The sequence below is a fragment of the Lutjanus erythropterus genome, chromosome 17, assembly GCF_056507025.1.
Source record: "Lutjanus erythropterus isolate fLutEry1 chromosome 17, fLutEry1.hap2, whole genome shotgun sequence".
In the NCBI taxonomy this organism is placed as follows: Eukaryota; Metazoa; Chordata; class Actinopteri; order Lutjaniformes; family Lutjanidae; genus Lutjanus; species Lutjanus erythropterus.
Window position 1 is genome coordinate 23,302,579 of NC_139333.1, and position 288,358 is coordinate 23,590,936.

General features: G+C 39.8%; 5 protein-coding genes across 6 annotated transcripts; all 5 read right to left on the minus strand.

Moving 5' to 3' along the window:
* Positions 1–59,683: 59,683 nt before the first annotated feature.
* LOC146312257 (rap1 GTPase-GDP dissociation stimulator 1) lies at positions 59,684–66,093 on the minus strand. The gene is made up of 5 exons (XM_084741157.1): positions 65,210–66,093; positions 62,391–62,498; positions 61,588–61,710; positions 60,871–60,996; positions 59,684–60,458 (listed from the first exon to the last, which is right to left on the minus strand). The coding sequence occupies exons 1-5, from the start codon at positions 65,301–65,303 to the stop codon at positions 59,986–59,988; spliced, it is 924 nt and encodes a 307-aa protein (XP_084597283.1). The 5' UTR covers positions 65,304–66,093; the 3' UTR covers positions 59,684–59,985.
* A 1,367-nt stretch (positions 66,094–67,460) lies between these two features.
* LOC146312258 (uncharacterized) lies at positions 67,461–70,176 on the minus strand. The gene is made up of 4 exons (XM_084741151.1): positions 69,695–70,176; positions 68,861–69,061; positions 68,544–68,673; positions 67,461–67,973 (listed from the first exon to the last, which is right to left on the minus strand). The coding sequence occupies exons 1-4, from the start codon at positions 70,062–70,064 to the stop codon at positions 67,520–67,522; spliced, it is 1,155 nt and encodes a 384-aa protein (XP_084597277.1). The 5' UTR covers positions 70,065–70,176; the 3' UTR covers positions 67,461–67,519.
* Positions 70,177–72,967: 2,791 nt separating this feature from the next.
* kif19 (kinesin family member 19) lies at positions 72,968–120,948 on the minus strand. The gene is made up of 20 exons (XM_084741381.1): positions 120,641–120,948; positions 117,077–117,157; positions 90,402–90,512; positions 90,195–90,282; positions 88,641–88,777; positions 83,790–83,915; positions 83,495–83,689; positions 80,853–80,999; positions 80,629–80,751; positions 79,643–79,799; positions 79,367–79,541; positions 78,933–79,131; positions 78,572–78,842; positions 77,415–77,539; positions 77,149–77,312; positions 76,952–77,057; positions 76,316–76,439; positions 75,181–75,569; positions 74,108–74,276; positions 72,968–74,010 (listed from the first exon to the last, which is right to left on the minus strand). Exons 1-20 carry the CDS (start codon positions 120,677–120,679, stop codon positions 73,895–73,897), a joined length of 3,042 nt encoding a protein of 1,013 aa, XP_084597507.1. The 5' UTR covers positions 120,680–120,948; the 3' UTR covers positions 72,968–73,894.
* A 2,285-nt stretch (positions 120,949–123,233) lies between these two features.
* ttyh2 (tweety family member 2) lies at positions 123,234–218,195 on the minus strand. Of its 2 annotated transcripts, XM_084740672.1 has the most exons (15): positions 217,712–218,195; positions 194,540–194,712; positions 177,768–177,879; positions 163,870–164,090; positions 154,415–154,510; positions 144,156–144,228; positions 137,799–137,868; positions 137,598–137,653; positions 132,968–133,060; positions 132,763–132,855; positions 132,204–132,346; positions 129,746–129,931; positions 129,563–129,641; positions 126,847–126,873; positions 123,234–124,472 (listed from the first exon to the last, which is right to left on the minus strand). In XM_084740672.1, the coding sequence occupies exons 1-15, from the start codon at positions 217,838–217,840 to the stop codon at positions 124,392–124,394; spliced, it is 1,632 nt and encodes a 543-aa protein (XP_084596798.1). In that variant the 5' UTR covers positions 217,841–218,195; the 3' UTR covers positions 123,234–124,391. The 2 variants fall into 2 exon arrangements, with proteins under 2 accessions (XP_084596798.1, XP_084596799.1); XM_084740673.1 differs by lacking the exon at positions 126,847–126,873 and having other exon boundaries at positions 217,712–218,193.
* Positions 218,196–220,053: 1,858 nt separating this feature from the next.
* On the minus strand, positions 220,054–224,792 carry rpl38 (ribosomal protein L38). Its single transcript, XM_084740795.1, has 5 exons — positions 224,720–224,792; positions 224,486–224,512; positions 223,855–223,915; positions 222,595–222,717; positions 220,054–220,122 (listed from the first exon to the last, which is right to left on the minus strand). Exons 2-5 carry the CDS (start codon positions 224,486–224,488, stop codon positions 220,097–220,099), a joined length of 213 nt encoding a protein of 70 aa, XP_084596921.1. The 5' UTR covers positions 224,489–224,512; positions 224,720–224,792; the 3' UTR covers positions 220,054–220,096.
* Positions 224,793–288,358: the final 63,566 nt, after the last annotated feature.

Here is a 288,358-nt window from a genome sequence, read left to right on the forward strand (position 1 = left end):
CACTGATGAATTAGTTAAATAAATAGGCACGTAGCTGGAGTAGTTAATTAGTTAATGAATTACATATTGAGCGATGAAGTCTGTTTTTGCACCTTATTTGATTAGGCTAAATGTTTCACACACTATTGGTCTCATACTAAGAGACTTCGAAGTGGAGAAAGCCTGCAGAAGAAGAAAAAAACTAATTATTGTTGCATGCACTCAAGATTTCCATCCACTGTTGAATTTAACAACCCACTGTTTGACCAATTATCTGTAATTGCAAATGAAAAAATGTTGGGTATTGCTTTAGATTGCAGCTCAGAAGTCTCTGTGTAATTATTTAGTGTTCACTGCGAATCAGTAAAATACTTTTTGGGTTCCTGTACGCATAGGAGAAAAATACAAAAGGTTAGTGTTAGAAGTGAACAACTTTGTATTTAAGAGGGCTGGAGAAATAAATTACACAATTCCTTTTTGTAATGACTGAGTATCAGTTTAATACAGGGAGCAGTATAGCCTATTATTGCTGGATAACAAGGAGCCAGATAAAAGGTAATACAGAAGTCTTTTTTTCTCTCATTATTATTGTTGCTGTAGAATAAAGGAAGAAGGTTGTGCCGTTATAGCTGTAACTATAAAATCATTAAAATGATATTTTTTTTAGGTTAATGTTTTTTAAATGATGATTAAACAGTTGGTTCTGAAATAAAGTGGTCATTTGTTCACCCACTTCCGCTGTAACACTGTAGGGGATATTAAAGTTTTATGTTTTTTCTTAAACTTAGTTTAATTCCACTCGTAGTTTCACTCCTTTTCATATTATAGGTACTGTGAAAGGACACATATACTGGTTCCCTGTTTGCTCCTTGTAATTAATTAATATGGACTGGGTAGTTGAATGTACATACAGAGCAATTTAGTTCTAGGTTTCTCCTAAATATACATTTTTACCTTCTTGTTTCGCATACTTCTTCACTTGGTTCTATAGGTTAAATACTCATTAAGTATTTCCTTTGTTTTCTACACAGTAAAAGCCTGCTGGCTGTAATCTGAAGTATTACCAGATGTTGACAGAGGAGGTCTGGCTTGTTATATGGATACAAAACATAATCCAGGTGGCCCATGGAAGAGTGTGCTATTCAAACTGGCATTTCATGAACTGTGCATTTCACTTCTCTATTACACGCTCATCATCCAGAAGAGCTTTTGCATGTCGCTCAAGGGGAGAACAGGAAGTCAGTCATTTCAACAGCCATCAGACTTTAAACACCACCTATAATACAAGGCCAGCTGAGGCTCCATGCCCAAGTGTCGCATTTAACTGTGTTGTGTCTGTGCAACTGCTGGTTTTTACCAATATCAGGGTCCTAAGTTCATGTGGTCCTATGTTCCCAGCATCATATGTTCCCAAGTGCTACATATGTACCCTCATATGGTCCTATGTTCCAAGGAATCTCTGTTTGAATGGTCCTGTGTTTCCAGGGTCCTACTTTCCCAGAGCCCTATGCTGTCAGGGTCCTATGTTCTGCAGTTCTACACATTTGCTCTACCATGGTCTGATGTTGCAACGGCCCTATGTTCCCAGGATCCTATGTTCTTATGTCTTAAGTTCCAAGGTCCAGTATTCCTAGGATCCTGTGTTCATGGGTCCTATCTTCCTAAGATCCTATGTTTTAAGGGTGTAATCTAATTAGGGTCCTTTGTTCCAAGGTCCTGTGTTCCAAGGGTTTTATGGTCCTAGAGACTTCTGAGGGCCCTGTGTTCCTATCATTCTATATTCTGAGGGTCCTATGATTCTATGTTCCAAGGGTCTTATGTTCCTAGAGTCCTATGTTCCAAGGGTCCTGCGTTCCCATGGTCCTAGCCTCCTAGGGTCCTCTGTTCTACAGATCTAATATTTTAGGATCCTTTGTTCTAAGGGTCCTATGTTCCCAGAAACCTATGTCCCAAGGGTCCTATGTTCCAAGGATCCTATGTTCCCTAGGTCCTATTCTCTGCAGTCCTACACATGTGCCATCCCACAGTCCTATGTTCCAATGGTCCAATGCTCATAGGATCCTATGTTCCAAGGGTCATATCTTCCTAGGGTCCTATGTTCTAATGGTGTAATATTCTGAGGGTCCTATGTCCCCAAGGTCCTATGTTGCCCGGGTTCTGTGTTCCCAGGGTCCTATGTTTCTTGGAGCCTAGGTTCCCAGGGGCCTATTTTCCTAATGTCCTATGATCCCAGGGACTGATACTATTTATATGCAGTAATAACCTTTGAAATCCTGGTAGTACCGATAACAAAGAACCAGCCAGTGTGTGCCAGTAAATAAATTCAGTGTTTTTCTTGAGTGCTTTAATAACAAACATAGTAATTAAGATTCACTGCAGTCACTTCAGTCACCAAATGCATGAATGCCTGCATGGACAGATCGCTGTGTGTACGTGTATAGGTGTGTGTATGTGTGTGTGTAGGCTTCATGTGTGTCACTGTTGCATCAGGATTGATGACAAGCCTGTCATGCCAAATGATGAAAGATGTGAGTCGTGCATATGAAAACATCAATGGAGCACCTGGGACAGGCTGCAGACAGCCCACACGGAGACGGACACGTCAACAGCACACCTCACGCTAATATACACAGAAAAATATGTACACAGTCAAATAATCTTTCCCTCACACTCACAAACAAGTTTGACATATAGCATCTCAAACTGAGACAAAGATGAAGGAGGAGGGAGGCAATTAGGCCCCTTTAGCAGCATGGGGATTTAATATTCATGTCAGGAGGACACAAGTCTGTAAAGACCACCCTCGAAGCTAAAACATTATTCATTTATTCACTTGTCACTTCATAATTTTCCACCTGGGATGTTCTCCAATGTGTGCATCTGGTCGATTTTTTAACTCTAAACAATATTAATGTAAAAAATGGTGCTCTAATTGATTTTAAAGCACACAATTGCTGTTTGTATGTATGCAAACAACAAGCAGCAACCTTGACAGGGTCGTCAGCCTCAACGTGTGGAGCCACCAGAGGGCCGGAGTCCAGTCCGGTCTCCTCACACCTCCCGCCTGCGAATAAATTGCTTCACGTATCGCGGCGGCAACAGCTCCAGATGCTCCGAGTCACCTTGAGACAAAAGGCTGGCCTGCCCTCTCTGATAGGTGAGAGGGAGGAAGGAGAGAGGAGGAGATAATAAGACCAAAAAATGTGTGAGGAAATCAACAGAAGCAGAGGCAGAGAAATATTTGGGACAAAGGAGAGGAGGAGGAGGAGGAGGAGGAGGAGGTTTGAATGAGATGGTGAAGGAGATGGCCAAGAATTGTCAGAGGAGGAGAGATAGGGTGAGTTACAAGAGAGGAGGAGGGAAGGAGATGAGGTGGCTTTGAGGAGAGATAGAAAGAACAAGGGAAGAGAGGTGGAGGGAAAGAGGACAGCATTCAGGGAAGATATGAGAGCAGGTAGGGAGAGCAGACAGGGATAGAAAAAGGATTATAACATAAACTGCAAGCTGGTGATGAGGAAAAGCAGGAAAATATTGTGGAAAAACTCCCATGAGTGCCTAAAAAGACCCTGAACGTCTTCATTCCCTGACTGAAAATGTGCATTTTTGCACTGATAGCCTTATTAAAGAGAGATACATGCACAAAATAAACAACATCATTACTATTTCACTGACATACATGCGGAAACGTGACGTAAACGACAGCCGCTCTGGTTGTTTTGGCTTCCATTATCACATTAACTAAATCATCAAAGCAGGACAGCATCCTGAGCGTGACAGCTGTCTGTGCATATGAGGACACATTTTATTGTGCTACAGTACGCAATTAAACTTTGAATTTGAGAATCTGTTGTGTGTGTTTCCGAGCGTGTGTTTGTGTGTGTGTGCGGCGGCTCCTCTCGTATCCGAGACGAGACGATTGGATCTGCCAGCCAGCAGGAACGTTAATTACTTCGGCAATCTTCAGGCTCACTTCCCGCAATCACTCCCATCTCAGGGAAGGGAATGAGCTCGGCCATTCAGGAAGCTGCGGATCCAGACCGAGCCGCCGATTCAAATCTGTTTCGAGGAAGAAGGAAATCAAATAGGCAGAACAATACAGATGGAGGCCAGAGCATGTTCGCTATATGGAAAAGTTCCTCATCTTGCTCTTAAGAATGAATTTTTCACTTTTCAAAACAGCTGGGACAAAGATGGATAATAAACGCTTTGATGTAAATCATCACTTCTGGGTGTAAAGTTGAGAATTTTGGTTGTCAGGGAATTTTAAACAAAGGCAAAGTGACTTAATGAAAGATTGCATCTTAATTAACAACCAATTTTTCATACAAATTACAGATATAATGCTCTATTCCTCAGTTTTATATCATTTGGTTCTTATATAAGCCAAGATATTATTTCATTTTTCTGCAAATTATGTCATTAAATGGAGACGACTGAAGAATATAACCCTGTCTCCTAGACATTACATATGTACCAGGCAAATATGCATCAGCAAATATGCTTGAATTAAATTTTTATCAACATAATGAGGAAACTTTTCTGCAACTGATGATTGCAAAAATGTTTTTTTCATTAGTTTTCCTACAATATCCATTCTCACTATACAATAGCTGCTCATCGTGACTACAGCATTGTCAAATGTTTTTATGGTTATGTTTAGGTTCTTGCAGCACTTGATTAAGACTAGGAAAAGATTGTGGTCATAAATCCACAATATTTCTCTGACTGTATCAGGTATACAGTCAGAGAAATATAAGCACTAGTGCCCACTTTTCAATTTTCAAATCAAAGTCCTCCAAATGTTGTGTCCTGCCTGCCTTTCCTGTTTGACTCAGAAATACAACATGATATGGACACTATGCTCTCAGAAGGCTGTTTCGTCTGGACTTGAGTCTCTGGACTTGAGACTTTGAGTCTCTACTGGCTCCTGGGAGAAATATCTGGCCTTTTATTTCTTAAAAGCTCCACTTTGTTAACTGGCAAGTCACTAATTGTGTCTGTATGTAAGCTAACTTTAGCCTGTTTCCGTTAACACTGACTTTACATCATGTATGCGGCTGTTAAGTAACTTTACACGCTTACACAGTTCTCATTTTAAAGTGTGTCAGAGGGGAACATTAAAAAGTCAACTGGAGACAGACTTCAGCTAAGTCAAGGAGTTTTGAAGCATTAACATCACATTGGGCAACCAGACTTATGAAATCCGTCAGTGATAGTCATCATTTTGGCCATGGTTAACAATCCCTCTGCTCCTGTACTCTCTGGGATCGAGAGGAGGGATGGCAGGTTAACAAGCAGGGATGTTTTGTTGACCTTCCAACCACCCTGAACTCCGAACTCCCACTGAGCTGAAGGTCCATTGCTCCAAAAGGACACACTCTCCCTGCAGTAATACACTAACCCTAACCCTAGAAATTACAGGGAGAGTGTATATTGGAAGGGCTGTTGGAAAATGGGCTTTCATCCAGTGGGACATTATTTGGACTATTTAAGTTTCAGAATAAAGGGTTACCAGAACAATTATTACATTTAGTCAAAAACAAAACTTTCTTAAATGTTTGTCTGTATGAATTAAATTCAGGTTTGGTTCACTCCAAAAACATAATGCTGGCAGTGATTATGTTTCTTACCAAAGCATAATTGAAATACAAACGTTGTACATAAACGACAGGGTTGAAGAATGATGATGTTGGTCTACGTCATGCAGCTCACGTGGCATTTTCCTCAGCTTCATATTGATCAGCCTGATTTTTCATCCCTTCCAAACTGTCACCGATCTCTATTAGACCAGAGGCTCCAATCCTGAGGCGCACCAGTCTCTCAATGAGTTTTTCGGGGAGCAATTTCGGTGTGGCACATCCAGGTCTGGCTTGCGCGTACACAGCCTATATATCATCAGTCTGAGGAGGACGCAGCCGTGACCAGAGACACAGAGCAACAACAAGTCTTCCAAGCTCGCCGCCACCTCGTCTGAGAAATGCATCAGCTCTTCGGAGGATCTTGATTTCTGTGCGAAAAGACGCCGTAGGTCATCAGATGAAAGCCGCAGCTGTGATTAGCGGGTGTCACCCTGCTGACGTCCTGTGAACGACACTATAAAGCACACACTGTCGCCTCTTCTCTTGTCCTTCCAAGGTGACAGCTCCTGGGGTGTTTTGGCAATGATTACCTCAGCAAATTAACAAAACCCCACGACGATCTGCCAAGGAACCAGGCCACACACACACACACACACACACACGCCATATCATCACATCACAGAGTGCGAACAGACATTCTCCAGTCTGCCAACAAGACATGTGCACACACACACACACACACACACTGCAGGCTACAGAAGCCAAAACCATAGCCCTCTAATTAACCAGTCCCACCCTCCTGACCCAGTAGCCAAGAGCAGCCTTATTATCAGCCAGATCTTCCCCCCTCTCTGAGTCTTTTCCTGCTCTGTTGAAATGAGGTTCAGCCCTCTGCTATCCTGGAGGAGGACCGCCAAATGAGAAGAGAAGGGAGAAAGATATGAGTGAGGATGTTATTGACGCAGACTTGTGGTTTTCAAAGTTGTTGACCCTTTTTAACGTATCAGTGGGTGATGGATTGTCAGTTGGAGATGGGACAGTGGCGTTTGCAGATGGCCTTTTCTACTCATTCATCTGTTTGCTGTCTTAAACTTTTATGTTGTTTCTTTTCTTGTTTTCTTGCTCACTCTTAGCTCACTTACTGATCTTTGCCCTATTTTTGACATCATTTGCTAAGACCTTAAGATCACTGAAGCCTGCAAGGACTAGACACTCTCATACATCATGACTTTTTTTGGTTTTATTTTCTTGACAGTCGCAGTATTGAATGATTTAACGCTTTTTGCACGTATGAACTCTGAACGATATCCTAAGAATCGGGTTGGGACATTGTCCAAATGTGACCTTTCACACACGTAGCATACAGCAGGAGGCTATCCATGCCAGACGTGTTGAAAATGCTCCATATGGTTTAGGCGAGGGGTGACACCTGCAGAGTGTGCAGGGGGAGGAAGGGGTAGACTCATCCATAATGATGATGGTTTTAGTAACCACAAAACTAACTTTGATGTAATTTATAGTGTTGTTGTTATAACTCTGGGATTTTACTGGGATTTTATCACTGGACACCCAATTTTACTTTCTCTGACTGTGTGAAAATCAGATGTTTTCACATCACAAGGCTTTAAAACGTGAGGTAAGACTATTAGACTCATGTAGCCTGATATTGATTGGCAGATAGTCTGTATGAAAATGAAACAATCAATGGAAAAAAGTGAGTAGAAAGCGATAAAGCTACAGGCGAGCAGAAATGAGTCAAAGCAGCTACACACCATGCAACGAGCGCAGAGCTGCACTGCATGTCTTAAATGGGGGGGTGGGGGGGGTTAGTAAATAAAGAGCAACAGGTTAGACCATAGTCCCTTTCACACATGCAATGCAACCCTGACATTATCTAGATGTTACCCGAAAGAACTTCATGTGTGAATGCAACTGTCTGAATGAGTTGGTTAGGACATCAAATGGACAAAGAGGACACCTGTGTTACACCGTTTCTCTTAGCCCTGACAGCAAGGCTTTACTAACCTAACCCAGACTACGGAAGAAGCCAAACTTAACCAACCAGTTCAGAAAACACCATTACTGTATGGATGGATCACTTTGAAAGATACTGACAAGCGACCCATTTTGCTGTAATTTCTATTTTTATCAATGTATTCACTACACATATGACAAAAATTATCACCTGACTGCAGTTCCCCTCAGCTCTATGTGGCTTTAGCTGACAACTTAACAGTTTTCACTCACTCTGTGATGTATCTGTGGTTCATCACTGAGCAGCGTTTTAGCAGCAGGCAGCTTTTTTTTTTTTCAGACAGCTGGCTCTAAAACCCCACTGCACACCACCTGTCCCACATTAAACAGCAGACAGATAAAGTTAGGACTAGATCGTAAACAAGGGGAACATTTAAAACATGAAGGTACAGATATTTTTCTCATGAGTTGGCGGAGACCAAAACAAAGCTAAAAAGGTGATTGAATATTGGATTGCTATGCTAATACTAATGCTAATGTTGCTCTGTAGCTGCAGGGCATGTAAGTAGGCAACTGAAGTTCAACCTAAAAGGTGATAACATGAGTGTTTTGTGTGTTTAGGTTTTTTTCCTGGTATCCCAAGTGGCCGAACCAATCTGTTATTGCAGTTTTAAGTATGATGACTTGCCAGACTGTTGCCTGTAGCTTAAAGAAAATGGGACAAAAGCAACAATGACAAACAATAATAACATTGTGGGTGTGCAGACAAGTGAATGATTAATATTGTCTGCAGACCAAAACATATATATGACTTTGGTGGAAGAGGCTCTAAAAGAGCACCGTTAGACTGGAAGAGAAAAGAAGAAGAAAAAAAAAAGACATATGATGTTTCCTGAGTTGAGCAAAGTCCATTTCAGTTTGTACCCCTGAGGAAATCAGCGAGGAAGCAGCGGCTATTAGAAATTTGGAACGATGATTCCGACCCAGTGGGTACAGGGACACAGCGACCTTCATCAAGACCACAGACACCCTCTGTCTGCGCGCACACACACACCGAGACACACACTGTCTCTTACTCATCCTTATTCTTGATAGAAATTGTTTTGTAGGCATCAGTCAATAAATGGCAGGGGAAATTTGCGCGATTGTTTTGTAGGTGAAACGAACACAGCCGCTCAAGATACAAACCCCTGCGTCTCACCGGGCTGCCACACAGGCCTAATGTCAACCCAAACAACTTTTAGCCTCCGGGTTTGACATTGATTTCCTGTTATACAATGCATTTGACATGCTTCCTCAGGACAGCTGGATTCTTATTCCAGCTTGTCAAAATCTTTAAATATTACACAACCAGCAGTTAAGAAATTCTCTCCTCCTGTGTAACTGTAAAGCGCTTGCAGTTTCCCGCAGGGGTCGATCTCTGGAGCAGTGGTAAGTCAGAGGGGAAGGACACTGTGACCTTCCACTTACATTCTCACCACGCGGCCTCCCAGATGTGTTGATTCATTATATAAACCTTGAAAGTGTTAAACTTCTCTGCAAAGATAAAAACATGGACCTCACTCTCAACCCTTTTTCAGACGTTTTAATGCAGAGATACGACACCTGGTGATTATCCAGAATTCATAAAACCGTCGTCACATTATATAACTCTTGTTTTAATACCTTTAACAGCGTTTCACTCACACGACCAGCCAGAATTACAGTAGAAGTGCTGTACTGGTTTAGGAAATTTAGTCTTTAATCTGCACCAACACCTGCTGTAATTAATAACCCCAGATCTCAGGAAATAATACATTCATCCACATTGTGTTTTTATGAAACTATATCTACCATCACATATCTGTACTGCACTGGATTTGTTGCTGTCTGACCTGCAAGAGTGATTCAGGAGTGTCTGCTGAAGGACCTCTGTGATTCACAGTTTTGGAAAAACCTTGTCAAACCTTTTTTATGGCTGTGTGCTGGCAACAACCATGGCCACAGGCATTATGTTTTCAGTAATCCCAGTCTTGTGAACGTGATATCTCAAGAACACCTTTAGGGAATTTCTTCAAACTTAGTAGAAGCGTCCACTTGGACTCAAGGATGAACTGATTAGATTTTGGTGCTTCAAAGGTCAAAGTCACGGTGATTGGCGTTTGGAGACTGTACACTAATTATGACCAAATTACACACAAATATCCGATAGGATAAAACGATGAGGTGATGAAATTTTAAATCCAAAAGGTTAAAGGTCAACTTAACTGTGACATCATAATATTCACCTCTCAATTAGTCCTCTGAAAAAAATAGTCTCTAAGTGAAGACAGCATGTTTCTCATTGGAAAATATTCATGTATACTGATAACTACCATTCTGCCACAAAATACACTTAATGCCTTTTATCAAATACCTTAAAAATTAAAGGTCGTTAGTTTCATATTAAATTCCTTGTGCGGTAATTCTGATTTTTGACGGCTCTGACAGCTGACTTCTCACTCTGGACAGCGTATTTCGTGGTCATTAATGTTAATGCTGGCAGGACTTTGCAAATCTTCACCAGCTGCAACTAGCAGTTGTATAGTTGGCATTGCAGTAGGTGCTTCGCCATTTGTTGTCTGGTGGGGATCTGCACTCTACTCAGTGCAGTCTTCTAGTTTCTCCTATTTTTTAAAATGTACTGATTTTATTCTTGTTCATTTAATTATTACATCGAGTGCAGACAGTTGCAAACGTAGTCTTGTATTTGTGCAATGACAATAAAGATATTCTACTTTCTAAGTCTCATTTTAATATCTGTAGGAGTTTTTCACATGACCTGAATCGTCTTTCTCACGAGCTGCAGTTGAAAGCTGTGAAGCCCAGTTCATGCTTGCTGTATCAGTAAGGCTGTGAGGGTATGCATGACATAAATTTCATCATCTGCCCATATCCACCCCAAATATATGCGAACTGTATGCACTACAAGCGTGCCAACCGTACTACAAAAGCAAAACAGTCACTTGTTTTGAAGAAAGAATGTGAGGAGGTCCGTCGCTCTCCGCATCTATATAATTAGTCTTTAAGGGAGTAGAGGCCAAGGATGTAGTACAAATGGTGTTAAACTTTTGTTCAGGCAAATACAACATGGGACACGTCTGACTTTTTACCAATTTGTTTTGGGTCTAGAGGGCAGAATTACTGGATTTTTACTGGTAATGTAATGTAATGAAGACAAAAGAATGGGACTGGAACCAATTAGTACAATAGTGACTGTACATGTCATTTATTAACTCAAAATAAGTGAATTTATTGTTATTTTAGATTTCATTTTAGGATATTTTCTACTTTCTCAAGAAGGAGAAAATTAATTTTGTGCCTCTTTATTGATCAAGACATCACAAAGTCAATTTTTAACCGGCTGATGATGTGAACCGATATCAGAGACGAGAGCTATCAACACGTAAGGGGTGATAAGTAAAGCTTGTGGAAGGTCATCTTGTACACAAGACAAGTGTGTGTGTTACAGCGTGTGTGTGTGTGTGTGTGTGAGAGAGAGAGAGATCAGCGCTGAGCAGAGCAGATGAATGTGGACAAGTTTGTGCTTTAAGGGAGACGATAAGATGGGTGTACCTTATCTGAGTCAGCACAAACCACCACTGACAACACTGATAGAGTCTTCTACCCGTGTGTGTGTGTGTGTGTGTGTTTGTGTGTGTGTGTGTGTGTGTGTGTGTGTGTGCGCGCGCGTGTGTGTGTAAAACAGGAAAGATAGTATCCCTGCTTTTAGAGACAAGGCCAGTTTTTCCAGACGTGTGGTACAGACTCACTGAACATCTCTCTCCGACTCTACTTCGTGTGTCACAGACAGACGAGTTGAACGTCTGTTCTGTTCCCTCCCAGTTTCACTTATACTGTGTTTTACAGTAAAACAACCAAACGACAGATTTAATTGTTTCTACTGTCAGACAGCTGAACGAGTGCGAACAGTAACTCCTCTCACGCTGCGCTGAGATGTTCTTTGTGCAATGAATGAAAAATGTCTCACAAAATAAACAAAACAGAAAAGTTAGCGACAACACCTCTCTTGTGTTGTCGTCTATACTGACATTTAAAATTAGCAGCCGCGCTGTCGTCTTTGGGCTCGTGTCCATGTAGCTTTGTTTCTGAGTGAATCTGCCTTCACTAGAGTTTTGAGTTTTGAAAAACTTTCATTTGGAAATAAACTTTTTTTTAAAAGATCATTTACTTTTCTTCTTTAGATGAACTTGAATCTTTGAGTTTTTAGAGAAAGAAACTGAGCTGTGAGCCTGATTTGTCATTATTTGTGTGCTTGAAAATGAAATGGTTGCAATTGAAATTGTAATTAAATTGGAATTAGAACAGAATTTCTCATCATTATTCACTTTCGGTGTATTGAGTTTACTCAAAGATTCAAGTTTATCTAAAGGAGAAAAATAAATTATCTAAACAAAACATTATTAGGTGGTAAAACTTTTTCAGTTTATGAGTTTGAGTTGGGCTCAAACGCACACAGGGGTTTGTATCTGTATGGACGCATGTACATCCATACGTCCGCACACCCATACATCCATATGTCTTTATGTCCGTGTGCTCTGCATGTTTGGACCTATTTTTCAAGTTTATCCTGTAATGATTTTAAATTATTTATCAATGTGTTGAACAGTTTTATCATTTGAGGAGCTGAAATCTGAGAATTTAGATTTTTTTATGTTAAAAAATGACTAAAACGATTTATCAGTCATCAAAATGAATGCAGATTGATTTAATTAGATCAGAATAGATTAGAGTGTTTTATTTTCATTGTTAGGTTTATTCATTTTTCCAGCTGTTCCTTCCATTGTTGTGCACAATTTCTTGATTGACTGATTGATGTACAGACAAAAAATGAATGACTTTTTTCATTTCATTTCCACCCAATGATGCATTTTCTCACCAGAGGCCAGGGTAATGACCTGGCAGCTTTACTTTAAAATCATAATCCTACTAATAATCCCCCAACTGAAATAGAATACAGTTACCTTTTTTGTGTCTAGAATAGAATCAAGTTACATGTAATCTGTTACTCCCCAGGCCTGGCCAGCACAGAGGTTTCATCAGCTTGAGTGAGGGAACTTTGTGTTTTCATGCAGTGCGATTGTCGGCCTAACTCTGAAAACAGAGACAGTCTCAGAGGCGCTTTATTGTTTCTATGTAAACTATGCACAGTGTAACAAGAACAGATACTGATGTGTGAAAACAACTCTGCGCAACTTGTAGTAAATTTCAATTATCTCTGACTCACTGAAAGAGACATCTACTGAAGTAATTTTGTGTCTTTGTCTCTCCTGGTTAGACTTTAATCCCTCTCACTAACACACACGCACATGCATGCATGCATACACTCTTATTCACTTTCCCTTCGCTTTCATGTCTCCCTGTCTTCTTCTGCACTCGCTTGTTTCGTTTCCACTCTCCGTGTATCCGAGCCCGTTCATTTACAGAGGAGAGAGCACATCGCACTTTCTGATCACTCTCCCTGAGTCATCGCGCGCCGAGCCGAGTGTGTGAAGCCCATCGCACCTGTCAGTGCTCAGGGAGAGAGATCACCATCAGGCAGAGATCAAACCACACTCACTGGTTCGGATGTAATGAGACGAGAGAGAGAGAGGAGAAAGAGGAAACAAGGGGGGAAAAGGAGGGACAGGAATGGAAAAGGGGAGAAGGAAAAGAAAAAACTGAAAGGGGTAAAGATGGGAAGAGGAGCGGAAAAGGGGAGAGTGGAGGAAAAGGAAAGAGGAGAGATAAAAGAGGGGATGTTTAAGACATTAAAGGAAATGTAAAGGAAGAAATGAGAGACAAAGGAAAGGTGGACTGAAGAAACGAGATCAGAGCAAAGGAAGGGGAAAGAAAAGGGAGGGAAGTGGGGGGCAAAAACAGACAGGAGAGGAAGATAAAAGGAAAAGAAAGCAGAGGCAAGAAAATGAAGGGGGTAAAGAAAAGAGGAGATGAAAGAGAAAGAAGAAAGGGAGGAAAGAGAAAAGGACAAGAAAGTAAAGAAAAGGAAAAGAGATGTAAGACACAGGTAAGGAGAAATAAAAATAAGGGAAAGGTGTAGTGAAGAAAAAGTGAGAGCAAAGTGCGGGAAAGGAAAGTAGAAGAGAACAAGAACAGACAGGAGAGGAAATGAGCAGAGGAGAGGAAGGAAAACAATAGAGAGGAAAGAAAAAGGAGGCCTGAAAGTAAAGGAGGAGGAGAGGAGGAAAGTAAATGACAGGAAAGGAAAGGGATAAAAGAAAGGAGAAAAGGGAGACTGCTGAAGGGAAGAGAAAGGAGGAGAGGGCAAGAAAGTAAAGAGGATAGGGAAGGAGAGGAATGGGAGGGAAAGGAGAAAAAAGGAGGGGACAAGGATGAAGGGAAAGGAAAGGAAAGGAAAGAGAAAGAGGAGGTGGAGGCTGAGACAGATGTACACTCTTGCTCAGCTCTCCGTGAAGCTCTGACAGGTGAACATGCACTCGCCCCGGTGGAGAGCTGCACACTTGCCAGCCTTTTTATATCTGTAATGTGTGCATGTGTCTCGCTGTCTGGTATCACCGACGTGTGTGTGAGTGTGTGTGTGTGTGTGTGACGGGACCCTGTCTGCACTGTCCAATCAGCCACGCTTCATTAACTTTCTTTGTGTGCTGTTGAATCTGTTTATGCCTGAATTAGCACCGCCACTGATCCGTGTGCGAAGCGCCGCCTTTTCGCCCGCAGAGCCGAGCCAGGACTCCATTCATCTTTACCTGTCTGCTGTCACCTCACGCCATCGACCGCTAACCCGATACAACAACACGGTGATAAGAGGGAACGAACTGAACAGCGGCAACAACAGGGGAGAGAGGGAAGGTGTGAAAACAAAGAGCACACGGAGGAGGCCGTCGAATGGGTGAAACAAGGCAAAGAGAAAACAAGGGGAGGGGGGGAAAAAACAGAAAAAAGCCAATAAAAGAAGCCGGAGAGCAATTGAGTGTGAACAATACATAAAATTCAACCACACAGAACGCCAGACAGATGTACAAAAGCAAGTCTTAGCAGGATTCATCTGAAATCGCTAATCGCCCGCCGCTGTTCTCCTCTTGTTAAACAACACCAGATCGAAGCTGGAAACCGCCGCTATCGATTAATATCCAGCGAGCCGGTGCTTCTCATCACCACAGAGCGCGGCTGCTCTTGTTTGTTTACTTATTTATTCATGCTGATTTCATTTCTGATGAGAGAGCCATTCGCCTTGCTGCGTTTAAATAAAGCCTGATGTATTCATCTATTACAAACGCTCACACAGTAAGGGAGTAATTGCAGCGCGGCGTTTAATACTCTTTAATTCACCGTAATCACATTATGCACTGCCGGTATGTCTGGGTCTGTTTCAGGAGGCTTCTTCCTGTTTATCTCATAGAAGTTTTTTTATTTTCACTGCAAGAAATCGGCCTGAGAGTAGAAAGCAAAAACGGTAATCCAGAACTCAGTCTCCTCTGTACTTTTGTCCGCAAGTACCAAAAGCTTGTACCAAACAAGACTTGCCTTTATTTTAGATGGGACAGCTAAAGTGAAGACAGGTAATGGGAGGTGACATGCAGCAAAGGATCATAGGCAGGAGTTGAACCCAAGGCCGCTGCAGAGGATTCATAGCCTCGATACAAGGGGCAAACGCTCTATCAACTGAGCTGTTAGGCCACCTTACATAAGATTTGTGAACGTCTTTGCTTACTCTTTGATTAGAAAGTGGTTTGTGTTGCTGTTGCAAAGACACTGGATCGCTATATGAAGAATTGATCAACTTTGGACATAAGAGACAAGAAAGAAGCATGTTCAATTATATATTACATTGGATTTATGACCAAGCAAATCCTATTGTAACAACATGCACTGAGTAATGTTATTGCTTTGCACGAACGAGTAACAACAGCAGGGGTTGGTGTTGGGGAGTTAGAAGGAAAGATAAGTTGGATGCACCTGTAGCTCAGCTGGTAGAGCATGTGGCCCATGAACTGAGGCTATCAGTCCTCAGCAGTGGCCCTGGTTTGATTCCAGTCTGCCGACCTTTGCAGCGTGTCGTCCCCTCTCTCTTTATCCTCTTTCCTGTCTGCTGTTCTCTGTAATAAAGGCAAAAAAGTTCCCGGTATAAAAATAAGTATCAACCAGTGCATAAATCTTTATCTTTTTAGTTTTTTAGAGCTTTGGTGAAATTACACTGATACTGAAAGATCTGTTGGCATCTGTTTTGTTTTACTTAATTTTTATGTGTCACTTGAACTGAGCACTCAGCCTACGTCAGCATTTTTATTTTGTTCTTTTGAAAGGTAGTTTTGATGTTAAAGCTGCACTTATCAAATTTTTTGTATTAGTGGCTGTGACAACAGTGACAACATTTAATGTAAAAGAGGTCGCTCAAAGGACCGGTGTGAAGGATTTAGTGGCATGTTGAGCTTGCAGAATGTAAACATATCATATCACCCTCCCCTTCCGAACATGTAGGAGAAACTACAGTGGCTGTGAAACTCATGAAAAATGTGAAAAGCTGTATCTAGACCCAATCTTTAGTTTGGCTGTTTTTGGGGATAAACACTGTGGCCTCCATGAAAGAGGACCTGCTCCCAAACAGCTCAATTTAAGGTAACAAAAACACAAAACAACAATTCTTATTTTCATTGTAATGAATATTTTATTGCATTTCTGCCATATTGTGCCAAAAATCTTACATATCAGATCACTAAATTAGAAAATGCCTGCATAGAAAAATGCAAAAAATTGTTTTTTACACAGTAAAAATAACTTCCGGTATATTTGTTATTTCAAATGTCTGGTATCCACACTATTGCAAAAAAATCAAATGATACACAGCCCTTGAGCCAGAAGAAAGAGCCCTTGTATATGACTAATCAGGGTGCATTAAACATCTGCATTAAAAAAAAAAAAGTTTTTTAATCGAAAGAATTTCATACAGTATTTGTCATTCCGACTTACAACATAGGCCTTTTACAGCGTGACTCAGTTTTTCTGTGTATAATCGACTATAAAGACAGACAATACATGACAAAGAACTTTTTACTGCTGAGTAAAAAGGTAAAATGCTGAAACAAGAGTTCAAAGTAGTCCACTGGACAATGTCTCATCAATCATTACTGGTAAAAAGTTATAAAGGTCACTCCTAATGACCGTGGTCAGCTTTAGTTCTGTTGCAATAAGTAAATCAAATGATTTATTCCTTATTTTTCTGGTCAAATAATCAAACTCACAGGAGAGCAATATCTTATTCCGAGTGAATCTGTTAAAGCATGTCTCCGTACATGCAGTGGGGACAGTGTGTTTCTATGAGAGTGTGGGTAGGTTTAGGAGAGGTAATGAATATCTCTGTGAGGTCTGCAGACTGTCGGTGTGACTCCCAAACCCACTTAAATGACTTCACGCTCTACATCCCTCCCCATCTCCTGTGCCCTGCAACCCCACGAACAAAAAATGGGACTATGCAATAGCTAGAAAATGAAAGTCGAGCTAAACCCTGCCCCTGGGAGGTTTCCCATGATATACCTGGACATATCTGTTGCTCTGTGTGTGTGTGTGTGTGTGTGTGTGTGTGTGTGTGTGAGTGTGTGTGTGTGTGTGTGTGTGTGTGTGTGTGTGTGTGTGTGAGTGGTTTCCGGGGTAATTTTGACCAGTTGACTGGGGACAGCATGTCTAATTGGGGACAAAATTGGCGTCCCCATTTGATTTTTACTGCAGCTGCATTCAGCATGATGTAAAGTGGTTTCTGTCTTAATTGTGGGGCTGAGGTTAGTAATTGGGGTCAGGGTTAGGTTAACTGTCCAGGGAGGGACTTTATGTAAGTCAGTGCTTTAAAAGTATGCAAAACTGAAATGTGTGTGTGTGTGTGTGTGTGTGTGTGTGTGTGTGTGTGTGTTCTCATGCTTCTCTGTTCCCATTCTGTTTCAAATGATATATTTTTTTTTACAATCTGGAGCCAAAGAAGATGTCTTTATGGGAAATTTGTTTTTGTTATACTATTTTAGTAGTTTTGGCATCATTCCTGTCACTTATTGTTGAGATCTGGTGATGCCAGAATGAAGTCCAGTTTGGCAGGAACACAAGCAATGAGTAAATTAAACAAGCTGTAAACAAACCTAATAGACAATGGTGGAAAATAAAGTATATTAACTTAAAGCTATAGTATATAAGATTTCCAAAAATGTTCACACTGTAAATCTGTAATTTATTCAAGGTAACAGTGTGTTTCCTGATAGCCGTTGTTAGCTAGTTGCTAGCTGCTATAACTCCGGGAAAATGTGATACGTCGGATATGTCAGAGTGAGGAAGAAAGTCAGCACACGTGACTAAAAAAAAAAATCCATGAACATGAGTCATGTCAGACCTATAGTGGTTATATAAAAGTGAAGACAACAACTCCCATGATCCCACTCTAATTCATGACATCATCAAACTATGTCTTGTGTTATTGAGAGAATTTGCACACGAAACAGCGCACGAAAACAGCGCACAGGAAAGAAACTAAACTTCAAACCACAGAGACTCAGTCTGAAGCAATAAAAGTATAGCCTCTTCCTCTCTGCTTCCATGCACAAACATGAGTTGTACAATACATGCTTGTTTGAGGGGGAGAAGTGGGGTCGTCGTCAAGGATTGGCTGCTGTCAGGAAAATGTCACCACAGCTTGTCTGAAGGCAGGTCTGGTGCACTCTGGTGAGGGTACATCACAGGGCATTCGGCACAGCTCAGCGTGTTAAAAGTGGTAGTGGAAATGCACATAAGTGTGGCATGGTTTGACTTGGTGCACCCAAAAGTGACAATGGAAAAGCTTCATTGCAGCCATTGCAGTTTGTTCTTGCAGGCTGAGACAACTGACTGGACCAAGTCCGAAAGTTTTTGTACTTAATAATAATTTAATCCCCAGAAATTGTAAAAAAGTAATAATAAAATAGGGCCCAGGTTTAAAAATACTGGAATTAACTTTTTAAAAGTCAACTAATTATTAAAAGTAATCAAGAACAACAAAGGTAACTATTATTTCATGTACAACAGTTTATCTTCAGTTTTTTCCCTTCACTCTTCTGTCATAACAATGTATCCACATTAACTTCTTTTTGTGAAAGCTAATCACACATTTTGAACTATTTCTGATGATTACCCTTTGGTCTCTTTTTAACATGCCTTTATGTCTACATAGTTTTTAATTTATGCTTCGACAAGGCTGTGAAAGCCAACCATTCAACAGATCTGCTCACTATAAACGGAGATAAACATATCTGCATAATTGGCTCTAAAAATAATCAACCGTTTTGAAGCTGTTTGACCCCGACGCCTCCAGCTTTAAAAGTGCTGTCTCCTCCGCTGACTGACTGACACAAAGTACCTTCCGTATCCTTTTTCATGAAAAGCGATCCACGCTGAGGTGCACGCGGCCCCTGAAGAGCCGTGTGTCGAGCCAATCAGAAGGTTTGACAGTATCTCTCGAATCGTCGTCCTTCAAGTAGCCTTTCATCTGTCTTCCAGTCGTGTCTTGTCTCTGAATGCAAAATCAGAGATGTGAGAAAAAGGCAATTAATTTTTCACCTGCAGGAGATGTAGATCACACTGATGCTAACAGATTTATAATATAGGGAAACTATAAATTCATATGGCTGCTTGAGTCCATGTACTGTAAATGAAAAGTGTGTGAATTGTAATGTTCCCCCTGCTTTGTAATGTTCCCTCTTTCCTCTGGGCAGACCCAGACTAATAGTACTCAGACTCCTCTCATCTGTCCAGAAATGTATAGTGCTCTATTACAGCTCGCTCTCCTTTTTTTTTTCTTTTTTCTTTTTTAACCTCCAGGGCTCAAATGAACAGAGCAGTAATGGGAACATCACTCGTCCATCTCTCTCCTCCTATTCTGCTCGTCATCTTTCTCATGTTTCGCTGGGAGGGGAGACAGAAAAGCAAGAGGTTAACAAGGAGGAGGAGGAGGAAGATCTGGCTGGTTGTATTGTTGAATCAACCTGACACACAAACATGCACACACAATGGTCACATGCACATCTTAGCAAAGTTCATTCTTCTCTACTGTAGATTACAATTAAATGTAGCTTTTGATATGAGAATTTTGGATGAATGAAGATAAATTGTTTTATAAACATGGAGATTTAACGGGTAAGTTTGATATTTTTCATACTGGACCCTATTTTCCCACGTTTTAGTGTCTGTCAGGCTTTTTCCACCAGGTTCAAGCACCTAAATTTGAGCATTTCGACATTTTTGATTTACTTGAACAGCAGCGGGGCTGGTTCCAACGTGGTGAAAAAGTCTATAAAAGTGCTTGTGCACACTACTCCATCAAACAACAATTGCGGTTATTTTGGTTAAAATTAACCCTTAATTCACTGAGGTAGATGTAAAATTGCAAAATGCCATGCACACCACTTTATATAGCGCCACTAGATCTGAGCAGGCTGTTAACTATTTCCAAGACAAAGTCCACTGTTTTTGTACCGTGAAAAACAAAAATTAGCAATAAATACTACACATATTGAATAAGCAAATACAACAACGCTTTTTGGCATAAGTACTCATCTCAATATGCAGGTCCAGACATAAAAATGGGAAGAGAAATCAGTGTGACTAAAAAATGTTTGTTTTCATAAGTCCCTCTATAATTTAATGAGTTATTAACTTATTTGGTTCAGTCTCACTTAGAATACTGTCCTGCAGTCTGGTAATTAGCATCAGAATCTGATCTTGAAAAGTTAATTTTTCACTCTCTGTTTTTTTTTTTTTTTATGCGTATGTTGCCTGTTGTTTATTTTTTTGCTCATTCATGTCCTTCTAATGAGGATCATTAAACAAACATAAAAGTGGTGAATTTTATTTTGTTTCTGTCCTGTTTCTGTACTTGGACGGTGTACACTTGCCTGCAAACTAATTTACAAAAAATGTCAGTCACTTAGACAAATAAACATGGGAAAATAGGGTTCAGGTTGAAAAATGCTGGCGTTAGCCTTTAACTTAACGTGGTATTGGCACTACTGTGTCTGAAATTTCTGGATTTCTTCAGGGAGCCGAGACATTTTGAAAGAAAGAATTATGAAAAACCTGCTTTATTTTGCACCATGATCAGCATCAAAAGACTTCATCATCTTCTGTCTAAGCAAACTCAGTCCAAAGTTATAATTAAATGTGGTAAACATGTGAAAGTAACTGTATTGTCATTTGTCCAGAGTGGTTATTGGAGTGTGAATTACACCTGCAGGAATGCCTGGTGTTGTGGTAACAGATGTAGTACCAGCGACAGCCAAGGTTTACTGGCGTTTGGCCGCCATGTGGTGTTGATTTTCCACCCTGATTGTTAACACAGTCATGTTTTTCTTAGTGAAAAGTTGAATCTCTGTTTCTGGCAATAATTTTGCTAATGATTATGAGTAACAGAGCTGCAGGAAGTAAATCCTTTCTCCATAGTCTGTGAGAGAGGTTTATCAGCTGTTGACATGAATTAGAACCCACCCCCCCATCTAACACTACCAGTAGGCCAAAGTTTGCAGTGATAAATATGAACATCTATTCTGTGCAAGCATTCATGGTTCCCAGATGAGTATCCTGATGAAGCTCTTAGTTCAAGCAGGATGTCTGCTTTGTCATCAGACTGAGGCTGTGTTTATTTTTCTGGGGTCTTTGCAGGACAACCTGGGGGAGGTCACCTGTGATCTTAATCCCACTTAAATCGGTCATGTCTGTAATTTGTAGAGCAAAAATTCATCACAAACTACCTCTTATATTTTGGCAGACACAGAGGTCATATGACAATGTTAGTTCTGTGCAAATCAGTGATGTGAGGTTTCATTTTCTTTTCTTTTTCTAGTAAGCTGTTTTGATTTCTGCGCGCCTTTATTTCTGCCTTTTACCCAGGATGAGAATTATGGACTTGATATTGGCAATAATAACTAATAGTTTTTTATAGCATTTTGGGTGGAAATTTAGTAGGCTCATCTTATTACTGTCTCCACATTTAGTCCTGTCCAAATGGACGCCAAAGCAAGAGGTCTTTGTGAATGGCAACGCCAGAACTGATGGGCAAGGCAGATTGAAATGTCTTGAGGTGGGAAATTTGCCTGAATATCGATTCCTGTTCCCATTCACACGACCCAATATGCAAGAAATTACTGCATGTGTGAAAGGGGCTTTTAGTCTTATTTAAGCCAATACAGAAAGTCGCTGTGGTGTAATAATTTGGGTAAATGAGACAGAAATGAAAGGTGAAGAACAAAAGAGAAAGAAGCAGGAGAATAGATGTGTTAGTCCTCAGTGCCCCGCACAGTGCAAGGACGATTTAACCTCACAACCAGAGCTACACACGGTTATGTGTTTGTTGTCTGTGGAGCGTGCAGAGAATGTGAGAGGTTAGGCGGGACCAGTTCACATGTGTGTATGTGTGAAAGTGCCGCTATATATGCAGTGGTATGAGAGGATATGACAGGTCAGCGCAGAGCTGTGCAGAGAGGGGAGAATCGACCTTGGCCGTTTCATTGAATTAAAGTTTTCATTACAGGGAGAGACACCAGGGAGAGGAAAAGGTCAGTCACATTTTCACCAACTTAATGTAGTTGATGTCGAACTACAGTGAAGTTTTAACTGTTTTTATAATAGTGTCAGGTGTTGTAGCGGTTGTATTTAAGCTGGTATCACTACTGCAGACATTGAAGTAAAAACTCCATCGTTGGTTTCTTTTCATGAGTTCAAACTTATTGTTTTTTGTAAATATACACTCAGTCTGAAATTGATGCCTGCGACATGTTCCAAAAAGTTTAGAAAGGAGTCTGGGGTCGCTGTTATGAACATTTCACTTTAACACTTCAGAATCTATTAATTCTAAAGTGTAAAACTCCTGAAAATCTGCACTGTGAAATTCTCTGTTACTGTGCAATTTGTCTGCCTGGCTGCTGAACTGTTATTGGCAAAATAATTATTTACACTGGAAAAAAAAAACATTTTTAAAAAAGAACAATTCTGAGTGTATTTTTTCTGAGGATCAGCTGGTAAAGTTAAAGTTACGTTAGTTTTTGATCTTTTATGTTTCGAACAAAAAAATACAATCAAGCTTCAAGGTTTTAAGAATCATCCTCAATCAATAAAAGTAATTCAGCACCTTGTACCTTTACAAAATAACAGCCAATTCATATGGTGTTTGAGCCAGGAGCAAAGAGAGGCTAAGGCTTTCGAGAAAAAAAAGCAGCAGGAATACAAAGAAGGGTGTTGTCTAATGCTGCACAGAGGGTCAAACACATTTGTAATGTGTGGATGAGCTGCCACAGAGCAGCACTACGGGGACAGTGGCTCTGTTTGCAGGAACAGGAGTTAAGCGAGATCACAAGGCGATCACAGGCTGGCAAGTGGATGTGAGAGTGGATGAGGAGCAGAGGAGGAGATAAAAGGAAGCTGTGGGTTGGTGGTGGGGCTGGAGACAGAGAGCGATGAGAAGTAACATTTTACCGTTACTACATCCTAAACAACATAAATACACTAAAATATAGCATAGATAAGCTTTTATACTTTATTTAGAGAATTACTTTTCTCTTGCATGTATGATGTTGAATGATTAACCATTCTCAGATATCAGCATGCTCTGCTGCTGGCAAACAGGGCAAACTCTTCCTATTCATCAGGGGAATTACTCTTTAATAGAGATTTTATCTGTGGATTCACTGTTGCTAGGATGAACAGAGCAGGCCAGGGTATGCTCAAAGCTCTGAAGGAAGCACTCGGTACAGTTAGAACTGCGAAGGACATTGTTCTTTTGTTTTCATTTACATTGCAAGGAAGTATCTGACTGTATCATCAGATTTAGAGAAAGACCCATGGGAAATGGGTATGGAGTAATCAAAGTTGCAGGTGTATGCTTTCTGTTTCTTTTGTGTCTTTTATTTTCTTAGTGGTATGGCTCTAACATACATTTTTAATAAAGGGGGGATGGGTACTGGGTTTTTATGTTCCTTCAAAGTTAAAGATGGTGGTGTAGTGATCCCCAATCCTGAGGCAAAGACGGAAAAAATCATATAAAACAATATTACTGTCCAAGTGGCTGACAAGCTTGGCATGCTTGTGATGATATGTCAATATTGCATTCACAATTTGTTTCTGCTGCCCCCAGGTGGTTGCAAGTTTAACAAAAAAGGGCTAATCACCATTTAAAAATACAGAAGTGGCACCAGACAACATCCCTGTGGAGCTCCAAAGACAAGGAATTAGGATTAATGAAGCTCCTGTTTGTGTTCTTGAAGGAAAAATAACTGCTTGGTTGCTCCAGCCAGTAATATACTGTATGTGATCATGGACTCTACAAATATAATTGACATTACTTGATTTGGCACGCCACACTCACACACGCACACACACTTTTGGCACAATGTACAAATTCATGTGATATCAACAGTTTTTTTTTCAGTGCTGTCACTGTTTGCACACATACACACATGGGTACAAATAACATCTTCAACAAGCAACCAGAGACAGCTGAGATACGGCGGTGTGTCACCAGCTGCCCGGCTTTCATCTTTGGCACCTCCGCTTTCTTCAGGCTGCTCACGGCCAAAACATCTCCGGCGCTGCCAGACATTAGAAGTCTGAGCCTGATGACACACATGCAAACATGGCTGTGTCACTGTTGCCTGGAGGTGAGATAAGTGGGCTTATCACCAGTTGTAATTCCCACACCAGCTGGGATGTAGTAGGAGAGGTTCTCTCCAGTCACAGTCACCACTCCACTGAGACGCCCGTGGTGCTGCTGGGTAACAGTGGATGTGAGGAAGAGAAGAGCTGGAGCTGGTCCCCTGGCGCTGCACAGTGGCTGCCCGCTGCTCCTAATACTAGGATGGCTTTAATGCAGAGACTGAATCTGAATGTGGAATTTGTATGGTTGTATATGTCATAATAGAGTTGACCTTTATCTTCACCTAGCTTCCATATCATGACATACTTTCAGGTAAAACAGAATGCACAGGTGGGACATGATGTCGGGAGTCTTTGGATTTGAAAATTGAAAACTGCTGTAGCTAGCTAGGTAGCCAACATCTGGACAGCTAACAGCAAAAGATTTAGTGTTACAGTTCACTGGATCAGCAGTTTATCTTTGGAGTGAATCAAGGCTGCTAACATGGTAAATGAGTAACATAATGACTTACTTTTGATATCAAGTAATAAGAAAAGTAATATTACTTTTTAAAGGCTTAAAAAGAAAAAAGTAATGTATTACACATGTGAGTAATTTGCCCAACACTGGCAGGAAGTAAAGGAAAAATAAAACATGATCGGATTTAGGTATTTTCGTATTTTTGTGGCATATATTATTAAACAGGTGCACAATATTTGACCAAGGATGTGATCTAAAGGATTGAAAAGGCATTTTTAATTTCATCCTGTTAAAGGACCAGTGTGTAGGATTTAGTGACATCTAGTCGTGAGCTTGTGGACTGCAAACTCGTCACCTCGTGCTAAGCATGTTGGAGAGCATACGGTGGCCACAAAACACATGCAGAACGTGAAAAACCGTACCTAGAGCCAGTGTTTGGTTTGGTATAAACATGGAGGGCCAACATGGTGGCCCTTATAGAAGAGCACCCAAAGCCTTTGTAGATATATGTGGCTCATTCTATGGAAACAACAACACTAAAATTCTTATTTTCAGTTGATTATACTGTGAAAACATACCTATGATTACTATTTCTGCCATATTCTGTCAATTAGTCCCTTACACACTGGAACTCAAAGGGTTTTTTAACTGGTTATGAAGCCATCTCAGTTTAATACAAATAAGCTGAATGGAGTCAAATCAGATGAAACAAGTTTACAGTGAATAGTATGTTAACCAATCAAAATGAAGCGTGAGGAGATTTTAATTTCCATAATGTTATAATATTATATTTTGTGGTTTGTCCATGGGAGGCTCCAACATCAACAAAATATGAAGATTCCTTGTAGTAGCAGCTTTAAAGAAAAAAACACAGATTCTTTTATTGGCAATCACTTATGATCATTATAATTTCATCACATTTCTTTTAGTGTAAAATACATCTTTGCCTGCCGCAGTTTAGAGAGACAAAATGTTGGACAGATAAAAAAAAGCATAAAATCACACATAGAAGGACTTTATCTCAGGGCTATTAAATCGTAGTAGTTGGATGCAGGGCAACAGTCCATAAATTCCTGGCCTAACTGCTGTTATTCTTCCCTCTTAAACACAAACTGACTGAGCCCAAAGTGACCCAACATACCACAGTCCTGAGGCAGAACCGCAGGACACACACACAAGCTTCACACACACCCACAGAGTCATACACAGTACGTTTTTCTCCGGTCCTTCCCCACAGTGGCTTCATGCAGGGCGATGGAGTGTCAGTCCTGTTTGGTTGCCGTGAACAGAGAACAGGTGCAGCAGTCGACAGATGAGGAGAACTGTCTCCCCTGCCTTCTAAATAAAACACCATTTATCTCCAGCTCAAACTTTTCTCTGCACTCGCTCTGTCCCCTTATTCTCTAAACAACTGTCATGTTTAAGTCATCAACTTCACAACAAGGCGCACGAAATTCAGATTTTTGGACAACTCTGTCGCTGCTCTGTGCCATTCAAACTAAAATTTAAATATCAGGCAAAATGCACTACTTGTTATTCAGTTGGATGATACAAAAAAGTTAAGAAATGGTGATCATTATGTCATGGTGCAGTGAGAAAATAATTATATGTACTACTTTTCTGAGAAGAGACAAAAACAGTTGCTTATATGTGCATAGAAAACAGCTAATGAGTAATTATTGATTATGACATTTATCACCTGATTCAAAGTTAATCATAAATGACTGATTTAAGCAACATTATGTAACAATTTTACCTTAAAATAATAGATTTAAGATTATTTGATGTTATGCTGACTTGTAATAGGAAAAGCTATGTCTCATTCCCACTCTGCACCCTGAATGCCTGTTCTTGCAATATGCAACTTTGGTTGCTGGGTATGATCTTGCTTTTCAGCACTATGTCACATACCACCAACTATGTCTCTGATTTAGGTGAAACTGGATCACATTTTATGGAGAAAGTGTTTTTTGGTTTTCCCTCAGAAGTCCTCCGGCTGCTTTGCCTCAACTCTCAGTGATTATGGAGTTTCCTGATGGACAGATTGCTAAATGTACTTGATATTAGCTGGTTAGCTCAGTTAGTCGTGCAGCTATAGCTGACCACCTGGACTGAACCGGGAGCCCTGAGTATTGGGGAAGTGTTGGTGTTTACACTGTTAGCACAAGAGATTTGGACTGCTGGTGGTTTTTGGGGCAGTGAGGACGTATAGGCTTAAAAATTACTTGTTACTATGTTACATATGTCAGTACATATGTAAGTAGCTTAAAACTTGTTGACATTTTGTTTCACTAACCCTGCCCTCCTGAGTGAATATCCTGTGTTTTTCCCCTACTTCCTCCATAGGTGGACTTTCTCACTCTTTACCCTTCTCCTGTGATACCTACCGTGGCCACTAGAGGTTTCCCTAACAATAAACGATTATAGGAGTCGTGACAAACTGCTTGTACATTGACCAAGATGCTTGTTTTTCTGGAGAGGACAGGCTGGCGAAGAGACCTATAAAGACATTGACGGAGGACGGTAAGAAAAATCGCGAGACAAGACACTATGTTAGACTGGGGACTGGTTTTTATGTTGGATTGCCTGTACCAGTAACATAACTTGACTTGGAATATGGTGTAAAGAGTGTGTGAGAGTCAAAGCACATCTTTGTGTTTAAGTTTCTCAAGCAGACTCATCACCAGCCTGATTATTCTGGGGGATCACAAGTAGCAAAGGTTGAGAACCACTGATTTAAGGTACAGTTGTAAATCAAAATAAATAAAAGTTCAATTAAATTCACTGGGCACATTAATCGATCAAAAATAAATGTCAAGTAATAGTTTCAGTTTGCTCCCTCCATCATCTCTTTCTACATCTCAGCCTTCCTGTTTTACGATTATTTCAGTTTCAATTTAATTTTCTTTTCAGTACAAGCCACACTGCAGTGGCTACTGAGTGTGACCCAAAAGCAATGGGGTCAAAACGGACGTCTGTCATACACTGACCCCCCCCCCCGTCCGTCTAGAGGAACGGGTACATGGACATACACACAAGAAAGACAAAGTAAATCTCTCACTCTCTCCTCATTGTCCTTTCATACACGACACCATAAAACAATAAATGTCAACTTCAAGATTAGACACCATGTCCACCGCTCCCCAAAGACAAATACAGAACACTGTAGGCACATGACAACACACAGGCACACACACACATGAGGAAGGTGAAAATGATCATAAAATTGTGTTGTGCCTAGAACAGGACAGCAGAGAAAAAACACATTTGAAGCCACATCAGAGGTGCTCATCCCAGAGGACAAAACTACGTCAATAAAACTATAAAATATTGTCTCATTGACCTGTTTTCCACCCCATGTACAAGTACATACACACTCCCCACTGCCTCACACTCACATGCATTTAAAGTCTTCACGCCAACACAACAAAGTCAGCCATTTGTCAGTGCAGTGACCCATATGACTGCTCCAGAAACAAATTATATCAGCATTTTCTCATCCACCACCTCTATGGTTAAAGTTTTAAACTACAGCTACTTGGTTAAGGATAAGGAAAGTTTGTGGTCAGTTGAAATACTTAAAAAGTAAACACTGACTGAGTGCATGTGGATGTTAACCTGCAAGGAGAACAGGCTGGTGCTAGCACTGCTAACCTTAGCCAAACTAGTAGCAGGTAAACGATGCAGTTGATAACTCTCATCACAGCGATGATGCTGCAAGATATGCTTCTACTCAAGTTTGTTAAAAGCAAACAGAAAGTTAATGCAATATAGGGAGCCTGAATACACAGTCCCAGAGCACAAAATGATCGGAGTATAACCATCCAAAGGTGATGGCAGTATTTAAAATATAATTTGGTTATTGAAAAATGTGATTGACAGATATAAATGGATCTTAGAAACATATTTTTTCAGACAATGTTTTAAGAATAGACGAATAAATTGTCCTCAGTGTTTTAGTGTTTTCTAAATTTTAGACTAGCAGACTAGCCTAAATTAAAATTTCTGTCTAATCGACAGGGAAATTAGTCACTGTCGGAACATCCATAAAGCAAGGGTAAATTAGTTGCATGAACATACATCATAGAGACACAGTTGGACAGGTGTTACGTCTCCGCAGTTTTAGAGGCCAACAATCTGAGTGACCACTGAAAAACTCTGAGAAAGAAACACTCAAGTGTCTCAGCAAGTGCTGGAAATATAAAGTAGCTAATTATTGAATCCAGCAGGGCTCCGTGGTGAATTCAGCACCTCTGCGAAGGGTTCTGGGCTTTATCCTTTGGGTGACTTTTAAACTGTGAAGTATATTTCAAAGTTGGTGCCCAGAGTGAAGACTGAAAAGCTCTCGGAGAGTGAGGCTCGGAGTGTGAAAGGGACTTGTTGGTGTGCTGTTGATCCTTGTCCCTTGCCAGTACCTTGAGTAAAACACTTTCCCACAGCAGTATCAGAGGAAAAAAGTGAAAAATTAGCACTTATCCTGAGGCTGCAAGACAGCACTTCATGAAAGTACAGAGAAAGTACAGAGATAAAAGGAAAACAAGAGGGGTCTAGAGGAAAACAAGTTCACGAAAAGTTCTGAGAGCAGTCATTTGGTTTGACTAATCACCATGATTGAATAACATCATGCTACTTCCACCTTTGCAACAAATGTGCAGCACAGAATTTGGAATTTGAACAAATTACTAATGTTTTTAATGGACAGCTCAATAGCTCAGGTCAATAATCAGGAAAACATGAGTGGGTTATTTTGAACATTTGAAGACCAAAGCTGTTGATTTTCAAGAGAGGACAGACTCTGTACTTGTAGGCGTCCACCTGGGTGATCTTAATCAGCGCTGCTCCCCGCTCTGCAGTCTGCACACACAGATTATAGGACAGATCCGTTCGACCCCACTGTCAGACAGATGGAAACCCAAAGGGGGGGTCTTCCGCAAACAGCAGCCCCGGTTCCCCCCCTGCCTGTCCTGATACATGACCTCCAACTTGGAGCTCTCCACAGGACTGATGACTGACTGCAGGAGACCACTGAGAGAGGCGGGGAGAGGAAGAGGACGGCGTGGAAGCCAGCGGGGGAGTTTAAAAGGACCATACTGCCAATTTGCATATTTTAGCTCAATAATTAAAAACTGTGTAAATTTGATATTGACCTTCTGTGCTTTCAGTCCATGCCAGCGCAGCATGAACATCAAGCTGCAGAGACCTAACGCATCTTAAGCCCCTTTTAAACATGCACACTCGCTCTGCACTTATCTAGACATTACCTGGAGGAGCTGTAAGTGTGAACACTAATGTTCAAATTAGTTGCAACATATTTAAAGCTGCCAGCTTAATAGTACAAAATGGCATGAGTGTGTGTGAGTAGAGCAGGTTATTGTCTGAAAGAAGTTGGTGGATGTGTCGATGATGTTGCATGTTGCGCAGCTGCTTTGTACTTCTTTCTACTTGTCTCTTTATTGCTTTTCTTTCTTAATAATAATACTAAAGGCCAAATGGAAAGAACAGGAAAATAAAAACATTTAAAGCCTCTGGGCCCTGACTGAAAACACCGTTTCCTTCAGGTTTTAGCCGGGCCTGTGGAAAAGACAAAAGACCTCTGCCCGAGGATCTCAAGGTATGTCCTGGTGTCTAAGGTACTAATAGGTCAGTGATATATGAGGGAGTGAGGCAATTATGAGCCTTAACAGTCACCAGTAAAATCTTAAAATCTATTCTGAAACATACTGGGAGCCAAAATAGAGATGCTAAAACAGGAGTGCTATGATCATGTTTCCCAGTTCTGGTTAAAAAGCCCGACACCTGAGTTCTGCACTTTCTGTCCTGTACTCTTTTGTATACTGTTTTGTTTTCATATATCTGCCAATCAATATCAGCCTCATTTTTAACATTTTAATCTCTCTCTTCACCATCTTTGATCAGATTGAAAACATCAGAAAAAGTGCAACATTATGGCCCACTCATAGTTCAGTGAATCCCAGCGCACCACTAAGAGTCTCTCCTACTGGGCAGATTGATTGGAGTCACTCTGCCCTCAGTTTCTATCACCCTTCTCCGCTTCCATCACAGTGAAGTCCTCCACACACCAACAGCAGCATGAATAAGCAGCACTAAATTTCAAATAATTTGTAGGCGAATTTCAACCGGCCTAACCATTCACATCAATACGATTTTGCAAAAAAGTTGTTAAGCCTCTTTTAAGAAATGTGCTTTGGCAGAAGAGATGTAGTCAACATCAGTGAAGATGACCTGGTGCTCATTTTAGTTCATGAAAAGAAGAAGAAAAATCACACACCCAATATTGGAAAAGAGGAGAGAACTTGCTGAGTTTCTCTGCTTGGCGGCTCAGGAACTGAAACCGAACCACAGCTGCTTTAGGATGTATTTCAGCACCAAGCTTGAAGAGGCCGGAGCAGCAGCTAGCTGTATATTTGAGGTGACATATGTAGTATATGATTTGTAAACAGTTCAATCTGTGTGCAGGGAGCATTTGGTTCGTTCAGACTCTTTCATAGGAGGGAGGGTTGCCTGTTTGTTAGTTTAAACGAAGTTGTAGCACTGTTAAAGCTCGATATACACACCATCATCACACTGAAGCTCGTTTGCTCTTCCTCTACATAGGTTGTCTTTGGAATCATTTTCCCTTTTATGATATAAAACAGAGTTCTTTGAAGCAAGCAATCTGCCATGTTGGATGTTTTGAATGTGGTGTCACCAACGTGCAGTTTGATTGGTCAGATGTTTACATATCCAAAACGAAACTTGAATTAAGCAACTTAATCACATGAAAAAAAAAAGTCTGGTGTGCAAAGGTCTTGGTCATTTTGATACTCAGTTTATATTAATATCAACACAATCATTATGGATGAGTCCTCCTCTTCCTCTTCCTCTTCCTCCTCCTCCTCCTCCTCTGCGCTCTGTAGGTGCCACACCTCACCTAAACCATATGGAGTATCAAAATGTGAGAACACGTCTGACACAGACAGCATCCTGTTGTGTGCTACATGTGTGAAAGGGCAAATTCAGATGATGTCCCCAACCTGATTCTCAGGACACAGTATGGAATTCATATGTGAAAACAGCTTTATGCTTTTTTTTTCCTTTGGTAATGTTGTGTATTTTAAAGCTGAATTATTCAGTTTTTGGCCACCAGGGGCTGGAAAAATATCAAAATTAGCTAACAGATCATCATCATATCATATCATACATATCAACACAGTTTTGCTATCAGTTGTTTCTTACATTTGGAAAGCATGGAGGAATATTAGCATTCATTTGGAGTCATATTTCTGTCAACCTGGGGTAAAAGGTAAAGTTGTTGTCTTTGTTGTCATACAGACCATCCAGGAGAATGATGACTGACTACAGCCATTCATGGAGGCAAAAACAGGGCATCTATATATGTGTACACATTTACTCATATAGATGAGCTCAGGCTGTCAACTCATTATAAAGGTGAAGAGGAAAGAACTTTCTGCCCTGTTAACTACAACACCTCCCCTGCCTTCATCACACAGCCCTCCATCCATACCAACGTCTCGCAGACATCCATCAGACAAACAGCCTCGTCGGACGCACGCCGAAGGTCAGAGTTTGACAGCGTTAGATGAGGTGTTGATCAAAGTGACAGAGCTAAGTAGAGTAAGGTAATAGGGTAGTAGGTCATGCACAAGGAGCCTTCAGAGGTGGTTTTTCAACAGCGACTTACCAAAAACAAACCTCTGGCTGATGCTTTTAGTTGTCCTGCTTTTTAAAATCCAATTATAGTCACAATTCGTTCATCACGACCGGTTTACAAGATCAATCTTGGCAGTTTTGCTTGAGGCTGACAAGAGTCTGACTTTCACTGGATAATAAAAATAAAAAGTCTGTCAACAATCATGTTTCTCAGACGCTGTACAGTTTATGCATCTGTCGAATAATGTGAAACTGATGTGAGACTTTAATACAAATGCAAGTTCAGACTCCGCCGCGCAAAGAGAGAGACATATATCAACAACATCCAGAAACGCTGCAGACTTCTCTGATGACAATTCAGAGTGTCTTCAGTGATCGTGGACATTGTGACCTCCGGGCTAAAGGGGAAAAGGACCACCCAGGTTTTTACAAGCTCTAACTTCAAAAGTCAGCATCTGTGAGGTGGTGTGTTAGTTCCCATGGCATCATGGGTAACTGTCACATCTGTGTTAATGCTGAAAGGTACATTTTCCAGACCTCCTTGCTTATTCCAGCAAGACAATGTCAAGACACATTCTGCATTTATTACAGCAGCGTGGCTTCATAGAAAAAGAGTTTGGGTACTAGACAAGACAAGATCAGGTTCCCAAGTTTTAATTAAAGCTACACACAGTATTTTTATATAACAATGGATCAAATGATGATCAAATGTATAATGTTGAAGGAGTAACCTTGTAGTGATGAACCCACTGAAAATTTTCTCTCAACTTAGCAGTTCCCCTCAACTCTACTGAGTTTTCTAAGCATCTTTTAGTGCATTGATTTGGTTTTACAGCCTGTAACTTTACAGGTTTGGCTCACTAATCTCACTGCTCTCATCCGTGTCGTTTCCAGCAGTATGAGGCAGCTGTTTTCAGCTAAAAAGCTCAGATAAATCGACTGCACTCTAACTTCCCAGCACCAAACGGCATGCAGAAAAAGTTGCTCAAGTGGTGCATTTAGAAGCTAAAACGCCAGCCATATAGCTCGCTGGTGACCAAAACAGAACTGTAAGGAGGAACTGTCTGCTGACAAGTTCACTGTAACAACTTTATAAGGTGGTGATGTGTCGCTGTTGTGTTTACAGCTCCTTCCTCTTCCCCCAGGCAAATCGAGTAATACTGCTTTAAGTAAATGATCTGAATATTCTTCCATCGGTGCATGTTACGGATATTTAAAGTGCTGTTTACCTCTCAGCGCAGTGGGACAACTTTCAAACTCCCCTTCAGGTTTATTTTTGCAGAGCTATATGTGGAGAACTTTGACAAACTTTCAGACATCAAACAATCGCATCAGAACTGTAACTGTAAACTGGATCTTAGCCGAACGGTAGATGTTCACAAGCTGCTGCTGTGTCGACAGCACGTACCCGCCAGTATTCTGCATATGGCAATTACACCACCTAAGGGCATGATACTTTTGCATAATACTGTTTGTACATTAATATTCTACACCCAACATATGCTTAAGACTGCACACAGGAATACAGTCTCACTTTGCCATTAATAATGTGCTGTTTTTAGAGATTTGCACCTGTCTCAGATGAGCTCTGTGATTTTGTTTAGCATCTTGAAAAACTGCTTATTCATGTCTGTTTGTTATTATTTATGATCTACAGCACATTCGCTCCCATAAAACCACATGAAAAATACTTGGAAGTTCTGATTTACTTTAACAGTTGGTCTTTTATAGTGATTTGTACAGTTATATTATGTTTTTTTTCTGATACTAAGGTGACTCAGCATGTAGCAGAGATTTACCAGGGATCAAATTGTCTGTAAGCTTTCAGAATTAGTATTCTGAATGTGATTTTTTCTTACAATAAAAAAATAAAAGCTTTAATATTAAAGGGATACTTAAGATTAATTGTCTCCCGTTATACAGAGGTGGGAGTAAGTCACACATGTTCAGGTTACAGGCAAGTCTCAAGTCTTAGTCTTCGAGTCTCAAGCAAGTCCCAAGTTACTGTGGTGAGAATCAAGCAAGTAAAGTCAAGTCCCTGCTGTAAGTCACAAGTCAAGTCATGAGAAACTCTGATGACTCACCAGTTTCCACATTTAATTAAGATAAAAGGCAGTGGTCATAAAAAGCTGAGTTACTTTTTAATCATTAACAAAAACTGTTGCAGCCTACCTACACTTTAATGATATCATATAGCCCTGAATCAGTCAATCAGTTGTCTTTTACATTAAATGTCTTCTCAGTAAAATGCATAACTAATTTAAAGCCAAGTCTCGTTGGTTTCAAGAATGTGATTTTCAGTTTATATAACAAAGGTGAAAGCAGTGAAAATATTCTAAATATAGCGCATTCTTTGAGCCACCTAAAACCAATCAATATCAGTTAAACACATTTTGCTGCTGACCCTGTCCACAGCAGTTCTGTGCTGGTACTCCTCTTTGCTTCTCCAAATTCGAAGTGTGCCAACGGCCATCTACTGTAGGTTATGATGTAGTGCATCATATAACCCCACTTCAAAAAACCCAAACTATCCCTTTATTTGAAGATATATTTAAAATATAATATATTTGATAAAGTGTTTGCACACAATCTTTGAAAAGAACAATATGCACTTCAGACAGAAGATAATATTCAGAGTAATAATGCGTATTATCAAACCACTCTGACTTGTTGCAGTAGTCACTACGACAATTTATTCTCACCATAGCCTCTGATTTAGATAAATAAAAAATATTGCTTGTGTATTAAATCAAAATCCCAACTTTGCGTCAGGGAATGAATGTCTGAGCCCGTGCAATGCGTCTGTGTTGATATAATGAGCAGGCTGTGGATATGAATCATTTCCGTCATTGCAGGTATTACAGTTCTGTGCCTTCGGCAATGCGCCGTGATTGATAACTCCGATGATTACACTTTGCCAATGGGAGAGGGAGGAAGAGCAGGAGTGGTGAGGGGAGGAAGAGAGGAAAGGAAGGGGCATAATGACACTAATGATAATTACAGAATTGTTAATACCCGAATCTTCAACAAAGTGGCTGTGCCCTTAGTCGTAGACATTGTAAGACATCCTTTAATCCCCCTGTATCATCACAGACATTCATGTATAGTTTCAATCCAGAGCTAATGGGTGACTATAGATCTCACAGAGGCTGAGCTATAATTTACTTTTCTCAGAGTGTATGTGTTCATAGTAGTTTCATAAAAATATGAATTGATCTGAATACATCATTTTGAAATCTAAGTTTTCCCAACACTAATAACTGTTAGCTTACAGATCATCCATCTCCCATAAACCCTTGCATTTTTGGGCTTTTTTGGGGCTCAGAGTGTTTTGTTCTTGCAGTCTGTGTGGCATGTACACATCTGTTTCATGTCAGCTTTCATTAGACAGAGGCATTACCCTCATATACATACAATACTGTACGTAGACTCCGTGTCACAGAAACATATGGCTGTTAATTTATGGATGATGTCATTTTAATGACAGCTAATTCATCACCTGTGGCCGGACGTGTGTGTGTGTGTGTGTGTGTGTGCATGCAGATGTACAGTTTATTTCACATGACCTGAAATCGTGTGACATACACTAAGAAGACGACCACACATCAGCATACCGCATCCAAGTTGGAACAGATAGCTTTTCTTATGAATAAAGTAGCGACTAATTGCTGCTAACTGTTAGAATAGTTAGCCATGCAGTTAGCTGACTCTGCCCTGACTGGACTGGGAGTGACAGCGGTGAATAAATGAAATGCAATAAGAAAATGTAGTGACAAATCACAAAAAACATCACTTCTTCCCATCATGAATAACTGTTAGCTAACAGATCATAAACACTTGCATTTTGGGATCTTTTCCTGTAGTTGGCTCAGAGTATTTGTTCTTGCAGCCCATGTGGCCTGTTCACATGTCAGCCTTCATTAGATGGACACATTACCCTCATATACATACATTACTGTGTGAACACTCTGTGTCACAGAAACATATGGCTGGTAATTTATGGATGATGTCATTTTAGTGATGACAACTAATTTATCACCTGTGTGTGTGAATGTGTTTGTGTGTCTGTGCATGCATGCATGGAGGTTTTTTAAAAGGCCTGAAAGCATGTACCACAGGCCTCTTGCCATGGTTTGGGGTTTTTTGTTATTTCCTGCTTTATTTTGTAGTCCTGGTCCTCCTTCATGTGTCTTGACTTAGTTAGCTCCCTCTTATTAGTTCCCTGCCTATTTAGTCCTTGTGTTTCTCTATTTCTGTGTCGCTCTTGTGCGTCATCCTCCGTACCCTTGCTCTTTCTTGCAATTGCTAGACTTTGGATTTGTTTTCATGGACTCTCTTTGTTCTTCATTTTGCCCTGTGTGGATTTGTTTGGGACTTTTTTTGGACTCTGGTTTTGACATGACTGCCTTCAATTGAGCCTTTTGTTCATTTGTTCTCTTCATTAAAAACGTTTGAACTGTTTCTGCTTTGCTTGGCTGCATTTTTTTGATCCACTATCTTGTTTTATTTTGACACACTGTGACAGATATGACAAACTTGTTACAAACAGTTGTCTGTTTACACAGTTAGTTAGCAGAGCAACTTTAGCATTCATTTAGAGTTGAGTTTCTGTCCACATGGTAAATGTAAGTCCAATATTTACTCTCTGCTCTCCTCTAACTCCCGAGTCCTGAGGGAGAGCTAGTTGAAACTTTGCCTGTCAGATGTTTTCAGCGAACAGGCTTTCAGACACAAACATCAGACTGCAAAATGCAATAATGAGAGCTGTGAGAGTGAACCAAGAGAATAAACACTGGGCTAAAGTATGATTTAAAGCTCTCTAGAGCTGAAGGAAACTGCAGTTGACCAATAATGCTCTGTGGGTTCATCACTATCATGACCCCTTTCATATACATAAAAACATGTGATCTATAGTTGATATAAAATATCAATTATAGCAGCTTTAATGTCACAATTCCCTTGTCCTACATCCTACAAGGACACACTGATTTCTGCATCATTTTAAAACTGATACAAGAATTTGTTGCTACAGCCGCTGAATAAAATGTTTGACCCCTACACTCTGAAAAATTAGTTTTCTCTGAATTTTGCTGCATCATGTCGGCCAGCCCGTCCCAGCAGCCTGCTCCTATAGCAGCTTGCTAATTACCGGACCGGGGCCTCACTTTCCCAAACCAGACCTGACAGTGTTTGGCGGCGCACTCATAACATCGCAGCAGCTGAACGAAGGAAGTGAAAGAAGTAGGTGAAGACTCCCTGAGGCGTTCCCGTGCGGACAGTGCTCCTGCAAAGCATCGTGGTTTGTCTGTCATGTGTACGTTGGCCCCTGCGGCTGCTGTCAACATGTTCTGTAAAGGTTGAACCTGCTCACCCTCAATAAACTAAGCTCATGGAAAAACATTCAGCTCCTGCATGGCTGATCATGGACGGAGCAGGGAGGAGTGAGCAGAATAATGTGTGCATAGTTTTTTATATTTGTGCTCTTTATGTGCATTTCTGTGTTTCATCTCTAAATCAGTTCTGTGAGTATTTGCGCACAAGCACCCGCATGTGCCCGCTGTTACTACCTGTTTGTGTGTGAATGACTCATTGCTACCTGATGAGAAAGTCTGTCAGTCACACTCCAACAGTGACAGGCTGATAATCACCTCCCAATTAGCCGGTGTGGGGCCAGACAAGCCAACAAACACTCGCACACATACCAATTTGATGGTTTTAGAAAAGCTCATTCCTGACGCTGGTGTCACCCACCTGTGCGACCTCTGACCTTTGACTCTTCCTAATTTGTACTCCAGGGGTCAAACCTTGCAGAGGCAGGGGACACAGCGAAGACAGTTTAAGTCTGCAGGTATAATTTAACACTAATGGGCTTGCAAAACACCCACTGCAGTCCGCCTTTTCACAGTGATAAATCAATGGGAATTCTGTGTTAATCCACCCACCTGTTTCATAGAGCCAGTGGGAGGGATAACTGATGAATATAAGAAGGGATTTAATGCAAAAATAAAATACAACTTGGATCGTTTTATGAGTCAAAAAAAGATTTCAGTTAGGAGCGCGCTATATATATTTGTTATTTTAAACAGACTGAAGACAGGCTCATCTGTTTGCAGCGAGAGGCTTCACAAGAGAGCCGGATAAGTCAAAGACGGAGGGTGGAAAATGAGAAGCGAGGGTGAAGATGAACAGCAGAGGGGAGGGGATAAGGGTAATAACTGGATGGATGCAGAGGAGGATGACTGGGAGAAAGAAAAGGCTTATTAAAAGGCAGGTGGAGAGGTGAGGTGAGCTGTGTTTGTGCCAGTCTGTGCCAGAGTTGCTCCGACCAGTCCCTCTGTTTTGGCTGGCAGATGGGTCCTGTCGTGGCGCCGCCTGAAGGATGGCGTGCCATGCCGACGCCGTCACTAGGAACACACACACACACGCAGTCACACTCACACAATGTTCTCTTGCAATTTCACTTCCTTTCTTGCCAGCATGGCCGCAGAACTGACAGATTGAGAGCAAACAGGCAGGCAGGCAATCAGCTCAGACACCTGAGAGCGCCCTGAGGACCCCCGCTCTCGCTGGCAGGCGGAGGGGACTGCTGGCTACGCTGCAAAACACCAATTAGGCCCTTGAAAAAAGCTCCATTAAAAGACCAATTAAAGAGCCATTACAGAATAATGAGAAGAGTGGTACCTGTTAGGTCTGAACCAACCTGTGCAAACGGAGCTACAACAGACCCAACAGCTGAGCGGCGTGGTCTGATTCGACAGCCACATGGTCGGATGTCACGCTCAGCCGCGGAGGTTGCGCTGAGAGTGAACACTGACATGACATGTAGTTGACCCACAGCATTACAACTGTTGATACTATTTTTTTTTGTTCAGTGGATGGCAGGTGGAGATGACAGATCCATGAATCAGAGCTGATGCTTCGCTAAGAGCAACAGTCCAGTCATAGAGTAGCAACCGTAACTAGGCGCAGCAGGCCTGTCTAGCTTAGTATTTCTCTACATGTTGAAGCCACTGACGTAGAAATAGAAATGACAGCTCCCCTTAAAATGAAGCCAAAACATCTTGATCGCCGCCTGGTGGCTGGCTGCAGTATAGGTTATAAACCCTGCCCCGGTCCATCTAAAATATGCAAGTACACATCAAATATTTTTCCAAAGGATGATTTCTGTCATTTAAGGTAGTTCTTATCAAGCTCGTCTTTGTTTTTGATCAGTTTGGTTTTAATTAGTCATTTGATGCAATGAGAAGCAGGTTTCACTAACCTTATGTTAAAGTTATAGCATGTACTTAAGTAACTTTATATATTTCAGATCCTTTTACAGGGTTGATGAGTATCTCAGCGTACTCAAGCAGTTTAAGCATTAGCATTACATTTTTACATACAGCTTTCATTAGCTTTCATTTTTGGGATTGGTTAGCCACAAACAAGTGTTTCAACAATTGTTGCCAATTTTGACGCTGTTATCACCATAAACTGCATACATGCGGTGCAAAAAAGGCGTCGCAACAGCAACTGAGGAGGGCGGGGCTTAGCAAAGGGTCAGGTGTCAGAAAGCACTCCTTGGCCATTTTGACTTTAAATGGATTTGCAGTGAAACACATCCAGGGAATAAAGAGGAGCTGTTTCCTGCAGGGCGCTGATGAAGTGAGCTGCCACTGAATTCCCTTTTCAGTCGTTAAAACACGGTAGACTTTACAAGGGCAAGGCAAAGAATGGTTCGTAGACTGAAGAAACTGTCGTCTAATCACTTAAGTATGTGATTACTTTCTATTTCTATCCACTGACGAGGACTCTCTAGACACAGTCTGAATTTGTGTGTGTGTGTTAGGGAGTGACAGCGAGAGAGCGATGGACAGACAGAGACAAGTGTCCTTCTGCTTGATATCTCAGCCTCCATCAGGACCAATCAATACAATCCCTCAGAATTACTGTCACAACAGAATGAATTACCCTGCCATGCACAGAATACACACACACACACACACACACACACACACACACACACACACAACCTTTGTATGTGACTCATTCCTCCCTTCACACACACCGACATTATTAAAGCAAACACCATGCACTAACATGTTGTACTGTGTGTTCATTTGAACGATACAACAACGTGATTGCATGAATCAATAGACCAAGCAGATGCAGCTCATTAATTCTGGTTCATTGCACCCTATTTTTGTAGTTGTGTTCAACTGCATTGACATACAACAGTTTACCTTGTCCTTAAAGTTCTTTTGTTGCCTAATCCTAACCACGCCCCCCCAGATCAGTTTGTAGCCTCACGAGCAAGAGACTCTGATGCGCCCTCCGCCTCAGACGGTACTGGCAAAAGTACAGAGGGTGAGGCTAACACAGCTAACATTAGCCATGCTACAACTGCTGCAGATATTGGTAAGTGTAAACGAGACCCAACGACCTAAAAATCTTCTTCTCTCTATCAGCTAAGGCAGTGTTTCCTAAACTTTTTCATGCATGCCCATAAGATAAGATAAGATAAGATATTCCTTTAGCAGTCCCACAACGGGGACATTTTCAGTTCAGCATTAAAGCATCAGCAAATTCTTGTTTATTTATTTTCCCTACATTAATCATATTCATTGTACTTTGTTTCACTCCATATTTCACCCCTGATCATCCACGCCCCCCCTGCAGTAGCTGTACGCCCTGCACCCCCCCTCCACAGTTTGGAAGCTACTGAGCTAAGAGGTTCATGACCTGATAAAACGGCCGACCCCTGGCTTAGATAATCCGGCCGGTCTGATTGTCTGACTGCTCGTTTCTCACCCTGTCTGACGCGGTTGTAGTGATGTTGTTTCCTGATCTCACCAATCACTGTCGTGCGATAACTGATATAAACGATGCCCAAAGCTGCAACAGTAAGACCCAGGCTGTAATAATAAATGAGACCTATCCTTTAAAGACAGAGAATGAATGGATAAAATGCTTGTGTCGCTGTCTGATTAACCCAATGATTGTGCAGAAAATATTAGTCATATTTTACTTTGCTGAGATCCAGGCCATTTTCTCTGTCTCCACCTCTCTGTCCTTTTGTGTGAAGATCTATCCTTGTTACATGGTGGCAGATTGACTTTGGCTGGAAAATAGATACCATGTATCCTTGGGGTCACATTTGTCTTCATAGATTCCATGTTGAGACACAGAGAGAGAGGGTGAAAGAAACAGAGAGTGACAGAGAGAGGGTCAATAAGTAATAAATAGCGAGGACAACAAGATGGAGAGAGAGTTAAGAACATGGGACGGAAGACACAGACAGAGAAATGGGACACAGAAAATGGAAATGAGAAAAGCGGAGAGATAAAAAATGATCTTCAGATTTTGGCTGGCTGTTTTGGGCATCTGGGATGGGAGGATGAAATGGAGGATAGGTGCGAGGTGATTAAAGTATTGTGTTGGCCCCGTGAGGACAGACAGCCATCTTTTCTCCTCTCATATTTCGTCCCAGCCTTTCTCTGGTCTTAATCACATGAGACCACCATGAAACAGCTGGCCTCAATGTCAGCACAGGGCTGCCGGTCTGAGATCTGTGGAGGGATACGGCAAGGAGACAGATGCTGATAACTAATGACTGTCGTTATGTAGACTCCCTACACACAAGTCTATCTGTCTGTGTAGGAACTGAAACATCTTTGTTGTTTGTTTTAATCTCTATAAACAGATATCTGCATATGAATTTATGAAGAAGTCGCCATCTGACGTCACACAACAATGGCAGGACAGCTTTGAGATCCAAAGCTGGAAATCACAGCTCGGAAATTCCGACCTCCAGCGTTGTCTGGAACACAGCATCAGTTGCATGCAGGTAAACTGACATGTTCTCATCCCAACTTGTCACATATTGAAGATTTGTCACCCCCTGTGGTGTCTTGATACTGAAGCACAGGGTACACTTTAGCAGCTGTATCTGACGTGGCCAGAAAGCCCTTTGAACATGTGATTTACGCTGTGAAACAGTTGCACTTTGGTCAGGTTTAGGCCCAAAAAAAACACTAGGCTAGGCTTAGTAAGGTTGCAATAACTTCTATATGTTAACGTATGTCACATGATGTCACTGAAGACTTGCAAAATGAAGTGTGTGCATCACTTTCAGCCATGAACGGATACGTCCACATCTGGATGACTAGCCGAGGTGCGGTCACAAATCATCTGTATCCGTTGAGAGTTGAGAGTGAGATTTGGGAGGGTAAACAGTTTGTGTGGAGAGCAAAAGAGGCAAAAAGCATTGGCTAAAATGCAACCCACTGAACCCACTGAACCCACTGACAGTTTAGCTTTTTTAAAGATTTCTATGCATTCATATGCAGACATTTCTTTATAGAGATTAACTGGAATACGTCTTTCTCATCATTCTCATGTTTCAAGTTGCAAATTAGACTTTAAGAATGATCAGTGCACAGAAACATCTGGATATTTGCAGGCTATACTGGAAGCCTTGGGAGAAAGAGCCAGGATGAAACTGTCACTTACAGGATCAGAAACAAAACTTCCTTCATATGGACATTTGTGAGAACTAGTATCATCAGACTAAACATGACGATATCTGTACATGCTTGTGATGAAGGGAAACCCTCCTATTAGTTAATAGTGTACTTTTCTTACTCTTTTGCTCAAAACTTAATTCTGAGGCTGTCCTGGATATAATTTTCTATTGAATAATAAATATATTAACCTCTGATCAACTCAATCCTTCCAGTTAAATCTGGTTTAAACTCCACCCATTCCAAATATAGACATGAATACCTATAGATAATGGCGTGCACACTCACCCCTACTTACTATAGATTATTTAATATGTCTGATTTTTAGTGGCATTATATGTGTTCACTGGCATACCAAAGCAAATACAGGATTTGTCCTAGAAACTGCAGTGTTTTCATAAATACGTCCAAAAATTGATTCCCTCCTCTGAAAAATTGCAAACTAACAATAGCAGTGGCTATGAAAACAAAAATATGGCTAAGCAAAGAGCTTCCATTTGTTGCTATCTAGCACACTTAGATGTTTTCATAGTTGTTAGTTAAACAGCTTACTCTGATGTGTTAGCTGAGGACAAACAAGCTGTTTAGCCAAATTTTGGCAAAAATGAAAGTGCCGGACGGACAGGATGGACTCAGTAGTCAGGAGATGAAGTTTTCTGAGTCATGTCACAGGTGGTGATGCTCAAAACAGGCTTTCAGTGATGATGCAAGTTTATTTAGCATGATTTGCATGCTTAATTAGACACAATCAAAGTAATATATTGTGTATGAAATTGCCTAATTTTCACAGCCAGCAGTCTCAGTATGCTTACAAATGAATCCCAGTCACCGGATTGCTGTACAGCAGATCTCATCTGGATGTTAATTTGAAAAGAAAGTCCAGGCTGTGTGAGGCTGGAATAGACGGGGTATCGTGCAGCTTTTACGTGGTCATAAACAGCATTACTTTGGCATTTTTAGAGCTGTAATTGTTGAGGGCAGGAGTTAGTTTTCTGAGAGGAACCTCACAATCTGTGGCTGATTATGGTTTTATATACACCACAAGGCTTAATGAGATGTTACCTTATTTGAACTTAAGTGTAGCCAGTAATTTTTACTTTGATTCACTTTAGTTTCCACACAATAAATAATTTATAGGTTAATAATGTGGATATAATGAGTTTTTACATTCCCTTACATCCCTGCATGCACACTGTACAAACATATGCACAACTTAATTTGATCAACAGTTCATCTTCCCCTGTCTTACTAGCACAGCGATCACACCCTCACCCTCATATGCAGAATATATAAAAGCTCAGGCACACAAACTCACCCACACAAACACTGGCAGCTGTAGATACACAGACCAGACAAGGTCACTCTGGGCATCTGTGTGAGCAGCAGTGTTGAATGTTTGGACTGGAAACTGCACTTGATGCCACTTCAAACAACGCACCACAGCAAACAATTGTCATCTGTATTTGGCGAGGCTGTGGCTATTTTTGCTCACACGTTCGCGTGTTGTCAGAAGAGCCGCTTTTATTGGCTGAGGACAAACTAGAGCGGTGACCAACAGTGTATCGTCTTTGTTTACCTGAGAATACTGAAAACAGTGTCTGAGCAAAGATGCAGAGAGACGATCAAAGGGAAGAGAAGGGAGGAGGGGTAGAAATACAGCAGAAAGAGAGAGTAAAGTCAGCAAAATATATTAAGAATCACTCTGTGCTGCTACTCTTTATTCTCAACTTGCACAATATAGTGTGACACATCAGTTTTACGAGCTGCACATGTGTACGTTACTTAAATGTTAGTGATTTTTCATCCTTAAATTAGACAATTAACTTTTCACAGTTAGCTTGTTAATAGTATTTACAGTTTACAGTTTTTGTATTTGATCATTTTTATAATCACCTCAGTGCCTAGACAACTGTTAGCAACATTAGATAGCTAGCTAACATTGCCATCTTCATTCAAAATCAGCAGAAACAAAATAAAACTCAGCAAAAATGTCATGGCTTGTCTCTCCACTGCTCCAGCAATCATGTGAAAATATCACCTGGAGAGGAGCAAAAGGGAAACATGCAAACGTGATATTTTCACATCTTCTTCTGTAAATCAAAGGGTTATTTTGACTAAACCACTACAGTTGGTGACTGCTGAGCCAAGACATTTCTGGCAAGTTTTATTTTGTGTTTTATGATGATAAAGTTACTGTTTCTGGTTAAACAAAAAAGGATCTTGTTATATTAGCTGTTAAGATAGCTGGTTATGTGACATAATAATTGGACATAATTTAAAGCCCTAATCCAGCAGTGAGGTCAGTGAGGTTTTTACTGATCGCTTTTGCATGACAGTGTACGTCAGTCACATTTATTTTTTGCAGCCATACCAACCATTAGCTAACCTGTGGAAATGAGGCTAATGTTGGTGCTATACTGATATCTAGCTAATGTTATTAGCCATTATGTAGGACACTGAGCTGATTATCAATATTAACAATATGTACCAATTTAACTGTGAAAAGTGAAGGAACTCATTTAATGATGAGCTAGAAGAGAGCAGATTCCTACCAGGCAACAGACTGAAGCACCTGCTGCAATGGCACCACCACTGCTAGATTTAACCAGCAGAGATTTGCAAAGTTCTGCCATTTTAGTTTATTTAATGAGGTCACCGTGACCTTGACCTTTGCACAGATGTTCATATGGACTCAAAGATGAACTGATAACATTTTGGTGATCAAAGATATTCATATCAATGTGTGTATTAAGATATTGCATTTACAAGAATGGAATGGGACCTGAAAACATAATTATTTTCAAAAATATTGTGGACAAGCTGTAGATCCAGTGATCATGCACACACACACCCGCTCACTCATGCACGCACTCACACAGACGCACAAACAGAAGCGATTGCATGATCCCTGCAAGGCGCTAAGGTTAGAGGTAAAGCTAATGCTACTGTACAGTAGGAAGTAAACAGACGTGCAGCTTGTAAAAGTAACATATAGAACATCACACTGTATTGTGCAGTAGAGAATTCTCTTGCAAAAACATTTTTATTGATGCATTAAAGTTACACTTTAGTGTGCACTGTCTCCCTTTTACAATTCACAACAAAAGGTGTGAAAGTATACATACAGTACATATATATAAATACAGTTGGGGAGTGGAGATACTAAGGTAGGGAAGAAGTGAGCAAAAGGACACAGCCACACATTATTAACCATGATAACCAGTGGGTATATTAAAATGACGTACACAAACACACTCACACGTAATAATTTACTCACACAACTCCTTTTTACTGTTTTTTCAACTGTTATGCAAGCTATCTGTCATGCTTTGAGGGAAAATACATTTCAAACTTCTCATCTCCATCTGACTGCCTCAGTCTAAATGGAAGTCGCCTCCGAGGGACACGCCGCTGGTGTAACCAAAGATGTTATTTGGCAAACTCCACCAGCCTGTAATCACAAACACGAGTGTCATAACCTACAGACAAAAGACTGCAAGAAAACCAATTTGATACAAATATGGCTCCTGCAATAGAAGCTGATCCAGGTAGCTGTCAGGAAAGCACAGCTGCTTTTGCTTCATCCGAAATAGAAAGAGAGGTTTTATTGGCTCTTTTGGGATCTTTGTATCCTTGTGTTGCTGGGAAAATAAATTGATTTTAAATCCTGTTCTTCATTGTGATTTTGTTGCTGCTATTGGAGAAATTAAAAGTGTCAGCATAAGTTTATTCACTCATATTTTGTGAATTCTGGGACTGGGACTGATTATTATCCAGTAAACTCACTTGGTTACCTTTATAGGCCTCCTTCTCAAGATATTAAGAGGCTGATGGAGAATTAAAGTACCATATCTACACTTATCTTTTTGTTTTCATTGCTGTGAACGCTGTTCTGCTGCTTCACCGCCACCAGAGCCAAGGCCCTGTCAGCGTCTCGATATACATTTCATATTTCATGTGACTGATACCTTAAATCTCTGTCGTCACACCCGAAACCACACCTGTAGCTGACAGTAGACCCTCCTGGAATGCTGATTGGCTGCACCACTTTTGGTGCGGACACAAAACGATGACCTGAAGCGAGATGGATTCTCACATGATCTCGCGATCTTATTAATCCAGCTGCCTTGCAAGGTGACACAAATTTAATAGCTTAAATTTCATGACTGTTTCTCATACTGCAGTGAGATTGGCAGATCTAATGCACTCTAGTCGTCAATGAATTTTAATTTTCTCACCTTATAGGACTCTAATACTAAATCCTCAGGTGGTTTAAGAAATTGGATAACAGCCCTGCCTCATGCTTCTTGCTTGCTTGTGTTTTCAGCATTTGCCAAAGTCGCTTGAGGAAGCTTTGTGACTTTTATATATTAGGGTAAATGCCTGTCTTTTCTCACCTGTTGTAAACTACCTCTTGATAAAATGCCCGGAGGTGGCGCATGCTTCCTCCCTCTACGACTTGAAGGCAAACTCTTCAGAATCCCAAACTGTTATCACAGAGCACGACCTTTTCTGTCACTTTTGCACCAACCTTTCATTTCTAATTCTGTCAGAAAAAGTCATCGCTGAGGGGAAATTTCATTTTCGCAAAGCTGGGGGAAGGGGGGGCAATTCTTGTCTGTGCCAGTCAATGACATGTGTCTGTGCATTACTCCTCCATGTCAATCAGAGTCTCCCAATAGAACCTTTTTTGGGGTTTGGCTTTTTTGAGTTACACTGTGTCGGAACTGAAATTCTCTTTTTTGGGCTCTTGTCTCTTATATCATGCAAAGGAAATGCATTCATCTTTTGCTCTCTGCCTCTTTAACCTGAGAAATATTGTCACCCAGTTTTTACTTTTGGCAAACAGGATGTAAAACTCCTTTTTATTTCAAATGTCATGCTTCAGGTAAAAGTCTGGGTATTATACTGTAGTTCAAGGGGCATGGTGTGTTACATTTGATTAAAGCAGAAATACACTCTTTAAAATCAAGGTCAAACTTCATCCTGACAATTAAAATTCACTTTATAACCACTGATAGCAATGCTAATGACCACATGAGCAGGGAGGCTCCTTAATCAGTAGAATTATTCCTCTCACGCCTCCTCCTGTTTCAGGAGACATGGGGCCTCTCTTCATTTGCAGCGTGACGGCTGTGTTGCAGGGGGTGTCCCTGCCGGCTGGAGATGACGGCTGCGGAGAGGCAGTGGAGTGACTGACGACTCCGAGATAGTCCGTCTGTCAGACAGAGTGATGGCTAGGAGACACTCGCTGACAGATCAGGCGAGACGAGAAGAAATAAGAGGAGAGGAGGGGGAGGACGAGAGGGAAAGCCTGGCAGCTTTGTCTTTCAATCTGGGGAGATATGGGAGGTGGGGACGGCAGGAAAAACAAATTCAGGAGTGCTCAAGTGGTGTCTGTGTTGCATGTGGGGGATCAGGAGGCACCTATACTTGTTGATGGTGTTTTCAAGGGGGACCGAAGACCGAAAACGTGCCCCATTAAGCTCCATTAAGCTTGTATCCATCCGGTGTCGTTCAATGATATCAAAGATCGTCTGCAGCCGGTGTGAAAGCTCTCACCCTGGGCAGACATAATGAACAACCTAATCAGACAAGTCTGTAATCAGCAGAGTATCTTAATTAGGCTTGGGAGGGTTGCTGAAGAACAGTACTCACCCTGGCCTCAATCAGTCAAACTTCAACCAGTCACATTCTGACTGGAGGGAAAAAGATGTATTGAACCACCTTTTGATTCTATGCTTGAACACAGATGGGTTCTTCTTTAACATTGCCTAACATAGAAAATAAATATGAAATAATATGTGCCGCATATATTCACGGTGGCCAGAAGACGTTTCTTCTCAAGCTGGATTCATACTTACATGTTCACAAATGTCTAAGGGTCCTTTAGGGTCCATGTGATGTAAATTTTGTCATCATAGGCCCTGTGCGGACATCCACAACCTTCACATTTCTTATGACCGCACAGATTTGTCCACATCCGTTTGTGTACTTGTCCATTTGGGAGTGTATTCAGGCTTTAACACCACCGGAAAATTAAAATAATCACTTACCAACTTTATATCTCAGTATTTACTATTTATTGTGCATACAGAGGATGGATCTTTTGTATTTTTGAGCAAAATATCTTGACAACTATTGGATGGATTGCCATTAAATGTGGTATATATGTCAGGATAATCTGTAATAACTTGATCCAGTGATATTTAAGCTGGCACAGGTAAGAATTTTAACTCAAAAACTACTGACATATCCATCAGCCTTTAGTGCTAATACTACTAATGCTAATTGGCAAGTGTGAGCATGCTAACTTATGCTAAATTATGATGGTGGTAAACAGCACAACTGCTAAACATGCGCATATTCTTATTCTCATTGGAGTGACTGGAGGAACGGGTCGTCCACAAATCGGAGAATCAGCAATTCAAACTCTTGCCCCTCCAGTCCACATGTTAGAGATATGAACCCTAAATTGCTCTGGGTGTGTGTGAATGGGCCATGAATGTGCTTGTGAATGGCGTGAATGGTGGCATGCAGCGCAGAGTGCTTTGAGTGGTCGGGAGACTAGAAAAGTGCTATATAAATGCAGGCTATTTACCATTGTTAGCATGCTAGCATTTAGCTGAAAATGCTGATGTGCCTACATACGGTGCCGTGCCACTGTTCTGACAGCCCATTATTCTGAACAATGGGCCGTCTTCCCTAAGTACAGCCTCACAGAGCCATTAGCATCCTGTAGCAAAGTGGGAAAGTGTGGCTGACAGCAGTATGATATTCTTAATTGTGGATATAATAATGTAAATGGAGCCTGATGTGGAGCAGGTTAAATAGTAGTATTTATGTACCACTGCACATTGTCCTACACATACCTGTGTAGAACTGCATAATACTGATTTTACATCCATTCTCATCTGTTTTTAATTTAATTTAATTTATCCAGTTATGTTCTGTGCCGTTTTCGCCCACTCTTCCAAGGCTAATTGTCCCATTTGACCCAAGCTAAATTTGAACCTTGCACCGTGCAAAAGTTAAATAAATTTGCATGTTCTTAGCAGCAGCGCAGTCAATCATCCAAGTGTCAGGCACAGTGCTTCTCCAGGGGTCACGAGTGGTTTTCACTCTCAGGTTTTCCTCCTCCAGGCCTTACACATCCAGGACGAGGAGCAGCGCTGAGACACGCATTAGCATAAACCCTTCTCGCGCTCCTCTCGTCTGCCCTTCATTCACACCTTCTCTGACAAGTCCTGTTTCCTCCCTGTTGAAACTAATTTTGTTTTTACAGCTCGATTAGGTCTCTCTTTGACAGTTCAGAAGTGAAACAGAGAGTTTGTTTTGTGCGTTCAAGAGCCTCTAGCTTGAACTCTAAGCTGGTGAGTCATAGGTACCAGGGAAGCCTTGATCCGAAAACAAATGTGCCTCAGATCAGATGTGCCAACAGGTCTTTGTTGCAATTCCAAAACAGTTGTGATATTGTGTAAAATGTAAATAAAAACTGCATGCAATGACTTGCAAATCAAGTATTCAGTTGAATACAGTACAAAGGTTTGAGAAAGACTGAAAAATACTTTTTTTAAAGATGTTGTTTGGCCTTTTTGCCTTTATTGACAGTGACGGTCGAAGAGTGGACAGGAAAGAAGGCAGAGAGACGAGATGACACGCAGCATAGAGCTGCAGGGGGGAGTCAAACCAGCAGAGATCCAGGACTGTTGAGCACCTTAAGTCATATTTCAAACAAGAATGAGAAAGAATTTCACCTTCAAAACTTCAACAATTTGTGTCCTCAGTTCCCAAACTCTTACTGAGTGTTATTAAAAGAAAAGGTGATGTATCACAGTGATACAAAAACAATGTTTATCAGTTCGAACAATAAATATATATGTGTGTTTGTGCTGTATTCAGTTGAATAAAGGTTGAAAAGGATTTGCAAATCATTGCATTCTGCTTTTATGTACGTTTTTTACGCAATGCCCCAACTTTTTTGGAATTGGAGTTCTATATAAAATATATTTTAATGGAATTTTTGATCAAATTTTGCACCAGACCCCTGAGTAAGTCCAAGGTATAGCCTGTCAAAGTAGGTGTAGTCATTTTGGAACAAAGTGATAGCCACACTCGCTAACACTGTCATCACTATTCAGCAGGATGACAGAAACACATAATGTACTGTATACCCACAGGCGGAGAGAGAAACGGTGACTTTCACATTCACCGACTTTCACCGAAATAGACGCAGAAAGCAGTGAAATGATATGAAAGACAAAAGTGTAGATGGAGTGAAAACAGGCGAGGTTGAAAAGAAAGTTCGAGGACCATTTTGATGTTTTTGTCAAAGTCAGCTCTCTATTTTCATTTCTGTCCCGCTGCTATCTTTTCTCCTTTTCTGTTTGCTTTGCGCGTGACTCATCTTACATTCTGCCTCTATCTTTGTCTTTCAGTCTCGGTCTGTAACTGTCTCTGCTCTTGTTTTCTTCTCGCCAGCCTCCCTCACCATCTTTCCCACACACCAGTACACACACACACACACACACACACACACACACACACACACACTCTTTCCTGTCATTTTATTACTGATTAAAAGAACGTCCCAGAGGTCTCAGCCATAATCAGCTCTTAAAACTGTTTATTAAGTCGGCAGCTCGGAGCTCACGGAACTCGCTGTTCACCTCGATGAGTTTGGACTAATAAACACACACAAACGTGTCTTTACGCACAAACAGACAGGATGTGTGGTCCAAACTGCACCTCACTTTTTTAGCTATTTCTACACTGTATGTCGGGAAAATGAACAAATATGATATATAGACTCACTTCATTAGGTACACCTGTTCAGTTGCTCGTTATCGCAAATATCTAATCAACCAATCACGTGGCAGAAACTCAGTGCATTTAGACATGGTCGAGACGACCTGCGGAATACGAGAGCAAAAGAGGAGGAGAGGGTTAGGTCGGTATTTATGCCAAAATAGGCGCACTTGAGGTGTGGTCCTGCTCCGGAAACTCTGCTAGATAGCTTCAATAATGATTTCTTAGAACTCATAAACAGATACTAACTCATTCAGCAAACATTCGGCATTAATTTGAACTCTAATAAACGTAAAATGAGCAAACAATAACAGACATGGCAGGCCAGAATAGAAATTTGAAAGGAGAACATACTGGTTGTAGCATTATTGTCGGAGAAGCAGGAAACATATTTCTTTCATCTCTGATGACATATAATGTCATTTTATGATTTAGCTCACTAAATATTTACATTTTTCTCCTGTAACTCACAAAGGATGAATGTTTGCGAAAACTGAACATAAACTTTTCATGTCATTTTGACAGCCCTGAACATTTATATGAACTCTGTATCATGAATTAATTGGTGTTTAAAGTGCAGCTCCCTCACTCAGTTTGTCCTCTCTGTGTAATCTTGAGGTTTTTTTTGGGCAATAATCATTCTCAAGATTTACACTCCAAAACTCTTCAGTCTTGAACTACACAAGTATACTCAAGTATGAGGAATTTTGATTGGTCCCCGCCCCCCATCTGCGCGTCACTGTCCCCTCCCCTAATTGGCTTCCTGGAGTTTCCTCCCACGGTGATAATCTCCAATCAACCATCTGCCGTGTCATCTCTGTGCGCCGCCGCTCTGCCCTTCCCCTCTCGTCCCTTCACCGTGTTCCCGCTTTCCTCCTGCTGACGGTGTCAAGATGCAATATTCCCTCAAAACAGCCATTAAACAAAACGCCGCGCGTGAAAACAACGTGCACAATTTGTCGTACGCCGTCCTTTCTGACACCATCTATGAGCCAAAACATCTAGGTGTGTGTGTGTTTGTGTTTGTGTGTGGAAAGGCCCTCCTGTGATGGACGTAATAGGCCAGGACAGATGGCCTCCTCTCCCACCGACCCGTGACTACACACACACACACACACACACATCTACATGCACATGCACACACGCCTGCAGCTCAGCCTCAGTGTTTGGTCGTGGTTGTTGTTGCCTGTTCCAGTACTAGCCTTATTCTGTCGCTCAGAGCAGCAGGAGAGAGCTACATCTGTGCCGCGTTCGCTTGTGATGTCAGTACAGAAATAGAAGTGAAGAAGCCGGCGTTTGAACCGACCATTCAGCTCGTTGACATCGCTGGGTAAAAATAAGCTGTCTGGGACGTGGTGGGCTCTTTGGTGCTCGGTGTTGAGTCTAACATCTGCCTGTCATAACCTGGTACAGCATCACGCTGTGACGGAGCAACCACAGGTGTGTTATAGCTGAGACCGCACTGACTGTTTCCACTGCTGTCATCACAAGAGGTCGAGTTATGTTTCGTTTCTCTGATCATGAGCAAATTTGTTGTCATGTTAGATGTTGTCATGTGCTGAAATAAAAGGAAGAGTAACACTGGTTATGTTGTTTTTCATTGCATTAATAGTAAGTAAACAATGTGAAACCATATTGAGATAGATAGGTGGGAAGTAACTACGTACAAATACTTTGTTACTGTATTTAAGCAGTTTTTATTTTGCATCACTGCACACCACCTTCCCAACATCATGCCTGATACAATGCATAACAAGACAAAAACAAATATCTGCACTTGAGTAAAGAAAAGAAACTGTGTATTTTTCCACACCTTATCAAAATCAAGTAGCAGTCAGTAGGGAGCAGCATTGCATTGTATTGCTTTTTAGCGACGGTAGCTTGCAAATAAAACACAAAAGGTCCTGACAAAAACACACCATTTCTTATTTTCTGATGATTAAACTGGCACTGGCATTATTCTGTCAATAAATCCTCCTAAATCTTACATACTGGACCTTTAAGGAAACCATCTAAGGACAGCCAGGCCTGAGGAACATGAGCCAAAGGATCATTGGTAAAAAAAAACATCATAACATCAGAGTTGTGAAAAGAGGGACATTATGGGGTGGGAAAGCAGAGATGAGGATGAGAATTAGAGCAGCAGAAATTCGTCTGTGAAGTAATAAAGATAGAACATGAGAGAAAAGAGCTTCCATTTTTAAAGCCAAAGCTTCATCTAAAGAATCCAATGCAGCTAAATGACATTTGTTTTTTTGACATGCATGGATATTTCCATTCTTACACCAAAGTCACGGCTGACGGCGACAGGTTTCCACAGATATTATCCGTGCCGATTCCCTGTCAAATGTCCCAAAGTTAGAAAGTCGCTTAAGCTGAGGAAGGTTGAGAGAAAGAGAGAATCTTTTTCTGAATAAAGGAAACAATTTCCTAATGCCATCATGTACAATATCAGTCACAATAGCATGATGTCAGAAAAACATATGACTTTGATATCTGTAGTTGCACACAAGCTCTATGGTTCTTGATCAAATGATAATGTATTAAAATGGTATGTAAATGACTTGAAAGGCCATGTATTTTTGTTGAAGTGCCGTGCGAAATGGACTCACGAGACAGGCTATGGAAGTTCGCCTGGCTTTATGTTTGAACTGCTCTCGCAAGGTCGAGTCCACCGCCGCCCCCGACAAGAACGCCGCACGAGACAGTTGAGTGGATCTGTCCAAAAACTCACTTGCACTTGACAGAGCCAATCGATTGGTTCATGCTAATCCCTGAATCTCCGCTGATGAGAGTCGCCACCGACCTGTCACAGGGGTTCATAAGTGAGAATTTGGTCGGCTGCAAAAGGCAGTGAATCGGGTCCATCATGTTATCTGCTCGACAATCAATATGTAAAGACAAGAAGCAAACCCCCGAGGTCTATCAAAGTGATTGCCTTCGCCGTCCACTGAAATGAACCTCCTCCTGCGTGTTCTGACTGTACTGTGTGCAGATGTTGTATTTGTCCCTCTGTGTGTGAAATTATACTGTGCCTCTGTGTTTGCAGTTATATTTTGTGGTTTGTTCATGTGTCCATATCGAATGAGAATGTTTGTGTTGTGAGTCAACGAGGTGGATCATTGTTGCCTCTCGCTGAAGGATGCTACAGGCTAAGAATAACGAAGGCTACAATGGAGAAATGACGAAAGCAGTAATTGCAATCTCAGCGCCATGAAATCCTAATGCAATTACATGGAGTTGTTTCTGCAGAAAACAACAAGAGGATTAAAGTTTAAATGACTCATTTGCAAAGACAAGCAATAAAACAGTCTTCAGCCATGTTATCTGGGTTTGAGGGCATATAATGCAAAGTTCATCATGCATTATTAATGAGTCTTATATTAAAAGTAATATATGCAGGCTTCCTGCATCTCCCATTACAGGGTGGAAGTGGAGCTATTGATTAAACACTTCATGAGTCTGACGCATCACGTGTTTGTGCAACAGCTACAAAAAAGTATTTTTTTATATCAATAAGTCACTTTTCTGTGCCATATGGAACTGCAAAGTGTTCAGTGTTCAATAAATAAGAGGCATTATGAAATACATAATTGTGTAAAAGATATAAACCTACTGTTTTTATGTTTTTGTTCTTCATATGTTGCTGTCAATTTTCTAGTTCCTATTTATGCTGTTTTGACTTGCTGTATTTGTCTTAATCTTTATATTTTTTGTTCTGTGTTTGTTGTTATGCACCAATAAAGCAGCAAATTCCTTGGAGCCTATGTGAAAACCTACTCAGTAATAAACTGATTTTGAGTCTGATTAAGGGAGCTCCACAGCTGCTGCCAAATTTAGATAGTTAGCTCCTACCCTGGATGAATAATACTCTGTCTTTTGAAAGATAAATCAGATTTTTTTTTCAACCCATTCTGAATCTGGCAACAACATTTGCCCTTGCTCTTTTTGTAAAATTGTAGCAAAATATTAATGCTTTGTGCAATTAAAGAATTGTTGAGTTTTTGGTACCTTAGAATGAACTGTTTATATCAGTGTTCCCCAACCCTGGTCCTCAGGGACCACTGTTCTGCATGTTTTAGATGTTTTCCTGCTTCAACACACCTGACTCACATGATCAGCTCGTCATCAAGCCTCTGCAGAAGCCTGACAACAACCTGATCATTTGAATCAGGTGTGTTGGAGCAGGGAAACATCTAAAACATGCAGGACAGAGGTCCCCTTATATCTACAGAAGGTGCAGCAGGTTTTAAAGTTTTATTAAAGGACCGGTGTTTAGACTTTAGTGTCATCTAGCAGTGAGCTTGCAGACTGCAAACATCTCACCTCACACTCCCCTTCCAAGTGCGTAGAAGAACCTGTAGTGGCTGTTTTTTCTGCTCTGTTCTACTGTAGAAACGCGGCACCCTCTGTAGATACAGTATAAAGGCCTCTTTCTAAGGTAACAAAAACACATTGTTTTCTTATTTTCAGACGATGATACACTAATAAATACATACTTAAGATTATTATATGGCATTTCTGACTTATTCTACCAAGAAATCCACGTAAATTATACGCACTGAAACATTAGAGGGCCTTTTATTTAAAGACTGACAGGTATATATTATAAGTCGGATGGCAATACATGAGAGGCACAAACTGAGACTGAACCCATATAAACATGGTTAAATCTGTGTCTTGGCAAGTATGTAATGTGCATTATTGTTTAAATAACAGAATGAAACTCAACTTTTACATCTATTAATTTCCTGTATGAAACTGCAAAGTCAGACAAAATGAAAAAAAGTCATTATTATGAAATACAATGTAATCATTATTATTCATCATTACTATTTCCATATTAACAGAGACATTTTCACGTCAAGTCACGTTTTATTTCATGTCACTTTTCATGACCGAGGATCAGTCTTTGCCCACACACCTTTCAGCCAATCACGAGCCCTCTTCCTCTCTTCCTTAATGTCTATAAGTAAACTAAAACTATGATCACCAATAACTTGATATGTTGCATGTAGTATTTTGCCTTTTTTTTAAACCTGCATTTTGTATATTTGTATTTGTACATTGTCCTTTGCAATTCCTCTGCTTTTTGTTGCCTGTCAGGGGACTACGAATTAAAATAAGCCTTGTTTTTTTTTTTTAATCCAGCATTTACATCTTGTATTTTTGGAATGATGTTCATTAACATTACTGCCCAAATCAAATAAGCAAATGAAGTTAAGTACTGGCCCAGATTTCTTTTAAAAGCAGCATGTTGACAGGATTGGCTGCAGTTGTGAAGGTGCTGCTGCTGACGAAAAATAAAACCCTCTCTGATCTGACCTTTTAGCTCTGTTTTAACAAGTTGAAACTTCTCACCTTTACCTACTCAGAGGAATAAACCTCAGAAAACTAAATGTCTTTTCATTCCAGTCCAGACGAATGTAATTTTGTTATTTTTGTTCTGATTTATACAGGCGCTAATGCACCAATTATCTCATGTAATGAGAATATTGATGGCCGTCAGACTGTCTATAAGGCTGTTTTCTTATGTAAATATGCTTTTGTTCCACTTTAACGGGTGCTCACTGAGCCAATTTTCCACCGAGGACAATCAAGAATAGGTGTGTGTGCCTCTTGTCTACCTGTAAATAATTCCAAAGCCTCATCTCTATCACATCAAATATTTAAGTGGCTCCCAGAGTAATAAAGTTAGGATTGATTAGAGGACGTGCCCCTGCGTTTGGACGCCTGGAGCTGAATGGAACCAATAAGAGAGGTAATTAGAGGAAGAGAAATGGGAGAAGAACTGAGAGGGGGGGATACACTTGTGCCCATCTTTGTGTTCGCATTTGTATTTAACAGATACACAGTCAAAGGGCAAGCGCTCAGTTTAACTTAGGCACTATCACAAACTGCTGTCATATCAGCAGGGGAAAGCCAACCAATTAAATCTATGTAAATATGCGACTACACATCCACTGAGATGTGCAGTCAGCCAGATTGTCGTTATTAGATTCAGTCCAGGTCACGTGTCCAAAGTCACTAATTTGGTGTTTTATTTCCTTAATATTTCACTGACTGTTCAGAGACTACAGACGTTTCTGCAAAACACATGCTGCCATCTAGTGTCGAACCTGAACAGTGAAGTGGTTTGAGGCTGTTCAAGTCAGGTCTGACACAGCGTGTAAGAGGACAAAAGACAACTGAGGACACATGGCTGTTGCACAGATCAGCGCTCACACCTTCAGGTTGTGGGACTTTCTGTCGTCACATTCTGTGACATTTTGTAAATTAAATGCAGAAGTATTCTGATCTTTTACTTAAGTAAAATTACTGATATCACACTGTGAAAAATATGTGACAAGTTGAAGTCTGTTACTTATGTAAAAGTATTCAGTGCAGACAAACGTTCCCTCTGACTGTTAAACTATTATATCATTAGATAATTAAGACTTGTGCATTAATGTAAAAGCAAGATTTTACTGTTGTACCTGGTTGAGGTAGAACTCATTTTTAACTAGTATGAATAGGACTTAAGCAAATTATCATTTTCTTTGTGGATTTATCTGCTGGTTATTTTTTATTTTTTTGACTTGTAAAAGTTTGACTTGTAAAAGTGAGAAAAACAACCTCAACTACCCAGAGCCCCAAGTGACACCTTCACAATGTGTGTGTGTGTGTTTTTTTTTTTCAATCAATAGTCCAAACCTGAAAATCACTCAAAATAAATTTAAATAAATAAAATGAAAGGCAGCAAATCCTCACAGTTGTGAGGCAGATGGAACTGTTAGTTGCCAATTGTAAAGATAAAAGTATATGGAGTGATTGAATTATCATTTAAAACAAGGTTGTATAAAAAGATTCCAATGTAGTTTCCCCTTTGACTGATTCATTGGAATTGTTTGAAGAAATAATAAAAAATATAGAACAAACTAATTTATGTGGTGGAGTGCTGAGGATGAATTAAACAGTCTCGCAGCCTGAGGGAAGAGGCTGCTCTTCAGTCTGGTGGTACGGCAGTGGATACTTCTGTATCTCTTGCGTGATGGCAGCAGGGTGAGCAGGCTGTGGCCCGGAAGTTTTGCCTTTTAAAGTTTAGCAAGAAATCAACAAACAGCTCTCTGATGTAGGTGTTGGTGAAGACTGAGTGGTACATGTACTGTTCATAACAAAGCATTATATTTTAGAAGCTCTCTGTAGGTTTGATATGCAAAAATAAATCAAATATAAAGTAACTACTGACAAAAACTGTCAAACAATTTAATGGAGTAAGAAGTACAGCATTTCCCTCTGACATGTAAATTTGTAATGTATGACAGTAAACTGAATATTTTGGGTTGTGGATGAAACAAAACATTTGAGGATGTCACCTTGGGCTTTGGGATAGAGTGATAAACATTTCTAACAATTATCTGAGATTTTATGGACCAAACATCTGATTGATTAATCTATAAAATGATCAACAGATTAATTGATAATGAAAATAATAATGAGTTGCAGCCCTAAAAGATTGTCAAAGATAAAATAATGTATTTTATTATTTACAGCGGGTGTCAAACATGTCCAAATACTGAAACAGACAGGGCATCCATAATCACAAATTAAAGAACATTATCAATATTGCTGCCAAGGAAAGAAATTCACAATTATTTCAAGCACTTGTGGACAAATCAACAGCAAGGACATCATCATAGTGTTCACTTTAAGGTTTTCATTTTTAGATACATCCTATTCATTGATTTATAAGTTTATTGGTTTTCCTTATCCTTGATTCAATTATTGCACAAAAAACAATTACAGTACTGTTTGCATTGAGATCCCATAAGATAAAAGCTGAATCGCTGAAATGAGGTGCGACTGACCATTTTAAAGCTGGGGTAGGCGGTTCATTTTTTGGCGTCACTGGGAAAAAGTTCCATAATAATCTTTAAGTATAATGTAATTCAAGTGGTCTAAGAGGAAACTAAACTCCTGCTCCTCCTCTTGACTGTGTTCGGAGACTCTGAATAATCACAGGTCGACAGTTGATTGTTGAGTCTCATTCCCAAAAAGTCGGTATTTGATGACCTGGGAATGTCAAGGTAAAAGTCCACTTTTGGAAACAAGACAGTCCTTTTATAACGTAGAAACTGAGCCAAGGAATTCCCACAAACAAAAAAAAAAAACAAGATAAAAGTTAACAGGATGAGATAAAAGACATTTTCAGTATGTGAAATATGTGAAAGTGTGTGAATGTCCAGGTCTATGGTGTGTAAACATTGGTGATGTGTTGGTGTGTAGAATAACTGGTGGTGTAACTAGAGCGGTTGTAATGATCTCCTCAGAGTTTTGTTTTTACCAGGTAGGTCAGGCCACCATGTCTGCAGTGATTAAGCTGTCAGAGGAAAGTGTGGAACACGCGACTCCTCAGACTTTTAGTTCGGGGAACGTTCCTCGTAGAAAACCTGATCACCTTGTACAGATTTGAACAGCTTCCCAGGCTGAAGAACGGGAACCAACGAGCGGTCCGTTTGTTCCCGTGAAGATTCCAGAAAGAGGAGGAGCAGCGCTGGAAGACCTCGACGTTGACTGTGTATTGACCCGGCGCCCACTGAGACACGCACACCAGCGTCACGGAGGAGGCGAAACCGCACGTGTGAGGAGAGACGCCGTGGAAGACAGACTCCCCCGGCCTCACAGACGCACCCCGCTCCCAGACCATGCCAGCCTCCTCTGCCACCGCCATGCCACTGAGGTTACACAGGGCCTGAAGGCACACCTCCTCCAGGGGCTCCTTGTCAGGAAAACGGAGCAGGATGGCAACGAGACGAGGAACCGCACCCCGACGCAGTAACTGGTCCTGGAGCTTAGCTGGAGGCGACAGAGGGACAGAAAACTGTTGTTTAGCGTTTGACAACGCTGTCAAATTAGTCAAATAGTAAGAAAACAAATGAGACCACAGGCAAGATGACTAGCAGCCTCTGCCTCACAGTGGCTTAAATATTTTTCCCTAAACTGACTTTAAAATAAACCATGCAAAAAGATCTTTTGCTTCTTTTCTCTACCTGTTATTGTGTGTTTTACCAAGAGAGCTTCACCTTCTTTACAGCCCTCTTTCTCTGTCTCTGAAATACTTGACCTCATGTCAAATCTATGACGACCTAACGTGCAGTAATAATAATCAAACACGTCCTTATCAAACAACATGAGTATGAATCAAGAAAGCGGGGCCTCCTTTCTCAGAACCCATCAGGAGGCATTTATAATGATTTAGTTTACTTACAGCTGTCATAAGACATGCGTGAGATGGCTCTCGCAGCGTGAAGCAGCAGTTCTTGGTCTGGACTGGTCAGCACAGAGAGAAGAGCCGTAACCAAACCTGCATCACCAAAACCTTTACGGACCACCGCTGACAGGAAACCAAAAAACTCAATGAATGAACTAAACTATGCTTACGGAATAAAACTACACTACATACAAGATACAAAATGTGCCAATGTGATTAAAAATAAAGACCCTGTAAGTCATTATATAAAAAAAATACTTTAGTGTGGCTTCTTTTACACAACTTTTAAAATGTAAACAATAACAGATTCCAGTGTAAACTGGTTATGGTCTTGAACTGACCTTAATTCTCAAAAAAGAACAATAACAAAGGTTCCTCATGCAGCACACTGTCATATGAAAGTAAACATGGAAGCCACTGAAGTCACAGTTTGATTCACAAGTTGATGTGCAATGGAGGGCAGCAAATTTGTGGGCAGATGGTAATGAGGACGAGGACAAGGGGAGCCAAATCTTTAAATCATGCTTAAGCTTAAGCAAGCTTATTTTGAGATACTACATCATTATTTTGAAATAACAACTAATTATCTTTGAGAAGTCATTATTTCGAGGGAGTCTCTCGTCATAATGAATGGGAACTGCTTTCTGTCATCACACTGACAGAAATAAGACACGATTTATTAACGAAGACAAACCGACACATACAGTAACTTACATTCCTTGGCGAGTTCAGCCACTAGTTTCGCGGTCAGCAGCGTTAGAGGTCCTCTGTGCCTCAAAGACAGGGCCAGAATCGGCAGGATCCCACTGATCACCACCTGCTCAGCAGCTCCTTTGTCTGGACACAAATAGAATTACACATGTAAAAAACAACACTGGCATAAACACGCATTGAACAAAACATATATTAATCACTTTGTGAGGCCAAAAACAAGGACAAGTTGGTTTTGCTTTGGTGTTGCTTGTTTTATAGTAATCACTAAGCCAAAGTTTCAGCTTTACTTTCTATGTGATCTCTGTGACCCGTCTTTACCTCCTCTGCCTTTCTATCCCGCTGTTGCTCTCTTGCTAGGAGACACAAATACAGCTTAACGTCTGCAGAGGACTTACAACTGTCATGCACCTGATCCCTTTACAGCCTCTCAACTGCCCCCCCGCTCAGCTCCCCTGCCCTCACCACCACCCGTGTGGTTTTTCTACAGGTTTTTTAATCGTTCAAAATGGGAAGCTGTTGAGGTATACAGTCGCTGCCACCAGGAGTGGGAGGCATGATGTCTTAATGTGTACTTGTATGCAAACACATAAATATGTAAATTGCACGTGGCAGCAGGACTGTCTGAATTTTGCAATTCAAATCGCATCAAATGAAAGACAAACTGTGACACAAAAATATAACCCTGGATCCCTTCATTACACCATGACACCTGCAACATGTTGTGATATGCTGATGACGGGCGCCACCTAAAATATATTACAATTTGAGATGAGAAATCAGTGTCAGAGAGTAAATGAACTCACTCCTGTCCCTGATGTTGATCAACACTGTGTTCAGATGTGGTTTAAGTTCGTCCTCAATCAGCTCCAGGCCGAGGACTCTGATAGCTCCTAATGCATTGTTCAGGTTGTCTGTGGGGAGAAAATGGAGACACATTAAGAGTCGTGAAATAGGACACGAATAAAAGGAGAGCAGGTGGATGCTGTATGGGAGCGCAGGAAATATGAATGTCATTACACTTTGGTGAGAGGAGCAGGGCTGCTCATAAATCAAGTGGCATGAAAACATGCAAATGAGAAAATATTGTGACTACAAGTACTACAACTACAAGCAGTACGACTGGGGGTGTCCGTTGGATCAGGGTGAAAGCATTTTCAACAAAAAATCCTTCAAATAACTGTGTGGACAAACAAACTTTATTCCCATACGTCCTACTTCAAAACAGCTAAATGCCATTCTGCTTGCTCTGGTTTTAGACCAAATGACCAGAACATTTCTTGAGTTTATGTTGGTGTTTTGAACTGAAGACTAAATTCTACTACCTAAGTGTTTCAGGGACTGTCCTTTATTCTGAAATAGCCAAGAAAATGTCCTGTTGAACCAAAAGCCCACTTTTTTCAGACAGCCTGTTATCCCAAAGACATTGTCCCTGAAGTTTTATTCCCCTTAATATCTTTGTTTATTCCAACGTGCAAACATCAAGTGACATTTGTCGCCATGGTAACATGGTCACGGTTAGGTTTAGGCAGCAAAACTACTTGGTTAGGTTGAGGAGAAGACTGTGGGGTTAAAATAAAGTGTAAGTTGTTATGAATCATTAAGATTTGTCCAAACTGTTTGTAAACGTATCGGGACGTCAAATAGCAACGTTTTGGGTTGGTGAAACGTCTCGAGCAAAGCAAAACAATGAGGAAATGCAGCCACTGCCGCACACTTCTAGTGGGTCATAAGTTATGACTGACATTTTCTTCAGGAAAATGTTGCTGATTATACATTTAACTTACATATGTAAGATAACAGGCTGTCCAACAAAATGTTTTTGGTTTTTTTTTCGGCCCAGTGGTACATTTCTCAGACCAGTGGGGTTTCTGAATAACGGGCTGCCAGAACAATGGCATGGCTTCAGCCCCTCTGTGAGGCTAAATGCTAAAGTCAGCATGCTAACATGCTCACAATGTTGATGTTTAACAGGTATAATATCCTTCATTATACCGGTAATCCAGCTGTGAAGTTCTATACTGTACGTTATCATGTATCTTAGCATGCTAACATGTGCTAATTCAGTGGTTGCCAAACTTTTTCTGGAATGCTTCTGTTGAAAGCAGAAAAAAGTGCCTCCTCATCCAACAATAAGCAAGAGAGCAACTGATAAAAAAGGATTCAAGTTGAATTTTGAAAGGTTGGCATTATAGCATCAGAAAACACTAGTTTGTTTATATCCATTACATACATCATATTTATCATATAATGTATGCTAATTATTGCTAAACAAACTACAGCAGAGCAAAAATGTTTGGACAGGAACACTTCCTGGACTCTGATGTATGACTAAAAACTTAACTTTGAAAATAGCGTGAGTGAGTTTTCTGTGATTTTTGAGTACACGTGTATCTCTATCCAACCTCAGACAAACTCAGTCTAAGTATGATCCAGTTGTGAAGTTATTTCAGTCTGGACCAAAGTATTAGACATCTGACCCTGATATTCATTCCATTAAATGAAAATACAGCTCTCATTGAATTAAATTAAAACGTTTAAAGCTGGAGGGCTGCAGAGACAGACAGACAGACAGACAGCGGGACAGACAGACACAGCCTGCGAGCTGCTGCCCACCACAGTTTCATACCGCTGACCTGATCAGCTGCATGATAAGTGCTTTGGTCAAGGACACTTCATCAGTAAATAGCACTTTCCAATTGTCTCAGCTAATCCGTGCAAATATAAAACCCTTCAGTCGCCAGCCTAATTCTTTTGAGTGGTCCTTCAATTAACTTGTACAGGCCAGTGACACGTAGTGATTAGTAGTAGTGATCGCTGTGTTTTCAGCCCATACTACGGCAAACACCAGACCATCAACTGAAGGCACAAGCATATGGAGGCAAATTACAGGGTTTTAGGGACTATAACAGTCATTTTGACAATCATAGCCCATTTACAACTGTTTTGACAAATTTCAGTGTATTTTTCCTGATGTTCCTGGCAGCCATTGGTCTCTTGAAGCTCGCTTGGACTGTGGAATCCATGTAAGTGAAGAAGTAATGCACCGAGGGTGTGAATATAGAATATAGACAGGCCTGCACAGAGAGCAAGACCTCGAACAACATGTTGGGAATAAAACAAGCCCTTAAAAGTGATTCAGGTAAAATAGCAGCAATCTATAAAAAATATTCTTATTCTACATAAACCATAAAGACTACAAATAAACTGTTTAGAAAAGATTAAATTAATTAACAATTTCATATTTTCTTTGGTATTTTTGTCACATGCAGATATGCTTTGTAATATGTTTGTAAATATTGTCCAAGTCTCTATTTGATCATGTGACTTGACTTGTGTAATTAAGCTGCTCTGTGGTATTAAAGGTGGAGTAAATCATTCTGGAGAAAAATAGCTGATTATTAAGTCTCATTCCCAGGTAGTCAAATACTACTGACACTTCGGGTTGGGTTGATTCTTGATTCTCAGCCCAAAGTTATTTGATGACCTGTTCACAGGTGTGTGCAGATGAAGTATAACTGAAAGGAAGTGTGTGACGATGTCCACATTAATGTCAAAGCGAGTATCAAGATCCTGCATCATGATTCATGCTGTAAATCATCAGTCATGATTCCGTTCCACTCACCGTTTGGTGTGACGGGTTGCAGTCGACTGGATTTGCGTTTATCCCTGTGGGAACGTGAGTATGTGTACATGAGTGGTACGTTAGGGTGCCCCATTCTGCTCCGTCCCACCGTCTCTGGACAGCTGATGGCGAAGTTTTCTCAGGTTGACATCTTCATGCACTTTTCTTGTTGTTACTCTCCTTTGTTTTTGTTTTCCTCTTGCCCGATCTCTTTCTTTTAGTGCTGGTCTTTGCAGTCATGAGCTGCTGCTTTGAGGAAAACCTACTTCAACCTACAGTACATCCCACTTTAACCCCACTGCTACACTCCCTGTGCAGTTTGCACAGTTGTTTTGTGCAAAATAAAACTGTTGTCTACAGTATGTTTTGTACACGTCTGTCTTCCCTGTACTCCAGCTGACTCTCTGTGTCCTCTCAGGGTTAATACAGAGTAAATCCTCGCTAAAGCTGTTCTCTCCCTCCTCATGTGTGTGTGTGAGTGCAGTAAAGGTATTAGCACTTGGCTGACTCTGCTGAGTGTATTCTTACCCCCCTAAAATCTCCCACAATGCCTTTCTGCTTCTAGAAAATCCAAGCCAAAACAACAACACAGACAGGTGAGCATCTGGCATCTGACTTTGTACACAGATGTATCATTAGATTGTATTTTCTCCAGTCTTCAGCCTGATGTCTGCATATAATTTAATCATTTTGAATGGTTATTATTGACTATGGAAGCCCGTTTCTGCAAATATGATGGGAAAAAAGATCCCATAAGTCTTTAAAATGAGAAACTTTCTCGAAATAACGAGTTAATATCTCAAACTAATGAGTACTTCAAAATAATGAGAACTAGTATCTAAGTCATCATTTTGAGAAAGTTTCTTATTTTAAAAACTTCCAGGATCTTTTTATTCATCACATTGGCAGAAACTGTCTTCCATACTTGACATAGTCAAATACGTTAAGTGACTGAAAATGATCCTTTCCTTTCTTTTCTCCAGAGCTCTGTAATTAAACAAATGGTTCAACATTAGGAGTCACTTAAACTGCCAAAATAAAGGTATGAAGAAATTCTCTCTTTTTACTCAACATGTTGTTCCACTTATGACATCGCTCAGACAACGACATTAACAAATTAGTTATGAAAATTAAATCTTTACTCAACTCACAAGGTTCCGGAACAAACAGACCTTTCAACAATCTATTACAGACCTGGAAATCTGAACAATAAATACAACAGGGGAACAGGAAACATTTAACACCAGCAAGAAATATAACTCAGACCTCTGATATTATTATCTGTTCTACATTATGGCCTGTATGGTGAATGGGCCGCCTTTACATTAATATAAAAACATAGCATAAAAAAATAATATACAGATTCAGACTACACACACATGAAACCTGCTACTAAAGAAACAGGATTCACTTAAAGTAATACTTTGACATTTTGGGAAAAGTGCTTTCTAGCCATGAGAAGATTTGCTGCGGGCCAGAGACCTCAGCAGCAGCCGCGAGTTTGATTCCAGCCTGTGGGCCTCCATTTCCTGTCAGTCTTCAGCTGTCCTATGGCTTGAAAAAGGTAAGAAATAAATAGATAAATAGAAAAAAATATAAGAAAATAAAAAGGAGACTCCATATGAGTGGATACTAAGTGTTTTTTCTCCTACTTTTGCAGTACTTGCTCCCTAGCTTGCTAATTTGTTGTCGTAACCACCATCTCATGACTTCTATTTAAAGGCCGAGCAGCAGCTGGTTAGCTTAGCTTAGCATAAATACTGGAAAAAGCTAGCTGGAAACAGCTAGCCTGGTTCTGTCTGTAAGAAAATCCAACGACAAGGATCTCTAAAACCCACTAAATATCACGGTATATCTTCTTTGTTTGTATCCGTATAAAAACCATAATTTGACAACTTAAATAGTGGCAAGTGACCCTCATAAAAGCACTTCCTGCCATTTTTACACTTCTGTTTTGTGAATGGATGAAACAAATGAAATGTGAGGGGTTAATTGGTGAGCTTTGGAGTTTCAGAGTTTAGAGTTGTTGCCTTTGGACAGAGCCATTTGCCCTGGTCTCCAGTCTTGATGCTAAGCTAAGCTAACCAGCTGCTATCTCCAGCTACATATTTACTGTGTAGACATGTGGTATTGATGATTTTTTTTTTTCCCCAAAATGTCAAACTGTTCCTTCAAGTTGGACTTGTAGATGTAAAATGATAACGTTGATTCTGAGGTCGGCACAAAAATCTCCATCACAGGAGGTCATCGCTGAGTGTTCCCTTGAACAGAACTGTGATTGGTTCGTTAGACCTGTCATGTGACCAGGTGTCAGACAGTTCCTGCTGCATTCAGTCCACTGGACACAGTCTCATATCCTACAGACACCAGCGTGAGGACGTTACTCTCCATGTCTGCTGGCTTGCTCTGCTCTGGATGTGTCTCTACAGGACCAGCCGCTCCAGTTTCTTGTCTCTTCTTCCTGGCTCTGACTCGCGTCTTGCCTTTCTTCCCCTGCTCGTTGACCCTTCCAGGTTTGTAAGGCTTGTCGTTGTCGGGAGAGCGGGTTTTGCGGTGGCGCCTGTGGATACGCCGCATCGGTGGAGAGTAGTCCGAATCTGATGCCGCTTCGCCAGACAGGATCCGAATCTGCTGTTCGATCACCATAATGATCATGTCCAGTGCAACGTCCAACATTCCCAGACCGAGGCCGTGTGTGACGTTGTCAAATGCATTGCTGTTCACCGGGTCCCTGAAACATTTCCTCATGTCCTCAAGGTGGTTCCTGAGAGACAAAGACAGAGTGATATTACTCTATTTGGAAAAACAAGCTGAAAGATAGGGATTGAAATTGATAAGGTTTTATTGATACCAATGCCATTACTGATTCTGCTTATCAGTCAAATTCTTAATTGATCAATTTTAGTCTAGCTAGCAAGCAAGTCTGTCTGTCATCATCTATAAAATGGATAAAATTAGAGAATATTTGTACAGTTTTCATTTGCATTTACACCATGATCAAGAAAACAAAATCTTACAAAAACACATCTAAAAGTGAAACTGAAAAAGCAACTTTGTAAATGTAACATTAACTTCATTAATCTGTTCAATTTTAAAGACCTGTCATATACCTGACCATGACCTGTCGTCATATTTAAGACTTTTTAAGGCCTGAATTTCAAATTTGGGGATTTTAGACTTTTTTTTTTGTCACAAAAACATGCTGGTATCAGTGAGAGAAATCATAAGCTCAGAGACATTCAACAGTGACGGATCAGACAATATGGAACTGTTCCAGTTCTCGATTCCCATCCCTACTTGAAGCCATGTTACAACATGGACATACAGTACTTACTTAGTTTCAATAATTTTAGACCAGTGTTGAACTGTGTTAATGTTTGGGATGAGCTGTTTCGCCATGTTGGCAAAGTTGATGTAGTCGTGGGCCAAGTCCTTCATATCGTCACATAAAGCACTGGTGTCACCTAAACACAAAGACAAGTTAAAACATGGGTTAGTCTTCTGCATGTTATCACTTGGCACTTATTTTGTGGATGTCCAGTCAGTGTTGTAGTTAATTTATTGCTTCAATTCACTACATTTACCAACAACACAAACTGGACTTCCACATAAAAAGTGCAGAATTTTCCTTTTAACACACATCTCTGTCACCTTCAGTGAGTTTGGAGAAGCAGGAGGATACAGAGGTAGTCGTGCTTGCCGTGAGGCCGAGGACGCTGAGCGACTCCAGAAGGGTTTTCTTGCTGGCTGGGCCTCTGCTGACCCGAGTGTAGGCCGCCAAAGAGCGCAGGGACATCTTTTCTGGGGCCTGCAGGCGCCGTTTGATTTCATCATATGAGATGAGATACTTTCCTGAAATAAGTTGGGATGAGCTGAATCAGCACAGCAGGATTGAGATTCAGTGGCATTTTATCAAATCTAAATACCAAATTTGATCCTCAAATCATATTATATTCATTAATGTTCATTAACCCAGAAATTCAAAACCTCAGATTATACATTTTCTATTGAGCTAAATGTCTAAATGAACGTTTTATTCATTTTGTTCATTGGTAATACAAAAAGAGAGAAGATTAAAAAAAAGGGTACTAAATGTACTTGAAGTTGTTCCACTTTAGCACTGAAAAGTACAGTAAATACACTTAAACTGTTATTTTCTACAGAATAATTGCAACTAAAATATACTTAGTACAAAATATGTTGCTCCAAAATCACAGACTTCGAGTAACTAATCATTACCACAATATTGATCAGGCTGACTGCAAGTACACTCAAGTGTGCTCAGATTTAATATACTTTTCACCAGGGTAAAAGCTCTCCAACCCAAAGGACCCAAATCCATGAAAGCAACAAGTACTAGCCAATCAGATTCAGAGTAGAGCAAGTCATGACTTTGCCATCCTGGGAAAAAAAGTTACAAAAGTTTCAAGCCTGGTGTTGCACCAGCTTGATAAAGGTTTTATCTTCAAACAGCTGGTCACTTACGAGCCCTCGATCCTTTCATGTTGGGATCCAGGAGCGACAACACCTCTGCAAAAGGCATGTGGGTAGGAGGCTGCGAGTTTGTGCTCGAGTTTGGTGGCAGCTCGGACACGACCTCAGTCTGGACAATCTCCATCTGTTGCTGAATGTGAGGCTGTATAGAGTGCATTTCTACCTGGTTCTGGTCCAGCGGAGCCTGGCCTTGTGTGTGAGGGAGGATCAGCATGTTTTCAGGTAAACCCTGCAGCCCTATGCCCCCCTGTGCAACACTGCCTGTTTGCTCTGAAGACACCTGGAAGATCACTGGTTTTACAACTGTGAACACCATGTTTCCCTGGGCATCCAGACCCAACACCCGGGTAGATGGGTCCATGTCTTCACTGAAATGTTTTCTGTCTTGCAAAGGGAGGAGACTTAATAATCAGATCAGGTTACTTTAGAGCCCCACGTAGTCTCACAGTTTTTTAAACGGTTATTGGTTAAAGCTAACTAACTCTGTCTAGAAGAAGTCAAGATAAAACCTCCACCACTGAAACTGTGTGAAAATTTCACTCTCTTTGTACAGTCCAATGAATCTTGTAATCACTCATTGCAACACCACAGAAGTTTCATTCTGAAAGGAAAAAAAGGAAAATCATGGTTAGTGCCAAAGCCTTAAATTGTTTTTTTTTTACAGACTCGTAGCTCACTGTATAAACTAGGACTGTTATGATATCAGATTTTCACTTCATGATTATTGTAGCCAAAAGAATTCCCGACAATTCAACAATATTTTTGCAATCTCTATTGATAATAATAATAACAATAATGATAATAATGATTAGTCAAATTCTTCTTAAGAAGTCTTGTTGTGTTTTGTCTCTTTGGAGGGAGGTGGAAAGAGTCTTATATAGAAGACAATTTCGTAATTTCGGATAATTAAAAACAAATATGGTCGCTGTGCAGCAACAGCACTTTTTCACAGAAAGATCTCGCAAGAGTAAGTATTTTAACCCAAACTGGATGAGTATTAAGAATCTTTCCCTAACTTTAACCAGTGTTTTTCCTCTCTTTTAACATACCCACATCTTAACCTCAGCGTTGCCAAACGATGACGCATAATGAATTTAGAAAATGTGTACTATGAACACAATGCTTCCAAATCTCGCGAGAACTTTCCAAGCAAATGTGCAAATTAATAACTTTAGGAAATAACAACTACGATAAGCTTTCTCTTCTCCGTTGGCCATTTAGTAAACATTTAGTTTCCATAGTTATAAATTTTTATCCGTCGTTGTGAGACGAAAATGTTGACTTTTAAGGCGCCAACTAACGTTATAAAATTCATCAATACCGTTCCATGTATGTCACTAACATTCATCATGGCTGCCAGGCGAAGCCGTTGCTAGGTGTTTCTGTACACCAGGCCTGAAGCGTTACATTAAACGGTTTAAATTTTAACAGGCGCTGTTGGTTCTAGACGGGACAGGTACCTTTAAACCTCTAACCTTCAGATTCAACTAGTGACGCTGTCCTACTCACCGAAATGCCGTCTGATCGCTCCTAAGACGACACTGATCCTAGAACGGTCCTCGTCGAAGACAGCGACATTTTTCCTCCTTCTCTGCTGTTGCTTCGGCGGGTTGCAAATCAGCCGTACGTGCACTAACGCTCGAGAGCCGTAATCCCAATGCTCATTGGTCAGTTGACAGGTCAATCACAAAACATGCGCATTTTCATTGGACAGAAACGTTGTATATCAGAAGGGGCGGTATTTCCGACTCCGAGAGAACGAAATTTTGTCGCGTCTGGAAGGGAACCCAATGCTTGCGAAACTCTCGCGCGATTTGTACGCGTTGCTCCTTCATTGTGGACTTTATACTAATTATGTTTTTTAACGCGACAAAGCTGTGGTTAAGATCTGTCTAGGTTTAGGGAAAAAACGGAACAAAACACTTGGATCAGGGTTAGGGAAAGATCAGGCTTTTGCTTAAAATAATAACTCTCGCGAGATCTTAGGCAGGTCTAGGGTTCTCTTCTAGACACGGCTATGAAATCATACTTAGCTTTTTTTTTATCTAATTTTCTACTGACACTGTGGGACACAAACCTGTCTAAGTATAAGTGTAAGAAAGAGCGTTTTTCATAGCGAGGTTGTTTTTGGCTGAAAGATAATTTACTTGGTTTATCTGGATTAGAGATATTATAGTTTATATATTGTTTTTAATTTCAGTTAGTCTTCAGAGTGAGTTTGGTCATTTCAGTCTGGGTTTTATTAATTTAAGCTTTAAAAATATAATATAAGTAGTATTTGTCAGGGGGGAAGACTGTGATATGTATTACAATACAAACATTTCATCTTTTTTTAATTAAATTTTAACCCTGTCCAAGGAATGTTTAATAAATGAAGTAATGAAGTGGTGATATGAACATGCTCTGTGTAATAACTAACTGACAAATAGTATGTCAGCATTTGTTAATGTGGAGCATTGATTAATCCTATCAGTGAGTTTTGACCTATTACTTATGTCAACTATACAATACATTGAAGCTTTCATTGTGTATTACAGAAAGGTTTTTTCAGTACTGAGCAATTTTTCATCACCAAAATAGTCTTTCTGCACCCAAATATTGTGCTCAACCAACAAATCACCCTACAACTACTGTGTAAACTGGTCCAACACATGGACCCAGACTCAAGGACAGAATAATATCCCTCTCCCAACTGCACTTTATAATTTTCATCCCAATCTGTATTTTTTAAATGGTGCCTGCATGATAGAATGCATAAAATGACACAGCACAAATGAGTGCAATTATTAATTCTGACTCCAAAATGATCAATATTACAACAAGCAAAGTTCATTTCTCAGGTTTCTCTTGTATAAAAAGTTTAGATGTTGTCAGTAAGGAGATGGTCCACCAGATGGCGAACTGCACCTTGGATGCTAGATAGTTCAAGTGTCTTCTGCCCAACTGTGGCCACTGTACACCATCTAGTGGAAGTTTTAGAATATCACACACCTTCTTAGTGGAAAGCATCCTGTCTCACACAAAGGACCTAAACGATTCCAGCAACAGTTTCAGTCTAAGTACTGGATGCACTCATTCATGTGTTGATCTGAAACCAGATTCAGTTGTTTTTCTGTCACACATGATCCTAATTTTCTCAAAAAATGGCATGATTACAGAGAATCGTGTCTCTAATTTGCACAGATGCTGCAATGTGCCATGTTGTGAACCGGGACAGAAAATTAAGACATGAAATGTGTTTTTCTGTCACAGAAAATAATCAGCTTTACACTTGTCTCATTTGAATTTATTTGGGTACAAATTAAAAAAAATGTACAAAATAAAGCATAGAAAGTAGTAATTATGAAAACAACGTCAACGACAACAACTTACAAGAAAAAGGCAACAGTTAAATAATTCATTAAAAATACAGCCAACTAAACTGAAAAAAGCAACTTGTGGTACTATACAGTACATCTACACAAACAGACATGACAGTTAACAGTCATGTTTGGGTAAGAAAAGGCATAGACCCGGGGCGTGTGACAATACAACATTGAGTTTGAATCCAGAAGTGCACAACAATCAAGTTCAAGGTTTTTTACTCCAATATTAGTGTGTCATTCAACTGAAACAACATCACAACAAGAAAAACTGGTGCTGAACCAGTTTGACAGGAAGCCTTTTTCTCATTATCGTCTTAACATTTCCATAAGTTCCATATACTCTCGGTCAGTCTTTTCCCTGGTTGAGCCCGATAAACATCCCCCGTTAGCTTCGGTTTCAGTTTCTAGCCTTCATAAGAACCACTGAAAATGACCAAACCATATACACTTTACTCACAATGCACGAACATTAGTACAGTGATGCATTCACAGTGAGCTTGACACCATCCTGACTTGAAAATAACACATGATCCAGCTCGACAGCAAGCTAACGTTGACAGAACAGAACACACACTGTACGTCTAGGGCCTCAGAGCCTGCCAGCACCATCGCTCAGTGTCCACAACAAAGTACAGAGGAGACCTGTGTGGAGGCGTCCAGCTACTGTATGGTCTGTCTCCATCATACTGCCTCACGATCTTGTCTAATGTCGTCACTGAGGGGTTAACTGTGCGTTTTAACGGGGTGGGTTTGGGTGCTCTCCCCTCCAGGATTGGCTGGTTTCGGGGGGTCAGTGCTGGTGTTGGGGATAAAAATGGGCGATGGCTCAGTGTCTGCGTGTGCGCTGGCCCCCAGTGCCCGTGGTGGTGATATAGAGGAGGGGCTGGGGCTGCCGCAGCTGGGGCCCCCGCTTCAGGTTATTCATGTGGGTTGTGGAGGAGTCTGCAGAAAGGTGAGAATGACAAAACAAAACAAAGGTAAATTAAAAGATCACAGCAGAGAATGTCACCTAGTCTACATTTGAGTGACAGTGGTTTACCTGTTTGCTGGTTGTTGTGGGGGGCCCTGATTTTGGCGAGAGGAGGGACCCCTCTGAACTGGGGGCGGAGCATGGGAGCCTGGGGCAGAGTGTTATTGTGGAGGTGGGGGTCTGATGTGCTGTCCAGAGGACGGAACCTCTGAGCGGCGGTCGTCTTAGTCTGAGGCAGCTGTGAGCGAGAGGAGGAAGAAATTATGACACCCGCAGTCATCCAAACCCAACAGCAATGTGACGAGGAGCTGCTTAAAGGTACAGTTCAACACAAAATCAACAATGTAGTACAATTTATCCTTCTAGATAGTTTTGGATTGAGTTGCTGAGTTTCCGAGATGTCTGCCTTCTCTTAAATATACTGGAACTAAATAGCACTTGGCTTGTGGTGCTGAATAATTCAAGTTGTAAGCAGTTTCAAGTAGGAACTATTTCCTTTGTATTCTACTGAATTACACCAATCAGCTGCCGAGCTCAGTGGTGGTAACGTTACAGCTCAGCTGAGGAGGACGCCAATAATGGTTACATCCCACACTGTCTTGAGCATGAGTACATGCATGCTTTCTTCTGAACGTTGATCTGGCTGCTGCTTACAACAAGGTCTGTGGATTATCTTGACTAACTGGGTCATGATTTCTGGATAGAGATATTGCTGTTGAGTGTTTCAAACTTATTTTTTTTGGTGCTTTGAGCAACACAAGCCGAGTGCAATTTAGTCCCATTATACTGGAGAGAGGACAGCCTCTGAATCTGCTGATATCTCTAAAATTCTGCAACTCACATCAAAACAATCTAGATGATTAAATAGCAGGTGAGAGGAAAAACATGCACTTTTGATTTTGCGGTGAACTGTCCCTTTAATCCTGTGATGACAACTTGGTGGGTTTATGAATCCACAAAAGATTATGTGACACTCTAACACCAGGGAAAAACATGCTAAAGGCAGAGTGACAATGTTTTTTTTATGATAGATAAACTGAAAATATACAATTTATAATTTACAGTTGTCACAGTGTTCATCAGTGTCTTCTTGATGATGTGCAATAATAACAATTTACATGCAACATTTGGAAAATACTCACTGCTTGACCAGTGACCTCAAAAGAGCGTGAGCGCCTCTTCTTGCGGCGAGCCTCGAAGTCCACTTCGCGGGGTGTTTGGTTCTTGGTGGCGACCTGACGGTAACGTGGGCGGGTCCAGGTCACCTGCAGGCCGGGCCCCTCACCTGTGCTGCTGGACAGGTTGTCGTCAGAGGTGGCGTGTCTGAGCTCGGGGCTCGGCTGCCTGCCGCGGCGCATTGGCAAACCTCTAGGGGGCGCCTCGCTTAAAGAGAGACTGCTTTTCTGCTTCTTGGGGTCCAGGGGAGAAGGGGGAGGGGGTAACCGCAGGGCATCCACCTCCAAGGCTTTGGAGCGTCTACGGGCAGCTTTTACTGCGATGTTCTGGACCCCCTTCAGGATCTGCTGCCGCTCTGTGTACAGAGGAGACATGTTATTTTACTTTGTTCACTTTCTTTATTTACTTTTATCTACTTGCACAATAAAGGTGGGTCATGTTTTTAGTATGTCAAAAGGCCACATCAGAAAGAACCACAAGATAGTGGTTGTTATAAACTGTTTAAATTACAAAGATCTTTCAGGCAAATTGGTAAAACAAAAAAAGACTTCAAACATCAGGGGAAAAAAATGCGTAACACTTTCTATGGAGACCACATCTTTATTCATAGTGTATTATATAATACATTCATAATGCACGTCACTCATAAACACTCATGCACAAATGCTTTCTGATGCACTACACCAGCAGTCAAAACATTATAGATGTGACTGATAATGAATTTTATCAGCTCAAGTGTCTTATGATGCAGCCACTGTGACAGTTTCACTGAAATGTTCAGATGAATCATGCATTATGATAGACGCATAAATATGTACCTCACTTTACTTAATACAAACAATGATAACATATAATACTGGATGGAATATAACCTTACTACAGTTGATTATTGGGGTGTGTATAGGTGGGTATAGGTAGTCATAATGCATTATAAGCCACATTGGTCAACCTCTATTTTATAACTACTTAAGTTTATGGCTGATGATGAAGTGCATTGGAAAACTGTAGTCTTCACAGAAAATAAAGGTGTACTTTCTGTTCCCTCTGTCCACATGTCCCTCCACTAACCCTCCTGTATTCATACTTATTTGAAGATCTTACCTGCACGTGACAGGGGTATATCAGCCCCGGCCTCGCTGCTCTCAGGCGATGAGTCCAGGTGGCTGCTGACACTGTGGCTGAGGTGGCTGTAGCTCAGAGAGCTCTCAGGAGCCAGCGGCTGCAGCTGCAAACATGACATGCGGAGCGTTATGAGACGATGATCAGACGCTCACTGCAGTCCTTTGCTTCCAGTCGAGGTCAGATTGAGAGCCATCTTAATCACTTATGTGTCTCTCCAAAATTACATTTTGACTTTGAATGGGCCATTTGGATTCTAGCACTCATAACGCCTCTTACTTAATCTTGTCTGTGAGTCACACTACTGATCCATTTGCACAGAGAGAAGAGTAGAGGGAGGTAATATTATTTCATGCCTGGAAGCAAAAAAGATGTAATGTAAAGAAGCAATTTCTTATTATGGCTTATGTTGGGAGTTTCTTTTATGGAGCTGTGTGGGTTGAAAATGAAAATGTTCTACCAGAGGGAAATATCTTTGATTTGAATTCAAACAGGACTGCATGAAGTGAAAAGCAACATCTGAATAGACTGCATGAATTCACAGCATGATGCGGCTCTCAAGGATAGCTATTGAAATGTAATAAACCAGTGTAAATGCTGCCTTAGACTTGTTCTCACCTCTCTGTTGCCTTTCCCGTTAATGTGGATGGGAGGCGGCGTCATTACAGCCGAGTTTTTCATCTGCCTGGCGTGAGGGCTGTTCTTAAAAACTCTGTTATTGTCCCTGACACGGGGACAGAGAGAGATAATATTACTGTAAGAGCAGTCGCTGTACAAACTATAAAAGGAAAACAATGAACAATACGTCCTCTTACAGCTCAGGCTCAGGCAGAATGGGCGGCAGAGTGTGTCTGCGGATTTTGGCTTGACCTCGTCTGTTATCAGAGCACATGTTTCGCACGCTCTCCTGGTCTGAGTCCACGTCCTGCGTGTTGTCTCGTCCCTGACCGGGCAGGGTGATCTTGGGTAGAGAGCCCTCCTGGAAATGACAGCAAAGCGGAGATTATTTTCATCAGTATTCGTCGTTATTGATATTTTTCTAGTTTAGATTCTCTATTTGATGTGCCATGCAAGGAGTTACCTTGATGGTGTGTCTGGTCGTCACTTTATCCAGGGCCATTGCTCTGTCCAGTTTCCTCTCATCCAGCTCCCTCATGTACATGTCATACAGCTCCTGAAGGTGTGGAGGTACCAGCAGACTGTGATCTGAAACACACACACACCATTCAGTATGGGACTGCAAATAACAATAATTTTAATTTTCAGTAAATCTACTGATCATTTTCTCAATTAATCAACTAATATAAAATGTCAGAAAATGGTGAAAAATGTTAATCCCAAAGCCCAAGATGACGTCCTTCAATGTCTTGTTTTGTCTTGTGTTGAGTTTATTGTCTTAAAGGACTAAAGAAACTAGAAACCATTTGAGAAGCTGAAGTCTGAGAATTTGGGCTTTCTCTCTTAAATATGAATCAAAATGATTAATTGATTATCAAAAGTTGATGATTAATTTAATGGTTAACAACAGAATGGTCAATCAACTAATCATTACAGGTTTAATCAGTAAAGTAGACTTGACTGTGTCTAAAACAAAAATCAGTTTAGAGCTGCAACTAATGATCATTTTCTCAATTAACTGTATAAAAATCATTAGAGCTTTATCAAATGTCTTGTTTTTTCCAAACAACAGTTCAAAATCCAAAACGTTAAAAATCTAATAACGTAAGACCAACAAAGAGAAGAGAAATCTCACATTTTAGAAATTGAAAGTAATTTTTGCTTGAAAAATGACTTAAACAAGATTATCAAAACAATCAGTTCAACAAATTGTTGCAGCTACTGCTGTCAAAAGATTCTGAAGATTTCTTAATTTCTTAATTTATATTTAATTACCTTAGATGCTGTGTTGTCATGACACTGGAATTTCTAACTTTCAATACAATATCTTGAAAAATATTGATATTTGAGACCTTTTTTTGACATCACAAGGAAAAACTGACACAGTTGTGAGGGCAGAAAATTTTATTTATCATTTTCTCTTTTAAAAAATTAAAGACCAAACCTTTTATGTCCTCAATGTTGTGTCAGTTTTTCCAAAAATGGTATCAAATATCATTATTTTTCAAGGTATTGTATCAAAGTTAGAAATTCCAGTATAACAACAACATTAGCTGCAGCTTTAAACCAGAACTGCAGAAAAAGGACATTCACAGAAAAGAAATATGGTGGCAGACTCACCATCGATGAACTGTCTCTGCTGCTGTATGATCTCGTCACACAGGTGTCTGTGCTGCTCGAAGCGTTGCACCACAAAGTTTTTCTGCCGGATGACGTTGTCCTTGAGCAGCGCGTGCGACTGCATCTCCGCGTTCTCGATCTCCAGCTCGTGGACCTTGCAGAGGAGGCCCAGGACCTCGCGCTGCTCGTCCGAGCTCACCCGCCGTGGCAGCAGCTCCTCTAAGCGCCGCGCCCGATCCCGAAGCTCCAGAAATCTGCGCTCGAGCAACGCCTTGAGGAAGAGTGGGAAAAAGAACAGTTTAAGATGTGTTCACAATGTGTTTTCTTTAGAAGCAAGTGGTTAGTTTCTATTATACCCTACCTTCTGTTTGTGGATTTTTTTCTGTTCAGCCATGAGTGTAACCAGGTTTTCTCGGGCCACTGCCACCTGCTCGGTCTCTGTGCTGTCAGGGGGAGACTCTGGAGAGTCAGAGTCCTTCTCGCTTTCGTCCTTATTGACACTTTCCTTCCTCCTTTCTGCCCGCCACTTCCTCCTGCGCCTACTCCGCTCCTGCTCCCAACTAGGAGACGAAAAAACACGTTAACTGCCGGCAATAGTTATATATCACGTGTTTTATCATTTACAGCCAGGACCTCATGATCAGTTTTGCGTAGCTTAATTTGTACACAGTTTAAATAATAAGTCAATTTTCAACCTTTCTGTCAACTGACTGGATTTCTGAATGTCACACAGGAGATTAGAGATGACTGTTTGCTATCAGATAGGAAAGACAGATATGAATCTTGTTTACTGACTCTGCAACGGTTAGCAGGTGTTTGGAGGTCTCAATCTGGATCTCCATGTTGCTGTTTTCCAGCTCCATCAGGCTCCTCCTGATCTCCATCTGTTGGCGGAAGGCGTCCAGGAGCTGCTCCCTCAGCTGGTCCATCTCCGCCCGACTCTGCTGACTCGTGTGGGCCTGGACCTCAGCTGACATCAAGAGGCAGCGGGGAAATAAAAATATTAGAAAACAGCTTCATTTGGCAGATGTTCTTCAGGTACAGGAGGAGGCAGCGTGGACAAAACTTTACCCTGGACGTGGCGGATGTCAGCGCGGTCTGAGTTGACCTGGCGGCTCGCCTGATCTGCGATCTTCTTCTTGAGCCGCTGGATCTCGCAGCGCAGGTCTGAAATGATGTTGGTGTACTGAGCAATGTGGTATGACACATTAATCAGGTTCTTCTTTACCTGGAGCACACGGTGACAAGAAAGACAGATAAAGTAGAATTTAGATATTTGACATGGACAGTTATTTTTTCTAACTGCTTTGCTAGCAGCTTAATTTGGTTCTTGGGAACTGCGGACTAGAATGAAACACTATTAAATTATGGCTTTCCTTCACTCATAAACACACACATCTTAGCCTGAGACATTGGGAACAACTTGGGGTTCAATGTCTTGCCCAAATACACTTTGACATGTCAACAGAAGAAGCTGATGATTGAACAACCAGCTCTGTGACTGGTGGACAACCTGCTTTACAGCCTTAGCCAAAGAAAATACTGTTACTGTACTTGGTTCTATTGACAACAAATGTGTTACAACCTGTAGTAATAAGTAGTGATAAACCAATCAATTGGTTGGCCAATTATCTGGACAGATTATCGGGCATATTAAGATAATCGGCATGAGATGATGCCAGCACTCAAGAGGCAACAGACACGTGTACAGGCAGCCTTGTCAGTGTGGACTTCTGTGGAAGTATGTTAGTGCTCCCCCTTGTGAGTTTTTGGGAAGGTGGTTAAAAAAGTTATTTTTTTGCTACAACTGTACTATAACTCTCATTGATCCCGCTACAAAAGTTTGTCTAAATTTCCTCAGTCACCATCATCTTTTCTAAATGTTAACACCATCCTAAATAACAGAAAATCTAATCTATAACCATTACTGGATAGCAATAAGTTAGGTTGCAATGTATAGAATAATGCAGTTAAATTATGTTGTTTTTGACATACTGTACCCTGCTCTCTATTAAATATAGAGAACATATAGAGGCTAAAAGAAGATGTGAGCTTACCCGTGTTCGAATGCTTTTGGCACGGTCAGCGTACGTCAGCGTGTTACGAGACTCCTCAAAAGCCACAGAGGCGGGGCTAATGTGGGCTATCATGACCGTTCGGCTGTTCCCACCCAATGAGTCCTGCCAGTCGAACAGATCAGAGGAAAAAATAGTGCATCAATGACAAAATACAGTTGTGATATCCTGCAGCTGGTTCCTTACAAAGTCTTAAATTACTGTACCTTCAGTAGTCGAGTCAACTTGCTGTCTCGGTAGTTGACATACTTGTTGCCGTTTTTGTCACTCAGGGCGTTGATGCAGTTGCCCAAAGCCAGGAGGGAGCGGTTGATGTGGGCGCCCTCTTTCAACCGCTGACCCCTATTCTGAGTCTAATACAGAGACACATTGATAGATGTGAGGGTTTTTTTTTGTTTTTGCAATTCATGTCTTTTTTTGACGCAACAAAGGTCTCCAGCTAGACTACTGCAGTTGTACTCTTGATGAATTTATGACTTATGAAACTGGAATTAAAAGTCTTGGCAGACTCAGCTGGGAGAGAATTAGGGTCTACTGTCAACAAGTTTAAAATATGCGAAGATCTTGGGTATTTTAATTAGAATTTTATGGTGCATGTGTCTTCCTCATATTAAATTACACTTCAGGGATATGGGGCTATAAAGGGCGAAAAGTCAGACTCCTCCTTACAGAACAGAGCTGAACACTGTCTTGTAGGCATTCATCCATTCCTTCCTATTTTTTCTGGTTCAATAAGGCAAAAATTTAAATGATAAGACTGTGAAGTGTTGCTTAACATGTCAGAAAACAGGGTCATTAAGTCATGTTGGCTGGGCACATTATGCACAATACAATAATGACAATCAAACCAAACCATTTAGCCCCGAATCTCTGGAATAAGCTGCCTCTGCGTGTTAGACTGGCATCTACACTGCCTGTTTTTAAATCCCATCTTAAATACAGCTTTATTCTCTGGTTTTTAACTCACTATGCGGGTTTCCTTTCTATATTATTGTCCTTTTGTCTTTTAATTGGTCTCTGAGCCATTACTGTGTTGCTGTTATTGGTTTTGTAAAGCACTTTGGTCAACTGTTGTTTTTAACAGTGCTTTATATATAAATTTGGATTGGATTTGAACTTCTTATTATGAGCAATGTGATCCCACACAACACTTTAACACAACACAATGTATTTTTATTTGATTTTATTCATTTTTACCTATTTAGTCATTTAGGATACTTAAGAATTAAAGAATTAAATGTACACATGCAGGCTGTGGGCTGTTTCTTTCAGTGCAGCTGTCACGTTTCCACTCCTGCCCAGCAGATGGCATTATGTCCTACGTTTGCTCTATTCATACTTTGGTGAACTAAATCAACTTTTACTAACCACGTGCACGTCTCTTCTTAAGAGGGAGAGAAAATGTTCCCTGTGGCCTCATGAGACAAACAACTCCCCATTCTGCTCAATTATTGGCGGAGGCCATATGTGCTGTTCATCAATAGCACGGCTGTGTTAAACAGTCTCCATGGTAAATAAGTGCTCTCACTCGCCGGCCGCTCACGTGTTGTTCCTGTGGTGTGCAAGGACGCTGCAGTGTCAACGTGGGCGACAGTGACGAGCCATTCACATGACAAAAACAGACTCATCTTGAGAAACTGCTCACAACCGACTGAACCAATACTTTTCAACATCTTCACTTGACTTTAAAAAACAAAGGTCAGAGCAGTAATATAACCCAGAAAATGAATCGGCTCACCACTCACTTTTTCTGTCTCATAACAGAGCCCTACTCTACTCTAAGTGCTGACCACACCAGTGTGACACAGCAACATTATTTTAACAGAGCAGCTAATGTATCTATGTGTTTTTTTCCCTCTTATTTTAATGTTTTCTTCTAGTTTGCCTGTCACTTGTAAATGTAATATTAATCATGAAAATAGATAACTTATTATAGAACCATGTTTTGGGATGGAACCTTCCTTTAAACAATTATACAGAGAGAAAAAAAAGTTAAAATGACAATATGATAATTACAAGGATGGTTAAAGGAATATACTGAACCAACATTTTGGGCATCATGGATCACAGTGTGTTTCATTTTTTCATTTAATTTTAATTCTGAGTTATTACGGGTTGGTATTTTTCATCAGTTTTTACTTTTATTTAAATTTTCATTTTTTGCAGGCACAGGTAAAAATGTAATAATTTTAGCCATTTCATATAGTTAGGTAGTTTTATCAATAACAAGGTGTCTTATTTTACATGCTCACCATATTGCTTCTATGTTAAATCTTAATGTTGAAAGTGAGCGGCAGCTGTAGCCGTCAAATGAAAATAATGGAGTGGGGAGTATTAAGTTGGATGACATGGAAATACTCAAGTAGTGTACAGTAATTTGGCAGTTTGAACTTTGCCTTTGTGAGGCAGCAAAGCGTTATGGTGCACTATAACTTGATTCTATTTGACAAAAGGTTGGTGCGGTACTTTAATAAACTGCATCATGGGACATAATGGCAGATATAAAGAGGCTTTTATTAAAGCCTCCTGAGGTTTATGGGAACCTCAGTCCTCTGGACTGCTATAAAGACACGCTGCCAAGTATCCCCAATGAGCAGCTGAGTCCAGACACACTCACAAAGCAGAGCCTTGTAGTTTTGAGGATATACATGTGTAATGTGTCTATACAGGCTTTAAAGAAGCAGTGTACAGTACGTAACTGGCACACCAGCCAAGCCTTTAAACTTTAACTTAATTCTGGAAGAAATGTAGTTGACAACACCAAATACATTTTCTACCTGTACAACTAGTTTAACATCAGTTCAGATATTTCCTCTGCCCCTGGCTGAGTACATAAACACACACACACCTGTGCAGCTCGTTCAGAGCCGGCGAGGTCGATCATGAAGAGGCGTGCAAAGCGGACCTCCTGCAGGACGTCTCGGCACCGGCTCTGCTGCTTGACCGCCACCTGCAGCACAGCATGGGAGCGAGACGACGTCTGATTGGCGGCTGTAGGCTCCTGGGTGCGCTGCTTGTTGCCCTTCATCAGCAATTCCATGATCTGAAAACACACAGGTAGAGGTCTTTGTCCAGTGCTGCTGGATGAAATCTGAATGTTTTGATTAAAATACAAAGAAGAAGTCATGGAAGGCTTGTCTAACCTCTTGTGCGTTGATGGTGGACACCTCTGTGATGCCTGCAACCTGAATCACTCCTTTAGAGTCTTCTCTCAGGTCCAAGAAGCCTGAGGATGGGTTCAGCAAGTCACGGATCATCTCATTGTAGATCTAAAAAGACACAGATAGAAAAGTAAAATCATCAGCTGTATGCATCTCAAATAAATATTTACAAAGTAGTGAGATGTCTCAGTAAAGTAAAGGGAGTACAAGTCGTTTATGTATCTGCTCGACATCATTAAGTTAGGTTCCTTTAAGTTGTAGACATGAATTGACTGGGAGTTTGTTTATGTGCATTAAAAAGGCTCCATTCAGGCTTTCAGGCCTCCTACACAGACCCAAACCGGGTACAAAAACATCAAGTGCTTATTTTCAGCAACTTGTCATTTAGTAACCACAGCTTGCTGGGTGGCAGGCTGTCATCAGCCGGTGTCAGTGCTCTTCTTTCACAAGTAGAAAATTCAGGTGATTTCTCTGGACACTGATGGTGCAGCGAGAGCAACTGAAGCCGCATAAAAGCTCAGCACAGGAAGTGACATGCTGGAAAGTGACCACTGGATGAGAGGTTGGAGCTGTAAAGACAGTTTTTATTTGTCAAGCAGATCCCAGCCACAAACTCTGAAAGGGGGGTGCTTTTTATAACATTGACAGTTGGATATTTGTTCTATTATTTTTTCCATCTGTACTCTTTCATGGCTGGTGAAGTTTGAACAAGACTTAGGAGTCTACAGTGAGTATACAGTGACTCTGATGCTGCATTTAGACACAATGGTGCTTTGAGTGAGTGAAATGCTAATGCCAGTATGCTAAAATGCTCAAAAAGACAATACTAGCACACAGGGCTGTACTGAAATATTAAAAGCTTCAAAGCTTTGTTCATAATGTTGACGTGTGAGTTCTAAATCAACTTTTGAATGCTGTGCAGCTTTGTTTTTTTTGCACTCTACTTAAACACAGTATTTTTGCATGGTATTATGCTATTTGGAGAATTAGATTACAGTGTAGGTTGCAGAGGATTGTCCAAAAGTCTAAATTTATTGAAAACAGATGGATGTAGTCATTTACAAAATTCACAGCAAGTTTTTATCCAGTGAAATATGCAGCTTTACTCCATATTTATAGCTTTTTAGCCTTTTCAAAAAAAAAAAAAAATAATAATAACATTTTCACTGTTGTCAAAAACTGTTCGCTCTCCCACTTTCTACAAAATGCAACCAGTGGGGAAGAATTGGGTAGGGACAAGCCTCTACCAATATTCAAAGACAATTGACTTGTTCTTAGCAATAATTTAGATAAAAAAATTACCACTGTTATCCATCAGTGTCTAATCAATGTTAATCAGTGAGATTCAGTATTGTGACACAATGTGAATTTATGTTTTGAAGGACTGTGTCGCCTTCAAATGCCTCCCAGTGGTTTGGTCCACTACTGCCAAAATATTTCATATATTAATTAAGCAATCAGCAACAAATCTAGCGAGGTGGTCAGACCATCATGGGGAAAGTGAGAAATATACACAAATCTACTTTTTTGTAATTTATCTCAGTCAGTGCTCCTCTGGCAGCAGCACAATGTCTACCTTCACAGTGCTTTTTTAGCATGCTAATATTTATAATTAGTGCTAAACAGAAAGTAAAGGTGAGGCTGGAGAAAAGTGGCAGACTGCGCAAAGACAGAATTAGATAACCATCCTTGATGCTAGTGTACTTCAAAAGGTTTCTCTCTTCATGGAGGTTCTTAAATATGAGAAGAGCTGGGAAACAAAACCAGAGTGAAGGTAAAAGGAAAGAGGGAAGAAGCACTGTGTACATGAGTGGTGTGAACATCTGAAGGTGGCTTTTTGAAAAATAAAAGTGTATTTGCACTTGCTACGTGTGTTTCTGCACATGTGCTTCAGAGATTGCACATGTGAAAGAGAGTGTGATTTGTACAGGAAAAGGAGCAGATGTGTGCACATCGTCCAGTCAGGCTGTAAAATGGCGTTTAACCTCTTTGTGGCGAGGCAGCAGCAGTGGCAACAGATTGCTCCCTGGAAACAGCAAACACACACGTCACACGCAGCCTTGTGTCTGGAGTTCAATACGAGTCGGGGAACATCTAGACTCCATGATTGGCATTTTAATAGGAAAATTTTCTCTTCCACCCACCCAGAGTGCCACGAAAGAGCTAAGCTTCAATAACATTGTCAATCATTGAACATAATGATAGCGTTTGGCACCAAAAACACAAAATGTAATTTCAATGTCTGATGCAAACCCTCCTCCCAGCAGGCAAAATTTGTACCCACATTGTGCCATTTTCATGTTCAGCTGCAGCTTTAATGTTCTTTTCATATTTGATCTTTTTATACAAGGTTATATTCATCATCTACCTCTTTCTTTCTACCTTTGTCCCTTTTTTCTTTCTCTCTCCCTTTCTTTACTCCTCTCTCTCACTCCAATTTCCTTTCCTGACACCCTTAACGTTTTTTGAACAAGTCTGACTCATTCTTTAAACTCATGCTGCCATCTTTTACATAATAGCATTTGAGAGCAAAGCTATGATGGACAAATTGTTCATTTCAAATCATAAAAAAGATCCTGAATGAGGCAGTCAATTTCCATGGCTCACATGATACAAAATTTCCTGTTTTTCAGCTGCTATGTATGAAGTGAAAATGTATAAATAGATTGCTTAAAAAATAAAGGAGAATGTTATTCAGAACTATGAATATCTACACTAACAAATCTACCAATTTCAAATTGACTACAGTCAAGAAAAGCCAAAAATTACCTCTTTAAATGGGAATACGAAGTCACACCAGTGCGGCTCAGTTACTGCTATCAGAGTCAAATGAACCAACTCCATTGTATCCAGTGCTATTAAGGGCTTTGTCGTTAAACACACAGTCTGAGCTGTACCTGCGTTCTTATCTGTGGTTCATCATCCTGTGACAAAGGCAGAGATAATCACTCAGCCAACAGGACCACAGATCACTCCACACCTAGAAGTACGGTGAGCTCCTCTGTCTTTAAACTAATTTTGAGTGACGGTCTGCATCATTACTGCTGCCCCCTCGTAATGTCTTCAATATGCCTCTATTCATGCTGATCTGATGAAAGAACAACTCCATTTAATGGCCCTGACACACCAAGATGAAACGCTAACAATGTCTGAGTAATTTAAAGGAATAGTTTGGATTATTTGAGGTGGGGCTTTATGAGGTCTTTATCCATAGTATGGGTGTTGTTACCAGTTGATACCGATACTTACTGATATTGCTATCAATACTATTTTCCAGAGTTTGATGCAAAAAATAAAGATATGGCATGCAAATATGTGAATTTTAGTTGGTGTAACTGGTAACTGTTAAGGGTTGTGGTCATCTCCTGAGCAAAGGCATAGCAACCTGAGATTAGCCTGGTCCACCTTAAATGTCAGTCCGTCTTAAGGGGATCTGCTACTTCAGAGCTAACAGCTAACCCCCTCCAGCAGGATTCCAGTCAGGAGAACTTCGCTTGGATTTTGAAGACTTGTGCCATTTATTCACCGACAAACAGCCTAAACTAAACTGACACTGCACGTCACTGCTACGTTCACTTTGTCGCTCTTGTCTTGACGGCACACTAGCAATGTTGGCATGAGGGAATGCCAAAAAAAAGGCAGCGCCATGCAGAGGAAAATTTGAACCAGAGTCAATTTTTGGAGAAACACAGAACAGAAATAGAACAAAAATAGCATATTGTTTAGCTTCAAACACCAGTACTCCTGATGCTTCTCCAAACTGGGGGTGAGCCTACCATTATCTACTGCAGGTAATACACTGATTATTGATAAATAACTCATATAACCCTGCTTAAAAATCCAAACTATCCCTTTAAATGTTTCAGTCACCTCACGTTTCTTCGTGTTGCCTCACTTCAACTCATATTTTTTGTATAAAAAGGTTGCACTTGAACAGCATGTGTGTTCACTCTGGGTCGGCAAGAGAGAGATGAATCAGCTGTGCAAAGAAAAAAAGAAAACCACAGAGAGACTAACAACACTAAAATAGGCGCCCATTATATCTAAGTGAAATATAAATAGAGAAAATGTTTGCGAGTTTCATGTGGGGCTGGAGGTTGTAGCAAAAAGAAGAAGAAAGAAAAACATTAAAAAAGAACAAAAGAAAAAAAAGGATAAGGCAGACAGGGACACTCTGTGGCCGACTGTCACCTTGTACTGGACTTTTGTTTTCAGAAAGGGTTATTTTGAAAGACGGGAACTTTCTTTTCAAGGTAGGATCAATAACCCTTTTAACAGTGCAAGGGGGAGGCATGGCAGCGCTTTTCTACAACAATTCAAAAGGCAATTCAAAGTTCTTTACTTAAGACATAACCTACACATCAAGGCAAGATAAAAAGAAACGCAATGTGTATAAAAATGAACAAATATCAATGTGGAATTAACTTGTTCTGTAAAGTCTGTTCATCTGTGTCTGGGCTTCACTACAAGGCTGTGGATGACGATGTCGGCTCAGCTCAATCCAGACGTGAAACAAACGCCAGACCAAAGTAAACGGACACCAGCAGTATCTCCAATCTGCAACAGCCATTAGCTAACAACCTCAGATCTCATCAGTGCGAAGAGATGATGGTGAAATAAGAACTTCTAATTGTGACGCTGACAGAAACACAGATGGATGTGACAAATGTGAAGAAATCAGAAGAAATCTTTGAGCTTAGTTAACAAGCTACAACAGCCCCAGTTCATGGTAATCAGGAGATGTGTCATCGCTGTTGTATTAATTAGATATTTCTGTGAGCTTGTGACTGGAGTAAATGTCTGGAGACAAGTTGTGGAAGATGAAATTCTGACCTCCAGATAAGACATGGAGACGCTGTACAGCATGTCGTCACTGGTCTCCTCAATGGCACGGAACAGGTCGTTCAGCGTTCGAACATAAATGCCTGGCTCCTTGTCAGTCCCCAGCATGGTGTATGTCTTCCCACAACCTGCGAACAGAAAAGAAAATGTAAGAAAAAAATTTATATGTCATTATATATAACATTACTTACAGATTACAGATGAAACACCCACAGCTTGTTAGATTATCTAGAGATGAGGCTGACTTGTGTTTAGTTTCTGCATAATTAACCCTATATCGCTGTTAGATGCACACTATCATCAGCTATCTCTCTTTTCTTTGTTTTTTTTTAAGCCAACTGTTTGTCTTGAAAAGAAACTGGAATACAACATATCATAGTTTAAGGATGGTACTAATCAACTTTTACACATTTGTTTGTTGCTGCTCTAATCAATATGTCTTATATAAACAATGCATGAAATGAGGATGTATAATATGAAAAATGTTGCTTATAGTCACAAAGCTCCCCTCAGTTCTGTGGAGCATTTTAGGGTCTTTCTTTGCATTATTTCATGAGTGTCATTTTGAAATTGAAAGAAAAGTGAATATTGGAATTAAATTCCTTTAGGTGGCCAGGAACATGACTTCAAAAGATTTTTTTGGTCTCATCAGTGTGTAAATAGTTTTTCAAATAGTCTTCCAAAATGTGTAAAAAGTTTTCCAAAACTTTATAATGATAATGATAATGATAGTGATGACGACCCTTTATTGAAAGATCAAGTCAGATTTTTTTCCTTGCATCATAGCAGCATCATTAGCAACATCACACAAAAGACAAATAATATAAGAAACAAAAAATACATTATATTACATATATACAATACATTACAGTCACAGAAAACAATACTTGCGGCAATTCAACGTACATTTGAACCCAGACTAAGCTCCATATTTAAGAGTTTTTCAGGCTAACCTTCTTTTATTTTATGATAACAATATTTAAAAATTGTAAACCAAAGTAACCAAAACACCCCATGAAAGACAGTAAATGCTAAAGCTAAAAGCTAACGTGAACTGTCCCCATAAGTATTACTGAAAGTTCAGGATGTGCTGTCCTAATTTGTCCTTGGCTGACCTGATCAAACTGTTGCACACTGTGCAAACAAAGACACAAACACACTAAAACCCCTGTGTCTGCTTCTCCTAGAGGAGACAAAGAGCTGTGAATCTCTGAGACAGATGGACAGACAGAAGGCAGAAGTCAGCGAGACAGATGGACTGAACTTTGTGGAGACAAAATAGTCTTTGACAGTCTGTCTCTACCCACAGGACACGTGGGAAGTAAATAATGACTCATGTCTAATCAGAAGTCCACTAAAATTAAAAGCCAAAACAGATGGGGAAAAAAGTCACCTTTTCCTGAGAGTTTTCTGACTCAGAAAAAGACTGGTCAGAGATTATGCACCAGAAACGCTAACATATGTAGTTGGTGGATGATGCACTTTCATTCAGGTTAATTCACATTGTGGGTTCCGTGCAACACGCAGATTCACACACACACAAACCTGTGGGTCCGTAGGCAAACACAGTGGCATTATAGCCTGATATGAGGCCCTCAATCAGCCCTTTGGTTGTAGCTCGGTACACCTCGTCCTGCACAGGAAAAAGAAAATAAACTTTGAAGTGCATGTGCGTATTCTAGAAACACAAATGTTATACCACATTTGTTTCATTTAGCTTTTGTTTCATTTGAACTTTTACTTTTTACTGACCTGACTGGCCGTGTAGTCGAATGCCACGTCAAACATGTACGTCTTCTCCCTGGAGCGGTTGGCACGCAGGATGTCGTCAGGGTCCTCCATGGGGTCCATGAGAACCACCATCTAATGAAGGCAAAGAAAGGAAAGAGGCGCACAGAATGAGTGGGTGTTAAGTCTCCAGGCACATTCTGATGTCTGAGCAGCCAATTAGCTAGATGCTATGTCTCTTGTCAATCACTGTGGAAGGTGAACATAATGAGCAAATGTTCCATGATTTCAGCATGTTGTGTTTCAGCTTGAAAATGTGGCAAAAGTAGATGAGGAAAAGGACAGCTGGAATGTTATTGAAATTATTACCGCAGCTAAATTCTGCTATTGTTATAATTTACAATTTGTATAGATTATTGTTTGTGTTAGTCGGAAGAGGGAAATGGAAATAGCAGGTACAGCTGGAACATCAGCCGTCAGGACTAACATACAGTAAAGTGCAGATGGCTCTCTGTCTGTTGCAGATGTCTCTTTCTGTTGAATACACTTTGCATCTGATATACACCAGGACAATTTAAAGATATCAGACAATCATTGCAATCAACCTCTGGCAGGTTTGTCCACCACCAATGCTTATGTTTAATGTACTTCCACAACACAATCATATGAGCTCATGCACACCATCATGTTCCTAATGTGTCCATTTTAAACTGGATGTTTTAATAAAATAAAGCAATAAAATAAATATCTTTTTGATACAAGACAAGTGCACATTTCCGTTGATTTCAGTAGGATTTATGCAAGTTAAGTTTGCATTAAGACTACCACTTGTAGTGGCAGGAGGTGGACATTTCAAGCATTTATTGATTATGTTTAGGGATCTGTTTCGATTCTGCATGCTCGACTAGCTTTTACACAACAGCTTTCTCAATTGAAGCAGGAGGTGTTAAGGAAACATCTGATCTGATTTAGGTTAATTGGGGACGTGTTACATGCAGACAGCTTATCGTAGCTGGTAGTTAAGTGGTTATTGTGACACTCAAGATCTGCCTTACACCAATTTGAAATCCTCTTTGTATGTTTATTTTCTTTCTATAGTTAAATATGTTTGCCAAATCATCATTTTACCAATTAATATCTTGCATTTTTTACATATTAGTTGAGCTAAGCCTTGTTGGGAATCAAGGATCTACTGTACTATCTCAATTAATCTGGTGCACATGCAATTTTATGCATTCACATCAGACTGTAAGAGATACAGAAAAAAGAAAATGACTGGTGACCAGAATAGAGAAAAGCAATATCCAACTAAAAAGCAGAATTAGGGGGGAAACAAGCGATTTTTGTTCTTTTTCAGAATTATATTTGGGATTACAAAGAGAGAAAGAAAACTGCAATCACAGATGGTCAACCAAACCTCTTCCCAGAACATTATACATTAGACAGGTCTAAATCATTAAATGGTGACAAAAATGGTGATAATCATTAAAATAGACCGGTCACCATGGGTCATCTTGACCTTGAGTAACCATCGATTATATAATATCATGCTGTATTTTTCTAATATTTTTCTCATTTTCATTTTTTTCTCCTTTTTTCTTTTCATTCTAAGTTTAAGTTTTTTCATTTTCAACAAATGGCTCCGCCTGACAAAACAAAGCCAAACGAGGTGAGTACTGCCATTTCATCAATTAATACATTTTTAATCAGTTAAATTCTTAACAACGATTATTTTATTAATTATTTATCATTAACCTCCTTTTATGTGGACCCCGTCAAGATCAGCAACCACTATTGTGGAAGGTAATGGGGCTCCAAAAAAGAATAAACAGAAAAATAAACCCAAATTTAAAAAAAAAAACTCAGGTTCACTTCTCTAATTTGCAGTCAGTTTTTCTTTTTCCTACATTTCATTACTAATAATTGTATGTACATGTCATTAGAGAAAAGAAAATGTCACTGGAAGCTGTCATTTTCAATGTATGACATGCTGTCCATAAGACAAAAACAGCCCCTCTTCACATCAAGGACACTTGCGTGTATGCAAATGGGCCATCTGCCATACTCTGAATCCTACTTATAGAACACAATGACCAAACCATCAGCGCACATGTCAAGGACATTCATACTGTAGCATCACAAGGACAGGGACCAGTGGAAGGTTGTGATTGCTGTATGAGAACACATGGAGACTGAGACGTGTCATTGTTCCAATTGTGCTGTTTCACAAAGCCTAATCCACAATCATCAGTAAATCACAGCTCTCCAAAAGAACATTTCAGGGACAAATTCTGTACAGAGGCGGCACAGCACGACTACAGAGGAAAATATTATAATGCTGTTGACAAAACTGAACTGGCTCGACAGGTTGTTGACAACTAAAGGAAAATTACTCCCATCGCAGTGCTCTGGGTTTGAATCTCATGCCGTGCAATTGGCAGAAAAGTCAATAATAATAAAGAAAACAAGACAGAGGACCCTTGAGTGCGTTTCAGATGCGACGGTGGGGCGGCTGGGAGTTTGCCAGCTCCGTTCGGCGGTGAACCTGGAGAGTCCTCTGAGGCCTGTAACGCTGAAGCACCCGGCTTGTTTGATGACCCTCTCAACCACCGAGCCGCTCACTTTGAAGCCTCTCAATTGAAATTCAAGAGGAGAGATAGGCAGAGGGAGGAAAGATGGAGAGGTGGGAGAAATGAATGCAACACGGCTGCTTGTTTGTCCTTCGAGTTTAGTCCTTACTGGGCTTAAGAGATGTCTTTTCATGCTGCTTCCCTTTTCCCCAGAAGAATTTAATCTTTTTTTGGCAACCACATGGACAAGAAGAATATGCATGAAAGCATGTGAGGAGAACGTCGTAGCATATGCAGCAGGTGATGCCACTCTCTTTCCCTCCCGCCTTCTTCTTTTCCCATCCTCTTAACTTCCTGCTTCTCCTCTAACTTTTCTCTGTGTGGCGCCAGCTTCGGTGACGTACGACTTCTGATCGCATTTCACAGGAAAGATACTGTGAACAAGAGAGTACTTCTCTTAGTATCAGAAACACTTAAGGTCAGAAGCACTTAAGCCGCTTAGTCTTGGCCAATCTGATGCCATTCAGAGCCAATATGAGTATATTCAGATAATTAGTTGGACAAAAAACACCAAAGAGACAGAGTCATGAGGATTAATCTAAATCTGTGTTCACTTTAGGATCAAGGTTGGCAGTAGGCTTGCAAGTTGTCTGACTGTCCCATCATTGTTTTTGTCAAGCTTTTGTCATCAGAAAAACATACATGGTGCAGGTGTCTCCACTGATTAATTAAATAAATCAAGTAAGAGTTTTTCACCTGAGTTAGTCACTGTTTTCCCAAAATGTGACTTTATAGCAGTTTGTAAGAGTAGCAACCAGACAGAGTTGAGTAGTCAGACTCACTGAATGTGCACCGTGGGTATAAGCCTGGCACTGGATGCTTGTTTCAGACAGCATTGTGACATCTGCTATCTGACTTTTCAAAGCCCCTGAGAAACAATAATCTCCAAGCTAGCAACCTACAACACAGCTGCCAGATCTGCACTATTTCCCAAGAAATTTGGCTGCTTTTGAATTTTATGTTGGTTATATCAATCTATTTTGCATGCAATTTGCATTGTCTTAACTCTAAATTAAATAATCTATTCACACCCAAGTCTTTTTCTGGGGTGTTGGGCTGGTTTTGATCTAATGCTTGGCTGGTTGTCCTGGCCACCCTGATTAGCAATCATCTCCTAAATTGTTAATAGTCCATAGGACTGTACGTGATCATAAGCCAAGCTGGAAAACACCAAAAATGTGAATTACAGCCATCCATTGATAAGCAGTAGCTAGTCTCTGCGGTTTACAGTAAACCTCTGTCCTCCCCATACTGTGCTTGATGTCTTATATTGGGTTATTTTGCTGTTTCATTCTTATTAGTGTGTTTTTGTTGTCTTTTTTGGACTACTATCATTATTTAAAAAATTCCTTATACTGCTTACTGTGAACTTTTGCCCATTCCCCTGTGAATCTTTTGCACATTGCTTCTTCACCCGCAGTACTTCCTTTTCATCTTTCTACTTACTAGAATGTAAGTTTATTGTTATGCATCAAAACACCAAGGCAAATTTGTTTATACTAAACCTGATTCTGATTCAATGACAAGACCTGCACAACAGATCTGGAGGCAACAGAAAAATGGATTGTAATTAAATGGATTCTACTATAACACAGCATCTAACTGTGTCTACAATATGTATCAGCAATTGGAAAAGCTTCGAAGTCCTGGTCCACACTAAAATGTCATGTTTGTTTTCAAAATGTGTTCAATACTCTAACTGTAGAGCAGTTTTGTGTTGTGAAAAATGTCTGTCGGATGTGGATAAGGTTCAGCCAGAGAGATAATTTAGCCAGCTTGGTGTGACCATCGCCTGGTACTATATGCATGGTGTGTGCGTGTGTAATTGTGTTCCTTGAGAAAGCTGATGAGCATGCAACAATGCTCTTACATAATTGCATGTATAGTAGGTATCAAATAGTCTGCTCATCCATGCACAGTTTTGTCTGCGTGCATGCCACTTGGGAAAATCATTTAAGGCCAAGGGTGTTGATAACACCTCTTGTCCCGTCTGTCATCTGTGTTTCTTGAGTTACCTTCCACAGCTCCACCCATGAACATCTACACACACCACCTGCTGCTCTGGGCAGATTCTATACCACTAATTTTCTTAAAGTCTTCTGATAAGACTGTAAGGTGCTGGCTCTGATGACAGTACACTGTGTGGCTACGTAAGACTGGATGTCTGGGCATTGTCGAAGGGTTTTGATGCCAATAATGAACTACAGGTAACCTCCCTGACATAAGACTTTAGCCAGCATATATGCCCTTCACAGTCGACTGTCCTCTGAGGTCAATTAAGAGGCTTCTGAGCAACAAAGGGGTGAACTACAGGTCAGTCTTAGCTGCTCAGTGTTGACGTCTAGTGTACAGAATAGGTTAAGAAGCATTTGGAAACATGGCAGTGTCATAGAAACCATTAAATCTCCCACACGTCCTCTCTCCTTCTCACACAGTTAGTTGCATGGAAACATGTACTCATGTACACATAGCAACTAAGAGGGCAGCATTTAATGTCCGCTGCAACAAGCAAGTCCATGCAAGCAGGGTGGCAAGTGGCATGACTGACCACAAGCGCTGAGGCCAGCACACACCCACGCAGTGTGCTGGAGTGTTTGCATGACAAGAGGTGCCGTCTGTTGGTTTTCACACTAAAAACATTCAGGCAGAGGCAGCTCTCTTGATCCATGTGCATACACTGATGACTGCAAAGTTTAATGGTAAAACAATGTTGAGACAAACATGAGAAGATTTGATTTTAACGCTTAGATTTCATGCAGATCATTTTATCACCCAGAATGCAACAGAGCTGCAAGGATTAGTCGATTAATCAAGAAGCCTAGTGGTTTTCAAATTGGAGTCTGGGAACAAAAAGGGTCCTTGAGTGGGTTTTAGGAACATAATATTTGAACTTTTATTACTATTTCTGGAAGTTGGGACCACAAGGGAAGACACAGGGTTGGCTGTTTTGACTGATTGTAATTTATAGTGATCAGGTTTGATCATTTATTGACAGTGAAGACTTTTTTTATCTTCAAACCTAAAAATATATTATTAAAAAAATGCTAAGGGGTGATTCTTTGAGACAAAATTCTCTCAAACTGGTTTGTGAACCACTGGATTTGTCGATCTACAGATAGATAATTTTCATTATCTGAATTATTTGATAAATTATTCAAGTTGTCACAATACCAACATTGCAAACTTCATTCCAATACTCTATACATATTAAAAAACATCGGGCACCACTGCTATGAGAAAAAAGGTTCTTTTTTTCACTAACACTGCACTCAGTACTGGTACAGAAAAGGTCCCTGAACACTGTTGTTTGCTATGTTGAAGGACAAATTTCAGGCAGGACAATAAAAACTGAACTGAGGCCTTAAATGAGCACTTAAATATCTTTTTTTATAGTTTCTGTACTTTTGACGCAGGAATTACCTGATATTGTATCATTTTAAACACGTGGTATTGAACAAGTATCAATACTTTGACAGTTTTGACAACATTATGATCAGTTTTTGAGAAGATGGAAAAGAAAATCATTGGTACCTGCCTCTGGATTGTGAATATTTTCTGTTTTTCTCACTCCAGCAAATTTAATTCCTTTGGGTTTTGGTTTTGTTGATCAGATTAAACAAATATTTTGCATGCCAAATTATTAATCAAGAAAATAATAATCGTTAGTTGCAACAACTGTTTGTGGTATGTTGAAGTGTTATGTCAAACACTACAAGCAACAAAGGTATGTCACTACACACACTATGAAGTCATTTCTATGTTTGGATAAGCCTATGACTCATCTCCACCTGGACTGACCAACCGCATTACACGGCAGGATCTGTTGTACACATGGATCAGCTGATCAAACTGTCAGTCAACAGAACATCATCAACAGAACAGTCGAAATCGTCAGAATCAGCCTTAGAAAAGCTGGTGGATTCGTCCTTCTTATTTGCTGTGAATTCAACAGGCTTCAAACTGGGATGTGAGTCAGAGGACAGCTGCACGGCAACCGCTCTACAAACACGACTGGCACAATACAGCAAACACATAGAACCTGATAAGATTAATAGAAATATCTGACTGGTTCTGGTATGGCTGTTAATGAAAAAGTAGTGGGGAAGCTGTAACTATGACAATGATAGTTACTATTGGGACACTAATATTAAGACTCTGTTGTCTATTTGCCTTTTTGTTGTCTTTTGTCAGTTTATGTATAGACCATTGTTTCGATCAATAATTTCTTGACAGTGTAAAGTAGGTCAGATGGAAGATAGAAACAGTGTGAGTCCTCAGCATGATCCATGCTGGTGGTTAATTCTGTCTGACCTTTAAGCCGCCATACCTGCCCATCTATCAGGAAAGAAGTAACTGGTTCACTGGTTCGGCTTCTTAACTCTCATCTCTCTAAGATCAGATTATTGGCAAACAAAGAAATCTCTCAACTATGGTCCAGTTCAATAACATATTATGCGGTGAGATCACATTTTCCATTGGGGTCTAAATTAGGTCTTGTTGCTCTTTCTACTGGGACCAATCACCCCTTTTTCACTGTCTAATTCATGTCCGTGACTAAAGGAGATGTCAATTTTGACATGAGCTGGGCAGAAGCCTAAAGAACTGACTCCCTCTCTTTAATCATCTAATTTTCTGATGTTGAAAGTCAATATAGGTCAGAGGTCTGCAACCTGCATCTCTGGAGCCACATGAGGCTCTCTGTGGCCCAGTGGCTTTGACAAACAATTAAATGGAAATAACTGTAACTGTTCTTACTTGTTAAGATTTTAATTTAAATTTGTCATTGTTGTAGGTCTAAAGAACACCACAGCTCAGCACATTTTCCTCTAAAATTTACTGGTGGCTAGTCTTAAGTCACCCTAGGATACTAATAAAAAAAAATGTGGCTCTAGACAGATTTCGTTTTTTCATTTTCGGCTGAAAATGTCTCTTTGATAATGCTGACCCCTGGTCTAGAGAGATAATTATCATAATTGAGATAATCAATAATCATTTAACAGTTTGAACTAGGTCAGATATCATATAGAAGGAGTGTGAGTCCTCAGTGTGATCTATGCTGGTGGTTCATTCCCTCTGACCTTTTAGCCATTATACCTGCACCACCATCAGAGAACACGTAACTGGTTCACTGGTTTGGTTCCTTAACTTTGATCCTTCAAAGATCATAATATTAGCAGACAAAGAAATCTCTCAACTATGGTCCAGTTCAATAACATATTATGTGGTGAGGTCAGGTTGTCCACCTGGACCTAAACTGAGTATTGTTGCTCTTTCTTCTGGGACCAATCACCCCTTTTTCACTGACTAATTCATGGCTGCTGCCACTAAAGGAGACGTCAGTTTTGACAAGAGTGGGCCAGAAACTTGATGGATCCAAGAACTGAATGAGGTGAAAAGGAAAGCAATTTCCTGGTCGACAGCTTCTGTAAACCTGGTGTCATTTTTAACAGTTTTAATCATGCTGTCCCCTTTTCACAATGGACATCATGTGCTATGCTACAGGCAGTTTTCATTTGAATGCAGGGCTTGGCTCAATTTAACGTGACCCTGGGGGGCTGACAGAACAAATGGTCAGAGCGTGAATTTACACACTGTGGCTATGAAAAAAAGAGGCTCCTGAAATATTCATATCCTCACAAGGATCAGCCAAAGTCAAAACAACAGCTTGCTTATGCAGCGACATGAAACCAATTAGCGTGATGGAGTTATCTAAATGCCATAAAAAGCAATGGGGTGCGATGAAGCACCCTTGCCCAGCACCTTCCTTGGCTGATGGGTTTTCTAATCAACGTGGCCTGCTGGTCTGGTCGTTAAAGCAGCGGGGCTGACTTTGGTTGGCCATCTTGCTGATTATAGCACTGCTAGATCCCACCACGGATCCATAATTCAAAGCCTGGATGTGGTACTGTTTCACAAGCCAGTCTGCCCTGGTTGGTTCTCCCTGACTCGCTCCACTGTTCTGTGCCAAGTAGCAAATGCTGCCAAGACGGCTAACAAAAGTCAGCGGCCGTGTAGACATCAACCGCTTTTATAGGCACTGGTTTCATTACACCCAAATGATAGCTCGGATCACTAAAAAAATGACAAAAGAGCAATTGGAAATCTCACTCTTACAGTATAAACGGACTACAGTTCACGGGCTGCCACTGACAGTGTAGTAAAACACAAAGTTTGATTAGAAGCAGAATTAAGTGTTTCCACTCTGATCTCCATGATCATCACACACAGGCCTCCATCTAGTCTCATTGTAGGGCAGGGCAATATGGCTTATAGAGACTGTACAACCAGCACTGCTCCCAGTAGACCACACACATACACACACCAGAACTGACAACTGACTATAGTATTAATGTATACTGACTGTACAAAATAAATATTCACTCAGGTGTAATTTCATTCAATGCTGTGCAATATCAGTATCTCGCTCAGGTGTACAAACAGTTTCCTATGTGCAATTTGATTGACTTCAACTGTTAAGTTGACCATCTCTTAAATAATATCTTGATATTTTTAGGCTATGCTGTGATATGATATATATCTTGAAATGTATACTTTATCTAATAATATAAAATATAATACATTACTGTACACTAAACTATCAAGCAGTATAAAGTAAGGCTGGGCAATGTGGATGAAATCATTTATCAAGATATGACAAGATAGACCAAATGCCATTATATTGTAGATTGAGATGAGAATTTTGACAAATAATCATCAGTAATGTCGATATAATGACCAAGTGGGTAAAGGGAAATAACAGAACAGTTAAAACAGCCTGGAAAGTTAAGAAAAATACATAATTTTACTGTAATGCAACCTTAAAAACCAGGAAAAAACAACATTTAAGCCTGCAACAATATGGGCTGGCAAAGGCTGCAAAGTGTCGTAATTTTCCCAATTTATTATGACAATACCATATTGTTGTAACATTGAGGTATCTGGTCAAAAATAATGTGATATTTGATTATGTCCATATTACCCAGCCCTACTATTGGGTAGTTTAATCTACAGCAATACATCAGGTTCTACAAGATCATCATATGTTTGCAGTATTTGAGAATGTACTGTGATTCCAGAATGTGGCATTTCAGAGAAATTGTTAAGTCTAAAAATATCAAGAGATTATTTATAAGCAATACTACCCAGGCCTGTCCTTCACACACTGGAGAAACTTACAAAATATCTTGTTAAACATTTTAAATGTAATTATCAAGAACATCAGTAGTCACTTGGGCAGATAAATAGAGCAGCTACAAAGAAAGACTGATGAAATTAAGAAGAAGAAGAGAGATGAGCACCAGCATACAGCAGATGGGGTCTGAATCAGAGCGATAGGGCCAAAACACGTCAAACCACCTATACACACACGTGTGTCACGTTTTATTGCTTACATTTGTGTGCTGTCTTTATTGCTCTGGTTTCAAAGGTCATGAGGTTACATCCTTTTTTTAGCAAGCTCATGGAGCTTGACCACGCATGTATTGGAGAGATTAAGAGAAGGGCTTTTATCCATGGGTCACATATCAGAGTGTCCTATCTTAAGCGCATGTCAATCTATGCATGTTGATTTTCCCAAGACACACCATCCTCATTTAATCCTCATCTCCATGTGACATTTGTTGTTACCATGGAGGCATGTCTCCAATTCAACTGCTTTGTGTTTCAATTGACTTCAAACTGAGAATCATCATCAAGGCTCCACCAAGGCTGTATTATTTTAATCCTAAAAAATACTTTGCAGCCACCTGGATAAGACCTGCATGATGGTTTCATACTAAAAATAATCTCTTGATCCTTGGGCAACTGGCTGAACTTTCCACCAAAGTTCATCACAAACAGTTTTTAGCCATACTAATATGCTCTAGAGATGGCAATGTCCTTAAGAAGGTCCATTTTTTGGTCTAGACCTGCATATATCAACAACTATTGGAGGGATTTCCATTACATTTTGCACAGACATTCAAGGTCCCCAGAGTATGAATCCTGCTGACTTTGATCTTCTGACACAGTTTCTCAGATGCACTGTGATTCTCTCTTGAAAGACTACTAATTGATGCAATAACGAGACATTTAAAACCCAGATCTCTACAATATGATCGAATTGTGATTAAACAAGTGCTCTGTTTAACATTAAATTAAATGCAACAGACAAGCTAACATGTTAATTTACAAAGTTAAAGAGATCTAAAGATTTTTAAAATGAAATCAAATATATACTCAGAACTTTTGTTTTCAGCTGTTGTTTTCATTTACAGTTCATAGGGGCCCTCTTGCAGTGTAGCTGAACATGAATATAATATAAAAGCCTTTTCTTTAATTTACACATTTCACTACAAGCAAAATGTGGCCTTGTTACAAGGTAGTTGAACTTTGCATGAAAGCCATTGTTTTCATCTACACGTTTCACATTTCACACATTTCAGCCTTCTAATTTTCATTTTAAAAAACCTCTTAATTAATATTACGTCCCATCAGTGTAATGTTTTCAGCTTTGCAGATATGACTCATAGGATCAGTGATTTTGCAAGAAGCATCTTAATGCCAGGTGAAAGTGTAACACTAGACATCCGATTATTACTGCAGTTAAAAAGTAGTAATGTATGATACTTATGAGATGTAGTCAATTTGTCAGGTCTGAAAGTAGTTTGGATGCAAAAGAAACAACATAAGAGTAGTGTGGCTCCTATAAGAAACAGGGCAGTGTGCGTGCGTGTGCACGTATGGAGTGAGTGGACGAGCAAAAGAAGGTTAGCGGGTGATATGAGTGACAGTGAATGCAGGAGAACAGAAAAACGGGTGTGCAGTTGGCAGAAAGTTGTCCGTTTTAGCAGTGAATGTGCAAGTTACAGTTGTTAATAAAGGCTGCAGCTTCTCAAGACCAAGTGGAGCTTTTTCCAACTGCTGGTAAAAATGAAGGGGGTTAACCCCAAAGTGAGAATTAACTTCAGTCCTGGAGGTAAACAAATCTCTCCTGTGCTTTCTGACGGTTGGGAAGCTGAAGCAGGAATGGTTAACACTCTTCCTTGTTGCTTGTTTTAGCAGCGTCTTTTCCAGTACTGTGCAGATTACGAATAAAACCTACTGTCACAATTTTCTAATACTGGGCTATACATTCCTTACAACTGAGCCAGTGGGATGGTAAAATGTTAGAACATAAACATATGCGTTGTGTTTCCGTTCTAAACTAGAGTACTTCTTGAGTTTTGTTGAGGATGGCTGAGCCTGAACAACTGCAGATGGATGCAATACACCCAGAATCCCTTGGTTTTAAAGCTAGTTTATGGACGCATTTTGGCTTCCATAAAGTTGAAGGGAAAAGGGGCCTGGACAAAAGTGGTAGTCACATAGTGAGAAAAATATAAATCACGTAAAGAAATCAAATATTTTGATGCATCAAGATGCACTGAAAAATCTTTTAAAATTGCATCATAGCCTTCTAAATTAGAATCGAATTGTGACATGCTAAGAGTTTTTCACCCCTCGTAGGGACATAAATCTGCTTACACAATCACATTTTGGCAACTTACCTCCCTTCTGGGGATAAAGGAAAGCCCCAATAACATAAATCATTAAACCTTGGCATGAAAACTTGGTTTAAGGTTAGGGTAAGGTTAAGGTTAGAGTAAGTCTTCAGGAAATTAACAGAAGTCAATGTAATTTCCTCTGAAGTGGTGGAACAATTGTGCATGTGGGCGTTTGTGTGCATGTGGACAGCTGGGCTCTCTACATACATTTCACCATTTCCCGTCCCTTATCTTTAGGTTGCACAATGACATAATCGCAGAGTCGTTTAACACTGACATCTGCGCAGTGTGTGAAGAATACCTCAAAGAACAAAAGATCAAGATCACAAAAAGAAAGCAATCAGGACTAAGCGATGACCTTTACGGGACAACCTTTCAAGCTGCTCTTTCAGAAACGCAACTGAAGCTTTGGAAAGTCCAGCGGGCACAATTGCGGCCGGTTATCTGATAGAAAACCTCAGAGCTGCCCTCTCTGCACCCCAACAATGCTACTGTAGATCCCGTTTCAGGGGCTCTCGATGATTGGAGGTGTGTGTTGGATCACAGAGTACCTGATACAGGGTGCTTGATAGCAAGGTCTGCTCTTACATAAGACGTCTGGCTGTGGCTGCAGCAAACGAATTCCAGATCAGTACAGTCAAACGAGCGTCGCTGTAATTCCGACTCAGACACTCACATGTGCACCTGCACACGCACACATACACACACACACACAGGTCCTTGCAATAGGATTTCCAGCCTCTTATGCAACGCAACAAGTGGTCTTGAGAGATCAATAATTGGATAAGAGGAAACACTTTCTTTCTTTCTTTCTTTCTTTCTTTCTTTCTTTACCATCTGTCTATTTTTTCTCACTTGCTCATCACCCTTGTCATTTGGTTTAGAGGGCATGTAGCACACATTATTGGATAGCACAGGGACAGATGGTTACAAAGGATGACAGGAACAATACAGCAATTTGTCATCCATGAAAGCAATTAATTGAACTCCCGGATCTGTGTGAAGATGAGGGTCAAATTACTGTCGCCCTCAACATAAAATGACAAAAGATCATTAAGTGTCCCTATGCCAGATGTTCTTATTTCAAATTAGTGCAACAGCAGCAAACATTTTTGGATCCAAATCACAACCTAATCACTTTTTCCTTGTTGCATCGCTATTTATAACAAGTTTTTGAAATATCCTGCAAACTAACAAAAGACAGAACCAGCAGCACAACCTCCTTGATGGTAATTAGGCTGATTACCAGCAAAGCTATTACTTATCCACTTTGTACCATCACAAACAACAAACATCCAAGTGTACGCCAACTGGCAGGACAGCTCAGTAGCTGGATGCCAGACACTGGCTCCGACTGCTGGCTATTAAAGGTCAGAGGTAACTTTGAGGACAGAGGCCGGAGGTCAGCAATAACCCACAAACTAGGACAATCACTAATTACCCTGACCACAGTGCACAGTTATACATGCAAATACAACCTGCAAAGAATCAAGTAACAGCCCTGTGGTGTTTGTGGGTCAAAATTGAGTCACAGTGCCAGAGGAACAACTTAAGAGTACAGACAAAGCTGTACAGCTGTGCCTTTGGCAAGGTCAAAGGAGGAAATCTTAGGATTAAAATCAAGTCAAGCGGAAACTTAGAGAGAAGACTGCCTTTACTCTGGCTCATATGTAGCCTTGAATGGGCCCCTACAAAATGAAGCATCAAATATATCATTCCTTTAAAATATCAGCTAAGATGAAAGAAAAAAATGGATGACTGGTTGCTCTGTATACTCAACTGTAGATCTAAAGGCCCTATTATTACTGAAAGGTACATACAGCTGTTAGAGCAACATATGCTGCCGTCCAGACAACATCTTTTTGCTAATGCCAAGACACATTCTGCATATGATACAACAGTGGGCTTTGAGTTTGGGCACTAGACTGGCCTGCCTGCAGTCCAGTCGTGTCTCCCATTGAAAATGTGTGGTGCATTATGAAGTGCAAAATACAATAGAGACAAGAGAGTGCCGTTTAGTGCCATTATATTAATACAGGCCAGAGGTAAAACATGTCATTTTGATTTTGGGGTGAACTCTCCCTTTATAAAGCATTATTGTTGAAGATCATAATGATCTAAACATGTTGGCTTCTGTAATGATTTAGTGACTCCAATAATATTCCTGTAATGCTGGAGTCTGCAACAAGTTTGAAAGCTCAACAGTTTTCAGCAGAGCAGCTGTGTGAGTCCGCTCGAACCAGGATAATTGGTACCTTCAAATGAAACGTGTGAGGTTCTCGTTCCGACATGGAAGCCATTATTTTTGACATTCAGGTGATTTAAGTCATGAGAACACTGTTGCTAGGCGACTGAAAGCAAAAAATGGTGAATTATGGTTTTTGTACTTCAACAAAAGAGAAACATTTAACTGATCAAAAAAGTAAATAAATCTCTTTCATTGGCTTTTTAAGAACATCGGCTTATGTCACATCCCATAAACTTGAATGGCAGAAACTATAATTACCTCCATGATCGAGTCAATTTGCAGTTTACATCCATGTTTGTCCAGACATAATAATAATTGTACCGAGAATTCTGAAGAAATTTAATGAAAGGGACATGCCATCTTCAGTTAGAATATATGTTACAGAGGAGGACAGAGGACTAAGACAGCACAATATAATCATGCCGATGTAAAGACGACCTTTGGACCTTTTGGATACAAACTGTCATCACTGACTCACTTAATTTTATCCTATTAGATGTTTGTGTGAAATTTTGTCATGATTAGCAAATGAATTCTGGAGTTATGGGCAAAAACATGTTTTGAAATGAGGTCAAAGTTTCTTTGATTAAACCTCCAACTTCTAATCAGTTGTTTCTTGACAACTGTGGACATGTGGACCAAATCTGAAGAAATTCAAGAATAAGACGTTAAAGGTCACAGTGAACTTGACTCTTGACCCCCAAACTCTAATCAGTTTATCCTTCAGTCCAAATGTTATGTCAAATTTAAAGAAATAACATCAAGGTGTTGTAGAAATAATTACATTTACAAGAACGGGATGGATGGACAACCCAAAAGCATAATGTCTCCTGGCGCGGCTGTCAGAGGCATAAAGATTACATTTAGGAGTTCAGGAGCAAAGAGGTTGCAAGATTCACACAAATGGCCAAATGAGGATAGCTGCTTTTAATCATCCATATTTCATTCAAACAGTAAAGACATATAATAGAGGCAAATATGTTTCATCCATATCAGATGAACATTTCTGCCAAATTCTCGGCTAACACAGAACAGACTGACCAGTGCCAAACCAATTCTAGTACTTCCATCAACCCAGCATCTCCTGTTTTTTTGTTGATATGTGACTTTCTATTGTAATAATCATACATGATTGTTACAATTCCCTGTATTATTACTGTATCTGATTAAAAGCAGAAAAACAAGTCTTGAACCTTTGGTATTTAATGCCCTTTTGGAGGGTCTTTTCAGAAAGAGACAACCTCAAGCTGTGCAAGGATCCATTTAGCACTGTGTCAAGTTAACTTTATGCCCATGTCCACATGTAATGACATCAGTAATGGCAGAATGGTGCCAAACAACATGCTATTTTCAGGCATTTTAGTCCATTTTGCCTCCATCAGAGATAACAGGGTTGGAGATGTCATCTGTGTGACACACAAAAGCAGCCATTAGTGTTGTCAAGTAGCTTCAAGTCTTCACAGCACTCAATGCACTCTCCACAGGGTTTTAAAAATATATTGTACTGTTCTTTTTTGAAGATGAAAGAACTCATGTAGAGTAAACAGAACTAGAACAAAAATTAGCAACAAATGTTAGCGGCCCCATGAGAATGTAAAGCTCATTACACAGAAACAAGCTGCTGCATGGATGAAAAATGGGCACACAAAGAACATTTTGAGTATTCAGTGATTTAAGACATTTGAAGATGTCAGTATCCCACTTAATTTTTGAGTGTGCTAATATCATTTAGTATGCAGACACTTCAGTGGTTAGACGGCTCCCAAACAAACATTTGTAAAGCATTAAAAAATATTCATTTCTCTGTGTGAAGTTTATTTGGCAGCAGTGTCCCGAGGTCACAGTTTGATTGACATTAATTGGTGCACATCATGGCTAACATTCATTCACACTGAGCAATTCATTCACATCGGCACCAACATTCAATGCATGCCAAATTAGACAACTACAACAACTGGATTGCTTTGATGCTGCTGAGAAATTAAAAAAGTGATCATTTCAAGAAAATTCTCTATAGGCTTATAATTTTCCCACTATTTATACTTGTATACTTGTATACTGTGCAGTAATAACAGTATTGCTATTTACATCATTATATATACAGTGGCATGATTCACATTTTTCTGCCTTTGATGCCTTATCTTCTATTTTTATATTTCTACATTGCTATTATTTCTACATATATTTACATACTTCTTATTTTCTATTTTCTTATCATTTCTCTATACTTATACATTTCTCTGTTCTTGAATGGCAGCATCTGTAACGTTTCCCTGCAGTTCTGAAGTTAAATATAAGGAGCTTCTTTTTTCCATGATGTCTAAGCAGGTTTACAGACATTGATAATGACATGCTCAGAAAAGTCTAAGTCACACTGATGATATGTGTATCATCATCATCATCTGTATGTGATTAAGTAATGACTCAGAGACAGAGTCCTTTGTAGAAAACTCAGCTTTTAAGGGGTTTAAAGTGCCTACTTGCCCATTAGCTCCGTCTCACATCCAATGCTGCAGGTTCCACTGTTGATGGTATTTATAACCAGCCAAATCAGCGGGAAAAACTGCATTACAATAACTACCTCCCCATGCACCTGTCACTTTCCGCTCACACAGCTTCTCTGCCTTGTGTCCCACCCCATTCAACTCTCATGTGTCGATTTTTCTAAAACAGCATGTTCTTGGTTTTAAATAAAAGATAAAAGATGTCATAATAATTTCTGGATACAAAACTAAACAACAAAATAAGGCTGTTGTTCCAAAAATGACTGACATCAGCTTTCAAAAGATGACTCAGCTTTTTCTGATCTGCCATATTGCGGATAAGGTATCGCTGGGTAACAACACTGCTTAAGTAATGAGTGTATGTATTTCCAGCTTTAACCACTGCTGTTATTTTTACTGGAAAGGCACTGTCACAGATGAGCCTCACCAGACAAACATGTTGTTTGTCTGGTGAGGCTCAATTGTGACACAGACAACATCCTCAGAGGCTTACTCCCTCTTGTTCCTTGAAAACCGAAGAGATATGGCACGTGTTTTCTTTGTTAATGCTCGGCTTACAACCTCTACCTGCAATCCTGTCTGTCCCCAGTGCCACCTCATTTCTCTGTCCTGACTCTGCCACAGTCTCTTTGTGTCCACCTGTTGCTCTCCCAACTCACTCACACTCCATTTGTCACTCCTCATATTCTCAGTATAGTGATATTTTTTACCTTTCATTCAGTTCAGTTTGTCAGTGTTTTACTTTAAGTAGATTTTAAGAGGCTGCTGTACACTTTGGTTGTTGTGAAAATCAACATGTGACCCAATAACTATGTTAGAAAGGGCCAATCTCTGCCTGTCTTTCTGGCCAGGAGCCCAATAAAGACAGCACATGGATGGCCCTACAGTTGGCCTGTACTTCCTGCTTGTGTAAGAGGTATTAGGTGGCCTCGGAGCAAGCAGGAGAACATTGTCCTCCTGATTCTATTACACAGAACAGAGCACACACATACACAGACAACTGCGCGTACACAGCACATAATGATGTGCTTTTTATCACAATTTTGCTTTCCCCAAAATGGCAAACATATTATGCTTGCGTAACCTGAAACATAATTATTTGAGGTTACAGTAAATGCCCATTGGCTTGTTCCCTCCCTTTTATCACCCTGACTGCGACTGTGGACTGAAGACTAAGAGGACGCTCAAGGACTCATCATTAGGAGTGGGAGAATAAATCAATTCTCTTAAGTATTGTAATTTTTCTTTTTATGATTCCTGAATCGAATTTTTGACTGCTGAAACAATTTTCTATATAAAAATAACTAGTCTGTTAGCTTGATGCTAACATAGAATTCCCATTGATGTGCTAAGAGAAATTAGCATCACAATTGCAGTAATATCTTCACAATCAGATCCATTTTACTTCACAGGCTTGACATAAAATGACACGTGTTCAGACTTTTAGTCATATATTCCATCTGATCTGTGGAAATGAAAAAGTTAGCTTCTAATTTGCTAACCCAGTCTATTATTCTGGCTTCACAGTAACTAACTACAGCAACCTCAAAGGGTCAAAAATAAAACTCAAAATTCTTTTTATAATGCCTGAATTTATTTTTTGACTGCTGAATCAATTTTTTAAAATATATTTAAATAACTAGCACTTAGTCCATTAACTTGCTGATAACATATAATAGGAATTCCCATCGCTGTGCTAACACAAATTAGCATTGTGGTCACAGTAATATTATCTTAACAAAAGCATCCATTTTATAAATTACAATAAATCTTAATATTGAATTGCACTACTTGTAGAATCTAACCTAAGTATCGTGACAGCATCGTATCAGGAGATATACTGTCCCAGGTCTACGCAGCATGCTGTGAATAATTCATACCTCCTTCCTTTTTGTCTTTATTGCGCACCAGCTTGATTATATAACACTGTTTATAATCAAATTGCATAATCAACTCATTGTGATTCCTTGGTGTCTCCTTGTCCTTACAGCAAAAAACCTTATTGTACCCCCACAGGGGTTAGTCGGGGGAAATAAGTGTGTTTACTTGAGCACTAAACTAACAGAAGGGATACTCAAGCGTCTAGTCTCCTCCTTCAGAAGCCGCTTGTGGTGAGCAGCCACGCCCTGCCCTCTCATCAGGATTAGGAGTGGAGGAGTAGGGAGGGCATTGAGAGGGATCTCACACAAACATGCGAAGACTCATCCACAATAGCACTTGTTGTAAAAGAGACACAGGGGAGGGGCAGGGATCAGGGGAGTCAGACATAGTGTGACTTGGCAGGCAAGATGTAGTTGGAGAAAATGAGGAAAGTGAAGATTATCCACTTCCTGAGGTCAGGCAGTCTATTTGTGTGTTGACATATTAACCTAGTTTTGCTAAAAAAAAAAAAAGTAGGACTACCTTCAGTGTGCAAACCAAAATAAACTCTTCTGGTTTATTTCTGTGTCTCTCTTTATGCCACATTTCAGGTTTGGGTCTCCTTTCTGGCTCTGTCTCTGTGTGTGGAGGTTAAGTCTTCACAGCTAAAAAGGACATGGCTATTTGTAGTTCCTTTCCCTCCCTTGTTCAGCCAGGAAGCTATTCAAACACTCTGCCTCGTAAAAAAAAAAAAACTAGGCTATTATGCCAATGGAGGATGGTGCAGGAGAGCTGCAACTAACTTTTTTTTATTATAAATGGTCTGTAAGATGTTACAAAAAAGAGTAAAAAATGCTTGTTCCAGTTTGTTAGGGTCCTAGATATTGTCTATTAATGTCCTATTTGTCAGTCCAAAACACAAAGATATTTAGTTTAATGATATAAAACAGAGAAAAGCAGGAAATGCCCAGATTTGAGAAGCTAAAATAGAATTTTCTGCCAATTTGCATGAAATTTTCTTTAACAATTAAGTGGTTATCAAAACAGCAATGAGGTTCAATGCTGAACTTCTTGCCTGAAGCCAAGCTTTAGTTGACCTTGTACAAACTGTTTTAATTATTAGTGGTTATCAAATAATAACAAAGACTAAAGTTAATTGTCGTGTTAAATCTAGCACTGTAACATCATTTTGTCAGTCTGCTCTCAGGTTAGCATTAAGCTTTCTACAAATTAAATCAAGTTTGCTGTTTGTGCACAAGGAAATAAGTGTATTTGGTTTAAACAAATCTACCAGCCTGGTTTTTGTCTGGCTACCTGAACACTGTAGCCTAGAATAGTTCAAAAATACTGTATCATGTCATTTCTTTGCACTGTTTCTTCTGTAACTCATGTTCATTCTGTGGTTGTCGACAGCCACAGAACAAACATCTAAAATTCAATTTTCTTTGTGGTACAATGGCTTCCAAATTCACAGTACCTTGTTTTCTAGGGGAATCAATTTTTTCTCTATCAGGCTGAGCAGTGCAGCCTCGAAGGTGAAGGCAATTTGAATCTCCTTTCATTGGCATAGCCGCATAGAGTCTGGTGGAAACTCTACACTCAGCACTTGAGGTGAGGTGCTTTGTACTTCACAAAGGCAGAAAAATTGCCAATTCATGGTATACTGTAATCAAGTAGCCTTGTACTTGGACCAGGCGGAATGCTACTTATTGTTTTAAAGGATATGACCTTTACAAAGGAATTAGAGGAAAATGGTACATTTCTGTGTCCCCGCTGGCTGGCATTCTCTCTTTCTGGGGTTAGAATGAACCACCTGGCTCAGAGGTCTTTTCAGGTAAACACACAATTAAATATATGGTAGGAGAGTGTTTTTTTTTTAAGTCCCTGCTCCTCTTGTTGTTATGGAGAAGGGCTTTCGAGTGCCCTATTATCTGCACACACCAGAATCCTCAGGCTGAAAGGGTGACCATGAGATGCTCACCATCACTACCTACAATTATTGCTACTACACTTAAAGTCCACCACACATTGCATTGACAAGGCTGCCAACAATCAAACCTAGCAAATGTTGCATCAAAGAATATATTTCTAATTCATCTGCCGACATAAAAAAAAAAAAAAACTCAAGCAAAAAGGGGTCGTCTTCTTCTCTCGCTGGTTTTCCTTACTCTTCTATATGGAGGACTGGACTACTGAGGAACAGGAATAAAAAAAAAACAAAAACAAACAATGGCCCTGACCTTGTCCAGGTGTCGCCATGGAGACGAGGCCTCACTATAAAGCACGCCCCACTGTGTGCTACCAACAGGCCAGCCCTGTCAAAGACATGCCTGACAAGTTCGAGGGCTAAGTGAGACACATCCTGCAGGGTGTAAACACTCACGTCTACTAGTAAGACATCTACATTTGCGTGTGAATGAATACATTTACAAAACATGTTGGATTACTGCACGACTGACGAGACCCCAAAATCAGACTGTTTCGGAACAAGGAACCTGAGATCTATTTATTAAAGCTGAGTGTAAATGTACCAGAAAGATAGTTGATTGTTGTTTCTTATTCCCAGGACATCAAACAGCAATGTTTTGGGTTGTGTGACTTTAGTAAATAAACACTTAAGTCACACAATAAGACAAATAAACTGACTGAAGCTGTGGTAATTCAGCAACTTGCATGTTCTGTGTAGTAAAATTACTATTTTTTCTAAAGGAGTCTGGTGGCTATGGAGAGAGTAATATTTGACATATATAATGACAGTTTTTCATCAGAAAAGGCTGTCTGACAGCAAGTTAAATCACTTAAATCACACTAAATATAGTGTACAGGTAAACTAATGTTGATTCTTTCAGATGGGCTTTTTTAGGTGGCTAAGATACCCTGTTCACAGCAGTATACTGCTTAGCTTCTGTGCTGGTGGTCCTGTCTGCTTCTCCAAATTGGGGGTGTGCTGACTGCCATCTACTGTAGATAATACACTGACTACGGATAAGTATCCCATACAGCCCCATTTCAAAGAATCCACAATATCCCTTTTAAATTCCTACCACATGTGTGTATAGCCTCCAAGGCCACAACAGACAGTCCTTTGTAAGTAATCAGTAGTGAGGTAAAACGAACGTTTCAGGTGTCTCTTTCACAAGGTTGAGCGACCAACTTTATCCCTTCAGGGATAAACATAGCCTTCCTGGTAGCCTCTTAAGGAGGGATGATATCATCCCTTTCGGTCTTTCACTCATTGACGGACAAGATGTAACACTGTACTAATTTCCCTGCGCTCTGTGAATTTTGAATTGTTTATGACCACTTTGTTCATAAACATAGCGGCCAAAAACAACTAATCAGCTGATTTAAGATCATAGTAAGTCAGATATAAGTCTGCTATTAACCACATTTTAAGAATTTGGCTCATTAACTACAAATTGTATGTAGTACACAACAAATTTCCAGAGAACAGCCAAAGAACAGGATGTAAAAATTATTTCCTTCCTTAGGGAATCAACAGAAATTCACAAATACATATTTTTGGTTTATCTTCAAGGAAGCTCTAACACCCATCAACAAGTAATGACCAATAACTTTCTTTTTCATAGCATGATTGCTGTTTTAACAGTCACGATTTTACTTTTAGTCCGAGGAACTGGCTGGCTGAAATAAAATGCTGCAAGTACTCAATTAATCAGAAATGTTCAGGGGCTGCGGTGGAAACCGCTCGATTTGAGACATCTGATTTGAAAGTGTAACTGATCTCCACAGGTGTTCTTGTGTCCCATAACAATTTCAGTTGTCTGTCATTTTCACTGTCCAGTGTCCTAGACAACACTGGTCAGGCCAGTTTCTCAATTTCCCTGACCTGTGTCATTAAGAATCCAGCTTGAACACTTTGTCTCCTGCGCCCATGAAGGTATTCTTATACGACACTTATTATTCAACTTTCAACCTACATTTGTTTCCAAATCACGCTTTGCTACTTTATTATATCAAAGCCTACCTGGATCTTGTACACAGTTTGAGATAAAAGCCACCTTTCTATGCCAGAAACTCTTGTCATATCATGACCTTGACTGAATAAAAATGGTTCAACCTGAGCCATTTCATATCTCATTCATAAATCCACCTCACTACAACTCTGACCTGTGCAGTACTCACTCAAGGACAAGAAAAGCCCATTGAGTGTAACAGGCAACAGGTGGTCCATGAAAGGCCGCGGCTGGGTCTCCTGAGGCTGTGAGTGGGGGAAGAGTAAAACCAGGGACACAGAGAGAAAGAGAGCAGGTGGCAGGAGGCTTAACCTGAGCTAAAACCCATCCAATGAGCTCATCTCCACGAGCTTAGCTCAGCTTCGAGTTGTCTGTTTTCTGCCAGGAGAGCCAGATCTGGCTACTCTCGTCCAGTCAGTCGAGTCAGTCACTAGCACCCTGCTAATCTGTCTGAGCACTACCTCTTGACCATATGGTCATTGCCTGTCTGTCTGCCTCGTAAACAAAGTAATCGGTACACAATGTTTTGTTTTTCTGGGTGGATAGCATTTGGAGAAGACTGAAGTTGAAGGTTCAGCTGAGGATTGAATTACTGTTATCAGTTAGCGTTAATTTCATTATTTAACATTAACTGTGACTATATCAACATGCAATATTGTTGATGAAAAAAGACAAAATAAAAATATAGTTTAGAAAATAAAATCTCAACTAAAATTCTTCTTAATTTTCATTGACAAAAAAGAGGAGACAAAATATATATTCTATAACTCTACAAATAGCAAATTCAATTCCTTTCATTAAACAAAATAAAAATATGTTAATATTATTATAGACTACACTAAATATACAGTAAGGGTTCAACAATTTTACAAAAGCATGACAACATGATGGGCTTGGGAAAAAGAAACAAGGTGATATCTGACCCCGTTTTTACATGTTGCAATGAAACTGAGAGAAGAAAATGAGCTAAGCTAAGAAAACATAAGGTTGTTTTCTAAAAGCTATAATAAAGGGCTATGACGTTTGGTTGATTTGGAGAGAGCAACATTTGGTTCATAAAAAATAAGTTTCCTGTTAGAAAACGGTGTCTGGTAGCAAAGTAAAGCAGTGAAAATATCCTGAATATAGCATCCACTTAAACTGATACTGATGACGTTTTAGGTGGGCCTTTTTTAAGTGGCTACGCGACAGTTTGTTGCTCACCCTGTCCACAACAATATATTGCTTAGCTATTGTCCTGGTGCCCCTCAAACTGAGGGCGTGTCCACTGGCATCTATTGTGGCTAACACTCTGACTATCTTTAAGTACCTTATACAACCCCACCCCAAATAATGCTAACTATCCCTTTAAACACACGAGTAAGAAGGCAGTGTTCAAACTAAAATAGATATGTTTTCTTTGACTAGGATAAGAGTAAAATAAAAAGCCAACTACAATGTGTGACTTGTGTGATGGCTAGGGCAGGAGTGACAGTTATAGATAAACACATTGAGCCATCCTGTGACCTATAATCTCACAACATCCCTGAGTTGTTGTGACCTTCCTCACTATATCTAATCCATCCATGTCAGGTCACATCAGGTAAGCTCAACACACAGGTAAACAGCAGATTCCCTCAATCCCACCATATCAATAACAAGTGTGTATTGTACAATAAGCTCTGCTAATCCTTCCTGCTGTGAACGTGCCTCAGTGTACCTAATATAACCCAACAGACACCATACAATTCTCTCCACAGACATTATACAGTATAAATGTGCTATTCAGGCATAAAAATCAACACACCGCCAGCAAAGCTTGACAGGACACACACAAAAACATGTTTCTAGCTGAGGTTTGGTTGAGCTGGAGACAATAACAAAGCCTTGTTGTGGTGGCTGTGTCAGCGGCGTATCTACCTGCCTGCCTTCCGCTACGCTCTAATCCCCTGTGCCCAAGCCTATTTTAATGATGTCATGGCAGAAAGAAGTGCTGATGTTGTCCTCAAGAGTTGGTGTAATCAAATTACTTCTTAGAAGACTGTAGACAAACAAGACGGGCATCAGCGCCATGGATTATCTGTTTCTAGAAGTGTTCTCTAGTAAAACCCTTCAGCAGCATGAATACTAATCACGTCTTTGCATGAATGTTTCTCTCCAGCGCTGGTCAAGTCTGAGTCACTATGTCAGCTGTTGCTATGCTGTCACTTTTCTGGCTTCGTCTTGGTTAATTAAGAAATGCTGCCCACCATTATAATGCCCGCTACTGCCTCAATCAGCCCACACTGAGTGAGGAGACGCCTCAGCAAGTTCCCAGTCACGATGCTCATTATCATTACACTACACTCATCATCATCACACACTCACCAGTGGTACTGCTAAATGGTCTCCAAGAGGGACCGGTTCAGAAGCTGCTGGAGAACATAGTCCTTGTGGAGTGCTCGTCCTTCTCATATGAGAGATCACATGGTAACAACATCATTAGTCTTTGTACAGCACACAGTGGTCATGCTCTCAGGACAGTGTGATAGCCTTGGATTATTATTTTTTTATTGCTAGGATTAATAAATTCAAAATGTTTCTGATGTAAAATCTATGACCTGTGTAAGACCAGCTCTCTGCTGTTGCACATAACTGTGGCCATTGTAGCCAATCTATATTCAGTTTATTCAGAAACATTTCTGTCCTGATTTACTCTAATGGAAAGTACAATTAGCATAATGGCTCCATTCAAAGCAGTTAACTTGCCCAAAAAAAAGCCATTTCATACCAGGTAGGGAAAAAGAAAAAACATTAGATGATTGAAATGTACAGTATGTTCAAATACCTCGTGGTGTATCATACAATGATTACTTGCATTATTGACTGATCTACTTATTTTCTTCAGTAATCAATTCATTGTAAACCACCACTCAGCCATTAGAAAAAAGCCGCATAAGGGGTTTATATGTAGCAACGTTATCATGCAGAAACCTTCACTGGGTCAGAAGGACTCAGGAAAATAGTATTTTGATATTAAAGTAACACATTAGGTACACTACTGAGAAGCTACCGAATGATATAAAAACTCAAAAAACAAAAAACTAACAGATCTGCCCTTTGAATAATAGCCCATGAATCTGCTTACAGTGTAAAACATGGGTGGAATTTCAGCTAGCAATGTGAAGTTAACAACAGCAGTGTCTTCAAATGAATAATATATGAGTGAAGGCTGGTGTGCAGGTTGTTGTATTTTAGCTAGCATTTGTTTCAGTGGAATTTTATGTGCGTCTTTAGTTGGTACACAGCAAAAGCCATTCAAGACTGATCTTAAAAGATCTGTGACCAAACTTTTAGCTGTTGAGATGCATTGTGGGTAATGGCTGTGGCAAATCTGACAGGAAAGAAAAAACATTTAATAAAAAGGACCAAATCTCTGGTTCTTCTGCATCAGTTTTGCTCTTTTTAGTCTGACAATGTTATAGAAGTGCAATGCTAAACTGATGGACAGAAAAACATAATTGTTAAATAAATCTGAAACAGAAATAATTACCACCAATTGTAGAACTGTTACACAACTCATCAAGTGTGTGTTCAACCGGACATTCACTATGGCGGAGCTTTCAGCTGTGTGCTTATGAAAGAATTTGAGGCTTTCCATTAGTGGTTAGAAAGGTCACTCACTTTGCGACAGGTCTGACTCATCCAGCGTTTGTTTAAAAATGAGATGTGACATTTGAGCTTTACAAATGAGTTGGTTTTAAAACGAGCAGTTGGCTTTAGCGGGGTCCCTGCAGATACCTTATCTGTGCATCCTCATGACAGGCAGGAAGAGGGCTCTGAAACGGAGACAACAGCCCTCTGACCACACGAGCCCACACACACTGACTGACCCCATCACTCACTCACGTGCATGCATACTGTATGTGCACAGAGATAAACAGGTTACTGACACACACACACACACACAGCGATAGAGTAAAGGCCAGCCATCTCACCTGGTCGTCCACTCTGTGGGCCATGATCGTAGCCGCCTCCTCCTGCTCAGCCTCGCTGAGGGGTCGGATCCTCAAAGCAACCTGCGGCACAAACATAGTGAGCTTAGTCGTCCTTGAACTTAATCAACACGGAGATATTCAATTTACTGAAATGATAGGTTAGAAAATGAATTGAACAACACTGACAGTGCACATGATGAGCACTGCATCTTCTACAATAAATTTGTTCTTATTTACAAATGAATTCTGAAGTCTGCACTACTGCAGTTGTATCTGAAGTTATAAATGTTCTATTTTGATGATTAAATAAAGGTAGACACTCTAGAGCAGCCTTAATTCATCGAGGTGAAATACAAAAACTGCATGAATAATCTTTAAAATGTCAAGCACAAGATGTTTTTTCAGTCAACCAGATGATAAAGAACACTCACATTCTGCCTGTCCTGTTTGAAATTTTTGAATTTCACCTATTTTTTTCTCCCTAGTTTCCAGCCATACAGCCCAAACATGCATGACAGGTCAGGTAAATTGGAAACTCAAAATTGTCCATAGATGTGAATAAGATTATAAATGTATTTGACTGTGTGAAGGTGTGTTAGCTCTGTGACCTGTGTCCTGTCTTCTGCCCAGTGCATGTAGAGCTGTAACTAACAACTTTATTCATTATTGATTAATATGCTGACTATTTTCACAATAAATCCATTTATTTATATGTAAAAAATTCTCATAGTAATTTCCAAATTGATATCTTTAACTGAACTCTTTTGTCCAACCAACAGTACAAAAACCTAAAGACTCTGTCTGTATTTACTGTCATAAATGACAAAGAAAAACAGCAAATCCTGACATTTAAGGAGCTGGAACCAGCAAATGTTTGACACTTTTTCTTAGCAGATGACTGAAACAATGAATCGATTATAACAATAGTTATAGATAAACTAACTGATTAATTGTTGCAGCTCTACACAATGGGAAAGGTTTCATACCACCAGCACCCTGAACATGACAAACAGGTATAGAAACCACATATTCCACTCTCAGTCACTTCAAAACCTGATTAATATCAATTTCTCCTGAAAAAATTAAGAAACAAATGAAAGTGTTGACATTTTCCTACAATCAGGAACACTCATCTCAAATGTGAAACAGACACCTGTAGCTTTAGTGGGTTAATTAGCCTACCCTACTGACCACTTGTATAGCATTTGGCAGAAGTAAAACCGCTAAATGAGTACACGCAATGTATTATCACATGAATGCACACTCATATGTGGTTACTCAGACACTCAGATATCAGAAGAGAAGCTTTTGATGGGAGTAAGATGGGATGAAAACAGACCATAACAATCCCAGCAGTGGTGTCATGTACCCGCAGGCTGTATGTATGTGTATGTATGACCCACAGGCATATGTAATTCGTAAGAACACCGCTGATGTACTATTGACCACACTGCAGTATATTAAATGTGATACTGGTTTGGTGTTTTTGGGGTGTCTGTAATGATAACACTAATAGTAATAGTCATGGTAACAGTGCAATACTGTTCTACCACAGAGAAATATTAATAGGGTACTCTCTCTGTCAGCACCCTGTAGAAAGTGAATTACATGCTGGACAAGAGAGAGGCCAGCCACTTCAATTATTCAGATATAGGCTGCAGAACACAGTGCAGGGAGTGTAGGGCTGGGAAATCTAACATATAACACCAACAATACAAGCTGTTAGGAATTATAAAACGAAACACATGGTTAATCAAAAACAGACAAACAAAAACACACACTGTAGGATTCTGCCACAAATTCTACTTTTATGATGGCTGTAACGTTCAGGTCTTATAGACAGTGTCATGGAAGTGTTAATTAAACTACATGTTTTAGCACTGAGCTCATAGTTAATGCTACTGTGGACTGCATTATATTGAGAGGTGGTCCTAATATTCTGTGTGTAAACAGGAAGTACAAACAGTTATAGCTCAGTACAACACCTTTAACTATGACTGCAATGACAAACATTCATAATTCACAATGTCAACAAAAACTGAATATTCTAAACAAAAGTAGACTTTATGGCTGAGCAGATGGGTCAGATCACATTAGACTGACCTTTTCCAAATGAAGTGGCCAATGAGGGTTTCTCGGTATTACAGGGATGCATGATAAATATCTGGGCTGATAAATTATCTGCCGATAATGGGACATATTATATGATCAATTATTATTCTGATGATGAAATTATAGCTGATGAATATTGACTATTATAATATCTTATTTAACATATTATGTCAAAGCATTTAATTTGAATTCTTAGGTAAAACGCACTATAAAAGCCAAAGGATGTTTGTGATGTTTTCTTGATGTACTTTACTAGAAAAAATAAACCCTGGAAGAGTCAGAACTGTTCTTTGTTTTTGTTATAATAGTGATGTGAATTATTTGGTTCAGTCAGAGCTTTGGAGCATTAAATCATCTGTGCTTTGTTTACTGTATTTTTACATCATCATTTCTTACCCTCAGTTGTGCATAAACTACACATCATATGAACTTGTGAAATTATTGGTTATCTTATGAGTACTGGTCCCAAGTTTCATTATATTATAAAGCCTGACTGATATATCACTCAAATATTATCGGCCTGATATTGGCCTATCATAGCTTTATGTTGACTGATATGGATCTGTATGAAAACTTCTTTAAATAGAACATAAGGCAGTTTTTATTTGTCAACTTTAAAAGCAGAATCTTAGGTATATTTGAACCTTTTTATTAGTTGAGGTTTAATATATACATAGTTTTTTTCATAATAATTTATAATCACAAAAAATATGAATGACAGCTTACTGTTTCAGTGCCCTGATATAGTTTTGGATAATCACTTTTAATGTTAACATAATGTGTAATGTGTTAGTCTAATTTTTTAAGAAAAAAAAGGCAAAACTCTCTAACTGCAGCTTCTTAAATTTTAGTATTTTATGGTTTCTTTAGTCTTCCATGACAGTAAAAACAAGACAAAACAAGACTTTTGAGGACATTATCTTGGGCTTTGGGAAACACTGACTGACAATGTCCACCATTTTCTGCCATTTTATAGACTAAGCAACTAATCAAATACTAGAAAAAAATAGTGGCCAGATCAATTAACAATAAAAATTATCATTAAGTACCGCCCTAATATATTCCATGTCCTGTATATTATGTTCTATATAAAGTATATTGGTCAAAATATAGTGCCTAATATCTGTATGGGCATCTGCCCCAAAAATCAAAATATTGGTCAGACTCTAAAATGTGACATAACATGTCCTCAGTAATGAATTCACAATATCAACAATAACTGGACATTACAGGTATAGTAAAAGTAGACTTAATGGCAGAAAAGTTGTATTAAATTGCATGAAATAGCACTGGTGTACCTAATAAACTGGCCACTGAGTGTTTCTTTGTATATTGTTATGATTTTCTGTAATTGGCTACTAGCTAAGGCAAAACTCATCTAATCTAAATTATATAAATGTTAAATTCCTTCCAAAAGCAACATTAAAATGACAGTTTATAGTTTGAACTCACAGTTAGTTGGTGGTCCTTGGACTCCCCGGTGTCCTTCATGGTCACTTTCGGTCCGACTGAAGGATAATGAGCGTCAACAACAGACGGGACACTGGACCATCCTCCTCCTCACTGTCCGCACCTGCATGCCACCTCTTCTAAAACACACCTCGAGCCACAGCTTTGGCTCACGAACTCAACATCTGCTGTGGTGGACTGTGTGTACAGCAGCTCCTGTAATGGTCTCTGACTGTCTCCTCAGTATAACACCGGCAGCTACTAGTTACCGAGCCAAACACTTAACGACCACTCTGTTACTGTCTACCGAGTCCCAGCTAACTGTCTGTTTAGTGCGTCGACGCTTCACCGCTCGTCCTGTTTCCTCTCAGCAGGTAGAAACACGAAGAATAATTCACGAGGTGCACGCAGACAGGTGGGAAACACCAGCAGCAGCCCACCTGCTACCTTCACTTCCCTGTCTGTCCTCCTCTCTCTGCTGTCCTGCTGCTGCCTGCCGCTCACTGCTGCTGTGGGTTTCTGTGTGTGCGCGTGTGCGCGTGCGCACGTGTTGTCCCTGGAGACCATAGCGGAGCACCGGTGTTGTTGTCGTTACGTTATCAAGCTAACGTTAGCTGCAGTAGCTAAACGTAAATGCAATCCAAACGTGCTAAAGATCTCAATGTATTATCACAAACTGCCCTCACAATTTTTTTTCCTTTTGTTTTTAATTTAATTTAATTTATTTATTTATTTACTTGATTTATGATTTACTCTTTTAAATCCATTTTAATATTTTGTTGTTTTTTGTATTCTATTCTATTGTATGTGTCAGTGTCTCTTCTGTAGTGTCTGTTTTTTTTACACGATTAAAGTTTTATTTTTTTAATAATTGCTTTACAGTTTGTGAATTTGAAGTTTACAACAAAGAAAAAAAAGGCTGTAGCAGCTAAACTAGCCAAACAATGCTAACTACCTCTGAATATAAAATAAAAATGCGTGTATTACTCATCTTTTTCATGTCATTTAGTTTTTTCTTTATATATATGTGTGTATATTTATAGATACATATGTATAAATAAACAAACATCTAAATAAATGCAAAAGATATAAAAGAATAGGAAAAAACAGTACGGGATACATCAATTTGTCAACTTGAAAAGAGGGGAATTTTTTATTTAAGACCTCTGTTATTGGATAATTTTGTTTAGTTTTTTTTTTTTAATTGTATGTAAAATTTTAATTTAGTCAGATTTAGAAAGTAGGATTATTCGCCAGAACAATTGATATCACCAGGATTTAATTTAGTTTTTCTTATGTGAGGTATTTTTTTTATATACACAAATGCAATCATACATATATATATATATACAAACCTTCTATCGTGTTAAATACTAATCCAAAAAATATTGTGGCATACGATCCTGTTTACTTTAAACTTTTTGTGAGACTATGCTGCCATCTGCTGGAAAACTAAAAAATGACCCTCCTTTGTGTTTAGAGTTTCAAACAACTTGCTGGCCATAATTCTTTGTCCACTCTCATCAAACAGGAACTCAATTATACAAAATTTCTGTAAAGATGAAGCTCAAAAATCAAGAACATTCTTAAAAGTTTCTAATTTCATCAAATGCAAAGCAAGCCCACTTTCTTAATGAAATATAGTCCATCCCTCAGGAGAATTTTTGAAACGTCAGTTTGGTCCAGATTGCTCTTTTTGTGATGAACACATTGAAGTAACAGAACATTTATTTTATGAATGTAAGTTTGCAAGTGCTTTTTGTAAAGATCTGCATTAGCCTACTGTTTGTTTTCTTACATTTAACAATTTCTCTGTATCAACAAAAGACAATGTAATTTTTGTTGTGTTTATGAGAGATTGTACACATGACTCAGCAATTAATATAATTAATATTCTTGGAAATGTTTTGCATTAGAATAAAATCTTGAAAAACAACTGTGTCATTAGTTCTCATCCCTGAAATTAACAGAGAAGAAGAATGCTTTGGTAATTCTGCAACTGAAGAGAACAACTTTACCTGAACTCCTAGGGCTTGTTTTTTTTATTTTTTATATATGTTTTATTTTTATCATATTTTTTTTATTCCAATGTATTTTTCTAGTTTATCTATTTATTTATTTAATTCAACCTTTATTTAACCAGGAAGAGTCCAACTGAAATTAATACTCTTTTCAAGGAAGTCCTGGCCAAGATAGGCAGCAATACAAAAGTAAGAAAAGATAATTAAAAAGTTTCGTTTACTTTCACTATCCATCTTTTGTTTTATGAGTGACATATGATGCTTCTTTCACACTGTTCCATAAACGTATGAATGTATTTTTGACACACACATCAGTAAAGTTGTGCAGAGAAAAAGAAGCATCCAAAGATACTGTATTTAACGTTTCCACCTTTGATTCCAGGTAAAATACCACTAGTGCAGCTGTTGTCATGGTTACAGATGCCTAAAAAAAATACTTGTTCATCTGTTCTCTCTCTTTCGGATTTTATCATTTAATGTGCACACTTTTCTGATGTTGATGGGTTTGTCGAACTTTTTACCCCATAGTCAAACAAATTAATTTGCTCACAACAATGAAGTGATGACACATCATGTTGTACTCAAAACTGATTTATTCAACTCACAATTAGACCCTGAAGTTTAAGGTCACACACAAAATTAAGCACCACTCTCTGTGCCTGTACAATGTAACATGCTGAAAGAAATGACACGAGAAAATAATCATTAATAAACAAAACAGTATGTATTAAATCCCTACAGAAAAATCACTGTTAGTCGATGCAAACATGTCGTGTTCTGTTTGGATGGTTTCAACTGATGAAAATTATTACCTGAATATTCTCATTAATCGTTGTTAGAGCAGCACAGCTTCCCAAGTTATGACAGAAACTACATTTTTTTAAATGTATTAGCTGGATTAGATAGGCAGAGAACATGAATTAATGGCCCTTTAGAGAATACAAAAAAAACTGTGTTCCTATGTGACATGGCCACACAAAACTAGAAAAAATATATAAAAATGGCACATCGTTTAAACAAAATAATCCACATCAGAATGAGACAACAGTCTGTTATTATCATACAACTTATATACAGAAGCCGTGGTCTCAAGGTAGTCTCGTCTCCGGGAGGTTCAGAAACATAAAGCTTCACTTGCAGGCGTGTCTGTGTGTGAATGCAAATAAATTATAACCCAACAATACTTCCTGCCGTGTGATGCCAGTGCCGGGTTTGTGCTTCATAAAATATCAAGCACGAAGCACAATACATACAAAATAATATGCCACGTTTACATCAGCTGTCGTGTGCACGTTTTTCTCTTTGGAGATCTGAACGTAAGTTTTGGACAGGAGAGATCAATCATTTTAAGTTGCTAAACTGTTTTTTTTTTTGTCTTGCGTTATTGTGAACACTTTGCAGAAATGAACCCTCAAAATCAGCTGTTTCGTCAAAGTTATTAATTTCTTCTTCATAAAAACAGTCAAGTCTTTGCCATCACACTTTTTTTTTTAACACACCGTATTAAGAGCAGGTTAAGTTTGATAACACGTGTCAGAAATATTTAGCAAGTTCCCCCACAAATGACAAAAAAGTGTGATTTATGAGCATACAACATGGTTCCACTGTCCTGAGACTGCACAGGCTGGAGTCCTGGACTAACGAGACGTTACACACCATCCTCTGTGATGCTTGGAATAACAGCACACTCTTTGTCCGTGATGCTGTTTCCCTCCTCGGACAGATAAAGAAGTCTATGCTTGGAAGTCGTTCCCAAACTGTCTTCTCTGTTCCTCGGTCATGGACAGATAGGTGGCCCTCATAGTGGGGGAGTACTGTGGAGGAAAAGGTAAACACACAGACACACACAGAGAGAACATTACGAGCTGATTCTGTGACTGGGGCCTAATCATCAGATTAGAAGACAGAAAATGTCATGGGGGGTTTAAAGGAATAGTCCTCGTGTGGGATTGAAAGGTGGCTCTTTAAAGATTGAAGCTCAGCAGAAGATGGCAGCTGTAGTCAGCCTGGATTCACAGTATTCACATGACTGTACGGTGTATTTAGCATATTTGAAATGCTTTACCTTGCCGTCAGACTGCCTTTTCCGACGGGTAACTGCTGTTACATAAGCTAAATATCACTCTCTCTGAACCAACCAGACTCCATTGACAAAATCAGTAATTTTACCTCGTAGAACATGGGAGCTCCTGGCTACTGCGGCCTTGATCAATTAGTTTGTTTATCTTATTGTGTGACTTTGGTGACTAGTCTGGATTCACTGAAGTCACACAATAACACTAACTAACTAACCAATCGAGGAAGCAGTAAAGCGACAACCCCTGTGTTCTGTGAAGTAAAATCACTGATTTTGCCAATGAAGTCTGGTTGGTTTGGAGAGAACGATATTTGTCTTATATAACCACCATTTCCTCTTGCAAAGGCTGTCTGACAGCAAGGTAAATATTCTAAATATAGCCTACACTGAATCTGATATTGTTTTTTAGGTGGCTAAAATACATTTCGTTCTGACTCCGTCCACAGCAGTACATTGCTTAGCTTCCTACATTGGTATTCCTGCAGCGTGACAAGTGCCATGTACTGTAGCCCCACTTCAAATAATCCAAACCATCAATTTAAGTAAAGTACAAGTACCTCTAATTAGTACTTTAATGTAGTATTTGCACATAACAAGTTTTAATAAGTGAGCTTTAAAGGTGTTTCATAACTCCAGCTTCACATTCAAATAGCAGATTTGAGCGTGGTATCAACCTTCGAGCCTCCTGGCATTTCCAATTATTGTGCCACTGTGGCAAAGACATCAGGTGTTTGGCTGAAATCTGTTTCTCCGTTCATTTCTCGTGTTCTCACTTACACTACTCTGTTATGCCTAACCATTACCCACCCTTCACTGTGGATGGCACTGCTACAGGAAACACTATCTGATGGGGGAACACAGACACGACACCATTTCCTCAGAGTCAGAGCCCAGCTCTGTGAAGAAATTATCACCAAATTAACACCACTTTGGAAATAAGAGAAAAAAAAGAAGCATGTTCACTGAGGAGTTAAATTGAAATTGTCACAATCTTATATTGAATTTTGGAACAGACATAAGTGGTTGTAACGATGTGCATTACACAGTAATAACATAGGATGACTAACTTTATTGCTTCGCACCAACAGGAGCTGTGGAGGGGGGAGTGACCTTACCAGAAAACATTAGCAGAAAAAGCGTTTGTGAATTTGCTCATTAATTTAATCTATAATGGAGACATCATTTCCCCGAAAAAATCACGTCTGGTGGAGGACAGATTTGCATAGTGAAAGTGAGACTCATAGGGAACCAATCTAAACGCAAATGGCGTCATTATTCTATAGCCATTACACTGTGCAATTAACATTTACCTCATACTGATACATACATTTTCTGTCTATTTTCCTGGCTGTGCTTCTTAACTTTTGAGCCTTTCCGACTGAATTCCTGTTTCTGGGTACCTTTTACTGCTGTTTCAGTATCAACCTCAGGGAGGTGGATGATGTGGCAGAAGCAGTTTGAGAAGTTTCTGGCGACGTTTTGATGCATTTTCAGATGACTCGGAATCACGACGGGAGCCTGCTGTGAATCTAAACTGAGTATAATTGCCGTTTCCCACAGAGAAGCAACCTGCAGACTTGTAAGAGCCACCTTCAAGCCGGCAGGTGACTTTTATACCAAAAAAATGACATTTTCTGGGGAGTATTACTTTAACTCCGACCTAAAAACTGGCTCAGGGCATAATTTATTCAAACAAATCATTTCATTACTCATTAAACATCTCAGTCACTTGAACATGAAGAGTAGCCTGGGAGTAAACCTGGGTAAAATAAATTCTATAGCACTACACAACCCCCGGTGCAGTACGAGCTATAGAATTGAATGGCTGGAGCAGAACTGCATGCACAGGGAGGCTAACTGTGAGGAAACCCAGGGACATTACAACTATGGTACCACCCTGTGACCACCAGGGGCAGACAAACCCTCACTAACCCAAACAGACTTTCTGGAATGAGGACAACAGGTTGTGAGTTAAAAGCCATGCCAAACAGGAAAAAAAACAAACTGCACAGGAACCAAACAACGTGACGTGAGGTGAAGGAGGAGAGGTAAAAGATGCAACAGAGGAAAAGTGAGGGAGTTAATCCTGAGGAAGAGTTGAAAAGACTTACTCGGTTTCTATACTGCTGAGAGTATATCTCCAAAAGTTGATTAAAAAAAAAAAGAGGAAATATAGAAATGAAAGATACAAACAAACACACATGACGAACGAACAAACAAAAAATATATAAAAGAAGCTGTTAGCTGCAGACTGCTGCATGGTGCTGTACAGTTGAAGTCATGAGGGAGAATTTAATTATACATTGCTTGCTGATATTAATTAGGAAAGAAGTCATAAGGCAAAGTACATCACATTTTGTCGTTAACTCGAGCTGGAACTAAAGGCTGAAGGTTAATGAGAATGATGACTGACATAAGCAAAAGAACTTTGTCTTCTTCATCTACAAAGTGTACGAAAATACATGAAAAGTAAAAAATATATTTGTCATAATTTTTGTATGAGGTACTTGTGGATAGTCAGTGTAGTTTTACTGTAGACCGCTGCAGTTTGGAAAAGCAGAGAGGAGTACCAGCATGTAAACGAAGCAATGCATTTTTAAGTTTATGCTACATTCAGTACATTTTCACCACTTTACCTTGCCGTCAGCCAGCCTTGTCTGCTGGGAAACTGTCGTTTTATGAGGCAAATCTTGCTCTGTCTTGCTCAACCAGACTCCACTGGCAAAATCAGTAATTTTACCTTGCAGAACATGGGAGTTGCTGGTCTACCACTGCCTCGATCAGTTAGTCTGTTTGTGTTACTGTGAATCCAAACAACCTTTTAAAACACCAAAGTCACTCAGTAACTCCAAAAAAGTAACTGATCAATGCAGCAGAGGACCAGCAGCTTCTGTGCTCTGCAAAGTAAAATGACTGATTTCACCCATGGAGTTTGGCTGGTTTGGACAGAGCAATAGTTGGCTTATAAAATGTTTGTTTCCCATCAGAAAAAGCTGTCTGACACCAAAGTAAAGTAGTGAAAACAGTCTAAATATAGCATACTTAAACTGATATTAATTTTTTTAGGTGGCAAAGATATGTTTTGCTGCTGACCCTGTCCACAGAAGTACGTTGCTTAGTTTCTGTGCTGTCGCCCCTCTCTGCTTTTCCAAACTATGGGTGTGACGACCACCATTTACTTGTTAGTAACACCCTTACTACCTCATACAACTACACTTCAAATCATCCAAACCATCCCTTTAAATCTCTGTGCATAACAACGATATGCAATTCATCAAAAATAAAATATATATTTGGTTTGTATTTCCTGAACTGACAATCACAACATTGTTTCTCCAAATTATCCTTTAAAAGGAGGTCATAAAAGACTGATCTGAAGCAGATTAGATACCTTGACTGCTGTGTTTCATCACAAACTTGCACAGCATGTTATTAAAAGGCCATGCCCAATGAAAATTTAATCCAAAATGTTTCTATATTTATCACTGGGATGTACAGCAACGGGAGACAAGTGGCCCAGCGGGGAGGGCGAATTTATTAAATGAGGAAGAAAACCTTAAGTGTCAACAGTGATCAAGTTTATGGGTTAAGACCTGTGTCACTGCCTCCTGGGAATTTGGCCTGAGGGAAGCTAAATGATGTTTCAGTTCAGGATTAAATATTAACTACATTACTTCTCCTCTCTTTGCTTTGGTACAGTAAGTCTGCCTCCTGTAACTTATGGAGTGCAGAAGGCACAGTGTACACCGAAAGACTGTCTCAGTAAATACCTTTAAGAAATCCTTATAAAAGTTGATTAAAGGGATAGTTTGGATGATTTTAAGAGGAGTTGTACGAGGTTCATATCAGTAGCCAGTGTATTACCTACAGCAGATGGTAGTCGACATCCTAAATTTGGGGAAGCAGGAGAAGCTATGGACAGGGTCAGCAGCAAAATGTATTTTAGTTTAAGTATACTCTACATTTAGAATATTTTCAGCAATTTACTCTGGTGTCAGACAGCTTTTTCTGACTGAAACATTGCTCTCTCTCACTCAACCAAACTCCATTTGCAAAATCAGTATTTTTACTTCACAGAACATGCAAGTTGCTGGTCCACCGCTGCAACAACTGGTTAGTTTGGTTGTATTATTGTGTGACTTTGTAGAAGCAGAACTAACCTTTTAAAACACCAAAGTCACACAATAACGCAAACAAACTGACTGATCGAGGCAGCATTATACCAGAAACTCACATGTACACAAGATAAAATGACCAATTTGTCCAATGGAGTTTGGTTGGTTTGGAGAGAGTGATATTTAGCTGATATAACAGTGGTTTCCCATCAGAAAAAGACAGTCCGACATTGAGCTAAAGCCATGAAAATATTCTAAATATAGCGTACACTTAAAGTGATACTTCTTTTTTTAGGTGGCCCTTGTTTAAAGTGGCTAAAATATGTTTTGTTGCTGATTCTGTCCATAGCAGTTCAATGCTTAGCTTCCTTCACCAGTACTCCTGCTGCTTCTTCAAAATAGGGGCATGTTGACTACCATCTACTACAGGTAATACACTGACTATGGAAAAGTTATACAGTCTCACTTCAAAGAAATCCAACTTATCCCTTTAAATCAAATAAAGGTTATCATGTAGTAGATATGGTTTAACATTTTTGCAGTGTAAAGGTGAAATTTAAGGAAGGAAGTGAGTCACAGAGTGAAAATATGAGTAAGATAAGCAGCAGTTATTTATAATAAAACAATTTCCTGTGTTAAAGGCTACATCTGTCTGCTAGCTCAGTGGGAAGTGACATCATAGGAAGGACTTGGCCTCTGGGACCCAACGCACCGACGGGGGTGGAGAGCCTCGTCCTATCAGAGGCACGTTCTCGTACCGTGGATTTCCCCCGAACAGAGCTGTGTGGTTCCTGAGAAAGAATGAGGAGACTGGACTCAGACGCAGCAGGGGTTACAAAAATAAATCTAGCGATCACACTTTGCTCATTTTTTTTTTTTTTTCCCGTCCACTCACATGTACTCAGACATGGGGGCGTTGGAGACAGCCGGGGCGGGCGGGTGGAGGCTGGTCTGGCTGCCCATGCTGCTGCTGTAGCTGCAGAAGCTGTGCATGTTGGTGAGGTTGGGGTTCTGAGAGCCTATTCTCCTCGCCCGAGGGTTGAACGGATCCTCCTCATCGATGTCGTCGTAATCTCGTTCCCTGGAGACACATCCGCAGAGGAAGAGAAAAACGCCTGGCTTATTAGTGCAGATGTTTTAAAACTGTGAGGTTAGAGTTAAAGGTAGAAGAGACCTGAGGTGTGAGGTGAAAGGGGCTCGTGCACACTGATAGTTATATCTTTTATTTTGGCTCACTGATTTGGCTGCTTATCAACATGGCAGCCGCCATGGGAGTAACATACAGCTCATGGAGAGGTTTAGGGTTAGTGTGACATTATTACACAAGATGATATCTTATGTCCAAAACAAATAAACATCCATGAATCTGCTTACTTCAGAACTTGCCTTAGAATTACTACATTTTTAGGTTTTCTTAAGTATTAAAGTAATCCAGTGAGTTTTCTGTACATCAATGGGTACACTGCAAACTTTTAATTGCAACAGTTACCTAAAACTCACTGAATCCAATCATACTTACTCTTTATGTCCCCTGAACATCCAAAATTTAGAGCATGATGGTTTATTATCTTGTTTATGCTGAACGCTGACCAATGGGTGAAAAAATGACATCACTGCATCGAAGAAGGAACTTGTTACAACGCGTGGTTTTGCATCTCTGAATTTTTGAAACTGAGCACCCATAGTGCACAGTGAACTTTTCGTTTGTCTCTACAGACACGTTTATGACCCTGCACTGAGAGACCACAGGGACAGCCAAATGATTCTGAATTTGCAAAGAGAGATAACCAAAACACTGGCAACAAATGAGGCATTTTGTCAGAAAAATGTTTAAAAATATGAGGTATTACTTTGTGAAAGAGTGGCAACCTGGTTGGACATAGAGTTATCCACCATTTCTGTTGGAACTGGGATGGAATTGAACATTTTAGTCCAGGACTAGCAGGTAATATTGCTGCTGACCATTTCCAAAAGCACGCAGAAAAGGTTTTGACTTCGTTCCCTACTTTCCAAAAAGCAATATTTCTTTAGTGCGGCTTAACAGAGACTTAAAATTTTCTTGCCAAATGTAATCCATCATAGTCAACATCTCACCGCTTCTGTTATGACAAGTTTGTGTTATCGCTGTATGGTAATACAACTGTGAGCAGGCATTCTTCTTCAGGTGTGCTCTCTAAGAAGCTCAAATCTCTGAGATTCAAAAGTCAGCCGTTGATAAGCATTCATTGACTCCACTGTCAGGAAGTCAAACCCAGAAAATACACATGTACATGGGGGACAGATTATGTGAATATTGTTGTTTCTTGCATTAATAAAATCCTTCTTTGGAGTTTACATCTCAAGGATATCTTTACATAAAGCGACTTCAAAAGAGCCCCTGCTTATACCTGCATACAGAACATAATGATAACGTAACTGACAAAGACATAAAGGTGATAAATTGTTCATTGTGATGGATTACATTTCTCAAGCCAGTTTCCATTCTCTGCAGGCTATTTTTCATTGTTTGATGAAATAGGTCAAAAACAACGCCACCCTGGAGGACAACAAATTAATCTAAAACTACAGTATGCATTGGTAAAATAAATGACTGTATATTTGAATGTATTAAAATGTGCAAAACCAGCCTGGCTGTATTTTAAATAGATAAACAGTTTGATTATTTGATGTGTGGTTAAGTGAAGTACGTAATGATTGACAGCGTATTAACTACAGATCAACAAAACATATTTTAGCCACTTAAAAAAGGTCCACCTATCACCACTTCATGTTGGCGCCAGACAGCCTTTTCTGATGGGAAACAAACATTATTTAAGCCAAATATTGCTCTCTCTAAACCAACCAAACTCCATGGGTGAAATCAGTCATTTTACCTCACAGAACACGACAGTTGTTGGTCTACCGCTGCCTCAATCTGTGGGTTTGTTTGTGTTTTTGTGTGACTTTGGTGGATCAGAACTACCCTTTTAAAACTCTGAAGTCACACAATAACACAAATAAAGTAACCGATCAAGGCAGCATTAGACCAGAAAGTCCCGTGTTCTACGAGAAAAATTACTGATTTGTCCAATGGAGTTTGGTTGGTTTGAAGAGTGATTGTTTTTAGGTGGCCCTTGTTTAAGATGGCTAAAATAAAATCCCACTTCAAATCTTTTGAATTATTCCTTTAAACAGCTTACATTCACAAACGTGAATTTGTATTAGTAGTTAAACATCTGGTCACTTGTGCAACTGTAAAAAATATTCACACACACACGCACTGGTCAGCTCATACAGTGAATACGTGAAGCTGCATAGAGATGGCTGCAGGATGAGGAAATGAGGGCGCTCAGGCAGGCAGAGAACGAACTGACCTGCAGGCAATTTGTCTCCATGCCCTGGGAATGGCACACAGCATGACAGTGAAGGCACAGGCTGCCAGGGTGGAGAACAGGCAGAGGTAGAGCACACCCTCCACCCCGTCATAGCACACCCCCACCATGGCATCCAGGTAGTCCTAAAGAGGTCAAACACATCGTAAAAACACAAACAAAAAACGCAGACGCGCAAACAGTCAGACTCTTGCTGTCATGTTTCACGGCAGACAAAATGAAGCGAAGGTGAAAAAGCACTTAAAGCGCTGGAGTGTGGCGTCTCCAGGAAGACATATACTTCACTCATCTCACGCACATTTAGTGAGATGTTCAACATTATTCATGTACGGCTGCACTGCGGTCGTGAGCCACACTGTACGACTTACACAGCCCAGGAAAACTCTACACTCTCATTTAATTTCTGTTTCTCTCTGTTCTGTGTCTTGCTCTGCTCTCCTCCCAGTTCTACTTTCAGTTTGATGAAATCCTGCGTGGCCACTTACTCTCCTGTTGACCTAGTTGTGCTGCTGTGATGCCAATTAGGATGCAGTGAACGAACCTTGTTGAGCCCCCTGCAGTCCAGCAGGGCGGTCAGCTGGTGCAGACTGGCCTCCGAGGAGTTGAGCAAATGCTGGATACCCAGCAGGTCTCTCTGTGGAGAGGTCAACGTACAGTATCACTGAAAAATACTCATTTATACGGGAAAAAGCTGCTTGACTCTGTTATAGTGCACGTTAAAAGTCACATTTTGGTGTGTGTGTTACCTCAGCTGTAGGGAACAGTGGCACAGCAAACTGCAGCAGACCCTGGATCTGGATCTGCATGGTGGTCAGGGACCTCTGGAAGATGGTTAGAGGCTGCAAACAACAAAGTGCGTTTGAACTCACGCAGAGTAAAGAGCATGCAAATGAGGAGTAAACACTGATCCTAATGGAAGTCTTGAGGGAGGCATCATAATGAACAGAGCCAGCAGACAGCACAGAAAGTAAAGCTTCTCAAGGCTGTTTAATGGCGCTATTGTCAAAAGACATAATGTTGTGTGCATTTTCTAGAAGAATATGCAGACTTCTTGTCGTTCCGCAAACTGAAAACACATGCGTGGAAGCATAATAGCCTACATTATGGATCTTATGTTTCTGTAATTACATTTGTTAGTTAATTTAAAAGGGACAATCCAGATTAATTAACAGCGGGAACAACAAGTGGGCCAGAGTTAGCCTAACGCTAATGAGAAAATCTACAAATCAAAGAAAATTGGACATGGACAAAAATGGCCTTCAGGTGCACTGCTCAGCTGCAAACCATGTCTTAGGATAGCTCTGTTTAAGTCTTATTAAATCTGTCTCTGTCTGTCCATGATGACTGACTGCAGTGTCATATGTGCACTGTATGTTTAATCTGTGCATAATCTCATGAACGGAGCAGCCAAAGGACGCAAAATAAATTTCAGCGCATACTGACAATCTAAAGAGTATCTAAGCTATGCTAGTTAGCTTTTCCAGTACTGGCTTATCAGGTTTTACTTTTGTCTCCATTGTGTTTATATGTAGTTACTGCCTTATTATGTGGTAACAACTCAGTTATTAAGATGCTGGAGTATCAGAGTTGATTTTTCAATTACAGGTTGGTAACTAGCTTCATGCTTCATAGTTAGTTAATTTTTAGCAGTGCTAGTTCATCTGGTGTTACTTTCTTTTCTTCATTGTGTTTAGGTTTAGCTACTGCCTTTGATGGTAAAACTAATTAAATTACTACAACACTGGAGCACAACTGATGTCTCAATGAAGAAAAGTTGGTAGACTAACTAAGCATAAGTTAAAGCTTATTTACTAGCCAGAGTTTTTACCTCTGTTTTATGGACTGGGAATGTATTTAAAATAATAATATTTTATTATTTTTGATTATTTTGTCATTTGTATTTTACTGAGCAGAAAAAATTAAACATAATATGTAACAAAATAATTTTAGATACTTTGTGATTTTGGTATATTGAGGCTACTAAATATCAAGAATGTGGTTACATCAGAATGTATTCTTGCATTTTAAAATACGTTTATTTTAATCAAATACATTTTCTCATAACAGTATTTTATTTTTATACACTTCATGGGCAAGTATTTGTAATTTGTAACAGGACACTTTTTGAAGTATTGGTGCACATCTCTGCTGTAACACACAGGTCAAAGTCAGATTTTATTATATTATATTTCCATGTTCCATCTTTGTAAAGTAGTGAACTGATATAAAATATCCCGTTACCACACTACATGTAGCTTGAGTCTGTGACTGTGGTGGTGTAGGTCTACGTTCTCACCAACAGGGGGCAAAATAAGCCTCCACATTCAGTATGATGTGAGTGGATAATCACATCCTACCTGTCAGACAGCACCTTCTGCCCCATGTCTCTATTTTAATTCACATTCAACCAGAACGGTAAATGAATTTATCTGCCACATCTCCAAAGTGAAATTATATCTTTACAGTCACCCAACCCAGCAGAAGTAGCCTGGATCACTCGCTGGCCTGTGGCACAATGTTAAATTGAAACAGGATATGGTCAATTACCTCAGACATCCATAAATGTAATTGCTTTCCTTTGATCTGACATTTTCTTTTTCTGGATCTGCATGACTGTCCACGGTCAAACTGCTCTTTGCTGCACAATCCAATGGCCTGATCAGATTTGTCTCTTTATTTTAGCTTGGGTGAGCTCGTTCTGAGCCAAATAAAGTAGGACATGGAAAGTGGATGGAGGAGGACAGTAAGAGAAGGAGAAGAGATAACGATGATAAGAATAGAAAAAGCGCCACGGAAAGAAGAGGGAGTTGACGCAGGAGCGAAGCCCAGAGCGATGAAACACGAGGGCAGAAGGGGGGTCGAACTACGGGGCACCGCTGGTTCAGGCTGAGAATACATCAGAGGGACGAACAGAAAGAGACGGAGAGCTTGGATGTTTGCCAATCAGTGTGAGTTCCTGTATCTGCCAACTCGCCTGTGAACTTTGCACCTGTTGGGTATCAGTGTGACAAAGAAAAAAAAGAACGCTGACTTTGTTTACCAGGCGGGGTGATGCTTGTCTGCCCTCTGATGCTGCGCTCTTGTTATCCTCGGGGCATGTCTACGAGAGCCAGATAATAAGATCTGAGCTCTGCTGGGCCAGAGCTTGCAGAAATTGACTTCACCGCTGACTGATGTCAGCGGTGAAGTCAGTGATGTGACCCACAATCCCTGCTCTCCGAGGAGTAACGTCACAGAAGCTCGGAAGATCTGCGATTTTACCACCTTTATCTTGGCGGCTTTGTGGCATTTTGGCCGGTTTTGGCTTGTTTGCTGGACGTGCGCCAAGACTGAAGAAACACAGGAGAGAGAGAAAGAAAGAGAAAGAGAGAAAAACAATGGAGACGGCCTTGGAGACAGGGCTGTAACGTTCGACCAGAGCTGTGAGATGAAGTTGGGATGTAAATCATGCAGACAGGGCTGAGCAGAGAAGAAGATCGTAACAAAGATGAGGCTTGAGAGGCAGAGAAATGAACTCCCCATCGAGCACTGATTTATTGAGTTACTGGTCAAAAGATGTCAAGACGTTTCGGTTAAAAGTTTTAGACCGTCTAGGTTACATAAAACCATTTTTCAACACCATAATTCACTAAGCACTGTATTCAGGACCTGCTCTGCATTTAAATGTGGTTAATATGAAAACTAGATGCAGGGCCATAACCAAGATTTATTATTGTTTGGAAGTATTTGAATTTGTCATGTTTTTTCATCAGTTAGATGTTCATTTATGTTCTATTAATTCTGTAAATTTAATAAAAAAATAAAGATTTAAAAGATGTTCCTTCTTCACAATGCAGGGACTAAACTTCTGCTGTAGAAATTGAGCCCTTTACAAGGCTGGGTGTCGAACCTTAAACCATAAACCTCCATTAATCTTATGCACTTGACCTTTGATGCACTTTGAATACTGACTGACATATATCTATATCCTCGAGTGTCGAATTTTAATAATTGGCCAGATTTTGAGGCCTCTTTATTTTTAATCATACACTTCCTAATTTAAAGGAGAAATCTGTAATATATTTACTGTAATAAATCATAAAATAATCATGATGAGTTAACCATAATAGTTAAAAAACAACTCACTTCAACTATAAATCATATATTAAATAGGATTTTAACCTGTTTAATATACCATCTATGGTTCAAACTGGCTATTTGGACTGTTGTACTTATTTTTGCATGTTCATGCTACATATCGCTCCTTAAAATCAAGAGGCGTTTTAATTAGGTAAAATCTGTCTATCTTACACTGATGTATTGAGCAGTTTGATTTATTCTGTTAAATGCTGAAGTCTGATCTAAAAGTTTTTTTCATCTGTTTTCACAGATGACAAAAGTAACTTAGAAAAATGGGCCTGATAAAATTTTCCAACTCTTCCGCAGATGAAATGAGAATTAAGGAAATCAGAGAGATTATCCTGGCAAAACCATTTTTCACTTGGTCTTAAGTTATAAACACAGGAGATAAAGCAATCTAGATCAGACTTAGAAAGTGGATCACCAGAATAATTCTTGTCTCACTTGCCTCTCAGGGCTTCTGCACAAGAAATATGTGTATATTATCCAAAGAACAGTATTGTATAGGCTCAGATACTGACACCCATCCCTTTTTTGTTAGTCTTAACTACGTCAAAGTTAAGTACATTGAGTCTAAACCATATGTGTAGTGCACACTGCTACATTCTCTTCTCCAAGAGAGGAAACAGAGTATTCACAGTTCACATGAAGGTTTTTTTTTAGCCCTTGAAGATTGAATCATCCCTTCAGCGTACTGACCCGATCAGAGAGACCACAGTTTTTGCAGTGAGAGGCGTCTTTTTCCTGTTGTTCTGTGCAGACTTGCAGTCACAGCAGACAGTGGACTGACTGCCACGTAAAATTCTCAACATGATAAAACTATTCAGAAAGTCAACTTGACATGTGATTGAGTGCTCGGCTATAATTGAATAATGTGTGCAAACCTGCCACTGTAGGAAAAGTGGTTAAATGACCTGAAACGAGCCACAGTTTAAGTGTACACGTGCATGCATGCATAGGTGCACTCTGGTACTTACACAAATGGCGCTACTACTGGTCTAAACTTGCTGCAATCAACCTTTAAAATAGGTTTCAATTGTACAGTTTAACATCCCCATGATATCCAGAACCACAGTGTCCTCAGTGGTATCTACATCCCTGTTTATAGACACCTACAAAATGTTAAAATTTTCATCTAAATTAAGCCCAGCTTTAACCGCCGCATGTAGACGTCTTATGCAAATAACCACACCAGCGATTACTGGGTCACGTCAGGCAACATTCAGCAGGAGCTCAGCAAAGCGTCCTGTTTCCTACCTGCTGGAAGGGGTTGGACAGAGTCTGGTTGCAGTAAAGGTAGTAATGAACAATATCTGTGGGGGGAAAAACACAAACAGGAAGAGCAAGTTGATTAAATGCATATCCAAGCGCAAATGGTGTCAGAGCTACAGCTTTATGCTCTCCTAATTACAACTCCATTAATGCAGCATTATACACGTGATTTACATTGAAACTCACCAGTACCGATGATCCCCTTTGTCTGGCTCAGGAGGTACTTGTCAGGAGACACACAGAAGTCACTCGTACCCTGAAATAAAACGAGAGACATGTGAGAGAAGTGACCGGAAAACAAAGACAAAAGATGAATGAATGTTTCTTGAAATAAGTACAGAAATTCATAAAGAAACATTCAGAGCGGGGATTAGAGTGTCAAATACTAAATACCTGCCATTAAAGGAGCAACATGTAGTAATTGCAAGTGCAAAAATGAGTAGTGCAGTCCAAGCAGCGAGTTGGAATCACAGACTGTGTGTTAAATAGGAGACTGAGAAGCTCTGCAGGCTGCAGGAGCACTGCAGGAGCACCGCAGGAGCACCGCAGGAGCACCGCAGGAGCACCGCAGGAGCACCGCAGGAGCGCAGGATGAGTGCAACATTGTAAATTCACAATAACAGGAGAGAACAAGTGCTACACTGTAAGCTGATCGTCTGTCGATGTAAAGTTCAGCCTGTTATCCTGAAAACAAAATCCCACTGCTCTGAAAATACGCTCTCTGGACTTACTTAGTCCAGAATCCAGAGATTTAAGTGGCTGCCTGGCTCCATTACAATTCTGCTCAATTTAAGTGTTATAAACATCTACAGCTTCTACGAGATTGTTAATGATTTCTTATGATTCATAAACAGACACTTATTCATTCAGTGAACATTTGGCATTGATTTGAACTCTAATTAAACTGAAACAGGCAAACAAAAACAGTTATTAGAAGTGAGTATTTCAACTTAATCACTGATCTCTGATGACATATCATGGTGATATTATGATTAATTACAGTGAATATATTACAGATTTCTCCTTTAACAATTGCTTAATATTCTGGAAGTCTTTTTGACAAAGCTTGCTAATAATGATGACTGTCATCTTTATCACTTTTTGACACAAAAGGGAAAATCGAGAAGACGGGCTTCTCTTATAATCCTCTTCAACATGTCTAGACAGGAACAGTTTTCCAGTCTGTCACTCACCGCCACTTTTACTCCACCACACAGTGCTAACAAGAAACCTGCTCTGGCAAAATAACACAAGTGAGGACTGGTGGTCTCCTCTGAACTGTGCAGTGTGAATGTTAAATGTCCCCCGGGCTCAGGACAAACACGCTGCGTGTAGCTTAACCTCCTCTGGGGGGTGTGCTAATGAGCCCGGCACACAGATGAGATAAAGCAAGCCGAGTTCCTCTGTGAACCCGAGCTAGTTTGTTAGAAACGAGGGATGCCGAGGAGCACTGCAATCCAGGAGCAAGTTTGTTAGAATTCCTGAAGGGAAAACAATGATTCTCTGAGAAGGCAGAGTTCTGATTACCCGCTGTCTGTAATTAAGAGTTCTGCAAAAGGGGCGCATTCATTATGCATTAATTATTGTGAACTAAGGCACTAATGTAACTGTAGCACACACACACACACAATTTGAAGATTCCCGGGCAGACACACAAACATCTGAAGGCAGTCAAGCACCTCACATTCACACCAGTCAACATAAACTGTAGCCACACATGAAGATCCTCCCAAAGACAAATGTACTGTAACAGCAACAAAACTAAGTTTAGGTTATTTAATGTGTTTAGTGTATTACCTACGGTAGATGGTGATTGGCACGCCCCCAGTTATCAGCACAGAAGCTAAGCAATGTACTGCTGTGGACAGGGTGAGCAACAAAATGTATTTTAACCACTTAAAAAAGGTCACCTAAAAAAAATCAATTAGTTCAAGTGTATGCAATATTTAGAATATTTTAACTCCTTCACTTAGCTATCAGACATCCTTTTTCTGACAGGAAATTGGTGTTATATAAGCCAGATATTACTTTCTCCACATTGAGGCAGCAGCAGAACAGCAACTCCCATGTTCTGGACGGTAAAAGGACTGATTTTGTCAATGGAGTTTGGTTGGTTGTCAAGAGAGCAATATTTGGCTTATATAAGAGGGTTTCTATGTGACAGCAAAGTTAAGTGGTGAAAATATTCTTCAAATAGCATACTCTTACATTGATATTGATTTTTTGGGGTTGACCTTTATTAAGTGGCTAAAATACCTTTTGTGACTGACTATCAATAAGTACCTCATACAACCCCACATTAAATAATCTGAACTATCCCTTTAAAGTGGGACAAATCCTCTTAGCTGCAGCGGCAAATACATTATCACAAGTTCAGGCCTCAGTCAGTTCAGTTAGAGCGAAGAAAGCACTTCAGTGGCTTTAAAACACTTTCAGGTGGCAGCGGCCGTACGTTTGTGACGGCTAAGTGGCCACCGCCGCTGGATTGTTCTACCCGCTTACACACAAGTTCCCCATAGGTGCTCCAGTTCCCCTCAACAGTCCAAAACCATTAAAGCCAGTCGGTGTGGAGAGTTGCCCACAGCCGTGAACGTCGATTTATTTTAAGCCCTGCAATGGACTGATGGCCTGTCCAGTATTTGCTACTGTCTGCAGCCCCTGAAAGCCCCCAAAAATCACTGAGTGAAAAGAAAATGGATGAGTGGTGTTTATATTACACACCACATCAGGAGTCTGAGTTAAACCACCACTGAAAAAATAGAAAAGTCACAAGATATTTGAGCTTGAACTGTAAAATCTTTCAAAATAATGAAAAAACACCCACATTAGATTTATGTATTCATGTACAGAATATCTTTGGTTTTTAAACTATTAGTTGGACCAAAAAGACAATTTTGAAGACATCGCCTAAGGCTCTGTTTCCTCCTTACATCTACAGACTAAATGATAATATGGAAAAAAGATATTGACAGCTCAACAGAGTATTATAATTAGTTTTTCAGAGCCACACTGAGCCACAGAGCTGCAGACCCACACACAGAGACATGCACTGTGTGTATAACCTTCATGCAAGCAGGTTACCACTACTTTTTGCCCAAGTGCAAACAAATCCTCGCATATTCAAACAAACACATTCACAGGCCTGTACCACTCACATTTACACATATTTGAGAGGACGCGCATTCAGGGACACAGACATTAATTCAGACATAAAGTAGAAATAACGTCTGAAGGACCCAGTGAAGACCGTTCATGTAATTGCCTGGTTCAGAGACGTTTGTATCCCTGCCTGAGCAATTACCAGCCCTGTGCTGATGTTTGCCCTCAAGCAGAGAAGAGGCAGAGTGGACGTCAACCATACAGTCCAGTCAGGGTCAGCCTCAGCCAGACTAACACCATGTAACAGACAGGTTACGTAACAGGACTGTGTAAATGCCACGATTTCGTGACTGAGAGGACAAAATGTGACAGCGATTTCTGTACAGTCGAATTATTAATGAAGTGGAGATGTAGAGCAAAGAGAAAGCTGGGCAAAAACTAGATTTGGTCAAAAGTAAAATATCTTAACAATTGAACCTTCCTTCCTAAGACCCCTTTTTACTCTGTGCTCCAGTGACGGTTGAACAAGCTAGACAAGGTAGCAACCTTGGTCAACTTCCCTCTTTTACTGATTCCTGTACTTAAATAGGTTTAAAGATTTTACTGGGGGACCTGTAAAAGCGGCATATGCTCACATCTTAAGTTAGCTAAAATTATAGCTAACTATCTAGCTAATCTACCTCAATCATTAGCTAGCTAATAATGTTTTGCTAGCTATTTTAGGGTGTGACTATATATCACATTTGGGTTTGACATTTCACAGTTCTGCATGGTTCTGGGTCTCAACTTTCAAATGAGAGATGGGTCAGTTTCGGGTTTAGATCTGGAATATCTTGGTTCCTCTTAGGTCCGGGTCTTAGCTTTCAAATAATAGAGTGCTGCAGCCACCAGACCTCATTGCGGCCTTTCTATAGCACGTCCCAAAAGCAGCTCTCCGCTCTGGTCTGCAGACAATAAATGTTAGGTCTGTTTTTGATGGATGCTGCGGCACAGTAGATCAAATAGGTAGGAAGTTTGACATAGAAACAGCAAAGAGAATTTCAAAATAAAAGACCCTGTGCAGACTTGCAAGCATAAAAAGAGATTAAAAAAAGAAACCATTCAACTACGTAGCCTACTTGGTTATGTTAGAGGCACAAAAATCAAGGGAAAATGACCAAATCAAAATATGGGCAAGTTACATATGCAGGCGGGCAAAATGCTCCACTTCTGAAACCCTGCTGGTGGAGCATGAAGCTCAGATCAAAACCATGTCACAGATGCAACGTGCCCAGTGGAATCAAGGAGTTAGCCCAAACTCTCAATTTACTAAGCATTCATGAATATTCACGCTCCCCAGAGAAGGAGCCCTTTTTGATTTTGGTATTTTGATTATTGTAGCAGACTAACTGAACTGTAAATCATCTGTATTTTCTGCAGCGTATTGAACATGGCGTGCTGTTCCTGTGTGTCACAGCACTGGTAACACAAGGAATCCACCATCAATCCAGCAAATGTAGACCACAGAGAGCGCAGACTTGTGAAGGAGACATCAAACCAGTAGATGAAAAAAGAAGATGAAACCAGAGACTAATGCGTTGTAACTGATCGCACCTCCTGCTGCTTTCTACCCGACGCTCATTATCTCCAACTTAAATTCACACATGTTAACAATCCTCATGCAGCCTGGAGTCAAAACACAACATCCAGCAACAAACCTGAGAAAAATAGCACACATGCCTGAGGCAGGTGAGTCAAACACCACTGCTCATCCATCTGATCCTCACGCTTTCAAATGTATCTCTCTGTTTTCGCATTTCACTCCAATTCGTACCCTCTAGGTCATTTAAACATTTTTTGTGTGCGACCATAATAGAGCAAAACACTGAAATTATTCACCTATTCAGCGTGATAGGCTTTAAAAGCTGCAATTGGATTGCTGTTGTCAAAATCCTTGACTTTGAATCGAGTTATTCAGGCTTGTATAATGATGCCAACAAGGTGTGGATTTGGGATTGCACTCTTTTGTTGGTCTATTTTCAGCGGTGTGCTGTTTGACAGCAGAGATCAAATGCATGTGAGGTGACAGAAAGACAAACCAAGATCAGAGGAATCTGAGACCGGGCAGTGAGAATGTGCTAAAACCTTTTTAGTCGTCACTGCAAAGGCTCTAAGGGCTTTGTCTAGCTCTTTTACTGAGATTAATTTAAACTAAAATTTTCAATTAAAGCAGGAGAGGCAAGAAAGACCTTTAATTAGCAACAAATACATGCAATGATTTGGATGAGAAGTCTTGATACAAATGCAACAAATTGCAGTTGCATCCTATGAAGAAGAATAGGAGGGTTGTACACTCCTAGAAGTGAGGGTTCTTCCCGAAGGGCTGAAGTTCTACCCAGAACTGTTTGCTTCAGAAGAACCCTTCTTTGAATAAAGGGTTTATCACAGATCCTTTGTAAGTTGTTCATCTTTTCACCTAAAGAACTGTTCTTGGAAGGAAGCGTTCTTCAAGGGTAGGGCTTGTCAAGGGTTCTTTGTACCATAATATAACAGTTGTCTCAGTAGAAACCCCTGGGTGGGTTCTAAGTAACACCCTTAAAATATACAAAAGGTTCTTGGTAGACCACTGAGTGTGTTCCAGATAAAACCCTTGGAATATAAAAAAGTTCTTGGTTGAACCACCTGGTTGGGTTCTAGATAAAACCCTTGAAATATAAAAGGGTTCTCTGAAGAACCTCCTGAGTCTGTTCTAGATAAAAACCTTGGAATATAAAATGGTTCTTGGTAGAGCCCCTCGAGTGTGTTCTACATAAAAACCTTGGATATAAAAAGGTTCTCAGTAGAAGGCCCTAAATGGATTCTTGTTAGCACACTTAGACAGAAGTAAAGGTTTCAGGATAGAACCAGAGAGGGTTCTGGGTGGAACCATTAAACCATAGAAGTGTAAAATTACTGATTTCACCTGTGGAGTTGGTTGGCTTGGAGAGAGCGATATTTGGCTCATCAGTTCATTGCTTAGCTTCCTTGAGGTTCTCCTCTTTGCTTCTCCAACCTGGACTTCCATCTTCTATAGGTAATACACTGACTATGGATAAGTGCCTCATGTAACTCCACATAAAATAATCCAAAATACCTCTTTAACCTTTTGGTAAAAAGGTGCATTTGTCTCTGAGGTTGCTGTAATGTGATTATTATGACAAAGTGTTTCCCATCCTTTTGTAATGACGCTGCAGATTCATATGCACATGCAGATATTTGTACATAAGCACATGTGCGGCAGTTTGTAATCATCTCTCCTCTCTTACCCTCACACATTGAAAGACATTTTTCAAGTGCAGCGTGCGTGTAGTTAAAGCAATACATCACCACTGTCAGGCATGACAAGAATTGATTGCGGACCACTTCATATTAGTTTATATTGGGGGTAAGCCAGCCGGCGAGGGGTGAGGAAGCGAAGCAGCTCACCACAGCAGTGGCCAGGTCAGCTCCCAGAGAGGTCCAGCTCAGGACCAGCGTCAGCACTCCAAACACCATCATCCTGCAGGGACACAGAGCAACAGCAAGGTCACAGTGCGGCTCAGAACAATAATCAGTGAATCAAATGCAGATTAACTGAAGCCTCAGCAACCAGGACGCGATGGCTGGGTAAAGCTGGCCATGTATCTGAATGAAGTAAAGCCTGTTGTTTGTCCAACTGGAACAAAATGAATAATAGTTTACGTCCTTGTCCCACTTTGCAGCAAGTTCTTTCCAAAAATATGCACTGATTATAACGGGGGCATGAAAACCTTTAATCACATAATCAAAAAAATTGGGAGAGTAAATAGATTTTGTAATTTAAAGGGCCAGTGTGTGGGATTTAGTAGCATCTGGCTGTGACCTCGTAGACTGCAAACACCTCACCTCATCCCCTCACTCTCCCCTCCCCAAGCATGCAAAAAACTTCCAAATAACATGAGAGGCTGTATCTACAGCTAACATCAGATTTGTCTGCTCTGTGCTACTGTAGAAACACTGTTGTGCAACATGGCGGCCTCTGTAGATATAAACAACTCATTCCAAGGGAACAAAATTACAAGTTTACACGAATGACAACATAAGAAAACATTGTATCTGTCATGTCCCGCCCTACAAATCTTACACAGAGGATCTTTAAACCTACATTAAATCTTTTTTGTCTGTGTCTACATTCATTCTTACCAACATACAAAAATATTTTAGTCATTGTGGCTGCTAAATGTTCCATTACGTTTGTGGGTTACTTGCTAACTTTGTCTTCCTGGTGCTTGGTGCCGAGCACGTAGCAATTAGTGGTTTTATTTAACACCACCTCCATCATATTTGGCACTCATTTAACAATACACGCCACCATTTGTATCAAAATTCAACAATATTTTCTTCCAGTTAAACAAGAGTGAGTTCATCCTGCTGCTGTCTGGCAAGAGATACACAAGTATCTGCTGCTGTACCACCAGAATGAAGAGAAGCTTCTTCCCTCAGGTTGTGAGACTGCTGAATTCCTCCTCAGTATTTTCTCTATATTTTTTCAGCGGATCCAATCAATCAATCAAAGAAGGAACTGGGTCAAAATATATTTATATAACATTGTTTTAAATGATGACTAAATCTCCTTTTATCCTTAATTAATCCATTAATTGTTGCAGCTCTATAATATATATGCAGATGACAAATGTTTAGACAATCTCAAACTAAAGCAAAAAAGTGGAATTTTGTTAACATAGTTATCAGCATTCAACAGAAGGAGTATAGTGTTGCAATCGGAGTTATTTTCATAACAGCCTCTGTTATTGAAAGAAAGCGGTGTAAGCTCTCGAGGGCCAAGAGTGGTGATCTCATTGGCCGGTCATCAGCATAAAAAGTCAGCGGTCATGTTTATCTCTGTGGGAGTTGATTCTGGAGCCTTAACGTACAGCTGCGGCGCCGCGGCCTTGTGAACCGAGGAACGAGCATTGGAACATATCCGCTCCGCTGGCCTACATTCAATTACAGCCCCCCTGGGCAGACGGCTGCTCCCTGCACCCACGAGGACGTAAAAATGTGGTGTTGTTTTCCAGCACGCCCCCCCTTCCCCGATGATCTCATGATATCAGAAAATGACATCAGAGACACGTGATGAGGAGGGAAGACCTGGGTGAGCAGTGAAATGCCTGGTTGTGTCTATAGGATAGAAGATCAATACCCATTAAAAGATAAACACTGCTCCTATCATAGATCAGCTCTCGTTAGGTGAAATAATCCAATAAGCTCCTGGTGATTTGACCACTGAGGCGTTTTTCCGATATTCCCCTCACAGCATGTCACCCGTGTTCAAATATATTTTGGGTGTGCATGTTCGGGTCCTGTCCATCTTCCAACGGCTCCCTGGCTAATTCAATTCACAATTCACTGAGAGGATACTAAGCTCCCAACACTAAACGTACAAGCCACCACTTGTCCCTTTATCTTCTTTTCCAGTTCTTCACTCTGCCTGTTCCCTCACCACTCTCTCCGCTATCTTTCCTCTGCCTCCTGCCTTCCTCTTTATCAGTTTTTCGCTCTTGTAGTCGGTCTCCTTCCCTCTCTCAGATAGGAGAGCCCTCACAAGCCCTGACACTCAACAAGGAAACAGATAGGAAAGAAAACACGGCTTCACTGAGTCGTTATCTTGATTTAGAATTGGAAAGCCAAAGTTGCTCTGCTGTCGGTTTACCACAGCAAATGTCTGTATATCTGTACACCCTGCAAACACACAAGTGCCCTGAATGTTTCTGTACATTGCTTTTACTAATTTTATGAGTCTACTACTTGTTTTCAAGTGTCTGCGTACAAATACACTGTAAATCCCAATTCAGCCATGACATAAAATTTAATTGCAGAGTTCAGGACCATTAAAATGACATAAAGACTTTATGTTCACTTGACAGAAACTCTCATCCCTTGTAGATTTGACCTAGTTTCGAAGAGTTTTTTTTTATTTTGAGTTAATTTTACTAAACTTTATGAAGCCTGTGGTTGTAGAAAATATGTACTGAATGTCTTTATGTTCACATGTAGTCAATTTCCTGTTCAATAAAATAAATAATTTGTGTTCACTTAAAGATGTTCAGTGTTATGCTGAAAGCAATTTGATGATTTTGCCAACTTATTTTCTTCTTGTACACATAATGTAGCAAAAATTAGTCGAAGCAACGTTTATTTCTAGAGTGCAGGAGCATCCCAGCATGCATTGTGTCAGAGTTAAAACTCTCCTGAGACCCTTTTTTTTTTATAGGTTGAAGAAAACATATGTGATGTAAACGTGATGTGTGCCTTTAAGTCAGGGGTCTTCATGTTTTTCAGGCCAGGGATAGAGAGACAGAGCAAGGACCCGAATTAAATACTGCATTGAATATTTTCGGGTCTTCTCTCACTTGCGCTTACCAATAGTTCTAAGTCAGCAGAATTTGTAGCATGGCTAATGTTAGGTGTGTTAGCCTCGCCTTTTGCACGTTTGCCAGTTTCCAGAGGGTCTATCGGAGTCTCTGACTTGTGAACTTATAAAATGATCCATTGTGGGTCACAAGAACATCTGTAAATTTGGGATAACAATACAGCTGATTGGCTAATATGCTTTATTAATACGTGGTTAGCTAGTTCACACTGCGCAAGCATTCCAATGCTCCACTGTTGAGTGCAAATGAAATGTTTTTTGATTGACTTTTCCAAATAAGCTAATTTATCTTTGCTGTGTTCAAGTTATTGTATATTTTCTGAAAATGATCAAACAATAATTTGGAGGACCCACTGCGGTAACTCTGAGGACCCCCTCGAGGCCCTGGACCCCCTGTTGAGACCCACGTCATATATTTTAAAAAAAAAGTCTAAAATCATGGTTGTTTGTTTTCACAATAATGAAAACATTGTGAATCATGATAAAGGTGAGTACTGAATTCCTGAGTTCCTGCCAACTCACATTTAAAACTGAATAAATTCAGTGGGAGAAGTTATAATGATGTCTTTTTGACAGTAGAGGAACAAAGTAGCTCCAACATGATATGGGTGAAATGAAGAACTGTCTCTTCAAACTAAAAAAATGTGAAAGGAAATCAAATTTGTTTATAATGTTTGTCGATGTGAACAAACAGTTCTTTAAGCTTGTTGAGTGAGTTGGAGTTTATCATGTACACGACTAAGGTAGAGTTTCCCATCCTCACCCATCTGCCAAAGCAGCCCCAAAATAAATCTGAGGGATCACAGAGTGATCAAAGAGATAAGAAAAATCTGTGAAACAAAATTCTGTTTATTATTCTGTCTTTTCTCTTTCTGTTTTTTTGCTTGTGAAATACTGAAAACTTTCACCTCATTAGGCTTCTAAAAATATTTCAAATTAAATAAACTGAGCTGGAAAAATCTCTCTTTGGTTAAACTGGTCACAGCTTATGTCCACACTGAGGACTTGATGAGGGGCACAAGCACACACTGCTCTGAGCCAAAAGGGCTGTGATCCTTTGGCCTACGTGTCTGCCAGGCCATGCTTATTTGACAGTTTGTTTTTGTCGGGCTTGTGATACTGGACTGCATGAGCTTCGTTAACGGTGACACTGGATGACCGCCCGGGCAAACGGGAAGAAAAGCCCTCTCTCATCCAAAACCGAGCGAGGCTGCATTCAGTTTCGTGCTCTGGTGAGCTCTGCAGAATAGCAGCAAATCGGGTGTAAACGTGACACAAAGCACATCGAGTGAAAAAGTCACAGAGGCCAACGAGCGGGGCAAATGCACCCACCAAAGATGAGGTCAAGTCACTCTGAATTAAATCAGTGGGGGGAAATTCTCTTCTTAACTAAAAAAAAACATGGAAACATTTTGCTGTAAACTGCTGTTTTTACTGATTATATGGAAAGTGATGGCTCTAAACATCATTATACACTGTGTCAATTAAAACCAAGTGAAATGAAAGTATGACCATCAAAGAAAAAATGCAGGAGACACGAGAACATACTGCTGATGCCAATTAGCTTGTCATAATAATAACATGGTTCTAATATTGGCATTCCAGAGACCATTGGTGACAAACATGGAATGCACATCATTATATTTTATGTGTCTTGAGCAAATCATAACAGCTCCCTCACAGATTTCTCTATTAACTGTTAAGATAACACTGTAAACATGGACTTTACTGAAGTAATTAGTGTTTGGCTCCTTCCACCGGTTTGTGTGCTGACTGCTGACCACATATCGATGTATACTTGATGTAATTGTATCTTTGCAATATCACTCCAGAGCACTGTGCAACCTCTTCAAAGTTTGAAGAGCTGCCGTTTTAATAAATCATCAAACAACCTGCCTTTCATCTTTGAGTGTTTTTTTTTTTTTTTTTTAAATCAACAACCTGCTGTGACCTGGATTTGCAGCTATTCAGCTGTGGTCCTACCTCTCCCGCTGACTCAATGAATAATAAAGAACTGTGTCATCTCCATACATATGGATTCTGCACTTAGTCCACTGTGTTGGAAGGTCATTTATACTGTATATATGCAGAACTTCAAAGGCCCCGGTACACTTCCCTGTGGGACACCATGAATACATGGATTTAGGTTGGACGGGCCAGTTTTTGAGCTGAAAAGGTTCTTTGTAGACAGAAGTCAAAGCATGACATTGTAGTGAAGTTTAACAAGTTTTTACTGATGTTTAATTTTGAGCCACTTTTTAATGTTACTTGTCACACATCTAATTATCATTCTATACGTTTCTCCCAATTGGTAACAGATAAATTGAATGCATATCACAATATGAGGCAGATGGCAATATGGCAATAACCTGGGTCCAACCTGTCTTATAAAAATCCTGTTTATTTATTTATTTAGTACATATGCATTTTTTGGGCATCATAATTAATAATTAATTGATGTGATGTAGGACGACAATGAAATTTATGTGTTCCTCTGTGTTCTTTAAAAGTGTTTCCTCATTATGTTGATAAAAACGTCATTCAGACGCCTTTAAGTTTCTCTCAAAACGTATTTGCAAATTTTTAGTACAGTTGGAAACCACTTAAAGTGATCTCAGATACACTGATCTATCACAAATTGGAGAATCATTCCTAAACAAATGTTGTTAAATAATGCAATTATAGTAATAATGAAGTCTGCTAACAGTGCTCATTTTGGGATTTTTCACACATGATAACATATGAAAATATTGAAATATGATATCCAGCCTCGTGGTAACCTGTCTGCTTCCTGCTGGCATCCTCATTGAAATCATGACGGGAAAAAGAAAGCGATTTTCTCTCAATGAAAAACCTACTTGACAAACTTCCTCAGACTACCTCAAACAATGAGAATTAGTCTGCTCACGGTGGAGACAGAAAAGGAACAAGGAAGGTGTGCAGGGAAAGCCTGGTCACATTATGCCTCATTAAGCAAACCTTTGGTGAGGGAAAAATTCATTACTATTTCATTACTTTATAATCAAATAATAAATGTGTAAATGTCAATTAGATAGTTATCTGAGAAATGAAGGAAATTTGGTTATAATCATCATCGGCCTATCATGATGAATTTCACCTGGACAGACGTGATCACTGTAACAAGCTTCCACTGCAAAAGTATGTCTATGTCTAGACTAGTAGTTTTTATGACCTTTACTTTAATTAGTCCATTCATGTGTTTTCTAACTATAATTATTTTCTTGCAAAAAAAATCTACCTCCTCCATAGATATTTGATCAGCAAGCTCAACTGCACAGGTGGAAAATTAGTTGCTGAACTCAGCTGCCATTTCCTCAGGCCTATAGACTGTTACAGTCAACTGTTGCTCTGGACATTTGAGGTTACCTTAACAGCTCTGGTTTCCCTTTAAGGACTGTTTATTACTTTACACACAGAGCTTGTTTTCACTTCCTTCCTGCACGCCTTAAAACACTCTTTTTTCTTACCAATGCTGTGATTTCGCTTCATTGTAATTTCAATGAATCCCACTCATTTCCATTGTTTGTTGAAGTGACAGTTCTTCATGATGTATTTCCTTGTTCACGACAGCTCTAATTATTACCGTCCTCCGCTCCGGGGAGAGTTTCCCTTCTCCTTTACTTTCTTCTGCATGAGGGACACATGCAATCTTGCAATCCATAATGCCAAGCTTGGAAACAGGCTCATGCCGTATTTACATCATGACATTTTAAGGTTCAGTTCACCCAACAGATTGCGGTGCAATGCACATGCGTTCTGAGATGTCAGTTGGTGAGATTTCGGTCGCCTCGATACAACGGAGGTGGATTGAAAATTTGTTTTGCAGTGGGGAAAAATTCAGCAGCAACAAGAAACAGAGCAAATAGGAATCCAAATAAAACTGCTGACAGCGAAGTCTATGGATGTCTCTCCCTTTCTCACGTGTGGGCGTATCTTCTTGTCTAAGCTGTTACTGTGTGTCATGCTAACACGCACTGAGCCAGCCAGTTATAAGCACCAGGAAGAGTCGGTAGGAGTGTAATCTGCTCCCCAAAGCCTCCAACCACTTCCACTCTACTGGAAGAGAGCATGCCTTGAAGAGGGCAGACACTGTTGACACTGACTCATCTTGTATGTGCAGAGGGGTGGGAGGATGGGGGTGGGTGTGTGGTTAGTAGGGCAAGTTTAGCGCAGCTCACACCCCGAACTGACTGATTGAGAGCGACAGAGTGACGCTCGGCTGGATGAATGGAGGCTCGGGTGGATTTCATGCCGTGTGAAAGCTCCTTTACAGTGGGAAGAAAAAAAATAAATAACTAAAAACCCATTCCAGTGGAGTTGGATACACTTAAGCTATAGATAGACACTCTAAGGAGATTAAATGAAAGCAGAGGCACTGCATAGATGTATCCTATACATACAGTGGGGTGTTTGTGTGCAATAAAAAAAAGCTGCAATATCATCTTTCAGTTAAACATGTATTATGACGTGTGGGAGTGTTTTTATCCCACAATCCTGTCATCCCAACATCCTGTTTTCATTGGAATTTCTTTCACTTCTGTTAAAAGCAGAACAACTGAAAAAGGGATAGTTCTGATTATTTGAAACGGGGTTGAATGAGGCGCTTATCAATAGTCATGCCCCCAGTTTGGAGAAACAGAGAGGAATACAAAAGTGCAAAAGCTGAACAATGTGATCTAAATCAGTTTAAATGTACACTATATTCAGAATGTTGTCACTGCTTTATCTTGCTGCCAGAAAGCCTTTTCCAACAGGAGACCTCTGTTTTATATATAAGCCAAATATTGCTCTCTCTCACTCAACCAGACTCCATTAGTGAAATCAGTAATTTAACCTTGCAGAACACTGAAGTTTCTTGTTTACAGAAAACTTTGACTTTGACTTTGACAAATCCGAACTAAACTTTTAAAACGCCAGAGTCACACAGTAACACAAACAAACTAACCAATCGAGGCAGCGGCAGACCAGCAACGTCTGTGATCTGCAAGCTAAAATGACACATTTTGCCAGTGGAGTCTGGTTGAACTGTGTGTCCAAAACTGAGTACTAAAATCTAAATAGCGAGTTTAATAAACGATATATGGCTTATGCGAGTTGTTTCTCCCTGGCCTCATCCTCCCCAGACATGAGGAAGCTCAGGCAGGCTGCAGGAACACTGCAGGAGCTCAAGACGAGCATAAATTGACAATAACAAGGGAAGACAAGTCCTACATTGTACATCGATCAGCCATTTATAAATGTCAGTTGTCTGTCAGAGTAAAGCTAAGCCTGTTATCCTGAAAACAAAAGCACACTCTGAAGTTGGAGTTCACTGACTGTCTGCTTCACTGTCTGCCAGAATCCATTAACATATGGCTCAATTTAACTGTTATAAATATCTGCTCCTTCTCAAAGTCTATGACTGATGTCTTATGACTCATAAACCAACTCTAACTCATCCAGTGACCTTTCAGCATTCATTTGAACCCTAAATGACGTGAGACGGGTAAACTAAAATAGTTATTCCAGTCTAGAATACAGATTTCAAAAGAGGACAGCAAAGGAGGACACCACAGCTGTAGCATTGTCGTCAGAGATGTATTTCAACTTCCTCAATATCTGATGGCCTATCATGGTCATTTTCTATAAACAGAAAATTACACTAAATAAATTCCAGATATATTCTGCTTTTATACACTGTACATGTGCATTTATTTTTTATTTTTTATCTTGTTTTCTTGTCACTCATAAAAGGTGAAGTCAATCAAATATTTATCTAGAAAAAAGGGCTAAAAATACAAAGCTGAATAATTAATTAAACGCCATAGAAGGGTCTGGATATACAGTACACTGTGTCCGTCACTGAATGCAACTCACGTCTGCAGCCATTTAAAGCAGGTCAAGTGTTAAACTGGAATAACAATCGTCAGGAAGTTATATTGTTGATAACATCAAATGGCTTCTCTCCCATCTCTCCACGGCTCTCCAATCCAATTTGTAGAGCAAAGCTACTGAGACGGCAGCACTCCGAGCAAGTTCAGCCTACCGCTGGCGATGCTAAAAGGCAAACGGTGAAATACAACGGGGCTATCAGGGCAGTGTTTGTACAAGGACGTGATCCAATACTTAGCTGCCTCGTTCGCCGAAAATTTCCCATGGGAAGAGAAGTGACTCCTGCCTCCAGCTCCTTCTGTCTAAACCAACTCATATGGATCCTAAATGAATACTAAATGTGTCATATCTGTGTCCCAGCTCGGCATTAAAGATTAATGCAAAGCACAGCATGGATTATGTTGCACTTGTAAATAAAAAATGATCTTCATCAGGATAACAAGATGTGGACACAGTGGTGGCAGAAAAAGAACTATTTCCAAAACTTTTAGTCTCTCAGAAGCAGTTGGTGTTTTACATAAAGTAAGTAAATGCATCTAGTTTTTTTTTTTTTTTTAAAGTTTGGTCTAGTTCAAAGCATGAGAATGTGCAAATAATAGTTCAGTGTTTGATTTCCAGTGTTTTACTTTGTAATCAGTCAGCCTTTTCTGACAGGAAACCATTGTTAAATAATCCAAATATTTGCTATCTCCTGCTCAACCAGACTCCATTGGCAAAATCAGGTATTTTACATTGCAGGTCATGGCATATTGTGGTTTACCGCTGCCTGAACCTGTTAGCTTGTTTGTATTATGTGTGACTTGAGTGAATCCGAACTAACCTTTTAAAACACCAAAGTCACACAATGACCCAAACAAACTAACCCATCAGGCAGCGGCAGATCAGCAACACCAAAGTAAAATTGCAGATTTTGTGTATGGAGTTTGGTTGAGTGAGAGAGAGCGATGTTTGGTTTCTATAATGCCATTTTCTGGTGTGAAAAGTAACTAAGTCCATCTAGCAGTGTCTAGATGAAAATATAAGTTTGATCTGATTTTTGCCAAGACAAGGTACAAGGAATAATATAGTTTATTTGGAGATGTGAGCATTCAGCTCCAATTTGTAACATCTGGACTGCAGCAGCTGCTGCAGCACTAATGTGACAAAAAGAAAATGAGTGTGTTTTGTTGTCTCCCAGTTAGCTATGATTTACTTAGTCTGCTGCTAATCTCCCAATCCACCCCTTCTCTCATAAATCCTGCCCCTGCTTTCTTCCTGTTGTGCAGGATATGAAAATCACACACAAAAACCGTAAAGTGGAACAGATTGCCTCCTTTCTTTGTAAACCAGAAAAAAGAAAAAAAAAAAGAAAAATCAGTTCTCGTCTCAAATAGCTCGGTTTTACAGGGCAGATTAGACTCACGTCGTGAGCAGCCAGCGGGACTGCTTGGCCAGCCCCAGACAGGCCAGCAGGCAGATGATCAGGTCCACGATGAGGAGCAGCAGGTAGGTGAGCCACCTGCAGAGACAGACGGAGACGGAAAATTAAGCTGCTGCTGGCAAAAGCAAGATGCATTTTGTTGAAGGAGAATTCAGGTTGCATGTAGCCTGTTTTTTTTTTTTTTGTTTTGTTTTTGTTTTTTAGTATTAGTAACACTGTACCCTAGTTAATTGATTGTTTAGCGGATCCTCCAGACAGTGTTAGTGCAATCATAGCTTGGCAACTGTAACAAGGCACAGCAGGTCTATCCAGTTATTTCTCAACATGTTGAAGCTTGTCTTTTTTACCTACTTTACAAAACCAAAAGCAGATGTCTCAGAGTGTAAAAGTGCAAGAAATGGATTAAACAGTGTGTTTATCTCAAGCTGCAAATGTTAGTGTTAACTAGCATACTGCATACAATAGTAACCGAGTGTGCAAGGAACACATCATCAGCTTAACCACAGGTTATGTTACAAAAGGCCCGGTTCAGGAAACATGCATGATGCTACACAGTATTGCAGGGATGATGTATTTTTCTGGGCCAATCTGGACGTGAGCGTCGCTCATTGGATTTTTCATTAGTGCAGAAAATAACCTCTATAACTAATAAAAGTTTATGAGACTGACAGGTTTCGTTCAGCAAAATAATCTTCACAAATACACCACATTTACAATTTTTGAACCAAATGCAAGTGGCAGAAGTAAAAAGCTAACATTAGGCTATAAACGAATTACAACACAGTCGCATGACTTCAATGTCAACTTCAGTTTAATTTCTCCAACAACCACTGTAGTCTTGTTAGCAGCCACATTTTTTCACAAGTGGGGTATTTACTGACGTATTTTATGTTGTTGCACAAAATGTGAAAATCTCCTTCCATCGGAAACACTAAAAAGTTTTTTAAAATTTAGCTTAACTGGCTAGCTAGCTAAAATATATAAAATACGCTATAGTGACAGTTGTTTCAGCTGGTATAAAACTGACTGTCGCCAAGTCTGCTCTTGTCTATCTCTGTCTGAAATCAAGGAGCCAATATTGTTTCAAAACTACCAAGAATTTTGAGATTACATGAGCAGTTTTATCATTAAAAATGCACATGCGCTGTTCGAAAACCAAAATCTTGACATGCATAGTAAAGACTTCACAAAGGGTCAATTTCTGTGCTGTGTTTAGCATATCTGATAGAGGAAAACTTTGAAATTAAAGCCATTCTGCTTAAAAACTGACATTGAGGAAAACAAGTGGGAGTTGGAAACCAGAAGGGGAGAGTGTCCCACTTATTTTCACCTCAACAGACACAGGCAATAGCTGTCATCTGAGGTGTGTGTGTGTGTGTGTGTGTGTGTGTGTGTGTGTTGGAGCTAGAGGGTACACTCGAGTCCAGTGTCCTCCTCACTGTTTCCATCTGTTTACGTGAGCAGTGGTCAGTTTTGTGACCGGACACAGACAGCCTGTCCAGATGGTTGATAATGAATGGACTCAGATCCATATGGCTATATGAAAAAACTATGAGGAGGGGGGCGGTTATATCACCTTTTCACCGTGATCTGTTGATCATATCTCATTAAAGTCACCTCATTTTCTCTCATATTATCTCCATCAGTGTTCATCTTCCTCTCTTTTTCAATCACGCTCCTCCAGCACGCTGACTTTGCACAGTCTTTTCTTTTTAATTATGTCTTTTATTTACCATCCGTCTGCCTCCATCGCTCTACAGCATGCTTCCAACATCTCCCTCATCTCTCGCGCTCTCCTCCATGTTTCTTTTTTCTCCTCCTCCTCCTCCCTTTCGCTCCCTTTAATCTCGCTCCTCTCTGTTTCTTTTCTTTTTTTCAGCCCCCTTTCTCTCCCTTGCCCTTCTCTCCCTCAGCACCACCACCACCTCCTCCGTGCTATTTCTTCCTTGTTTCATCTTCTCCCCTCTTGGCAGGGTACGGTACCAGAAGCTGGGACATCAACATGCACGCGGAGGCTCTCGGGTGACACCGCCACCGTGTTTGTCTGTGTTATCTTAATCCAATTAGAGTCAAAGTGAACACTGCATACAGACACGCAGGGATGGGGCGGGGGTTACATTTATGTATAACAGGAAATAATAGAAATTCACGTCATCCAGAAATTATGTTCGATAGCACAAAGCAGTTCAAAAGGTTGATAATGATTATAGTGATTAGACTTTATTCAACATCCCTTGCAGAGAGGTCAGAGGTCTCCTTCATGTACCAGAACCTGGTTTTATGGGAGGCAGAGGGCTCGCCAAGAGATCCTATTAAGGAGCTCATGGAATCACACACCCATACTAAAATCTTTCCTTAACTATAAATTCAATGTTTTACAACTTTATCCTATTTTACTTCACTTACTGCTGCATTCTGTTATAAAATTTAATATCATGCAGTGGGCTATGCCTCTGCTGTTTTCCTCTATCCCTCAATATGGTCGTATTGAGGTGTTTCCAACACATCCTCATACCTATTGCGCCATTTTGCACCTTTTTACTACTACCACGTATGCAGCAACGTGTTAGGAGTTGAAGGGTTAACTGCGGTATGTAGGTCACGTGACATAACTCGTGGTATAACAGTTGCAGTTTGGTTAGTTTTAGGCATGAAAACTACGTTATGTGCATCATGCGATGGAAATGATGTCACTCGTGATGACATAACTCACATGATGCGTAGTTTTCGTTGTAACAGTCACACTTTGGTTAGGTTGAGGCGCAAAAACGACTCAGGCAGAGATCATGGTTTGGGTTAAAATAACTTCGTCACTCATGACATCACGTCCATACCTCCATTTTAAGCCACTCAAAACCTTACATAACATTTTCTTTTAGTTTCACTGAGGACTTAAACTTTCAGTCTTCCGAGTAAAAGTCCTGTCCTGTCCACCCCACCTCCTCCAAATGTGGACTTTTCCTGCTCCTTATGCGCCTCCTGTCATGTTTACTATGTCTGCTAGGGGGCGCTATCAATAAACAGACACAGAAGAAGCTGCTTTTCTGGCTGGATTTCCACCAGCATGCGTGTTTTTGTGGTGAAGGCGGGCTGAGTGTTCCTACAGTGTTGTCTGTCCTTGAAGGGGCCCTTGACCTTCATCTTGCTTTGTTGTTTCGGTGGACTAATTCAATCTTTTTTTAATTAAATGCTGAATTTTAATTTTTCTCAAAAGTTCTAAGTAAATAATAATTTCATTTGCATTTTCAGTGAGCAGTTTACAGAGAGGAACACATTCAACTACTGACTGCAAAATGGAAAGAAAACCAAAACCTGGTTTATGGGTTTAAGGCAGAGCAGTTTTTGTAAAGCTTGTCATGTTTTCTCCTTTTTTTCTTACTATATTTTCAGCTTATTGTAAGTCCAGACAGGGATATTCAGGATTCAGTGTTAAAGTTATTTTTTTCCACCTGCCCGATCAGGCAAGTAAGTCAGAAATCTGCCAGTTTTTACTTGCCCCTGTACAAATTGAGGTTAACAAATACAACACAGAGTACAATTAATTAATTTTCACGTTTAATCTAGGACTGGAGTGTCTATAAAATGTCTTTAAATGTCTTGATTCATTGAAATCTTCACATTTGAGAGGCTGAAACAGTATTTTCTGCCATTTTTGCATGAAAAAAATATTTAAACTCTTATTCAATCATCAAAAAAGATTAACATTTTAATTATTTTTAAACACTTGCCGAGTTGGGGAAGTGATTTGCCAGATTTACTGGCCCAACATGGCATTTTACTTGCCCCAGGCAAGTGGGTAGTCCTTATTGTTGAGCCCTGGATATTAATACAATATTATAGTAATGCAGTATTATACAAGGCCTAAAACAATCAACTGAGAGCAGGTGTATTAGTGTCAGTAATAATGTGTTTATGAACAGTATCATTGATCATAAGATTCAATGAACAGGAGGAGGGTCCATAAAAAAATCTCCATCCCCTCCCACCAGTAACCTGCTCTGCCCCTTCAGATATACATTATCTCAGAGAGGAGTGTAGTGACATTTTCGGAAGGCAAATGTTTGCCAACCTTGGGCTCGAGTGTCAGGTTGAAAAATGGCCCCTTTTTTCTCCTAAACTAAATCTTTTAAAAAGATGTGAAGCTTTTTATGCAAAGTAGGGACATAATATAATCACAGCAGCCCTTAATTGAGATGAAGGATCTTTCCTTCTAAATGAAATTCTCTTGTTGGGTTTGAATACCAAGGAGAACATTTCTCCCACCTAAGAAACTTAAAACCAAAGGCCTGACTTGTAAACATGATTGTTTATGTGCATCTTACATGTGCCCGATCAAAAATCTCTTTGTACTCTGAGTCAAACAGATACTAAATCTTATTAAATATTTCTAATCTGTCTTCAAGATGTTATTTTTCACTCGTTTTCACATTTTTTGCATAACACTTTTCCTAACAAAGTTATAAAAAACACAGGAGACAGTTAGACAATTGTACAGTGAAATGTAAAACCAGATAAAATTAGATGAAATAATGAGTAAAGATATGCCGGCTCACAATCTGCAGCGATAGTTTAAGGGTCTGTTCTTTTTTTCCCATGTATCATAAGCAAATATTGCTTGGAAAAACACAGGTACTCTACTATAAATCATGTAAATTATATATTATATATGATATAAATGATTTGATCTCAATAAATGATGAAATATGCATCACATGCTTTCCAACGTTCATCTCTCTGCCTGTTCTTCTCCTGCAGTTTCAAGTCCCCTAATTTTTTTCTTCTGCGTGATGCAAATACAACAATCTGCCTGCCCACTATATTTAGTGCTGTTTGTGTTTGTATTGTCCTCTTTTATTATGTGCATATTCCAAATATTTGTCAGTTGTGTCTACACAGAGAGAGATGAGCAGCAGACAGGCAGGCGGAGGTCCACTTCCTCTCCAGGAACACATAAGAAGCTTGAAATTCATGATTAGGAAACAGCAGAGGAGCTGAATCACACATTGACCAGCCGTGAGAAAACCACTTCTGTTGTGATCAGCCAGGCTGTCGCTCGCTTCAGGATTAACACATCTCAGCGCTTTGCTGCACTTCGGCGTGCAGCGTGTCTCTGCCGTATGTTGATCGGCTCCATCAGTTCTCTGCTGATGTAAAAGTTAAGCCCAAAAAACAAAATACGCACGAAAATACACACTCTGGAGTTGGAGGTCAGTGACTGCTGGCCTTAATACTTTGCAGACTCCATTAACATGTCGCTCAATTTAACCATTAAACATCTACTCCTTCTGAAATATTATTAATGTCTTACAACTCATAAACAGACATTTACTCATTCTGTGAATGTTTAACATAATGCAGTGTAATAAATCCATGTGAATTGAAAAAATGTGAAACGAACAGTGTGCAGAATCACACAGGTCAAGAGAATTGTTGTTGGAGAAGCTCGTATTTCAACTTAGCATGTTTCCTTAATCTCTGATGACATATTTAATGATTTAGCACAGTAAATATTTCTACTTTAAATAGTATAATATAGTCCAGGAGATAAATAATCCAACAAGCAGCTTAAATATACAGTTTAAAAAGGTCTCTGTTGCTTAGGTTTAAAAGAAAATACAGAAGTAGGAGTGTGATTTGTAAAAGGAGTTCATTTCACACTTCAAGTCCCATGATAGGAAATGCACAATAATCCTTAGTATCAAGTCTACATCTTACGAACTGCAAGAGTAAATGTCAAATGTAATGAAAAAGGTGGCAAAGAATCAAAAAGGCAATGCAAAGCTGGAGTGTTTCCAACAAAAAACTTGAAAATGCATTTAAATGTATGTATGCATGGAGGGATAATTAGGTAGACTAAGAATAGAAAGAGTCTGTTTGCTTCCTATTTAAAGAAATTTGGCATAATTCCTGGAGTGAATGTTGATCATTATCTGTGTGGGGTTTTTTTGGGGGTGTGTGATTCAGTAAAGTAACAACACAAACCTGTGAGCGAGCATGAAGACAAAACAAAACATTCCAGGATGATATAATGAAGATAGACAGCTGGAGTCTGATAAACCAAATCAAAAGCACGCACACGCACACAGACACACACACACGCTCGACTGCACGCACGCTATTTGGTACGAGGTGACAAGTGATAATGAGTCTGTTAACGGCTGACAATGTCTGGCTGTCTGCTCTCAGTCTGCCTTCTCTGTTAGCACGGAGTTATGTGAGGTATTGAATTATCGGTGGAGAAGAGGAGTCGCATTACGGATCAATACAAACACACCAACCAGCCCGTCTGACACTGCAGACTCACAGAAATACTCGTCACACCTACACTCTGAGGAATAACGGTTCCGACAGGGTTCTCCCTGAAGGGCTGAGGTTCTATACAGAATTATTTGCTTCTGGAGAACCCTTTTTTTGAAGAAAGGGGTTGTCATGGGTTCTTTGTAAGACTACTGGCTCCATTAAGAACTATTTTCATCCAGAGAACCCTGACTGGAAGAAAGGGATTGTTGAAAAAAAAACCCACTTTCATCAAGGGTTTTTGTACCATAATACGAAAGGGTTCTCAGAAGAACCCCCTGGGCGGGTTCTAGATAAAACCCTGTTAGAACAACCTGAGTGTGTTTTAGATACAATCCCTGGAATATAGAAGAGTTCCCAATAGAACTCCTTGGATTGGTTCTAGATAAAATATCTGAGTATAGAAAGGTTCTCTGCAGAACCCACTGAGTGTGTTCTAGATAAAACCCCCAGAATATAAAGTGGTTCTTGGTAGAACTCTGTGGGTGGGTTCTAGATAAAAGCCTTGAAATGTAAAAAATGCCCTGTAGAACCCTCTGAGTGTGTTCTAGATAAAACCCTTGGAATATACAAGGGTTCTCAATAGAACTCCTTGGATAGGTTCCAGATAAAAACCTTTGAAATATAAAAAGGTTCTCTGTAGGACCCACTGAGTGTGTGTTCTAGATAAAACCCCTGAAATATTACAGGGTTCTTGACCCTGAGTGGGCCCCTTGGAGTATAAAAGGGTTCTATAGAACGCTAAAACAGAATAGAACTAGAAAAAGGGTTTTCTGTAGAACCCCCTGGCTGGGTTTTTGAAAGCACCATTATTAGGCTGAACAGTTCTGGACAGAACCCCCAAAGAGGATTCTGGGTAGAACCATCACACCTTATCAGGGTTCCCGCCAGAGCCTCTCACAAATGGCTCTGGGTATAACCCAGAGCCCCTTTATGTTGAGCTCTAGGTGTAACTCTGAAAGGGTTCCAAGTGGAACTTTATGGTTCTAGATAGCACTCTAATTTCTAAGAGTGTACAAAAAGCCATGGGCGTGTTTCTGCTCCTAGATGATGAGACTAAAAGTTTCTGGTAATGAGATAAAACCGAGGATAATAGTTCTGAACATAATGCAGCTGTTATGACTGTTGTCCTCTGTTATTACAGTATATGTAGTCTAAGTGTTGATGTAATGATTGTTAAAGATTTAATAGGATGCTTCCATTTTCAGGCGTCTGCCACCGACTTCATCTTCACGTAAGTGGATGATACATTGCAGCCACATTACTTCATCCCATCTACTAAATATCATGTGATATATTCAGGTCATAACGTGCAAAATGTAACTACCTACACATGAATTATCTATTCAACTGCATGTTCGTCTGACAAATTGCTCGGTGATTGCAGCCATAAAGGAGACATGATATTATGAGCTGTGCATCCTGCACTTTAACAAGCAAATACATCTATTTTTACTTCGGTTTGTAATATTTATGTACAACTATAAAAGTGTGATCCATCTTCTCTCACACTCAGAAAATCGTCTCCCAAATAAACTGGCACCACCATGGTAATTATAACACTGCTCTCTCGACTGATTTGCATATGAGAAATGCATGTGTAAATTTTTGCCTCCCACAAAATTGTGGGTGCACCATACCCTTGAAAATATTCATGGCAACTGTAAAAAACATACAAAATTTTGCTGAAAATCCACAGGCTGAATTTTCTAGTCTCAGCTCTTAGTCTTGCACGACCAGACCTTTCTCTACAGCAACGTGTCAGCGCTGGAGAAGGTGGTCTGGAGGTCTGGCTGCCCACATTATCATTCTGCTACAGGGGTTTGGTTTGTTTTGGACTTGTTTTGGTGGAACAAATTTGCATGTGGGAAGACAAGCCCTGGCTAAATCCCTGCAAAAGAAGAGGTAACAGCAGCTGTTAGCGACCAGGTTAGGGTAGCTTGCCATTTTTGGCGTGTAGGTTGCTCACTGTTGAGGTTGTTTTTCTGAAGTGATAGAGATTTTGAAAACTATAAATGCAGGCCAACGACAGGCTTAAACCTGCTGTCTGCATCCGGTGAGTCAGACTACTCGTCTGTGGATGGGTTCCAATTTTCAAAGCAGCTGCATTGTAAAGCTCAAATAAACAACAGGGAACAGCTGAAACAATCCTCAGTCTGTTCTGCCTGTGTGTGTTTGTGTGTTGATGTGTATATATCTCTCTGTGCAGCTCTCACAGACAGAGAACACCATGTAACCGCTGGTTGGTACCTTATACATCTTTACATAGAGTCCTAGGGCTTCATTACAGAACGCTGAAATCTCATCTTATCTCAGTTTAAGATGACATTTAGGATGTTTGGTATTACAGAAACCTGTTTCCTGACATTTTACATTTAGGAATCCTAACTTAGGGTGGCAGCTCTTTGATGTGCATCTTCCCCACTCTCTCCTTCCCATTTCCTGTCTGTCTAGAGGTGTCCTATCAAAGGCAAAAATGAAATGAAAGAAAAGAAATGGCAGCAACACTGTTGATAAAACTGTATGGAAATCACAATTAAGATGGGGAACAACTTGAATACTAAATATTATGATTGAAAGACTACTCAGACTCTATGATAATTCTTTAAATTTCTCTGATCACATATTAATGACTTTATATCGTCTGCGAAGATGATTCATTTTTAAATGGGTCAATAATTGGCAAGAAAACTTCCCCAAACTTCCCAAAAAGGAAGTGCATCTTGTTAGGATTTCCTGAGTTGCAATGAGATATGAGGTCTGACGCAGGACAGGACACGTCCACGAGTTTAGGACCTGCTTCTGTAATAGGAAGATGGGATTTTTCCTGTCATGACAAGCATTTCAGAAATCTTTCTGTAATGAAGCCCCTGACCTCTAAACCTCTGCGCTCGATTGGCTGGGGGCTACACACCACTGCCAAACAGGCTGAAGCACAGAAACCTCCCAAGCACAGCAAAATATGAGAAAATCAGCCACCACTACATACTTCTAGTGGGTGACAAGTGATGATTTAGAGGGATATTGTTTATATTTTGTCTATACATTGCTTTTTTTAGGAAAAGACTGTTGATTGTTCCTTTAACTAGAAGCCTCGCATCTGTAGCATCTCAATCATTGTGTATTTTTGTGCTCCTCACCTGTAGTACTCTATGTTTGCCGTTTGCTCAGCGATGGATGCCAGGTCCACTTTAGCCTCCTCCCAGTCGGGCAAACCCAGCAGCTGTTTGATCACGTTGTCGGCCATCTGCTGCATGAACTGCAGGGTCTGCACGTAGTCGCCCCGCGTGGCAAAGATCTCGTCCAGCCTCGCGAGGTGCTGGTGCAGGCCGCTCTTCATGCTGCCCATGGTGCCAGTTACCTTCAGGGCGCGAGAGGAGAGGCGTGGGGGTCAGATGAATTGTTCAACAGTACTGAAGTTGGGAGCAGAATATCAAACATGAAAGAGTATCTAGAATACATCAATATAGCAGGGAATGAACAGCTTCTGCCTAATGTGTAGAGGATAATGAGCGTGGGTATGTGTGTATTTTTTGCACTCAGTAAGAAGGCCAATTCTGCATGTGTGACCTTCCACAACATCACCAAAAACATCAAATGAAGCAGAAAATAAACTCATTCTTATGCATGGCTCCAGGGATGGAAATCCACCACTTTGATCCAGATTGAAATACAGTTTCTCAACTACTAAAGGATGGATTACCATGCAGATTTATACAGAACACAAAGAATGAATCCTCCTGACTTTTGAGGATCCCCTGACTTTTCACCTAATGCCACCACTATGTTCAAATTGTGATTCATACTGAAATGTCTCAACTATTGGATAAGCTGCAGAGAACTTCAGGATGAATTGTGATCACGTTTGCGATCCCCTGACTTTTCATCCAGCACCATCAACAGGTGAACCATTCTATTTGTCTAGTACTTTGGTTTATGCACAAAATACCTGCAAAACTAATGACATTCATATCAGCCTCGGCAAGACAGCGAAAATGATGAAATATCTCAGCATAACACCTTTTAGGCAGTGGTTCTCAAACTTTTACAAGCCAAGGGTTCCTAAACTCATACAAATTAGATCGCGGGCACCCATATGATAAGATTTTGCCCCAGGGTCCTCCATCTGAAAAGATTTTTGCTTTTTGATGTTTTATTACAGAAACTGTGCTGTGTTTCCTCTGTAATTTTAATACAGCTGTGATTCATTGGGCAATAATTCTAGCATTGTCTCATATCTGTTGCTGTTCACGTCTCAGTTGTGCTTAAAGATGAGCTTCTAATGTTAAAAATTCTGCAAATTGTTATATAATCATTAGTTCTAAAGCATCTGGACTGAAGGCTAAATTACAGTGTGTTGCAGTTGTGGTAACTTCCTTGCTGTGGTTGCACGCCACTGCTAAATGAGTATAGATTAAACACCTCTGACCAAATTGTCATAGATGCTGTCATTTTCTTACTTACAGTGACCATTCCCCTTTTTGCTGGGGACCCCCTGGAACCCCCTCAAGGACCCCGGGAGTGCCCCAGAACCACTGCTTTAAGGTCTTGACAAAATAATCCAGTACCAAGTAGTATTGAAACTTCTGCAGGCAACAACAATACCTGCATTCAACTACCCATATCTATGAAAAAAATACTATTTGTATGGTTTTGCTCACAGTCAATCACACATTGCATCAATCTTTGATATGATGCAACGTGTGATTGGTTCAGTAGAGCCGCAGCCACAACCCATACAGTATGTGGTGTGATGAGGTCAAGTATGCTGTATTTGTTGGCAGTTCAGTGCACTAAGACGCCACCAAACATACTACATGCAAAGATTATTCCAGGAATGCTTCCATATTTGATTGGGTATCGACTAAAGTAGGAAAAAAAGGCATCAAATGAAGCACTCGCCTGTTGCTTTTTTTGGATGATTATGGGGGTGATATTTGTAATTCTATTTTGCTAATGTAATCATCTACAGAGTGACAGCTCGGCAACACACCGTGCTTTCATCCAGCGGCGCAGTTCATACCCACTCAGCCCAACCATGAGTGTGCTGAGCTGGGTGAGGAGTGAGAGATAAACAGCCTGCAGAATTAAACCCTTTACACTCTTTTGATGCAGTGAATTAAGGATTTAATTTGACCAACTCAGAGTTGATGATTGCTGGAAGAGTGGACAGACTAACAAAGACAGTTTTGGTGAGTTTTACGTGCTTTTCTGTCAAGTTTGAATGAAGTGTTCTTTCCAAGGATTTAAAAAGCCAATTAATCTTGTTTTAGTTCGGTAAAAGAGAGAAACTTATATTCAGAAGGTGTATAATTTAATTTCTCTGTTTAAAAGGGAAAATAAGTGTAAGAATACTTAATTTCTTGATGTTTATTGGGCGTAGTGAACGTACGCAGCATGTATAACATAGTGGATTCGCCGCTTGCGCACATGTCCTAGCTGAGACTCGAGAGGATGGGTGGAAGTGGGGCAGGCGGACGAAGACATCGCCAATTTTAACGTATCACCCAACTCTATGAAGTAGTATATCTGCATCAGTATCACTTTAAGCGTACTGGTACTGGTACTGGTATTGTAATTTTTCAAACGATACCCAACACTACTGATGCTAGAATGAGCTCAGCCAGCATGATTAATATGACAATTCAAAACTCAATCAGTGACCTGAATGCAACAAGAATATTTAGATGTAATTGTAATAACCAACACTTTGATTAGTAACTGTAATTTTAAAACCGATCGCATGATCTCCTCAAAGCTTCCTGAACCATACATAGGCTATGATAAAGTATGCACTGATAAATAACATGTAACATAACTGCCAATTGAGTATCATTCTAGGAACAGTAAGGCACAAGTTTTGTAAAGCTGCCAGCAGTATATCAGTTTGAAGAGATAATAATGTTTTTTTATATACTCCACTGCTCTACTAAAATAATAATGCACTGACTTTTCTTAGAGGCGAGCACAGCGCACAATCCTGCTCATGTGTGGGAACCTTCGGACAACTTTTCTGCCTGAGAAAGTTTTCCTAAAAAAAAAAAGAGAAAAACAGTGGCCAAAGGTGACATTAGCCTAAACATGAGGCCGGCCTGTGCTGCCAATCAGCAGCGGAGCAGAGAGAGGGGACAGTGTGGGAGAGCACTGAGTGTGGGTGTTAGTGAAGAGGTCCATTTTGAGTAAACAGTTCAGCTTGGAAAACAGCCAAACCTAGAGAGCCCAGAGGTGAAATAGTAGGTTTGCTGGTGCTGTAGTTTTGTATTCCACTACTGCTGTTGTTTGTCAGACTTTTTCCCAAATTGATACCTCACTAATGAAACCGATTGTTTACTTTTTCTAAGCCATATAATCATATAGCAACTAATCCATTCCCCAGGGGGAAGTGTAATCCTCTAAAGCAAACAACAAACAAAACTAATACAGGTGCGCCAATTTTTTTCACACATCAGATTTTTACCTAATAGGCCGAATCCAGCAAGACCAGATTAAGTGTAAGGAGCAAACATCTCCTGTACTGGCTCTGCTTATTTTCTTGGGTTTAATTACTCGGTGCTTTGCTAGGAGGGGGAAGTTGTTTACAGGGAAATGGCATTCACAGAGACATCCTGCTATTTGATAATTAAAAAGGGTAATAAATGCTTTCATTCAGCTCTAGGTACTTGGCATTCACAGGAGAGAGAACTCATTGTTGCTGTGTTAGTCAGGGACAGGGTTTTGCTGAAGCTGAGGTGAGAAGAGGTTGGGTGGAAGTAATTAGTTGGGTTTGCATTGAACGTGCGGCCCACACTAGACGACTGCGAACAAGGCTGAGAGTCTACAGCCAACCTAGCCGCTCTGTGAGGCTAAATGCTAACATCGGCATCCTAACATGCTTAAAGTGACTATGCCAACATGCTAATGTTCAGCAACTAACTTCGCTAGGTTCACCTTCTTAGTTTAGTCTGTGAGCATGCTAATATGTGCTAAAAAGCATTACACATAAAGTACATTTGAGGTTGATGGGAGTGTCATGTAGTCTCACAGATATTTAATTCTAAATTACAATATTAGGCTGCCAAGATCAGCAAAGTTATTACAATATCCTCGAGGAACCTTGACCATCTCTGGGAGCAGCTATCACGAATTGCTGGATGCACCTACCCACAATGCCATGCGTGAAAACCCGTCCCTATGCTGTTTGTTTCCCCAGGATGGTGAAGTCATGACTTTCCCTCTGATTGGCTTGTACTCGTTACCTTTGTTGGTTTGAGTGGTTTGAGTTTAGTAGGTTATGCGTGGATTGAATATCAGTATAAGCTAATCAGGGGCAGGGTAGGGCAGCACAAGCCTTTGTCATCCTCCCTAACTATGATGCTAACTGATGCTAACTTAGCCATGCAGCTCACATTTTCATTCCCATTGTTCCAAAACAGCAGAGAAACAGACTAACAAGTTTTTTACATATAATATTTCAGAATTAAATTCACTTCTGAAAATATCTGAGGAAAGAAATCAATGGTGAGGCCTTGAATATTGTCAGTTTCATGAAAATTAATGGTAAATCAAAAAATTTGCTCCAACATTTTCAGAGTTGAGAAGCTCTAAAAACTGATGCAACAGCGAGCTAGCACCTGCAAGGGCTGCCAGCCAGCCAGCCAACCAGCCAGTCACACTCACAGACTCCACTAAATCTTGGACGGGTGTCATCCAATCACAGGGCTGACACACAGAAACACATTCACATGCACAGGCCATTGAGAGTCGCTGGTTAACTGAACCTGCCTATCTTTAGGACATTAAATGCACGCGGGCAAGGGGATAGCATGCAAACTCTCCACAGACCAGCCCACCTGGCTGCCAGGTTTGAGGGTCTAGAACCTTCTTGCAGTGAGTTGCGGCGCTAAATACTGCGCCATGCATATATGTTTAGAAATGAACTAATGCAGTCTTGCTCTAAAGATCAGTTATCAATATTTCAAAAGACAAAAACATGCAAATTTATTATTTATAGCCACTATGTGCAGAATTTGAAGACTCCCTGAGGAGATCCCGGTGGCCGTATCATAAAAGACACTGAAATGAAAGAACTTCAGTGTTTTTTTCAGTATGCACTGAAAAAAACAAAACAAAACAGATGATTGTCTGTGTTTACTTTTGTTTTTTTGACTGGCTAAGCTTCATTTGGACTGGTGTCAACAATGTTTACGCTAACTTTACATGCTAATCCAGTACCAAGTAGTATGCTAACGTTCCACAGGAAATTAAAGGGACCCTGATTCCAGTGGCACTTGCATCCAATGCAAATCATTGGTTTATCAATTAATTGGTATTAGGCATCATTTTTGGAAGTTTTTTGGCCTGGTAGGAGGTTTCCATTGGCCTGGTAGCACCCCAGGCCTGTGCAATTATCAGGGAAGCACTGGACTGAATAACAGACAGTTTCAGTTATCACTGAGACTGGCTGACCTTTCCACAAATAAAGTGTTGAGCCTTCAGAATTATTTGAAAGATGTCATATTCACATAAAGAACCTACACATAGTGGCTTTACTTTTTTTTTTTAACGACAAAAAAGAACCACACTAAAGCCGCCACTGAGATCACAGTCACAGGCTTGTGGTGCTCTGTAGTTTGTTATCTGATCGCTCATCAAAACCTCTCCTTAGTTCTCAGTCTGAGCAGATGAAATCACAGATGAAAAATGAAGGCATGTATCTGATCCTTGCCTCCTGTGTGAGAATCTTATCTAAAACGCCTGGGGAGACAGCCAATCCAGCTAATCTCTCCTTCGTCTTGGTCTGATCCTCACCGTGTAAGTGATCCGCACCGATCAAGAAGATATGATTCCCAGTCCGAGTCCTCTCAGTCTTTATCTCAGTCTGATGTTTTGAGGCCATGGAGAAGCACTCTCTGCCGCACGTCTTTCTAAACAAACAATCTTCAGCAGAGTGCGTTCGCTGCAAAGCTTTTTGTTTTTTTGTTTTTTTTTTTACTGTGGGATATTCATTTCTACACACTGGAGGGAAAACAACAAACAACAAAACATAAGAAATCATGATAAATTACATAACTCTGACAAATGACAAGTGGCCCTGGGCTGAAAAAAATGACAATGTGCTGTCAAATAGCAAATGTAGAGTCTAGCTTCAGGAAAGGGAAGAAAATACAGATCAACGGGCATTATGGAAAGGTTCTCTTTTACATGAGCATCAATTCTATGCCATTTCAAAGAGATAAGTACTTGCATTATGCATGGAAACAATTGTATTACTATTGATAATACATATAGGGCTATGGTGATCATTTGATGCCTACCGCAGGGTTGAGCTCAGCACCATCATCACTGGACATTTTATTTTGAAGGGTCAAACTCACTATATTCCACTGTGTGATTCACTTGATATCACTTAACCCAAGACACCATGGGATTGCGAGTGGGCAGCTAACAACATGCTAACAACAACAACAAAATTCTCCAAAAAGACACCGCAGTTCAAGACTTCACAACAGACCCAACATTCTAAAGGTACAATGCTAGTGTCAGCAGTAGCATTAGCTTAATGTTAGCTTTTCCTGCACAGCTTACTTCAGGGATAAACCCTGTCACTGTTCCAACAGTTGGGGAAAAAACAGAAGAGACTCTTCTTCCTGTGAAGCTGCAGCGTTTATTGACTGACACACTGTAACCTGTACTGTACATTTACTGCCACGTTGACAGCTTACTGCTACGTCTAAGTTTCTGCTCCACTCTGGGCATCACCATCACTCGTCTGCTACTCACTCTACCTCACTTGTATGCCCCACACACATTACACACTGCTCTATTACTGAGAGGAACCACGCTACATTTATCCTTCAATAAAGTCAAATAAGAACTTTATTGAAGGAAGGACAAGAAGACAGCAGCAGCAAATCTCCATCAAGCAGTCAGAAAAATCCATACCGTCAAAGCTCTAACTACATATTAATTGACTTCAGACCATTTATTTTCATCTGAGTAGTTGGATCAGGTTCTTTCCTGAATATGTTTTAGCCCCAACATTACATCACTGCCTCTCAGGCTCCACAGAATATAAATCCCACTTCCTTCACTAGATTTGGATCTCTATCTTTAAGACTGTCGGGGCTGGTACACTGCCTCCGAGGAAGTGATGCTTGAGAGATGACTCTGAAAACACGAAACAGAGCGATACGAACCTCCCACGGTGTCCATCTCTGAGTTGAAAGAGAAAATTGCTTGCCAAAGTTTGTTTTCATGTTGTTTCCTGTTTGCTGCCAAAAGAGGCTGACTTGGCGTATCTTATACGGTTTGTAAATGACGGATCAATTCTGCACAACTCTCACCCCATGGCAGCCACTGACTTATCAGTCTAAGAAGTAAGCTGGGATGAATATAGCTACTGAGCAAACATCCAAGAATCACTTACTATTACACTATATTCTGTACTCATCCTGTAAGCGCTTGATAAATGACAACCGATGAGCATATTTGTTAAAGAATAACAAAGGTTAATATGGAAATTAAATCTTTTTTTCTGCTCCAACTCGCTGTCTCTGTCCAATAGTGGAGAGAGTTACTTCAATTAAAATTGAATGCGGGAGCTAGAGCATGAAATGGAACATGGGTCTGAAGTGCCTCAGCAGCTCGGTAACCCCAAAGATAGAGACCATCATCACCGCTCATCTTCACCGCTGGGTACCGAAGCTCAGCAGAACATCTCTTTAAAAATATATTCTTTCCTACTCCCACTTTTTCCTCTCAGATACTTGACCGCAGAGCTTTTAAGAGATTGTCCTGCAGGTGTTTATGGGTTTGTTGATGAAACACTGAGCAGGCATTAAATCAAGACCTTTGGTAAAACCCAGTGGCCCACACAGCGATGATTGTTGTCCAAAGGAAGGAAGTTGTATTGTCACGCTGCTGTAAGTACTGTGATACACAATCTGATGAGAGCAATTCCAACCACTTTTTGAATGTCTGTATGAGAGCAAGAGTTCACACAGAGGGGGGAGTGGAACGTGGTTTGGCTGCAGAGATGACCTCTGGCCCAGCGTCAGTACTTTCCCTTCAACTCTACAAGGCTGCCCATTCAGCCACGTGAGAGAAGGGAAGTCAGCAAATCCGTCCACTCGTCATATCTCAAGTGGATCGGACCTGCCAGCACACATACTAAAACACCCATCCAGATGTCAAAGAGATCTTTATATTTTCTCATATCTACACATCTGGGCAGCTGCAGCTATGGAGATATTGCTTGCAGACAGCAAAAAAGAGCCTCCGTGGACTGCTTGTGTTTTCTCCCACAAGCTTCTGATCTGTCAGTAGAGACTGAGACTGTTGATAGTGAAGACAACTACAGCTGTCCTCGACTAAGATTTGTTTCAGAATATTCAGTGATTCATTCTTTGTTTCAGTTGAGTGTGCCACACTAAATTCCTAAAACAGCCTACAGGAGTTTGTTTTACCAGTAAAACTTGCATTTAGTCTTTAAAAAGTTGTGTTAAATTACATTTTCTGTATTGTTTTTACACAAGTTTAGATTTGGACCACCCAAAATGTACTTTGGCCAATAAATTTAGAGGCTTGGTGGCCAGTGCTTAAAAATATTAGCGTCTATCCCTGCATCCTGATTTCTTCACGCCTTTTAGTTAAACATCCTACAAAAACAGTGAACAGTACTCATCACTGGTTAGCTACTAGTATGTCGGTGCTACTGAAATACAGAAGTAAATACAGGAGAAACACAAAAGGTGGACTATGAAATAACAAAACAGCAACAAGTATAAGGACTGTAAGTTGCTAGAAAGGACATAATGTGTCTTCTGTATTGTTTTTTTTTTTACACAAGTTTACATCTCAACCACCCAAAATGCACTACCAAATTTCGGTGTTTAGTAGCCAGTGTTTAACAAAATTAGCCTCTGTCCTTGCTTGAACTCCTTTGAGAAAGGAGAATCCTTTTTCTGGACAAAAACCAGGGACAGACTGTGAACATGCATGTGCACAGACTCACACAGCATGGTGGCTCAGCGGTTACCACTGTCGCCTCACAGCACGAAGGTCTGAACACCACCTGGGCCAATTTGGACCGTCTGTGCGGAGCTTCTCTCCGCGTTGGTGCAGATCTCCCCCAATACGAAAGAGAGGCAGGTTAATTATTGGGAACACTGTGAGGACTGGGAACAAAAATCAGTGAGTTCAGCTTTTCAGTTCATAATTGTTCCCTCATATTATGAATGCCTTATTATTATATATTATTACAGAGAGCATATTTTGAGAACGCTGTGGAAATATGCATGTTTGTAATTATGAAGTGGGCCAACTTCCAAACCATGTTTGAGTTCTGGCCAAATGTGCTCAGTGACTGACCCAGACATGGACCCGGTCCATTGGGTGAATGCTGGCTGCCAAAACTCTCGCACAACACCCATCTCCAAACAATAGACTTATTATTACTGCAGCTAAATGCTTCAAATGTCACTTCAGTCCCATTACAGCATAGATAAAGCATCTACTTTGGCCAGTTTCCAGATTTTACAGGCCTGTTGATGGTTTTTGTTGCATCTCTGTTTGAAAGTAATGTCTCCAAATTGCACCTCACTTTGTATGCAAGTGTTTTGTTTAGCTAATTAACATCCTCACAATTAAAGATGGTGTGTGTTTCAGTGCGAAAATGTGTGTGTGTGCTCATAAACACATCATAAGCATATATTCCAGACCGTAACTAATCAAGGTAGCTGAGAAAAAAGCATCCTCTGATAATGAGTCTAACTTCCTTCCTTTCCTCTCTTATATACTGAGTCTTTAGAGGCGAACTCACTTCTAAACTCTCTTGGAGCCGGGCTAAAAGGCATTTGTGTGGGCCAAACGGCAGTGAGGCCTTCATTGTCAATGATTTCAATACCGATTTCAATCCCGACTCTGCCAATCAGACAGGCAAGCATTGCTCCTTGTTCTTCGCCGTCAAATGGCTTTGTCTCCTGGGCTCATGGTTGATTAGGTGGGGGGAGACTGGGAACTGTGTGTGGCACACTGGGCTCTTTGTCCTACTCGAGAACTAGACTCCTTAACAGTCTATAGCTGCATGCACTGAACTCACTCATGCACACACACACACACACGGGCGAGCACGCACACACGCACTATAAGATGCTAACATAAAAGCCGGCATGTCCAATTATGTGTTTGCACGAGTTCACACATCCCAGAGGAACTCACTGACAGGCTTTCAGATGAGCTGTATGTTAATGATTTCTCTCCGCTTGCTAATATGACTTTGAGCAATGAATGTGGCTAAGTGCTTTACAACAGAGGTGACAAAAGCACGCACATTCTTCACTCAAGTAGAAGTGCAGATACTTGTGTGAATAAAGACTCTGGTAAAAGCAGAAGTACTGATTGAAACTGACTGAAAAATGAAGTAAAGGCTCTGAAAAGTTTAAAAGTAAAAAGTAGCCCTCTGAAGGACATTTTTACCGACTGTGTCTGTGCAAAGCTAACTGAACCTCACCTTTTCTCCCCCTCTGTCTGGTTCATCTTGCTACTTTTTTGTCTTGTTCGTCATTTTCGCCTTGTCAAGTTGGTTTCGTCCTTGATACGTCTTGTTATGTCATTTTCATCTTGTTACATCTTTTACATTGTTTTTGTCTTGTTGAGTCTTGTTACGTTGTTTTCGTCTTGTTACGTCTTTTGCGCTGTTTTTGTCTTGTTGAGTCTTGTTACATTGTTTTCGTTTTGTTAAGTCATTTACGTTTACGTTTTGGTCATTATGTCATCTTTGTCTTGCTATGTCTTTTACATAATTTTTGTCTTGTTATGTTATTTTTGTCTTGTAACATCCTGTCATGTCCTTTTGGTCTAGTCCAAGGAAATGTCTTATGTCATTATTGTCCCATCCTGTCCTGATGTTGGATAGTCAGTGTGCAAAGATGCAAAATAATCAATATTTTCCCTCATATGCCTTGAAAATAACTGTCCAAAGTACAGATATTTGTGTTAAAGGAAGTAAAAATATAATATTATGAAATAAATAAATAGATAAGAAAGAAAGAAAGAAAGAAAGAAAGAAAGAAAGAAAGAAAGAAAGAAAGAAAGAAAGAAAGAAATAGTCAAGTAAAATACAGATTCATGAAAACTACATAAGTACAGTAACAAAGTAGTTGTACTTCCCACCTCTGCATTACAAGATTATCACCAGGTCTCAAGTCAATCTTTACAAGTCTCAAGTCAAATCTCAGGTGAATCCACACAAGTCACAAGTCAAGTCTTGAGTTAATCTAAGCAAGTCAGTCAGTGAATAATTCATACAATCTGCAGATGTATCTATCCATCTGTATTGGTAATACAAGCTGAACATGTGGTTAAATCAGTTAAATGGAGTAAATCGAAAAGGCTAACGTGTGTATGGTTTATGTTAGCTGGTTAATGTACCAGCTAACATGGAGCAGTCAGAACTAATCCCAGCTGACACAAGGACTAATCCCAACTGGCAACCTACGGCAGCTCTACACACCAACCAACATCACTAATCAGAGTTCTTACATGTTTCTTGTTTAAATTATTTATAAAGTGCATCAATCAGAGCCAGAGACAGCTAAGAACTGCTCTCCATTAAAATCTGAGATCGTTCTCCTTCATCATCAGCGTAAGAAGTTGTAACGCAGTGCTGGAGTGAGCACGGCTGTGGGCTCTCTGCAGAGGCCACATCGAGTCACCACATTAAGTGGCTCACATACCACCACATTAATCTCCATTAACACAGATGGAGACTTAATCCCTGCTTTTCGATGGCAAGTGACCCAGAGACTCTGCCTGAGCTGACATCATCACTGCTGGTCGCGCTCCACCGAGGCGACAACGCAGCAGAGATAAAGTTTACAAACATGATGCTGGAAAAGGCCCTGTTAATATGATGTTCATCACAGTTTCAAATCAAGTCTCAAGTCAGTCTGAACAAGTCTCAAGTTAATCTGATTAAGTCTCAAGTCAATGTGAACAAGTCTCAAGTTAATCTGAGCAAATCTGAAGTCAATCTGAACAAGTTTCTTACGTGTTACATGTTTCATATCTTGTGTGTTTCATGTCTTGTCTTGTTACGTTGTTTTAATCTTGTTACATCTTTTACATTGTTTTTGTCTTGTTGAGTCTTGTTACGTTGTTTTCGTCTTTGTTTTTGTCTTTCGTTTGTTTTCGTCTTGTTACATCATCATCATCTTGTGACAAAACATGTTACATGTTTCTTACATGTCAAGTTTCAAGTCAACGTGCATAAATGTCAAGTTAATCTTTACAAGTCTCAAGTCAATCTGAACAAGTCTCAAATCAATCTGAACAAGTCTCAAGTCAATCTGAACACATCTTTTACATGTTTTATGTCAAGTTTCAAGTCAATGTCAAGTTAATCTTTACAAGTCTAAGGTCAATATGTACAAGACTCAAGTTAATCTAAACAAGTCTCAAGTAAATCTGAACAAGTCTAAAATTAATCTTCACAAGTCTCAAGTCAATCTGAACTGTCTTATGTCAAATTTCAAGTCATTGTGTATAAATGTCAAGTTAATCTTTACAAGTCTAAAGTCAATCTGTACAAGTCAAGCCTTAAATTAATCTCAAGCCAGTCTATGCAAGGCTCAAGTGAAGTCTATGTAAGTCTGTGTAAGTATAAAGTCAAGTGTGTAATCAATATTCACAGGTGTTAAGTCAGTCTACACAAATTTCTAGTCAAGTCACAGGTCAGTCTACACAAGTCTCAAATCAAAATACACATGTCAAGTGTCAAGTTGAGTATCAGGACAGTCTACACAAGTTTCAAGTGAAGCCCTAATTCAACCTAGATGTCTAGTGTCAAGTTGAGTTAGACACATTTGAAACCAAGTTTCAAGTCAATCTACATAAGCCTCACATCAGTCTGCACGTCTCAATTTGATCAAGAGAAGTCTCGGGTCATTTACAACAAATCTTAAGTGAAGTTTTAAGGCTTGTCAGATGTATAGTCTCACTTCCTCAATGACAAGCCCAAGTGAAGACACAAGTCTTCATAATTTCAAGTCATTTCCAAGTCTTTCAAGTCCCTGCTCACTAAAGTGACTCAGCATTTGAATATCTTGCTTTCACAGCTGTCTTGATAGCGTTTTGGGGAGTGAAGTCCAAGTTGAGTGTCAAATAATCATTTTTGTGACCTGAGTCTGACTCAAATAAAAGCCTCAAATCTCAAGCGTACAGCTTGGACAACTACACAATCCTGCAGACTGCCAAGCCAAATTGTGAAGTACTTTGACACACAGTGTTGACAGATAATTAAGTTTAACAATTCACTTGAAAAACAGCGCTTTCAAAAACACTGGTGGGGGAAGAATCCAGAGGGAGAAAATATCAAACTGTTTCATCTTCTCTGATTTCGACTCTTGACTAAAAGGATAAAAATGCCTTGTCATTAGTGTGAAATTCACAACAGCGAGACAGTGTGATGAGCGTCTCCAAGATGGGAAGTGAGACGGATAAAAATAGAAAAGCATCATGCACACACACTGAGCTAAAGCGAGCGCAAGAAAAGACACAAGACAATTCTTTGTTTCTGCTGAGGCCACACCAGCTGGGAGAAGGTGGAGCAGGGAGGGTGAGAACGTATATATGTGTGTGTGTGTGTGTGAGCTGTCTGTCTGGGAGGAGAGAGGTTTTGTGTGGAGAGGCTGTCAATTTGTGTGTAGCGGTAAAATGCCATAAAAAGACCATAAAAACATTTAAAGGCATACTAAATTGAGTCCTCTGGGCTTTCCTCCTCTCTCTGGAGTGTGTGTTTTTGTGTGTGTGAATACATCACAAACAGCCTTTTTGAAGCCTTCACTCACAGCTGTTTGTTTCTGGCTAGAAGGGGCCTCTCATTTATAAAATGATGTGATAAGAACTCGCACAAACTGAGCTGAATACTTTCAGTCTATTTTTTTTTTTATGAGCTAATTTTACAGATTCCTTCAGGAACATTACGGAGCGTTAAGTGTGTTTATGTGTAGGAGACATTCATCACATGACACTAACATGAGGAGGGCTGTGTTTTACCTACCAGACTGTCCACACCGCCCAGCGTGTGATTGGCGTTGTACAGGGAGTAGGTCAACTGGTACACGCCGTCATTGGTCTCGCTGTTACCATAGAAACCCACACCCACTGCGACGCTGCAGAGAGAAGAGGCATGGAGGGACAGGTGAGCCTGTGTTAAATTAATGAGAGGAGCAGTGTACAACAGCAAACGCTACTTGGCTTGTAAATCCCGTATGTCCGAGGTGATGTCCTTTTCAATCACCGCATTCAAAGTTTGCCAGCTTCAAAGCCATCATTAAAACCCCCCACTGAATTCAAAAACGAGTGCCAAACGACCTAAAAGTGGCGATTTCGTTTCTGTTCTAAAAGACTGTCCCATCCTGCGGCAGATACCTGGCACAACAAAAAACAGCACCTACACAATATTTTATGAATATTTCATGTTTTATTTTTCACTCAGGCACTTTGGGCATTATCATAAAGCAGTATCATCATTTTTTTTTTTTCCCAACCCTGACTTTTCGGATAAACAGGAAAAGATACAAAGTAAGGAGGCACTTTGGGTCAAACACTGTAAGGAGACGGAAGTGTTATTTTGTCCATGAAATAGTAAATTGCCAAAGTGAACACAGGCCTTGTTCAGACTGCCCTGCCAAATCTATTTTTGGCATGTCCAGATTGGATTCAGATTGATTTTAGACAGTCTGGAAAGCAAACAAACACATGGAATTTGATTTTTGCAAGCCACATTTGGAGGTGGTTGGATATGCACTTTCAACCAATCTTCCAAATTTGCCATGGCAACGGTGGCGCATGTAGATGTTGCAGCCGGTAACTCCTTCAAACTTTGCTACTTTTCTCTTCCAACCTGTTATTTTTTCGGCTTTATTGCTGAAACTCACATCACACCAAGTGTGGGGTTTGGATTAAAGGGCGGTAGATCTCAAAACGATCAGTAATGCACACGGCATCTTTTGACTAGGTGCACAGATCAGCTGGTTGCGCCACCACTGACCACCCCAGTAGGAGTGGAGGTGAGCATTGGACCTCAAGCTGTGCCTGGCTAATGTACGGTCAGGAACACAAAATGGTCGAAACTGTTCTACATTTTACAGAGAGCTCCTCCACAACATCCTGGAGTTGACTAGATCATGACACGGGCAGGTTGAGGGAAGACGGATTCTGTATTTACATCAACGATGCTCCATTCACAGATATAGTCAAAGTGTGTGTGGTATGAAAGAACTGCAACTCGCATTTTTTGTGCATTCCTGTGTTGTGTAATGATAATAAATTACCTTGATACCTTGTCACCTTGATAACCTGAATCAGATTTCTACAGATATGTCTCAGTACAGCAGCTCAAATTGGGTTTCAAAGCATCACTTGCAACGAGACACACAACCACAACATGAAATCCACAGGTGCAGCAGAGTGGCTGAGCAGAATCTACACTGCTGCTTGCCTTCAATATTAATCATCTATCTTATCTTACTTTAACAACAGTCTGTGGACATACGCTTCTTCTTCTGTAGTCACTTCTGTACAGGCAAAACTGGAGGGAACCCACTGGAAGAAGACAGTTTATTATGAGAGTTACTGTATAGCATACATAGTTAGCAACGCAGGGCAAGCTACTGAAATTTAACAAGTATTTACAATTAGTAAGTAATAGCTCATTCTCTCTACATTAAATGAACTGCTTAAGCAATTAGGACACATAAAATAAATTATATACTAGGGAAAGTTACTTGTAAATGTCTCTTTAATTTTTTTATTAATGGCACATTAATGCCATTTTTTTTTATCTGTCATTGTACCCATTATCACTGATGGGAATTATTAATATTCCCAACCACCAGAAGGCAGCAACGAATAGTGTTCCTACCTGTTAACCACACTTTTATTGGTTATCAAGTAAACCAGTCATTCCCAAAGACTGGGTCGGGACCCACAGGTGGGTCACAGGAGATTTTATTTGGGTCCCTAGATAAATCAACTACTATGGAGGAAATTCTGCAAATTTAAGATTCATATCTGCATTTAAAGACAAAATAAGGTGAAAATGGCAGGAAAATTGGTCAGGGATATTAATTTATGCAGAAATTAAATTATTAACTTGGGTCGCAGAGGTTTGTCATTTCAAAAAATTGTGTCCCCAGATAAAAAGTTTGGGAAACACTGAAGCAGACAGTAGAATTTGGTAGAACATTAGCTACGTCTGCTGTACTCTGCAGTGATCTATTTTCAGGTAAGGGAAAAGTAATTGCGATATTAATTTGAAAAGGTATTGCTGAAAGTAGTGGAATTACTACACTGAAGCAGAGGTAGTTACTGATGGCGAAGTGGTTACCACAGCAACCTATGCAGATGGGTTGGTGATGTCTAGACACACAAATCCAGTGGGAACGCTTGCAAATAACAGCGTGGACAGTCTGTCTTGAAGATGATGATTTGAGAAACGTTTGTGATCCGCCTGCACTCCGAACAAAGCCATAGTCATCCAAACAGACCGAAGACAGCGGATTGGCAGAGGCAGAGTTGCCGTGTGTGTGTCTGTCTTGGGGGGAGCATCTTGGAGACTTCACAGACAATTAAGGTTGTGTGGGAGAGATAAAATTAGACTCATTCAGAGTTTGTGCCTCTGCCATAAAATGCTTTTGTGCTGCACACTTAGCCACCATGTTCAACACAAAGACTTGCTTTTTGTACAGTGTAGTAAAATAGTTTTTAAGAAATACATAAAGATACACGTGTGCAGCTGCAGCAAACCTACTTTTGATGGACATGTTTATGCAAACCTCAGAACTGAATGGTTCACTATAGCGGGCAATGCAAATATAGTGGATGAAGCTGCGAGAAAGTGTTTGGGCGTTCGTTTATGTAAACAACACTCTCTGAACCAGAAATTATACAATACAGTGTTTTGGAATGTGTATGCATAATTTGAAACCACTTTTGCATATTCAGTCATCCAAGGATTTCATTTGTTCAGCTGGAGCATCAGCACAAACAAAATAAGAACCAACATAAACGCACACTCTGAAGTAGTTTCTCTGAGTTTCCTTTTTCACCCAAAAAAATTGCTGTGGCATTGTCGTCGCCATGTGATGAGATTTCAAGCAGTGAGGAAATTGTTCTCTTCATAAACACCACAGGTAGATCAGATGTAGAAACTAATCTCACAATTTATTCTGCACTGGACAAGACTCTTGTAAAGACAATGTCCATGTTACATTAGGGACTCTAGCTAATACAATGAATTGAAGGTCACATGCTATGAATAACAACGCCAATGCAGTAAAATGCCAGGGTTTCCTGCTGTGTTGTAAAGTAGAGGCAATCAGCCTCACCTGATGCTATCCTCACAGGAAATTATTATATTATATGAAATAAAAAATTTAAGCACAACTTTGGTTTTGTCCAACTTGGACCCTATTTTCCTATGTTTTTTGTACATGACTTATTATTCTCAGTGTCTGACAATATTAGAGAAAGGATCACCACAAAAGTAGACTGTGATCCAATTATCCATGTTGTTACTATCAGCTGGGAACAGACAGTGTCTAAAGGGGAACATCAGACCCACAAAACAATGAAAAATCTCACAAGAGTTTCTCAAATCTTGGGTTCCTTCTGGACACTGAGCGACAGACACTACGACGTGCCACAACAGAAATGGTGCAACACGCAAAGCGGCCATTGGATTCACCGAAATCAAACCGTTAGAGGCAGCATTAGACCAGAAAGGTAAAAAGGACTGTTTTTGTCAATGGAGTCTGGTCGGTTTGAACAGAGCGATATAGCATCTCTTTCTGGATAAACAAAATGGATCTGACTCTTTAAAAAGGTCTCTCTCTGTCGAGATCCTTTCCTTAATGTTGTCAGAGACTTAATAACAATCTGAACTTCTAGTGGTCTTACTTTGACTCTGCACAGTTCCCAAGAGGGACTACAGTTTCACTTCAGCAGGCTGTACAATTAGTCACTTGGACAGAAAAACATGGAAAAATAGGATCCAGGTTGAAAAAATTGCAAGGTTACCCTTTAACCTTCAGGGAAAACAAGTCAGCACAGGCACTGCAAAGGTCACATAAGATATTATAATGAATGAGGCTTTCCATCAGCAGGCGCACGTCACACTAAATGAGATGCAGGCAGATTCTGTAAGACTCAGGAGATGACAAGGCGCAGCACCATTTCCGGAGGGAAACTCTTTATACTCTGAGTCACCAGTTTATCAAGTACACCACCTCCAATTTAATCCAATTCAACAAGCCTGAAGTAAATCAGATTTTTATGACGCATTTTATGTTCACAAGTGTTGATTCAGCCTACTATGGGTTACAAACCTACAAAAAGCGTCATAGCGAGAAACACTTCCTCATTTGGTGTTTTTATGAGGGTTGTGTTGAGAGTGCTGACTAACATGTTGTTCCAATCTGCACAAACTGCAGCCTCCGAAACGACCACAGTGAGGGGCGTCATTATTGCAGAGCTGTTGTAGTGGATTACTACCTCATCACCAGCTCAGACTGACACATAACTCACTACATCATCTGATAATCAATGTCAGTTAATATGAAACAGGAAGGAGTAGTGCTCCCTAGAGCTGAGCAGATGGCTCTTTGACTTTTATTTATCGTAGATCAATATTTTATGACCTCATTAACTCTAGAAGGTTTTATGAGTATGGCTGCCTCTTCGCTCATCTAATAAACCATAAAACATCAATACAGCTTTCTCTGATCTTTCAATCACCACACCCACTTATAACTATCTCAGCATTTATTACAACCACGTGTTACTTTTAGCTAACCACTTAATCCAATTGTCTATTAGCTTTCTCATCATTTAGCCATGACTTTTAGCAAAATATTTCAGCTATTAATGGTTAGATAAATTACATTTTAATATTTTAATAGCATATCCATTGCATTACCATTTATACAATGTTACTTTTAGCTAACTATTCCGCCATTTATCCACTTTAGAGTAAATATTTTAGCTGTTAATGGATATTATTATTTTTAGATAACTATTTTAACAATTTACTTTTAGTTTAATTAACTATCAGTTATCCTTTTAGCTAACCTTTCAATTATGTATCATAATTTCTATATTTCTACCATTTAGGCATTATTTTGAGGTATTTCACAATTTATCCAGTACAAGCTAATTCTTGAGCTAACTATTTCAGCTGTTATCCATTACTTTTTTTAGACGTTCCATAATTTATCCAATACAAGCTAACAATTCTAACTATTTATACATTACTTTAAGTAACTATATTATTTATTTTTAGCTATTTATTTACTTCTTTACTTATTTAATCATTTGACAGGGACAATACATGTAGGCTCTGTTACATTTAAGTAAAAAATGCAACCAATGCAATGTACATGGAATGGTTAGACTTTAAAGGGTTAAACCCAAGATACAACTGTTTATACATTTCTTTTAGCTATTTCGGTTTATTCAACACAAGCTAACTAATAAGCTAACCCTTTCAAGTGTTTATCCATTACTATTAGCTATTTCACAATTTATTCAGTACAAGCTAAATATTTTACCTGTTTATAGATTACTTTAAGCTAACTATTTCAGCTGGTTATCCATTACTTTTCACAATTTATCCAATACAAGCTATATCACCTGTGTATCCATTTTATTCAGTAAGCCAGCGGTTATAACTTCTTGTCTTGCCTGTTAAAAAACTTCTGATTATGACGTCTACTCCACAGTCTTTCCACGTACCCTCAAGCAACTGCAAAAAGTACCTCTTGGTGTACAAAATGCGTTCCAGATGAAGGCCAGAGTCAACTCAGGTGAGAGCACCAAAGGAAAGGTAAGCAGGAGTCAGACAAATTGAGACCCAGAGCAGTGTCCTTAACCTTGTAGACTCCTCCCTGATGCTCCGGATAAGTGTTAAGCAGAACAGAAAGCTTATAAACCCACAGTCAACGATGCTTCATGCGGCGTTCACCTGGAATCACTGAAGTCTGGCAGAGCTGTTGCAGCTCTGCAGCAGACAGTGTGGCGGTCGATGCTGAGTGCAGGTGGAGCAGAACAACAGGGGCTATTTTCCTAATTAGTACAACAAGGACAGAGTCTCATTAGCCGACCCCCTGCAGGCAAACCACCCACACTGCAGGTTTTAACATAACCCATCGAGAAACGGAAGAGGAGATACATTAAAGGCAGAGCAGACATGAAAAAGGAGACAGACCTAAAGAGACAGACTGACAGTGGCTGCGTTTCCACCGCAGGAACTTTGCAAGGGACTAGGAAGCTTTGGAGGAACTCAGTGTGTTTTCACCACAGGGACCAGGATCTAAATTAACTTCCAGGTATATTATTATAGTACTTTCCAAAACTACAGGAACTCTGGGAGTGAGGTTTGCAGCACTTAAGATTTCTATTCATTTTTAAAAATCTGGAACTGCAAACTAGTTCGGATTTTGTTCAGAAAAGAGTTGAGGGAACCTTTTAATTCCTTGAAAAGCAGTTCCTGGGGCCAAATGTTCTTGGTACTTCAGGTGGAAACACGGCTGTAGTTTCCAAAAGTACAGGAGTGGGAGTGGAGCTTGTGGTGCTGTCGACTGCTTGAAACATTTTTTTTTTTGGAGCCACAGTTTTTAAAAATTGGGAGTTATCACTGTTAAATAACCACATGCAAATATTACATGTAAAACCAGCCATTGCATTTTTACATATCAGCGAACTAATAATAGTAATCTGGAAACATAAACAACAACAGGCTGGAGGAGCCTTTTAATTCCTTGATAAGTACTTCCTGGGATTCAAAGTTCATGGCGCTTTGGGTATGAAAGCACCACAGTGTACAAGAAATTATATGACACAAAAGCAGAGAGCAAGACAATGGGACAAACGGAGCGAGAGAGAAAGAAGCAGTAAACAAATAAAAGAAGATTGGCCTTGCTCCATGCACCCACATTTAATAATAATAATCCACTGATGATGACGCATATGCTGGCACAGTTTATTTGTTGGATGTTTTCTCTTTTTTTTGTTCCTCACCATAAAACTTCACCTACAGTTATACAAAAGAAAATATACAATGGGAGTTGCTCTCCTTTCATCTGTCTAAACAGATCCTCTAACGCCACGGCCGCAGAAAACTTATTGGTTAAAAGTAGCCGGGAGAAACACGGATTTCTTTGAACCATGCGAACATTTTAATAGTAGAATCTAATTAATGTAAGGAAACTGCGTGTGCAAAGAGAGAGAGTTTCTCTTTTTTCCTGCTCCTCTTTCAATCCTTCCAGTTCCCTCAGTGCTGCTCCTTGAAACAGCTACAGTCTAATCCAGAGAGAAAGACTTTCGTAGATTCGAGTAGGCATCTACTGAACAAAAGTCTAACCTGTCATGCTGATAAGTGACTGAATGGATAAAAGACATTGAGGGTAATTCAGGGAACGAACCAGAAGCTTCAGCCTGCAGCAGAAAAATGCCTTTAGCCACTATGAATAGACTCAGACATGTTTGAATATTTGAGATTTTGCCCCAGAATGGCAGCAGTGACTCTCGTGAGATGACAAATATAGAAAGCACAAAGCCTCAGCGATGGCGATCCCAAAAATCCCCTTAATATGTTGCAAGTCTGTAATATAAAACACAAATAGCTCCTTTCTAAATTTTTCATGCACACGTTTCCATTTTCAGAGCTAGAAAACTTCCAAAATAGCCAGATTAAGGCCTGAGACGCAAAAACAAGTTATAAATTGTAAGCTACTAAAAATAGATGACCCCAAAAGAAGCCAATGAGGGTTTAAAAACACTACAGCTGGTATGCTTTTATTGCTGATACTGTAGGCATCCAATGAAAAGCTTCTGGTGTGCCAAAGCATTTCTGTACGGGATCCAATGGAGGACACTGATATCATGTAAACAAGCAGTTTATCTTTCTTCCTGTCTTTCTCTCCCCCTTTTTTTTGTGCCCCCCATTCGCAATTCCACACTCTGATTGGCAACACACACCTATCACAACAAACAAGCACAAATAAATAATTTAAGTGTCCTTGGAAAGGAGAATATCTCCTGATGATCCATTTGCATAAGCAGTGGAAACACTGCTTTCATTGTGAGAAAGTCTGTGTCTCTGCTGCCGATGTAAATGAAAACCCTTTGGAGAACAGTGGAGAACACTGACAGTGTTTCTCATTTAAAGTATTTTAAACTTTAATTTATTTGCTGGCTTCAATCCATCTGTCATAAAGACAAGAAGCAATTGCGAGGTGTCGTTAACCTCAGCTCTAAAATATTGGCAAAACATACGAACCCCTGACACTGTTTAATACCGACAGTGCTCACACAGTCGTGTTAAGATTGTTTTATGATTATGCAAACAAACAGAAGTAGGGATGCTCAGATCAGCTTTGACATAATACAAATCCACATGTACACACAGCCATAAACCCAATGGCAAGGCAAAGCAAAGAAAGTTTATTTATATAGCACCATTCAGACAGTAGGCAATAAAAAAATAAAAGAAAAGTTTCAAATTGCCTTTAAAAGACAATACAAACAGAAAATGAAGGCAAACAAATATAAAAACAAGAGCTATAGATTACTTTAACAAGATGTTATGTAACTACTTCAGTGGAAAGCTGCAGTAAACCGTGTTTTAAGCCTTGATTTAAATGATCTGACAGTTTCAGCAGACCTCAAATAGCGGGAAGGTTGTTCCACAGATGGGGAACACAGAAACTAAACTCTGCTTCACCTCGCTTGGTTTTGATGCTGCGTACACCGAGTAAGCCTGTCCCAGATACCCGAGGGGTCTCTGTGCTTCGCAACGTACAACTAAATCAGAGGCCTGAGACCATTTAGTGCTTTACAAAACTTGTAATAGGATTTTAAAATCTATCCTAAGACACACAGGACACACTTATTCAGCAGATACAGTGGACTGTAGTCATGTGGCGACATTGACACAGCAGACACAGGCTGCAGCAGTCCTCCACTTTAAGTTGATCAGCTGTTAATAAGTGTCATTTATCTGTCAATGTGAAGTTAAACCTGTTTTATCCCGAAAACAAAAGCCCACTGCTCTGAAGTAACAAACTCTGGATGATGAGTTAAGTGGCTGCCTGACTCACTGCCTGCCAAACTCCATTGACATTTTGCTCAATTTAACAGGAATAAACATCTTATCCTTCTGGTAGATTATTAATGTGTTCTTCTGACTCATAAAGAGACACTTAATCTTTTGGCGAAAATTCAGCATTGATTTAAACTCAATTAATGTGAAACAAACATACAAAACAGTTATTCCGGTCTGAATTGTTCATTTCAAAGGAGGATAATGTGGCTGTAGTGTCCATGTGAACTGATTATTTAAACTTAACTTGATCTCTGATGACACATCGGGGCAACTTATGAAAATTATGATGTTTATATTACAGTAAATCAAACTATCAGTACCTTTGTTACAGTCCAGACATCCTCAGCATGTGCAGCTTGATCAGTTACACGACAGTATAATTACACAGTTAATGTGCTACACCGTGGGCAGGACTGCAGCCACAGCTGAGTGACATCTGCTCTGGTTTCACCACTGTTAATTGGGATGGACATCACCGCGTATCAGCCGCAGCCACTGTCAAACATAATTAGAGTGGAGGACGGCAAGACTTTAAGCAGAGACAGACGGAAGAGGGGAGGACGAACAGGACCGAGCGTAGAGGGACGGGATCAAATGAGAGAGAGGACAAACCGAAGAGAAGTGGGGAGTAAAATGAGGGAGAGAAGACAGGAAGGAGCTGGACTGATGAGATTAAAATGAAGCCAATTTTCCCGATTCCAAGTCCAATACAGAGTCCGCTGGGATACCCCTCTGGCATATCCTCGAGACTGACATAATCAAAGTTGGGAATCACAAGGAGGAGTGTTGATTTCCCACAGGACGTTCCTCCAACTTCATTCATCTCGCAATATTAAGTCTTAAAACTTATCAAGTCTGGCCACGTAAGATCTTTACATGTACTCCAGAAAAAAACACACATCACTCTTACGGGGTTACTATTGGGTACTTTTAAAGGTTCAAAAAAATATCAAACACCAAATTCTGAGATACACTCCCAACATATTTTATAGTATTTTTTACAGTATCTAACATGACACAGGTTCAAACTTGAGGCCTGAACTGCTACACAGAAGTGAAGATCAGCCAGATGGATATGATTTTGTTTGATTTGTTTGACAGGAATCTCACAGAAGGCTAAAGTGTGGGGTCGTCTGAAGACCAACTGAGACGAGACAAAAACTTTATTCCACAAAGACTTCTAAAGAGGTTCTTTATGGAATAAAGAAGAAGAATTAAAAGAGCACCAGTGACATGCCTTAACCTGGTGTGTCAGATAGTCTGTTACACAGAACCATCTGAGAAGCCGTCCATGAAAACTGTTTGGAAAAGTGCAGGTACTTTCAAAAAAATTCTTGTCAGGTGTTTAGATGAACCATCTGTCTTTCACTGTCTGTCAGGACTAAACTTCAACCAATCAGATCAACAAACCAGTCAGGAGACGAGCGAAAACTTATTTTACGTCAAGAAAAGTCTTCAGTGCTATGCTTTGCTTTTCTTTCAATGAATAAATACTTTCAATTGCTGATGTAAGTGAGGCTGTAGCATCTACGCTCATCACATGCACACGCTCACACCTAAACGACAGGATTGGTCAGTTGTCAATTACTCCCAAACCAGCGCGAGCAGCAACAGGCCTTATGGACTTTAGCTAGATTACGGAAATCACATGACATAACTCACTTGACATTACACACATGGTTTACGTTGTAAAATGGTCACAGTTTGGTTAGGTTTAAAAACTTCTTAGTTAGGATTAATTAATAAAACTACGAGGTTAAAATTTGAATCACCTATGTCACGTGATGTAAGTGCACGTTGACATAACTCATATGACACTACACATATTTATGTTGAAAAACTGTTGCCATTTGGTTGGGTTTAGGAACAAAAACTACTTGATTAGGTTTAGGAAAAGATCGTAGTTTGGGTTAAAATAACTACATTACTTATGTCACTTGCACAGTGGAGGTCAAGCAACAGACATCACGTACATCATGAAATTTTTTGCTACTCAAAACTAAATAACCTCCTCTAAATGTGGACTTTCTTGCTCTTTATTCTTCTCCTGTCATGTTTGCTATGTCCAATAGGGGGCGCCTCTTGAAAATAAATGGACATGTGAGTTGGAATAAGTTTATTTATGTATTAATTTGAGTAAGGTTGCACTCCCCTCATGTCTCCACACAGAACTGATATTTTGTTTTTTAAAACTTTTTGACAATATCTCCTCTTTTTTGGAACTTCCACGGTTTCAGCCGAGTTTGTCAAGGCTGAGTCAGTGGTGAGACGGGACGTGAAAAGTATGGAATTTATAAATTATGTAAATATATTTCACTATATTTAGCCTGAGGTCTTGTTTCTAACCAGCTTTTCTTGTTCCTTTTCAGGGGTCCAAGCACGACTTGTTCTTAATAACTGAAAGTGTCTTGTTCTTACAAACCAAAAAGCCTCAAGGCAGGGAGAATTTTTTTGCAAATAGGTTTAAAATTTAATCTACTACTCAGGCAATCAATTCATGAGGGCTTCTGTCAAAGTCAAAACGCAACTTGAACGTACTGTACGTGAATAAACTGTAAGTCATTACACAACAGAGCAGGCAGTTCCCATAATTCTCGGCTTCTGCTAGTTGCTGCTTGCAGCTGTATTTCCTCTCTTCTAATTTTGATTTTGCAGCATACATCTTTAATGTGAGGCGGGCTGCCACTTTTGAGTCACTCCACACTTTAAGAAACTGCATATAAATGATTAAATATCACGTAATGAAGAGGCTGCTTGACTTGGAGGGAACACGAGCCATTTGCAACCCTTAACAGAGAGAATCCACTGAATAAAAGTGTGCGACATCAAGCTAAGAGTTGTATGATTAGTGCCTTCGTGCCGCTTTACCGAGTAGTGATTCAAAGGTAATTTGACACACAGATTGTTCACCATCATGCTTTTAGCGACCAGCGTGTAGCTTTAAACTGAAGCGGTTAAATATTTTAAACATTTCCTTTTAAGAACCGTCTTGGATAAGGCTTTTTTTTTCATTCACACTTTGTTAAATTGCGTTCAGTAGCTGTGGGCAGCGGCACAAAAATCAAACAAAGAGGAAAGGGGATGTAAATCATTATTGTGAGTCACCTACAGATGGTACAGAACACTCTGGCCTGCAGTGCTGAGCTTTCAGGTTATTTTACACAGCCATGACACCACTGTGTTTCCATTTAACAATGTACCTCCTCTGTAAAAAAAAAAAAATGATGTGCAATATTGCTCAAGGCCTAATTTAATATTACCCACCGGTTTCTAAATATGACTGTCACATGGCTGAGAGAAGTATCCACTCCTCTGGCAACAAATTCAATTAGCTACTTTGTGGAGAAAGCACATCTCACTGACTGACTTAATAGGTCCTATCTGGTGATGTAAGTGCTGACTATGTTGCACTGTGTTTTGTTACCTTCACAACAGGCTTGAAGTGAGTATTTGCCCCTATAGCTTTAAAGGGACAGTTAGGATTACTTGATGTAGGGTTGTATGAGGTATTTATTGGTAATCAATGTATTAGCTTTGATTAAGTGCACACTATATTTAGAATATTTTCAACACTTTACCTGCCTGTCAGACAGGCATTTCTGACAGGAAACCACCGTTATATTTGCAAAATAGCACTCTCTCCAAGCCAACCAGACTCCATAGGTGAAATCAGTAATTTTACTAGTCGAACATCTATTGCTGCCTCGCTTGGTAAGATTTGTTTGTGTTATTGTCTGACTTCGTTGAATCCGAACCATCCTTTAAACACGTCATGATAACATAAACTAACTAACAGTTCGAGGCAGCGGTAGACCTTCGACTCGCATGTTCTGCAAGGTAAAATTACAGATTTCACCCATGGAGTTTGGTTGGTTTGGTTAAAATGCTTAAACTGAAAACATGCATAAAAACATTTGGGTGGTGGAAACACACTTAAAGAGGGACCTCATCAAGTTAAGTCCATGTAAAGCAACAACAAATACATGTTCTGACTTCTGAGTTTGTCACATCACAGACACCTAGCCAAATCTGAACAATGAAAAAGTCATGAACTACCGTCTGCTCTGGTGTCCCGTGTGTCAAACACCACTGCAACCTCTGAGACGGACGCTCCATCTGGCAGCTTTTTTTTGGACATGTACAGACATGCACAGAAATCAACTCATTCCTGTCAATCTGCAATATAAGCCAAGTATCGCTCCCTCCAAACCAACCAAACTCCATAGGCAAAATTAGTCATTTTACCTTGCAGAACATGGGAGTCTACTGCTGCCTTGATCTTTTAGTTTGTTTGTGTTATGGTGTCACTTTGGTGGTTAAAAAGGTAAGTTTTAATACAAACTAACTAACAGATTGAAGCAGCGGTAGACCAGCAACTGTTCTGTGAGGTAAACTTACTAAATTTCGTTTATTGAGTTTGGTTGGTTTGGAGAGAGAGATGTTTGGCTTGTTTAACTGTGGTTCCCCATCATAAAAGGCTGTTTGATGGCAAAACAAATCAGTGAAATTTCACTAAATATAATACAATGATCACTGATGAGCACAACCCCACATCAAATATCCTGAACTATCCCTTTAAGAGGTTATTGTTTTTCAGCAGCATTAAGGGTTGATTTACAAGTTTGACACAGCAGCAGAACGTTAACAGAATCTTGGATCTTTGTAAAAAATAATAAATCTCCCCAATCGTTTTCTGCGTACCAGCTGACGGCTAAGCTACTGTGATATCATTAATCTTTACTGCAGATAAACATAATGTCATTTCACATCAGGAAAGTTTTCTTTTCACCATAGACTCGATGAGATCCTGCAGCCTCCAGCCAAAACAAATCAGATCTGGTGCAACGCTCCTCGCTGTTAAATCTAAAGGGGGAAACACTGGGTCAGATATCATCTTAAAAATAAGGACGCATTGCTCCTCTAAAAGAGCAATTTTAATCATTTAATTGCTTTATTAAATAGATTCCTCATAAGACGTGGTAATTAAGCTTGAAATTCACTACAGATAATTATTTTTTGTTGTGTTGTGATGGTGACACAAGATGTGTGCTAATGGGACTGATGAAAAATGTCATTTCACTCACCATTAGTAACCTGCTTTCCATTATGTGGGTTGCATTATTCAGTCAGTGATGTAAAAGGATTTTTTTTTTTTTTTTTTTTTTATGGAAGCATCATAAATAGGCTACGCTTGATGAACTTTATAGTTTGCTGGTTCAGGCAAGCATTAAGTTGGGGGAAATGTTATTTACAAGTGTTGTAAGAGATTAAAAATTCATTATAATGCCTGAGCTGAGCTTAGTTTCAATACCAGTGTAATATTCCTGTCATATTGCTTATTACTCTTTAAATGTATAGAATTTATAACTAACTATAACTTATTATGTTTCTCTGACTTATTCTCAAAAGAGGGACATTGTTTTCTATACACCAGTGGTTCCCAAAGTTGGGTCTGGGGACCCCCAGTGGTCCTTGAGGAGGCTCCAGGGGGTCCCCAGGTGAAAAGAGGAATGAGTTATTTTCATTATAATCACATCCATAAGGAGCACAATGACAGAATGTATTTCACACACTTTCTGTGATAAATCATCTGCAAAAACTCCTATCAGATTGTGGACCTCGGTACGAAATCTTATCAAGGTCTCTGACCTGAAAAAGTCTGGGAACCACTGCAGTTTCCCAACCTGACCTCCACAGGAAGCTGCTCGACCTGAATTTAAGCGGTGTAAGAAAACCTTTTTCTGAAAAAAAATATACATTAGGTGTGTAGGTGATTATATGTATGTATATGTACGTGCGCAGCCCCCTCACTCTGACATCTCTGATATATTTGTGCATGTGTGTGTATTTCAGGCCTGTGTGTGAACAAAAAATAAGAACAGGAGTGAAAAATGTCATTTTCCCCAGGGATTGTCTTTTCCTTCCTTTTCTGTTTCCTAAATGTGTTTCCTCGTGGTTTTTGGACCTTCTTCTGTGTTCATGGACTTTGGATTTGTTTGCACTTTTGGATTTGTTGGCTGTTGGACGGCTTACTGATTTTGAGTTCAGCCTTCCTGACCCTCAGTAAATTTTTGTTATTTGATTCTGCATTCATTAAATCTTTTGATCGGCACCTGCTCAGTCTAAAGTCTGTGTTTTTGGGTCCGTTCACTTGTTGCTCCTGGTTACCCCACTTGACATGTGTGAAAAAAAAGTTAACTCATCTTTGATAGGGCTAGGACGGTATGGATTTTTTCTTACCATGGTGACAAAAAAACATGTTCCAGAGGGACGGAGGTTTACAACAATTTGCTTAATATTTACCTTTTATGGGACTTTACTGAAGCATACTGTTATACTGTAAGCGTAGTGTTGCTCCTCTCAGGAATAGGGGGCATAATATGCACACAGCGAGTGTCACACTGCCGGAGCTGAGCAGAAACTTAAACTTAGCAGTAAATTGTCAGTCTGGCAGTAAATGTACAGTACGGGTTACAAGCTGAGTAAGAAAGGCTTTTTAAGCTAATACTAATGCTAATATTAGTGATGTAGCTTAACAATTCTGGCTCCAGTGCAGTTGAATCCCTTTCAGAAACTTTGTAATCCTGCCATGAACTGCAGTGTCTTTTTTGGACACTTCTGTAGATATTTATCTGCCTATTTTACACAAACTAATATCAAATGGAATATGCATAAAACATGTCACTTATAAGACAAGGGGTCTGATTATGGAAAAAGGTTGCGACACTGTTCTAACACATCCTCCTATTTGTCATTTTTGCTTTTTATTTTGCAGACTCAGTTGGCGCATCAGGTTCAAGGCATCAAGGTGAAGAGATCTGTGTGCCAGCTGGCTGTCACAGGCAGCAATGCATAATCGCGCTCGCACATTGTCAGCAGAATATTCATAACACACCCACATCAGGATGATGACTGAGAGTCAGAGTGCCAACTGATGCTATTCTGTTTAACCCCAGTGTAAACTCAAGGCTGGTGGATTATAAGAAGATTGTGCCAATAGCTTCTCAAACCAGAGGCCACAGCTTCCTAAGGAGCTGTTTTGAAGGTTCAAGGAACACACTCCTTGTACAAATATCAAAAACTTTTCACTCTTTTGTAGAGTTTTCATCTGGGTTTTAAGTGGCAAATCATATAAAATATAAAGTGTGTAAGGGTTATCAGAGAGATTTCTTCCACATCAGCGTCTCACAGAGGTAAAAGAGTCTTAGTGGGTACAGATCAAAGACTGATCTCATCAAAAGGAAGGAAATAAGCAGCCTCTGTTATTGTGAACCCAAACCACAAGTATCTGCAGAACTGCAAATAGAAGCTTAGGGTCTTTCAAAACAGACTGGTGTTCTGACAGGTATGAGAGACCCCGAACACCCCGAGAATACAAACAGGAAAACAGAGGCAGTCAAACAGACAAACAATATGGACAAATACACAGAGAGTTTATGCACTGTGAACTAATAAGTTATAGTTCTCATGTGGGAATACAGAGTGTGCAGAAACAGATTGAGAGTCTTGGCTGAGAAAACATCATGCCATTTACAGCTCCCCGTTAGGAATACAGAGTGACCAATAAAGACGAAGGGAAAACACAGAGAGCGGCAGGCGTCAAGACAGAGAGTGCGCGCGCACTATGATCGTCACTTAATCATAACACCTCGTCTTTATCCTCTCACCATGTGATGAGGCCGGCGGCAACGGCGGACCAGGTGACACAGCAGGAGTTGGGCTTCTTGCTCTCCTCCTCCTCGTCCTTGCGGCAGCAGCACAAACAGCTCAGGTAGATGGCCAGGCACAGCAGGTTGAGGCCGAGCCCCGCGGCCGCCACGCAGCCCAGGAATATGAGAGACTACAGGGAGAGAGAGACAGAGAAGGGGAGAGGGTGATATTGTGGAGCTAAGTTAAAAAACAAAAAGCAGCACCAGGGATCATGTTTTGCCTCAAGCGATGAACAAGCATATTGACCTGGAATGTAGGGTCACTTATGAGTCATGCTTCCCAGCAACAAAACCTTACTTTTTGGGAAATTTGCCTCCTGGTTCATTTTCCAGTTAAAGGCAAGACAATGCAGTTTTGTTACAGTATCACATAGCCTACATTTATATGTGGTGTACATTAATATGCAATCAGCAAGAATTTCACATAATGGTGAAAAAAGATTGCTTGCTTATGTAAAAGAGGCAACACCACCATGTAAAAAAACTTAAAGCTACTACAAGGAACTTTCATATTTTTTATTTTGGAGCCCCCTGTGGACAAAAGTGGTACTGTTTCCACTATAATAACCACAAAATATCATTTTCATCGAGAAAAGTAAAATTATCTGAAATAAAAAATCTCCCAATGCTTCTTTTGAACTTGCGAACACACTAATCACCGTAAGTTTGGCTGGGAAAATGGAAACAGGCTCATTTCATCTGAATTACTCATTACAAAGAGAACTGTTCCATATTATTCTAGTTATTATTTTATTGAATTATTATCATTGTTGCAATATTTTCATGCTGAAGATGGTTGAGGAGGAGCTATTCCTGAAATATAGTGGAGTTGAATCATAAAACAGGATTAAATTTATACACTTGAATAAAACTCAAGTTCAAGTATCCTCAATCCCGTGTCCAGTAGAAGAAAGCTGTTTTTACCAGCTAACTAGCTTAGCTCTGACAAACCTGCTACATGCTAACTTCAGAACCAAAGACAGACAACAACTTAATATAGCTGGTGGAGAAATCATACAGTGATATGTTTCCTCAAAACTTGGTGGAGACCAAAACAGAGCTAAAAGAAGAGTGAATTTTGGACTTACATTGATCAGGCGGCCAGAAACATGACTACTAATGAATGCTAATGCTGCTCTGTGTCTTCTGGATTCATAAACTGTTTGCTAACACGTTAGCCATAACATGCATCCATGTTGCTGCAATAATAAGTCACAGCATGTTTTTTGTTGAGTTATTCTACCCTGAAGTGGCCAATACATTTTTTCAGAAGGGTACAACTAACCAATAAGCTTTTAAGACGTTTTTATACAACAGTTATGACAATGCTAGCTCCTCCTATTGTGAGCTAACATGCTATTTCGGGACCACATAAATTACCAACTTTAAAGTGTGTGTTACAGTTAATTAGTCCAGTTTCACACAAAACAATTCCTATATTTACATTCAGGTCACTTTAATGAATCTCAAAACATTCATCTGATAAATACCCATGAAAAACCTATCATCCCATCGTCTGCTAAATGTCTTTAGTAGAGCACCATAATGGAAGGAAATTCTGTGACTCCAAACAAACAACTTCAAACTAGCATCAACAGTTACTGTAATTAGTGTGGAAATAAGACACATGAAAAAACAAATGAATATGTCTGCACCAGCGAAGGAAACGAGGCCAGCTGCATCCAGCGTCTCCAGCTGGAACGCAGACACCTCCTCATACATCTCAGTATCTACTTCTCCCTCTCACTCCTCCTTTAGGCCCCCCATCCCACCTTCTGCGAAAGATGGAGTGCCGTGACAAAAATAGCAACAAGACTGTCCTAACAGCCTCAAATGAATTCTGCATCCATCTCTGAACAGATGGGTTTATTCAAGCTCGGTCCCTCTTTACCCCCCCCCCCCCCCCCTCATACTCGTCCTTTTTAGTTTGTCAGAAATCTTTTTGGTGCTGAGCCATCTGTTCTCACGCTGTGATGTTATGAGTCCCACAAGTCAAGTAGTGGGATTAAAATTCAAAAATGGAGGAATCGGCAGGATTATGTCAACGGTTGCCATGAAAGAGTCAGGTAAACCACAAATTGAAAAATCCTTCAGAAGCCTCTAAACAGCTGTTTATATCATCTGACACAGCCCCTCTCCTGTCAACTTCGCTAATAAAAGAGTGGGAAAAAAAACACTGCAAAATATTTATAAATACAATCATTATGTGTGCTTACTAGGCTTGGGGAGTAATGGATTACTTGTAATGGGATTACCTCATTAGGATTTTAAAAAATGTATTGCAGGTACAAAAAAAAGATTAGTTACATTTACAACAAATGGGGATTATTATCAGGAATACAATTTTGATATACATTTTAAATTAAGAATAATATACTACAATGCGCAATTTGCACACTTTACAACACTTGACATGTCTCTCTGATCTCAATCAAACTAGCTAATCTGACAGTTGCCGATTTATTATCTTTGGAAAAATACTTTTATTGCATGGAAAGTTTGCCATTATTTTGTCTTTAAATCAGAAAAAAGAACAACTTCACAGTACAGTGAAGATCTATAGTCAGCTGTAAAAATAGACTCAACATGTAATTTAAAGAAAGATCTACATCTAAGACCAACTCCTAGTTACATGGACCAACTGCTAATGTTAGCTGCACAGACCAACCGCTAACATTAGCTACACAGACCAACTGCTAATGTTAGCTACACAGACCAACTGCTAACATTAGCTACAGAGAAATCCAGTTAGCTAGCTAACCTGTCAACACCAGTGAAAACTATTTTCATGTATTTTCAATGAAGCATAACGTTACTTAGCAAAGTACATTTGAATGTGCACAAATACTACTATTAAGACCGCCACCTGTTCAGATAAAATTATGATATTGATACATAAAATAATGTGGTTAAAAATTCACCAGAATGCAGGAAGTAAAATGTCTTACTCTCAGAATCTCACCTCATCTCGCTAGCAAGGAGTCCCCTATTTTTTCCACACTGAAAGTGGCATCCCTAACCGCTATTAATCTAAACATGCATTCTCATGTAACAAAGGAAGGAAAAGCGTAACAAAAAATAAACCTGCAACGAACAAAAAGAAATGTTTGGCTAAACAGTTCCACCATATTTGGTTTTGAGATAATCCAAAAGTAACAGACAGTAATCAAGTTACATTACTTTTATATTATTGCTTGAATTAGGTTACCAGTTACATTTTTTCAACATTTTTTTTCACAGGTAACTGTATCAGAATACTATTTAAAGTAAGCTCCCCCAACCATTGTGATCACTCATTTTGTGCTTTCTGCACCAGAAATCTTTGTTTTATCATTTGCTACCTTCCCCCTAAAATCAATTTTTCTTTCTACTCGCTCTCCTCTCCCCAGCTCCATCTGTTGGGGTGCATTGCCTCATCTTGTACCATTTCACAGCTACATGCCTTTCATGTAGAAGGCCGCACATCTGCTGATAAAAAAAAAAGGGAAAAAAGGGGGGAAAAGAAAATGCAGGAGAGGTGTCAAAGGAGGGACGGGGCAATGTGCCGTCACTGACCCCTCAACTTTCTCATATTCTAAAGCACCCCATAAAATAGGTGTGGAAATTAGTGGAAATTTAGCGCCACCGTTTAAGAGACAGGATTGTAAATGTGTTAATGGGTGTGCTCAGACAGATGGATGGCAGTGTGCACCAAGGTGAGACAAAGAGACAGAGAGAAGCTCGTCGTCTCATCCGAAGGCGGGGTGGGTGGAGGGGGTCTGGCGTGATGAGCGTAAACTGGGTGTAATTGAGGTGAACGCGGTAAATGAGATGGAGATGTGGGACGCAGGTGGATAATATGAACGCTGGGGGATGGGTGGGAGACAGCCTCGGATTGTTTGACGGTGGAGAAAAGAGGGGGGAAACTCCTGCCGAACGCACAAACACTGGGCCACCCGGGCGCTCATATCGTCATGGTAACGTGCAGGTTAGTTTGGTGCCCTTGCGTCAGGGAGGGAGGACGAGTGAAAGGGCGAATTACCACAGCCTATTTGAATTAAGCAGCATGTGACGGGCCTGCTTAAATTGCCCTGCCTCTGTCTTGTGATTTCCCCTTGCAGCCAGGCAATGCAGAGAAAGGAGGGAATGTGGGAGACAGAGGGGGGAGAAACGGGGAGGAAAATGGTCAACACACTGTAAAAAATAATGTTTTAGTTAAAAAAAAGTTTGTGACTGGGCCTGTCTTTGAAAAGGCAAATTAATTTGTTAATAATTTAAAACAAATAAACTTCTCTTGTCAAATAAACTTTCTATGAATTCAGTTCTGCTTGAGAAAACATGCACTGTAAAAACAAAAAAGTCAACTCAAAATTTCAAGACAACTTCAGAGACAATAGATTTCTTGAGTTTTGAGCCCAACAAAAAGTCTTAAGTTTGAAAAAGTTTTGCTGACATACAATCTTTAGTTTTTCACTTTTCTTCTTTTGATAAACTTGAGTCTTTGAGTTTCAAAGTCACTTTATTTCAGCTCTCAAACAATGCATGATGGGAAGTCTGTTAATATGCAGATCATGTTTCTGCAGGTAACTATATCTATAGGGTGTCACTGACTGGTGCACCTCCCCCTTTTAGAAGATACTGCCTGCCACATTTAGAAACTTAATTTAATTAGCTGATCTGAAAGTGCCCTGAAAAGAAATTCTAGAAATTTTAAGTTTAATTAATGTGAAAAAATAAAATTTGTACACTGTAAAACTGAGACAACTTGACATTTCAGGGCAACTTACTCACTGAGTGTTGAACCGAACTCAGAGTTTTGAAATAAAACTAAAAAACTTTTGCTGACCTTGGTTGAGCTAATTTACTTTTTGTCTGTAGATGAACTTGAATTTTTGAGTTTTAGAAACTGAAAAACAAAACAAAACAAACAAACAAAAAAAACAAAACAAGAAAAACTGTATTTCAAAAAGTGGTCACAATGAGCTGTGAAGCTGTTGGGTTTCTAGAACTCAAATATTAATTTATGTAAAGATGAAAATGAAAAAATTATCTCAACAAAAGAGTAGAGTAGAGTAGTTGGTAAAACTTTTTCAAAACTTAAGAGTTTGAGTTGGGCTCAAAACTAAAAAAAAATCAAAACTTTAATTGACAATAAAAAACTTATTTGTTCTCAATAATCACAAAACTCAGTTGTCTTTTCAAACTCAGTCAACTTAAATTTTTAAGGGGCCCAGACACTTACTTACAAAACAAAAAGTTTATCTTTTTTTTTTTTTTTTTTTTTTTTTTACAGTGTGTAACATTTTCCACACTGGTTCTCGTCCCTCTTTCTGCTACACTCTCATCCTTTCTCAGCATTGTCTGGCTGCAAGAACTCATAAATCAGTTGCAATAAGTTGTCTTGAAATTTTGAGGTTTCTCAGATTTTATCATTTTTATAGCGTATATTTACGTTAAGTTAATAAAAAAAGATGAGCTGATTCCACTAAATCATGTAAGATTTGTTTTTACACCTCCCACAGACCATCAAAGGAATAAACTTTTTATACCACCTTTTACTGGTAAGTTTCACAGTGTTTGGCCTCTAAACCCCCTCAAGACCCACTGCATAATTAAAAATAAAAACCGCATGTGGCTTAAGACCGAACCCAAAATGTATTCTTTCTCTGAGAAACATTCATGTCAAGGTTTCTCTTGGAGCAGTTACAGCCAAGACAGCACTCTCCACTTTCTCCCCGTCTATCACTCTCTCGCTCCTGTCCTTTCTTCTCAGTAGTAGGGCGCAAAAATAATGGCTTTTGAATTATGTAGCATCCATTCAGTGGAAGGTCGCACACAGACACTGAACGTGCACAAAGACACGCACAGCCTATCCCGTAACCATCACTTCCCAGAGTGCCCCAACCTTCCATTAAGTTTAAAAACACCATTTATCTTTCACCGACCGGAGTGTGCGCACACTCGCTCTTTGATAAAAATCAAATTGGCAGCTCTGACCACTTAACTGCTACCTAAATTAAGTCTAAGTAGTTTCCCATAAAAGTCGACTGGACATGTTAACACCCTCCTCCTTACTTACTCAATCCTAACTCGAGGAGGCCCTCTTCACTGTTTTCCCTGCTTTGTTTCCTGTCAATTGTCCCTACAGACAGGGGGTGGGGTGAGCATGAAGGCTGGAGGCGATGACACGGGGAAAGAAAAGGGAAGGAAGATCAGGCTGAGCGGAAAGGCAATCCCCGAGATCTGGAGGGGGAGAATAAAGAGAAATAGGAAGAGAGGGTGACAGAGTGATGGAGGGAATATTGTGGGTAATGAAAACAGCGAGACATCAGGGTGTGGGTGAGACAGAGCGATGAGGAAAGAATAGGGCGAAGAATGCCTGAATGACAAAGTGTGTGTTTGCATGTGCCTCCATCTGTAAAGGGAAGACAAAGACACAGCTATCTCATCCACATGACAGATCTTCATTACTCAGGGCACGGCCCAGTTTCTCCGCTATTACGAGTCCACTGTAGATGGATTCACCCTGAGGCTGGAGCGTTGCATAATGCTACGATTTTCTCCCCAAGAAAGCGAACAAACCTTCAGAATCTCATTGTTCAAAGCGCAAAAATGAACAACACGAGTGCGTGACAAGACATATCAGCCATGTGCTGCTCTGCCCCAAAGGATGACTAATGAACTAATTCAAGGGATGACACATAAGTGAACTCAGCAAAGTTAACACAAGAGGAGTATTTTTCACAGCAACTTTGAGCCATCTGTTACTCACAGATATGTCTCATGTGGCCCATGTGCGAACTCAAAATGAAAAGCTGCCAGTTCGTGAAGTAGATCCAATGTAATCCAACTAGGGTAACAACTAATTATCATTTTAATCACTGAGTTATCTAATGTTTTTTTCAATTTGAGCTACAATATGTAACATTTCTGCAATAAAATAATAAATAATAAACATATGTTAACATATATGTTGACATTCTATATTTTGTTGAGTTGTATCCCAAATGTTTCCAACAATGTTCAAACCGAAATTTATTAATTCATTTATTCAAGGTAACAGGGCGTTTCCTGCTAGCCATTGTTAGCTAGTCGTTAGTTACTATAATGTCTGGGAAAACACAGGATACATCAGATACATCAGAGAGTGAGGAAACAAGACCAACTGTAACGAGTCACGCCAGTTATCGATGTAATCAAACTATGTCTTTTGTGTGTTTCGTCCTGCTGTGTGCTTAAAATTAGCTCCATTAGCTGTTAGCTCTGTTAGCTTTGTTAGCTTTGTTAGCCAAACATACTGCAGGACTCTGTGGCCCACTGGCTGCTAACAGCTCACAGGTCTCCTCCTGATGATTTATTGTTCACAATATACCATTATTGTGAATAAATAGGGTGCATACCCCATCAATAGTGAGTTTACTGCATCCTTTTGGATTTTAACATCCACAACAAAACATCATGGGTTCAACCAGTTATGTATGCTTTAGCTCACTCCTACACAGGCAGGGTAGCACCTTGCTAAAGTTTGCTAACTAGCAGCATGGAGCTGGCTAGATTGAGCCAATCAAATGGCTAATAAAAATACTGTTTTTAAATTGAGGTTTGATTTTATTCACTTTAGGTTTAGTCACTTCCCTCTTCACTCTCTGATGTATCCAACCAATCCTGTGTTTTCCTGGAAGTTATAGCCACTAACAACAAACAATCCCAAAATTATCCCAAACATTTGGGATAATTTAAGTAAACAACTCAGCAAAATATATAACATATGATTAGCATTTCAGGGCCTTTTTATGTGGAAATGTTGCTGTTGTAGCTTTTAAGAGTGAACTGCAGTTTACTGTGACAACACAATAGGTTTACAGTGCATAAATGTACAGCTGAGGCACTTAACATTTTATATTTATATTAATACATTTACTCTGGTATACTGAAGTGCAGTAGTTGAGGTACTTTCATAACAAAAAGTGCATGTAGCTGTTGTGCTTTACTTAAACTAAATAGAAAAAAATAAGTAACTTAACTCTGAATAAATAAGTATAATTGTTTCCTTATCATTTAATGGTGTTTTTATTATGCCATTAAAAACTAATATAAATGATAAAGTAAATAAACAATGTTTTGATTTTGGGATGGTTTACACTCACTTGCTTTTTGGTATGGTTCTGGGAAAGAGCTGAAAAAAGTAATCTAGAGCCCTCTGCTTATCATTTTAGCACTAAATCCAATACAAAAGCCCTGCAATAAATCCAATTTGCAATTTTATTGCCATAAGTCCATTTTTAAAGCTTCAGTAATGTAACTTCATTTCATCAAAAGGACTCAGTGGGGTTTTTTTTTTGCACAAAATGTGACCAAATGTTCAATGTCTACGTATAAAGGAATGTTTTAGCCTGAAAACCTGACCTGAATATATACGTCTTGATGAGCACTCCACTGTATAAAAAATGTGCTTTATTGGAGCAGAATGTAAAGAGACAGAAAACAGAGGAGATGGAGGATGTGCTGAATGTCAAGACAGATGCAAACTCAACAGTCTAAGTGGAATACAGTTCATGCCTTATGCTGAGCGCCCATTAACAATCAATTTTTAATACACAAGTAGTGACCATAATTAATAGATAAGAAATGGAAAGCACCTCCATCTGTTCCAGTGCCTCTGCTGAGCAGGACGGAGGCCAGTAACAGAGGAATTCCACAAGCTTGGAGTCGTGCTAAATGTACGCTAAGTGATACGAAGTGTCTTCCGCAAGCATGGCTGCCTCACAGCAGGTGGCAGACAGCTGTGCGGAGGTGGAGAAGGTCTCCAGGCGCAGTGTGCACCGATGTACAAAATGTGTATGTGTGTGAGTGTGTATGTGTGTGTGTGTGTGTGTGTGCCTTGAATGGACAGTGACATTCCTTCAACATGATAGGGGTTAAACATGTGTCAGGTTCTTTAGAGAAGGAAGAAGACGTGGACAAAGACAGACGCTCCACCTTAAATGTCAAAGCAGCAGGAGCATCTTCTTGCTGCTCAGATGGTTCTAGTCTTTTACTTATATTTTAACTGTTGAAATTCTCACCCCTTTGTCTTAAAGGGTTATTTCAAGTATAGCCTAGTATTAAGGGATTTAATATTTCATGTCCATAAAGTTGGGAGACTTTTAAGAGAAAATGGTTGGAATCGATGTGGCAGAGGCGGATATATCCTGACTTTCAGTCTCAAGTTTGAGAAAATATCCAAAAATAGGGATGGGTGGATCAATACTGCGACATCAATACTTACAACTTATTCATTTGATATCAATTCATGTTTAAAAATATCAATAATAGACTTGGAAACAGCATAAATACAGAAAGAAATAAGAAAGTGCACATGTTTTATGTTGTTGGTATTGTAATTTATTTGATTCACATTTATGTTATTATTATTATTATTTTTTTTAATCATTTATTAGTCATAGCATGTCTGTGAAATACTGGAGTATTTTTGCACTATTGTCACAAATGTAACACTTATGTAAGACTGTCATTACATTTTCATAACTATATCCACCTGCCATGAAATAAGGAGTCCTTAGGAATGTTGACATTAAGCATAAAGTAAAATTGACATTGTTTGAGATGTCTTTGTTATGACAACTTGACATCTATGACAGCTAACCGAGCTAAATAGCTAACGCCTGCTACAGATAACAGCGGATGCTTAGCCTAGATTAGCAACAAGTAAACTAGCTAACTGCTGTCTGTCCATCACATAGATGAAGCTACACTGGTAGTGTACTCTGTGTCATCAGACTGGCCTAATAATATTTAATGACATCTTTATGACAACTCCAAATGGTAACAGGAAACTATTCATAACAATGTTACAAAAGCATGACACACCTATAATGGTCTCATGACAGCCTGAGTCACACAGATGACAGTGTAATGTAATGTTTTAACATGAAGCTAAACAGTTTCTTTAAGTCTGATAATGTCAGGTTGTCATAACAAAGACATTATTGGCTTAATTAATGTAAAGTTGTCATGACAAAGATACTGACAGGTTATGTTGTCTCGGTTAATGTCAAGTTTTTCAAACAATCCCAAGAAAACAATGTCAGCTTTGGATTAAAAATATCATAACTGACCAAATGACACTTGGTGACAATGGTCAGGACGAACAAGTAAAGACATGTTCATAACAGGTGTTATGACAGTGTAATAACAGTCTTTTACTTTTACTTTACAAAGCTCCTTCAGAACAACAGGAGGAATTATAAAACTGCTGACTGCGCGCTTCACGATGAGCGGGCTGATCTCCATGTGAAAAAACTGGCGGACTGCTCCTTTAAAGAGGAAAACCAGACGGGACACAGATTCTTTTCAGAAATATTACTGTAAAGCAGCCAAAAATGATTCCTGTGACATTTCCTTTAACATGCTGCACAGTGTAAAACAGCACTTTATATAATCAATTTGAAGGACCATGAAGGGTCGATTGAAGGCTGCCAAGTGTCTTAAGAAACACCCCACCATTCCCCCCCTCTCCCCACAGATCAATGGTGCAGTCCATCTCACTGTCTTCCTCCACGCTCCTGCCTGTCCCACTCTGACACTCGGGTGAACGCCCCGGGGACCAGGGCTCTTTCCGGCCGAGTGCACTCGGCTGGGCCTGCCCATGTTCACAGCTGGGACGCCATTAAGTCCCAGCAAAGCGACCCATGGGTTATGGATGAGAGGAGGAGGAGGAGGAGGAAAAAGGGAGGAAGAAGGAGGTTTCTTTGCTAAAGGATCCTTTAAATTTGTTTACGCTGCGCTGCCTTGTTGCCCTCAACAGTTTGACTTTACAAGCTAAAGGTCTCAGGTGGTTTGTCAGGTGTGATGCTTGTTCATTTTCTGAGATTTTCTTCTCTGGTTTATTTCAGTAAAACCTTCCTGAATCTCCTCTTAGTGCCTGTTCTTGTGCTTAAAGGGACATCTTTGGAGTGCAGTGAAGAGTTTTATCTTCCTATTCTCCTGACACCCTCTGTGAAGCCCAAACCTTTCCCTCGGGGGCGTCAGGGGTCACGGTTTTGATGCTACACCCCCACAACAAAGGAAACCCAACCCCCTCAGCTTGCATGGAGGAGCAGACTTTCATGGTTGTTTCTGCTGGAGGGGAATGTGGCTGCATGAATCCACTCGTCCCAGTTTATGCAGCTCTTGGTGGGCAGGCCTGTTTGATGTGACCTGCTGAAGACTCTACAGATGTAACAATACTAAAAACTCAAGGCACGATAATACCGCAATTAAAAATTCCACAATACAATTATATTGCATCAAAAAAACAAAGAAAAATGATGAAAAACGCCTTAAATAAATAATTAATCTGATGTATAGAGCAATTTTTGTTCATATAATACTCACTTCTACTATTATATATATTTTAATTTATAATTATTGAGAATATGGGTTAAAGTTTACTGTTTCAGTGCCTTGATATCATTTTAGACATTAAAATTTATTGTTAAACTGTGAAATATCATGTCATGTGTTAACCACTTTTGAGAGATCATTGCAAAAAATGTGTATCTGTGTTCTATATATCATGTTCTGCATAAAGACTGGTGGCCAATTTATTGACAATACGCAATATCGGTATCGGCATCTTCACCTTCAATCAGTCAGGCCCCATTGTATTTATTTAACAAAATAAAATGTCAGGCATGACCCAAACATGTGCAAAAAATTGACATGAAACTTTTGTCAATGTTTGAATTATGTATAATTGCATGTCCTTATATATAATAAAAAATAATAATAAAGTTAAATAATTAACCATGTGTATCACAATATTTTTGACCAAATGACCAGGGCTGCAACTAACGATTCTTTTCATTGTCGATACATCTGCCGATTATTTTCTCAAATAATTGATTAGTCGTTTGGTCTCTAAAATGTCAGAAAATGGTGAAAAATGTCGACCAGTGTCTCCCAAAGCCCAGGGTGACGTCTACAAATGTCTTGTTTTGCCCACAACCCAAAGATATTCAGTTTACTGACATAAAGGAGGAAAGAAACCAGAAAAATATTCACATTTAAGAAGCTGGAATCAGAGAATTTTGACTTTTTTTCCTCAGAAAAATGACTCAAGGCCAATCTCCTCCATATGTAACCCTCGTCTTGGTTTTGGTTATGTTGTTTTTGTTGTTCTTATATTTCATTTTGCGCCGTACAACACCGACACACACCACTTTCCACTCATGCACACAACACAGATTTTACTGACTTGCACACCTCATAACTTAAGTATCAACTTTGGCCTTTTAATTTGGTTTAATTTTCCCATGCTGTGTCTCTCTTTGTTACGGTCACTTTGAGCCAGGTCATAACAACTGGGAGCTTGTAGATTAATACAATGAGAATTTTAATTAATTATCATCAGTAATGTGGATATAATGACAAAGTGGTTAAAGGCAATAATAATAAAACAGCTAGAACAGCCTGATAAGTTCAGAAAATTACATAATTTTACTGTAGCGCAGCCTTGAAAACGAGGAAAAGACGACTCTTATACCATAACAACATATAACTACATCCAAAATCTAATAAGATATCTAGGCTCATATCACAATATCAATTGTAACTGCAATATTTCTACATAAATTATATGTTGTTTTATCCCTAGAAGGTTGTTATTGTGCTCTATGCCACAAACTAAAATCATGAGACAAAGAAATGCAGGGGAACACCAAACAATCACAAACCCCCGGCACAACGGATCATTCAGCGCTGTCATATCCTGTTTAAATGTTGTTATATCAGCACGAGGGATGGACGTACTGCCTTATTAGCGCAGACCTCGGCCATACCATCCAGCCAATCAGGTGATGCTAATTACTGGCTTCAAGCTCCACGGAGACAGATTGGGGTTAATGACCTTCTGGAGAGCCGGAGGGGACACCGCGAGCGCGTCTTTCCCTGTGCGCACACGACTCAAAACGAGGACTGAGAAGACGGCTGCATGAGAAAGAAAAAAGACACCATGACGGCCACGGAGGCCGAGCTGAGGTGAATCATTGCTTTAACAACAAGGTTACACAGTCATTACACACAAAAAGCGAGCGGCTGAGGTTTGACAACGAGCACGGAAATGAAGAACAACAGATTTAAGATTGATTTTCTTGAGGAGGAGGCAATAAGAGCTGGTAAATTTCCAATGCAATCAGAGCGGTCATGATGGCTGAACTGATAATGGATTTTCAGCCCCCAGTATGCATAATTTTCCACTTTCTATCACACAAACTAAACACGGCTAACACTCAGCTGTAATCAATAAATTTTAGCTGCTTGTAATGGCATTATGTGCAAATGGGTTCCTGCAAACACAATAATGAAATATTTGAGATGACTGAAATAAAAAAAAAAAATGTAATAATTTCAATGAAAAAATGATTCTACGACAATATAATAATAACCGCACTTCAGGAAATCATTGCTGCAGTACAATCCCACCACAGTCTTAGAAATAAGGGTTCCAGAAGGGTCCTGATGGGCTCAGGTTCTACACAGAACCATTTACTTCTGCTGAAGGGTTTGTTAAGGGTTCTTTCATTGTTGAGCTGCTGGAAGAACTCTTTCACCAAGGGTTCTTCGTACCATAATATAAAAGGGTTCTTAGGGTGGGATCTAAATAAATCCCTTGGAATATAAAAAGACACTTGGTAGAACTCTGAGTGGGCTCTCGACAAAAGCCTTGGACTATAAAAAGGTTCTTGGTAAAATTTCCTGAGTAGGTAGTAGGGAGATAAAATCCTCGGAATATAAAAAGGTTCATGGCAAAACCTCCTGGATGGGTTCTAGATACAGCCCTTGGAATATAAAAAAGGTTCTCTGCAGAAGCCGCTAAGTACATTCTAGATAAAACCCGTGGAATATGAAAGTGTTCTTGGTAGAACCCCCTGAGTGGGTTCTTGATGAAAGCCTTGGACTAAAAAAGGTTCTCAATAGAACTTCCTGGGTGGTCTATAGATAAAGCCTTGGACTATAAAAAGGTTCTTGGTAGAATCACATGGATGGGTTCTTGTTCACACCCAGAAAGTGGAAAGGTTCATGACAGACTCCCCTGAGAGGGTTCTGGGTGGAACGGTTACACCATAGAAGGGTTCTCCGTAGAACTTCTCATAAGCGATTCTGGGTGAAACCTTTTGTAGATGGTTTTTCGGTATAACCCTTTATGCTGGGTTCTAGGTAGAACTCTATGAGCGGGTTCAAAGTGGAATAAAAGGTTCCAGCAGGAACCCCCATCACCCCCCCCCACCCAAATAAACAAGTTGAAGAACGCCTGGTTCTAGTTAGCACCTTTATTTCTAAGAGCATCACTTGATCTTTCTTTCATCCTCATGATTTCACACAAACTCTCTCAGGCCTGCACACGTGAGCGTCTCTCAGACGACGGCGCGTCCATTTAGCCCGGTGGCCTCCGCGAAGGTCTAAGTGAAACGAACAAAGACTGAAGACGGGGATGCGGAGGAAATGCTGATGAAACCAGAAAAAAATGTAATGTGAAAGAGAGAGAGAGAGAGAGGCAGGGAAAACAAAGACAACAGAAAGGTCTGGAGGAGGAGACTGTGAGCATGCACTCGGGTGGAACACTGTTCCCAGGGAATCTCTGTAAGAAAAGCCACTGGAGCGGGAAGATCGAGTGTGTTAAGACTGTGTGTGTTTGCTCCTGTAATTGAATACCATGTCTGTGGCTTGTTCATTTATCTCAGATCGTTCTAGGCCACAGTAAATAGCAGGATAAAAGCTTTCAATAGAAACTTGTCTGAGCTGGACATTAAAGCGATCAGAGGTGAAAGTGGCTGTTGTTTTGTCGAGGACAAATTGTGCTGCTATTAAGCAAAAGACTTTGCTCTCCTGTGCTGAGGGGAATAGACAAATGTTCTTTAATCAGCTGTAATTATATACAAAAAGTGTGAAATCTACCTAGATGTCCATGCTAATTAAGGCCATAACACTGATTCATTTTTGCATTAAACGCTTCAATTATTGAGTGTCTTATACGGTCGGTTCTGTGACGGAACCTGAGGTTGGAATACAAGAGTGAACATGATGAATCTGTATACAAAAGCTTTTTTCATGCTTTCTATTGTTCAGGACAGAATGCAAACTACACTACTGACTGCTTTAGTGATGAGAGTGCAGAAAATGGCGTATTTTCCTTCAGCATAAAACACGTGTTTTATGTGCTTGACTGAGCGTGCACTGAACATCCACAATATTTACAGTAATTACTGTGTCAACCACAGATAATAATGGGAAAATACTGAGACAAACACGGGCCAGCTACAGTATGACCTCCAGATAGTGAGTTAAAAGAGCCACAAAAACAATAAACAGAAGTAAAAATCTGCCATAATGTCTTTCATCAAAAGACCTCATTCAGGATGATAATGATTAATCAATAGATTGAAAATTGATAATTAATCATTTGTCTTGAAATCAAGGTAATTGCACCTTATTGGACATGATTTTCCCAGGAGGTCAATAAAGTTCAGGTTAAATGTGATGATGGAGCAAGGAGACAGTTAGCTTAGCTTAGCATAAAAACTACAAACAGGGGGAAACAGCTAGCCTAGCGCTGTCCAAAAATCTAACAAAAAAAAAAAAAAAGCAAAAAAAAATTACAATTTGCAGTTGGCCAAGGGCCATGCCAAGCTGTTTCTTGGCCAGGAGCTAAAATAACCACCTGCATGATTTATGGTCAACAGACAATTAGAGTTAAGAGACAGCTGTGAGAAAGCCAGCGACTTCCCAAAGTGTCAAACTATTCCTTTAAAAAGTGTCAGTAACACAGTGAGAGAGATGTTTCAACACGTTACAGCATCATTCCTTAATTAAACTCAGTGTCAGAGATCATTTGATAGAGTGTCAGTTAATTATTTTAGAAAGTAACACCCTAATTTTTAATTTTATTTGGATGTAATTGGCCCTGATAATAGCACTAAGCCTACGGGCTACGAGAAAAAAAAGAAGACTAATACACAAAACATTAATGTACCATACCATACAGCAAACAGAAGCACCATCGTTCAGTGTAATGCATAATTTCTCATACTTGTCTCAACATTACATTGGAGTTCTGGACTTATGTCAAACAGGCACTAATAAATTAATAGCTCTTGTTATTACCACAAATTAACCAATAAAAGTTTATGGCCCTGGCTGCTTGCATAGTATCAGACTGCCTTAGCTGGATGAGGAACAGCAGTTCATGTGATGGACACGGAGAGGATTTGGCAAAAACCTGTTTGGGTCACAACGCAGGAAATGGGAAGGGAAGTCAGATGGACGAGGACCTGCTGACCTACACATGATGTCTGGCTCAACACACACACACACACACACACACACGCGCATGTGCATAGGCACACACACAAATAATATAAAAACTAGGCTCCTGTCCTATTTTGGGTGAGCTTTTTCAGTTTTGCCCTCTTTCCATCCTCTAGGCCTCGGGACAGGGAGACGAGGAGCAGAGAAATACATTTCACGCATCAGACAGACCTGGCTGAGGAGGACTGTGATCGCAGATTATCTCAGGTGCATGTGCATCCCCAAGGAAATCATCAGCAAGGCTGGGGTGTCACTGTCTCAGCGAGAAGCCTTGGTATGCTTGAATCAAAGCTCTTATCAGATCTTAAAACAGCTCCTGCAACCCCATTTTCCAACTTCAGAATAATTGCCCCAAACAGACAATTATCATGTTCGCTTGTGGAGGAGTGAAAGTAGGCAGAGTTTGAATGTCTCCACAGCACTTTTGTCGCTTTTATAACTGAGTGCGAAACCGTGAAGTCCTTTGAGAGGCTGTCCAAAAGTGTCTACGCTGTCCTGAACTCTTAGAGAGAGATCAGGGTGCCACAACATTAGTATTTATTTTCACTAGGCTGGTCAGGCAAGTGGGTCTGAAATCTACTTGCCCCACGTCAATATTTACTGGCCGCTGATGCAATTTGTTTTATCCATTAGCAGTTAATAAATATTGTTCGTGTGGTACTGCGTGGTACGTCCCACTTAAGAGCAATTGCACTGGAGTACAAAGTGAACAGCTGCATGTTTTTTGAAACATAATCCGCTTTGGCAATAAGTTTTGACAGTAACTTTTGACAGTGACTTGCCTCTGCGTTCATGAACCGAAGTCGCATGTGACATTGTCCACAGTGAAACACTGCAGTGAACAATAGCATCATCTTTAGCTGACTAGCTAAATAGATGAAGTTAAGCTAAGACGAGTGGAGAAAGACAAAAAAGAAACAGCTGCCACCAGTGTAACCGAGCATCTTGGGTTTGCTTAACTGGGCAAGTTTAATATGGCAATAAACAGGACATGAAGAAGTAACGTTAGTGCAATGACCACCAGCAGCAGCTTGTTTTTATTTCCTCTACCACATGTCAAGAATGAAACTTCACTAACAACTTCTTCCTTAGGAGAAGGGACACACTACCTCAAACACAGAGAGCTTTTAGACCATGATTTTATGACGGTAGAGGACTCGGTGTCCGATGATTGTCAGCCATCATTGTCCTAAACCCTAAACTCTAGTATGACCTACTGTAGGTGCTGCTGTTTCATGCACACCCTTCACTCTGCAGATGGAAGCAGCACTGGATGAGAATTTCCAAAATATGTGACTGTAGGATAAAGAAGAACAGCTTGCTTATTGTCAGAGGACAGAAATTAGAGAAGTCTAGTCAGGTGATTCAGCTGACAGACATTCCATTACTGACAATACGAGCGTCTACCAGAGGGTGAGAAACCAACTACATGCACACACACACACAAAAACACACACACAGAGACAAAGAACAGAGAAAGATCACAACCCCTTGCATTCCATCACATTCGCTGGCCCGGAGCCAACAAAGGAATTCACCAGGATTGCCCACACTACAACTAGCCAATTATAATTCCCCTGAAAAGGCACACAGCCTGGGTTACAGGCATGGCTCAGCCGCTCAATACTCTCCACAACACTGGCCGGCTAAGCATCGATTCAGCAATTCTTTTACAATAGAGTGGACTCATTTCGCTCACATGTACTTGCATTACACAGCTCGATTATAAAGCTTAATGATTGATTTCTGTACCATTAAATGCTGTGGGAATATGCAATGCAATGCTGTTAATCATGCCACTGCAGAAATAAACTGGATAAAAAGTCTATCAATACCTCAATGTGATGATTTGCAAGGAGATTCCCTTTAACAGAGACTGTTTAGACGTTTTATTGCCTTACAGCACTACTGTCTGGCACCTTCAATATTTTGACCATATTAAACTGATTACACTGATATGAGCCACTTCATTAGCGACATTAACACCAGCCCTCAATAATTCAAGTCGTAATTTAACAATGCAAGTACATCCAGGGGCAATATATCACCTGTTTTCCCAGATCCTCATCCCTTGGTTGCCATATACAGCATATTATCACTGCTACTAATGCACTCACAAAAGGAGGTGGTGATCAGAATTAAGCCTGCCAGCCCACAAAGGACAGGATTCACAGGAAATGTAATGGCCTAAATAGCCTTGCATCAGCTTGGAATTGAGTCATTAGCTTTGGTGCTTTACACAAAATTGTTCTACGAAGTGGGAGCGTGAAGGGCTTGACCTATATCTGTGAAAGCGAGACAAAAGAGAGCAGGACCGTGGTTCCATCAGAGATGAGGCAGCGAGAGAAACAGAGGAAAACAAAAGTCACAGACAACAGGAGAGGCTGGATGGTTCTGATGATGGGGTTTTCCAGCCTCTTGATTTGAGTGTCTGTCTGTGGTTGACAGTTTCGCAGGAGGAAGCGCTGCTCTCCTGCTGAGACTCACCACCCTCACCTCCCACACCCCGTGGCCGTGACTCTACTTCCACAGTGCCGTGGAGAATGGAAACTGGCAGCATGAGATGAAAAAAATCTCCTTCACTTCTCTCGCCATTTTTTTTGCCTGACACCAGCACAACATAAATCCAATTTAGTTGTGCTGCCATCTGATATCTTGTAAAGTAAAAATGCATCAAACTACTACTATTAGTGAAAAGATAGCAGCTAAAAGCAAAAGTTATCAGCTACGTTGAAGCAAATGACACTGACAGAATATAAACCAAAGTGTCTGGGAAAAAAAAAGTCTGATTCCTTGTATTCCTTGTATTGCTTGCTAACGGACATAGTGGAGCATTTAGCAACTAGAGGGGGCATATGTCTCCCTCAGGAGTTAGTGGTTGAGGTGTAACAGTACAAAGAAGTCACGGTTCACTACATGCCCCAGTTCAGGAGTCACGGTTCGGTGCGAGTTTGGTACGGGGGGGAAAAAAACCAAACAAATGCATAAGGATTTGTTTCTTTTCATTCGGGAGATGCAGATGAAGGTGTTAACATGTTCAGTGTGATTCCAACATACCAGACAACAGTGGAGCAATGCAGGCAAACACCTGTCTTATCCACAACTCTGCTGCTGTTGTAGGTGATCAGGAACCCAAACTGTTCCCTACCAACTAATTTAAAGGATCTTGCACACCAATCAGCTTGTTAAGCTAACCTCAGCACATACTGCTGACTGTGTACAGTTAAAGTCACCGATCAATCAATCAATCAATCATACCATGTAATCTGCATGCACTGGACTGTGACCCCTGTACAGTGATGGTTTGGCAGGAATACTCATACCATTACAGCCCTAGTTGGTGGAGCCCCAAAAATGAGTTAAAAGTCTGTAAGTAACTGACCCTTTCCAAGTCCCGCCCTTTTTTGCTCTCTGCTCAGGTAACAGTTGAGCAAACTTGGTTGCTGGCAGAATCTTGGTCAGCTTTCTTCTTTCCTGTCTCCTGTAAATCCCAGGATGGTGAAGTCATAACCCGCCCTACTCTGACTTAGCTTGGCTAGTACTAGTTGGCTTGTTGGTTTGGGTCTTTGGATTGGGTTCTGAGTAGGTTTGGGGCATGAGGAACGTGACTGAGTAGGGTTAGGGAAATAACATCAGGGTAAGCCAATCAGGAGCAGAGTAGAGTGCGTCATGTCTTCACCATCCTAGAAAATTTTTATATATATATTTATATGCTATGTATTAGGCTAATTTAGTTGAAAAGAAAAACAAATTTTGAAGACAGTTAGAAGCTCTTGCTGGGGGAGGTGGAAAAGCAATATATATAGCCTTTAGTCACATCTCAAGTTAGCTAATGTTAGCAAAATGCTAGCTAACTAGATAGCTAATGCTTTGCTAACATTTTAGCTAACTTAAGATGTGACTATATGTCACTTTTACGGAAAATTGACTACGGTTCTGCTGGGCACCAAGCTTGTTCAATTGTTACTGGAGCAATGAGCAAAAAGGGGCTGGACTTAGGAAGTGGATGGAGATGCTTTGGCTTCACTTTTGAGGAGCTGTCATGTCATCCATCTTTATATATGGCAATATCCCGATGTCTTTCATTAATTCTCATGTGTTGCACTCTTCATGATGGGAAAAGTCATTGCAAAGTACTATTAAGAACCGATCATGCAGCTCTTTTGAGACACAGCACTAGTGCACGGTATCCTTCCTCTCCTCCAGGCATTATTAGTCTAAACTGAAGTGATTTCTGCAAGTTTATCCTTTGTTCCCATGACCTGAATGTCTTCATTACCTGTCACTTTATTAAATATTTCAACATTTTTATGACCGCCTTGGACCATGTAGGTCCCCCTGAAAGCCACTGTCATAAGACACTGCAGCAACGAATTTAAATGTCATCTGCATCAGTATGATGTACCTCGTACGTGCCCTGACAGAGGCCAAGCTGTAACCTTGAAAAATTAAACAGCGAAATAATAAAACATTCATAGTGCTTGACATGTGTTCACAAGCAGGTCATTAGTCATCCAACAGTTGATCCCAGCCCACTTGAGCGCTGTGTGAAACAGTCCTGTCACCGCCTCTCTGGAGTCTGATGGGAACCACGTTAACTCCAATGGGTGAAAATAACACATCTGTGCCAACAATTCACCCACGTGTGTGCTTCTGGATCGTCTCTCTGTGTCTCTGCACCTCTCCAGCAGACACAAAGACAACTATTGAAATGTTGAAATGATCCGTCTCTACTGGCTAACAACATTTCTGTAATATTCTTTGAAGGAAAGCACTTGACTCAATGGTATAATACCTGTTTTGCAGACAGGAATAATGATTGATTCTAGACGGAGAAAGAGATGGCATCAATACCCCAACAGCTTTTTGTTCACTGAGCTATGGGACTGGATAGACAGTAGCTCCTAATAAATATGGCAGACTATTCAAGGTGGCAACCACTTCTTAAGTGCACTGGATGACACTCAGAGAAAAATTATGGGCCACTTTTATCATCAATAATGCAACATGTGATCTGAGTCTGAAGGCAGCAGGAAGCATAATGATGATTAACACTCTGCAGCTGATTTTAGTGAGACCACAGGAGCGTCAGGGCAATATAAGTCATATATTAAAGGATTGTTATAGAAACGAGAAGTAGGAACATGTCACAATACTGTCACAAACTCACTATTAAGTACTTATAAGAATGTGTCCCTGTTTTAATTATGTCCTTAACAAATAGACTTCTGGTTAGAGCCAAAGAGATAAATCCAGCACATCCTTATACCTACAAGACAGAACAGGTCGACTGCAAATTGCTACCAAAACAAAGCTTGCTGTACTTTAACTACATTATGTAAGTCACGTGACATTACACACGTGGTTTACTTTGTAAAACTGTAAGGGTTCTGCAATAAAATTATTTGGTTAGGTTTAGGAAAAGATTGTGGTCTGGGTTAAAAAAAAAAGTCACATATGTCATGTCCATAACTTTAAATATATTTGTTTACTTTCATTTTGCACAGGACTCACACCCTGGTTTCCTGGATGTTTGAGCCATTCTCCTTTAAATGTGGACCTTATACTCCTCCTGTCATACTTACTACGTCCACTAGGGGGAGTTTGCTTGACAATAAACAGACATATTAGCTGGAACGATGCTTGCACATTTGACCACGTTTTTTGTGGTGAGGACAGGCTGGATATCGGCTGATATAGGTCTGTGTATTGGCAAGAATCTGGTGATACAACATGTATCACGATACAGGAGTTGCCATTAGATATATTGCGATATATTGTGATACTGTAAGTACATGATATATTTCTTTTTTTAAACCTAACTTTAAGAAAACTGTCATAGAATCAAGAATGCGCGAACGCTTAAGTCAGATAACAACACAGCTATCCAGGAGTCTAGGAGAAGCGATCTAGGAGGGTTCAAACACAACACAAAACAGACCACAACCACATGACTTTGCAGGTATCATGATATCACATTTCAGTGTTTTTTGAGAATCAAAATAACATCACAAAGCACAATATTGCAATACTTAAGTGTATCAATATTTTCTTACAAAGGGATATTTTCTTAAAATAAAAATTTTCCTCTCTAGTCATCTTAATGCTTGTTTGATATGTGCAAATGTGAAAACTTTTTCTTTTTTTAGGATAGAATGCAATGCACAGAAATTTGTGTGTATTTGATCATTTTTCTTAATTCAAGCTTAATATATATTTTGCTCTATGTGTTTTTTTTCCTCTTGTTATTTATTATTACTAAAATTAGCGATGAAAGTTAACTATGTCATTTTGGACAATAAAGTTTATCATTAAAATGTCAAATATCCTGCTTCCATCACATAAATTTGCAACAAATGTTTGATAATCACATTTGAGATCTAATACAGTTATCGGTGCTCAGTTTTTCATTATATTCTATTCACATTTTTGATTGGAATTGATTTGAATTGATTGTTTTTTTACTTACATATATTATTAATTATTCTTTTTAACCCCCTTCTTTTTTTCTGATATTCAAATGTCTTAACCAAATGAATCACTATTGCTGGTTTTATCATTGTTCTGTCTTTATTCTGATTATTAATTGCTGGGTGGTGGGATGGGAGGGATATATAGTACCAATAAAGTTGTCTGATGCCTCATTTTATACTTTTGTGAGGAAATCATTGCAAGGGACTACAATTTTAAGTATATAGTTTATAGTGTAGTATAATAGAATAATAATATCGGCATTTGCCCAAATCCACTATCAGTCGGGCTCTAGTCCCCCTGAAGCCTCATGTCCCATCTTCTGTTACTGACCTGCTGGTAGTTCTCCTCTTCAGGCTGGAAGCTGTTGTCTATGGGCTGAAACCTCAGGTTGATGTGAGGAAAATTGTGAAGCCAGTAAGTCCACCAGGGCGCAATGTAATCCACCCGAGCCGAAGACATCCCTGCCCCAAGAAAAAAGTTAGGCTGCAGCCTAAATTAGCCTCCCTGTACTAAAGCGGCTGTTTGGTCCGCTGCCGGAGATCTTAATCCCGTCTCATATCAAACAAAGACAATGATAAAAGCATGCTCGTCTGTGGAAACACTCTCTCAGCCACACATGAGCGCAAAACGTCCCAGAAGTCCTGCAGAGACAGCGGTGCGGCTGCAAAGTGAAATCCCGACAGAGAATTTCTCATGAAAAGGAGAAATAATCACACTGCGCCCATGCCTCCTCTCCGCGTCTGTCTGTGTGGACCCACAGCTCCTCTCCGACCGACCGACAGCTGCTCCGAGCCCACGCAGCACCGACAGTCACCGGCGGGAGCGCGCGCAGGACAGGAGGCGGTGCGGGAGCGCGCAGAGACGCCCCATAAACTCTGAGGAGTTGAGATTTATGTCCACCCGACAGACTGTCTGAGGTAAGTCTGTTAATAAAATACACCCGATCAATTTGTAGTAATGTGATTTTAATCCCATCATAATGTTTCATTGTTAAAGTGTTGTTTCAACAGTGGTACTTCCGCACTGCCACCTAGTGGTCACCTGAGGGAGTTTCAAACAACTTGAACCTACAGCAGTCCTGATGGGGGGACGACAGGGGGACAAGGTAATTATAGTTAAAGAAAACTTAACTAAAAACTCAAATTGATAGGATTTTGACAATAAAAATCTCTTCATTTTTAGGTTTGAAGATGATTAAAGTCTTTATAGTAAATAAATGATCAAACAGGGATCACTATAAATTGCAGCCAACCAATATGGCCCACCTTATTTCCTTTTTTCTTCCAATTTCCAAAAGTGTGATAAATGTTAAAACACAGCTGGGGACCCTCTGCAACCCACTCAAGGACACCTCTTGATCCATGGACCCCAATTTGATGTGTTGTGTTTATATTGTACGTATCTATTCTGGACTGGAAAAAAAGAAGAAACTAAAAAGTAACACTAATGAAACAAGCAAACCCACCGTGGAAATTTAACTGGATTCACAAACACAAGCAAGTTTCAACTTCATCAACTGTAAAAACAGAGGAGCCTCCATACAGCTGTTGTTTTTATCTGGCCATCCTCAGTAGCTAGAAGTGAAACCACAGAGTACTGACTATCTGCTGGATTTGATCCCAGTAAACAACCAGTGATGTTTAACACACCAGTTCACCCATTTTGTCCTTGTTTCATTCTGGATTTCAGAGACAGGATTGTGTACATTTATTTGTTTTAACACCATGTTTGTGATGTTTCACAGTAACACAGAAGAAATTGTCTATGCGTATGGCACTGTACCTGTTTAACAATGTAACAGGAATCATCTGCTGTTGAATCTGACAGTGGAGGACGTCACCATCTTAACATACAAAAGCTGGAACTTCCTGAAAAATGGGTAAATATTTTAATTTCAAGTTATTTACTTGCCGATTTTCTTTTGCTCTTTTATGTATATTTATACATGTGGGTACATGACTGTTTAAATGAATATATATAGATACAGGCCTACACCATTTAGTATATACTTTTAGATATTTGATTATCAGAATGAGCAAGGAGTGCAACACCAAGGTGATTAGAAAATAGTCTGCCCAGCTGCAGAAAATCAGAAAGTCATTCAGTGTTCCTACAGTTAAAATTCAAGCACTTTAAAGGTACAGAAAACAGAAATTACTTGACTTTTGAAGCCAAAAATGTCACATCTCAAATATTGTAAATGCAAATGCAAGAAATAGAGGTTAGAGAATACCATTATACCCATGGCAGTCAGTATTACATTTTACCAGATGCTTCCCAGTTTCCAGAGTGAGGTATCAAAGGGACTTGATTTAATGAAAGACTTAAAAATGTTCAAGTAGTATATTCAAAATCAAGCATTTCCTGACCTTAACCAAACTAAAAAATATAACATTTTAAACTCTTTCAAGACCAGAAACCTGGACATATGCACATTTATTGCACATCATACTGGGAAGTTTCATGTGTTTTGAACAGTGGGCAGTGCTCTTAAAGCTTTTCAGTCTGACTGTAGCTCAAATCTGACATCTTGTGGAAAGATGTCAAAACACCACTTATGACACTGCAAGCTCACTACACACTGTTCACACCCAGGTTGTGGACTGATACTTCATGAAGGAATTCAGTTTCTTATCTGCCGCACACACAGTGAACAAAACCACAGACTATAATAGTTTTCCAATTTTTATTACAATTATCTGTACATCACGGCATTTACTTGAGCTCCTTCACAGCCAGACCTGCAAAGAGAAAAGATGACAGGTTAGAAAATATTCACTGGCATAAATAACACCAGCTAAAAATGGGGCACTGACACTTTTTTTAACCTCCTGTGAATATACATGTTAATTTTGTTTGCAGGAATGTGTCCTGAACTCTCACTGACAGTTGAAAATTACTTGTTAAAGACAGAATTGCACCACCAAGAGTAAACATCTGCCTTAAACGAATCTTACAAACCCCAACACACTGGCTTCAATCATGCAGTTACCCTTGAATTAGTTGCCAACATTTAATTCGATCCAAATCTGACAAAGGCTACTACTAAGACTTTCGCTTTCTTGTAAAATGATTTGTCAAACTTGTTATTAACTATTTAAAGGCAACGGAAAGCACTCAATTCCACACATAATACAACCGAATCAGTGCAGTCAAAGTCAACTAATTATATTTGCAGAACTTGGCGGATCCCCAATGAAAACAGATGCAACCGAATGTTTTATTTATGTATGACTTTTTTCCCCTGTAATAAAGCTACATTATTAATATGCACAATCTCCAAGTAACATCTGTGTTCAAACTAGAGAAAAGAGTAGTTCTGATGTTGTTTTAACCAAAATGATTTTACTACTCACTGTTAAACTCTGATAATGTAGAACAACCATCACAAGAATACAATAGTTAAAACAGGAAAACATCTGTCACGAGCTATTTAAAATGAAAATTGTTTCAAAATTCAGCCAGCCCCCACATGCACCAAAGTTCAGTGAACTTTAAATGCAAAAATCCATTTAGTAGACAAACAGCAGTAATATTCAATCAGAAGATACGATACAGAGGCTCGACTTTGACTCACTGCAGATGCTGCTGCAAACTGCAGCAATTAACACCGAACTTCCATCAGTATACATTATCGTATATTAGATCCACGAGTCTGTTTTTTTAAAACTTCAACCCATGCTCTGTCCAGGCTGTTATAGAAGTCCCTTTAAGCAGACAATCCATTTTTCAATATATCATATCCTGTTGCTTCTAAAGTCAAAGCATCCCATTTTAAAATAGTTAATACAATATAACCTGCTAATGACTTTCTGCACACAAGATTTAAATTTGCAGTTCATCCACGAGTCTCCTGTTCTTCAGAGACTGAAACCATTGACCATTTAATCTTTTAAATGCTTGTTTTGATCCGATATACATAACTTTTCCCAAAAACGGACAAACCGCCATTTACTTACAATAACATTTTATAGACAACTCTGATGCAAATATTTGTCATACTGGCAATCTTGTGATTATTCTGGGTGAATCATATTCAAACTCTCCCTTAAAATCAGTCTTCATACGCAATCTTCCCAACTATTTTAAGTCGCTAAAACATTTTTTTCTGTATGGAAAAACAAACATTTCTGCCTGTTAACCTGCCTGTTTGTTTTGCTTTCATCTATCCTTTTCAGACTTTCTGCAGGACTCCTCTATCGTTTCCTTTTTATGTTCTGATTGCTGCAGTATCACTTCCAACATTGATGTTTGATTTTTGTTTTTATCTTTAGTAATTTTCATGCCCGTCTTGTATATTCTAAGTCAAGTCTATTTTCATAAATTAAGTCTGTAGTCCTGCTGCTGCTGCTTTTGAAAGAGTGAATACTGCTCCTCTTTGGCAGTGCCCTTTGTTTGGCACATGCTGCAATGGTAGAACACCATTCTCCTCACATAGTCATTTTTGCAGCATTATTTGTTACTACAGCTTGAAATGCAGGTCATTTTCAGTTTCAAGACTTTGTTCTAATATTATGAACTACACTGACAACGTCTGCAACTGTTCTTCAAGTTGCAGTTAATTTTCCATAAGGACCAAATAACATTTACACCCTGTGGACTGATGTAAAACATTTCATTACAACCATCCAAGTTTTTATTGTCAACAACTTCAGTTTGTATATTCGTTTCTAGCCAAGATGCACTGCTTTTGTTCCTAAGACCCAATAAACACACTGAAACAATTTTCTACATTGTAAACCATCTGCAGTGTGTTTTTATGAATGCTCTGCAACCTGCCTTGTTTACATCAGTTTGAGTTATTTTATTGTTGGTGCATATCTTCCTAGTACACTGCATTACTATCACTACAGCCATCCTCTGCAGTCTGCAGAAATATATCACGCCATCCCTGGGCTCGTGCATCCTTGTGGGTGTGCTGGGAGAACAACATGAACTAAGCGACTCACTCAGAAACATGCTCTAAGCTACTGGTAATCCAAAACGCTGCAGGGTGCCTTTAATTAGACTCAGGAAAGGCGCAAACTTCTTACAAACGGAACACTAAGGCTGTTCAAAGTGAAGTATACATCATTCAGATGCCAAAAAACACCCTACTATGTCACAACTGGGATTTTCTTGTTTGAACCAAGTCTGGAGAATGCAGACTTGGTTCAAACTGTGTCTCTCAGTCTTTTGTTGGTTTCGTGAGTTGACCTCTTGTTAGTACTGACCTGGGGGCAGGGACTGCTTGAGCTTCTCAGCCTTTTCCTTGTCTGTGATGACCAGGGTGTACAGGTACCTGCTGCAGCGCACCTTGAACTTGACATTGTCCTTGTTCTTCTTGATCTTTACGGCTATAGGAAGACAAACAATCCTGTTCAGATTCATCAGCAGAAACATCTACATGGATTTAAAGCCACAATCTGAAACTTTGGTGACACTGACAAACGCATGGCCCTTTGTGCAATTTTCAAACAGACTCCATAACAGTTTCTGAATAATCCACAGCAGGCGATTTGACATCAAATAGGAGGGTAAATCCAAGTCTTACTAATGATATTAAGGTTCTGTTCAATTCAGATGAAACCAGCCAGGGTGCCACTATTGTGACTGTTGACTCCTTGGAAAGAATCTGTATCATTGGCACCTATGTTTACCTTAATATTTGATATCAATATGGCAACCCTGAGAAACATTTTCTGGAAGTTTTCTGAATGCACCTACGAAGTTTGGATTGAGATATTGGGAGAGTGGGTTTCCTTGAAAGAAACACTTACAGACCAAGAAACTGTTAATGCATTATTCAACCATTGTTGGAACCTTGATTTGTATGCATGCCTGTAGACACATTTTCCCATTTCACATAATGACTCTAGATTACACTAGCAATGACCTGGAATAGAACTTATTAAGACATAGGTTACTTTTTTTTTCCTTAAGTAAAAAACATCTTTAGAAGTTAGACTCATAATGAAGAGCTGTCAGGGTTGTTCACTTGAACAAAGTAGGGCTGCAACTAACAATTATTTTCATTGTAGAATAATCCTCCCAGTAATTTACTACTTGTGACAAACAGCTCATCACAATTTCCCAGAGCAAAAAAAGTTGTCTTCAAATTGCTTCTTTTGTCCAACCAAGAGTTAAAAACCCTACCACTCATCATTTAGTAACAAATGATAAGGAAAAGTCGCAAATCCTCATTTGAAATGAAACAGCAAATGTCAAACTTAAGACTCATGGTGATTAAAGTACCAAGGATATTCTCTCAAATAACAAATTACATTTTACAAGGAAGCTTCTTTCAAAGACAGAACCATGAAATGAAGCGTTTCCAGAGTTAATGAACAAGCTCACATGTAATTAACTTTCTTGCAGTGACAATGAGAACATCCACATTCTCCCCTAAACGTCCACCTTGTCTTTGCTTATGCTTATATTCAAACTGTCACTTTCATGTACATTAGTGCATGCAGGTGAGACGTTTAACTTACACTTGGCATCCTTCCTCCTGGCTGTAAGCAGGAAATCTTTGATTTCTTCAATCTTGCGAGGCTATGATTAGAGAACAAGAGAGCAAACAGTTATTCAAACCATTTTAACTCACACTGAGAATGAAAAGCAAACAAGTTAAAAATGTTAGGGGACCGGTGGAACTGATATTTCTGTGAGAAATCGAAACTCAGCACTAGGTCCATCATTATTCTTGCAAGACTGTGAATGCATCACGAGCACATCAGCCTGAGATGTTTGGACGTCTTGCTGACGGCAAAAGCACGTCGCCGGTCAAGGTTGTCATTTATGTTAGCACTCACAGTTTATACAGCCTCTACAGGCTTGTAACTGTTGGTTTCAAAGGCGTTAACCCTGGCACATAATTTTGAACCACATCACTCTGTACCGTTGAATATTTCTTGTAATACAAGTGTTAGCCGGGTGGCCCATGCTAGCGGCGTTATGCTAATGCTAATTAGCAATGCTAGCAACTTCATATCCGTACCTGTCGACTGAATTAACACCACGAACACACATAAAACGTTATGATGTGTTCACATATACGGGACACAACATTAATAGATACCCAGACTTCGCTATTTTCGTATTTATATGAGAAAAAGTGCTTACCATGCTGCCGTGTTAGCGGACTGAGCGCTGCAGGAAGAGCAGAGAAAGATGGAGTCAGTTCATCGGTTATAAAAACGTGAATAAAAAAGTAAGAAAAGAAATTATAGTCCTGTAATCTAGGTACCAAACGGTATAATCATACTTTGTCAGAAACAAGGACGTAATTATTAACGTTATAGAGGATGGATGATGATAGAAATTGTGAATTTGTTTATGTGTAAGGGTGACACTCACTCAGTCTGCCAGAGAGGGGATGAAAAGGGGCGGGACTTCCGGTTTTGAAGACTTTTATACTGCGCTACGGGAAGTACAGAGGGACAATAGTGGTATGAAAAAAGCGTATTAGCTGTCGTAGAGTTTAACGTAAAGTGATATCAACTTTGTTACGTTATGAGAGTCCTCAAATAAGCGTCAAATATTGCAATTCTGAACATTTCTCTATAAATTTAAAGGGGCTTTATTGGTATTGGAAACAGATTTTTTGCTAAAGAAAGCAACTGTGAGATAAAAACAAAAGAAAAAAGTTCATAAGCAGAAGAATTTTGACTTTGCTAACGAGATAAATAACATAAAATAGTTATAAAAAGAGAAGAAAATTAGACTTGCACTAAAAAAATACTATTACAATGAGAACTTATTATTACTTATTATTATTCAAATTTACATCTCTATATTCCTATGTTTTAGTCTCCATACTGCTACGTTGGTGTGAATTTTCCACACTCTTTTTCTTGTTAAGGGGAAACAGTGCACAGCTCTCGCAGAGAACAGCAGAAAAAACATGAGGAAGCTGACTGCATTTTTGTGTGTTGCTCCATAATCAAATATTGTCTGAGAGAAGCTGTCAGATGAAATGTTGGCTTTCTTAGCCCAGACAGGCCTAGGCAGTCTAATTTAATCCACCACATGAAGAAAATCATCAACTCTGAAATAAGTTTTCAGCAATATAAAGGAGCTTGTAAATACTCTGTTGCATTCAAAATAGTACTGATATTACCATAAAAATATATGTAAAGTACCAAAAGTAAATTGCAGGTTCGCCCATTTCAGAACAATAATTTTATTATAATTATTGATGCATTTATGTGTTTATGACATAAATGTAGCAGGTGGCACAGATGGATCTAACTTACTATATATACTGTTAGGTAGTTTAATCTATAATAATACTTTATAATTTGATAGTTACTACAAAGTGACTAGTTTTAAAGATATAAAATATATGTACTGCAGTAAAACAGCATTAATTTGCCACCACAATGTAGTGGAGTAAAAGTATAAAATAACAAAAAACCCTACTCAAGTTAAGTACAAGTACCACAAAATTGTACTTAAGTAAAGTAATTGAGTAAATATACTTATAGTCTGTTATCATTCTGATGGTTTGCATCCTGTTAGCTTCATCTGCCTTTGTATTCTACACAGTTAATCTCTGCTGAGTGCTCATCAATGATTTGTTGCTTCCTGCATATCACAGTCAAACTTATTCAGTTGGTATTAAAGGGATAGTTCACCCAAAAAATGAAAAGGAGACTTGGATTATACCAGCCAAGCAGTATGGAGGCATTTAATGTTTTTTTTTTTTTTCCAGTTGTTTTGTATATTTGAAAACTGGCCACCATTCACTTCCATTGTTTGGGAGATTCTGCTACATCATTCTCTTGTGAAACTCCAGCAGTGTTTTGCAGACTAACAAAATAAACCCAACCTTCCACTGGCAAAAGAGTTGATAATGACTGAATTTTCATTTTTGGGTGAAATCCCTTTAACTGCACACACATAATGGCTACATATAAGCCCTATTCTTGAACATCGCACGGGACATAATGCTCTGAGAATAGTCATGCCCGTAAACCACGACTAATCTGTATGAAGGCCTTTACTCACCGGATGACGCTTTTCTCACCCACCAGTTCATTACATTGTTTTTCACAGAGCTTGTTCAGTGAAGTAGCACTCAGGCCACAGGCTGTGTTTTGCTCCCATCCCTCGGTGAATAGTGATCATATAACCTCACATGCCCTCTCTCTTACTGTATGACAGACCATAGTCTCTCGCAGAGCGTGCGGTGATGGGTGCACTTGTGCGTCCATCCATCCCTTGTCCTGCACGTCAAGTTAAATCAGATGGAGTTTATTCTCAGAGGATTTTAAAAATTGTACAACATGTCTGTACTGCATAAGAACAAAGACAGTCATGGGTAATAGCCATGATTTTAGAAATCCTGAGGACATTAATCAAACCACTAAAAAAACAAAAGTAAGTTTTAAGTCTTTAAACTCAAGTCCCAAGTCAAGACTGACTCTTCGCCAAATGTATTGCCATTTTAACAACAGAGTTTTTGTGCAACTTCAAATGTCAGACAAAGTTGAAAGGTGTTTTTTGGTGTAATTTTTTTCCAGCAGGAGTTCAGTTGTGTAACGTTAGTTCTTCATGGTTCCCTCCTGCAACTTGATAGGATGCTGCTGAATTGGCTCAAGCACAAGTGATGTCACGAGTCACTGATGTTAAAGCCCAAGTGTTTTTCATCATCAAATTTGTGACTCAAGCCTCACTTGAGTCCACATATTCATCCATCCATCTGTTCTATTCTGTTCTCATCTTTCTGATCTGTTTTCCTCTTCTCTTTTTCTCTTCTAAACTAAAGGTGGATACAGAGAGGCTCCAAACCCAGAGGCCCAATTTGTTTCCTGCAAGACTGCTGCATTGTGTGTTTTAGCTATATATATATTCTGGCAGCTATTCCTTTAGTTCCAGACTAACTGTAAATTATAGTTGCTCAAAAACACTAAAAGATTTGCTCGAGACACCTCTGAGACTACACACACCCACTGACTTATGGGTTCAATTATCTTTCACAGTCAAGACAGATAAATCCAAGGGGTGCCAGAATTATACGCCTTTAAGTATATAAATGGTTCACGCTGAAGAAATTCTCATCTATTATCCCAGCAACTTGACAAAAATAATCTGATATATTTCCACAACTGCAGAGAGAAAGTTAATGGGCCAATCGTACTACAGTAAGTTGTGGATTTCTGCAAAGTGGGTGTTACTCCCTTTTTACTTTTGGCTCTGTAATTTATTGTGCGTACACTTTGTTGTGGAGGAAACGCAATATACTCACTTCACTACTGAATACATAATTAAATACTATGGATGTTCATTAATGAGCTCCATCATCTGAAGACTGTTTCAGTATTCAAGTTTCAAATGCAACGGATGATCTTTGTCAATAATTTACACCGGGAGCGCCACGCGAGCCGAGTTTGAGTGACACCTCAGTCAATTTCCATGGAGATCCTCTTTGACATGGCATTAATTCATAAAGACAGGAAACACCAGATCAGTCGTTTTTAATTAACCTCCTATCTACCTGTCTGCCCGTGTCCACAGGCCATCTACCCCCGGACAGTCAATCAGTGCTCAGAGTATTGGACATGCTTCACTCAGGATTTTAAATTTTCAGCAGATTTGTGTCAATCAAGGCAAAAGATGGAGTTCGGTTTGTTTCGATAATGGTTCATGATTTCAGAGGAGGACTCCGGACTCCTCCGCAACAAAAAACGCCACACTGCAGAATGTATGTTTTTATTCTGTCACCCCTTGCCGTTTTGTGTACTTGTTTAGCCTTTCCTCACCATAACGGGAGCTAAAATGAACAGTTTATCTCAACATGGCTTTGTGCCCCTCGCTGCCAAGAAGATTACACTCTATTTTTCCAACTGACATCAGGCACACCGCACTTTGGCACAGCTGAGCGAACGTGAGGGGAAGTCGTAGCTTCAGTGAAAGAACGCTGGATCTTTGCTCCATGCTTAAAGATCATAAAAGATGCCCCTGATCGCTGCTCACAGAGTGTGATTGGGTGGAACTGCTGCGTTTCATTGTTAAAGGATTTTATGAATATAATGGATGGATGATATGGGGGAGTTATTTTGTTGACAGTGGTTTTATCTTTCTTACTGCTTGGGAACAGAATGGAATCAGCTTTATTGGCCAAGTAAGCGCAAACATACAAGGCGTTTTTAATGCTCTCAATGTAATTGCACAGTAATAGACACACAGCTAAGCTAAGTCAGGATCCCTCTCAAGGACCCCTGTTGGTCCCTGGACCCCAGGTTGAAAACCACAGCTCTGGGGTGCCCTTCTATTGGAAAAAAAACATGAAGGCAGGGGCTCTCAGCCTTTTGTAGCTAAAGGCCAATTTTTGATATTAAAAAAACCTCTGAGGACCACCTTCTGTAAACTGATGCATTTTGTGTCACTGCATCTGAGGGAACGTTAGCCAGCTGACAAGCTTGCCTCTACATTTAAATCTAGCCGGTCACTAAAAGTATGTATTTTAATCAGCCATTTTTGGGGGGGATATAAAATAAATAGTTTTGTTAATTACTGAAAACCTTTTTTACATTCTAATCTAATCATCTGGTAGTACCGCTGCCTCTGTGGCCCACAGGATGGTGCTCTGTGGCCCACCAGAAAGCCACATCCCAGGGGTTGAGAATGGCTGCTCTGAGGTGCTTTTCCAGTGGAGAAAATGTGAGGACATGTTCTCTAAGGCAGTCTTTCTATTTTATTTGCCTGCCTTAGAGCAGTGTTTCCCAAACTTTCTTCCTGGGGACTTTTTAAAAAGCTCAAACCATTGTGACGCAAGTTTGTGCATAAATGACCATCTCTGACCATTTTTACTGGCATTTCTGCATCACCCTATGTCATCTTGATGCATTATTGTAAACATAAATACGTTAAAAATTTAGAAATGAGACATGAATTCATAGGGCCATCTTTTCAATTTCTCTTCTCAGGAAAACAACATAGGACATTTTAGCCTACCTTACAAATGAGACAAAATAAGCGCATTTAGATGGAATTTGCCTCAGTAAATAAATACATACATTTTAAAAGGGTCCCGACCCAGTCTTTGGCAATGACTGGACTAAGGTGCTCTTCCAGTGGACAAAATGTGATACAGTACTCTTTAGAGTGGCCCATTGTCCAAGACAACATGATAAAATGTCCTCTAGAATAGCCCAATGTTGAAGACAACAAGATAAAGCGTCCTTTAAGGTGCCCCTCCAATGGACAAAATGTGATTAAGTGCCCTCTAGGGTGACTCAGTGTCCAAGACAACATGATATAGTGTCTGGATCTTTACATCTGGACATTAAAAGGATTGAATGCAGGTATTGTTTGTTTGTTTCGATACTACTTGGTACTGGTCTACTTCAATCGATACCTCAAGGCACTGAGTACTGATACCCAGCCCTACAACACAGTGAAAACAGCACATTTATCTCCAACAACAACCAGCTAATTAATCACCTGAAGTTTTTTTGTCAATGGCAGCAGCATTAAGTTACACTGATTAGGTGCTAGCTGCAGGTGTGCTAATGATAGCTGCAGCTGCTGCGTGGGTCTTAGCTTTATGAAAAACATTGCACTCTTGTCTTTTGTTGTTATTTAGAGGCATTGCCCTGGACAGCTTTGCATTTTAACATCACAAACATTGCAGCGCGTGTTGTTTGTGTCAAGTTTTGCAAAGTTTAACCACACTTGCGACTGCTTTCAGCTCGTTATTGCCCTGGCTGGGACGTTAACAAGCTGCAGGGATAATGCCACTCTCTGTTTTTCTGTGTGTTCTTACTGTCTCACTCAAACGCAGTCCCAGGTAGAGGGTGACACGGGAGCGGATTTTTCACTCCTGTCCCATCCAACTCCCACAAAAATACTCCTGTCCTGTCCGAATCCCATGAAGGAGTAAAAAGACAATTCCTGTCCCATCCTGATCCTGGTAGAATGATTCCTGTCCCATCGCATTCTTGCCAATTGACATTCTACACTCAACATTACGCACATTTTCATCTATAAAAAACTGACCCGTTCCCGCTCCTGCCCATGCCTGCTGACTTTTTTCCCGTCTCATCCCCAAATCCCTAAAAAAAAAAATCCCCCCAAAATGTCAGCCTCTACTTCCAGGTACCAATATCTGGCAGAGACTGATTTTGGCACAGACTGATAGTATCAGTGTAATTCAGTTGGTACCCTTAAAAATAGCAGAATCGATACCCAACCCTGCTATACTTGTGAGGTTGTGTAAAATACACTGTCAGTAATCACAGATACAGATCATTTGACAATTACCTTTGTTTTTTTTTACAGCAGCTACAACAAGTCTGGAGAAAGTCATCAGTTTAAAGTCATATTTTTAATTGAATAACCAGATGGTTTCCAGGGACAGTCGCTGTTTTTAGTAGCATTGACCTCGGTTGGAGCTGTCCCCATTTTTTAAATTTTTTTTTACATGAATTAAAAATAGTCAATAGCATTATGCTCGTGCCAAATCCACTGAATGGCCGTTTTGTCTTGTCTGAAATTCAATTGTTCTCTCTGCCTCTCAGTGTCTGTTAGTGTGTCATTCTGGTTGCTTGTCTTTCATGGCTTGTTGGTTCAGAAATTTTTATACATTGTAGTGAACAACTGTAGTAACTGTAATATAGGTGCTAAATAGAACCATAAACGGTTCTTCAGCTTGTCCCTTTGAGTGAACCCTTTTGGGCTCTTGGTAGAACCTTTTATAAAGGTTTTTACTTTGAACCCTTTCAGAGAGTTCTACCCAGAACTCAACATAAAGGGTTAAAGCTAAAACTGTCTGTGAAAGAGGTTCTGCAGAAAACCCATCTAGGGTGTAATGGTTTCTCTCACTCCACCACAGGAGAACCCTTTTTGGTTCCTGGTAGCACCTTTCATAAAGATTCCCCTAAACAAAACCCCTATGAGAGGCTCTAAAGTAGATCCCTACTATGGTGCAATGGTTCCGCTCAGAACCCTTGCCGTGGGTTCCAGCCAGAATCTTTCCACCTTCTAAGGGTGCCTACAAGAACCCTTACCGAGAACCCTTTCATGATACAGTACGAAGAACCCTTGATAAATGAGTTCTTCAAGGATTCTGACAATTGCTGAAAACCTCTTTCTTCCAAAAAAGGGTTCTTTGGATGAAAAGCGTTCTTAATGGAACCCACAAACATTCTGAGAAAGAACCCTTGACTAACTCTTCAGAAGCACATGGTTCTAGGTAGAACCTCAGAGTGTATTATAACAGTTATAACAGTTATGGTTAATATTTATTTAGCACATAATAATATTGGGTGTTTTAGTGATATAGTAACCACCAAACCAGAAATGTCCAAGATTTTCATTCCAGAAATCTGGTAATTTTAATTTTTAAGCAATTCTCATAAAATCAGGAAATGTCATGAAGCATTGAGCTGATAAAATAATGATTTGTGGGGTTTTCTGAGTTGCTACACAGGAGACAAGACAGAGCATTAAGTCTTATAGGAGTGTATTGAGTACATTTTCCTCTATAAGTCTAAGTGAGTTTGTGCTTTTCCCGTATTTCCCCAGTTTGTATTACATCATGTACCATCATATTTGTTATATTCCATGAATGCCCGTATCTGTGAGAGGTGGATGTATTACAGTAAAAGTGCATGGCGAGGATGAGCTCAGCCTCATAGATTACAACAAATGACCATGATCGGTTTAACTAAAGCTCCTCTGCTCCGGGATGATCTTTATTCCATTTGCTTACACAGCAACAAACATGATCCTCTCTCCTCTGTGCCCAGCCTTTTTCTAAATAATATCATTTCTGACAATTGCAGTTCTGCTTTCCTGGCAGCAGAGGGCAGTGAGCAATCGCTCATGTGGGGTTGAACTGTGTCTCGTCCTCGCGGTGACAATGGGAGACGCTGTGTATCAAGGAATGGACTCTACTAGTCACCAGTTCTCTTGTAAAGGGAGTGATTACAGGACTGAATGTTGTTTTCTGTCTGCTCCTTTTTCCAAGCATTAAAACCAACATATTTGATTGTATACAACATCATATATTAACCAGTAGACGCATATCATCAGGCTTATGCCCCAAAATCTTCAATAAATATTGAATTTCTCACCAAAATACCCCAGAACTCTACTTATCAATGCATCTTAGCCTTTTCCTGCTTTAACATATACTTGTATCTCATGAATCTTTGGAGACATGAATTTCTCTCAGCCTTTTTTATAATTTGTACTTACAAATTGCTCTCTCCTCTCCAAAAAAAAAAAAAGATAGATTCAGTGAGCCTGCCTAGGGCAAGTGTTAATTTATTTACACAGCAGTGTTCATTTGTGAATTCATTCTGCACTGAAAACTCATTTAAAGTCCTTTTTTTTTGGACACACCTGATATTAAAATAGTACCCCCGAAACTGTAATCCCTCCTCTTTGTGTAAAGGTAGTAATTGGAATAAAAATGTGTACCCTCAGGCTGAGGGATGATCGTACTTTGTAACTATGCGCTGGCTTATTAAAAAGGCATAGAGGGGTTACAGGGGGGAAAAAAAAGTGATCTTAGCCGCAGAGATCCTTTTTAACTGTAACAGACACGTAAAGCGTGGATGATGGAATTTCTGGAGCTCCACCACAGACATTGTAGGTAATGATACACATCATTTCTGCCTGCAAGCCTGTACGGGTGACAGCAGAAGAAGCACCTGAGAGCTAATGAGTAATGCAGCGGCAGGTTCTGTTATTAATCACGATTTGATCTATGGATGAGAAGCAACAAAAGATTACCTGAAATAGTTTATTGAACCGTCGTTATTGGATTTACTTCGGTCGTGAAGTCGGTGGAAGGTTTTAAATGCATGTCGAGCATGAATGCGCTGCGAAATAGAGCAGAGGTGGTGGGGTGTGTGTGTGTGTATATATATATATATATATATAATAATAGTAATAATATTTTTTTTTTATTAAAGGATTAACTGTATCCAAAAAGTTGTTATTCACTGCAGGAAAGCACCTCCAGTGATAATATGGGATGAAATACAAAGGCTTAAAAGTTTATGTAGGAATTAAAATTAATGCCTGTGTCATTGAAGTTATGTTCAAGTGCGCCCGTCATTAGAAATGCAAGAAGGGAGTGCTTCAAAATCCGCTCTACAGCACTGGCTTCCCTAATCTCCCTGATTATTGATCAGATTGATTTGTCAAGTATTGATCCCCTTTCCGGCGGCCTTATCAGAGGCAAACTTTAAGTACATCTGCAGATGAGGGGAGATTATTAGTGAGTCTGAAGGTTTACCCTGACAGAATCTCAATGCGAGCGTACTCGGAGTTGTCAAAGAAGCAACAGATTGTTGAGAAAGTTTACAGCGAAGTTTGTGTCTGTGTGAGGAGTCAGTGTGGCTCTTGTCACGACTCGCAGGCCTGCTCAGTCAGAAAAACATGACATAAATGAGAAAAGGAGAGGTGGAGGAAGAAGATCTTGCTGCACCAGTCACAGAATTGGTCATCAAGTATGTTTATTTTGCAGAACTGAATGCTGCATTAAGAGTTTGTGCAGAAAAAGTCAAAGTCACAGTTATAGTTTGCATGAAGTCAAAATGTTCATGAGTTTTTGTCACGTTTGCACTGAGCTTTGTGTCACCAATATGGCAATATGTGGCCTAACAATGACAAAAAAATCTGTTTTTAGATATTCACAGTAGGACTGGGGGATATGGCTTAAAGATAATATCTTAGTATCTTCAGGCTATTCCATGATGTACGATATACATCTCAATATAAACATTTTCACTAAATAACATCTGAAAATTCTCAAATACTGCAAACATATGATCTCATAGAATATGATGCATCGTTGTAGATTTAAAGTAGTTAAAATGAGCTCAACCATAAACATTTACAGCATAATGAATAATGAATAATGAATACTGACATACTTTGTTACTTTGGTTTACGATGTAGAACTTTTACATATAGTGGAGTATTTTCCACCTGGATTTTTACTATTTTTGCTTCAGTAATGGACTTGAATTACACACCACCCCTTCCCCTTTAACCGAAGGTGGGCTTGTGGGTAACCTGTGTGACAGAGGTGGGAGGGGTTTGTTTTGAAAGTGTGTTAGGTAGTTAGCCACTATTCCAGGTACATTTCAGAGCTGGAAGCTGTGGGTAGAGTAGCAAACAGTATCAGATGATAAATTACGTTTTCACATGTGATTTTTTTCCCCCCGTCACAGTTAGAAAAAAAAAACACACTTGGAGCCGCTAACTAGCTAAACAGGTTCTGGGACCAGCTCTGTTGTGAAAAGTCCAGGAAGACATTGTAGTAACGTTACACACACAGTGGCTTGTTATTTCTTTTCTGTAACAGCAAACACAACAAACAACCTTTCAGTAACTTTTATACTGAGATCTGAGCCGATCTACACACTTTATAGCTGACTGAAGTAAAGTAACCGTCTGTTAGCAGGGAACACTGAGTACTTGAATATAACGGTATGGCCATTTGCTATATCACACATTAATTCATGCTCAAATATAAGGAATATAATTAATATATCACCCAGCCTGTGCTAATTCACAGGTATTTTTAATGGTATTTCAGAGGTTGTCTTTTACAGGAAAAAAAAACCTGTTGTTGACTCATCCAGGACTCGGGTGCGTACACTCAATTTGCATCAAATGAAGAGGAGGATACATCTATTAATTGGAGTGGACTGGGGACGGGCCTCATTGTACAGAAGCCCAACTTTATAAGTGCATTCACAGATTTGGGTGAGACTGGATCATATTTTATGGGAAAAAATATTTTCTGGCTTCCCCTCTGATGTCCTGCGGCTGCTCAGCTTCCTTATGGATAGCTTTTCCAGCCTGCTTGTTGCTTAAGTAGCTAACTGTTAGCTGTTAGCTGCCATTAGCTTGTAATAGAACCTGGCTCAACAGCCTCACAGTGAATACCCCTGGTTGCTTGGATGAACACAGCCTTCAAGACTGGCAAGGAATACAGTACCAAGGCCTTTATGGAGTTTCCTGATGGAAAGATAGCTTTATTTGTTGCTAAAGTAACATTAGCTTGGTTAGCCCTGACTCATGGTGTGCAGTTCACAGTTGGAAACGTCAACTGGAACGCCTCAGGAAGTCGCATTCCCGGCTCAAAAAGTCAATGGAACCTCACCAATCCTGACATAAACCAGTATGACTGCTTCATAACACCTAAGTATGTGTAATCAATAAGCACTCCGCTAGCTGTTTCACGGTTGCTTTAAAATTAATCATATAAAATACTGCTGACCTCCCTGAAAATCTGAGAGCTGCAGTAAATGTTTTGCCGGAGAAAAATGAATCTTTCTTATAATTGATGGACACCCTGTTGTAGAAGAATTCATAGATGTTGTCACTTATTCCATCCAGTCCATGCAGCCATCTATCGCACTTGTTACCCCTCAGGCCAGTTCCACTTTTCTCTTCACGCAGTGCCTCAGGGCCGACCAACTGCACTTCTCCATGAATTATGCCGAGGGACTTTGTGGCGGTGAATGAATGTTACATTGAAAGTGGACAGATAACTTAAGAGCTGAATTGAAAGATTTTTTTTTTGAGTGGAAGGAAGGTCAAAAAGACAAGGAGAAAAGACTTGGTTTAAAGCTACAGAAGGCAATATTTTATTATAGTCTTGACCATTGCATTTCAGTAACATTGAAGCGGTCCTTTGTCTGTCATACTGCCCCTTTGAATTTAGTTTTTCTTAATGGATCTTGTCTGAGTCTGAGATCAGGGTTAGCTAGCTCGTACTAGTCACAGGAACTCTGTACAACAAAGGGTTGTCCATCCATCTTCTATGTATCTTGGTGTGTTTCTTATCTTTGAGCCGAGCAGAAAAGATGGTTGGTTGCTTGTCAGTTACAAGCCTTGATGTTCTGCTTCAAGCCCAACAAAGTGTGCATATTTTGTGTGTCATTCAGTAGAAGGGGTTTAGCAGAGTGACGCAAGGCAGCACAGAGAAAGAGGCTTTGTATCGCTAGATAGAGTTCGTGTGAGTTGTCAAGTTTTGCAGATAATGGCTGTAGAGATGTCTGTCTTCTCTTAATGTAATGGAACTAAATGGCACTCAAACAATGTTTTCTTGTCCATCTGCATTACACACAAAGAAAAGTGTGTATCTACTCATTGATTAATGGCATTCTGAGCTGGCTAGCGCAGTGATACTGTTGGCAGAAGTAGTCTGATAAGAAGAAAAAGGTTCCACATGAAGCTGCTCACAACAAGATCTGTGGATTATCGAGTAACCCGGCCATGATCTTTGGAAAAATACATTACTGTTGAGTTTTTCAAATGTACCTTTTTTATTTTTGGAACTTTGGGAACCATGACCCAAGTGCCATTAAGCTCCACTATATTTGAAATAAGGCCATCTCTACAGCCGATATCTCTGAAACTCTGCAACTCACATCAAAACAATCCAGACACATAAATAGCACAGCCACTGTAGAAAACTTTAGACTGTGTATGTGTTGCTCCCAGGGTGCATTTTGCTGTCTGTAACATGCTTTTTCATAGTACCACAGGGGGCGCCAAAGTTCATAATTCTGCACATATTGTCGTGGCTTTAATGTGTTAATATTGTGCATCAGTATGCAGATAATGTGATCATATAATTAAAGTGGATGGGACTCATTTACTGAGGCCAACACATATGTGAACTAGAGCTGCAACAATCAATTAATTGACTACTAAATTCATCGCCAACTATTTTGATAATCTATTAACTGGTTTGAGTACCTTTCTGTTAAGAAATGACAGCCAAAGTTCTCAGATTTTAGCTTCTCTGATGCAAGTATTTTCTAGTTTCTTAGTTCGCTATGACAATCAACTGAATATCTTTGTGTTGTAGGTTAAGGATAGAGTTAGGTCTGACTTTCACCTTGTTCTGATATTTTATGAACCAACCAACAGAATAATCAAGGTATTAACTGACAATGAAAATAATTGGTGATTGCATACTTAAAGGTTCATGGCCATGGAGTCACAAGTTAATGTAATTAAACAAGACAGAGAAACATAGTTCCACTTCTCGGCTCTTGCGTAGGTGAGTTGGGTATAAACAGTATTTCAGAGAAAACAAGGCCGTCAGCAGCTGGAGGCTCTTTCCTTCTGGACTTTGAGAAGTAAATGTTGTCTCGTTATGAAGAGTGAAGAGAGAAAATAGAGCAAAAGTAAAAAGTTTTACATGTAGAGAATGAATGAAAAGACCAGAAGAATAACAAGAGGACTGAGTCAAACTTTTATCTCAGACTCCTCTTCTTATTATGAATTTTCAAGCATCGTTCAGCGTCTTTGCAGGCTTGGAGTTTATTGAATTGCTTTTTGATATTTTTACCCTCACTTCAATTTTTATACTTTTGAATCTTTTAAGTGGTATTTATACAGATAGATGAATACTCTTCTGTGCACATGGCAAACCCTACCAGTCAAAGTATACTCACAGTTTGAACAGACAAGTGCTGCATTTCAGGAATGAACAGATCCAGTGACTGCTCATTGTTTCTTCGGGTCTTGTCAGCTTGAAGCGGGTGCAGAAGCCAGGGCCGCAGGATTTTAGGTCTGCAAGGATTTTACAACATTCTGAAGCATCCCAGTAGTGTTCGTTATGCATTCAAATCTTTTCTAATGTTTTAGCATCAAAATGCTATTTTTCTGAGCACTTCTAAAAAACTTTTCCCCACTTGACCTGACATAGGTTCCTGCATGATGCTGCTGCCACATATTAACCCCCTTGGTTGAAGGGGCAACGTGTAAAATATGGCCACTTGTGTCACTGACACCGTATCATCTTTGAATTATTTGAACCGACACTTCTGCCTTTGATTTTGATTAATGAAATTGAAAGCTCATTTTCCATATAATATTGACATTATGACACTCCTAATATGAATCTGTGCAATGTGTAATGTATTTTGAGAGAACAGTGGAAAACCTCTGATGGTGCTCACATCTGGCTGAGTCAGATTGATACGGGCGGATGATTACTACAACTGAATTGTTTTGTTTTTCTGTATTTCTCATGCAGAATACCATCCACTTGACATCTGTATATTTATAACGTGGATAGAAAGTAATTAAACAAACAGCTTCAGTATTTGTCTCTCACAAAGGACTCAACTAACGCAAGATAAAACACAAATTTGGCTGATTTTGAAATGATTGTTTTTTCACTTCGGTATTGCAAATCTACAATATCTTCCAGGTTTTGCCCTCAATTACCTGACAAGTGTCCTAACACTCATTACTGAAGTTCATACAAACAATAAACTCATCTAAAAGGTGTGATGATATGTTTGTTCACAACATGATACAACTAAGTACGCTAGTTTTAGCAATTCATCACTTAATTTAACATTTCTAAGCAATATATATTACTCATTTTTGAGAGCTATATGAAAAATATATGAAATATGTATAGTTTATGAAATGTTTTGGCTTGCTTTAATTTAAACACACTTGTCCCAGACAATATAGGTGTAAAACTGTCCCACTATTTTTGTTTTTGTTTTTTAATGTTCAGTCCAATATTCCCATCAACTCCATCAGAGTTGTACAAAAACATGATTTAATAAGGTATAAAAAAGTTTAATTACACCCCAAGGACTCCGGTCTCACTTCCTAGTTTTTAAAAAGGCGGGAATACTGCTCAAACACTGGTAAGCTTTCTATTTTTTGATAAATTCATTAAATTATTTTTGCGATTAGATGCATCTCAACCATAACAAGCCAACAACAACTCCACAGCCCTTCTAAATCAAAGTAATGTCACATTTTGCCAACTCTGTAAGACGTCAACGCTGTCAGATATTTAATCTGATGGAGATGACTTTTAATAAAAACTGTAATCACTTTTAGGTTGTCCCTTTAAAAGGTCTAATAGCCAAAATAATTATCTTTTAAAGACAGATTTACAGAGTTTGTCACACTACAGAAATGTGTTATTAACCACCGAACCACATTTGAATGATTAAAAAAAATACCTAAATATATAGCATTTTGTCTCAAAATCAGTTTTGGCCTAATTCTCAATTATGGATGATAAATTAAAAAAAATAAATAAATTCACTTAAAAAAAAAAAAGACAAAACGGACCTTTGTGTCCTCAATTGTATCTTCAGGCAGAAGCACAGAGACGGGATGTGAACTTTTAACCACTGTAGTGCTTCTCATGGACATGCTAATTATTCCACATTAGAGTGAGGGCTGTGTAGGCTTGTAGTTTCCTGGCAACACCATGAACTTCACTGTATCTGGAGCTCATCTAACACTTTGTTCAGCCAGTGTTGTTCTGACTCAGGTCTGACTGTACAGCAGAGTTTACCTCGTGAACAGGGAGTCCTCTCCTACTGTCCTCTGGACCATGTCTGAGACCTGCCCACCTGCCTTTCGGTGTCTGTACAACCATCAATTTTCCCTTGCTCCCCTCCAGCCAGCACACACACACACACACACACACACACACACACACACACACACCTGCCAGCCTGCAGTGCCAGCATGTCTATCGTCCCACATGCCCTCAGTCAGATTGCCCTTGCCTGCACCACTCTGCGCCCACAGTGTCAGTCTTGGCTGACAGCAGGCCTGCATTAGCCAGCTAACATTTCCTGGCTTCTGTTTGCTCAGCACGGGCAGAGCTGTCGGCTGTGCGCTGTGCCGACACTCACCTCTTAGCGTCGGGGCAGCTTACAAATTCAGCCATTAGGGTGACTAATTTCGTTGCTTTGTGAGCCAGTGTTTCTGCCAGAGATTGTACCTGGTCACACACGTGTGAAGTAAAGCTTGTAGGCGTGCATTAAAGGGTTATGGCGTAGCCTCAGAGCCAGGGCACTTCATCCCTGTAGATGCGCCAGAGGTGATGTGCACCTCACCAAAAATATAACCACATGTCAGAGTCATGGCGGCTATGGAGGTAACATGTGGGATCGCCAAGAACTGTGATTGGCTGCTTGTGCTCTCTCTAACAAGTTACTGATGATGCTAGAGGTTGCAGATTGTTGAACATTAAGGAGTTTAAAGGCAGACAATGCAGCTTTTTCATTAAAAAAAATAATGCATAGACTCATATATACATAAGGGACTCCCTAAAAACTTGATATTTTGCACGGGGGGCGGTGCTTTATGTCCTACAGTGCTGCGTGTCTGATGTGTGTTCTTGTCAGCTTGCTTTGGGTCCCCTCATCACAACCTAAAAAGTTGTTTATTAAGCTAATCTTTGCCTTAACCCAAAGATTATAACTATAAGAGACGTCACGCCTAACTGTAGCTTCAAATGTTCCACGAAGATACAAAAACAGGATCACTAACATCAAGTAAACATCTCATATTATATGTATGTATTATTCAGTCTAGTTTGTCTAATATTCCAAGCTTTAGAAACAAATTTAGTATAATATAGTTTGCCACTCCGTCCAACTTTTTTTGGAGTCTCGTAGCATGGGTTGAGATGGTCAGGGAGCTTGCAGTGACCATCCTAAAATATGAAAAAGCTTTTTGTCCTACTGATTGCTAATATGTGGTAATTCAGTAAGTGGTCATGGAAGTGTATTCAGTTTTCACGTATGCATTCACCTCATAAATCATGACATATCCCTACCTGGAAAAAACATAAGCTGCTTTTAAAGTGTAACTTTATCCCCAAGTCTGAGGTTAACTTCATCAAATGGATAATTGGATAATGGATAATGCTAAAAATTGGGCAGTGGGGCTGAGGAGGGGAGCAGGGAAATCACTTTAGGGGTCCTGGCAGGAGGCAGCTTAGCACAGAAGTAAACAGTTAGCAGTCAAAGCTAACTAATCAAGGGCAGCTGCTGACTCTCTGTCTGTGGAGAAACACTGGAAAAGCAGAGAGGTGCTGGAAACAGTGTGTTGCAGCGAGCTGAGCTCAGAGAACATAGAAACTCTCTGTTGTGGGTGTGTCTGCTGGGTAGCAGCCCTGCTGTTTCTCATCATCAAAGGAACTAATTCAGTCTGATGGTGCTTCTTCAGCTGTCAAAAGTGCCAAAACTGAAGTAGCACTGATGCTCAGGTGAGAATTTTTTAAGATCCGCACCCACTCAACCCATCACGAGAGCCGGTCAGCCTGTTCGACCTGCAAAAAATTATTTAATCAATGACCTATAGTAGCACAGTTGTCAGGTTCGTGCCACGTAGGGCTCTCAAAGGGGCTGATCTTGCTATCCCTATTTTGTTGTGCTTTGAGCACCAAACACTGGACGCACGGCTCCAGCCAACGTGTGTGTGTTTATACGACTGGGGGAGACAGACAGAGAGGGTGGAAGGAGGGTAAAAGGTGGACTATTGCACACAAAATACCTGGAAGTCATTAACTTATTCTGACCGCTGCTTTGTCACTTGAACCGCCCATCTGACCCGTGGTGTTTTCAAGAAAGTTGACCCGAACGCTCCCACAGGCTGTGGGTCAAGATGCACCTCACTACTAAATAGAGAGTTAACAAAAACTGCTGTTAACTCGTGGGAATGACGAGTCTTGACCAGCATGTATTTGAAAATGAACGCACACTCACACTCAAGAGCGGGGCTGGGGGAGGTGAGCCCCCGTCTCTGATTAGAGGGTGCGAACCTGCTTTCATAGAGCAGTTCCAAACAGCTGGCTGCATCTCAGCAAATGACCCTACAAGGCTCAGGACAATTTAAAACAGGAGCTGTTTTGCTCCATTTTCAAACCATTTATTACATTTATCAAGAAATATTAAAACCAGCATTGATGTGTTTCATCACAGCACAGTGATAAAATTTATTTAACAGCTCAAAACATATTTAAGTGCGCAGTACCTCTTTAAAAAAATATTGTTTTTTTTGTATTATTATTATCAGTGATGCTGGTCATGTATTACTTGGTATTTGGTCGAACCCAAATTTTGAGATAACCCTGACAACAACATCATAATTTATTCAAACTTTAGAAAGCTCCCCTCGGAGCCACAGAAGACATTATATAACTGTTTTACAGGCCGATCGTACGGATAAACTGACCTTGGCGTGTGAAACCGGTGGAGTGCCCGATGAACAAAACTCTGCTTCCATTATCGTGTAGACCTAACCTAGACTATTATATTATTTTCCTGCCACTTAAGGATGATTGGTTTCTGGAATTAATGCGCACAAGTGCCTGTGAAGTGCAATTGTGTTTGAAATAGACAATAGTTCATCTGAGATGGTTGCTATGACTACTGTATACAAATGACAGCGTGTGGCGTGCACCACTGAGGTCACGAGTCAAACAAAACACCACACTCCTCCCTCTCAATTGGTTGCATGTTTTTTTCCCCCCTGATACTTAAAACGAGTACGGACATAACATTGATTCCATTAGGTTAATCAGTACATTTCATATCTACATAATGTCTATACCTCACTTACTGTTCTCATTACCATTGGATCATTACTTCCTCTAATACCATGTACCTTCCAGCTGCTCTTTGTCACTGGTAATTAGGTGATGATCTGTAGCAAAAGATATTAAGATGAATTCTAAGGGCAATGGGTGGTATCATAGAATGAGATAAGTCCTTCTTCGAATGCCCCTGATTAAGCTGTAAAACGGCCCTGGGGCACTTTGCGAAGATGGGTCTGAAAATCTATTTTCAAATGCCAAAAACAGTTCACCAGCACTTGCCATTTTGTGCATTGGAGAATATTGCTGCTGCAGTCTATTGCTTTATGGAGGTATATTGAAATCTCTCACTTTCCACCTACTCCCCTCGCGTCGTTGAATATTTATCCAATCTCTCCGCCGCCATACCGTTATAGTTAGATGAGATATTTATGATCCCAAAAAGAAAATGGATCTATTTATCCATTCTGTAACACTGCATTCACTGACTGCCAATGGAGGCGTGTAAACAAATTTTTCTCTCGGTGAAGGTTGCACAGAAACTACTTCAAGAGCCGCAAAAAAAAAACCCCAAAAAAACCCAACAACAACAACAACAACAAAAAACGAGACGAGTACCTCTTCAGTCACTCTGACACCCTTTGAAATTTTACATTTTCAGCTTTTGTGGTCATACCAGATATTAAGAGAGCATTTCGAGACACAGTATCATCTTGACAGGCCAAGGCGATCTCTTTAAAGGGTGATAACTGCCTTCTACTTTCCATTACTGACCCGGTCTTGACCTCTGAGCATTGAGCTATTTTCTCCATGGCAACACAGATGACGATCGACCCGCAGACACTCCTGTACACCCACATGTGTTAATAGTGCCAAGAGAGAATTATAGTGAGGATTTAACTTCATTGTAAAAAAAAAAAAAGATCTGTGCATGCAATTCATCATCTAATGTAGCTTGCATACAAGGTCGAGACTGTAAGAGTGTTTTTTCAAGCAAAAGCATCAATGGTGCTTCCGCTCCTTCACCGCTCCTCTTTTGTCATTTTAAGGGGGGTCTTGAGGGGGACATAGCAGGTCAACAGTATATGCTACTTAGAAGTGGTATACATTATCTGAAAGCTGAGAACCTGAGGATTTATTCCAGATGCACTGTTTGTTGAGTATTTCTTTCTCATACATCTGTCATAAACATTGTAATTTCTTTAGGCACCTATTCAAATACTGAAGGTTTCAAGCAGGCCTATTCAACTGATTCTGACCCTTTGATGACCTCAGTCTGGCCCTTTGACTATTTATATATCTAAAATAGAAGATTATCGTTTTCTTAGAACACTAATTAGACCTTTAGTTGGCTATGTCTGGTGTTAAGCACAGAGACGCTTATTATTATTTTAAAAACTTTTAACTCAGGCTATTAAATGGTATAATCTGCAACATTTTCTTAAATAAAGAATGTATATCCTCATATAACCATAATTTATTTCAATCATAATTTATGACCCACTAAAGACTCTGCCCTGTGCCTGCATTCCCTTATTTTTCTCATTGTTTTGCTCTGTTCAGGACGTTTCACCAGCCCAGTACTTTGGTATTTGATGCCCCGATGTGTTTATGAACGGAAGAGAGTCAAATTAAGTGAAAAAAGATGTTAAATGCAACATTGGGTTTATTGAAACAACAAGCTAATTCTAGTCAATGATCAGGTGTTTTTTTCCTGTGCTTTTGTACTTTTTTTTTTGCCAATTATGAAAACTAATAAATTGTGGGACAAATATATAAAATAAAAAGGTGCATTGTTTTATGGATTTAACTTTACGATTTTACAAGTGAGAAATGTAAATGTCTGGCCCCCTTGGAACTTCTTTCAGAGGTTGCAGTCCAGGACACGAGGACTCTGAAGCAGGTGATTAAAAGCGCTGCTGTCTGCCAAGAGATACATAAGTATCTGCTGCTGTATTACCAGAGCACCTTCTTCCCTCAGAGCATGAGACTGCTTAATTCACTCTCAGTACTCATCCATGTAAAATACTGTTTACTCTCTCTCTCTCTCTCTCTCTATGTATATATATATATATATATATATATATATATATATATATATATATATATATATATATATATATATATATATATTAATCTCTTCAACCAGTCTAATCATTCAAAGAAGGACCTACATCAGAATCTTGCTAAACACCACCTTCTTTAAAATGCTAATTAAATCTCTTGTTAAAAAAAATATGATGGCAATTCCCATGCTATATCATGCCTCATGTGTTGTTGCAGCAGGTTTTGGGTTGGTACCATTTGTTACAGATTTAGTGCAAAATCTAGCCATTTTTGACCTTTAGAAAATTGTTAAAATTGGTCAAAAAGCCCTCTCAAAATACCACATTAATCCTTTGACGCACAAGCAATCCAAACCCCTTCTAATGCACAACATGGGTCAAAAGAACATGATTTGTCTCTGGCATATGAGTGTAAATAGCCACATGGCTATTCCACCCTGTCTGCAAATAACATCTGCCATGAAAATAATGAAAACAAGATACTCAATGATTTTGTGGAATATAGATGGAATGGTGAAATTTGTCCATTTTTTTCCTGGAGATATAGCAAAGAAACACTCCGCAACACTTTCACAGTCATGGATGAAATAACAAACATGAATATGGATCATATTTGACCCATGTTGTGCATTAGAAGAGTAGCGATACAAAAATTATTTTATTCAAAAAGTAAGAAAGGAAAAATGCAAATGAAGATTAATGATGATGAAAAACAAATTAGTGGAGGAATATGGGATACTGAATGAGGAAATTAATTTATTGCAAAGGCATGGAAAATGAAAACTCAGCCGAGGATTTTTAGACCCATGTTGTTTCTGAAAGGGTTGAGACACCAAGACCTTGAAGAACGCTGCAGAAAAAAATCATTCTGTGATTTTCTGTCAAAAGCCTTTGACATTTGGAGGTGTCTGCAAGAAGTACATTTTTTTAGCAATTGGATGGCGAGCACTTTTGTTCTGTGAATTGCTCAGAAAGTCCCTTTATGGTCAATATATCCAAGAAAGCCACCCATTCTCTGAAAGCTCCAGGTCTCTAGTTTGTGGTTGTCAAATTCTGTGAGGCTGTGATTATCCTAGAGGTGATTATAGGTCAAGTTCAAGTACTATTTGGACTACTATTGGGACTAACATCATCACACATGAGTACAACTGGGCTCATTTAATCCACAAGAGTCTCAGCTTTCCTCTCATATCAATTTATGATATTCCAGTACTTTTTAAAGACCCTGGTATGCAGGAATATTCAAATAGAACAGGCAATAACAACATCTTTATACTGGATTCAAAAAACTGAATGTGTTTGTCAAAAAAAAAAAACAAAAAAGGGGAGATCCCATAGAACCCTTTGAAAATGACCATGCTAGTTTTTCTCTCGCTAAAATTAAACCAAACTTTGGAGCGACTTTTAGCCCTCTTTCTGACAGGCTAGCATGCTCAGCCTTTAAAACAGGATAATATAGTGAGAGTAATCAATAATTCCTGCTTTATGCATTAAACTCTAAACTCTTCACTGCACTCTGATGTGTGAAAACACCACTGTCGAGTAACCTGTGGTTTGCATTAGAGGAAATAGAGAAGTTTATTGTGTGGTGTAGCCAAGAGAAAATCCTGGGGAATCTAGTCAAGCAGTATATTCTCTGGTTTCTTATTCTTTATGCCTGCAGAAACCCATTCATGATTTATCCCATTTTTTGTTCAATAGCAGGGCATCACAGCTGTTTCGGTCCTCCTGTGTCTAGTTTTGTAAGCGAGCTGGAATTCACAAATATGAATTGTGCAGCCACAGATCACGGCGAGGTAAGAAGCCTTTTGGAATGTGCTGTACATATTTTAAAATTCAGTGGGACTCCCCTGAAAGTGCAAGACGGCGATAACTATAACTTATCATGGAGAGGAGGGGAGAGGTTTTGTGCCAGAATAGCAACTCTAGTCGGCGAGATCAAAGAGAATAATATTACAAAGAAATATTAAAGGTCTCTGTGGGGAAATCAGGTAATCCTACCAATGTATTTAATGGGATTCAGGAGGGAAAAAGCAGTTCTGAAATATGTCCTAATACTTAAAAAATAAGTGATAAAATGAAATACCATTAAATAAATTAAATGAGAATATTAAATTATGGGGTTGTGTAAACAATTTCACAGCACTGTGAGTTTACACAAAAGTATTTTGTCTCACTAAGAGTGCTATCTGTCAGTCCAAACAGATTTAATCAGAGGACTATGCTAGAATAATACCAAAGCCCTGTACAGCAAAAGAACTTTGGTGCATCTCTCCATAAATTCCCATGAGGAACTAACCTGCCCTTCATAAACACATGTGTGAATATTATATGAGCACATGAGTCTTCAACAGGGGGTATGTGACCCTTAAAGAGTCCTCAGAGTTACGGCTGGGGGTCTGCCAAATCAGTTCTTTTTCCCCTAAATTTAAAATATGTCTGAAAATACATTAACATGAATCCAACATTTTATTGCAAAGATAAACTGAACTATTTGTGAGAAAAAAAAAACAAAAAAAAACCAAAAAAAAAAACCAGAAGACTGACAGTTAGGCTAACACAGCTAACATTAGCCATGCTACAACTGCTGCTGACGTAGCAGCTACAGGTGAGCACAAATGAGAAAAGATTCAATGCATATGTAGTAGGGGGTCCCTGCTCTGTCTCTCCATCAGCTAAGGAGTCCATGGCCTGAAAAACTTTGAAGACCCCCGGTGTTTTAACATACGGAAAGCCTGAGGTGAACCATCTCTGGTTTCAGGCCAAAGCGTACCTGACACGCCTCTTTCAGTGACATCTTGTTCGCTGTGACCAACCTGTGTGTTGCAAGATTGACCTCATGTCTGTGCAGGAGACCAGAGAGGAAGGGTGTTTTTCTTAAAATCTCTGTGTTCAGCTCTCAGTACGTTTGTCACTTCTAACTGAATCTCTTTGGTTTGTCTCTCTTCTGTGTCACTGTTTTTATTTTCTGGTATCTGCCTTATTTTACTTTTATACCATGATCTGGGTGAATGCTCCTTTCTGATTAGCCGGCAGGTGTGTTAAATGTGTGTCAATCGCCATTCGAAATTCATCCTCTATCCAACTTGTAACCATAGTAACATTAAAGAGCACAGCTATCAACACGGGGCTGGTTATCAACAGCGGCAAGCCAGCTGAGTTATACAGCGAACTCAGAACTAAAAAATAGCCTAAGAAGCCTAAAATAATATATACTATCATAGTAAAACCTGTTCTGCATGTAAATTGACGTCTTAATCAATCACCAGTGTTATTAGGTGCCATAAATTAAAATGTATAGTGGCAGATGGCAAATGTATAGTTACCTCATGCATCATTTGTTCTCCTCTGTGTTGTTTTTGCCAGGAGGCTGCATTCCTCAGGGTTCAAATGAGGGAACACTTGCCAATGAAATGAATGAATTTATCACGGGCAGCCATGGTTTTTGTTTATTTTAGGCGCCACGCAACTGGTATGCTTTGAGGTCGGAAATTCGGAAATTTCAGCTGGGAAATTCCGACATCTGACATTCAGCAGCATGATAACCTGACAACCATGAGCGGCTAATTTGAACATTTCTTTCAACCTGTTTGGAGAATGCAACAGTTTTGACGAGTGAGTGGGACCCAGCAGAGAGGAGAGAAATGGAGAAGAAAAGAAAAAAAAACAGCACAAAGAAACGACACAAAAAGATCTCAAAATGATTAAATTAATATGAAAATGTGCAGCTAATATACTGAGTTTAATGAGCATTAGAGCGATTTTGAGTATTAAACTTTTGCCCCAAACATATCAAGCTGTCAAGGTAAAGTAGTCAGCATGTGCCGTCCAGGAAGTGAATGTGACAAATAAAATTGCTGTTTTTCTGTAGAGTTGATGCGTGTCGAGCCTCTGTCCTGACAGGTTGATGTGCGAGAGCCTCTGATGATGACGTGTCGAGATGAAAACCGTCTGCGGTTCATGTGTTTATGTCATGTACCATACTCCAAATGTGTTGCATGTAACACTAGGCTCCATACGGTGCAGGATACGCCTGAGAAGTCCAACTTTATCTTGATCCAAAGAATAGCACCATGGCAGAGATGGCAGATGTACATGCATTCTTTAATCAAGCAGAAGTACAGATTCTTATAGAAAAAAAGACTCTGGTAAAAGTAGAAGTACTGATTCAGCTTATTTACTCGAGTAGAAATTCAAAAGTACAGTCTCCCTTGCATTGTGTTCACCTTGTTCCTTCTTTTTCGTTCTTTTCATCTTATGTCTTTTGTCATTGTTTTTGTCTTGCTACGTCACGTTCATTTTTACATATTTTATGCTGTTTTTGTTTTAGGTCTTTTACATTACATAAGCACATCATCCCAAATGTTTCTAATGATGTTTCAACACATTTCCTGCTAGGTACTTGCTATAACTGGCGGGAAAACACGGGATACGTCGGACACTTTTCTGGCATGCCCTCCTTTAAATAGATTTTCATCAGCAATGGTGGTTGTTTAACAAAGAAGACAACAACCTTTGACAAAGACAACAACTTCCATGATGCCATGCTACTTCAAGTCATCATCTGAATCACACTGCGCCTTTTGTTATTTCTTTTTATGAGAGAGAAATCCCTATTGGCTTACACACTATGTGTTTAATAAAGGCTAAATAAATAAAAGAATATGTCAGAATGTCTTGGGAAAAGAGCCTATTCTCCACTGATGAAGCACAGGTTACTCATGCTTCTCCATGTGTGTTTACCTCCAGTAATTATACACATCTTGCCTGTGAGAGCTGGCACTCTCCTCCACGAAATGTATTAATAAAGCACGAGAATCTAAATAATCCTAACACCTGCACAATCTAATGTAATAAAGAAGGTCTGAAGTAAATACTACCTCTGTGAGGCTCATAATGCTCATTTTCTGTTGGGAACGTGCCAGAAAGATGTAGAGTGAGCCGTACAGTAATTTGTGAGACTCTATTTTCTGGTGGCGTTCTATTAGATTGTGTTAAATTGTAGACTACAGGTGGCTCTGTCATTTTGTCCACCCCATGTGCATTATGAAATAATATGCAGCTACATGCGTCTAGTCCCAGCCTGCAAAGTGTCAAAAAATGTGATTTGTTGCTTGATAATCTAGCATTTGTCATTCCCCAGCTCCATAAAGTTAATTCAAAACTCTCCTCAAGTATTTCAGCTTTTGCATGTGTGTGTGTGTGTGTGACTGAGTGATCAACAATTATATGTTAAACATGCTTGCACACAACAAGGTCACCTTTGCTTGCGCCTCCAGTTTGTTTGACATTACTATGCAGACAAGTGAAGGAACTGAACTCTGCTTGTGTGAGTTTGGTTCCTGCTGGAGGATGATGCTGGAAGATGCATTAAAAATTGTATTTGCCAGTCACTCACACCAGTTCCTTTTGTGGAACTCGCTATACAGAGCCACTGTGACAAGTGCATGACTCCCACATGAATTATGGATCATCCCGAGGGGCAAACACCGGGCCAAAAAGCTGTTAGGCCCCGCAGCCCTCTATGTGCGACATCCTTCACTCCATACAAAATATGCTCCCAGTCAAAACTGACAATGGGTTGTCCTTCATGATGCAGCGTTAAGGTCGCGGTTTTCATGGCAATTTATCAATAGGGCCAAATGGTACCGAAAGTTGGGAAAAAAACACTTGGTTTGATCAATTTTTGACACAATGCTCTGTTCAAAAAGCAACGAAACATCGACATTTTGGAAAAATGGTTGGTTTTGACAGCTGGAAGAAGTTGCATGTGACACATGAAATAACTGACAGATTTGTTTTTTTTTTTAAATCAGTTATTAGACCTTCACTCACATACATGTCAGACATTTATGAACATTCATTGATCACAGTGAGTTTTATTTTAGAAGCAAAAGCATTTTTTTCAATGCTTTTTGAAATTCTGGCACGTTAGAATTTGCTTGGTTCTTTTTTTTTTTCCAAATAGGAACATTTCTATTTCTGCTTATGCTCAAATAAAGCAGCTTGGTCAGTATAATCTGAACTGATCAATATAACATAGACAGATTATGATAGCCAAAGAATTATTTTAGTGAATATCAGTTACAAAAGCAAGAGATCACTTGCTTATAATTGCTTGCAACATACAGGGATACACACATTTTCATATTTCCACTATACAATAAGGTGCAAAGTATTCAATAATGTTTGTTTCAGTACTATAATTTAATTTAAAGAAATAAGGGGAGGTTTAACTCTGATGCATGCTGGGAGGTCTGCTAATATGATTATCATTTTCTTTAGAGAGTTAATTTAATAAGATGATTGAACTCTGAGCAGTACATTCATTCGGCTCATCATCTGAAGTCAAAAGACTTAAAGGAACAATATGTAGCAAGCAGTGTGTCCACAAATGAGCACTGCAGTCCAAAAAGAGAGTTGGAACCATTTGAATTTTATTAAATAAGATGAATTCCTATTTAATATACAGTCTATTGTTGTCACAGTAGCAAGTATTTCAATTTAGAACGTTTCCTTAACCTCTTTTGACATATCATGGTCATGATTTATTACAGTAAATATACTACAGATTTATCCTTTAATTTAGAAGAACATGCTTATAGTTTATCAAAGTAAATGCTAGAATTTTTAAGTTTAATTAACTTATATGAATAAATAAATAAAACGTGTATGTTTTCATTAAGTAAATGAGAAAAGATTAGTTGATTCCACTAAATTCCTGTAAGATTTTTTTACAGTGTACTATTTGGTGTATTTTCATTATTCTCTCATTAGTCCATCTTCTGAAAAATTGAGCTCCTCTGCTCTGCTGATATTGCACTGCTGCTGTATTCATGTGTCTGAGGGGCGTTTTAGATTCCCTTGCCGCTGCCTTTAGCTGACGCCTAAGCAGTCTCTTTTATTTTCTAAGAATGTAATAAAGGGTGCCATTGAACCGGTTAAATGTTTTCAGCGCGCTCGTATGACACTGCGGATCGAGGCTTCTGGCCCTTTCCCAAACCATTACGCTATCACTTTAATGGTTTGCGAGGAATTGGCAAATACTCGGAGCAAAATGTGACTCGCTTTCAGCTGCCCCCTCACAACACGATGCCAAGTCTCTGCAAGCTGGGTTTTCAGATATACAAGTTTTACACTAACAAGAGTTGACACCTAAACTGGTGGCATTTTCATGCTTTCGCGTTTACTCCATTATACCCACAATGACATGAGTGAATGAGCATAGTATTTGTTTGTAAGAGGAGGAAATGATAGATTAGGGAAGCAGGACGAGGCAGGGGAAGCCTCTGAGGCGTAGCAGTAGGATTAATTCCCTTATTAGTTACTCTCTGCAGTGATGCTACACCATGAAAGTCTAATACCATCTTTTTATGGATTTGACTCAATTTAGATTACCTCCCCCTAAATTCAGCAAAAGGATCACAGTGTCGCCTTCTGTTTCTCCATCCTTATTTTTTTTTTTAAAATTCCAGTGGCTTCTTGTCGCTTTGTCAGAGATGATGTAGGAGAACCGGTGAATAAATTGAAGATTGGCAAAGGAAGAAGCTATTAACAATAAGTCTTCCTCGCCTGAGACAGAAACACACACACACACCAGTAGAAAAACAATAACACTCAGTGCTTGGAAGGATCATTAAGGCAAAGTGAGAAGTTTCACTACAAGTAAAAGGGAGCGGGTTTTGCGGTAGATATAGTGATTTTCAAGGTGATTAAAAAGCCATTAGTGGTACGACTCTCACAGGTAATTCACAAGGTAGTCATTCAAAACCCAGTTAGGAACCAGGAAGGTCTCCGACTGAAGAAATGACTGTTATTAGATGAAGATATTATATCAAATTGCCCAAGAAGAGAAAGCTCCCCCACAATCTCCTGTCTATGAGCTAAATCGCTGTCATTTAGAAAGATGGGCTTTCATTTCTTCTGGCATTTTCTCATCAAATAGGCGAATCCTGAGAAAAGCTTAAACGCATTTGCCTGTGAGTCTGAAGACAGATTGAATAAAAACTACTACATTTAATTATGTCACACGTTGTCTGTCGACGTCCAGACTTTACCATTTAATACAATCCCAATTCCACAAAAGTTGTCTGAAATGTAAATAAACGCAGAATGTGACGATCTGCACATCACTTTTAACTTATATTCATTTGAACACAGCACAAATCCAAGGTGTTTAATTTTCAAACTGATGAAACTGACTGAATGTGAAGCCTGCAACACAAAAAACAGTAACAGGTGACAGTCACAGTCTCATTATTGGGTATAAAAGGGGCATCCTCAGCACTGATGGGATTTGGCAGGGATGGGACAGTGCACCCAAAAATGCAAATTCAGTCATTATCTGCTCACCCTCGTGCTGATTGAAGGTCAGGTTTAGTTTTTTAGTCCATAAAACACTCTGCAGTGAAGATTCAGGCTAAAAACATGGTCTAGATGATGTCTTTCAAGTCAGCTTGGCATGTCTGGGGCTTTAGGAGACTTCAGTTATGCCAGACTTTTTTTCTGTTGTTTTTTCACGTTTGAAAACTGGTCACCATTCAGTTCAGTTGTTTGGGAGATTTTGCAACACTGTGCTCTTGTGAAACTCCAGCAGTGTTTTGTGGACTAAAAACCTAAACCTAACCTTCATTCGGCATGATGGGTGAGAAGATAAGGACTGAATTTTCATTTCTGGGTGAACTATCCCTTTCACCATCTACAATCCATAATACCATTAAAAGAGTCAGAGAATTTGATCTCTGCACGAAAGAGGAAAGGCTGAAAACAATGCTGGTGACCTTTGACCCCTCAGGTGGAACTGCATAAAAAACTGCATTAAAATCCCACATAACTGTATAAATGATACTACATGGACTTTGGAAAACCGTTGTCTGTGAGCCTAATTTGTTGTTGCATCTACAAATACAAGCTGAAACTCTACCATGCAAAGCAAAAACCACGTATCAACAAAATCTGGGAAACCTGCAGATTCTGGGCCTGAGCTCATCTGAGATGGACTGATGTGAAGTGTTAACGTGTGCTGTGGTCTGACGAGTCCACATTTCAAATGTTTTGTGGAAATCATGGACGTCGTGATGCATCTGAATCAATCAAAAATAAAAAAAGAAACTTCAACAATTAGTGTCCTAAATTAGTTTCCTTACACTTACTGATTGTTACTTAAAGAAAAGGTGATGTATCATAAAGGTAAACATGCCCTGTTGCAGGCAAATTCAGAATGAATGTATATTTATTAAAAAAAAACAATAAAGTTAGTCAGTTTGAACATTAAATAGCTTGTCTTTGTACTGTATTCAATGGAATGTAGGTCAAAATGTTTTTTGCAAATCATTGCATTATGTGTTTATTAATGTTTTAGACAACTTCCCAGTTTTTGGGGACTTGATGTTGTCGATAAAACAGAGGAAACAAGGCCTTGGAACATTTTCAAGGGAGCAGACAGCTGCTCTCAAAATGATTCTTCCCATATAAACTTTACACGTTATCATCTTCTTCTTCTTTTTTTTTTTTTTTTTAAAAAAAACAACTTCTCTGTCACAGCGGAAACTATTATCAAACTCTGGGAAGCCATTATTTCGGTGTCATTCAGGGTTGCTTATTGAGTTGTACACAGAGTATGCTTTTCTAATGTATATTTGTACTCTACATTGACCACAAACTCCGCTTCTATTTCAAATTATAATCATGATGTAAATCTATTTCTATTCATGGCTTATTGGCTTCCATCTTTCATTCCAAGCTCCATTATTTTTGAAGATTGCTTCTTGGTATTTGATGATGTGAGTTCACCAGCCAATCTGGGCACCAAATTCAGCAGAGGGATGGAAAGTAGGTCCACAAAAATCAGGTAAAGCACGTTCATCTGTAGTGATATTGCAATACTGCATCAATGTTTCCGTATCTACGTGGATCAGCATTTACTTTCAATGTTTCACTTGTGCCCTGCCTCGGAAAAAATCTCAATTTCTCATATCTGTCTTCATCGTATAACCCATTCTTACTGTCTGATCCGCTATATTCCATTTATAGATTCATTACCTCACCTGAAATGGACTGGAATGTGATTTTCTACCAGGATCTGGCTAATTGCAGAGTCAAATGAAAGTATATGCCTTGACAGCCAATAAGACTAAACCATAGGCCTAATTTAAAACAACATTTCAGATCAGTCATGCTGTCAGGAAGTTTCATCTGGCTCTCTTGGCCTAATTGGTTGAATTCACAGAGCAATTGGCAAAGTCTATTTTTTGATATCTCTGTCAAACCTCCAAGGCGGAACATTGTGTTTCTCTATTTTGTCTTGCCCAGGCAGATTGGAGGAGGGGAGTGCTGTTAAAATTCATAAGATGCGCTTTTGTAAAGCATTTCCAGACATCCATCTCGGTAGATTTCCGGGGCTTGAAGGTTTACTCTGCCAAACCCAAACTCAGCTGCCATCTTTTAAGTTTGCCTTATCCTTGTAATGTGGCCAGATATGCACTCCGGGCATGGATGACATCTGAACCTGGGCACAGAGGAAGGAAATGTGTTGCACTCTAGAAAAAAATAAATAAATTTTGAATTCCAAATCTCCCTCATGTGTTTGCCAGACAAGTTGTGTCTTACATGGAGCTGCAGGTCACGTCTGGGCATCTGGCCCGTAAAGTCTTTTGGCCATGCACACTGACAGAAAAAGAAAAACTGAGAAGGAAATATGCTGAACATTCCCAATATTTAACTGCTTAACATCCAATTTTACCCTTAGTGTTAGAGGATCAGTTCAGATCAGATTGCAACCTACTGAGTACTGTTCGCCTCACCCTCCCCTAGGAGAACCTGCGGTGACTGCAAAACATGGCAGCCTCCATGGAAGAGGACCTGCTCCCTCTGTAGATCTAAACAGCTCAGTCGAAGGCAACGAAAACACAGAGCGTCTTATCATCATGTGATCATTTTTGTGTGTACATCTGTGATCAACAGACCTACAGCCTGTCCACAGCTAATCTCCAGTAGTTCTGTTTTTTTTTGTGCACATTCATGACTGTATGCTGAAGGACCTCTGTGATGGCGTCAAGTCAACAACAGCTGTGGCCAGAGGCATTATGTTTTCAGGTCATCCCGCTCTCGTGAACGTGATACCTCAAACTCACAAGCGTCCACTTAGACTCGAGAATGAACTGATCAGTTATTTTGGTGGTCAAAGGTCAAAGGCCTCATGTCCGTCCTGTTCTTGTGAAGGTGATATCTCAAGAACGTTTGGAGGGAACTTCTTCAAACTTGTTACAAGCGTCCGCTTGGAATCAAAGATAAACTAATTAGATATTGAGGGTCAAAGGTCATAATTCAAAACCCAAATTATAACATAATAATTTTCACGCAAATATCTTACAGGGTAAAGTGATGAGGAGATTATGTTTTATATCCAAAAGGTCAAAGGTTGTCTTCAGTGTGACATCATAATGTTCAGCTTTCCCCGCTGTTTGCATCTGGTGACACTGCAGTAGGTGCTTCACCATTTCTTGCCTGGCGGTGATCTCCACTCTGCTGAGCATAACCTAGACATTTATACACCAATGAAAACATACTTATTAAAGTTATATTCCATTTCTGTCATATTCCGTCAATAGAGTGCATTTTATTTTACGCACTGGTCCTTTAAGTTTGTAAAAAAACAAAAAACAAACCTCTTTCCACACTGTATGAAAATGTATTGTGTATCGTCTTGTTCCAGCTCTTGATGGAAGCACTATCATGTTTACAAGTACTCTTCCAGCCAAAGACTTCTCATTTTTACGGCTGCACCATTTCCTCCATCAGGAACATTCTTGATGGCATCATTTTGGACACATTTCCCTGAGAGTCAGCCTGACATATTTGGTATCTCTGGAAACTTTTAGATCTCATCTAGAATATAAAATAGAGTCCTGTGGGTTTTAACAAAGATTGGGTCAGTGCGGTTTAATTAAAATCCACCAAGACTCTTATCGGCTTATTTTAATGCGCTTTTTCTTTTTTTTTTTTTTCTCCAGGAATGTGAAGTTTGAGCTGGTTGAGCAACTTTCACTGGATTGAATGGAGCTTTGTGTTGAAACAGGAGAGAAAAAAGTGAACAAGAAGAAGAAAAAGAAGAATATAAACTGAACAGGCATGTTGCAATCATGTTACTAACATGATGTTTACTGCTTGTTTTGCTCCTGATGTGTCTTGTAACACACGGCCTAATACCCACATTAATTTAAACTGGTGATTACCTACTTTCAGGTCGTATCCTCCATTGCAGAACCATCTATAACTATTATGGTACGTATTTTTCATCCTTTTCTTTGAATTAGACTTTGCCTTAACCCCCTCCTCTGTTTTTCCTTTCTTTGAAGCCACTTTCATATCAAGCCTTTTCTTCTTTAGTTCAGAGAAAATACAACCATCAGGCAACACGACATTAACGGCGCTCGTTTTCACATTCCTCTACTGTACATCAGGTCCCTTCGTTCCACCGCTCAAGCTGAACATACAGACTTTCCTTTATGGATCTCTGGAAGCAGCAGTTCAATATCTGAACTTGTAATGTTCTTCTTTTTACTCTTTGATGTCTTATAAATGAACGCTTCCTGAAAATACGTTGCAGGAAGTGAAACCACATATGGCATTACTGGTGCATTAATTATTCTAATTTACAGTTCTCATGCACTCGTACTCAAATTTGCACATTTACACAGTTATCTAAAGTTACAAGCATTTGCTGAATCTGTGGCATGTTCTTTCCAGCCCACCGTACTGAAAAAAGTGTAAGAAATTTACGATATGATGAAAATATTCTTGCATGAAACCCAGCAACTCATATTTTCAGGTGATTACACACTAATGAAAACATACTTATGGATATTATACTCTATTTCTCCCAATAGATTCCCCTGAATCTTACACACTGGATGTTTAAAACCTAATTAGTCCTTGCTGTTTATCTCACCATTACTTGGCTCTCCATGTTTTACAGCGATTGATTTTTATCTCTTTACTGAATGTATGACCTATTTAAGACTTCTCATTTTGTTAATAGTGACATATTGTATTCCTGTCTCATACTGCATATATCAAACCTTTCCACGGTCAGAGTTTCCTCCTCATTATAAGTCTCTTTGGTGCTTTAGGACAAGTGTACACATATGATATTAGAATGTTAAACACCGAGCAGCCGACCATAACGGCCTCATCGTGAAAATGTAACACATTATAATCGTCTCGGGGGGCTTTGAGAGATTTAACCCCTCTCTGGTTTAAGGAGACAGCGCTCTTGTTTGAGTTAGGGGTTAGCATGAGACGGGGGGGGGTTCGTGGAAATGGAAAAGACAGTGGCGGAAGCTGTGGCTTATGTGAACGGCGCTCTGAGGAACGGCTCGTTCTCAGCCGTGAGAGATAGGGACCGGAGTGATTCCCCTCAGACTTTAGGCCTTTATTAATGTCCCAGTCCAGGTTTTCTCTGAGGGACGCATGACCGAAGACGAGCTCCTACTTTCATCTCCCAGTTAATGAGAAAAGGCCAGATAACCATTGAGCCCCTCTAGGCTTGAGCAGAGATACGGAGGCCCGGTCCTCGTTGTAATCTTCTAACATAAAGCTTCATGCTTCACTGCCCTGGGATTCAGGACCACTTCAATAAGTCAATATATACACATTTAAACATCATGTACAAGACATGTATTTGCTTTGGTGCTTTATATCAGACGTCCTGCTGAAAAAGAGTCTATTTCTGAGGATTCCCCCGCTTGTAGTCCTCGGGTCTGTGTTCAGTAGCTCTTGTGCTGGTGAAAGACTGAAGGTAATTGTTTGGAACATGCTAACAAATTGAAATAGTCAATCCACTTAGCACTAGCTAGTTTAACAAACAGAGGAAGTCAGTGGAAGAGTGGTGCATGAAGTTAAACCCATTATTATTTTTATATCAACAGTAGAGCCGGTGACTGTGCAATGTGAACTTGGAGACTCACAGCGACGAACCCAAAGAGAAACATCAGCTGGCTCTGCAGTGCCACAGAGCATTTTAGCATCTTGCAGCTCACTGTTTTGGTTTCACGCCCCAAAACTTTACTGTTTTGACATCAGCTGATGTCAGTGAAAAAGCTCTGAAACAGCTGCTGTTCACTGCCTGGCCAGCATCGTACGCATAAAACACAATTACACCCACTTAATTAAGTTCATGGTTGCAAGATAAAAATTCCAATTGATTGGTTTAAGTAGCAATCATTATTTCGAGTGATGTTGGTAATTACTTCAACTTAATATTGTTTGTAATTTAATCCCAAATGTCTGTGATAATCGATTTAAAACAAAATTCAAGTTGTAGTAACTGAATAAAATTGGCTTGAACGATTTGTTTATAATTTGTGGGGCAATTTAAAATTGGGTCATTTTTTAAAAAGTTAATATACGAGCATTGTGTTATGCAGTGAATTAATTTCTTAAAAGCTACATGAATGAAAACATAAAAAAGCTGGAAAACACTGTAGAAAAACTGGAGCAGCCTAATTTTCTAAAAGGTTGCAAACTTAAAAACGTTGTATTCATAATAATGATAATTATGTACACAACACTTAAAAACATCTTTCAAATAACGTGTAAACAACTTAATTTTATAAATAATTAACTTATGATTATGCTACCAATTATTAGGTAAGTGATCATTAAAAAAAACTAATAGCTAATAAAGGCTAATTCTCCCAATTTAGTGTCTTTTGTTGGTTGAGTATAATTTCACTGGAAGTTGTCATAACTCGATAAGACTGATACAAACTGCTGTGCTATTTTAGTGAGCAAAAGCATTTGTTTTTAGAGACAGACAGTTAGCAGCTGGCTAGTGAATATAGTGGAGAATTATCTGCTGAAGAGCCAGATATTTTTCTTGGGAGTTGGTGGAGACCAAAACAGAGCTAAAACACTGAATATTGGGCTTACACTCACTATTTTTACATAAATGCGCAGAATATGTAAATATCTAATTGTTTCCTAAAAACTTTGCAAGGCAGAGGTGGGGGACTCGTCCGCACTCGGGACTTATTGGTTGGTCAAGTGTTTGCTATATGCAACATTAAGTTAAAGGTGTGTCAGACTTGGGATAGACTGCTGTCTTTTAACTGGTTAAAATGCAGAAACTGGGGTAAGTCACCAGAATTTTGAACGACTTGACTTGTAGTGTCTTGCGTGACTTGTTTCAGGGACTCAACTTGTCTTGTTTGATGCTCACCACAGTGACTTGGGACATGCTTGAGACCTGTAGGTGACTTGCATACTCTCCTGTAAGGTGATATGTCACTGTTGGCAGCTTTAAAAAAAAAAAAAAAAGCTAGGTCTTTATTTTTCCGGCTTATTATAAATGTGGCCTTGTTTTTGTATTTTTTAGCCGTAATTCGTATTTGTCATGATAACAGTTTACTCACGAATGTAAGTGAGATCTGGGAGCGAGGTGACATTGTGATAATGATGACAAATAACAAGCAGTCAGACGATCAGACATCAAACATCCATCACAGTTTACAAACCGACTTCCTTGCTCAACTTTGACTTATTGTACTTTGTGTACACTGTTTTCCTGAGCAATGAGAGATTATTTGGACGTTTTATGTTGGCTCAGTTTTGATTTTAACTCCAAAAAGTGGCTCAGCAGGTCTGGCTAAAGCGTTGGCTTGTTTACAACCTGTCTTGTTGTCCGATCGCTCATGCTTCTTGCCCCATCAGTTGCTGCAATGTCGCTGTGTTTCCAGATATCAGCAATTCATTTGTGGAGCATGGTTAAAACTACAAAAATAACAAGCACACTTATATTGTGTGTCTTGTCAACACAAGAGCAAGTAGGCATTGTGTTATTTATATATATTAACCCATGTGCAACACATATGTGTCATGGTAGACAGGATTCAAATTGCTGTCCTCTTTTTGTTACTAGACTTCACACATTTTTTGTAGACTGATATATTCAAGAGAACACTCTTTCCTCCCTTTCTTTATTTCAATCTCAGTGATTGCTCGCCTGTGTTGTCAGTGATTTATTGAAGAGCCCTTTGGAAACTTGGTATAAAATACTAAAATAAGCACTTTGCTTGTAAATTCCCCAAACAGATTCATGATTGTCAAAACTATTATAAAACAAGCTGGAGGGAAAGAAATGTCGCGCATTTCCAAAACTTCTGATAATTTAAATTCCACGACAATATCACATAACCAACCGGTCTCTTCTTCAGGCAGCAGCATGTGGCATTATCATTTAACCGCAGACATCAATATCAATTATCAGTTTTCTGACTCACGTCTTCCCATCCCTCCTCTACTCCTCCTAAACCACTCCATTTCCAATCTCCACTCCCATTAATGCTTTTTTCTGTAATTGCATTAGGAGCGACAAAGGGGAAATAGATGTGCAAAACGTATGTTCCAGAAGGAAAGTCATTTCTCCGCATCTGCAGGTAATTGAATTTTAATTGTTATGCAGAAAGGGCATTTGCAAATGAGTCGGTATGTATGAAAAAAGAGACAGAACAGCAGCAGGCAATGACAGCCTTATTATTACACTGACCATCAAGTTAACCACTCTATATGACCACATAACCTGTGAAATCATAATCATTGCACACAGAGACACACATGCTCCCTGCAAACACCTAATACAACCTTTGATAACGATAACACAAGCCTGACTCAGCAAGCACGTCCTTGAAATGACTCTAAACTAATTTACCATTTTGTCCTGTGAGTGAAAATTCTACAAAATAGATCAAACGGCGAGATTATTTTGTGGCAGCAGCCCCCTGCTGAAGGAGAGCTGGTAAACATATGTATTGCCCTGTAATGGGAGTTATGGGGGTCAAAGCCCGTGGCACTGAGAGCTGATATACACACACCATTAGTTTGTTGTGATTAGATTTCAGACTTTTGGGCTTTATGGTCCAAAAGTTGATTGGTATTGTGTTCAAATGTGGAACAAGTGTACAAAAAAAGGAGTGAATTAAAGAGTTAGGGAGCTTTGCTGTTCAGTCATTGATCCTAACTGCCTCATTTAGAGGAGCTGGCACTTACTTATTGGTCAGCTTCAAGGTATAAATCCACTTGAGGTTGATGAGAGGCTCAGCTGGTGGAGCATATGGCTTTGCATCTTTTAGTCAATTAGTTAATCAGCCTAATTTATCAGCATATGTAAGCTGTGAAGTCTCCTCGGTGCAAGTGGCACTGCTGATCCATTCTAACTATTTGACTGCTTTTAAATAGTTTGTTTTGCTCCACACTCTGTTTGAGCACAATGCATCAAATTCCTAGTTCCCTTTTAGGTTGATACCTGTTGTATTCACACTTCAGATGCAGTGCTTTTCTAAGACGTGTACGTTCATTATCATCATCCCGGTTCTGCTATTGGTCAGCCTATCTCAGTTGAACATGCCCGACTCCGCCTGCAGGTGGATCACAGATTTCCTTTACTCTGTGACTGCAGGATACGTAAATAAAACTCTGCAAGGCGGAGGCGTGGGACTCGACTTGATTCAAATCAAACATAAGTCACAAATATCGACTTGCTTGATTTACGACATAAAACATTTACGTGACTTACGAGACTTGACTTAGACTTGAGACAGATTACTCAAAAGGAGTTATCACTGAATATTTGCCTTTTTCTAGATGTTTAGAAGTTTTGTTTTGTTTTTGAAACATGATTGGAGGATTTCTAATCCAGTGCACACAAATCTGGCAATGTACCAGGGCACAGCAGACCAGCAGAGGACAACACATGAGAAGGGTTGAGCGTCAAAACCCGGTGCCACGCACCTAAGCTGTTGATTAAAGAAGTGTTCCCCAACCCTGGTTCTCAGGGACCACTGCCCTGCATGTTTTAGATGTTTCCCTGCTCCAACACACCTGATTCAAATGATCAGGTTGTTGTCAGGTTTCTGCAGAGGCTTGATGATGAGCTGATCATGTGAATCAGGTGTGTTGGAGCAGGGAAACATCTAAAACATGCAGGACAGTGGGCCCTGAGGACCAGGGTTGGGAAACACTGGATTAAAGTATTTGCTCTCTAGTGCGGACACTAGATGTATCACTAAATGTGCATACTTAACATTATGACACACTATATGGCTAAATCATCTTAAGTGTGACTCGACTTACCTCAAAAGGGTGACACCACCCTCATTGGACTCATCTCTGTTTCGGATGTTCTTTATAGGAAGCATTTGTGAGAAGGACTTGACATTCTTACAGGAGAAACTGCTTCAGGTTTTAAAATATTTCATGGACATGACTTACCATGAAAGAAATTAATGAGAGTAAAAAAGAAGCAGAAAAGAAAAAGAAAAGAAAAAAGAGTAAAACCCATTTAACCGAACCCATCATTTCTGGATCTGGTTTCAGAGGGATTTTACACTGGACTTATTGCTGGTGGGGACGAGTCCATGTGTTGGTAGGAATTGACCATCTGATGATTATGAACTTAAGAAAGAGCCTAACCCCAACCCTGTGCGGCTCCTCAGTTGACGTTGCTTTATGGGCACCACCGTCACCAAGTTCCTGAAGCGGGAGCTGAACATCGCCAAAAAAGCCCAGCAGAGGATGTACTTCCTGTGGCAGTTGAAGAAATTTAAAGATGATGATGGTGCATCGCTGTGTCTCTCCTCACCTCCTCCATCACCATCTGATACGCTGCTGCAACTGTCATGATCAAGACAAGACTGCAACGTATCATTTACTCTGCTGAGAAGGTGATCGGCTGCAATCTGCCATCCTTCAAGACCTTTACACGTCCAGGACCCTGAGGCATGCAGGTAAGACTGTGACCAGCCAGTACCACCCCAGACACCCCCCCTCTGGTCCAAAAAAGTAAAATAAAGTAAAGTAAAATTTACTTTGAGTGAAGGTTGGTTGTTGTATTTTATCAATGTTCACCATCTGTTTTATTTTTATTGGTTATGAAGCTGTTCTAAGCACATAGTTGCTGCCAGTTAGGTAAAAAAAAACAAAAAACCTCAGATTTCACTGAATAGTTGACTTACTGTTCTCCAGTGAGCTATCATGTTTGACACCTTTAGAAATCTAAAGAAACATTTTGTAAGACATTTTCTAGAGGGCCCAAAAGTTGAGATCATGAGAGAAATTATTCACATCAAGTATTTCTTTATTTTCAAGTAGTCCCATTTATTTTTTTAAAAACAGAAGTGATGCAATATATTCAAATACAAAGCCAGTGATGAATGTCAGAGGCATGCAAAAAGCATGCAGGTTTAAGCCCTTGAAGGCCAAGGGTGATTCCATGTATGATTCCCTATTAGCATAAAACCTCAGACTCTTGTTTTCATGTTCATTACAAACTTCACCGTCCCACAGTGAAACCAGTGGTGTTGCTGAGTGTCAGTAGCAATCAAGCAACACTGTGCGATTGTGGTGTTACAGTTACAAACCATTATATGACTTATGCATTTCACTTGATGTGACATGCACACCTGTGGCACTCCAGCGTGTTTCAAGGATTTCTTGGAATTATGCTTGTGCTGCCTTTTCAGAAGAGGTTAAAAGTCATACCATATTTGTACAGAGCAGCAGGTGTATGGACTGATTCAATTCAAAAGCAAAGCAAAATCAAACTATGCTCATGTACTTTGCGTGTTAGCTAATTTGATTTCAATATGAATCTTTTGAATGAAGAAAAGATTATCCTATAGAGATAGATATTCTTCCATCTAACTATGCAAATATGACTCTGGTATGAATAAAGTATGTGTGTAGCATAAATGCAGGTGACGGTGGTATAGACTGCCAGGTTACCTTCGGGTGTAGCCATTGTCATGGGTTCTGGTTTTCTTTCCACTGTTCTCTGCTCACTGGGGCCACTTTCCTACATTTTGGCAGTAGCCAGGTGGTGATTCTAGCTCGTGGGAGGAGAGAATGCAACAGTTCAAGCACCAATGGGGTGCACTGATTTGTATCAGCCAACCCGTGATGACCCTCCTTTCTCCCCCTTGAACAAGGGAGTGTTGTGATACTCGTGTGTGCAGGAGAGTAGAAAGACAGACTTTTCTAAAAGTCTCCTTTCCTGTGTCGGTGTTTGTACTTTCAGGTATCTGCATCATTTTACCGTTTCATATTTGCTCTCAGTGTTCTCAGTGGTCTACTGCTGCCTCGATATGTTAGTTTGTTTTTGTTATTGTATGACTTCAGTGTTTCAAAATTATAGTTTGTATTCACCAAAGTCACACAATTACAAACAAACTTAAGGCTCAAAGCAGCGGGAGACCAGCAATTCTTGTGTTCTGCTATGTAAAATGACTGATTTCACCTATGGAGTTTGGTTAGTTTGGAGAGAGTGATTTTTATTGTATAGATCAATGGTTTCCTGTCAGACAAGCTCAGCTTCAGTGCTCATACTCCCCTCTGCTTCTCCAAACTGGGGGCGTACAATCTAATACGTATTACACTGACTATGGATAAATACCTCATACAACCCCACATCAGATAACTAAGTGTCCCTTTAAAGCTTGAGTGTGCAAGATTTATGGAGATTTATGAATAGAATATGGAAGACATTGAAGATAATATTCATGTTTTCATTAGTGCATAATCACCTGAAAATATGATTGATTGGAAGCTGCCATGTTGCACCGCCATGATTAAATAGTAGTGAAGAAAAAAACAAACACCGACTCTTCAGACAGACTCTCATGTTTACTGCAATTTTTGCAGTCACTGTAAGTTCTCTTGGACTGGGAGGGAGATACAAGGTGTTTACAATCTACAATCTCACCGCTAGCTGCTACTAAATCCTATGCACTGGTTTAATAACTAGGAGACTTTTCTCAACTCATAAAGGAACACTTAATCCTTCAGTTTATCAGAAGATTCCAAATAAACATATTTGGAGGGGTACACGTGTGAAAATATGTAATCTGAAAAGTAACTAGCTGTCAGACAAATGTATGAAATGTAGTGTAGTGGAGTGGAGGAATAATCCTGCATAAAATAGAAATATTCAAGAAGTCCACTATATCTCAAATTTTTAGTAGATGTACATTCCACCATTGGATGCTTCCCTCGGGGCAGCTGATCTGTCCCAAGGGAAGCGTCAGCCTCTGGAAAGAGTGGGAGCTGCTCCGGTGCCACTCATTCTCTTCTCCATTGTGTCGACCTCCCGCTGCCGTCTGAGCCCTTCCATTAATCTAATGACACTGACTTTTAAAAGTAATTAAGTGCAAACGTGAAAGAAAATCAATATTAGCCACATTTATTCCATTGTTGTCTGTCAACTGCACTCGTCCTGCATGAAATGACTCTGAGTCGCCTTTTATCCACAACGCTTTGATTTGTAAAACCAGAGCTGAAGCATTAAATTAGTTCTGTTTTTATTTTGATATCAGCAAACAATTTTCTACACTTGGCAAAAGTTCTCTCAGCTTCAGAACTACAGAGAAATCAAATGTGACATCTACCTCAGAGCGAAATTTAAGTTTCTCTTTATTCAGTTTCCTACAGGGATAAACCTTAATTAAAATCTCCACACCGGCCTGTTCTTTCTGTCACAGCGTTGTCTGAGCGCTGATGCTTTTAAAGAGAAGGCAAAGATGATTGATTGGTCATGATGCCAAACACATTCCCAAAACAAACCCGGGAGCTTTGGTGAAAAGACAGTTCTCTTATGCGTCTTGCAAGCTGAAGCCTCTAATATCACCCATTGTCAGCTGTGATTGGTTATGGCAAGTATAAGTAAGTTGCCAAGTCCAATCTGCTGCACTCTCCTCCACCTATGCATTAAAATAAAGCTTCTAAATTTGCCTAACAAAAGTAAGAATGAGCCCAACTTTGCATCACAGTTTTCTTATCAACGGTGAGCTGACCTCGGAGGACCACTGCTTGGCTTTAGCTGTGGCCACAGATATCTGAAAGCTCCAATTGGATTGGAGACATTGAACTACTGAAGTTGAAATAGCTGGAATAGAGCTGCTATGAAATGGGCTGTATTTCTCAGAAGGCATTAGCCCGGCCCACAGGGAGACAGAGTATGCTGCCGGCGTGTGGAAGAGATCAGAGAGAGGGGGATCCTCCTCTGCAGCTCCATTGTAGTCCAGGTAGCATAGATCAAACAGAGCAATCCCCACAGAGCTCCCCAGAAAGTGCTTACCGGGAGGCAATCTTAGGCAGCCCCGAAAGAGAGGCATGGCATATGGCCTTTTGAAGATAGTGGTTTGAGATTAGAGCATATCCCGAATCAGGGAGCATTGAGAGGGGTTGAACTGCGAGCATGTTGGTAAAGAGACAGAATGACAGATAAGGGAAAGGCAAAAATCTTAATGCAGCTGTTTCAAAGTACACAGCAGAAAATGTGTATAGACCTGTTTAGATATTGATCGGCGCCGTCCTCGAGGGCTCGAAGCAGAGATGTTTTCAAGAACTGACTGGAATTCAATAAGATAACGCTAAAAAGTGTAACATCAAACCTCCCTTCTTCAGCTTTTGGAGAATTAGATTCGTTTCTTGACAGAAATATGACCTGTTTTCTACTTTTCTACACTAATTGCTGCATTTTCCATTCACATGACATTACATGCATAAGTACGCATTAAAAGAAATTGTATAAAACATAATGGTATTAAGCAAGTGTCCTGCACTGTGTCTTATTTGCAATTTCAAGATACATCATTTGCAACCCCAGTTCCATAAAAGTTGGGATGTTGTGTAAAACCTAAATAATAACAGAATGTAATGACTTAAAGTTTTGGAGCAACATATGCTGCCATCCAGACAATATCTTTTTCAGAGACGTCCCTGCTTATTTCAGCAAGACACAGTCTGCACATGTTCCAACAGCCTGGCTTCATAGTAAAAGAGTTCAGGTACGAGACTTACCTGCCTGCAGTCCAGACCTGTCTCCCGTTGAAAATGTGCGGTGCATTACGAAGCACAAAATACAACTACAGACCCCACACTGTTGAGCAACTGAAGTCGTATATCAAGTAACAGTTCAACAATTGGTGATGTATCACAGCAGAAAATATGACCGTGTCCCAGTTTGCAAGTATGAAATTCATAATTATTGGGTACTTACAGTAAACAGTAAAGTTCAGTTTGAGCATTAAATATCTTGTCTTTGTAAAATCATTGCATTCTGTTGTTAATTACGTTTTACACGGCGTCTCAGCTTTTTTAGAATTGGGATTGTACACAAAAAGTATCTGTATGATACATTATATTATCAAGAATGTGTCCTGCACTTTGTCCTAACTGTGATTTTAAGATACATCATGGAAAACCTTGATAAATAACTAAAACCCTGATAAAATAGAGTTTTAGTCCATCCTCACTCTTTAACTTTATATAATGATTATAATCCTTCTGAATTTTTAAATTTAATTTGACTTTTTTGTATTATTATGTGACTGTATTTCCACTTCAGACGTTTAAAAACATTTTCTCATGAAAAAAAAAATCATAATATGTTGGTTAAAAGACACATTTCAGTCAGGTTTTCATTCAGTCCGTTACCCTGACACATCCTCCCCTCTAAAAAATCGGACAGTTCTACAAATCAAATCATTTGAGTCTCATGAAGGACATGGGAAGTCAATCTCAACGCTCAGTCCTGTTGCCTAAATTAGTTCTTGGATGTTATGTGTTTTGTTAGATAGTTTTGCTAAACCACTTGAAAGTACTGAGTGTTCTCATGCTCTTAGCACTGACATCATGTGGCTGCATTTCATGTATTTGCTAATGCATTACTGAAAACACCGTCCGGTCTTCCATTTAGAAAACATGAACAAAATAAAAATAAAATGGCCTCAGACTGACCATTACACATACTGAATAGTTGAAGGTAGAATCAGTAAATGCACTAGAAAGATACCAGGACATCAAATACAGACATTTTTGGATTTTAAAGCCCCCACCACACACTTTTAGTGGGTCAGTAGTGATAATTAAAAGGGATTATGTTTATACGAGACTATAAATTGCATTTTATACCTTTAAACATGTTTTAGTAGATATAATTCTGAAAAAAGAAAAAGGAAGTGTAATTTTGAAAAGTTACAAGATACAAATGGCACTGGTTCGGTGGAATGGCCCTAAAAACAATCTAATGCATTGTATAATAGCATAATCTATGACAGATTGTGGTAGCAGAGTGTTTTTCTCTCTTCCAGTGCCGTTTTTGACAGCTCTTCCCTGCAGCAGCCTGGAGAGTCGAGCCACTGCTGCGATTCTATTTTATCTTCTAAACATCTGAGTAATATAAAAACTGCGTCATTGTACGCTAAGGGGGGCTGATATAAAAAGGCACCTCACTTGACCGAGACTTATTACCACTCTATTTGTGAAGCGATGTCTTGGCGATATTTCGTCTGATAAGATGGCAATTTCAATAAGAGGCTTCACTGGCTTTTGGCCCCTGTGGGCTTTGGCTTGAGTAGGAGGGATATATTTCACAGGGGAGAGCTTGATGAAACGAGGGCCGAGCATTTGCAAAAGTGAGATAAAACTGTCTTTTTTTTTTTTTTCCCCTCCCCAGACACTTTGCCAGGGAGTCATAAGAAGTTTGCTCTGTGTTGATTGGGAGAGGGAGGCACATCCATGTACAAGTGGAACAGTATGTGGTTGGTGTCCCATCCATTTTCCACTCTGATGAAGATGGTACGGAGGAAGTTATCGGTGGTGGTGGTGTGCGGTGGCAGGGGGGCGATTTGGGGATGTGCCAAGCCCAAAATTAAGATGACAGCAATGACAAGGCTCGATGCCGAACAGATCTATCCCACTGATGCAAGCCGCAAGCTTAACAACCCATGTAGGCTCCATCTCTGTGTGCAGTGTGTGTGTGTGTGTGCATGTGTCTGGGTTTGTGAATGCTTGTGTGTGTATTTGATGTAGCGTGCAATATGTGCGGCTCTTGACAAGATCATGGAGACTCAGTGTCAAACTAGACAGTTGATTGCAGGCTGGAGTAAACACCTGGCATCACGCTTGTCTACAGCAGAGGTGAATCGCTGCACATGTGCGTCGACCGAAATGTCAGATTGAAGGCATGGAAAACAATGTCTGTGAAGCAAACGGGGGTGGAAATCGCAGCATGTGGGAAGTGTTGTATTGGCTGTTTGATGTGTTTGCTCAAGTCCAAAAGTTTCTATTTTATTTTATTCTATAAAGCAGTGGTTCTCAAGCCCCACGGCTCCGTCAGATGAACCAGTACCCAGTCCCCCTGCATCAACACTGCCATATTTAAACCATTTTTGATTACTTTTAGCCAGTGATGTAACGACTACAGAAAATCTGTCCACCTCCAGTCATGTTCTAAACAATATAAAATGCTCTGCCAGAAGTAATAAATTGTGTCCGATGTTTTTTTGAAAATAAGTTAAAATACCTTGTCAAAATGGCTTACATATCACCCAACACCTTTCCCTCGTGTAGTATTCAAGGATTCCTGAGTATGCAAACGGTTCCTGAACTCTCCAGACCTCACACATCGCCCCTACAGACCCCTACCATTAAAGAGGCTGCACTTGCTACTTCCAGCTTCTCCTGTGAGCTGGGCGTCCCTGCTAATGATATGTATCGCGCCATCCCCTCCATTTACGGAATTGGTTCCTTAGGTTTATGACAACATAAAGCCGGCCTGACTGAATCTGTGTTTTTTTTTTTTTTAGCAAGAAAGGCTCTGACATTTACTGACGTTGACTGCTTATTTCTTGTCTTGTAACACACGAAAAACAACACATGGACCTGTTAACCAGGTTAAACACCTGGTTTTCACCAGAGATATTGTTAAAGTACTCTTCTGTTGAACTGCTCGAACTTTTGAGATACTATTTCAGCTAACTGTCTGAACTATTGCGCCACACTCAACACGTGGTGCTCAGGTGTTACAGCTGACTTAATATATGGATAGTTAGAGGCACCCCCTGGGGCACAAGTACCTCTGTTTTGGAATCACTACTCTACAGAATGAGCTGTGAAAAATGTTGTAAAGAATAGAAAATGAGTCCTGATAATTGATGGTTTGTAGTTTTAGAATTCAGAAGGGGATCATAACTTGGTCTTTGCTGAACCTTTATTACTTATTCTACTACTTCTCAGCCTGAACTTTTTGAACAAATAATTGACAATCACCAAGTTCTCTTTCAATTTGGCTGAAAATTTTCAGGCTAAAGACATGCTGAAATGGAATAATAGTCATAAATTAACCTGAAAATTTTTCCATTTTTCATTTGGAAAGCAATTTTGTGTCCTTTTCTGAAATGGTTTGACTGAGAAATTAGAATAAAGTAAAAGCCAGGTTCCCCAGCTGACCTCCCGCTTGATGCCTCGAAGACAGAAGTTTTTCTGGTTCTGGTCTTCTTTGGTTGAACAGGGTCTGTCGTCTCTACTAATGGAGATTAATTATATGGAGATAACAATAGAAGAAGAGTTATTAGAGAAAATTGCCTCTCTCACTTAAATAAGAAGACCATTTTTTTGGTGATAAGGAAAAGAGCCACTTATTATCTTCACTGTGAGCAAAATGGATGTGGATCTGTCTGATCACAAGCTTTCCCCTCACTGTGAGCCGCTGTCCTTAAAATAACTCAGCACTGAATGTATGGTCAGGAGTTCTTCCCTAAGTGGAATATGGAGGTTGAGACATGATATTTAATACAGCAGAACTGCTTATTAAAGGCCTGACTCTGTTTTCCACACAATGCAAACAGCATCACTGAAAATGGGATAAATACCATTATTTTCTGTGAGAGGAGTGTGGAGGTTGTTGGCAGGAGGACACATGGAGACTCTTCTTAAGATGTCCATAAGTGTGGCTTCAATAATTAATGCAACACAAGTTTCACATTTTCTTTTCAATGGTTTAATATAATATTAGATATGTTTTCATCAGTGTATAATCACCTGCAAGTAAGAACTGTTGTGTCATTACCTTTGAATCAGTCTTTTATATTTGCCATGTCAAGGAAATGTTCTGGTTTTTGTTATGAATGATGTTGCTGTTCGGTCACTTGTTCTATAAGACCTGGAGGACTGCCCAGTCATCTGGTCAAGTGCTGCTCAAAAACACCTTGAAAAGCTTCAAACTGTGCAGAACAGGGCAGTTCTTCGTTGTTCTTTACATGCCTGTGTGTGTGAGATGCATAATCGACTGTCTTGGCCGACGGCAGAGGCTAAACTGTGATCTAGTCTTTTGTTATTTGTGCATACTGTCATCTTGAAAAGCACACCTCAGTTCTTTGATGACAAACTAGCGAAGACTAGCGACCGCTTTGTGGAAGCTAATGGGGGTCCGAATAATGAATAACGAATAGAGAATATTTACGATGGAGGCTGCCATGTTTCTACAGCAGGCCAGAACAGACAAACCAAACAGCTGTGATTAAGAGCAGAGTGAATGCAGGTGGGTAAAATAGGATAAAGCGTCTCCCTGTATCCTAACTGTGTATGTGCACTTTTATGCACGATGCTCAGCAGCATGACTGCTGTTTCATACATACTACATTAATCTCTAATCATTAAAATAATTGTGGCAGAAAACACTCATACATCAATACAACACAACCACCTGGACAGCTTGCAATGCTCGACATTAAAAAGATGAGTAAATGATTACCGCAGCAAATTTTGTTTAAGTTTAAGCATCAAAGACTAAAAGCTGCAGTTATAAACTTTCCAGGACAGAGGAAACTCTCCAGAGGAAGCACAGAAATAATTTTTAGACAGGTCTGGAAAGTCAGGATTTATTTCACCACATGAACTTTGACTTGGATGTGAAGCAGAACACAGAACATTGATTAACATCAGATCCTGACCGATCCCTTCGGATTTCAACGATCAGTGAAGTTCCAGCGCACAAAGCTTCATCCTATTTCGCTCACCTGCAATCATCCGCTATTAATCAGAAAGTTTATATGACCCAGGAATTATTGCAGTGAGTACTGTAGTGCAGTGAGTGTATGAACATTGTGAACCCACCTATGCAGACACATCTTACTTTCTGTATAATGTGTCCTTTAAATAGCAGGAAAATTCTGTGCCCTTGACTTTGGAGGTTTTTGTTGGTCAATGGCACAGTCGCTTTCTGTCTCAAAATAGGAATGTGCCGAGTACATTTGCTACCTAGAAAACATGGGCATGGGGTGAGAAAATGACAGCTGCGATGTGCTGTGCGCCGCTTTGCTCCAGGGCAAAGATGGAGTCCTTAGTCTTTGTTACATAGCAGAGATCAAGGCCTTTCAGTGCATATACTTTTTATATTGACCAGTTTTTCAAATTCATTTATGAAAACCTGATGCTTTTGCTTTGAAAATGCATTTAAGTGAAGTAAGGTAACTAGTTAACCCTCATGTCAAGTTTCAAAGCAGTCAGATATCAAGTCTATACTTCTGATTATGGCAAAGCTGTTATTTTCCCATGGAATCATATAGCACAGAATGAAACTGACAAAAAGTCATGCTGCTGCCACAAAAGGAGAGAGGTCAGGCTGAATTTAACAGAGGACACTGTCATGGGATGCTGCAGAGTCTTAGGTCAAACACTGAATCAAGGCCGTTCGCTTGTAAATACAGCACACACAGCGGCAGAAGAAGTTGTTGTGACACTTCTGAGAGTTAATTACTCTTTGGTTATAACACAGTAGTCCTAATGGAGGGGGTTTACTTGGCTCAACAGCAATTATTTGCTGAAAAAACATAAGTGAAATGCTTGGTTTGTCATGTCATTTGAAGGCTTTTGCAGGGAAAAATTAATAAGAAAGTAATGGATGGTGGTTTTCTGAAACAAGCGGGATTTCAGAGTCCCCTGACAAGTTTCAAACCAGAACATCTTAAACATAATGCTGATTTCAAGGGAGCACTCATTTGGAGCTTGCCTAATTGCCCTCCTTTTACTGTTAAATTTGACAACAAGCGCATATAGGCTAATAAAGCCCAATTTACATGACCTGCATTAATAACTTTAGTATTTGAGCAGCTAATTTTGACTTTAAAACTCACACAGACTGAGGCACAAGCTCTCTTGATTCTTACCATGAGCCGAACCTGCATTTTCTCACGACTCTTGCAGGCGATGGGGGAATTTCCGAGCTATGCACCTGTATGATTAAAAATAAAAGAAAGTAGAAATGGAGGGAAGTCAACTGGAGTGAAAACTTGTGATGTGAGTGAGGAGAAGGTCATGGCTGAGGGCGAGCAGTGGCTCAGAGGAGATTGGGAGTTCAGAGACAATGAAAATAAACCCAATAGATCTTATCGCCTATGCATTGTCTTGTCTTCCATTGTGATAGGGCAAAATCACGTCAGGGATAAACACAGTATGAATTTTTAAGCGGCACCTCTCCTTATTTCTATTCCGTCTTATTTTGCCTCAGCTCAAAATGACCTCCAGTAATCTTCAGAGGTGAATATCGCCATTTCCCTGAAACCTGACTATGAAAGGCGATTGTGAGACCTACCAGGGGAGTTGAAGCACAGGTGTTGAATATTACAGTATGTGTATTTCATTAGTGTTTGGCAGTTTGAATGATGTGGTCGGAAATATTAAAAGCAGCATGGGTCTGCGTGCATTGATCTGAATAGCAAAGACCACCTTGGCTGTGAACAGAAAGCAACAAAGGAAAATGTATATAACACATCCGGCAGTTTGTGAAACTGATCAATGAATATTTGATCAGCGAGAGATGGCATCCGATGACGGATTTTAAGCTGAAATCAGCTGTTTCCCTCCAGCACACAAAAAGTGAAGAAACAGCATTTGTATCTGGCACAAACACGCACACTGAGTGGAATGTATGAAATTATATCATGTACATACTGTATGTATAATGAATCTAATATATGCAGACAAAGGCTGTCCTTGGAGTGTGTGCGGCACACATTTTCGCTGCACAAATGAGAAAGCAACTTGCCATAGATTTCTATGAAAGATCATGGAAAAGTAGGAATACACACATAGCAGACTGCAGACTGTTGATCTGCATAAATACATGTAGCTCACACGCTGATCATCTTCACTGAGTTGGATGTCTTGTCGTTTCAGAGATGAGTCTGTACAGTCTGTTCCCTTTTTCATCTCTGCATCCTGCCACGTACTTGCTTTGACCTCTTTTGGAGATATGCCCATTTTCCCCACCTTTACGCTGAAAAATGAATAACAAAAAAATGAAGAAAACACAATGAAGCCTCTGTCTGTGTAGGATCCACCTTCACAGCATCCAGCAGCAAATGAGCCACCAAACTTTCTGTGCAGTCTGCAGTTTTTCTGCGATATGTGAGAATATTCATGATCAACATGACGCATATGATATTGGCATAAGCACTGCAGTGTGTGTGTGTATGTGTGTGTGCAGTGGGTGTGGATAAGTAAATGAGAGAAAGAGGAGTGCACTCAGAGCAGACGGACTGAAGTTTAGCTGTGAAATTGCCTAGTGGCAGTAAATGTACAGTTTGCCCATGAAAACACTACAGAAAAAGTTCAAGAACCTTCTGTGTCTTGTTTCCCAGTTGCTGGGTAAAGTGAATGGAGACTGTGCGATTACAAACTGGAGCAGAGTAAACTGTTCTATTGCTCAGGAGCACGCTCTGCTGTGCCCAGGTTACAAAATGTCGATAAAAATATATTTTCAGTGCCTCTTTACTGGGCACCAGCCTTGCGTTTATGCATGTATTGACTTGAAGTCTAAATAAATGCTTCAGGTCTTGTTTACGCCCGCAGCTGGGATGTGAGATGCACTGAACTGGTGCAGACAGCTGCATAGATAAAAAGGAGAGCGTATCTGTTGCAGGAGACATGCGAGTAAAGAACATGTCTGAATTGTTTGCGATTGAGACAGGGAGTAAGGCTCAGTAATAATTCCTGAACAACTTTCTGCTCATTCAGAGCAACACAATGGACTAACACAAATGCAGATATAAACACTCCTGTATCATTACTTATTGCATCTATATCTGCAGTGAGAGACTGCCTGAACACTGTGGGAAGAACAACTCACTTTCCAGTCTGCTACAGTTTAGATTTACAGCTACATCTTTCACAATGTAAGTCTATGGGGAAAAAATTGTTTCTGGGCTTCAATTATGCAGTTTGGCCACCATGTCAAATTGACTTCAAAGCCTAGTGCTGTCCTTGGGGCCTGGCTGATACACAACAACTGGTGCACTACCAAAACGTTCCGGGTAAAACTTGCACTGTAGGATTTCTGTTCCATGTGTGTGAGTAGCACATAAATATACACAATCTTGACTGTTTGGGTCACAGCGTGTGCCAAACTGAGGAGGTGATATATTGATCCAGACGTCCTGTACAGCTCAGGATCACTGACTGTAAATAAAGATAGACGCAATGGCTTCACTTTGTCCCACTGCAGCCAAAATATCATGGATATGAGCGCCGCCATCTTGCTTTTGGGACATCATTTGGAGGCAGAGTTTGCACAGTAATGATCAGCGTTATAGTAATGCTTTTGAGTTTCCTCCTGTGCAGCTGGCCGACTCAATCAAGAGCAGCTGTCAATCATGGCATGAAACCCCCTTTTTAAGGCATCAAATAACTAACTGAGACCAAACTGATCAGAAAAATGAACACTGCAGCCAGCCACCAGGGGGCGATCAAGATGCTTTGGCTTTAGAGGAGCTCTCACCTTCTCCATTTCTAATATATGTCAGTGCTTCAGGTGAATGTAAGTATTATTTCACCCCTAGTTTTATGGCAGAAGCTCTAGAAAATTTTGTATTTTGAAAAAAGAATGGATAAATCTAAAAAAAATAGGATCAGACTTGAAACTTTCAGTCGGCTTTGTGGTCAGATTTGCTCTCGACTTGTGTGGTGTTGTAAATTCTTGGTGTGTTTAAATTGAGGAAAATGACATCTGGCAGAGAAATTGTGCCAATTAGGTCGAAAACATACAGCAATCACACGCATTTGTGTCAGGAAATACTTTTCTGGTTGTCATTAGCGTCCATCAGTGTGTGCAGTCAGAGCATTTACAAGACGCCTGGCATTGGCAGCTCTGTGGTCATCCACATCTCTGAGAAGAAGTTTCTGTCAATTTATAGCTTCATGAAAGAGCTTCAATAAATCATTCCAACAATGAGAGTTAGTGGAATTTTTTCGGCAAGGCTACAGGTCTGCAACCTGGCCTGAGCCTGACAGGACCCGACCGGCTTGACAGTTTTGATTTATTAAGCAATTACTTGCTGTTTTATCGTTATGATGGTTTTGGGGTGTGCTTTATCAGTGGGGAGAGAGGGTAAAGATTTTGTCTGGACGCGTGAGGTGGTTGACTAACTAATGCTTCGTAGAGCTTTATTACTGCTGTTCATGTATGTAATATTAGAGGTGCACAGAAAGACAGGAAAAGGGACTCAAGTGAGAGGCCATGAGATGATTAAAGGGATTAAAAAAAGAAGCAAAAACATTCCTATGACAAAAAACTGTTTTGGTTTTTTTTAGATTTTCTCTGATCTCTGCTTTTGTCTTTAAAAAATCCTGTTGGTTTTTACCAATTCAAGCCACAAAAGACACAACAATGAAACAATATAAGAAGGAAAAACTGCTCACAACTCATAAAAATTATGCTAACAAAAGAAGACACTGCTTTGATTTAAGGGGTCACAAACCAAAACACTTTTTTAACTCTAGGTTATGTGGAATTAACTTCTTCTTCTGACTGCATATCAGATAGGTTGAATTCTTATTTAATATATGCTTTATGATTGAAGCGAGTTGTTTCCGCCTGCTCCTTCCTCTCCAGGAACAAAGAAGCTCAGGCAGGCTGCAGAAACACTGCAGGAGTGCAAGACGAGCACAACACTGTTATTTGACAATAACAGGCGACGATGAGTCCTTCACTATAAGACAATCAGCTGTTTATAACTGCCAGTTGTCTGCCAATGTAAAGTTAAACCTGGTATTCTGAAAACAAAAGCTCGCTGTATTGAAAATACACACTCCGGACTTACCATGTTTCCTTCATTTCTAATGGCATATAATGGCCACTTTATGGTAAATTACAGTAAATCTATTTCAGATTTCTTCTTTAAGTCATTTGTGTCATCAGAATGCCTCTTTTGCAGATTTTCAGGTGACGTGAGATAAAGAGAAACAAAGTCTGTGTATGGAGGAGGTCAGGGTGGACAGACGGGTTAACAAACAAAGGAGTTAGTGTCACGCGTAAAAACCAAAAGTCAGCGTTAACTTATTTTAACTTGTGTAGGTAAGTTAACTTACATAACGTCGCATATTTACATCATGTACAATTTTGGCACAAACCTAATCAAATGCAATGCAAATGCAATTTGTGTAAAAGTGTAAATTTGTGTTATCTGTATGCAGATTGAAGAGACTGGGTTGGATATTTTTGTTGTATTACCCATATACACTTTCAATTTGTTAATAGTTCAAAGCCAGTTGTCATTGTTGAAGGAGATGGACTGCAGGGTTCAGCAATGCTTTGTTCATAAGTCAAATTTCCAAACAGAAACTTCACAACAAAATCCACATCTGACTGATCAGTCTGGACAAAAAAGAACAGAGGCACATGGGGAGATTAATTTATCCTTTAAAGAATATACTCACAACATTTGTGGATATTGTGCATCCCAGCCTCTGTGTGCCAATTAATCCCATTGACATACATCCTAAAAACACCAGGGGACAGACCGGTGAGTAAGTGTATAAACTAAAAAAAAAACAACAACACTAAAATACAAGATAGTAGACACTAATTAAAATGACAGTTTGACTCTGTATTGGTTTGCTGTCTCCAGGTGAAGCACTGAAGAGATGACCTCTCCTCGCAGAGTGGAAATGTAATTTCATGGCCTGTTAGACACTGAACTCCAGGAGTAAACAGAGAGGTTTTAGCGCTCACGTCTGATGGGGGCACGCTCGGACCGCAACAGCACTCGGGTGGTGGCCCTCGCAGTGCTTCATGTTGAATCCTCTTTGGCTCAACGGCTTTTCGCTCCAGCTTCGAGAGTGTAAACACTGACGGAGTGGCTTGAACTTTTCCTAATAAGTACCCTTAAAATAATTATAGTATCAGGAAATACGGAGCGTGTGTGTGTGCGTGTGTGTGGCGGATGACAGGGTGGAGAAGCCTGGGATTGAGAGAGGAGAAACTTTATTGAAGCACAGGAACAGCATTTGTGAAATAAACAAATTAAAGGTACATTGTCTAAGATGGGGCCATTGAAAATGTTCAAAAATGAAATAACATTATGAACAGAATGAGAAAAAGTGTTGTGTTGTGCAGCAGTCAGATCTACTGATATTAGCATGCTAACCAGCTAGCTTCAGCCCGTCCTGTCTTCTAATACCACTAAAGAGGGGATTGTTTGCTCCCCCTGTAATGTCAGCGCTTTTGTAGCTTTTATAGTCTGATGAATACATGAAATAAACTCACAAAATGTCAAGAAAGGAAATATTCTTACACATATTGTGTATAATAAACTGTGAATACAAGCTTCATCCATCAGTTTAGATCTGAAAATATAGCAGCTCCCTGCTGCCTCTCTGATTCCGACCTCTCTGAACCTGCTGTGTCTTCAAAGGTCCATGTTGCAACAATCCACAGGTCTTAGGAGGCACAGTTTCTGAATGAAATTTGAGGTGTTTTTATTAAGACTTTATTAAGACTAGAGCACTAGTTACGAAGAGTAAAGAGCAGTTAGCGGTTAGCCTAGTGACATGCAGCCCCACCAAGTTACCTTTGACAGGCAGCCACATTTATAAATTGCCCGTTTAAAAAGTAAAAGGTTGAAAAAACTCCTAAAGTTTCAGACTGATTCAGGCTTCAAAACATCATTGTCATTTACTGAACAATTAAGTGTTTTTGTCAGAAAAGAAAGAATACATGCTCTGACACCATTATATGTTTACTCACACTGCTGCAGTGTACAGAACACGTAATTCTTAGTCTTGCTCCATTTATTATGTATAGATGTACCAGAGATACAAACCAGTGCATACTCAGTGGGTTTAAAGAAAGTGGTACCACCTGAAGATCTGCTCGCCTAGTAAAAAATTCAGTGAGGCTGTGAAAGAAGAATGTGGGTAAAGGAAAATTCAGAGCCTATAATGAGTCTCTGAAGACATCAAAAGTGAGAGAAAACATATAAAACAATTGATTCAGGTTCCATCCCGCAGGCTTTCCATCAAAATTGGCAAATTAATCATCCAGTAGGTTGCACAAGCCACATCTCTCGAATGATGGACTATGTTACCACGCTGAGATAAAGAGATTTAATAATTCACAGAATTGACCTTTGTTGAACCTTTTACTTATTCTCTCAGGAAAGGCCTACTTTTATTCCATCTATTCGCTCTGACAGAGTTCAAGACAATATCTGTCTGAGCAAAAAGACAAGGCTGTCACAATCAAATGGGTCTGGCAAATAAACTCCGAATGTGACTCGCTATCTCCGAACTCTGATGGGAAAATCATACAGATATGGATTATTGCATTGATTCCTATTCTTTTTAAAAAAAAAAAAAACAACAGAAAACAAGGAAGGAAGATTAAAATTGATTTAATAAAAAGATTAAAAAATAAATAAACCACTGCTCCTCTGAAACCAACTTTCTTCAACTGTACCTCTGCTACTTAAAAATGAAAGCAGGAACACAAATGCGTTGCAGTGCACACGTGTTCCCATGTGTTGTTTCTGACAAATAATGCAACAGCCAGTGTACTCGAGAAAAAAAACATGAGGTTAAAGCTCTTGGCCTCCTTTTGTTTTATAGAGGCTGGACAAAATAACATTAACACTGCATGAGAAGGGATGTTGAAATCACTATTGTAAACACTCCTACAACGCACGGTGAAATTACACTTGGATGTATTGAATTAGTATTTGTTTGCACAAAGTCCTCCAAATTAAATGGCAAAATATACTGTTTGTCCAAGCCCTCCAGAACAACACAGAGGTGTTTTCTGATCTGATATTCCTATTGACAAGAAAATATTATTTGTCTTTGCCTTCCAAAATTGTTACAAACTGTTGCTGAAAACTAAATCTGTTTTATAAAGCTTGTCGCTTTATTGGAAATATTGTGGCTTAGGTTACAACAATAAACCAAACTTTGCCGCTCTATAATGTCACATGACGTTCTCCTTTCTTGGGGAGGTGGGGGGTCACTTACTGAACCAACTGATGGCGTCATTCTTCTTTGAGAGGAAGCCTGTTCATCCCTCGTATCATGATCACAAGATCTCTTTTTGAAAGTCTCGGTCTCGATCAGCCACGTTCTTGTTCGTTCTTGTCTTGGCCTCACTCAAAGAGGACTTTATTGGATTTTATTTCAGTACCAGTTAAGACCACAACTGCAGGGGTTTCACTAAATGGCCTGGACATTGTTTGATTTATTTGTTAACATCATTACTGTGATCTGATATAAAACTTAATGTTAACAGCCGTCAACCCTCTTTGTTCGTGCACCAAGAAACTGAATGGATGAAATACAATTTGGCTGATTTGCAAATTTATATATAATTGATTTGCAAAAAAGTTTTAAAAAATGTGTAAATTCTGCAATGCAATACATACATTAGCAAAGCTAACTAGCTGAGTAATGTTTTAGCTTGTGATAAATAATAACGAGCCAGGCCACATAAAGCTGTGTAACTAATGTATGGAATATTATCTATGTAGCTTTATGTGGCATGTATTAATACAATTAATATAAAATGGGATGCTGCTATTTTCCATCAGTGTCCTGTATGCAAAATTTTATAATCAGCGGAGGAGAGAAAGCATTTACCTCAGCAACAGATTGAGTGGCGAAGTCTGTGTTATTATAGCAGCTCGTAGTAAACAGAGGGTCTTTAGAGTCTGTGTCAGGAGGAGGAATAATCCACTAGAGTGTATATTTCCCAATCAGAGTTTCTCCAGGAGTTGCCCCTGTCTTAGCAGAGTTGAGGCTGCAAACCTGACTGACCATCGTACTGTAAAACTGGGAACAGAGTTGTGATTGTGAACTGAATTGGAGCGAACAGTTTTGGGGTTGTGGGGAAAATAAAACAGGCCAGGTGGATTAAACTCTGAGGTTCTTTTTTTTAAGTGCACTGGGATCGGATAAGTGCTTTGTATCAGCTGATATGCAATATTCAGGTATTGGAACATCTCTAATCTCTGGTTCTCATCATGACTTGGTCTTGGTTTAGGTGGCCTTGACTGCAACACTGCTGCAGGTATGTCAGCTGTGTCTCCAACAAAAGTTTCAGTAGATACAGTTGCAGAGAGTAGAATGTCCAGGCTTGTATTGTCAAAGCGATATAAATGCAAACATTTTAAAACTTTATTGGAAAGTGGCAGATGATAGTACACTTTCTGTTCTGCTCAGTTGTATGGATAATCAATTTGAAATTGAAAACATAAGTTTTAGTAAGTAAACACAGCTTGTATTGGAGTGACACAGGGCACCGCATTTCAGTTATCGATTAGGCCTTGCAATGACAATACATCTCCAGTGTACATTACTGCCTATAAAAGCCCATTATTGAGGTACTTGTCTGCCACTGGCACCACCTAATGCAGTAGTGTTCCAGACCACAAATGTTTAAAAGGTTACTTTTATGACCTAAAGATCAATTTTGACCCTGTGCTGTGAGAGGGGGAGTAATCGAGATAATCCTGGCATGGTTACTGGTCCGTTACCAATGATCTCCAAAGCTAATAAAAAGGTGAACAGCGAATATGTAATATAACGGGCAACATGCCCAGTTCAGTCCATGGCATCCTGTCTGTATGTCAAACTGTCTTCCCATTATTTTCAATACAGACAGACATGGAAAAGCAATTCTAAGCACCTTCTAACGTCCACTGCTTTTAACTTCAGGGCATAAAATGCTCGATTTACATGCATCTTTGTTAAGTGATAGCTACACACCATAAATGTCAAGTTTGTTGCTTTATTTTCAATTTCACTAACTGATATCTGAAGGACTTTCCTGGATATGCTGCATTAGAATCACTGCTCACTGCACAAACAATGTTTAGTTCATACTGGAGTCAACAGCTGTAAAATATTAATTCGCATATAATAATAACAACAACAGCAATGTGTGCAGCGCTGACACTCATGTTCATGACTTTTACAATTCATTAGAAACAACACTGCGAGACAGTGAAATGTAAAACACACCACTATGTTCATTTTAAATGGAAAGCAAACTTGAAATAATTCACCTCTGGCATTTCTATTATCCAGAATATCTTATTCGTGATTAAGCAGTAAGAGTTTCTCTAATACAAGATAGGCCCCTTTGAGCTGCTCTGATGACAAAAAAAGAGACATTTTGTAGTGTCGATAAGAGTATGTATTCTGCTTTAGATGTATTTATTCTGCAGACGAAGCTCATTTTGTGTAAAAGGTCAAACAAGCTCCATAGATTCCTCATAACAGTAAGGATTTCATATAGCGTTTCTTTATAGAGTCGTACTTGATGTACCACTTTGGAAAGCAGTATTTATTAGAACGGCTTCTGATAAATAGAGAATTTTTACTCTGATACAATGTAAATACTATGAGTAAGATGTGGTTTTATAGTTGATGTCAGTGCATTAATACAGAGCCTCAGTCTGGTGGTGTTTAGCTCAGCTTTTCAATGTCGACTGGAGGCAGAAAGAAGCAGCTCGCTCAGGATTGTTGGCTCCAAAATGCCTGATTTCACTGCAGCTTTTCTAAAAACTTGTGAAGAATGTTGAGATGTTTTTGGGTGTTTTTTGCACTGAAATTGCAGCAGCCAGTGAAAATTGCAAAAATTTTTTGGTGTATTTCATTAAAATTCAAAGAGAGAAAACCACCGCACTCCATACGTTACCAAAAAGACAAATTAAGCAAATTATGCTTTTAAGGAGAGCGCCTTGAGGTTATTAAAGAAATAAGCAAAATCATTGGAGCTCAAACACAGTAAAAACAATAACAATGATAAACCTTGTGTTGTTTTCGGTCCCCATGAAAAAAAAAAGTTAGTGAGGCTAGCAAGTTAGCCAACAATTACCTGTTTTAAGACACAGACCTTGCATGACCATCAAAATTAAAGTTGCCCATTAATCAAAGTATTATCCAAATTGCAATACGGCCTGTACTGCAATATCCAAACTGGTATTAGAACATAGGAAGTACAGTTATGCTACAGAGATGCCCTGGCCTACAAATGTTTCTTAAATCTTTGTTTGCTGCATTTGACGCAACAAGTGTCTTGGTTTGGCCAGTTAAATATTTAGCTTTTTTTTTCACCACACACGTTTTCCTTCTATCTTCCATCTTTAGCTTGGCAGGCAGCCCACAAACCTGATTAGGTGTTGCCGTGGTTTGTGGTTTATTATACAGACCAGCAAACCAAAACAAAAAACTGAAAGCAGGCAAAAACTACAAATTGCTGCAAGCTTTGCTGTTGACTCTCAGTGGAATCAGCACTACCAGCAACCTTCCTTTGCTGTAGGAGTTATTATTGACTTGACCTCTTACTATCACATCCACACAGAAGCAAAAACAACCCATTAACCAGCAGATGATGTAGTTATTTTGCTTTCTAACCACAAACGAAAAATGAATCCTTTAAGACGTGGCATGGGAAAAAGCCCAACCATATGTGGCTCATGTAGCCGCTTTAAGTTCTGCTGCTATTAATATGTCACCAAGTAGAAACCAGGGGATAATAGAGAGCACAGAGGCTTACTTTTCTTTTCTGTGTTCATATGTGTGTTTCTGTCTCACCATTCTCCTTCCTCTGGCTCACTGGTCCATTACCTCCCTCTCTCTGCCCTGCCCTTCACATCGCTCCTCTGGACACTCAGGCACCCATGACCCCGTGTGTGGGAAGAGGTGGGAGAGATCAGGGAGCACAAAAGGACTGGCTGCTATTAATTTTGCCCAGGCAACCTTCACAATAATCCAACGAGACAGCCGTTTAATTGCACTAACCCTGAGCCCGCGGCGAGCCTGCCTGCCTGTCCCAGCATTCTCCTTTCTCGGTGAATACCAAGGAGCCGTCTCACTTCGCCTTCGTTAGAGGAGCAGAAAGAAAGTGTTGGTGGGGGAGTTGGAGTCTGAACAGTTGGATTTTTTTTATTCTTCTCTGCTCTTGTCTGTTTTTCTTAGCAATGTTATCAAAATCCTTTGTAGGAAAATAAAACATGTCAGGGACGGTTATCGATGGCCATTGTGATGTAGGTTTATTTTTTGAAAAGAAACTCTGGAGTATTTTTCATTTTCAGCAGTGAGTTACAGCTTGCTGGAGGGAGACATTTTGGAACAAAGGCTGAGAATGAGTGGCTGTGTGCCCCAAAGATAGACTGTGTCGGAGCTGTGGAGGTCATAGAAAAGCAGCAGGGCTGCTGGGTCGAAATATTGTCCTTCTAACCTTTCTCACTGAAAATTAACAGCCTATTTTGCCACTACAAAAAAAAGGGAAAAATTATGAGCAAAACCTAGAGGCTGCCTTCATTGTACTCACACACTGCACACCAAATGAATAACTATTTATGCTAACAGTTTGGACTAACACTAAAAGCCTGGACAGAACCAGCATTTAAATTAGAAACATTTCAAGATTTTAATTCATTCCAATGTAATTGTGCAATTAGTGGATTTGCTCACAGGGGTGAAGTAAATTAGAGTTTTTACCTACTAATTTGACCATTGACCAATAACCAGTCCTGATGTTTCTAACCTTCGAACGTATGGAGTAGAGGCTGACATTTTTTCAGGAATCAGGAGGAGGAGGAGCGAGTGGGAACGGGGATCGTAATAACAATAGGTCAGTTTTTCGTATATCAAAAATGTGTGTAATGTCACGTAGAACAGGAACAAGGTGGGACAGTACGGAGAGCATCGTGCCACTGTTCTGACGGTCCGTTATTTTGAAACCTCAGAAGTCAGAAAAATGTCCCACTAGACCAACAGCCCATTATCCCGAAACCAAACACCCACTGCTCCGGAGGTCCATTGCATTTTTGGTGCCTAAACCTAACCAACTACTTTTGTTTACAACTACAACTACTTACTTCGGGTTAAAACTATATAAGGATTTTAAGAAATGTCAATGGAACTGGAGCTGCTGAAAAAGTGGGTGCTAACTTTAATGCTAACCTGGTCTGCTGTTGAGTTAGCGGTTAGCTCGCCAGCTACGGTGGCCCTGCGAGTACAGTCACTGTGTCACCAAGCTTCTACGACCAAATATCTTGCAAAGACGTGCACGCACTACTTCCTGGTGTGACCAAACTTTACTTTTGCGGATGAAGTGAATCAGGGCAGGTCGTATCATCATGCCATTACGCCGATGAAGTCTGAGAGGTGATGTCAAAGGAAGTGGTGATCCGGAGGCACAATTAAGTAATCAAGTTAGAGCCCTTGATGTGTCACTCACCTCCAGTTTTCATATAAATTATCTAAAAGGTCGTAAACTCACATCAGATGAATCAGGCCATTTAGGTACTCTGTAGAAAATCCTCCTGCAGGTGAGAATGGCTTGATAAGTGGTCCTCCACGCTGCCAGTCTTCACTCACTTCCTCTCTATCTGCTAGTTTGCTGCCCCTCTCTCAACAGCTATCCCTTCGCTGCAGGTAATTACAGTGCACCGGCACCGTGGTCAGTAAAAGGCGAGGCCGACCACTCCAGGGGAAGGCGCATGATCCATTAGCTGAGCACAGGGCTCGACGGCACATTCCTCATCCCCATTTGTCTTTCCCTAAACTCCCTCCGCCGCCGCCATCCCCCATCCCACTCCGCTTCAGACATCTCCCTTCTTCTGCAGCTCCATCAAAGAATTCAGCACATGCAAGAAAAAAAAAACTTTTTAAAAAACGAATTTCAGCTTGAGAGCTTCGCAGAGCTTTTTTTTACATACCTGAATAAAACTGCACCCTGATAGCCAGGCAGCCAGCCAGTATGCACTCTAACTGAATCATTCACCATGGGAGAATTTTGACAAAACAGAGCTCAGCTGCCTTGAATTCAATAAAGGCAAATGTAATATATTTTTCATATGCTGATACTGCTCGAGTCCAAATAATATAACTGGCCCACTGAGAGGTGCAGCCTAATAGCTTCACAGAGTTTTCATTTACATGTCCTTTTTCATTTGGTATGCAATGTCATGATGACAAAAACACAGAATCAACAGCCTTCACGAGAAAAATCCCACAATAACTGCTGCTCACGCTGTTAAGAGATGTAAAAATCTTTTCGTAGGGACTTTAGCTCATAATGAGGGAAACAGCTAACAATCACACATGAACCAATGAATCATTCCAGTGGCAATTTTCGAAACAATTACACTCAATTTCCACAACTGTCTGCTCTGCTGCCATTCAACTGCCTGTACACCGAGTGACTCATGCTGCCTTTTGTGCTAACACGAGTCTCACAGGTATAATTCTTGTAGGCGCCTTTTGCCAGAGACAAAAAAAAAAAAGAGGAGGGAAAAAAAAGGGTAATTCTTGTAATGACCTTCTCCAGAACTAATAGGTAAATCCATTAGCAGAGCAAAGACGGGGAGAGAAACAAAGCCGGTAGGGCTGCAGCTTCCTGTCACATCCCAGAGTTAACGCCTCTTGTCTTGTTTAATCAGGTGCAAAGCCTGCGCTGATCGATAACCTCTCACACAGGTAAAGGACCACTGGACCACACGTTACATCCCCCTGATTAGCTGAATTGTCATCAGCCTGCAAACTCATTGGAGCCACTCATTACATGCTGATGCATATTCATTTTCATATATCAACATAGACGTGTGTGTTTGTGTTTTAAATGGGGATTGACGTGGCTATGAGGTTTCATTTATCGTCCTTACAGAAATTCTCTTTGTCTCTATGGCAACTGTGACGTAAATACAGCCACAACAGAAAATACACTACAGTAAAAGACAAGCACTTAACAACAAAATGCTCCGCAATGCGTGATTATTTTGATTATAAATTAATCTGTTGATCATTTTCTCAATTAACTGATTAGTTGTTTGGTCCATAAAATTTCAGAAAATGTCTTGTTTTGTCCACAAAATTAAGAGAGAGAACAGTAAAGAGACCATAAAATATTAGTTATAGACATTTTTTCTTCAAAAAAAAAAGACTTAAAACAGTTAATTGATTATCAGAGTAGCTGGCAATGAATTTAATAGTTGACAACAAATCCATTAACTTGTTGCAGCTCTATTTTCAATGTACTGAATCCCTGGAACCCACAGGTGGTCGTTTTAGTGGTTCCCAGGGAAACTGAGTGGGTTTCCAATAAAAAATTGTGACAAACTGTAGTTTTAGATTGATGTTATATGGTTATAATTATTCAAAACCTCAAACATCAACAGCAGTAAAATGCAACACATGAATCCAAAAACACAGACAGGGACCATTTTACTGCACAATGAGTAATGCTATATTTACTTTTTACACTTTAAGTGCAGGCTGCAGAACTTTTACTTTTACTAGAGTACTGGCTGAGCCTTCCCCTTTAAAGAAGGTGGATTTATGGGTAACTTGTGTGTGTGAGACAAGGTGTAGTGGGGCTAGTTAGCAGCTATGATCAATCATCTGATCGCGTTTCTTACTCTACCCGTGGCTTAAAGCTCCACAGTGTATCTTGGAGACCTCCGGTCTTAA

What these genes read in the sequence shown, in the direction of transcription:
- LOC146312257 (XM_084741157.1), bottom strand. Translation starts at nt 65,303, where the DNA reads ATGGGGCACCCTAACGTACCACTCATGTACACATACTCACGTTCCCAC. An exon ending in GCAACCCGTCACACCAAACG is followed by an intron (nt 62,499 to 65,209) that starts GTGAGTGGAACG and finishes TTCTCCCCACAG; the next exon opens with ACAACCTGAACAATGCATTA. An exon ending in GATCAACATCAGGGACAGGA is followed by an intron (nt 61,711 to 62,390) that starts GTGAGTTCATTT and finishes ATTTGTGTCCAG; the next exon opens with ACAAAGGAGCTGCTGAGCAG.
- LOC146312258 (XM_084741151.1), bottom strand. Translation starts at nt 70,064, where the DNA reads ATGGACCCATCTACCCGGGTGTTGGGTCTGGATGCCCAGGGAAACATG. An exon ending in CATGAAAGGATCGAGGGCTC is followed by an intron (nt 69,062 to 69,694) that starts GTAAGTGACCAG and finishes AACTTATTTCAG; the next exon opens with GAAAGTATCTCATCTCATAT. An exon ending in CTTCTCCAAACTCACTGAAG is followed by an intron (nt 68,674 to 68,860) that starts GTGACAGAGATG and finishes CTTTGTGTTTAG; the next exon opens with GTGACACCAGTGCTTTATGT.
- kif19 (XM_084741381.1), bottom strand. Translation starts at nt 120,679, where the DNA reads ATGAAGGACACCGGGGAGTCCAAGGACCACCAACTAACT. An exon ending in CCAAGGACCACCAACTAACT is followed by an intron (nt 117,158 to 120,640) that starts GTGAGTTCAAAC and finishes TTTGTGCCGCAG; the next exon opens with GTTGCTTTGAGGATCCGACC. An exon ending in TGACATCCGCCACGTCCAGG is followed by an intron (nt 79,542 to 79,642) that starts GTAAAGTTTTGT and finishes TCTTGATGTCAG; the next exon opens with CTGAGGTCCAGGCCCACACG.
- ttyh2 (XM_084740672.1), bottom strand. Translation starts at nt 217,840, where the DNA reads ATGTCTTCGGCTCGGGTGGATTACATTGCGCCCTGGTGGACTTACTGG. An exon ending in CTGACCTGGCCACTGCTGTG is followed by an intron (nt 137,869 to 144,155) that starts GTGAGCTGCTTC and finishes GTTTTATTTCAG; the next exon opens with GGTACGAGTGACTTCTGTGT. An exon ending in AAAGGGGATCATCGGTACTG is followed by an intron (nt 137,654 to 137,798) that starts GTGAGTTTCAAT and finishes TTCCCCCCACAG; the next exon opens with ATATTGTTCATTACTACCTT.
- rpl38 (XM_084740795.1), bottom strand. An exon ending in CAGGAGGAAGGATGCCAAGT is followed by an intron (nt 222,718 to 223,854) that starts GTAAGTTAAACG and finishes GTCTTCCTATAG; the next exon opens with CCGTAAAGATCAAGAAGAAC. An exon ending in CAAGCAGTCCCTGCCCCCAG is followed by an intron (nt 220,123 to 222,594) that starts GTCAGTACTAAC and finishes TTCTCTTTGCAG; the next exon opens with GTCTGGCTGTGAAGGAGCTC.